The following is a 286,174-nucleotide window of genomic DNA, read 5'->3' as shown; positions in this document are numbered from 1 at the left end:
CCTCTAAGATCTTTTTCTGCCAGATGGCTGGCCTTCGTTTTTTGTTTGGGGGGGGGTTGTTTTGCTTTTTCTTTTCCAGGGTCCGTTCTTCACAAGCCTCCAGAGAAAGCAGTCTTTGCTGGTCAGGAAAATGCCCATCATTCCAAAGGCAAAGCATTTTGGAAACTACGCAGCATCTTCTGCTTGCATGCTGCCACCAGGTCTGCAGTCAACAGAGCCACTGCAGATCTTGGTTCTTCTCATTACACTCACAGAACAAGCAGCATATTCTGTACCCTGACCTGAAAGGAGGTTGTCATGAGGTGGGAGTTGCTCTCTTCTCCCAGGCAACAAGCAACGGAACAAGAAGAAATGGTCTCAAGTTGCACCAGGGGAGGTTTAGATTAGATAATAGAAAGGGTAATTAAACACTGAATTAGGCTGCCCAGGGAGGTAGTTGTGTCTCCATCCCTGAATGTATATGAGATGTATAGATATGGTGCTTATGAGCACGATTTAAGCATTGGACTTGGAAGAGTTAGGTTATAATTGGGCTTGATGATCTTAAAGGTCTTTTCCAACCAGAATGATTCCGTGATTTATTTATTAAATATAGAGGATGTCATGGAATCATAGAATTCCAGACTAGTTAGGGTTGGAAGGGACCTCAAAGATCATCCAGTCCCAACCCCCTGCATGGGCAGGGACACCTCCCACCAGCCCAGGCTGCTCCAAGCCCCATCCAACCTGCCCTTCAACACTGCCAGGGATGGGGCAGCCCTGGGTGTCCAGGAGCTGTGACACAGGACAGCAGTGCAACTAGACAAAGAGACAAAGCAAAGAAGGAGGGGGATGAGTAGAGGGACTGAGCACTGTCCACCAGGTTAACTGTCCTTCCTCAAATTCAGGAGAGGTCAGTATGGACAACCCCTGCTCTGGCTAGTTCAGGGTAGAAAAGCATCTGAAATCTCATTCCACTCCTGTGCATATTTGAGTCCAAGGGACAGAACCAAGTGAAGTTGTTCATTTCCTCACGGCTGACCACATCAACTGCACCTGCCAGCACCTCCAATACCTTAACCTGCTTTTGTGCATTACAAGCCCAAGAAGAACCTGGAAAAAGAGGCAACAATAATTCTGAGTGAATACACGAGTGTCCACAGGATGAAGCAAGTAGCAGCTTACAGTAGAGGTGGATTAACAGGTGAACTTAATGAAGGATCTACAGAAAGAAGACTGAGTGAGTAAGAAGGGACATTGTAAAAAAACCTCAGGCACATGGACTGAGTGGGAATGAAGGCCCTGGCAACCAAAAGGTAACCTTGAAGCTCAGGGGATCCTTCACTGCAGAGGAATAGCTCAGACACTGCCCTTGGAAGAAGCAGCAGAGCTGACTGCAGCGGTGTGAGGACTGCAGCACCACTGGGCTGGGCTGGCTGAGACAGCATGGAAACCAGCTTTGAAAAGTACCTTCTTCTCCTCTTGGTGCTTCCCAGAGTAGGAGCTGGAGTGGGAATAAGAGAACAGCGAAGGGAGAGAAAGTGCTGGATGTAAATCAGTCCTTGCATGCTGCCTGAGGCTCCATCTACATGCAAATGCTGAGCAGAAGCTGTGGTGTTCCCAGTGGGGATGCAGCACACCACTCCCATCAGGACAGGAACAAAATCACTCTACCTTCTCACAGCTCTTTCCTACCACTGCTCTTCCTTTTCCTGGAATGAGATTATGTTGAAAAGGAGCTCTGATTTAGTCCTGGGCTGGCCCTAGTTAGCCCAGAGCCTCGTGCCATAGATGGCTCATGAGGACACAACGCACCAGACACAAGTGTTTATCATTGTGTTCACCCAGCAGAACATTCACAGTTAATCAAATCCCTCTAACTAAAATATCTATATTTATAAAAACCCCCAAACTTTCAAGCAGGCAGTTTGATAGCTTATCTCCTTGAAAAGCAGCTCACCTGGGACAGGTATTTTGCAAATGCCATCAGCCCAGCAAGGTTCAGGAGTTTTCTGATTTTGTCAATGTACCTTTTATTTGGCAATATTGTGTAGAAGAGGAATAAATCCCCCCAGCCTGCCACTCTGTAGATACACATCTCACCAAGTTCAATTGTGCTAGCTTTCTGCCAAGTGGCAGGCTTGCCAGCTAGAGACAACAATGCTTAATTTATGAAGGACTGAGTTTTAATCAGTTTTTTTATTGTTTGTTCCAGCGATAGATCAGTTTAATGGCAGTCTGAAAAATGCACCATAAGCAAATCTCACAGATGCCATTCTTCTCCCCAGTAGATATCTCACATCAGAAGTTTGATATCAGTGAATGCTGGGAAATAAGCAACCTGTGAAACCCAGCATTGAAAATAAGTGGCCAAGCTGCAGTTCTGATGGTTGTTGTGAGTTGGTAGGTACTGCAGCAATAAGGGCAGATTCAGAGATAAATCTGTATGCAGAGCCTTTAACACTGAATCATGAGATTCCTTTTTATAACCATGAAAGCAGACACCATTACTGTGCACCTCCCTCAAGCCTGGTCACAGGGCTGCTGGTGGAACCATGTCTTCTAGCACTGAAGCTCTACTGAGAAGGATCTTTGCTGACATCCCTGGTCAGTCCTTTTTCTCACACTTGGGACTCCAGCTACAAAAACCACATCCCTCTGTCTCCCCCCAGACCAAAATCCCACCATCTCCAGTGGCTGCCTCATGTGCTGTGTCAGGAGCTGCCATCATAATGCTTGAGCAGAACCGTAGAGAAGAGTGATGAGTCCTGGCTAAGGTCATCTGTTTTACAGTCAAAGGAAGATACACAAAACACATTTACTGCTTCATTTGTCAGGCCTATTTTCATCCCATTAAAGATGTAAAAGGTTTGGGACTGAATCCAGCCTGAGAGTGGAGGGTTTGGACCAGCCTACATCTGTTTTTTGAGAGGCACTCTCTGAGAAAGAGGAATTAGTTTAATTGTATCCTGTATGACACCAAAGATAATCCAGAAAGAGTGGTTATTGCCACTGCCTTGCACAGGCAGTGGGAACTGCAAGTCCTCATGACTTTGCAGAGCTATATGAGTTGCTTTGGTTACTCCTCTTCCATAGCTATAAATGTATTCATGTCTGTCCTCAGCTCTCAGGGTGATGCTAGAATAATGGTTTCATGGTAGGAAAATGGTGATCAGCTGCCCAAGCAGGGCCAAGAGAAATGCTGCAACGAGTTTGAAGAGATTCAAAGAATTAAAGATTAAATATATTTTACATGGGAGCAAATATTTCCCACAGATTTCTTTTGTGGAGAATAATCAGCCACGTGAGACAGTTTATGATGTTCTGGCTGCACTGAAAGTCAGCACCTTTCACTGCAGCAGAGTTTGACCCTGTGTCAGGGAGCTGCTCAACAAGCTGGATTCATCCAAATCATGATGATGCTGTCTTATTTTCAGAAAGGAATTAATCTCCAGTTGTTAGAGGTACTAAGATCTCTGGAGTTGCAATGGGTGCATAAACACTTCTGAAAAAGATGCACCTACCTGCATCACAGACCCATAGAAAAATAGGATTGGAATAGATTGGACAGATGACCTCTTCCAATGCCCTGACCCATGGAAAGCTCTGTGGCACTCAGGAGAGGAGTCTGTAGAGATGATCATGTTCCTAGAAGCCTCCAGCAGTGGAAACTCTACAACAAACTCAGGAAAAATATATTGTAGTGTTTAACTCTCCTTATGTTAGAAAGATTTTTCTTAATAACTAATCTGAATTTCACTAACTGTGATTTAATTACCCCATCTCATTGGCAGAATGAACACGCAGAACAAATTATTCTCTTCCTTTTCACAGAAACCTTTTATGTAACTATTATGTTTCCCCTAAGTCTTCTCTAGACTCAATAACTCCCATTATTTCAGCCTTTCTTTGCAGGTTACCTCTAATAATTCTCATTCTTTCTGCTCAGCATTTTAATTCATCCTTCTTGAACTGTAACACTCAAGACCAGATCCCATGCCCCTGATGCTCTCCTGTGAACATACCCAGAAGAGTATTCATCTCTTTTTACATTTTCATGCCCATCTTATGTCACTCAAGTCATTTTTCCACAGTGCTACGTGTAGCCACTCTGTCTTGGTGTGGTTGCACACATGAATGCAGATTCCTTTGCTGCCCAGAGAGGTTGTGGAGTTTCCTTCTCTGGAGACATTCAAAACCTGCCTGGACCTGTTTCTGTGTGATGTGCTCTGGGTGATCCTGCTCTGGCAGGGGGGTTGGACTGCATGATCTTTCCAGGTCCTTTCCAACTCCTAAGATGCTGTGATTCTGTGAATTGCATTTTCCAGATCTCTCAAGATCCTCCAGAACTCCAGCCCTCCCCTCCAAAATGCTGTAGGTCCTTCCTTACATGAGGCAAGAGCAGTTCCTGTACACCCTAAGGCATGTTGGTGGTCTGGGAGTTTGCCAGTGCCCTGCAAGACGGGCAATGAGAAACCTTCTCACCATCAGGACAGTCATGCATGGGAGCAGGTTGCCCAGAGAGGCTGTGCTGTCTTCATCCTTGCAAGTTTTCAGGACCAGGCTGGATAAAGTCCTGAGAAACCTGGTCTGACCTCAGAGCTGACCTTGCATTGAGCAGGTATTTGGACTAGATGACTTCTAGTGATCCCTTATAACCAGAATTATCCTGTGAGCCTTTATCTTCCCTTTATTCCACTCTCTGCTCCCCAGTAAAAAAAAAATCCTTGGTTAGAAAGATGCTCATGCTACACCCACCCATACCTGGACTGAGGCCATGAGACAGAGGCTGGTCCCAGACTGTCCTGGATCACCCTGTCTTGGTTGTTCTGGTTGTTTCCAGTACTTGGAGCCAATGGGAGCAAGGTCTCTGCTTCCAGGAGCACAAATGTTAGCAGGAGGAAAATTTGCAGACCCTGGAGTAGTTCAGAAAGTAAGAAGTGAGAAGACTGGGTAGGACCAACACACCCTGCTACTGTGGAAAGACACACTAGACCAAAATAGTCTCCAGAACCAGACACGGGAAGTCCTCAGCTCCATGCAGAACAGCAGTGGGATTGTCCTGTGGTAGAGACATCCTACTGCAGGGTCTGCAGAGACTGGGCAGGCTCACTGCTCAGATGCAAAGGGCCTGAGGTTTCCATACTTTCAGGTTTTCAGCACAATGGCAAGGCAGGTTATCCCAGAATTAGGGACTCAGGAAACACTTGGACCTTGTCAATAAAACAGACTTTGATGGAATTTCATGATGCACAACTCAGGAGTCTGGGGCACATCTCGTGGAGAAGGTAACCTGAACACCTCAGTTCTGAGTTCTGAGTTCTCACCAGCATGGAGCTTTTTGTTGCCCAGCTGGAAACTGTGCTTTGAGGATCCCTGCTACTGAGGCAGCTGCAGAAACTCACAGGTAGGGTGGGCTCCTGGGATTCCTGATGATGAGACACCAAACCTGCTGGGGCTACCACAAATCTGGGGAATCATTGCTGTGCTCGACAAGGAAGGCACACACACACTGAGCAGGAAATGGCAGTGTATATTATTTTGGAAGATATATATATATATTTTAATCTTTGCAAAATGTTTTTGTTGCTTCTGACTCAGGGGAATTGCAAAACAAACAAACCATGTTGTTTAAATCCACTTGGGAAAGAGAAATATTAAGCAAACATTTCTGTCAAACTGGAAACCCCGCTTGCCCAAGATTGCAGCAGTAAGTGTGATTTTTCAGAAGTCACATGAACTGCTCAAAACATCTCAATTTTTTTTTCTGCAATAATGAATTCCAAGAACTGAATAATTGGGAAAGAAACCCAAGTATTCTTCTGTTTTTGACATTTTAGGGAAGAGATGAAGACTTTTTTTATATTCTCCACATCCTTTGTCGTGATGGAAAGAGAACCTTTAATTCCAGAATAGCAGCAGGAAAGGGCAAGGAAAGAGAAGATCTTGGGGATCTCATTTCTAAATACAGCAATGGTTTTGTGATGACAAAAAAGCATTCTGACTTGCTAATTAGTTTTGCATAATGATGACTAAACTTGATTACAGCATGAACCAGTCAACTGTCTTTGTGGCTCGTAGGCTTCCTGTGTGCTCCAGTTAAAAGGATTAGGTTTGTATATGGCTCACAAGGTGTTTCCTGGAGACTAAAGAACTTACAGAAGGGTGCTCTGAGCTTTGTTGTTTCAATTGGCTGCTGCAGCAAATTAACTTCAGAGGAGGCATTTGATAGCATCTATTTTATCATGCGTCCAAAACCACGTCACCAATTCTCTACAAGCTCTTGGTAATTTTTTTTTTTCTTTTTGCTCCTAAGCATCTAAACAAATGGAGAATAAAGCCTTCATTATCTGCTCATCGCTTGCCACCCCTGCCACTATCTGCAGAATCTCTGTACCTGCTATTTTTCTCTGCTAAGAAGAGCTGAGAGAAAATCTGGCCATAAACCATCCCTGTCTCTGTGTGTTTGTGCTTGTGAGTAGGGGAACGCTTGGAGTGGGTGACAAATTAACACCTTTGTGAAATGCCACTCACTGTGTGATGGGCACGGGGGCTGTTGCAGTGTTTGGCCATCCCTCTGGATTCCCAGGGACAGGAATTCCAGCACCCATGGTCCCATGCTCAACCTGCTCCCTCTCACAGCCCCAGACAGGGGTGCAGCCCAGCAGAGCTCCAGTGGTGAGTGCTGGGGTTGCTGTGCCTCGCTCTAACTATGCACAGAGCTACAGAAGGCACCCAGAACCCCACAGACACAGTCAAGTCTGGTTTCAGTCCCCTCCCATGATTGCTGGAGGTCCACTTGTCATCTTGTAATTCTTGGTGCTGGCAGAGCTCTGGCTGATGCTGAGAACCAGTGTGGGGCTGGGGGACTGGTGGGGTGAGATCCAGGAATTCCCCCCAGCAGGATTCCAAGTCAGATCCTTCCTAAGGGCTGTGCCAACTCCACATTTCTTCTTTCAACTTGAAAGCAACACAGAGGAAGTAAAACCTTCCTTCCCTGCATAATTCCCTTCGATGAGGGACTCACTGAATACAGATAAGTTCCCGTCCAGTGGCTGCTGAGCTCTATTACAGGGCTTGCCCCTGTCTCTGCCTGGCATCTCTGCCTGTCTGCAGCAGTGGAAGATTTTTTGGGACACTTCACCTTTAGCAGCACAGAATATTGTCTGGCTGCCAGAGCAAGAGGCTTGACAGAGTCAGCAAGGCAGGATCTGGCTTCTCAGAGCTCCCTCGCCACCGAGACGCTGCCTGGGGGTCCCCGCGGTCCAGCGGGAGGTTCAGCCGGGGGGGGCATTTGGGTTATGAAATGGCTGGGGAGGGGGGAGAGGGAGATGAACTAAAGCTGGGAAACAACAGTCTGCTTGGCACCAAGTCAGTGGAGCTATCGATCCTTCTAGCAGATGCTGTTTGCTTCACACCCCCCTCCCGTTTCCAAAATGCCGGAGGTTTCAGCATCGCTGACTCACAGCTCCCACTGCAACGAGAGCGGGAAAGGGCAGGAGACTGGGAGGATTTGCAGCTACTCTTGACAGCCACTTCCTCAGCCTCTGTGGGGCTCCCAGTCTAGCAACTGCACCAACGGTGGGTCCTGGGCCATCTCCCCAGGAGGCATTGAAGTTATCTCTGACCCTCCTGCTGTCCCTGCTCCCAAACGGGGGGTGGTGCAGGCAGCTTCTGTGCACAGAGCAGGCTGAGGCTGCCGAGCTGTGTTACAGCACCTCTGCCTTTTATACAGCACGAAACAAAAACGGACACTATTTTTCCCACTGAAGAGGAGAGTTTCCCATAACCTACAGGATTCACTGGAGGGATGTGGCAAGAGGCAGAGATGGGGGTTTACAGAGCAGCCAGCCTGACTTTGATATTCTAAAAGGTACTGGAGCAAATTATTAAACAATCACTTTATAAACATTTTATAAGGATAAAAAGCAGTAAGGAACAGCCAACATGGACTTGTCAAGAACAAATCATGTCAAACTAATCTAATCTCTTTCTTTAATGGGGTCAGTGGCCTATGGACAGAAGAAAGTGATAGATATGATGTACCTTGACTTTCATAAAGCTTTTGACACAGTTTGACATGAGAGTCTCCTACAAGGAGGGAAATAGGATTGAAAGCAAATCATACGGCATGAGGAAAATTTAAAAAACATCAGACTTTGAATTTCATATCAGGAACCTGCTCTGAGGCAAGGAAAGTGATTTATGTCTTTCAGGCATATGTTCTGGGCCCAGCTCAGGGAAAAATTTTTGAATTCATGATTCCAGCAAACCAACAAAGTCAGACCAATACCCACCCAGAGAATATACTAGAGCTTTGTGGTATTGATATTAATATTGTTTTACAAATAGGAAGTATTAAAAAAAAAAACCCAAAAGAGAGTAAAAATGAGTAAGGTATTCACAGAATCACAGAATCACAGCATGTCAGGGGTTGGAAGGGACCTCTGAAGATCATCAAGTCCAACCCCCCTGCCAGAGCAGGACCAGAACTAGGGCAGATCCTCAGAAAGGCATCCAGACAGGTCTGGAAAGTCTCCAGAGAAGGAGACTCCACAGCCTCTCTGGGCAGCCTGTCCCAGGGCTCTGTCACCCTCACAGGAGAGAAGTTCTTCCTCGTGTTGAGGTGGAACTTCCTGGGCTCCAGTTTGAATCCATTGCCCCTCGTCCTGTCCCAGGGCACAAGTGACAAGAGCTTGTCCCTGCCTTCTTGCTGCCCTCATGTATTTACAGACATTCATTAGATCCCCCCTCAGTCTTCTCCTCTCCAGACTAAACAGCCCCAGGTCTCTCACCCTTTCCTCTTAAGGCAGGTGATCCAGTCCCTTCATCATCCCTGTAGCCTCCGTTGGACTCTCTCCAGTAGATCCCTGTCCCTCTGGAACTGGGGAGCCCAGAACTGGACACAACACTCCAAGTGAGGTCTCACCAGGGTTGAGTAGAGGGGGAGGGGAACCTCCCTTGATCTGCTGGAGACACTCCTCCTGGTGCACCCCAAGACACCCTTGGACTTCTTGGCCATATATATCTATATCTATATCTATATATTTATATATCTATATATATCTATCTCATACCATTTTCATTTTAATGGGTAATAAAATTATTCATTAGTATTGCAAGAATGAGGACACAAGTTCATTGTCTGGTCAACAACTGTTGTCACTGTACATGAAGAACAGATTTCTGGATTATACTCAATCTTTTTCTTCTTTTCCAGTTATCTGAACTCACAGAGAATTATTCCAGCTGTGTAATTTCCTACATTGTGCAGTGACACATTTCCATAGAGAATGAAGAGACAGCTATTTGTTTCAATCTTTTTATTAACAGCTTAGGTGATGGAACTGTTCAGGTAAATGCCTAAAAAGGGACATCTGCTCAATTTTAGATGCCCCTGGATATCACATCTGGCCTCCAGCTGCTGGTCTGGCAGGGTGCTGCTCTCCTCTGAGCCCCACGTCATGAATGTCAGATGCACCAGGTTCTCTTGAGTACCCAACACACCTCAAGTAGCACCACAGAACTACATCGAGCCAACTGAAGAAATCAGCTTTGTGGACAAACTTGGGGCTGAGGGTTGATGATGCCATCACATGTTTTGACTCAAATGTCTTCCAAAACTGGTCGGATGAGTTGCGATACAGGGAAGTGAGAAGTCAACATAAGGAGAAATCAAATGATGTGTGGTGAAAAAAGTGGCAGCACTGTTGCAGAGACTGATCTGGGCATTGGAGTAGGTCCTACAAAGGGGTGGACAAGGTTTGCTGCTGACACCCACTTAGCAGCAGGAGCTGTGGATCCTCAGGCACCATCAAGGAGATGGTCCCCACGTGGGGTGAGAATGATAGAGACGAAATAGTGATGAAAGGATCAGAAGAGAATGAAAAAAGGCTGGAAATAGGTTCTATGAGAAAAGACTGAAGAAATTGCTCCAGCCTCTTTTCCCTAGGGAAGAGTAAAGCTGCCAAAGAAGGCTGTGAGAAAGGTGTAAAATATGTACTAGGTTGTTCGGAAGCAAGGAGTGAATAATTGCTCTCCATCTCCTCCCAGGGTAATTGGCCTGCTTTGCAGCAGAGGAGATTGAAGTTAGAAATTAGAAAAGTATCCAGCTACCAGGATAATTTTGCACAGCACTGGCTACCCAAGAAGGAGGGGGAATCCCTTTCTCCATGATCTCCAAGAGCAGATCAGTGACTCCATGGCCTTGCTCTCTGTGGGTGCCAGAACAGACAGACAGTGGAGGTATTGGTGGAGAATGAATATTCAGTGAAGCCTTTCCATGCATGCACCTGAGGTAGGCTGGATAGATAAGGTGGTCCTCATCTTCTGGAGCACATGGCAAGAAGGTAGGTGAGCCATCTTCTGTAGTAGGTGAGCATGATGGAGGACATCCAGCATACCTGAAGGCAGCACAGGAGGTGTCTAATACTGGTGATGCCTGTCTCTGGGGAGCTGAGAGCAGCTGCCTGTGGTGCACTGGGTCTGTGCAGGGTAAGCCTCACAAGGATACTCTCCTCAAGACTGTTGCATAAATCTGGTCCTGGGAAAACAACTTCCAGGTCTCAAAGTCCTCTGTTTGATCAAAGAGGGCTTGGAAGAGATTCTTCTGCAGGATGTATTGACATCAGTTAAGGAGAGTTAAATGGAGACAGAGGAGAAAATGGAGAAAGGCATGTGCCTGTGTGCTCTGTACTGGATTACTTCATAGCCAGTAGATGGTCAGTGAAATGAAAATGTGAAGGAGGCAAAAGACACATGCAGAGACCCAAACCAACCTCAGTCCCTTAGAAAGATGGCCTAAGTCTCCAAATAAAGGTCCTGGAATGCACTGGACCTGAGGACCCTCCCCTGATGGGAAGGACCCTGAAGCAACAGTCCTGCCAACACCTGCAACTGCTTGGACAGAAGAGGTTCTGGTTTGGACTGTGGGTGACAGGTACAGTGTGGCTGGGTATGGAGCCAGTGGACAGTCAGAGCATGTCCTAAGGCTGTTGTTGGCCATGCTGCATTGAAGTGGTGATAGGGACAGCTGTGGCCCACACTGTCCTTTGCTCCTCTGCATCCTCATGGGTGGCAAGTGCAGGGATTGGTCTTGCCTGCTGCTGCTCTGGTGAAGAAGCTGTTGAGCATAACAAAGAGGGAGATGACTTAGAAAGTGGTGGCAGCAACAACCTCTCTGATGTTGATCTTCTCCACACCGAAGCAGCCCCAGCAGTCAGCCCAATCCTCTGCTCCTGTCCACAAAGCAAAGGGCAAGACTGGTCCTTCACTATCACAGACCTGGTTTGGGGGAGGATAAAACAACCTCTTGCTGTAAAGTAGCTTCATATTCTCCATTGGGAAGAGGAGAAGTAGCAGTGGGTCATGAAGCCTTGAAGATGACAGGATCCATACTATGAGCAGCAGCAGGTGGAGCAAGCCAAAAATCTCCCAACAAAAAGTGAAGTTTTATTATTATGAGAAATGTGGCTTTGTTGAGATAAAAACAAATGTGGAAGAAAGTACTGATCCAGAGAAAACGTTTTAATCTGAGGAAATGACAGTTTAAATTACTCAAAAAGTTAATTTGGAAACTCTTGTCTCAGTGCAATCCCTCATGCTGGCAGTGCTGACATCACCCCTGTGCACTGAGAACCCACCCAAATCTCCTTTTATTGGCATTTTGTGCAGTGGAAGTTGCAGTTTTGAGCAGTGTCTAATGAGCATCTCATCAGGGCTTGAACTGAAGAGTAATGACTTCTTCCTCATCTCACCTGATTTGGGCAAAGCACCTCTGCAGGGACATGGAAAACTTTCTACCTTTGCCATGGGCTGTGCAGGCTGGAAGAAGGGATCTTCTGTCATATTCCTCAGCCCAGGCAGGTGGGACTCCTGTGACCCACCACCTCTTTAGCACTTTAATTGCTGCCTCTTCCCTTGATGAGACTCATCAGCTCCCACACTCTTTTGCAGCCCAGACTTCATTTCATTGCATTGACTTCTTTCCTCAGTTTTTGATTTTACGCTAATGTGGATAAATTATTGCTCCTCTTGCAGAGATCCTGATAGTCAGCTGGGTAATTACTGTCGTTTGTACTGATAAACTGGAGCTGTAGGACACCCTCCTTGTCACTGGTAGATATTTCTCTGGAGCAGCCTCACCCATTTCTTAACAGCAGGAAGGACTCTGGATCCCGGAGGTCTGATCCCAAGAGGCACAAGCTACAAGAGCTTGCATGAGACACTGGGGGTGGCAGAGGCTTGTAGTTTAGCACATACATTAATTAATTATGTCATATTAATAACAGGACTTGGATAAGGTCCTACACAGTTCCAGGCTGAGTCAGTGTGAATGCTCCTGTGTAACAGGAGTTGATGTGAACCTGGTTGTGGCCTGCGTGTTTACAACACGCTCTTGTCACACATGGTTTGCATTAGGTGGCCCTTAGGAATGAACAAAAAAGCCCCCAAGATAAAGGCAAGAACAGAGACTAAATGGCTGGGGTCCCTCTCCTGGCTGAGCTCCTGCAGAGTGAGCTGCAGAGCCCATCTCTTCTTGCCTGCTTTCCTCTTGAATTCACGTGTGTGGCTCCAGAAATGTAGGACCTGCAGTGTGCATGACGTGTGGAGAGAAGGGTTCAGATCCCTCTGGTGATAATCCCACAGTGATCAGGGATGCTGGGCATGGGTTTCTGTGCCCACAGCTGAATGCATTAAAAGTTGGCCTTCAGGTAGAGAATCACTAATTCTCCCATCTTCTGGGACCCCAGGTGAGACACCACCATTTGGTCCCTGGGCTGGTCCCCAGCACCTGGAGCTTCTCTTGTCATAGAGCAGGTTCTGATGCTCTGCAGGTACTCCAGGCTGCAGTGCCCTTCTGAAGCACTGGCTCCACTGCTGAGAGCACAGGGAGAACTTTGTTAGCTCCAGAGCTTGACTGACTGGGGTCACATCAAAAAAAAAGGCTGGGTTTAAGCAACCAGCCCTGCAGAGAAGGTCCAGAGGCACACTTAGGAACCAAGTGTCTCTCAAGCACTGCCTCTCACATTCACCATCTCAGCTTGACAGCCCCTCATGAGCAACATCTCCTGCTAAGTCACATCACTCCAGTTGACACTGGTCTTAAATCTGGATCCCTGAATGTCCTGAAAGACCTAGGATTTGGTCCTGCAGTACTCAGCAGGGACAAGTTTCTAGAACTTAGCCTGGCATGACTGTTTCTAGGAGGTAGAGATCAAGTTGAAAATACCACCCAGCCCCTGCACATTAAATGCTCCTGACTTTTTAAATTTTTATTTTTTTTACACTTCTTTAAAAAACTGGCTCTGTAAGGCATATAAGCTGCCACCCACTTCAAGCATATTGAATCCTGCCTCTGATCTTCCTAGAGCTTCCCATTCAGCTCCAAGCTAATTGATGCCTGCTGAAAAGGCTTGGTGCTTTGCATCCTCAAATGCTATTTCTTGCTTGCTAAGAAAAGTTTGCTGGTGATAGACAGTCTCCTGTCTCTCAGAGAGTTTGAGAGCTCTTCACACAGTTATGCATCCCAGCAAAACATTCAGTGTTTAATTGCTCTTGCTTGACTTTATGGATATTTTCTGAATGTATTAGCTCAGCAGAGTGATGGGAATCTCCCAGCTTGGTGCCTGCATCCCAGCTGTTTGCACAGTGATGCTCAGTGAGTGCTGCCTGCTCAGCTCCTCACAAGGCTCCTGGCAGCAGCACTGGGGTTCACATGCAGCCTCTCTCTGCTGCAGAGCACCATGGCATGTTCACAAGGGCATGGAGTGATGGGACAAGGGGGGAAGAGTTTCATGCTGAAAGTGGGGAGATTTAGATAAGATCTTGGAAGAAATTGTTTCCTGTGAGGGTGGTGAGAGCCTGGCCCAGGTTGCCCAGGGAAGCTGTGGCTGCCCCATCCCTGGCAGTGTTGAAGGGCAGGTTGGATGGGGCTTGGAGCAGCCTGGGCTGGTGGGAGGTGTCCCTGCCCATGCAGGGAGGTGGAACTGGATGATCTTCTCTACACAACCTAGACTAAGGACATCAAATTTCTGAATTTGGATGTTTAGAGGCCTTTTGCAGTTTGGACAGGACTTTACCTGCAGTGTAATCCTCTTTGCTCCAGATGCATTCTTCCCACTGTACCACAGTTAACTTCTCACATCTCCCACCTCATCTCTGAATGCCTTTCCTTTGAAGAAAAACCTTTCTGATCTTTCAGAAAAAGCAGTGATTCTCAGAAAAAAATATGCTTTACAATAAAAATTCTAACAAAACATGTAGGATTTTTTTTCCCCTCCATAGCAGAAAAAAGAGAAACACTGGGTTGTTGAGGGTTTTTTTTGCCAATTCCAGGGGTGCCTGTCATGGTGCTTGTTTTCCTTTTGCTTTTTGAACAGAAGAATGCTCTGGCAACATCCAGTCAAACTTATGATGCCTTCTTGCCACCTGCAAACACTTCCTAAGAGCTCCTTTCTGCATCACTTGAGCACCCAGTGTTGCCTGTCTCTATCCAGGTCCTGGCATCAAGCTCCATGGGTGTCCCAGGCTCTTGGATGCCTCTGAAGTACTCACAGCTCCTGAAGCAGGTTTGTTATTGCCAGGGAGCTGGAAGGACTGCTTTTTATAAAAATAAAATAAATTTGAAACCACTCTTCATATTGGAGGGTCTTAAGGAAACATAAATTTGTTTCCAGGAAGCAAACTGCTGGAGCTGGAGAGTGATGTAGGGCAATAAGCACAATAACACCTCAGTCACTACTCGACAAGGATATTCTGGTTTCAGTCATGTATTCTCTGTTTCACCCAGGAGCATGGTTATTTTTCACAGCCTGAGATATGCTGGGGCCTGGGTCTTTAGACAAACTGTTTTCCCTGGGAATTGTCTCCACCATTAGGCAGCTTTACCTGGGGCACAGCTCAGCATGTTATAACTGCACTCTCAGGTATCCTACGGAGGAGATAGATATTTATCCCTCAGGATTTCTCATAAATTTCCATCTCAGTAGTTAATAAAGATGACCTAGCAGCCTTAGTAATGAAGCCTTGGTTTATAAAGGTATCCTAGGAATACAGTCTCCTGCTGGACAGACCCTGGTGGTTAGCACCTTCTTGATCAGCTGAGAAACCCTTCACTACAGTGCCTGCATTCCTTTCCAAGAGGAACAGGCTTTCAAGGGAGATTTTAAGCACCTCTCATCTTATAAATGTTTAATCTTTCTTTAACAAGCACCTCCCAAAACACTAATTCTACAATGATGTTAATATCCGGAGGGAGTATGTCTTGCTGCTACCCATGCACCTGCAACAAGAGAAACTGGTGGACATGACATCTCACCCCAGGAGGGAGGCTCAGAGATGGCAAAACCACCAGTTATTTCCAAGGTCTGCAGGAGCTGAGGTGGAACCTCTGCCTCTAGAGGAATGCAGACAGGCACGTGTGCTCTGAGGTGTGAACACACAGAGATAAGCAGCTGCCATGTGGGCAGTGGTGCCCTGTGGCTGAGACCAGCTAGGAGCAGTGAGGGGAAGGCAGAATCAGCTGTCCTGGGACAGGGGATTTTATGAACATGAAGCCCTTGACAACCCCCCAACAGCAGGCTTGACAGAGTAGACAGAACAATAACCCTGGTACCATCATTGAGCCCAGAAGCCAAAGAGGCAACTTTAATCTAACAGGCAAGTCTAGGCTCCACCAAAGACAAGAGTGTCAGGGAGAAGGAGCCCCCATCAACCAGGCCAGGTCAAAGAGCAGGAGCTGACAAGTGTGGGCCAGGAGTAAATTCAGGACCTCAAAAGCCAAATTAGTGGTTCCACAGCAGGAGGAAGAGGTAGAAATATTTTAAATGCTTGTTGGTGGGTCAGTGCATTGGTCAGGCTCCCAGCAAGACTTCTGCAAGACTGATGGTGGGCAGGAGGCAGCTGCAAGTTGCTTGGCTGGGTGGGGATTGTTCTGGTCATCTGTGCAGAGCCTGATGTAACTGGACTGTGGCAGTAGCCAGAACATGGCAGTGATGAAGTACTGAAGGCACCTGAAGAGCAGGCAGGGCAGCTCCTCAGCTGCAAAGGAAGAAGAGGGGCAGGATCAGTAGAGCACTTTCCCAGGCTTTGCAGTCACCGTGTTGGGGGTGAGCTGCAGGAGTGTCACAGCACCCCATGGGGCAGCAGCTCCCTTCTCTGTCCTGGAAGGGACTGAGTTTTCATCCTACCTGGATCCAGGCATCTGGGAAACACAGCAGAAAGGTTAAACACTCACCTGACATCCCTGTGCTGAACCCTGTGCCTCTACTGTAAGTCTGCAGTCACTTGTGCATGTCACGTTTACCTTGGTGTGGATGAAACCAGAGTCTGACAGGTTGCAATTAACCAGGTCAACAGTTTATCTTCAGGGTCTGTACTTCTTGGCCCTTCTTCCATCCCTCAGATGCCTGGACTGAGCTTTCAGCATGCAAGCATGTTGCTTAGCTGCCCACATCTCTGCAGAAAAGGAATAAAGATCAAGCACAGCAAATGAGTACAGATAAAAAGCAAGTGAAAAAGAGAGGCTAACTTGAGAGGAGAAAGAGCAGTTAATCTGTGCTTCTCCATGAATATTCAGAACCAGTTCCTCATCTTGCATTATGGAGAATTGCTGCAGGAAAAATAGGAAATTGGGAGGGGGGGGATTTATTGATTTATTTTAAATAACCTTGCCTTGGTCTCACGAATGCTCATAACCTGAGTGATATTGTGTTTGCTACTGGAGTTCTGTGGTCCTTTAAAAGAAGGAGATCTGCCTGCTGACCACCTGCAATAACCATCGAGCATCTTCCACCCTGGTCCCCAGGGTGGGAAAAAAATCCTATTCTAGAAATGTGTGTTCAGAAAAATTTGAAGAAAGACTTGAATCTATTTAGAAAAACTTGAAAGAAGAACTGATCATAGGCTGTAAGTCCCTGCAGAGGGAAAGGATTTCTGATAGCTGAGGGCTTCCAGTAAAGCTAAGAAAGACAGCAGAAGATTCTGTCACTAGGTGTTGAAAGCAAACAAAATCAGACCAGAAATAAGGTGCTACCTGGGAACCTTCACAACCTGAGAGAAATCAGGTTATGAAGTGAGAAATCATTTCTTGGTTGCCTGGAGCCTTTGAAGGAAGATTCAGAGTATTTGTGAAATTTGTGCACTTTAACCACAGGCTGGGTGAAATGCCAGAGCCATGGGGTGGATTTGGGGATTGAGCCAAATTAATGCTCCACCATCACTTTGGTACCTTGAGACTTCTGTGTCCCGGACATCTTCTGCAGGTTGTTAATGGACTTATCTGGGAGTCACTGGGCAGGGGGAGCTCACATCTGCCCTGAAATCTTAGGAAGTTCCCTTCCTGTGCATTTCCCAGCTGTGAGGGTCTGTGCACAAGCTCTGCTGACTCATACACCAGTTTAACCTGAGCACTCCCAGTGCAAAGCTTTGGAAACTGGATCACGCAGGTGAGGATTTTGTGCCCCAAACTGCTCTAGTTTGTCCCCAGGGAACAGCCTCGCCCAGATTTATTATTTATTACTTTTCCCTGCGTTTTCTTCCTTGCAAGTCTGGTGACTGAGACTGTTTGCAGAGCTCCAGAAATGTTTCCTGCTGCTGCACAATCAGTGCTGCTCTGCTGCAGGCTGGTGGGAGAGGTCTCTACCTCAAAGAGCTCATGGACATAGCCTGAGCTTGAAGTATAGCCACCTATGAACTCCTACATTGTGGTCAGGGAGGCTCATAAAGAACAACAGAGTGTTCAGGAGGGACCTTCAGTTGACTATCTTAAGAAAAAACTGAGGTAGTCCTGTGCAGGGAACATGCAAGGACACACAGCACCTGGGGATGGTCCTGTAACTAAACATGGGTTGGTAGAACAAGGAGATGCAGCAGGAAGGGTGATGCTCTTGGCAGTTTTATATCGTGACCTTCCCAGGGCTGAGCTTCCCTCTGAGTGTTTCTTACTGATTTTTTTTTTCTCCCCATTAATGTGGAAGAAGTTAGGCTGCTTTAAAGTCCTTGTTGTCTTTGTGTCATGGAAAAAACCCCAAACTTCCATTCATTACACTTAGATATATATGACCCCTTGAACCTAAATTTTTCCTCTCTCTGCTGGTCCAGCAGCATGTCAAGTTTCTCCTTAGAGGTCTGTGCATGAGATTTAAACCTTGTTAACTAGCCCCAGCTCCTGTTCCACATGGCTTGTTTTTTCAGCAGTATAATTCACAGCTTCAGACACATTAAGTAGCAGCTGGGCAGCTCATCTTGTTAGCAGGATTATAGCTGTAATAACACTAGAGCTCATAGTTATGATGAATTTACTGTTCAAATTAATAAGAGAAAATTAGCACCTGTCATGAACCTGATTTTTCCAGGGTTAGTTTGTGAACTGAGAGGTTTGGCCCTGGATTTTGTCATCAGGATGAATTCCTCTTAAAGACAGAAGGGGACCAAGTCCAACTTGCTTACTTCCTAGTGTGAGCAGCAGTGGATGCCCAAGGTGTGAACAGAGGAGCCCTGATGTTCCCTGTCAGCTTCCTACAAGCAGAAATAAGAAAAATGAACCAGTGGCATTTCAGAGGGGGATAGGGCAGCACGAACCTTTGGGCAACCCCTGGAAAAGAGTGAGGTTGAAAGATGCATGACCCAGAGAAGAAGGATAAAAGGGGTTCCAAATCCAAATCCATATCCAGGTGAAATCTGACCTCTGAAGAAATGTTCTTGTGCAACAGGCAGCTCCTGCAGCTTGGAGCCTGTACTTGCCTTTTACTGTGGCAGAAATGGATGAGGCCCAGCCATGCTGGGCAGCTCTTCCTCCTGAGCTCAGCATTCCACGTGATGTTTCAGAGATATCCAAGCTAAAGCCTCTTGGATGGCACTCCTGAAGGTGAAGCTGAGGACACATAAGGACAGGACAACTGGTATGTACTATCTAGCCTGGATAAAATCCTCTGCCCTGGTAGTCCTAGACAAACACTCACTTCATCTTAGTAATAACCAAGCCCTTCCTGAGGGTCACACACTCAATGCAAACCCCTCTCCCATCCCTAGTCTCCATTCCAAGCTGTCCTGGTGCACTCAGGGCATGGATCATATGTCTCAGTGGGCAATTGCCAGTGGCCATGTATGGGATCACATGCCTTGCACAGAAATGATCCTGTGACACATCGTGGCCTTGATTAGGAACAAATCAATATTCACTGGGCTAGCTGGGTTGCTGATTTTCCCTAATCAGACTGGCCTGTGTGTCTCTCTTCCTGATGCACCACGGTCAGTTAAAATATTCATGTTGGAGAAGTGTCCTTCACCTCAGGTCTTGCTGGAGGACTGGAATGAATTTAGGCAGAGTGCCCTCATCTGCACAGTCCTGTCTGTGCAGGGGGGATGGTGATGATGGAATCTGCTTTTGCAAATCCCTGCATCTCTGCAAGAACAGTGAGAATAGATCCATTTCACCTAAATCCAATTTCTTATTTAATACTTGTCTAAGGTCAGCAGAAGGGAATTCTATTCTATTCTAATTTTATCCCTAAAGGGAATATAGGAATTGCTAACTCATACCCATGAAAAATATGTCTCCCTTCCCTCTTAGCCAAGGTGCCTCTTTTCTGGCATCAGTGTTGATTTACATGGGTGGAGGGCAGATGGCTTTTCATGTCCTTCAAGAAAGGGTCTGTTGCAATGACCAAGGCCACCTCACACTTTGCCTCTGAAGCTGACCTGTGTTGACCCTGGGCTGCTGCTGAGAGACAGAGACCTTCTGCAGGAGTGATAATGCAGAGGTCCCCAAAACATAGTCATTGTAGTTCTGGATGGTAGAAAGTTCTACATGATGCAAGATCAGCCAGCACATATTCGTGCCTGCTCACTTCTTACACCCAGGAGAAAGGAATGAGCAGGCTGCTGCTGAGGTTTCAGAAACAAGTTGCCTGATACCTGTGGAAGCAGGTATCAGGTATCTGCTTTCACTGTTGGAGTTAACTAATATTCTGAGCCTGAATCCATTACTGAGTTGGACCTTCAGAGGCAATCAGGATCAGCTGCAAAGGACAATGTGGCCTTTTTTTGACATGTACCTGTACAGGATTCTCACTGTGCCTGGAAAGAGATTCTTGGGAACTGTTTTTTCTTCCATGAAACAAAGATTTGCTAAGCATTTTTCCAAATCCTCTGGAACTGTCTTAAAAAAAAATAATCCCTAATACCTCCAAATTTAACATCCTGAGATTTAAAACAAAATCCTAAGAAATATGTCAATGAAATTGGAGGCTTGGGGGGGGGAGGGGGGAGAAATTTCTCTTTCCTTGAAAATCATGGTTGAATACTTGTCTTGAAGGAAAATTTCTGTCTCAGAACCTAAGCTTGTTCTCTAGGAATGGATCTGCAGGAGCTTCCATAAGGTCAGAGACCATAAAGATTCACATTTTCACATTTGAGAAGGAGCTGGTTGCTTCTGCTGCTGCTGACCCCTAAGTCACCTCTGCAAGAACCTTGTCCTTTATAAAGCCAATTGGCCTTGCAGGAGGACCTGGGGGTCCTCCTTCAGCTGGGGAGGAACAACAAAAAAGTTGGCATGAAACCCAAATTTTTGATCATTTTCTCTCATTTTTGTTGTTCTGTGCTGTTATAACAAAGATACATCGTGGTGCACAAGCACCAGCTTGGACTTCTTATTGATCTCACTGTTCAGCTCCTTTAGAATACCCTGAGTTGGATCTACATTTTGTCTCCAGGACCTGCTGCCTGCACCCTCTGCCTACACCAGGAAAGCTGCAGGGGGGATTTTCTTTCATACCCTTGTGCAATCTTTCCTGCAGCTTAACCCCCCCCAGACAATTATGTAAAAATTGTAATTGGGACAGAGCTACAGCTGCTTTCTTAAGCTCTTAGTGAAACATTTACCCAGCTTGAGCTTTTTTCACTAACTACTGCTTCTGCCCTGATTATAGAAATGGAGTGGGTGGTAAGAGACACCATCCTCAGGCAGGAGAGGTGAGAAAACTGAGGAAAAATAATGATCCAACTAACCTGACAAGATTTAAACTTGGCCTCTGCCTATCCCGTCATAGGCACATTGCCCATGCATGGCCAGGGCCAGGTTTGCCCACACATAGAATCATTAAGTTTGGAAGGGATCTTAAAATTCACCAAGTTCCAACCCCCCTGCCATGAGCAGGGAACCCACCACTAGACCAGGTTGCACAAAACCTCATCCAGCCTGGCCTTAAAAACCTCCAGGGACAGGGCATCAACAACCTCCCTGGGCAACCCATCCCAGTTCCTCACCACCCTTAGAGTGAAGAATTTCTTGCGAGTATCTGACCTAAATCTCCCCTCTCTCAGTTTAAAACCATCACCCCTTGTCCTACCACTACCTTCTCTGATGAAATAAGGGGAGAGAGCCAAGGAGCAGCCTCACTGGAATTCAAAGGGCCTTGAACACGAAATTTAGTTGGGTCAGGGTTTTAATCAGAGTCCAAAAGATGCTCAGCAGCATAATGTGCAGTGCTGCTGAATGAACAGATGGTGTGGTCACTGGGCATGTCTCCACTGCAGAGGTCAGGGCTCCTCAGGAGAAACGTGGCAGACTTCGCTGATGGGGCGATTTGAGGTAAGAGTCTTTGGTTTCACAGGTAGGGAAAAGAAGTGAGAATAATTCTTAAACACTATTTTGAGGAGGTAACTTCTGGTCTTGACCACTTTTATTTGGTATTGCTGTTTACAGTTTTGTTACAGTACTGAAGCAAAATGCCACAGGGGGAAGAGTCCTCTGGACATTTGCAAGTTAAGAATCTCGACCTGAGCAATGTTTAGTGTCTTTGTCCATGTCCAGGAAGAAAACACTGAGGCACCACAGGTGAAGCCTGCATAAGGCACAGAAGCTCCAAGGAGCAGGGAGGATGTAGAAATGCTGCATATCCCATTGGATTGCCAGGAAGGCTAGTCATAGAATCACAGAATCAGAATCATAGAATCCCAGAATCACAGAATGGTGAAGGTTGGAAAGGACCTTAAAGATCATGAGGTTCCAACCTCCCTGCATGAACAGGGACACCTCCCACCAGACCAGGCTGCACAAGCCCCATCCAACCTGGCCCTGAACACCTCCAGGGAGGAGGCATCCACAACCTCCCGGGGAAACCTGTTCCAGCACCTTCCTACCCTCATGGTGAAGAATTTCTTCTTGTTCTCTGACCTAACCTCATACCACTAAATGCAAGTTATTTGCATAGAGTGAAGTTCACTAAAATGTAGGGAGAGAAAAAATGTGGGTGTGATAAACTCAATATAATGAGGCCCTTTCATTATGTCCATGTGGAAATGTTGGATGTTAGAATGACATAAGGTAACAAAAACTAATTTTTAGACACTCTAAATGAGAACTTCTTGGAGGAAATGTTCACAGATCCCATCAGAAGAGAAAAAAATTCTTTATCTAATCCTGAGTATTGAAACATTATTGTTCCAGACGCAGCCATCAGAGTGATTCTGCAATCATGATCATTAGATACTTGTATTTGTATGGCACTGTGTGAGAAAGCCACAGGTGAAAATTCCCTTTAATAAAGTCTTACTTTAAAAGGGCATGAAGAAGTAATGACATAAAAATGAGAAATCTTGCCAAAAGAAAGTAAAAGGAGCAGCAGAAAGGGTATTTTGGAGTGACATAAACCTCTTTAGAGATCAGTATCAGAAGGATGTTGTAAGGGCATATAATCCATGGAAAAAGACATAAACAGTCCTAAAATAGGGAGCAGCAGTTTAACAAGATGGTAAAGGGAACTGGTAGAGTTAAACAGGAATTATTTTAGATGAGGAAGTGATTTCAAAGAAGACGAAAATAGGGAAGAGCTCTTTTAACTCAAATATGAAACCATACTATTGTAAGTTGACCAAGCTTCTGAGAAACTACCTGCAGAAGAACTAAAGCTTCAGATAAATTATTTTTTTCAAATACATGATAAGGAGTCCTACCAGAAAATTGCTAAATGATGGAGGCTTAAAAAGAGATTTCCAGGAAGATAAGGGACCCAGAAGAAAGGAACAGTTATTTCTTTGCTTTGGTGCTTGTTATGGAGAGCTTAGGGAAGTATTTTTTTCCCAGGGAGTGAGTCTGACCAACCATCAGAACTTGAGGAGGAAGCTTTTAAAGAAGTGATAAAATGAATGGTAGGAAATGAGCAGGAACAGATGGCATTCACCCAAGAGGTTTGAAGTAATTCAGAGATTAAATTGCTGAGCTACTCTTTGTGATGTGCAAAGTATCACTTAAATCAATCCCAATATTATAGCAATGAAAGACAACAAATGAGGAACCAGCTTTTAAAGGAAACTCAGAAGCATCTGGAGAAATACAGGCTTGATCACAGACTGGTAGAACTGGTAAAAAATAACATTTAAATAAAAGTGAAGTCTTGCTTCAAAAATGTGAGAGATCTTTGAAGGTGTTGTAGGTGCAGAGGTGATAAAAACAGCTGATGCATTTGCCTTGCCAAAAAAAACCTTTAATGAAGGCCCTTCACTAACAACCCTTTAGAAAATGAAGCTGCCCAGAAGGAGAAGAGGTGCCTCTTGTGAACTAGTGAGTGACTGAGACAGATGATGAGCTTTCATGAAGAAGGGAAATGTCCAGTAGAGTTTCCCAAGGGTCTGGGCTTGACCCTGTGCCTCTTTTTCACAAGACAGTTTTGGACATTTTCATGAAGTCTGGTTATCAAGCTGCCAATATTTGCTGCAGATCAACAACAACAACAACTAAGCCTCCAGTACAGTCAAATCTAAATCTGCTTATGAAAGGCTGAGAGAAGATCTCACAATTCTGAATGATTAGGTGATAAAATGCCAGAAGCTAGTCATGGTCAATAAAGGCTGAGTCATAAATGTAGACACAAACATCCCTGACTATGCACACATAATCACAGGGTGTGAATGAAATGCATCTGGGTAGTGTCATGAAAATGCCTGCTCAGAGCTCAGCAGTGCCAAAGCCTGCAGAGATGCTCTCAGGTTTATTAGGAAAGGGACAAGCGGTGCAGCATGGGACAGTGCAAGGCCACTGCTTAACTCCATGGCACATCCAGAGCTGAGGTGCTGTGTGGCTGAGCTCACTCTGCCTCAGAGGAGACACAGCAGAAGTGGGAGAGGGGCAGGAGGTGTGACACTGCACTGAGGGCCTGCTCACGTCATCAGCTCTGCTTTTAGCTGCTGTCTCATGAGTTGAAAAGGTTCTTGAAAAGACAAGTTTCTGCTGCAGATTTTTTGCTGGGAGTTAGAGAGGAAGGTGTGTATGTAACTTTAGCTCAGGAAGTCTCTAGTGTGTGATTGCCTGGAGCAAAGATGAGACAAGATCATCATAAGTACTTCTGGTCATCTGCCTACACATTGATGGATCAGATCGACTCATGACTTGTGAAGTTCTGTCCATCAGAGAACAGGATCATAGAATCATAAAATCCTAGAATCCTCAATTGTTTTGGTGGGAGAAGGCCTTTAAGATCATCGAGTCCAACCATTAACCCAGCACTGCCAAGGCTAAAGGACTAAACCATGTCCCTCAGCACCACAGCTACACAGCTTTTCAGTCCCTCCAGGGTTGAGGACTCGTTGCAGCCTGTGCCAGGGCTTGACAACCCTTTCCATGAAGAAATTGCTCCTAATGCCCAATCTAAACCTCCCCTGGGCAACTTGAAGTTGTGTCCTCTTGTCCTGTCACTTGTTCCTTGGGAGAAGAGACCAGCCCACCCTGGCTACAACCTCCTCTCAGGCAGTTATAGAGAGCAAGAAAGTCTCCCCTCAGCCTCCTTTGCTCCAGACTAAACCACCCCAGTTCCTAGTTGATTCTTTTTCCTTTTACATGAGATCACATTAGTGGTTTTGACCCTTTCCAGCTTTCTTGTCATGAAAGCAGGATCATCTGTTGCGATTTACCTTCATTTTCATCCCCAAATATGTGATCTGCAAACAGTCCTGTCTGCACCCCGTGGTACTGGACCCTCAGCAGATACTGCTGTGGTTGAAGTTGGTGCTGCTTCTATGCAAGTTTTTCTGCAAGGAAGTAATTTTAGGGCACAGCAAGACATGAAAGAAGCCATTCAAACACCATTCCTTTTATGAAGGACAATAACTAGAATCTGGATAAACAATTAATATTGTTCCTCATTAGTTCACACTAATCAGTAGAGTGTCTCAAACAAGTGTTTAATTAAGAATGAAGGCGGTGGCTGTTATAAAATGAAATATTAATTGGAAAAGGAAAGTTTCAGGTTTGTTTAGGTGAAAGAAATCTGCCTGCCTCATGCTTAACTTGATTACACAAGTGCTCTCCAATTCCTGAATTGTTTAATGTATACAAGTCATAAGGACCTGACATTTAACAAGGGAACACTGGCAAATTATTTCCATTCAGTGTTAAAAATGCATCTTGACATTTGGTAGTTGGTATGTTAACCAGAGCCTTCTCATCAGAATTGCATGTTTTGCTGTGTGTTAATTAACTGTCATCTTCTCCCGTTTCAAAAGAATTAAGGAACAATTGGGATTTGATGTATCACTAATAAGTGGACCGATGTCAGCTGCAAGGCATGGGCTTGTTTCCAAGCAGAGGGCAGGACCATCTCTCCTCCTCACATGGCAGAGGGAACTGCTGCTGCTTGGGGCCATGGTGCAAGGTGTCTGCCATCAGCAGGGGCACTTAGACTCCTTTGACTTCTTCTCCCCCTGGTTAGGACCCAAAGACACTTCAGCATGAGGAGCAGAATGGGGTTAGCCAAGTTGGAGCAGAGCTAGAAGGTTCAGTGGATGGACACCCCTCTGGTGCTCCAGGTGCCACAAGCTTCTAAGCTGCTGAAGCTGAGCCATGCTCTGTGGTGAGCACCAAAATCTCCAAGCTGCAAGTTTCAGGCACTGAAACTTTTATACACTGATGCTGACTGAGTTTGCCAAATGCTTTCAGCCAAGGAGGTAGGAAAGAGAATTTTCTGAACATGTCAAAACACCTAATTTGCACATTTTCTAGAAGAAAATGTTTTCATTTGGAAATGAGAAAATGCCTTGTTATGATATTCCCCATGTGACAGCATTCAGACTTCTTTCTTTTTAAATGACAGGGTTTTTGTTGTTTAAAATGGACTAAACTTTCCCTGTTAGTGAGCCCTTTTATATTAAAGGCCCTGAATTGAAAAGAAAAATATTCTCTTTTTGTTTTAATGAACAAGGTTGGGTGAGGCCAGGACAATATTTCAGTTTTTTTACTTTGCCAGTAGCCCTTAGATTCTCCTGGTTTGCATCATCAGACACAGTTTCCTTCCCCCTTGTCTCCATTAGCACTTGCCCAATGTCATCTCAGTGTCAGGAGGCAAGAATCCTCATGTCCCAGGGTCAGGAGCGAAGTTGTTTCCTTAAGAGCATTTACAGTAAGTGTTTTGGAGGATAGGGACACCAGAGCTATGAGGCTCTTCAGCCTCTGAGCTGGTGAGCTAAGGTCTCTGTGCAAGAGGCAAGCTGCAATGTCCTTGCTGTGGGCTGTGTATGTTGAGCTGAGGAGCTTCTGCAGGCAGCAACGGGGAGAGGGTGTTGAATCACTGGAGAAAAGTGGAGTTGTAAACCCTCTCACAGCCTTTCAAGTCTTTTATCCTCTAATGTAAGTCCTCAACTTGTTCATTTCCATCTCCCCTGGCTTAATTCTGACCTTCCAGATGTCACTTTCTCTGCTCTTTTCTCGTTTGTGTCTGGGTTTCTTGGTTTTATGGAATAATCCAACTTGTCCCTTTTTAGGGGTGAATTCATGGGTACACTTCATTCTGCTCCCACTCAGAATGCAAGAACCATAATGTTCCCTTAGTCTCAACTGCTTATGGCACCACCAGACCACTCCTAAGCTGGCTTGATCCAATAACTGAACAGAACAGAACTGGTGTTGGGTCCGTGAAGGACTAAGACACAACAGCAGCCTGTCACAGAAACACAGAGTTAGCCCCAGGTGAGGCAGTTGCTGCGTGTGCTCCTGGAACACCTCCCTCCATAGGCTCTCAGCCAGGATCTACAGACCTGCAGTGCCTCTACAGATAAACAGGCAAATGACTCAAGAAAAAGACCCAAACCTCAGAATGTCTGGGGAACAAAGCAGCTAACCCAGAACTGCAAGCTGTGCACTCATGCCCTGCTGAGCCAAAACTGAAGCATCCCACTCAAAGAATTCTAACTTGTGCTGATCTCTGACAGATCAGCTTGCTCAGAAAGCTCTGCTCAGTTGGAGCTGCCTTAAGCATCTCCTAGACTTCTGGTGTTTGTTTCCCAAACTGTCCCTATTACTAGTGACTGTGTCACCACAAGATGCCATGAGCTGAAGCAGGAGTTCACAGCATGTCAGCACCTACCAACTCTTCTGGCTGGATGTGTAAGCCAAGGGCTTATTATGTCTCCAAAATTCAGTAGGTTGCCACCCAAAGTAGAAGAATGGCAGGTGAGTGCTAAAATTGGTAGTTTATCACCCAAAGGGAAGAGTTGGCAGGAAGACTCTGGCTACTGCATCCTAAACACCTACACAAGCACACTTAGCTTGTCAAACATGTATTGCTTTCACTAAAAAGCATGACAGTATCCATGGGCCATTGCAGGGCTGCTTTGCACATTGGGGTTGGCACCACAGTGCTGCCAAAGCTTTGCAAGTTCATAGCCTGCCTCCCCTGCATGAATCTGCCCTTGTGCCCCTACCATGTTTTACCTTCTGCTTTTGTATCTTTTCCAGCTCTTCTGCCCAAACCTCACTTTTTCCTCAAAGTGGGAGTGCCACACGAGTCATCAGCTGTCCCTGTGCTCCTGCATGAGTCCAGCTCAACTGTGAACACCTTTTATACTTCAGCCAGAGCACCTGCTCTCCCATTCTCCCTAGTACACCAGGGCTGTTCTCACTGCTCACTGCTCCCTGGCCCTGACATGGCTGAATGACAGAGAAAAGTTTCTAATGTCCTTTCCAGCCAACTTCTCTGAAGAGTGGAAAGCAGTGGAAGTGCTGCCTGTGAAGCTGCAAACTTGATTGGAAACAAGCTCAGGAAATCATGGCACACATTCTGTTCCTCAGGAAGCACAGGGAAGTCCGTGAGCCAAAGATTAAGTGCATTTCAGTGTTCATAATTGGATTTCTTCTTGGCTTTCTCCTTCAATGAGAGAGCACCTTGCTTCTGTAGAGAATCCAGCTGCAGTCTATTGTGGCCTGGCTGGCTGAGGAGACTTTGCAGGACTGAGCAGCCAGCAATCCTGGACTGCAATCCAGGGACAACCCTGCACTCTGGTACTCTCTAGCCTAGGCTGTAATATCATGGCCACATCCACATACCTGCCTGGTAGGACCAGAGGAAAAGGCCTCAAGCTGTGCCATGGGATGTTTAGTTTGGACATTAGGAAAAAATTTATTTACTGAAAGAAATTCCATGCCCAGGGAAGTGGTGGAGTCACCATCACTGGAGGACTTAAAAAAACACATGGAGTTGGCACTTTGGAACATGGTTTAGGGGGCATGGTGGGATTGGGTTGATGGTGGGACTTGATTATCTTAGGGGTCTTTTCCAACCTTAATGATTGATTCTGATTCTATGAAAGTCCCTCTGCTTTTGCTGATGCTGGAGGTAGGGCTCAACAACTGGTTTCCAGCTGAATTTAGCCAGTGATGTCTCTGTGTCCTTTGGGAAGGGCTCTTCATCCAGCCCTTGCAGGGCCAGGCACAACAGCATCTCACCAAGGTGCTGCATGTGGGAGTAGAGCAGAAGGTCTGCACTCAGCTTGGCACAAAAAGGCTGCATCATGGCATAGGGTGATGACCTCCACGCTCCCAAGCTGCCTCCAGCAATATCAGACAAGGAAAGACGTGAGGCAGAGGGTTGGAAGGCAAGGGCTGGGGTAATGTCACTCACCCCTAACCTCCCTCAGCTCAGTGCACAGGAAGGAAGCCTGGTGAGTAACTCCAACAGAGCTAGAGAGCAGTGGTACTGCAAGAACTGGAAACGCAGCTAGAGCAAGGGCTTGACCTTGCTTCAGTGCAGGTAACCTGCTAGCTTAGGTCAGTCACTGTGACATTTTGGGTGATCTTGCTATGCCAAAAGAATGCATAGGAAAATGTCCTTGAAAGATTCCTCATGGAGAGGGCTGGTCCACAAGAAAGATAACAAATAAATGGTCCAGGTTTCCTGTTTCCTACTCAGAAGGAAGCTCCAAGCATATGGGAGCCACACCATCTCCTCCACTTGTACCCTGGCACGGCAAGGGTCCTTCAGCACCTTGGCAGAGCACAGGGAGCAGCTTCCAAGAGACCAGAGGAAAGAACAGGTGCTGAGTAAGCTCTCTTTCCTAGAGCAGAAGTAACCCAGGTGGGACCTCACCTCCAGTGGGAGTTAATTTTGAAGCAGAGCTATTCACTCGGGTGACTGGCCAAAAATCCATGTGCTTACACCCCAGAAGAAACCCCCCAAATTTTCTCTCTATCACTTGTCTCCATGACAGGAAAAAATTGCTCATCCTTCCTTTTTGCCTCAGCCTGCCAATTCCACAGCATGAGGAGAGCCAGGCAGTCCCCTTGTCACCTGCCACCTCCCCAGTCAATCTTTGGTATCACAGAAGAGCCAGGCACTAGCTCCCCTGGTCAATTTAGTGATGTTTCCTGTAAGCACAGAACCCGGCTTGATGGGGTTTTGTACCTTATGTTTATGAAAACACCTTCTCCAGAGAAGATGCAAAGATTCTTCAGGGGCAAAAGCTGTTTATGCAAACTCACAGCAGGAAGAAATGCACAAACTATTAGCTATTGCCACACAAGTCCTTGTGAGGGACATGTCAGCAGGTTCAGCTATGATAAAAATGAATAGTGGAAATCAAGAATGTGAAAGAAAATGCTCTTTCAGATAAATAAAAAGTTACAGAAGCTGCAATCACCTTTCAGTCTTTGTAACTTTTAACATGGCTGTTCCAGTCAGCATCGTGGTCACGCTGCAGCCATCTCTGTATGTCATGGGACATTACTTTACAAACACCATTAACAATTCTGACCAAAATACTCATAAAACTTTAAGCAGCAAACATTGAGAAGCAGATGATTATTACCCTCATCATCTCTTATTTCAGATATAAAAGTGGTTATATTGAGTCTTAACAAGATGAGGAGCTCTTATGCAAAGAAGCATACCACTTTTCTACAGCTTTTCCAGATTTAATAATTGGAGTTTGGCCAAACTATTTGTCAGGAATAACACGTTGGCTTCACTCAGTCCTTTCCCCTGTTTGTGAACAACTCTCAAGCAAGGAGGTCTGGGTTTCTTATAGCAATCTTCACCCACCTGAGGAGCACATCTGTACTTGTCTGGAGGTGAAAACCCCAAATATTGAATGGGGGAGATGGGAGTTCTGTAACTACATGCTGGCTGTGCCAGGCTTGGAGCTCTGGGAAACATGGGAGAGTGAGACCCAGAGGGCAGGTGAGGCTGGGACACAGCAGCACCCACTTGTGCTTTGCTTTCCCTTTTTCTATTTGTTCATGGTAGCATGTAGTGGATTCCCAGGTTGCTTGGTATCCATCTAGCTCTGGGTAACTTTCACCCAGAACAAATTGATGCTTGACATGACAGTGATTTAACAAAAGTGGTTTCTTTTCATTCACAGTGATAGACCTAAATAATTTATCAGCATTAAAGTGACTCATTTCTTCTCCCTCATGTCTTGCTCACTGAAGGGGCCTCACTCTGTCCCTGTTCATTCCCTTTCGATCTCATTGATACCCTTGTTGTTGTTTTCCTTGCAAGGCACCAACATCTTCCTCTCCACCAGGGCTGTTAGGACTTTCTCTGATGCTTCCTCTTTTGCCTATTAGATAGAATCACAGAATCACAGAATATTAGGGGTTGGAAGACCCTTTTGACCAAAAGCATTTTTATGGAAAAGTTACATCTTAAATTGCAGTGCTGGTAATCAAAGGAGCATCAAATCTCAGCCTCCCAGTGTTGTGCAGGGCAATCTGAAAATAGCCCAAGAGACTTCTCCAAGACTTGCAGGACCTGTGACTTTTTTGTGGTTTACATAATCTAACCTGGTCAGTGCCAGAGACCTCAGGAGTTAAGATTTCTACATAACAGCCTGAAATTTGTGGAAATAACTTTGTGTTGTAGTTGACTGCAGCTATTATTTACACATGGTTTTATGATAAAATGGAAGGAAATAAAGGAGCTAGACAAGTATCCTGGAAATTCCTTCACCTCCAGGGAGCTTTCCCCCAGGCATCTTACCTTGTTATTTGAGTTGTCCTACTGATATTTCTGCACTATCTTAAAACAGCTCCTACCATGTCTCTTCCTAATTGAGTATGAGGGTCAGAGAGTCCTTTCTCATAAAATGATGTCCAATTGGGAGGTTTAGCAGCAGCAGATACAGGTAATAATGGTTCTGCTCCTAACCCACAGATCTGCACACTGCTCCATGTGCAAACATCCACGTCTGTTTGCAGTAAGTCTCAGAGAAACCTCTTTGTTCCTAGAGTGGTCCAACTCACCCATTTCTGAGGCAGCACATCTGAAAATGGCATTTCATGCTTGCAATCTTGATCCATTTACACACTTAGGTTACCTTGTATTTTCTGAGCCAAGAGTTATCAGTGTTTGTTCTGGTAGCTGGTGACGAGAGCAGAATGAGAAATCTTAGGTAAAGCTCTCAAACTGAGGGCTAAAATAAGCTGTCTCATCACACATGTGTTACGGACTCAAAGTGCATGTGTCAATGGTTCCTCTGGTTCTTCTGACATGGGATAAATTCCTTGAAGCTGTGCAGCCAGTGAAGTGAATTGGACATTTTTGCTCTGAAGATCCTATTAGATCGTGACAAAATTTCCTTAGGAATTATCCCTCAGAACTACAGGCAAGACAGTTTGAGTGGGTCCTTGATCCATGTCAAGTTACATCTCCTGTCGGTGCAACAATTTGTGGTGGGAACAAAACCCTTTCCAGATTGCTTAATGTGGAAACTTGATTGTGTGTAAGGGACTGGCACAAATCCCAGGAGCCACTTTGGGGTCATTTAAGGCTCCTGTCCTTGTGCTGATCCTCTGCCTGGGGTGAGAGCCACCACTACTGGTCCCACCTGGAGTACTGTGTCCAGCTCTGGAGTCCTCAACACAAGAGGAACATGGATCTGTTGGAACCAGTCCAGAGAAGGACCACAAAAATTATCTGAGAGCTGGAGCAGCTCTCCTCCAAAGACAGGCTGAGAGAGCTGGGGTTGTTCAGCCTGGAGAGAAGAAGACTCTGGGGAGACCTCAGAGCACCTTCCAGTGCCTGAAGGGGCTCCAGGAAAGCTGGAGAGGAACTGTTTACAAAGATCTGTAGTGATAGGACAAGGGCCAATGGTCTTAAACTAGAGCAGGGCAGGTTCAGATTTGACATTAAGAAGTTCTTTACAGAGGGTGGTGAAGCACTGGAACAGGTTGCCCAGAGAGGTGGTGGAGGCCCCATCCCTGGAGATACAGCTGGAAGAAGCTCTGAGCAACCTAATCTAGTTAAAAAGTCCCTGTGCACTGCAGGAGGGGCTGGACTAGATGACCTTTAAAGGTCTCTTCTAACCCCACACATTCTCTGATTCTACAAAGTCAGTATGGCCAGTTCCCAGACTCTAAACACCGGGATCAAGTGAGCTGTGAAAGAAAGCAGCCCCTCAGCAGATGCCCTTCCTGGTGGAAAGGCTCCATCTCTGAATTCCAATGACTCAGCCTGGCTTGGGACTAGCAACCTGTCTGGACCAGAATGTTATGTCTGGAGAAATGAGCCACCACTTTCAATGGTTCCTCTCCAGGCTGTGGATCTGTTTGAAGCACTTTCTCTATCATACGTGAGGAGGCTGATACCTAGTACATCTCCCAGCTCTGCTGCCCTGGCCAGCCAAAGAGGTTCTTCCAACTATGCCCATCACTCTCTTCTCAGAGCAACCACTGTCAAGACTTCAGTCCCTGCTCCTGTGCTCTGATGTGCCACCCTTGACCCTGGCATCTAGACTTTATGGCTGTCCAGGAGAATCACCCCCTTTCTGCATCCCCTGCTGTAACAGTCTCCCAGTATTGGAGGACTGGGAAGATGAAATTACACCAGTGGAGGTCCAGGCAGAAGCTGCTTTTCACAAGCTGGAAGTTTCTTCAGGGCTGAAAGCTGTGTGGCAGAGGATGCACCTTGGCTAAACTTCTGGGACATCAGGTTCTGAAAATTTTGCAGGAAAACTGAGACTTTAAGACATTTTCTTGGAGCTTTCCATTTCCTGAGAAGGGAAGGTATTCTTTTGATCAGGTACATCAGTAATTTGAGGGCAGGGGATTAAGAGAAAGTCTCAGGTGGCCTGTGGGGGCCCAAAGTCTGTTGGATGGAAGAAGAAGATCCATACAGCTCTCCTGGATTTCCCCATCTTCTACCCCATCACCAGCAAAGAGGGGCAGAGTTTGATCCTGGGTGCATGAATTAACTGTGAGCTGGACTAGGAGGTGCCTTATTTTGTTACTTCATTACTTCATGAGCATGCAACAAGAATCTCAGTATTTTGCTTGCTACCTGGGCTGTGTCATCATCCCCCACCATCCCCAGGCTGTCCCATCCAGCTTTCACCAGTACTGCTGGAGAAGTCCATCTCCTGGAGCATCCCCAGTATGCCAAGAGTTCATTAAAATTAACATCAGCTCATTAAAATTAACATCAGCTGTGCAAAGGCCACCTTAGTCCGGTCTGACAAGCTCATGGCTCAGCTGACCCTGGCCTCCAGGATTAAATGTGTTACTTTTATCTGCTGGTGTTTAACATCATCCTCAGCTGCCATGGGACAGAGCAGCTCAGGCTCTGGGCAGCCTGGCAGCCTCTTCCATCATCTCTCCAAGCACAGCACTCATTTAACACTTGTGCTTGTTTTACTCCAGCATTGCTGCTTCCATCACTGCTGCCTGCTGAAGGCTTTGCTTGATTGCCAGACCCACTTTTGGTCCTGATACAGTTTTAAATCTGTCTTATTTTTTTTTTGTTAGCCTGGTAGATGCAGCTATCTCACCATCTTTAGCTTTCTAAAGCTATAGTAAGACTCTTCATATTTGTTCTTTGCTCTTAACCAAAGCACCCTTCCTCCTATTTAATAATGTTAATAGTAATATCACTTCTGATTATTAGTGTTACAGGATGTTTTTTATCCCCCAGCTGTAGTAAAAGGGTTTTGCAGCATTCAGGTATCATGCAGGGGTGTATCCTGTCACCCACACTGCACATTGAAACAAAGAGCAGAAGCTGAAGTGTTCAGATTTTCTGACTTTCAAATGTCAGAAAATATTTTGGAATGACATCAAACCTTAATTGTGCTTCTCTGATTGACCGAGAGCCCCGGGAGGGCTTAATTCTGCCTTAGCTGATGTTTTACTTGGGCTCATCATTTGCCTGTTTTGTTTTTTCAATATTTTTATTTTTATGGGTTTTTTTTTCCCCCTAAGAAACCTAAAAGTTTCCAAAATTAGTCTTTTCTTTGCTCCTGGTAGCTTTTAACGATGTTAAATTTCCTGCAGAAGTGCAAACAAACAAACAAAACCCTGTCTAAATAATGAAAGAAAACCTTATTAACCTACATAGAGAGCAACCAGCCAACTCAGGGATAAAACAACTGTCCTAGTTTAGGTGTAAACATCAGAAAAAAAACCCAACACAGACATGCTAGAAACCACACAAGCTTTTACACACCCATAGGGGGTGGTAAGCAGGACAGCACCCGAGCTGGAGAATAAAACAAGGGCCAGTTTCTGGGTGAACACCAGGGGCAAGGAGAGCTCCAGCCCCCAGTCTGGGGCTGTGACTGCGAGGAGAGATGGTGTCTCCTGGTCATCAAGGTGCTCAGTGCCCTTTTGAGCCCCTTTCCCTGCAGGACCACATACCCCAAGGAGGCAGTGCTGGCCTACAGGTTTGGGTAGAATTTGTCATTTTCTTAGCAGTGGATCAGCTTTACCAAGTATGACATGGAGCTGTTGGAGAGAGTCCAGACGAGTCCAAGAGGATGAACCAAGGGCTGGAGCAGCTCTGCTCTGGAGCCAGGCTGGGAGAGTTGGGGTGTTCAGCCTGGAGAGGAGAAGGCTCCAGGGAGAGCTTAGAGCAGCTTCCAGTGCCTGAAGGGGCTCCAGGAAAGCTGGGGAGGGGCTTGGGACAAGGGCAGGGAGGGAGGGGAGCAGGGGGAAGGGTTTTACATTGGAAGTGGGGAGATTTAGGTGAGATATGAGGGAGAAATTCTTTGCTGTGAGGGTGGTGAGTCCCTGGCCCAGGTTGCCCAGGGAAGCTGTGGCTGCCCCATCCTTGGCAGTGTTGAAGGGCAGGTTGGATGGGGCTTGGAGCAGCCTGGGCTGGTGGGAGGTGTCCCTGCCCATGCAGGGGGGTGGGACTGAATGATATTTAGGCACCTTTCCAACCCAAAGCAGTCTGTGATTCTATGAAATTTCTGTGTGTAATTACCAGCAGGATCCTCGGTGAAGTGCAGATTACAGGCAGTAATTCCCAACTCTCCACGGAAATGCAACTGTCTTGATGATCTTGGACATTTATACAGTCTTCTGAAAAGCCTTCAGAGGGCCCAAAGCTTGTTGAAGATGCTCTTAGCAAGAAGTCCCAGCCCTGTTACCCATATGCAGAACATTTGGCAGGATCTGGGCCAGAGCCTGAGGTTTCCATAGCACGATGACTTGAATCACAGCATTCTCAAGAGAAGCTGAAATTATTATGAAGTGTAGCTACAACGGTCTCCATGCCCCCAAATGTCTCCTGTACTGTGACTGTGCAGCATCTGACTTCCCAGATAACGCCCTTCTCTGGGAAGGATATCTCACCATCCCTCTCACATGGATATACTCAGCTGAGGAAGCTGGAGTGCATGCTCATAGTTATTTTTTCTGCTATTTTTTTTGCCTTCCCATGGCTAGTTTGCCAACCAGCCTCACAAACACAGTTTTATGATGGAGCTTTACCATGAAGACTCTTTGATACATATTCATAACAGATTCTTGGCTTATCTCTGAGCAACATTCACACATGCTGCTTACTTGAGCTGTTGTGCTTTTTGTATTTTTTTTTAAGTGCTTAACATATAAAACTTTAATCAGAAAGTTGCTTAATATTTGTTTCTTACGAAAAGCATTATTGTTGCTCAAAAAATTCACTAGAGGTTTTTCATATATATGGTGCTGCTTGATACATGTTGAATTTAGATTCAGCATGCTGAGATGCAGGACTGCAAGGGTCCTGCTCATCAGGGCTTCCCAAGGTCAACTATGAGGGGAAAAGCTATTGATCACAGCATCACAGCATGTCAGGGGTTGGAAGGGACCTCTGAAGATCATGGACTCCAACCCCCCTGCCAGAGCAGGACCATAAACCAGGGCAGATCCCTCAGAAAGGCATCCAGACAGGTCTGGAAAGTCTCCAGAGAAGGAGACTCCACAGCCTCTCTGGGCAGCCTGTCCCAGGGCTCTGTCACCCTCACAGGAAAGAAGTTCTTCCTCGTGTTGAGGTGGAACTTCCTGGGCTGGAGTTTGATGGGACAAGTCCTGCTCATCAGGGCTTCCCAAGGTCAATTAATGAGGGACAAAAACATGGCATCAGCCAGAGGAGCTGAGTGCAATATTGAGAGATACTGACTTTATAATAATTATGACCGTGATGTGGGGCTAAATAAAGCTTTTCTGTTTCCAGAGTAAGCACCAAGTCCTCTTCTGGACCAAATAATATACTAACCAAGGAACAAGCCCTCGAGTAACCGGAAGGGGGAGTCAGCAGCAGAAAGGGAGGGCTGGGAGGCAGCTCCTTCAGGGCTGTGCCGGGCTCGGGCAGCCGAGCTCTGCCCCGCGCCGCGGGCAGCGGGAACTCCTGGGAATGTTTCAGCGCTGCCCTGCCTTCTAGAAACCGAGCAGCTGTTACCTCGGCAGCCTTTTCCGTGCATTTCCAGGGAAATACAGCAGCCTGGTGGCTGCTGCCAGAACTGCGGCGGTGCCCGAGGGCAGGGCGAGCCGCGGGAGCTGTGCCCGCAGCGCCGGGAGCTGTGCCCGGCTGCGGGGCTGGGGAGCTGCGGGGCTCGGGGGCTGCGGGGCTCGGGAGCTGTGCCCGGCTGCGGGGCTGGGGAGCTGCGGGGCTCGGGGGCTGCGGGGCTCGGGAGCTGCGGGGCTCGGGAGCTGCGGGGCTCGGGAGGCTCGGTCGGGCCGGAGCCCGGGCGCGCTGAGTGCGGGGCGGGGATGGATCGGAGCAGCGGAGGGAACGCGGAGGGCGTGTGGCAGCCCTCGGAGGGGCTCCCAGTGCTGCGTCCAGCGCATCCTCTGTAGGTGCCTAAAATAGCCTTGTAGCTTCAGAGTGTGAGAAACGCCTGTCGTGCCAATGACAGCCCCACACGGATCCTGCAGCCAAGCACAGTTTATTTACATCCTTGCAAGAATGGGTGACCTAAGCAAGCAGGCACACCCATAGCAAGGTGAAGAACGGTTTATATTCCCTATTTATATTCCCGCAAAGTTCCCTCCCCTGTTCCCCCCTGGCTGGGCACTCCAGGGTTTACAGCCCATCCAACACTTCCAATTATCCTATAAGTTTCCCGCCCCTGTTGACACATTCCATTCTAGCAGTTTACTTTTTACCTTTTAAGGTAAAATTTTGACCTTTCTTGCCCCCTTGGCTGCCTTCCCAATTAACAATCTCCTGGTGTCATCCTGCCCTGAGGAGCAACATAGAAGTAGCTTTGTTCGGCCTTATCTTGGGCCATCAATCCTTCTCCATGTTCAGATCCCCCAGATGGAGCCCAATTCAGTCCCTCAGTTTCTTGGCCCGTAAACCACTCCAGGTGTCATTGGAATGTGCAGATATCTCACTTCTCTCAAACAAACTATTATACTCCTAACACTAAAGTATGTATATGTGAACCAAACTCAACACTACGTTTCTAACACTAGAATGCAAAATCAACACGACATTTCATTTCTAAGAAGAGGGAGGGGTGGTCGCTGAGGACTGGTGAGGAGGGCAGACAGGCTTTCCGCTCGTCTCAGCCGGCAGGGTGTGATGAGTGGAGGCAAAGCTCGGGCAGACCTGCCGTGACAGCCCGCAGGGGAAGCCGAGGCAGGGGAGGGTTCCCCGCGCTGCAGCAGCCTGGGGCGCGGTGTGGCCCGGGCTGGAAGCACCAGCTGTCATCAACGAAAAAGAGAGCCCAGAGAAGGGAAAAAAAACTCTCTTGCAACAGCACTAACATGCTTCCATGCCTCTGCCTGAAGCAGTGCTCAGACAGAGAGCAACCAAAGTACTTTGGGGCTCGCTAAAAGGGTTAAAGTGCCCTGGGAGGGATCTAGGTGATTTACCCATGGAGGTGCTGCCTCCATATGTAGGGACAATTACATATGAACTATGAAGAGAAACTGAGGGAGCTGAGGTGCTTTGGTTTGGAAATGAGCAGAAGGCTAGCGGTGGGGGAGGGGGTCCAACAGCAACCATTGCTTGAAAAGGAGTTATAAAGATGATGCAGCCAATTTATTTGACAACAGAGCAAGGGATAATGGCTACATGCTGCAACTTTGGAGGTTCAGGTTGGACATTAGGAAAAAAATGTTCCCTAGGATTGTGGTGAAGTCCTGGGACAGATCACCAGGGAGGTGAGGAAACTGTATTTTGACAGTTGAATTGTCCTAGGCTTAACTACACAGAGAAGCAGGGTCCAGATCTAGTGTTGGTAACAGACCTGCTACGACCTCCAGGGATCCCTTCCAGCACAGACTTCCAGGACAAAGGGAACCTGATGTGGTTCCTAAGGGTAAGAGGTTTGTTGTAGGGAAAGGTGATCTGAGGGAGAAAATATATGTGATGTGCATTTCACCTCACCTGCTGACTCCAGCATTCATTTCTGATGTCAACAGTTGTCCCTTCACTGACCTGCCAGCTTGGCTGTCCAGGTGAGGAAGGTGGGTGAGGCCATGGGGAAGTGTTACCAGCAGCACTTGTTTTGCATAACATCCTGGAAAAGGGCAAACAACCTGCAGAACAACCTCTTTCTTTGGTTGCTGCTACCAACCCAGGGTGCTGCCCCATGCCTAAACACAGTCTAGAGGGTGCCCCAAACACGTGGTCTGATGGGTCCTCACATTTTTGGTTCTTCTTGCAGTTCCTTCCCACTGTGCACACACGAGGAGTGTCACTGCCCGATTTTTTTCCCAGGGACAGGGCAGTTGATACTCTTCAGTGCCCCCATCTATCCCATGCTTGCAGCAGCCAGCCCATGGCACCCAGCCCCTTCTTGCTGGTCACGCAGCCACTGCCTTCAGAAGGAGTAAGATGTGCAGACATGAACAAAACTGAGTAAAGCGGTCATACTACAAACATGCCCTCTGATCTTAAGAAAGAGACTGGAAGACCAAGTTTTAATACTAAAGCAAGAGATGTAAATAATTAAGCATCAATCTAGCTGTTTCTTGACACCTTGTTGGGTGGTGCCATGTTGCTGACTGCTGCAGAAGTCCAGAGTGGGACTTCAGGGTGTGTTCAGCTGCCTGATCCCAGCTTCTCAGCCACAGAGCAGCTTTAATGAAAATGCCCTTTCAAGGTGAACGTGCAAATTGAACCAAGTTTCTGAGAGGAGCTGGGTCAAAGGCACTACTCCATGGCATGATCTGCCTTGCATAATTCCTGTCAAGTCGCTGCCCTCCTCCTCCCCATCTGCTTCTCCACTGCCTTCTCCTCTGTCCTCTGCACACCCTGGCCTCTCACAGCATACCCCAGCCTGCCTCCCCCGGGGCTCCTGTATGCAATGCTCATTTGATTACTATGTATATGACCTCTCATGTCCTCAAGCTACTCATGTGCTGAAGGGTAGGCTCAGGAGGAGTTTCTGCCAGGCATCTGTGACCTTTCTCATGGCTTGAGCTTCAAGACATTAAAAAACAAAGTGTACTTTGCTGATGAGCTGGTCCTGGGCTGGAAGAAAAAGTCATCTTTACTCCTCTTGCCTCCCCCACCCTCAGCTCCCAACCACAAGTGGCTGGAGCTGTGCTGAGTTGCTGGGCATGAACATGGTTCCACAAGCAAGGACTGCTGCATTTCCCAGACCAGGTTCCCCTGCAGAAACATGATACAGTGCACAGGGTTGGTTAAGGGCTAGAAACCTGAGTAGACCACCTGGAAAGTCTCTTCTTTTTTTTTTTTTTTTTTTTTCTTTCCTATGAGAGCCAATGACTCTCAGACCTTCCAAAACAAAGTGGCTGGGATGTCAAGTCACCTCCATGTTACTGTGAGGCTCAGGAGGCAGGAGAATAGTGCTGGCTGGGGAGGTTCACCTTGTGGAAAAACTCAAATGCTTTGTCTTCCCTGTGACTCTTCTTGAGGATTTTACCCTGGTGTAAAAATCCTCAGCCCTTCCAAAAGTGAAGACAAGCAGCAGGGACCTTTGAGGATGCTGAAAGTTGTTTATGAAGCAGGATGAGTCACTCTGTGTTTTGTGGCTTCCCAAACTTTTTGTGTTGCAGTGCCACGTGTCCAAGTAAATCTCCCAGGCCAGCACTGTGGGCATTTTTGCTGATGTTCTTTTCAAACCTGAAGTAAAAAATAGCCATTTAGCCACCAAATCCCAAAAGACTCCCCTAATTGAGAAATCAAGTAACTCACTCCCAAAACGTAGCGAATGTCAGGAGAAGTCCTGTGATGATGGCACCATAATGCCAAGGTTAAGGAGAGCAAGAGCCACACAGGCTGTGATGGTGGAAAGATGCAAATATACCATACGACATGGACCTTTACTGGCCACACAAAGCTCCACCACGTATCCCTGTCTGCTAGCAGATTGTTTTTCAGCCTCTTTTAAAAATGTGTGGCAGCTCCAAAGGCCACAGAGTAGTAAAGGCCAGAAGGAAAATGGTTATTTGTGTTTGCCCTCCTGATCCAAGTATGTGTGACCCACATAACCTGTCTGGTCCAAGGAGTTCGGAGGAACAGATGGGACCCACAGGTGACCTGTTGGTGCATGCAATGCTGAGCTAGTGAGAGAGGTCTCAGGAAAAGAGGACACTGTGTTATCAGTCCCCAGCAGGAGTAGCTGCATCCCAGAGAGGTGGGAGCATTGCAATGCCCTTCTGGAACCTGCACCTCAGCCCATCACCCTGAGGAACAGTGGCTGCTGCTCTGCCACTCAAGGTAGATCCCTTGCATTCTTCATGCAGATCCTAAGCAAAGCTTTGACCAGACAACTCAGAGAAGGAGAAGCTGTAGCACTTCTTGCAGAAGTAGAAAGAGGCCATATTCAGGTATCTTTTCCAGCTGCTGGAAGCCAGGTATACCTTCCTCCTCCTTGCTGTCAACACCTTGGAAATGCCCTGATTTCAGGCATTACTCAGCTGGCTTCTTTATCTTTGACTTGCTCATACAAGTTGAACCACTTAAATTATTTGGTTTTCTTGGGTTCCCCAGTATTGAAGACAAAACTCAGGGCTCCTGGGAACTAGTATACACTGTTGACCAAGCTGCCATGAGGGTTTCTCTGTGGTATGAGGGTCCCACAGTGCACTGGTAGATGAGGCATTCTTCCTGCAAAGGCAGAGATGTGCAGAAAATAACACATTCTGTTGTTCTACTGACTCCCCAGCTACGGTGCTCTGAGCTGGTGAACATGTGGTTGAGGTGCCTGATTCTCTGCTTTGTCTCTTCAGCTCTGCTCTACTTTCTCTTTAGGAGACATCTGCCCACATGATGGACAACTCTCACGGATTGTTGCAAACTTGCTCCCCAGAGATCATCTGCTAAGTAGAAGTGCTCTGGAGACTAGATGGTGGAGATCTGAGGATGTCTAAATCTAAATTCTAAATTCTAATCTAAATTCTTCAGGTCAAGCCTCTCTTAGCACTTGATAGACATCTGCAACATAAGCTTCTTGCTCCTGTGCAAAAGACCAACAATCTGGCCTTGAAATACTCACTGCTGGGTAACCTGTGGGCACAACCTGGGAGGCAGTGTAGGGCAAAGCCATCAGTTGCCTGAAAATGCCCCTTCTGCCTCCTTCCAGCTTTTTTCTTTGCACTTGGGTTTCTTTCTGCTTCTGGGTGAATCCATTTTATTACCAACTCTTCATAAAGCCTGGCAGCATTTGAAAGGCAGCAATGTTTGCCTCTGAATATCAATAAGCAGCCACCTTTCCAGCCCAGAGAAGATTTGAAGGAAGAAAGTGAAGCTCTGAGGATCAGTGATCAATGCCAGCCCCACAGGGAGCCCGAGTTTAGGAGATTTGTTATTGGAATATGAACTGAATTCCCACCCAGAGCAGGAGCTCTGAGCTGCTACCCAAAGCCAGCTGCAGCTGGGAGGGTGCAAGTGGCAGGTCTGTGGTCACAATGTCCCCTTCAGCACCAGCAGAGTCCCTGGGGCACCTGTGGTTGTTGCCAGCTGGGCCTGCAGTGCATAGAAACAGGTCCCTTCTTCCCACCCAGCCTGTTTTTTTCCAGGAGAGACATTGCTATAATTAGAGGTGAAACAGCCCTTCCTTCTGTGATAGAAGGAAGGGAGGATTGGGGCAGGAATCTAGACATGGGGGCAACTTGTTTTGAGGCTCCTGGTTCTTGGGCTTAGCTCCAGGAGCCTGGCAGGGCTCAGGAGGGCAGGGGAGGGATGGGCAGAGGTAGGGATGGGCAGGAGTTCTGTTCTCAATTGTTTGGTTTGTTTGTGGTTTTGTTTGTTTGTTTGTTTGTTTGTTTTTTTGGGTTTTTTTATGCAGTTTGCTTTGCAGGAACACATTGGTTTCGATGAAATATTCATGGGAAAACATTTTCTCTTGTCCAGGAGTGAGCTTTCAATAAGTGAGTGACAGAACCACAGCAACATGTTGCCCAGTGTTTGGAGCATTGACATAGGAATCAAGAGACCTCAATTCTAATCCTCCAGAAGTCACTAGAGCACAGAGCTCCCACTACACAGCAAATCCCCTGCACAAGATACTTCCCTTCTAGGATGGCTCCTCAGCACATTCTTTTTGACCTGAGATTCCATCCCAGACCTTGGCAGCCTTCCCAGTTCAGGTTTAATGGAGACTTTTCAGCAAGACATTTCACTTTTGACAAAAATCAACAAACCAACTAGGCTGGTAAAAAAAATTCCAGTGAATTCCCTGATCAGCCTCTTGGCTGTTTCCCATCCAGAATCAGCTTCTGTTCCTGCAAATAAACCTGCAGGCACCTTCCTCTGGCCAGCTACAGAACTGCTTACACCTCTGCTTCCAAATGGAGAGAGCTACAACAATTAGGCACCAGGTTCTTCTGAGTTACTGGTACCCCTGTGCTCCTGGAGGTAAGGACACCCTGCTGAGCCTCTCTGCAGATGAATAATTTGAGCTTAGACCTGGACCCCAGAGTCCTTTGGCCAACAGGGAGCAGCACCTTGGAGGTGATGGAAAAGGTCCCCTTGGGAGCAACCCTTTGCCTGGGGCACATCCTGGAGAGCAGCAAACACTGTCCTTGCTCACCTTGCTCTCTGAATACTCACTGACTTGCAGGTGCTGCTCTTGTGGTTTGAAGGGCTCTGGCAGCAGAGAAAGGAGGCACTGATGCCACAAGGAGCACTGATGCCACAAGGAGCACTGACGCCACAAGGAGCACTGCTGCAGAGGGTTAAGTCCTTAGGGAGTCAGGCACTAGCAGCTGCAGGTACCAGGGTGGTCCTTAGTGTCACATTTGCTCAGCTTCTGGAGGTCATATTGGCTCAAACCAGTACCTGCTCCCCCTTGTGCCAGGGAGGGAGGCTCACAGAGTGAGTGTTTGTGCCAGCTGTCCTTGTGTCACCTGGAATGACCCCACTTAGAGCAGCTCCAAGGCCACATGTCTCTACTGGAACAGGACACTGGTATGGTACCACTGGGACGTGGTGCTTCTTGCTTTGTCTGTCACTAACACCACACTGCAGAAGTGCTATGAAACCCTGATGCCTCCTCCATTCCAGCTATTTATTATCTTTCTGCATTTTCCTCATGTCAAGCAATGAAAATCAATGCAGTCAGGTTTGTTCTTGCTGGGAGCTGCTTCCTTTTTCAGTCTCTTCAAGCACCAACTTGTGTTTTACAATGCAGCTGGAAAGATTTACTCCTCTATGGGTGGCTCCCGACACTTGGAATTTTACCTGAACATTGTGGAGCCTTTTCCTGACATCCAAGGAGGAAAAATAAAGACATCCAGAGCATCAGTGAAACCTTAATGCAGTGAGTTGGAAAGGGTGAAGTGCTAAAGCACTGTAATTTATAATTGCAGAGTGCCTCAGGAAGGCAGAAGGAGAAAATAGAGATGGAAATATCAAGAGAGCTACATGGAGAACACAGAATGAAAGAGAAAGCAGAAAATGCAGAGAGAAGATCTCAAACATGGTTATCAAGGGCTGAAACATGAGCAGGACTGTGGGCACCTTTTTTCAATGCTCAGTGATGGGCATTACTCCTCTGTGCTACCTGCTGAACTCACCTAAGGTGACTGTGCAGCTGATGGAAACCTGTGGAGGGTCAATGTTTTGAGGAACTAGACCAGCCTTTCCTCAAAAAGGCTTCTGCTAACCTGTGTCCCCACAAGCACCAGCAACAAAAAGGAATGTATGAACAGAGTTTAGAGTACCTGTATTTGGATCAGGACAGGCAGTGGCAATGTCCTGCTTCCCTTTCCTTCTCCAGGTGGGTCCTGCTCCTCCTGCAGAGGATGTGAAGCTCAGAATGGTGCCTGCTCCAGCTGAGTCTGCTCCACCACCAGCACAGCAGCCAGATCAATGCCTCACACAATCAGGTGAGGTATCTCTCTGCACAACATGGTTTCTCCCATTTTTTGAATGACTGAAGCATCCTTGGCTGCTGAGTTGCTGTGCTCTCCCTGTTTCTAAGAACAACCAGCGTGAAGAAACATCAAAGGGGACTTTCCAGTTTGCACTCCCTAAAACACAGCACTAGGCAACAGCAGATGGGAGCTGGCATTATTAAATATGTATAACCTTGCAGATCACAAGGTAGCACTTAGCTATCCTCTAATTAAAAGGCAGCTGCTTCCTAATACAGTGGGACAAGCCTGCTAGAAGACACTACATTTTCCCTGCATGATGGCTGATTGATGAGGAGCCCTGTAGCTCTTTGCTACCCAGCTCAGGGACACCAAAGGGACCCTTCAGCCTTCTGCAGCCTCTTTCCAAAGCTCCAACCAGGCAGATAATGGGGATCTCACTTGATTCACCAAGCTAGTACTGAAAGAGTTAATGCTGAGAATAGGTGGAAGCACTTTTGGAAGTCCACACCAGCTACAGAGCTGCTTCCTGCATGGAGGAGCTTGGAGTGAATAAAAGAAATATTGTTGCATTGAATCAGTCCCTCTAGCAATGAGCTCTCTCTTTCCAGTGGTTATTTTAATTAATTAATTACATTTTTATTAATGGAACATTGAAGCATCCCACCCATGGTCCAAGATTCCACTATGATGGGGTTTGAACAAATAAAACCAGACAGCCCCTTCTCCAAAAAGCTTCAAGTACAGAAAAGAGATGAGATGGTTGAAGCCAACGAACCACAGGGTGCAGTGAGATTGTCCAGGCCTGGCCTGTACTCGGGGCTTGAACATATTTTGGAACACCACTGTGGTACTGCATGCCCACGTGATGCCAAAGGCATCATTCCCATGTGCCTTGGGGAACAGAAAGCCCAGCCTTCAAGTGATGTTCCCCTAGAGGATGTGTCCTGATCCATCAGCTCAGCTGGGGGAGATGACATTTCCCCCCAGGCTCAGCATTCCCTGTTTCTGTAAAGCAGAAGGCAGGTGGTGATGGAGACATTGCTCCAGCTTTCAGGTCTGTGGCACCTAAATGCTGCCCAGAGCCCAAAGGTGCTGCCCAGAGCAGCCCTCCTTGCCCCCCACCCTGGTGAGCCTTCTGGAGGACAGAGCAGGTTTGAGCTGCTAGAGGAGGCAACCGCAGGCAGGTTCTCATGCTCAGCACTATCCTCCACGGCATCGTGGGATCAAAGAGACACTGACTCACAGTCAGCAAGATACAGATTGCATGTTAAGTGGTTGTGCACAGCTCCCAGATGAAGCTTCCTCTTAATAAGAACGGAGTCATTAGGAATGAGCCAGTTATTTATCTACAGAAGAAAAGAGATGATGCTGAGATAATATTCTGAGGTGCTTCCCATTGCAGCAAGAAGGAATCTCAGCCTCTCCCCTGCCTCCTGCTTTTTTACCCCAGTTCCCAGCCCTGAGCTGGGATCCTTACCCAGTGGCTGGTGAATCTGATGTGCCCCCCTGCCCTCTTCCACCAGCCAGGAAACAACACCTACAGACCAGGCATGGGAAGAGAGGGATAGAGTTGGGGGGGGGTGGAAATCAACCTTGGATCATGCATATTTTTAATGTGGAAAATTAAAAAGCAAACAAACCCTGGATCTGTTTCAAAGCCAATGGGATGAAAAGAATTTGCAGTATAAATATACTAGGTCTTTTTTCCTGCCTTCCTATTTATACCACTGCAGCTAAATCAAGGGATGAGTTCTGCCCGGTATCTCCCAGAGCTGCAGAGCCTTGATGGGTAATCACAGGCACCCAGGAGTGTGTGTGGTGCTTAAGGTAAAGCACAGCTAAAGGCTTTGCAGGAGCAAGGCCTGAGCTTGTTAGGAAATCTTAGATTTGAACACTGCATGTGAGGCAGGGAGGGCTACAGAGGTTTTTTGCATAATCCCTCCCAAGGATGTGAGGTCCTAAATCCGCAAATATTTGTCAAAGGTAAACAAAGGGAAAAGAGTTACTTAAGATGAAATCATGCTCAGTGAGGAGCCACCCTGGAATTGAATGAAGTGGGAAGACAGGCTGAAAGTGGATTAGAGCCTACTGCAGAGATCAGCTCCAGGGACCAAGGCTGGGACCACAACTGCAGCACTTAGCCCTGATGGGGTCCCATGTGGGATACGCTGTATTTCCTGGGTAGCTCCTGTGATGATCAGAGGAGTCCTCTCCCCTTGAACAAGGGGGTGTTGCCCATGTGAGCAGAAGCTCTAGCATGGGAAGCCAGTTCTCCTGCCTCCCTAAATCCAGCTCCCCAGTTCAGAGGCACTGACCAGACAAGCAAAAACAGAAGAAAAAAAAAAAAGGAAGACAGCAAGGCACTGGGAGATGGAGCCCTTGGGACACCATGTCATCACCCAGGACTAGAGGGAACAGTGCTGAATTCCCAGATCAAAGCAACCTTTCTGACAAGTAATAGCAACCTGATCTGCATCCCCCTGCTTTGCACATGCAGGTGAGCTTGTGTGTTTCCCCCTCCACCACGTTCCCTGGCCCTTCCCACCAGGTTAGACTTCAAATACACTCACTGCTCTCCCAGCAGTAATCCAGGATGCATCAAGTGCATCTTGACCAGCTTCCCTGCACTCAGAGGCAGGAGGAAAGATGGGGAATTTGAGTAACCTTTTTGTTTTTCTCCTGTGAACTGTTTTCAACATTTAGAAATCATTTGAATATTATGCAAATTGAAGTGACTTGGCTTCTAAATATCATGAAAAATGCCCACTCCAGCAGTCTGTGCCATATGGAAATTACCTCTGCTGAGATGTTGTGAAATAAATCACCATTAAGGGAAGGATGGATTGGCCAAATGTGAAGAGCTGACAGGCGAGGAGCGCGTGTTCACCCCGCAGGTCACTGGCCCCCCCTGGATGGATCCTGCTCCATGGGGAAGGGTGGGGGGCTTCCCTGTGGAAGGGGCACTGCTCAGCTGAGGGCAGGCAGGTTGTCTCTGTGCTTTACAGGCTGCCAGCTCCATGGCAGGTCATGGGAAGTTGGTGGTTCACTTCCAATTCAGCTAAACGTGTGACTCCAGCATGTGATGCTTGAGAAATGGTTTGACTGGAACTGCTGAACCAGCTGATGTGCTGGGCACCACGTCACTGTCCTCAAGAAACCATGAGATGGTGTGGGAAACTGTTCTTTTCTTCCCCACATAAGTCTAAACAAAATGCCTTTTCAGCCAGCGAAGGCCTCTCCTGATTATCCCCAGCTAAGGGACTAAAACAGACTTGCTTCTCAAGGGCAACGGAACCCAAAACAACAGCTGTGGTCTGGGGCAGAAAGGAGGAGCGACAAGCCCTCCTGTGCCCCTGGCAGTCACCGCCCTAACTTGGGGCTCACGGACGCTCGTTGGCTCTGGACAGTGACACTGACTGGACAGGTGGGTCAGGGGGTATCAAAGGGGCAAGGGCAGCAGGTGGGCCCTTCCCTCCTCCCTGAGGCCCGTTCGGACACTTTCTGCGTGGGACACCCCCCTGCTGCGGACACTGGTGCTGGGACCCTGCCTGCCTGCCTGCCCCGGGTCCAGCCTGAGCCTCAGCGCCGAGCGTGCCGGGGTCCCGAGCCCTGGGGTCGGGGCCGGAGCCCCCTCCCCGTGTTGCTGCTGTTGAGGGGAAACCAGAGGCTGCTGCACCCGCTGCCGAGAGGCTGCCCCTCCGACACCACGGGCTGCAGACCTGCCGTCCTGCCTGGCGAGAAGGGGCCACCAACTGCCTCGGGGACAAGCCGGAGGGGAACAGCACCACACACACACACACACACACACACACACACACACACACACACTCCTCTCCTCATACTTGCACACACAGCGTGACCTCTTAAGGCGGACTGACTTTGGGCTTCCTTCCCTCCTCCCCTCCTCCCTTTGGTCCTTAACCCTCTCCCTTAAAAACACAGGACCTTTTGCATTACCTCCCTAAAGGACACTTTCTTAGTGTATAGATAGAGCCATTCACATCTGCATTTTCCCTAAACATCACCCCTGCAAAACGTTGCCGAGGCCTCTCCTGCCTGGATGGCGGCCCGCTCTGAGAGCTGCCGAGAGCACCTGACAGGAATGATGGCCACAAGGAAAAAGACTGACCCAAGCCGGTCATCTTGCGACCCTCCAAGCCCTCCAGCCCTCTTGCCTGCAGTGGCCTTGCCCTGCCCCACCAAAGCTCACCCACTGCTGAGTGACAATGTCACAGACACCAAGGAAAGAGCCAGAGAGTCAGACGCAGTGGTTTGCAAGCGAGACTTTACTCAACAGGGGGAAGTGCTGCTGCCCACAGCCTGCCTGCCCAGCCCTGCTGGAGGAGGCTCCTGCTGGACATCTCTCTGGGCAGCCTCTGTGCCCCAGGGGCTCTCCCGGCACTCACCGACGCGGGCGGGATCTGCGCCGCAGAGCTGAGGAGCTGCACACGAAGCTCTGCAGTCTTGGATGCACAGAGAGGTGCAGAGCAACACTGCGGGTCTAGCAACACAGCACACGTGGTGGGATCTGCCCCTGGAGAGAGCAGGCCCACGGTCCCTGTGCTGCAAGCCCGGCCTGCTGCTCTCCACACCCACAGGGCTGTCAGGAGGAGACCTCTTTGCCCAGGGGCTGTGCGGAGTCAGAGGAAGGAAGGGCGCTGCCGGGCAGGGCAAACACCTGCCATCTTCAGAGATCTTTACCTGAGGGAGTCCTCCTCAGCACCAGGGCAATGGGCTCTTCCCTCTGCCTTCCGGAGGAGGCAGGTGGCTGCTCTGCCCACGGAAAAAGGCAAGGACAAAGTCTGACACCTCAGCTGAGACCCTCCCGCCTCTCCCCTCTCCCAAACAGCCCCAGGCTGCCGTCCAACCCCACAGCCAGCTCTGCTTGGGGCTGCAGAGGGGCACCTGGCACCGGGGGCTGAGCCTGCCTTCCCGCCTTGGCTCCCCGGCAGGAGACGAAAGCTCTTCTCCCAGCTCCTTTGCCCTGCCTGCAGTACCTGGGCATGCCATGGCTCTCCCTGCTCTTTGCCAGCCTTCAGCGCTGCCATGGCTCTCTCCTCCTTCGCCTTGCCTTCTGCTGGTACTTCTTGCGCAAGGACTCCCAGAGCTTCTGTCTCTCCTCCTCCGTGCAGACGCGGGGCTGTGCCTGCAGGGCCACGGCAAAGCAGCAGCAGCAGCCTTAGTCTCCCCGCAGCAGGCTGGGGCCACTTGAGCTCTCCCCCTCCCGCCCTGCCTCCCTCTTGCCCCTGCTTTGCAGCCTCCCCGGCAGCCCTGCTTTGCTCGCAGGCCTCGCAGGCCCGACTGCAGAGCCTCTCTGCAACGGCCCCGCAGCCAAGTGGCCCGGGGCTGAGAGCAGCCCAGCTGCTGGCTGTGCCAGACACGCCTGGCAGGGCCGCTGCCGGGACAAACACCAGCAGGGCAACAAGTCCTGGGCGGCTTCTGGAGCTGACACAAGCAACGGCTGCCTTGGAAAGGGGCACAACAACCTGCTGCCTCTCCAGCAACGCCGGCGAGAAGGGCTGCAGCCCTCAGCTGAGCACAGGGGCAGGGCTCTCAGAAGACACCCAAGCCGTGCAGCGGTGCTTCTCCCCGGGCGGCTGCAGCCCCACCAGCCCACGCCACGTACCGCTCCTGCGCTCCTCTGCCCTGGCCCAGCCTGGGCTGCGCGTCGGGCTCCAGCTGCCTGCGGGTCTTGGCTGCTCTGCAGCTGGTCCCTCGCCCGGCTCCACTGCAGCACCGCCAGCTCGCTGCGACACAGAGCGGGAGAGAGTGGGCTGAGCGCAGGGAGGCAGAGCGCTGCCCAGCCGGGGCTGCCGGGCTGGACGCCTGCCGAGAGCCCGGGGCCACCAACAGCCCCTCTGAGCCCCGCAGAGGAAGCTGCGTGAATGGAAGCCCCGCCCGCCTCGGGAGGGATGATTTACCACTTGAGCTTCTCCTGCAGATCCCTCTGCTCATCCTTCTGGCCCTTGCGCTTGCGGGCCACCTGCCCCAGGATGCACGTCACCACCTGCAGCAGGACGCGCTGTGTCCGCGGGGAAAGGCTCCTGCAACAGCAAGGACCGAGGCTTGTGACCCTCCTGCCTCTCTCTTCCCGCACCCAGCCCCACGCTTGGTGCGCCCTTTGGCCCCACAGCCCCTTCCAGGCAGCAGGAGTTGCCAGCATCCTGCCTTGGCCCCTGCCGTCGGGCTGTACCCAGCTCATTCCCATGGCTGGAGAACTCCTCAGCTGCTCTGTGCAGCCCCGTGGCTCGGGCCTTGGCTTCCTTGGTGCCCCGCCAGCAGCTCAGCACCACCCCACTGCCCCAGGCCGTGGCTGGAGCTGACACACTCTTACCGCTTCGGGGGGACACGGTTGTCCTCCTGCACCGTGGCTGGATGTCCCTTGCCCCCTTGCTGCTGCCCCAACATCCTCTCCAGGAGGTCAGCTCTGCAATCCCTCGCCTGCCTGTGAGTGGCGGGGCGGGCTGAGGGTTCCCTGGCTGAGGGTTCCCTGGCTGATGGAGGCCTGGCTGATGGAGGCCTGGCTGATGGTTGCCCGGCTGGTGCTGGCCTGCCTGCTGCTTTCCTGGCTGGTGACTGCCGGGCTGATGGCTGCCTTCTTGCTGGTTGCCCGGCTGGTGACTGCCGGGCTGATGCCTTCCTGGCTGATGGTCGCCCGGCTGGCGATGGGGAACTGGATTCCTGCACAGGAGAGACTCTCAGACAACAGCCCCGCACTCGCTGGGTGCTGCTTCCCAGCACACCCACTCCCAGAACCTGCTGGCAGGGACCCTAGTGGGACGGGGAAATCCAGGAGGAGGACCTCAGCATGCCCTTGGGGTGACGCCTGAGTGTCAGCGGGGGTTCACTACAGCCACCTGTCACCCCTCTTGCTCCGGAAAGGCAGCAGTCAGCCAGCCTGCACTGCTGCAGCAATGCTGCTACCAAGGCTCGGGTGCTACAGGCACCTTGCAAGGCCAGTCGCCCTGCAGCAGAAAGGCGTTTTTTCCTGCTGGAATTCCAAGTACCTGGCCCCTCTTGGTCCTCGTGTCTCCCTTAGCCTTCGCTTGGGTCGCTGACTGGCTTCTCTTTCTTCTCCTGCTCTTTGCCAGCTCTCTCCTCTTCTTTGCCTGCTCTTCCTTCAGGTATTTCAAGACGTGTGGTGGCAGCTTCTTCTTCTTCTTGGCCTGTTTATTCTGGGAGACCACCAAAATGTAACAGCAGGCAGCATTAGTCTGCCCTGCTGAGGGCTGAGTGCTTTTCATTCCCACTTTCCCTCCTGTCCCTTCTATCTGCCTTTCTGCCCCTGGGTTCCTGCAGGCTCCAGCAAAGAGCCTGTTGGGAATGAGCAGGGAGCTAAGTGACCAGCAGGCTAAAAGCCACCTGGCAGCTGGCCACCCCAGACAAGCCTTGCAGTCACCTTGCGCACAGGAACACCCCCAAGGGAGGCCTCTGGCTGTGGCCCATCAGCCGGGGCAGTGAAAAGTGCGTTTGCCAAGGACAGAGTAGCGCACTTCTCTCCCAGGAAGCACCAAAGCAACTGGCCGGGGGTGCCAAGAACACACAGGGAGAGCACAGTGAGAAGGGGCGGGTGTGGAGCGACGCTGCTCTGCAGGCCAGTGCAACAGGCCCCCTGCAGCAGCCCAGCCCACCTACCTTTTGTCTCTCCTCAATAGCTCTGGCGACGAAGTCCACCATTCTGTTGATGCGCAAAGGAAGGACTTTGTCCTCCTTCTCCTTCTCCTCCTCCTTCTCCTTCTCCTTCTCCTCCTCCTTCTCCTTCTCCTTCTCCTTCTCCTTCTCCTTCTCCTTCTCCTTCTCCTTCTCCTTCTCCTTCTCCTTCTCCTTCTCCTTCTCCTTCTCCTTCTCCTTCTCCTTCTCCTTCTTCTCCTTCTGCTTCTCCTCCTCCTTCTCCTTCACCTTCTCCTTGACGGAGCTCCCCTGGATGGCCGGTAGCAGCCTGCAGAGACACCCCAGGGTGCGTTGGCAGGAGCGCAGCAGGAGCTGCTTCTGCAGCTGCATCTGGCCCCACACTGTCAGGCTGGGCTGTGCCCAGCAGCCCCACTCCAATTCAGGATGCCCGAGGTCTAGGCCCTCTCTTCCCTCAGCAACGAGAGGAACAGGGGCCTATGGCCGCAGACACACGCGCAGTTCCTCTGGCCTCTGCATCCAGGAGAAACATCTCCCGCAGAGGAGAGACAAGGGGTCACCCTCCTCCCCAGCCGCAAGCGTCTCACCTGGCACGAGGCTTCGTGCCCCCAGCTTTCTGTCCCTGCCCTGCCTTGACACGCCCTGCAGGAATCCGCTTTGGAGGAAGGCTTGCCCAACGAAGGAGCTGCATCTGAGCAATCTCCTCTGGAAACAGGAGAGGAGACAGTGGGTCAGAACAGGATCTTGGGGGTGTTCCGGGTGCCTATCTTGTCCCCGTTCCTGCGAGAGTGCCCTGCAGGTCTGCTGGAGCCTGCTGTCACACTGATGAAGGTGGTCCTTCTCGTCCCTTTGGCTGAAAGCCCCTGGGAAGGTGTCCCAGTGGCCACTGGAGGTGCAGGGCTGTCCCCAGACCTTGTTCCACAAGGGCTCCCTGCAGGCTTCACCACAACAGGTACCCAGAGTCACAGGAGGTGCCTCTCCCTCTTCCAGGCATCCTGCCTTAGCCTCAGCTCTGATCCCCTCCAGACCTGGAGGAAGGAAATCCTGCCAGCAACACGCTGGGCCCTTACCTCTGTTCCCACTGGCACCAGCTTTTTTCCAGCCCTGCTCTGGGGCAACCGTCACACGTCCTGACGGGTCTATTCTCACCATTGCCGTCCTAGGCACGGTCTCGCGCTTGTACCTGGAAAGAGGAGGAAGGCAGCAGGCTGAAGAAGGGACACCGCAGGCAGCCCATGGCGGAGGACCAGGGCAGGAAGTCCAGGTCCTGGAGGGGCAGGCGAGGCTCCGTCAGCCTGTGCTGCTGTGTTTCCAGCCTTCCAGCAAACATACTCTGGCAGGATGAGAACGTCTCCAGAAGAGGTCTGGGAAGCAGCAGTGGCTTGGCCTGAGATGACCGAGTCCCTCATCTCTGGCAGCTGCAAGGAGGATGGAGAGAGATGGTGGGAGATGGGGACACGGGCAAGGGCTGGCTGCTCAGTCCACCTTGGAGCAACACAAGCCAAGAGCTGGAGCAGCCCAAGGGCTCTGACCTCAGCAAGCATTTCTCTGCCTGTGCCTCTGCACCCAGCCCCCCAGGAGGGGGGCAAGCAGCACTGCCCATCATCAGCCTGGCCTTCTGTCCCCAAGTGAGGCCCCGCTGGGGGTGTCTCTTGCACAGCCAGACCATGGCACGCATCAAGTGCTCTACCCAGAGCCTGCTGAGCTGCAGCCCAGCAGGAGCCCAAGCGGCTGAGCAAGGCACGGCAGGCCAGGAGAGAGCAGCCCCCAGGAAGCATTTCAGAACAGCCAAGAGTGGTGTTGGGAAAAGGAGCATCCTACCCTGAGAAGAGCTTCCAAGGCCTTGTCGGTCCTGTTGAGCCTTCGCAGAAAGTCTCTGTAAAAGCTCATTTTCAGGTCCTTGCCCTGGACAATCAGCATGCCCACGTCCCGCCAAACGATGGCAACGTTCTTCCCGTTCTGCAGGCAGATGTGGAAAAGACGCAGGGTCCTTTCCATGCAGAGCTGCACCGTGCTCTGCACGACACCGTTGTCTGAGGCGATCCGAGCATAGGGCAGCTGCTTACGACGTCCAGGAACTGAAAGACAAGAGGAACGGGGGGCCGTGCAGAGTTGCCCAGCAGGCAGCGGTCCAAGGCAGCAGCTGCCAGGCCCTCAGGCAAGAGGTGGCTCCGGAGCTGCCCGGCTGCCACAGCCTCTGCCCAGAAGCTCACCCTCTGCTCAGTCCCCTCTGGGCAGCAGAGCCCACCTCCCCGCTCTGCTCAAGGGCAAGTGCTGCTCTCAGCCTGCCTGCTTACCAGGAGCGGCTGTGTCAGCGCATCGGAGGCCATAATGTGTCGCAACAGTCTGGCACAGGCGGAACACGGGTCTCACCACAACCACCAGATCCTTCCCCGTCCTGATTACTGCCTTCTTCACCACCGCAAAACTCCCCAGACCAGGAATGTGGACATCCTGAAACAGAGGAGATGGTGCATCAGAAGAAGTCTTGGAGGGACAGCTGGACAGCTCGTCAGAGAGTGGGGACGGTGCGTGGTGCCCTGCCCAGGCCTCAGCAACCCAAGAGCCAGGGGGGCTCTTTGGAAACCTTGGGAGAAGACAAACAGGGCCTGCGCTTTCCTTCTTTCCCTCTCCCTCCCCTTCGCCCATGAAGAAGCCGACAGGTCAGGGAGAACAGCTGTACTCCGTGGCAAAGGGCTGTCCGGACTTTGTCAGCCTTCATCAGGGTGGGAGGGGAGGAGCAGGAGGCAAGTCCCACCTGGTGGAGAGCCAGCTGTTGGCTGAGGTAAAACGAAATGCTGATCCAGAGCCTGTCGAACGCTGCAAAAACAAGGGGAGGACACGTCACGCTCTGAGGCAGCAACCTCAAAACCCTTCAGCCCACCCCGGCTCCAAGGACTGATAGGTTTCCAAATCACACGAGCGTTTCAGGTGGTCTCTCCAGACCCCGAGGAGAAGCACGGGACAGCCCAGCCTGCCTCCCCAAGGGCTCCTTTCCTGGCGGCTGTGCCGCGCTCCTGCGGGAAACCGGCAGCGGCTTGACGGGCCAGCAAGGGCACAGTGCTGTGCTCCACAGAGGTCTCAGCTGCTCCGAGCAGGTGCCGCCGGCTCCCCAGCAGGAAGCAGCTTCCCCGTGCCCCATCTCTGAAGCCAGCCACTCCGTGTGGCCCACCAGCACCTTCGCGCCTTCCCCAAGGCAAAGAGCAGCCCTTCAGGGCCAGGGACTTGCGCCTGGGCTGCCCCAGGAAGGCAGGGGCCGTGTCAGGAGAGAAGGAGGAGCCGTGTCTGGCAGATGCGCCCCTCAGCCCTCAGGGCTGCTCAAGCAGGTGCCCTCTTGCAGGCAGCCATCCTGAGCAGCCACCCCCACAGCCCTCAGGCTTTCCGTGCCTGTTGGCAGAGATGCCCTTGAGCCAGCAACACTCCTGCAACGGGGCCTGAGGGCCTTACCAGCCCTCTGGATCCTCTGCATTGTCGGGCACAGGCGGGCAGGCAAGAAGCACTCTGTGGCCATCTTAGCTGCAGCCTTGCTCAACAAGTCAGCAAGTGCAGCAGGTGGCGGCCAAGGGCTCTCTTGCTTCCCGCCAAAAGCTTCCTTCTCGTCCTCCTCGTCCTCTCTGCTCTCCCTCGGCTGCGCCCTTCAGCGCTCGCCGTGCTGTGCTGCTGCCTCTCTCCCTGCTCCTCCTCCCTGCAGAGCAGCTCGGCTGAAGCAGAGTGCTGGCAAGAGCAGCCCCAGCGTCTGGAGTCCCCTCGGCCCGGCCTCGGGTGTGTGGGCTGGATGCTGGTGGCCTGGGGATATGGGGGCTGTCCCATTGTGACCTCAGAGCGTGTCACAGAGGGGCAGCACACACCCGTGCCCCTGCCAGGGGGGCTCTGCAGTGGGCAGGGGCCTCAGGGAGCTGCCCCCAGCTCACGGTCTCCTCAGCAGGAGGGCTTTCCCCAGGCCGCGCCTCAGCCCTGCCACGTCCCCACGCGGGGCTGCAAGCGCTGAGGGGCTTCCTGCTGCCCCTCCCTGCTTCTTCCTGCCCCTCTTCCCCGGCAGGTCTGTGGCGGGAGGGCAGGCTGGCCTGGCTGCGCAGCTTGGGCAGGCGATGGCTGCTCAGCCCTTGGGGGGAGCTGGCTGCGCTCGGGGCCTCAGCAGCCCCTCACCCTCTCCCCACAGCTCCCGCTGCTCAGCCCTTGACACCCCTGCCCAGCACAGCCTTCCCTTGTCCCCACAGAACCCCTGTGGCAGGACCCTGGGGACGAGCACTCCTCGCTGTGGACATGAGCTGCACCCCTCTGCTGGGCCGGGGGGATGGGAGCGGCCCACTGTAGGAACGGGAAACTCATGGCGCTCAGGGCCCAGCGACCCAGTCACTTGCGTGGGTCTGAAGCCACGGGGAAGCTGACTTGGAAGTGTGTGTTGAGGACAAGAGCAGGAGTTGTGAGGGGAACTGGAGCAAGAGCAGGTAGAAACCCTTGCCAGGCCGTGTTAACATCTGAACGAGAGGAGCGCTAAGAACTGAACAGAAGCTTCTGCAGGGCTGAATACCCGGGGGATGCTGCAACCGCCTGCAAGCCGGGAGCAGATTGTAACTGCTTGCAGAAACGCTGGCATTCAGCTGGAGAAGGCTGGGCTGCAGACAGGTGTCCCGACAAACAGGAAAGATGCCGGCGTCAGCTTATCCAAGGGTATAACTAGCTCATTGTAAGAACAAGAAAGGTCTGGGATGCTGGAAAACTCCAAGGGCGTGCACTTCATGGCCACAGGGCAGGGCCCACAGCGGTGGCTCCGTGAGGAGCTGTGACAATCTCCTCTGGCCCGAAGCCGGAGCCGCCCCCGAGCCCGTCAGCCCTGGTGATAACGCTCCTGTGATGCCTACAAATACACCGTTTCCTTTGGACACTGCCGAGGTCCTGTGCCTTCTTCATGGTGTCCAGGGACCTCCCAGAGCCTTTCTGGGCCTGCCTGGGAGCTGCCAACAGCAGCGAATGGAAAGGCGGCTGAACCGCCCCAACGGCCACTGGCGTCTGGGCAAACACTGAGCTTAGTGCTGCCCTGCCTGGGACAAGGGAACAGCCTGCGGCGCTGCAGCCACAACTGGGAAGCCTGGGCTGGGAGGAAAGGCTGGGAGAGCTGGCTCTGTTCAGCCTGGAGGAGACAAGGCTCCGGGCAGAGCTCGTTGCCACGTGCCAGTCCTCACAGGGTGCCCCTCGAGAAGATGGAGCCTCCCTTTTTACAAGGAGTCCCATGGAAGAGACGGGCTGCAAGTTCCTCCTGGGGACATCAGAAGAACAATGTTTCCCTTGAGAAACACGGGCATGACCCAGGGTGCGTGCTGGGAATGGGATCAGTCTCATGAGGAGGCCCTCAAACTAGTATTATTGGAGGCACAGACATACCAAACTCTGGGGCCCCTTCACCCAGGGGATCCAGTAATAATAGAGTGGGGGTTTTCAGCCAGTGCCTCACCATATCATTTTTGGCAACAAGGACCTACTGGGAGTACTTGACCAATTGGCTTTTACTCTCAGGCATTGAAGGATTCAGAAAAACGATCTTCTGTTCTGGAAAAGGGATTGCTAACAGTGTGTACAGCACTAAAAGAAATCAGCAAGATCATTAAAAGACAAAACATAACTCTTTGAGGCCCTTTCAAGGTAGTTAGCCAAGTACTACCTGGAAAGGCCCCTCCAGAAGGAATATCCCAAAAGGGTACAATCAGAAAGTGCTATAGTCAAATGGAGTACTATTCTGGACTGTCCCAACTTGGAGAAGGCCCAGATAAACCATTAAAAATTCCGGAACAAATTGAGTCTACAAATGAAAAGGATTTGAAAATGAAAGTTCCCAGTCCTATCAAAGAAGCGCCAGAATATTGAAGTGAAATGGTTCACGCTTCCTTTACAGGTGCTTCGTCCCGAAGAGAAGGGAAAACTTGGTTGTTCAAATCTGCCGCAGTTAAACCTGCCACAGGCGAACAAATCATAAACCAAGATAAGGGCAGCGCCCAGGTGGGAGAATTGGATGCTGTTCTTCATGTTTTTGTAAAAGAAAAAGCCTCCAAGGACACTGTGGACATTTACACAGATTCCTTTGCGGTTTTTAAAGGCCGTGTGGAATGGATTCCTTTCTGGGAGAGGAATAACTGGGAAATTCACAGGCTGCCTGTCTGGCATAAATAGAAATGGCAACAAATTCTGAAAATTGGCAAAAAGAACCCTAATTTCCATGTAGGATGGATACCTTCGCACCAAACTGCTCTAGAGGATGAAGCTAGTGAGTGGAATAACTATGTTGATGAGCTACCTGGAGTTGAGGTGAAGGAAATCCAATCAGCTATCACAGAAGGAGAAAATCAGGAATTGAAACAAATTATTTCTACAAAGAGGCACAAGCCGGTGGGTGGCCTGTCACCCGCAAGCAGTGCCAAACAGTCATTTCCTCATGTGATCTTTGCAAAATTAGACTTGGGGCACATCCCCTAACAACAGACACTCTGCATATCAAGGAAGGAAAACCCTTGTGGTCCACATGGCAGGTCCCTTCCGAAGATCAGGAAACAAACAATACATCATTGTGATTGTGGAAGTGGTGTCAGGATTGACCTGTGCTGAAGCTGTTTCTAAGGCAAACGGTGAAAACACGGTTTGCTTCCTAGAAAAGGTGTTTGGGATTCTACCTAAACCCACAAATATCCAATCTGACAAGGGAACTCACTTCACCTCACATCTTGTACGACAATGGGCTGAAAGGGAAGGTATCACATGGACGTTTCATGTTCCATACTAGCCACAAGCTAATGGGATAGTAGAACGCCCTAATGGGTTAATTAAAAGTCTCGTTTGCCCACAGGACTCGAAATGGGACGAAAGATTGAGGGATGCAGTCACTACTATGAACAGTAGGTGGGGGGTGAACGGGTGCCCCCGCCTGAACACTACTCAAGGTCACGGAGAAAACAAGAGCTCTTTTAAACAATCTCAAACTCTCCTCCACCCTGGACAGACTGTTTTGGCAAACCTGCCAAATACTGGTGAGGTCAAGCTCACCTTACAAACACCAGTGGATTCAAATACATGGGTTGCACCCGATTTAAATGACACCATAAAATCAGTACCAAACGGATCATTCATGTTGAGTAAATTGGTGTTTCAATTTTGTATGTTTACATTTCTGTGTACCTGTGTCTAGTGATGTTGGTTAAGATATTGCAAATCATGACAGCTTAAAGAGCCAGAGACATCCCGGTGACAGGACCAGGCCTGATCAACCTGCTACTGGACTCCGGAGGAGTTACTTTGTGACCGCTGTGGGACTGATCACCCCATGGCCTGAACAAGGTGCTCTGTAACATTGTCTCCTCCTATACTTGCCTTTGAGTTGTTGTTTGCAATATATTGTATTGGATGGCGGTGATTAAGAACATTATTGCAGAACCCACTGAAGTGACAGGAATTTGGTTCAAATTGGGGAATTCCCTAAATGATCTCTTTTTCTTTCCTTTTTTCCACTAGAATTGAAAACTGAGTTTGTGTTATAATAACTGCAATTATTCTATTCCTAATCTTGTATCTGTGTATAGCCAGCATATGTCCTTCGTGGATGAACTGTACTCGAGTGAGACGACTTCACTCAAGATTCCCACTAGAACAAGCACCTCAGGATCGAAGGGTGAATGATAATATAAATGCTCTCACCTGGTTCAAGAATAACAATTGAGCAACCTAATGACTGTCAGAAATAATAGGAGTCTGGCATGTTAGTAAGAGTTTGGGATGTTAGTAAGAGTTTGATTTAGACTAGATGATTGACAAATTTCAATGTTTACAATGTTGTATTAATACTGTGTCTTAGTTATTTGTTAAAAATACGACGGATGTGGTCTGGGGCAGAAAGGAGGAGCGACAAGCCCTCCTGTGCCCCTGGCAGTCGCCACCCTAACTTGGGGCTCACGGACGCTCGTTGGCTCTGGACAGTGACACTGACTGGACAGGTGGGTCAGGGGGTATCAAAGGGGCGAGGGCAGCAGGTGGGCCCTTCCCTCCTCCCTGAGGCCCGTTCGGACGCTTTCTGCCTGGGACACCCCCCTGCTGCGGACACTGGTGCTGGGACCCTGCCTGCCTGCCTGCCCCGGGTCCAGCCTGAGCCTCAGCGCCGAGCGTGCCGGGGTCCCGAGCCCTGGGGTCGGGGCCGGAGCCCCCTCCCCGTGTTGCTGCTGTTGAGGGGAAACCAGAGGCTGCTGCACCCGCTGCCGAGAGGCTGCCCCTCCGACACCACGGACCTGCCGTCCTGCCTTCCAGCCACCGACCGACGCTGGACAAGCCGCTGGAGGGTAACATCACCTCACACACACACACACACTCACACACTCCTTTCCTCATACTCGCACACACAGCTCGACCTTTTAAGGAGGACCGGCATCGGGCTTCCTTCCCTCCTCCCCTCCTCCCTTTGGTCCTTAACCCTCTCCCTCAAGAGCTCAGGACCTCTTGCGTTGCCTCCCTAAAGGACACTTTCTCACTACACACATATTGATATCCCTGGTAGCCATTCACACCTGCATTGTCCTTAAACATCATCCCTCGGTTTGTGTTAACCCTTAATAAACTGATCAGTTCGTGGAGCAAACCTTGGCTTTAGAGGCAATGTCTGAGCATGGTGGGGTGGGGGTGCTTTCTAACTACCCCCCTGAAATACGGTCATAGAATCACAGAATCATAGGGGTTGGAAGGGACCTCAAAAGATCATCTAGTCCAACCCCCCCGCCAGAGCAGGGTCACCTAGAGTACATCACACAGGAAGGCGTCCAGGCGGGTTTTGAATGTCTCCAGAGAAGGAGACTCCACAACCTCTCTGGGCAGCCTGTCCCAGGGCTCTGTCACTCTCACAGTAAAAAAATTTTTTCTGATATTCCCTGTCCTTCTGGAACTGAGGGGCCCAGAACTGGACACAATACTCCAGATGCGGTCCAGCGGTGGCTGTTCCTCCTGAAGAGGCAGCGCCGCGTGTGACCCTCGGGCTCATTCACAGACCCCTCCACATCAGGAGGGGCAGTCGCAAAAATATCCTGACAGCCGGGAGCCCTCGGTACTGGCTCACGACAAGTGGTGTCAGAAGTGGGATAACGGGAGTCGTTAGAAGCCCCCCATGCTCTGAAATTGCTTAATTAGCAAAAAAAAACCAACAAAACAGACAGATGGTGATGGTGGAACTGCAATCTGGCTCATGAGCATAGATGATGATTGCTGTCAGCCCTGCACTGTCCATCCATCTGTCCGTCCATCCATCTCTCCATCCATCCATCCATCCATCCATCCATCCATCCATCCATCCATCCATCCATCCATCCATCCATCCATCCCTGCAAACAGACACATTGCCTGGGCACACAGCCTAGCAAGGTAAACAAGACCAAGGATGGAGGATGGAGATGTAAGTGGTGGTAGCCATGAGAAGACTGGGAGAGAGTGCAGAGGGACTCATGAGTCCCCGTGCCCATTAATTGAGACAGGAGCAGGGGAAATGTGGCCAGTCTTGGTGCAGCTGCTTCCATATGCAGTGGAAGAAACCCTGCCAGATTTTTCCTGCATGACTGGGAGAGCAGAGGAGGATGGGAAGGAGGAGGAGGCCTGTGGCCCTTTCCTGTGGAAAAGGATGAGGGATCCATCCCACAGGGCTGCCTGCATCCAGAGCAGGGCCTGGAGTAGGGGTGGTGCAGCACGTGGGAAGTGAAGCCACTCATGCTTATTTTTATCAGGGAGCATAAATGTATCTGTTTAGCCCCTCTGCATTTGAAGTAAACATTCTAGCAATAATCTACTACAGAAGTAATTAGCTCTCTTGATTTTATAGATTTATTTAGGAGATTTTCCACAAACTCAGAGAGGTTCCAATTTTTCTGGACATGGGTAAGAGCTGTTTATTTACATACATGGGACAGAATCACCAGCTCAGTCTGCACATGGTAAGTGAGCTATAAACAAAACAAAGACTGATCCCAGGTCACAAGTCCTGGTTTGTTTCTGGCTTTGATGAAACTGCCCAAGGATCCATGGGTAAACTGGATCTGGGGAAATGGCTAAGGAGAAAGAAAAGGAAAAGGTTTGGGGGCTCAGAAGCTGAGGACAGAAAGAAAGAAAACCTATGGCCCAGCTGCAGGTCCTTTGTGAAGCTAAATGTCCCACCGTGTACTGAGGCAATTGTGCACAATGGGAAGGTCTTTAGCCCAGTCCTCCATGCAGGAATGACAAATGAGCAATCGAGTAGATGATGCAAAGGGACTTTGGACAGGAGAAGCCAGGCAGAGCTTCAGGAAAACATGCCTACAGGGGTGAAATATTCACAGCAGATATGGAAAGAGACACTGAATCCAAGTGAGAGGGAGGAGGTTTGGAACTGATTCTTCTTTCAAGGGAAAGAGAGGTTTGGATGGGCAGCTCCTGCTCAGGACCTACCTAACCCTCAGAAGAACCCCCAATAAAAGCATCTCACGGTAGCAGAACTTTGGGAGCTCGGAAGGCAAGTGATGGCTGGACAGTTTTGCAGGCATTCAGTGCTAAAAATGGAAGCTGTGCCATGCCATAACCACTGCCTGTTGTCCCAGCAGCAACCAGCCACTTGGAAATAAAGGTGGAGCAGTGAGCAGGGCTCGTGAGGTGGGCTAGCACCAGTGGCTGAGCCAGAGTGCCCTGTAGCTGCCATCCCCGGCCTCAGAGCAGCAGAGGTACCAACAGAGTGGTGAGTGTCTGTGGCTTTGGGCAGCACTGAGAAGCTGTTCTCTGGGGCTGGCAAAGCTGTTTGAAGTGCTCAGTAAGTGCTGAGGATTATCAGGCAGGTATTTTTGTGCTCATTTGGTAATGAAAAGCTTAGCGTTCCCCTCTAACTGGAAGCTCCTTTGATGCAGAGGACAGCACCGATTCTCTGCTTCATTAAATCCCATTAGAAACACCCCCCTGCTCTGCTTAACAGCTGACTCTGATTGGAATTCAGTCTGCCCAGCCCATCCCTGGGACTGAGCTCCCCCCACTGCCCTGCCCTGCCTCTGAGTCCTCAGCTGTATTTTCTGCATTCTGGTTTTACGGGGAAAGGCAAGGCAGGGGCCTCCCTGGAGAGCACACCCAGCCAGATGCCTTGATGCCTTTTCCCCCACCCCTTCCACGAGCAGCAGGAGGCTACATTGACTGCAGGCAGTGAATCAGAAATTGTAATTCTGTTCTTTCCATCCCAGGGGAATTCTCCTTCCTCCTGACACAGGCTGGGTGAAAACAGCCCTTCCCAACTCCACCACAGCCTGGGGATTAGAGCAAAATAAAGGGCTTGAGAGATGCAAGAGGAGAGGGGCTCTACAGTCTATTTTCTCTCCTTTTTCTGCCCGCACAGTATCCACCAGGCAATATTGCCTTATAAGGCAGAATTTCTGACGCACTGGGAAGGGGAAAGGTTTATTTTGAGGTTCCCAGCAATGGTGTGAAATTCAAATCTCGTTCAATAGCAGCTGACTTGCTCAAGTATTAATTGATTTTGTTGCAAGGCTCCCTCATGCCCCCTCACTGCCTTTCCCACTCCCTTGCATCATGTGTGTTCCCACTCCATTTTGCCATCATTTCTGAGCAAACTCTGTCCCAGGACCTCAGGATCTCCCTTGCTCTCCTCCCTGCTCCTTTCACCAGCTGGTTCCTCTCTTCCCTGTTGTGTTTCACTTGTGCCTCCACTGCTGTACCTTTCCTGTTCTTTTCTGTTGTCCATCTGAGGTGGCATCTCTGCCTCTCCCCTTTTCTCTGGAGAGTCTTGGCCTTTTCTCTCCCATGTTTGTTGACTTTCCACCCTGCTCCCAGCACACCAGACAGACAGGTCCTTCAAACCATCTTTGCTACATGGCCCACCAGAACTGCCCACCAGAGCAGAGTCTGACCATGTTGGCAGGTCAAAGAGCAAGTAACATCTTCCCCTTGCTCAGTGACTTGTGCATTAAACAAGTTCCTGAAGGATGGAGCTCCAGAGCTGCTGGAGCACTGGGTGAAGCCCTACGGTTGTCCACAGGCTGCTGAGCATCTGCCAAGCACATATCTGTACACTCCCACAGCCCTTTCCCAGTGCTGGACCATGGTGCCACTTCTGTTGGGTGGCTTCAGCCCTGCCACGTGCAGCCTTTGCCTCCCTCACTCACAAAGAGAAGCTATGGGAGACCCACCACTGTGTGTGAGTCCACCAGGACTTGCCTGCCACAAAGGGTCTCTAGGACTTTTGGGTTTTTAGGCAGTACCAACTTGATAGAAAAATACAGCCTAAAGAGGCATGAGCACCTGGGGAGATCTTGCTTTCAGGGGTGGTTGAGTGATGGGTTTTCTCTGAATGGAAATGTCGATGGAAAGTGATTTTAATGTCTCCCTAAGCACTTTCTATTCTTCATTAAAAAATTAAAAAGGGGGGTTTATCTGAAAGGTTTTTGTTAAAAGTTCAGCAGTCTGAACAAGGAGAAACTTTTAAAAAAAAGAAAAGAAAAGAAAAGAAGTAGTTTAGTTAAAAAATATTCAATTCTCTGTCAAAATACAGCTTAACTGGGGAAATATTAACCAGCTGTAACAGTATTGGGTCAGGAGGGAAGTAGCTGCAGATAGAATCTTATTTCTTGGAACTGATTTTTCATCAAAGCTCTCAAGTTTTTTTCTGCCTAAAGATTTCAATTGAAAATGTGATTTTGCAGCCCCACAGGAATCAGGTACTTTCTGAAATCAATTTGGCTTAGTCAAGAATCCAACTTTCCATCCAGGAAGGGTTTGGGCATGAAATGCTTGCCTTTGTCTCCACATTTCAAGTGAAACCCTTTTCCTCTCTCCCCCAGATTCCTCCTCTGCACATCACAGAAACTGCTGTTGAATTTGTTCTGAAATACTTGGGAGTCCCTGAAGAGGTCATTAAGTAGTTCCTGGTCTTTATCCCCTCCTAGCTGTTTTCTTTTTTTTTTATTTTTCCTTTTTTTTTTCCCCTCTTTTTTTTTTCTGAGCATGATGAAGTCTCACCTGGTTGGACTGCAGTTGGGCACATGGAACCCTCACATTTACTGGGTCTTGGAGCTAGATTGAATAGAACAGTTTCCCCTCAAATATTTATCGTTATCAAATTAATTACATATTAATGGAACAGGCCTGAAGGAACTGTTTTTGCTATAAATCTTTGGGCACTGTTCTGTGTACAGAATAATTGATGACATGTTATAAATGTTTGATTGGCGTGACTTTGCAGTGGTGCATTTCAACTCATGAGCTGTGCTGGTTATTCCAAGTGAATGCCTGTTAAACACCAGAGCACTTTACACTATGGACACCATCAAGAGAGCTCCAGAAATAGATTTCAGGCTTTCCAGAGGTTTCGCTGATCCCTGCATCTGAGTCTGTCCCAGTTCTTGTAACGCCCAGGCTGAGTTCCCAGGACACCAAGGCAATGGATAAACTTGCACTCAGCAGTCCCTAGGAAGAATCCACATGGATTCCCCACATGCAACATTTCACAGTCACAGATTCACAGAATATTAGGGGTTGGAAGGGACCTCTGAAGATCATCGAGTCAAACCCGCCTGCCAGAGCAGGACCAAAAAACAACACACAACTAGGGCAGATCCCTCAGAAAGGCATCCAGACAGGTCTGGAAAGTCTCCAGAGAAGGAGACTCCACCACCTCTCTGGGCAGCCTGTCCCAGGGCTCTGTTGCCCTCACAGGAAAGAAGTTCTTCCTCGTGTTGAGGTGGAACTTCCTGGGCTCCAGTTTGAATCCATTGCCCCTCATCCTGTCCCAGGGCACAAGTGACAAGAGCTTGTCCTGCCTTCTTGATGCCCTCATGTATTGATAGACATTCATTAGATCCCCCCTCTGTCTTCTCCTCTCCAGACTGAACAGCCCCAGGTCTCTCAGCCTTTCATCCTCAGGCAGGTGTTCCAGTCCCTTCATCATCCCTGTAGCCTCCCTTGGACTCTCTCCAGTAGATCCCTGTCCCTCTGGAACTGGGGAGCCCAGAACTGGACACAACACTCCAAGTGAGGTCTCACCAGGGCTGAGTAGAGGGGGAGGAGAACCTCCCTTGATCTGCTGGAGACACTCCTCCTAATGCACCCCAAGATACCACTGGCCTTCTTGGCCACCAGGGCACATTGCTGTCCCATGGATCACTTGTTGTCTGCCAGGTTCCCTTAACATCAAAGGCATTGCTTGCTTATTTCTTAATTTGTTTTGTTTTGTTTTGTTTTGTTTTTTCTGAGAGCACAATCATCCCCATTTTGTGGTGACAAGGGAGGCAGAGGATGCTGAGGAAATTGCTGGGTGCTTCATGCTGCCACCAAGGGTGATGCCAAAGGCAGGGACTGGCCAGCTGGGAGCCCCTTGCCCTGCACGGGGCGTTTTGGCCTCAAGCTTCGTGTATGGGGCTCCAATACTAATTTATAATTGGAGAACTATGTGCTGCATGAGCGAAAAGCAAATAGCAAATGCCTATTTCAAGAGGTCTTAAAAGCACTGGTGAGGTGGATTCATATAAAAGATAATGAACCGTGGTATATTTGTTACAAGTCTAAGCAGCTAATGTGACATCCCCACGAAGCTGCTGCTGTGTCTGCTGCAGCTGAGGGGTCATGTGCTGTGCTTGCTAATGAGATTCTGTACCAGGGTGTTTACCAGGAATCCCATTCAGCACAATTTCAATCTGAATGAGTGTCAGTCCCTGCAAGACCCTCACTACAATCTCGAGTAGAACAAGTAGCAGCAGCACTGTGCTCTGCCACGTGCCCTGGCCATGCACCAGAACTATGGTGCTATGTGGCCTGCAGAGACAATGGCAGTGAGAACATCACAATTGGAACATCTCAGCACCTCAATTACTGGGGTTTGACTGTGACCTCTGGCTTTGATTGGACTGACTGCCACAGCTGCCTTGGGAAAGTCATCCTATTCAGTTGATCCTGCCTGAAGGAAGGACTGGTGTCTCAAGCTGATGTGTTTCTCTTGACTATGAAGAATGTTCTTGGATGAACCAAGTACATGTATCTTTACTGGAGCCATCTCCAGGCACTTAGCTGGCTCCCATCTTCAGTGCTTGTGTCTCCATGGAAGTTTGGATTTGCCAAACTTTCAAGCATGACAACTCCCAGCATATTTAAACCCAAGAACTGCTGGTGGCAATGAATGTTCCCTATTCAGCTTCATCCCCACTCTACACACAGCCATCAAATCCCTCCTTTGTGAAGCTGGAGTATTTTCTTCCCATGAGAGCTGATCTGTATCTCTGTTCATCCTTGCTGTCCTTCTCTAAACCAGTTTTGTTTATTTTTTACTCTACTACAGACTTCTTTAAGAGAGGCAGCCAGAAAGGCACACAGACTTCGGGCTGCAAATGCTCCCTGGGTGTTTCACTGGATGCTGCTCTGGTCCTTATTCCTTACACTCACCAAGTGCTCTTTGTCTCCTGCATTTGTCACAGCCTTCACAGCTGTGTCAAGCTTTTCTCCATCACCTGCAAGAATCACAGAATCATTCTGGTTGGAAAATACCTCTGAGATCATCTGTGACTATCTGAAAGGAGGTTGGAATGAAGGGGGTTTGGTGTCTTCTCCCTATCAAAAAGAAACATGACAAGAGGAAATGGACTCAAGTTGCACCAGGGGAGGTTTAGATTGGATATTCAAAGAAACTTCTTCACTGAAAGGGTAATTAAACACTGGCACAGGCTGCCCAGGGAGGTGGTTGACTCACCATCCCTGGAGGTGTTTAGAAGATGCAGAGATGTGGTGCTTAGGAACATGGTTTAAGCACTGGACTTGGTAGAGTTGGGTTAATGGTTGGCAGAGATGGGTTGTGGTTGGACTTGAAGAGCTCACCATTGTGCTAATATGGTAAGGGTGGACTTCCCCATCTGCTTTCTTTTGCCTTTGTCAGAACTGGTTGGGCCATGTAATTCCCAGCCCAGTTTCAGATTTGACTATTCTCAGTAACAGCACATCCATGCAAACACCATCTCCATTTGATTTGCTCCATTTTCAGGTAGTTTAGGAACATTATACAACCCAAACCTCAGCACAGACCCTTGGGGAACTCTACTGGCAACAAGTTTCATTTATTCCTGCTCTTTATTCCTCTCCTTTAATGTATGATATGTTTCCCCTTATGCCAAGGCAGCCAGTTCTTGAGGCACTCCTAATGACAAGCATGCAGGATGCACTTGGGAAATCCATGAGCTGGATCATAATTTTCTACATGCTTGTCAGTTCCTTCAAAGAGCTCAAACAAATGTCTGAAGCATTTCTTCCCACTGTACATCCATGACTTCTCATTTATTTTGCACCATAGCTCTTTCAGTTTTCCCGGTGCAGAAGTCACACTTGATGCTCTGTGCTCCCCGAGGTTCCCCAGGAGTTCATTTTAAAAATGAGCATCTCATTTGCCACCCGTTCCTTTTTCACTGAGGCCAATCTGAGCACTAGGGTACAAGCCACAGTGAGCAGCTCAGCAATTTAATATCTGAGCTCCTTTACGATGCTTGTGTGAAGACCAGCTCGTCCTGACTACCTGTCATTATTCACTTTGTTGTCTCAGTCTAGGATCCTCCTTACTGACACTTCAGCCTGAGGTTGTTCCTCTGACTTGTCTCTCCCACCACCCAAAGGCCCCAGTGAATGATGGTCTCTGTTCCAGTGGAAAGAACTAGCAGGTTTTCTGCTGTCACCTTACTGTCAACACTTCTCCACACTTTGGTCATCTGTTGGCTCCTCCAGGCCTTCAGCAGTTTTCCCTATGGTCTGTCCTCAGGACTAGTAGCTGCTGAAGGACTGATGAGAAATGAGGATTAGGGGAGGCTTTGCCTTTCCTGCTTTTTTTTTTCCATGTGAATCCAAATGCCCAGGCAAGTACTAGGATGTCCCCGTGAGGAGCTGTATGAAAATAGCTCCTTGAGGCTGGCCTTTGCAGCCAGCTGGGACTGCATCCATCAGCCATGCATGAAAGAAGCAGGCTGTATCATCTGCCTAGAATTCCTAGCAGTCCCTGGTGGCCAGGCTTGGAGGTGGAGCATATGGCAGACAGGAGCTTTTTTAAGAGTTTAAGGAGTTGTTTCTAGATGTCTTTTATTTTTACATTTTCCTCCCATAAACTCAAAAAAGCCTTTGGGATCACAGGATCACAGAATCACAATGTCAGGGGTTGGAAGGGGCTGCTGAAGATCATTGAGTCCAACACCCCCACCAGAGCAGGACCAAAACCAGGGCAGATCCCTCAGAAAGGCAACCAGACAGGTCTGGAAAGTCTCCAGAGAAGGAGACTCCACAGCCTCTCTGGGCAGCCTGTCCCAGGGCTCTGTCACCCTCACAGCAAAGAAGTTCTTCCTCATCTTGAGGTGGAACTTCCTGAGCTCCAGTTTGAATCCGTTGCCCCTGGTCCTGTCACAGGGCACAAGTGACAAGAGCTTGTCCTGCCTTCTTGATGCCCTCATGTATTTAGAGACATTCATTAGATCCCCCCTCAGTCTTCTCCTCTCTGGACTGAACAGCCCCAGGTCTCTCAGCCTTTCCTCATCAGGCAGGTGTTCCAGTCCCTTCTTCATCCCTGTAGCCTCCCTTGGACTCTCTCCAGTAGATCCCTGTCCCTCTGGAACTGGGGATAAAATACAGTTTCTCCTGTCATGCTACCTGTTCCCCTTGACATCCTTCTGGTGACCAGTCCCTTCCAGCAGAGTCTGGAGTTACCAACAAATCCAAACCAGATGTTTTCCTGGACATGAAATGGTGTGTATCCAGATCCAGCTTTGCTGAGGGACACTGAGGAGGAGAGTGAAACTGGAGTGCAGGTTTCAAGCACTGTATGTCCAATCCAATCTCATGATGCCACAGCATGTTGGCTTTCCTCTCCATCACAACACTTCTAAAAATGACCAGTCCTTTAAAAGCTGGGAAAAGCTCTCTCCTCTACCAGACAGTGTTTAAAACACAACCCTAAGCTTCTTTCCTACCCCAGGCCATGCCTTCCTGGTGCACAAGATTCTGTAGCCCACAGAAATATTGTTAGAGGAGTTTTCTGCACCTGTTTATGAGCACTAGGAAGAAACGACCCCTGATCACTGCTTGCCCTGACAGTGACTTCATGCTCTGTCCCACAGGAACCCCTCCAGCCCTGGTGCTGAGCTCACTGCACAAACACCTGGAATAAAAGGTTTGGAACGGCAGGAGCAGGGAGCTGCAAGAGCTGCACCGCGCTGGCATCATATGGGTATTAACTACTCAGGTTCTTCATTAATGTTTAATGAAGAGAAATGCTTACTGAATGGTATCTGGAAGGAAAACCACCTGGACCATTAAAGACACTGTCCTGAGCCTTCAGCTCCATTTCCAAGGAGACTGCCAGGGCGAATGGGTTGCAGCAGCAGAGGCAGACAAGGAGAGACTCTCCCCACCTGCAGTCACACATGTGCACACAGACTCTCACTCACATTCTCACACACACCCTTCTGGATATCAGCAGGGTAGATCAGCTGTGGGTTTCAGCAGTAGTAGATCAGCAAAGCAATGAAGCCAGGAGCTTGTGGACGTCCCTGTGGTACGAAGGCAGCACGGGGTAGAAACCCAGCCCCACGATGCTGTGGTGGTACCAGGACGCTGCCACAGGAACCAGGCTTGGGAGGCTTGGCCACCAAAACTGCATCCAGCCCTTCCCCAGGCAGAGCTGCACATCAAGGGCACGTTTTGCAGGGCTCACTCTGAAGGGTTACTGAATGATGCTGCTTTGGCTGGAAGCAGCTTTAGTTGTCACACAGGTCACAGATGCCATGGAATGGAGCAGAAGCAAAATGTCCCTAACACTGGGGAACTGAGCTGTGAAACAGCCCCAGCTGCAGACTTCAGGGCATTTACCACCCTGTGGGTAAATGCAGCTTTTTGTCCTTCTTGATTTCAGTCCAGAAGGGTGACAAGAGCCTTTTGGTGGGGGATCAGGGAACCTTTGCAGAATGCTGCTGAGGAACACATGCCTCAGTGATCAGAGCCTTCCACTTCCCTGGTTTCCAGAGTCATGGCTTTTGCTACCATATCCATTTATTCTGGGGGATAAATTCCCTTCCTGAATGATACATCACCACCACCTGCCCCCACAGCATTTATTCCTCTGGACAGTTTGCCATCCCTGGCTTAATAAAAGAAGCAGAGCGGTAAATGCAGCATAAGAGCCTCCACACGAATTCCAAAATGTCACTTCAAGAAGTTAGCACTTCATCTTTTTTTGAGCTGCGAAGGGTAGATGCTCCTCAATGCAAATTATCACGGCTGCAAAGATGCCAGAATTTCTTTTCCTCCCCCAGTCATGGTAAGATTCAAAGTTGCTGCATGATTAAGCCCTGGCAGCTTTCCCTCCCCTCCTTTTTTCTAAAACAAACATTAAATTATGAAAATAAATGTAAAAAATGCCTTATGCTGCTGAAATCTGGATGTTATGGATCAAATGGACCAAAGACAGAAGATAGAAAATCAAAGGTTATGGAGAAATATCAGCTCTTCATCCTTCATTTCACAGACTTTAAATCAGTATTAAATGATTGCATTAAGGAGGCAGGATATTAGAGAGGGAACTGGCTGAAATTTGGTGGGAATACTTTTAGTCAGTGGAAATGCAAATGTGTTAACAACAAGATGTTTTGCAAATCCATATTTGTTTTGCAGTTTGAGCATTTATTACAGACACTTGGGCAATGTCATAGTCCTTGGTTTCCAGTTACTGTGCTTTTTATAGTCTGAGGTTAATTTTTATTAAAAAATGGTTGTTCCAATTTTAAATTGAAATGTTTGTGGTTTGTCAAACAATTTTTCATTTTTTCAAGAAGAAACTGTTCTTTTAGTTTCTGACTTTCCAAAAAGTTCAGTTTCAGTTTTGCTTTAGCTCGGAATTATTACATTATCTGATTCTAGGAAAATTTTTGGGTCTATAAATGAGCTCGGGCAGGGTTAAAGTTTTCACCAGAACCTACTTTTATATTTTCTAGGTCTTCAATTTGCATCCTAACCTTGGGAAGCTTCTGAATTTTATTGCTAAAATCTATTTTAGTAAACATTTTGTCAGCAATTAGTCACAATCTCTTCTTCCTTTCTTCTTCCTTTCAAGTGTGAACTCCTTTTGTGATGAAATCTGCAATAGGCAGATGTGCTGGTTTGGTTTGGTGGGGGTTTTGGTAGCAGGGGAAGGGCCCCAGGGGGGGCTCTGGTGAGAAGCTGAGAAGCTGCCCCTGCTCCAAACCAGCCAAGGAGCCATTAGAGGGACAAGAGATGAACCTCTGCCATGAACATAGGAAAGGACTGAGAGAAGAGCTGAGCAGAGCAGCAGTTACAGAGAAAGAAGAGCTGAGCTGCAGAGGCAGAGGGTGCTGGTGGTTGGTGAGGAAGGAGGGGCAGAAGGTGCCCAAGCAGCAGTTTCCCTGCAGCCCATGGCGAGATGGCAGCTGTGCCCCTGCACTCCTGGAGGAGCCTGGTGGGACATTCCCCAGGGGTGCCAGGAGGGGAGAACTTGGCCAGTGGGCTTGGGTTTTGTGGCCAGTGGACTCGGATTTGCTGCCCATGGCCTGGGCTGGTGCAGCTGTGGAAGCCCCCGGGCAGGGGAGGTGCCTGTTCCCGAAGCCCCCGTGACTCTGCGGGCAGCGCTGGAGCAGCTCCGGGGCTGGTGGGAAGGGCTGATGGAGCAGAGGTTGGTGGAGGACTCTGCCATGGGAGGGACCCGTGGGGAAGCAGGGCAGGACTGTGAGGAATCCCTCTTGCTGAGGAGGAAGGAGCAGCAGGAACTAGTTGGGTTTGCCTTCCCCATCCCAGAGTGTGTGTGTGTGGGAAGTTGAGTGAGCAGCCCCGGGGCTGGTTCTTTGTTTCATGTTGGGCAAAAGCCACGACACCAGTGCTCAGAACTAAAGGACGTGTAGGGGCATCCTCCCTACTTAGTGCTGTTAAAGGCCTTTCCCACACTGGAAAACTGGCTTGTTGATATTTTATAATGCTATGATGGGTCATGTCTGCGTTGTACCTCTGCATGGCTCTCATTATGTTCCCAGGATCTTAGTGCTTTATTCATAGTCCCCTTGCTGTCCTCCCTCCCCAGCTGTACTCACCATCTCCATCTGCTTGGGGTGGTTGTGATGGACCAGTGTTTCACTGGGGTGTCCTTGATGAAGGCCTTCTTCTGAGACTTGTGGGTGTCAAGGGAAGTCCCAGTGGAAAATGGGAGAAATCAGAGGTCTTTAAGGATTAATCCAAATACTTTTAGTGCTGAAGGGGGTGGAGACACTATGAGCCAAAAATACATGGAAGGACTTGAGCACAGGAAGTTCCACCTCAAGATGAGGAAGAACTTCTTTCCTGTGAGGGTGACAGAGCCCTGGAACAGGCTGCCCAGAGAGGCTGTGGAATCTCCTTCTCTGGAGACTTTCCAGACCTGTCTGGTTGCCTTTCTGAGGGATCTGCCCTGGTTTTGGTCCTGCTCTGGCAGGGGGGTTGGACTCAATGATCTTTGGAGGTCCCTTCCAACCCCTAACTTTCTGTGATTCTGTGACTATGCCATGTGCCATGCACTGGTGGAAACCACTGCAACTAGTGCGTACTCCATGGGAGAAAGCCAATGGACAACCCCAGTGGCACTGCTCACTGCATCCCTCACTTCTCTCTCATGGCAACTGAGCATCTTGTGTAGGAAGGAGAGACCCCAGCCCATGCAACAGAGTCCCCGGGCTGATCTCTTCACCTTACAATACAAATCCCAGCTTGTCTCGTAAGACTTGTGTCACACAGGAAGGCAGGAGAGCATTCCCATTGCCTGGGGAGATATTGATGAAAAAGGGGAAAAAGTAGAATTAAGGAAGGAAATATTGGCCAGCTGGTGACCCAGTGGCCTAATGGATAAGGCATCAGCCTCCGGAGCTGGGAATTGTGGGTTCGAGTCCCATCTGGGTTGTACCATACACATTTTGGGGCTGGTACTAGATGATCTGTAAGGCCCCTTCCAACCCAAACTATCCTATGATTCTCTGGTTGGGTAAGCAAAGCTTCTGGAGCTAGTCCGACATTTATTGTGGGAAGAAACTAAAAAAAAGATTTCTCTTTCCCAGGAGCAGACACCTTATTCATGCTCCCAACCCTCCCAACAAACCAAGTGGAAAACTTAACAGTCGTGACTGGGATTCGTTGAATCAACCCCCAAGTGGCAGAGGAAGAAGAGAAGCTTCCAAACCATCCCTACAAGTGGGCTGTGTTGGGACTATGACTCCAGTCCAAAGCATTTTGGTGGGGGAGGGGACCCTCAACACATCCCACACGCACCACATTGAGGACAGAGCCAGTAACAGACACCCTGGGCCTGCAGGAGGATCTCAGGCCAACAGGAAAGCATCTGACCTGCAAAATGGGATCCCTGCCAGCACAACTGCTTCCAAGGAGGCCCATCTGAAATGCCTCTGTGCGAGTGCATGGAACATGGGGAATAAACAAGAGGAACGGCAGATGTGTGCAGCCTGCAGGGCTGTGATGTTATTGGCATCACTGAGACATGGTGGGATGACTCCTACCACTGGAGTGTGGGGATGGTTGGGTAGCTCTTTAGGAAGGACAGGCAGGGCATAAGAGGAGGGGGTGTCACCTCTACATCAATGACCAGCTGGAGTCTGTGGAGGTCCACCTGGGGGTGGAGGAGGAGTCAAACATGACCTTATGGATCAGGGTTAAAGGGAAAAAAGGGGCAGGTGACACCATACTGAGGGTCTGCTACGGGCCACCTGACCAAGACTGAGTGAATGAGGCTTCTACAGGCAGATAGGAGCAGCTTCACGTTCACAGGGCCTGGTCCTCATGGGGGACTTCAACCACTCCAATATCTGCTGGAGGGACAACACAGCAAAGCACCAGCAATCCAGGAAGCTCCTGCAGTGCATTGATGACAAGTTCCTCCTCCAAATGGTAGAGGAACCAACAAGAAAAGGTGCTATGCTGGACCTTGTCCTCACCAACAGAGATGGGCTGGTTGATGATGTAAGACTTAATGGGAGACTGGGCTGTAGTGACCACAACATGGTTGAATTCAGGATCCTTAGGGCAGTGAGGAAGGAGACAAGCAAGGTTGCTGCCCTTGATTTCAAGACAGCAGTTGGTCTCTTCAAAGGTCTGCTTGGTAGGATACCAGGACAAAGCCCTGGAGGAAAGGGGAGTCCAGAAAAGCTGCTCCACATTCAAGGATCTTCTCCATGCCCAGGAGCAATGTGTCCCAGTGAAGAGGAAGGCAGGCAGGAGAGCTAGGAGGCCTGGATGGATGAGCAAGGAGCTCCTGGACACAGTTACATGTAAAAACAAGGTTTACAGAGAGTGGAAGCAAAGCCAGGTGTCCTGGGGGGAGTATAGACAAGTGGTCAGAGAAGCAAGGGGTTGGGTAAGGAGGCTCATCCTTGAAGGCTCTGGGGGGACCTCATAGCACCTTCCAGTACCTGAAGGGGCTCCAGGAAAGCTGGGGAGGGGCTTTTTTCAAGGGCTTGTAGTGAAAGGACAAGAGGTAATGGATCAAAACTTAAAGAGGGGAGATTTAGGTGAGACATTAGGAGGAAACTCTGTAGTGTGAGGGTGGTGAGACCCTGGCCCAGGCTGCCCAGGGAAGCTGTGGCTGCCCCATCCCTGGCAGTGTTGAAGGGCAGGTTGGATGGGGCTTGGAGCAACCTGGGCTGGTGGGAGGTGTCCCTGCCCATGACAATGGGTTTGAAACTAGATGATCTTTAAGGTCCCTTCCAATTCAAACTATTCTATGATTCTATGCTTTGGTGAGAAGGACACAATTGTGAGGATTCACAATTGCAGGAAGTCAGTGACCATGATAACCATGACAGCTTTGTCTCAGGGCTGGGGAAGCACCACAAAGCCTGCTTGACATTCATGAATTGTACTAGCTGAGAAAAACACTGCAGCTTTTTCCAAATGAGGATGCTGGAGTCCTAAGGAGATGCAGGTGTGAAACAGGAGGAAGTGTTGGATGACTCTGAAGCTGGAGAAGGTGCTGCCTGTGCTGTGGAGTGCAGCACCCAGGTTTGAGGGTGCTGGTGACCCTACCCCTCACACCTCAGCTCAAGGGAGGGAAGCCACCACTGATCTTCCAGATGTTTCAGGAGTGAAGCTGGAAACTCAGGGAGGAGCACAGAAAGGAGAAATGTATCAGCTCCAATTCATAATCCTACAGCTAAGGCACATGCAGACAAGCTAGAGAAAAAAATGCGGCTTTCAGCATGCAAGTCACTGCTCTTCCCTACTTAGAGATCTTCCTTAAAGCAAGACTGATGGCTTTCTGGCAGAGATGATTTCTCACTTGTTGACCATAATGGGACACTAGATGATTACTCAGATGGAGACATCTCTGCTCTGCGTCAATGTTTGAGCAGCTGAATCCTGTCAGGGTCCCAATCACTTGAGCACATGCCTGGGCAGTAGGAGGGAGCACTCTGCCTCCCTTGATGAATGGCTCAGAATTTTGGATGAGTTCAGGAGGGTAAGGATCCTGTCTTTCTTGCCCCAGAGCCCAGCGTTTGTTGTGTCCATTCAGATTTAGCCCTTTATCAAGCCACAGGAGTGCTGGTTTCCATCCCAGTTCCAGCACAAGCCAGGTGAGGAGCTATGGAGCAAAACTCCCTCCTCCTGTAAGTAAGATTAAACCCAGCTCCTCCAAGAGAAAACAATTCCCTGCTTGTCAGAGAAAGTTTTTCATTTGGCATTCTAACCCAACACAAACTGTTTCACTTTTTACCAAAAACTCACTAAAGTTGCAGTTTTGGGTCAAGTGCAAATAATTCCTTTTTTTTCTGGTTCGTTGGCCACATCAAGAGAACAATGACTCTCAGATCTGCTCGTGACAACCAGACAAGCCAGTCCTGCCCTCCATTTGCAAAACCAGCAGAAGGAGGTGAAAGATCTGAGCCATCACTAAAATACACACAGTGTTGCCAGCTCGGGCCTCCCAGGGCCCAGAAAAACAAGTGATTTTACAGGAAGCAGTAAAGTGCATTATTTCTTGAGCTCCTTTCCCTGGAGCAGTGAGGTAGGGATCGGGTTGTGCTTCGGAGAACACACCTGGCTTCATGGAAAAGTGTGTTCTTGTGCAGAGGTGAGAGAAGAAAAACAAAATGCAAGCAGACCCACACGTCACAGCCAGCATTGATATTTCTAGGAAGGTGAACGGGCATCAGCTGAGTGAGAGTCCAGCACCTCTATCAAAAGCTGTTCCAAATTAGACTTATTGCAGAGATGATCTAATAACGACTGATTCTGGCCCGCAGATGTCGATGATTAAATATTTGCTGTTTCTTAGAGGCATTCTGCTGAATTTTTTTTTTACTGTCTACACTGGGGCACAGCTCTACTCCTGTTGCTGCCATTTCTTTTGGAATGCATGGAAATCAGGGAAATTCAGAAAATGGGAAGCAAATGCTTTGCAAATTCAGTAAAAGAGACGCGCCTGCCAAGGCTGTTAACTGCTGGTTCACAGCTGCTTCTTTCTAGCAAACCCTACAAACCTCCCTCCCAGCAGGGGATTCACACCTGCAGGGAGCACAGGGGGTGTCTGTGTCTGCCTGAGCCACCAAAGCCAGGCAGGTTGCATGGGAAGTGTGGGGGTTTGTTCTCTGGTCATTCCTGGGGGGGATTTCCTTTGTGGTTTCCACTGTCCCTTATTGTCTTTGATGCAATTTCCTTCCCCATGGAAAGGAACAATCTATTGAAGCAAATTCCCTCTTGGAAGGACGGGCCTGAGACCAGCCATCGTGGTCCTTCCTTGCCCTTGACTCTTACATCTGGGATCAAACCCTGTTTTCTCATGGTTTGTGAAATGGTGGCACATTGCAGAGCAGGCTGCACCAAGTGAGCAGGGAATCCTTGGGACCCAGAGTAAGAGAAGCAAACCCAACCAGTCCAGCCTGGTGTACCAGATGGCAAAGTATCCTGACCTTACTCTTTCTGCCTGAAATGTGAACTTATGATTTAATATTTACTCCTTCTTTGAGCAGACTAAAAGACTAGGGTCCACCAAGGCCACCACCCAAGAAAATGTGTGTGTTGGACATGCTTCTGGGTGTAACAGAAGAGCACACCTCCTAAATTTCAGTCCTAAAATACCATCTTAGGCTGCTGCCTAAAAAATCTGCTTTGGACTTTGTGCAGCCACAGACCTCTGGATTTCCCTAAAAGATCCAGCCCTTCCAACCTGGGCCCCACAGCACACAGTGTGTCTCATTCTCCACTGGTTCTAGCACAAAGACCAGCACTTCTTAAATAGCAAACATCATAAATTGCAGCCTGTGCATCATTTTCAGACCCAGTGTTCCATGCCTGCAATTTCCTACCACTGGATCTTATCTGCAAAATTAGACACTGTTTTGCTATCAGTAATTTGCACCCTACGGGTGGATTTTTATGCTGTGACTATTATTCATAAACTTCATTTTAATAAACTGAATGATGGAGCACTTTCTGTTTGTCACACTCAGGCAGGTTTCCCAAAGCTTGACTCATCCTTGCACGTCTTTGTTTATCTTTTCCAGCTTGACAACATATTTTAACAATGTGCATATCAGATATAGATCAGGTGGTTTGTCTTGCTCTCCCTAATATTTATGCAGAAAACACACCACCTCTTTATATCCAGCTAACATTTCCTTCTGAATAAATTTTTGGCTGATAGTCACCATCCCAGTTTCCTTACCTTGGAGTGAGGTCCCATTTGGTGGTTATCTCAAATGATGTCCAAGTCATTTGTGGGGTCATGGCTTTATTGTTTCTTATTTCACAAAGCACAATATGTGCTGTTTGTGCCTTAATTTAAGTCCTTGCTCCCGGATGCACATCATTCACTTGAGCCTTCCTCACTGTGGGAACAGGATTGGCCCTTCCCTGCCACCTCCTCAGTTCTCTGAGGTGACTGTACCTCATTCCAGCTCAGCTGTGAAGCAGTTGAATGGTTTGGGGCTGAAGACAAACCCCACCACAACAGCCAGGTTGGTGGGCATCTCAGTCTGCTGGGGCTGTGCAGCCTAGGTGGGGGTTTGCTACCTGGCAGGGTCAAATCCCGTGTGGAATGACACCAGAGGGGAAGCAATGACTGCCTTGCCAGCCTCCTCATCAAGATGAGAGGAAGATTTCAAGTAATTCCTGTGTGCTTTGGGAAAGAAGCTGCTAGTTGCTGCACAACATAGTTTTTTTCCTCTGCTGCCCTGATTTTTTCCATCATCAGTGGAGCGTGGCTTCTGCCAAGGTGCTCCATTCTTGCCTTGTCAGTGGGGAAGGGCAAGTCACGAGCACCTGGCCAGTTTACTTGCTGCTTCCCAGGCTTCTGGTGGAGGACTGAGCCACCTGACAGCTCCAAATGTACAGCCAGCCCCTGGTGCTGCAATCTGTGCCTGCAGTGCTCAGAGAGAGCCTCTCTCTTCCTCGAATGAAGCCATCAGAGCCTCAGTGGGGGCTCTCTCTGCTCTTCACCCAAACCAGGGTGGACAGGGCTGTTGTGTTCACCACACCCCTGTGTAGGTGTGAGGTTTAAACATTGTACAGAGAATTCATCCAGCAGCTGGAGAGAAATGCACCAGAGGAATTTCCAGCTTTGCTCCCAATGGGGTAGCAAGACAAGCTGTGCAGCAAAAACATTCTGAGGCTTGCTGAGTGCATCACCACTGGGGTGTGATTGATGAAGGTCCTGCTGCAATGGGACAGCCACACGGCTCAGGCAGACACAAAAACACTCGGGCAGTTCCAAGAATGCTCCAAAAAAGTGCATGCCATGCCAGTCAGGTCTTTTGAATTCCCACTTGCAAAAAGGTAACAATACAGCAACCACCTGGGGGAAGGTAGAAAACAACAGCCCTGGGGGAAAAAAAAGAACCCCAGGGTCGTTCCAGCTGCAGGGCACCCATCAGCAGCACCCCTGCCAAGCCATCTCTCAAGATCAGAACCAAACTGGAATTATATTTTAATCAAAATTCAGCCACATTAGGAAAGAGAGAAGCTTTTCAGACAAGTAGCTGCTGCAGGGGGAAATAAAAGTTTTGTGGTTTGCAGAAGAGCCCACAGGCAAGGCCAGGAACCCAACATGTGCCCGGATGGGTGAACCCGGGGTCAAGCAGCAGCTATAGGCACAAACACAGCAGTTTGCTCCTCACCTTATGGGCTCCTCCTGCCTGGAATTTGCCAGTGGACACCAGTGAATGAAGTGGTTGTACCTCCCTGTTATAAACTCATAACCAGAGGAGGCTGTTGTGCTGATCTCTGATCTCCTGCTGATCACAGAGCAGTAGCCATCCAGACCCTTTCATGGCTAAAGAGCAGATGCTCAAGCAAGATGTTAAATCTTCACCAAAATGCTGCATCTACACAGAATCCTCGATGTTTAAAGGCTCTGGGAGAAACCTGGTACTTTCCTAGGCCAGTGGGAGAGAAGGGAAACATCCTCTTTTTCCCTGGAAAACCTGTCCTGTTGCCTGGAACGAGGACAACCTCCCCTGCACACAAAGCATCTACACTATGGCCAGGCCCCAGTTTCTAAACCTTCTCACTAAATATGGACATAAAATGGAAGATAGAAGGAGGGGAAAAAATCAGAGGGGCAAGGGCACAAACCAAGATGCAGATATTGGGAAAGCAGGAGAGCCACCAAACACAAATTCCCTGCCTGGCCACAGCTGTGACACCAAGTGAGCTCTTGCTGTGCCCCCCTGGGGCCCCTCAGGGCTCTGTCAGTGCTGGGGGGGTTTGCACTGGGCTGGGAGGGGTGAAGATGCCCCAGCACCTTCATGGTTAATGTGGCTGGGAGTATTTGGTGGTGTGCAGGGTGTGTGCAGTGTGGTACCATCCACACTGGGATTTTCTCATGTCCCATGATTTCTAAGGGCTCTTTCTCTAGAAAAACCCCAAAGTATCATGGTGGCTTCTGCTACCCACCCTTCCAAACACAAATAAAGTGAGCATCACATGTGTGCCTCATTCAAATGAATAATTTATGCAAAGTAATAAGTTCCTGATACCAATAAACCGAATAAATACAACTCCCAGGGACCACATTACAAACAAGAATTCATTTTTACACAGAAATAAAACTGTTATGATCAAGTAAGGGGAGAAATAATTTCCATCAATAACCTTCCTTATTTCTTCATTGTTTTATTTGCACAGTGCTACATCTCTGTGCAGTTTACAATTCATCCAGCTGTCCTGGGGATGGCAACGAAGCTATTCCAGCAGGTATTATATTAATCATTTTTCATCACCAGACAGACATTGTTGGAGGCTTTTCTTGTTTTGCTTGCAACATTAGATCACTTTTAGGAACAAGCAGAGCAGGATCTAAACATATATCCCCCTGTAGATACTGAAACACAGTCTTATTTATAAAATACAGATTTTTCACTGCTAATTTTATACTGTCATTCACTGCATGACAAATAAAATGGCAGTATTGGACACCAGTAGCATGTCTGAATTCAGGATCTAAAAGGCAGTGAAAATGCTGTGTGTTGCTGGTTGCTTGTTTATATTTTTGCAGATTTTTTTTCCCCATTCAAGTCCAGATCACCTTTTCCTGTTGTTTCCCAGCTTCTACTATTTCATCATTCACTAAAGTATTTGAGAGCTCAGGTGAAACATTTTGATGCACCATTTACTTAGCAGTGCTACTTTTATGGCTGCTTTCTGTGGACAACCCTCATACCTTGAACCCTTTCCTTAAAATGGATGATAGAAAAAAAAACCCTTTCCTGTGTAACTACTGGTTTTTGCTCCTTGTTTGCCTGATTTTCTAAACTGCTTATCAGCTCTGAAGAGCACAAACTGTGCAACAATCACCTAAAATTCAAGTACTTTCATTTTTTGACAGAGATTTGAGATTGTCAGTAAACAATTCGAGATTGTCAGGTAAAAAAACTTCATTTAATACTTTGCAATTTTTTAGACTTAGTAGCCAGCTGACAGCAAGGACAACATTCAGCTGCATTTATTAAGCAGCACAAATTAGCTTCCTCAGTGGGAATCTCTCTCATGCTCAGCATGGAAAACATCAGGTCCCTTTGGAGGAGAAACACCCACCTCTGCAACTCTTAATTGCAACTGTTAATTGTCAGGCTGGAAGAGCTGACTGCAACCAGGAGCTGTGGGTGATAAAGAGAAGATGAAAAGAGAGCAAAGGCAGCAGCCAAGCACAAAGCCTGAGTGCTCTGCTGGGCAAGGCCCTGGAGATGGGCAGCCTGGGGTCACAGCAGGTCCCTGGCAGCAAGGCCAGTCCCAGCAGAATTTGGAGAGGCAGCAGGTCACATGTGGAGGACCCGAGTTTGGAGACAGAGGGTTGAGTCAGCTGGGGATGAGCCCAGAGCAACCATGGAGCTGCAATTCTTGGACTCTGTGGTGCTTTCAGTGTCCAGCCCTGGGGTCCCCAGCACAGGAAGGACATGGAACTGTTGGAGAGAGTCCAGAGGAGGCCAAGAGGATGATCCAAGGGCTGGAGCAGCTCTGCTCTGGAGACAGGCTGGGAGAGTTGGGGTGTTCAGCCTGGAGAAGAGAAGGCTCCAGGGAGACCTGAGAGCACCTTCCAGTGCCTGAAGGTCTCCAGGAAAGCTGGGGAGGGACTTGGGACAAGGGCAGGGAGGGATGGGAGCAGGGGGGATGGATGAAAACTGGAAGAGTGGAGATTGAGATGAGATCTGATGGAGAAATTCTTGCTGTGAGGGTGGTGAGACCCTGGCCCAGGTTGCCCAGGGAAGCTGTGGCTGCTCCATCCCTGGCTGTGTTGAAGGGCAGGTTGGATGGAGCTTGGAGCAGCCTGGAATGGTGGGAGGTGTCCCTGCCCACGGCAGGGATTTAGGTCTGGATGGTCTTTAAGCTCCTTTCCAACCCAAACCAATCTGTGACCCTATGATTCTCTTTCCACACCTACAAGCCATGTTTGGTGCTGCCCCCCATGAGTAAGGGCAGGGTCTGCTGGGTGAGTTGTGCTCAGGCTCTTCCAAGGGTGTCACCACACTGGGGGGATAAATGTGCTCATTTCAGGGCAGGCTTTCCCTGAAAATAAAGGATCCCAGAACAATTCTCCCTGATGCCTGTCAGGGCACCTACAGCTCTTTGCCACATTGCACAGGGGTTGGGAATAAATTTGCCTTGGTTGGCCTCCATCACTAGTCTGAGAAAAATCTTCCAAAATGGCTCAGGGAAATAATGACACTAAAACTGCTACCAAAAATGAGGTCTCTGATTGTTTTTTTTCAATTCCTGTATTTTTAGGAAGAAAAGAAATGTCTTTAAATTACTTTGAACATGGTAAATGCTCATTTACAATGAACATTTTACTTCCCCACACAGAGTTTGTAATTTTTCCCTCTCATTTGACCTTTGTCCTGTTCAAAAACACAGGCAAGTGGAGAAGACCTTCTCCTTTTTAGAAGACCTTCTCCTTTATAGAAGACATTCTTCTTTTTAATCATACATGATTTCATGAAGAAAGCTACCATTAGAAAAGGTTTGATTTTATCATGTGGCATGAGCTGGGAAGCCAATATCCACCTGGGAAAAAGTTTTCTCCATCCTCAGTGGCCAAAGAGAAGAAAAATCCACATGCCCAACTAAAGGTTCTTTCAAAGTCTTGTAAAGAAGTTTTGTTTCTCAAGCATTTTGCTTAAAAATAGAAGCATGGAATGAAAAAAAAAAATTGAAAATTAGTGACACTCCTTCAAAAGCAATTTCCTTCAGAGAAACACTCTTTCCTGAATTAAAAAAAAATACGTATTTTGGGATTATTTTTTTTTATGCTTCTCCAATTAACACCATCTAGACAAAGACTCCTGTCTCTGAATATGGGAGAAATCTAGCCAAATCCACACATACTGTTTTTATCACGTTCCTGTGACATTGGACAGGGATCTTTTTTGTCCTCTAGCACTATTTTAAAATCCTGATGGTATTTTCCTGGGTGGAATGTATTTATGATGCACTTCAACACAGCAGATATGTTCTCCTTTGACATTTGCTGATACCACTACATTTCTTGGCATGCTTAGCAGAAACATATTTAACAGCTCCTGCTGTGATTCTACCCCCTTGTTCTTTTCCTTTACACCTACAGTGAGGTCCTCCTCTGGACAGTGATTTCACCACCCAGCCCCAGAAGCACAGCTGGAGAAAACCTTGATCCTTACACCAAATGGTATTGGCAGTTTGACCTTGGCTTCCTCTACATTAACTCTTGAACCTGGGTAAACACTGTCCCAAAATGGTATTTTTTGTCTTAAAATAGGTGCTAAGATGGTTTGAATGGGTTGTCCTCTAGACAACCTGGTGCTTTGGGTTCCTCTGTGGGGAGCAGGTCAGGTTTGGGTTGCTACCCTTAATTTCTCAGCTCATCAGCAGCAATGTGGGGACATCAGTGCTCTGCTGCCTGTGTAGATCAGGGGGGCAAGTGTGGGCTGTCATGAGGGGATGGTGACTGTCCCTGGACAGTCCCACCTGCTGAACAAGGGTCCCTCCATCCGTGTGAACATCACACACAGAGTTCCTCCTGGGATTTGGTTTGTGCCAGAATTCAAAACAGCTTTTCTTGCTCCACAAAAGCATGATCAAAGCCTCACTCCCTTGAGCTGATTCCAGCAATATTTCCCATCAAAAAGCAAGAGAAAAAAAACATATTTGCCTGTGGTTGTCTCCTAAATAAAGCCCTCTATCTCAGGAGGTTCAGGGCTGCTTTCTCACCCCCAAACAACTTCAGTGCTGCTGGTAAGACTCTTCTATTCTCCCCATCACCTTTGGAAAAATTTCCCTATTGTAGGAATCTGAGATATTTACATCATCTTATCTCCCTTCTGACCTCAGAATTTGTATAACATTTCAGCCCCACCTTTAGCTGTATCATCTTCAGCTGCACATATTCCTGAGAATAATCTTCCTGCAAAGCTTTGCTTCTGAAGCCAGCCCAGCACTGGTGGGCTGTGAGAACATTTCCACCTTCCTCTCCTCTGGCCTCATGTCCCTTTATTTATCTGGGTAGCTGGCAAAAGGTTGTTTTATTAAGCAAACCCAATGACAGTGGCTGCAGCCAGACCCTGTTCCTCCTGCACCTCCCATGTCAGGGAAGGTGTCACTGCCTTTGAGGTCTGTATGGACAGTTCCTGTAAAACATGACATTTCTACTGAAGTTTCTCTTTCAGAGGCATTTGTGCTGTTCCCTTTGCAGGCAGCCACCAGCACCTGCCTCTGCTGGAGACCTGCATCCATGACAGTAAATGGTGGTTTCTTTCCATCCACGTGCAGAGTGGAGACTCAGCCCTAACAACCTCAAAGCTAAGCAAGTTGTGCCTGACAGCACATAAATTCCCTCACGGAACACTTACAACCTCCTTGGTGCAAAACCAGGTCTAACACACACTGCAGACACTGCAGGAGACCTGCGTGTCCTGGCACACAGCTCCAGCCAGAGATTTTCTTGCTGAGGTGGAAACCTGAAATTCTCTAAATGCAAGACAGCTGAGGCTGTCCTGAAGCCTCCAAGCTGAGACCAAAACTCTGGTTCCAAAGGATGCTGTGGTCCTTGACCTTAGTCTGAGCAAAGCCTTCCCTTTATTATCTCAGACAAGCTGCCATAACATGGTTATTCCCTCATGAACCTGTAAGACAACACTCCCCAGCCTGATTTTTATGTTCACTCATTTCTAGCAGTGTTTCTGGAGTCAGCTGCATCTCCATGGTGACACTGGAGCATGCCCAACTCCTGCTTCTCCTCATGGCCACCCTACTCATGTCCACTTGGGTCCTGCCCTGATACACACTCCCTTAGGAAGAAAACTCAAATGCAGCTCAAAAACTGGTGGACATTTGACTTCTACCTCCTCACCTTTTGATGTCCTGGCATACAAGATGTGGGTCCAACCATGGGGTGGTGTGTTGACACAAGAGCAAGGCTCAGTGTCCGTGGCAGCAGGAGGCTGAGTGTGGAGTCTGGGAGAACCTGACTTGGTGTGTCCAAGACAGATGGATGTCTGTGTGGGCTACCCTGGTCATTGCCTTCTGCCTTGTGCCAGAGCATGTGCTGTTGTACAGCCCATCCTCAGACACCCCAGACACCTCCTCCACAGCCATCTGGATATGGGCATTGAAGTTACCCCATGATCTCCTGCTTAAGGAGGGCTGCAACATCCCAATAGCAAGGAGAGTGGAGTGTTGTCCAGAGGAGAGGGGTGACAGTGCAGCTGCAGTGCCCCAGCTCGACCAGTGTTCAGGTCCATGTGACATTCCCTGCCCACCAGTAACACCAGTTATGATGCTCAGGAGACAGAGTGATCCCACAGCATAAACATTCCTTGGGACTCACTAAGCAGAGAATATCAAAGCATGTTTCTCCCAGTCCCATCAGCATCTTATATAAAAGTTAAAATTACCTTCTCTACCCTGTCCTCAATCCTCTTCAATCCTACCCCAATTTGCTGGCCTGGGAATGACAGCCAGCATGCTCACCTTCTGCAGATCCCTGTTGGAGCTGGTGCCTTCAACAGCTCCTCTCTGCCCTGCACCAAAACAGCTCAACACTCGTTGGGCTGTGTGAAAACACATTTTAATTGAGAAGCTCCACTTGCCCAGGAATTTAGCTAAGTCTGTAAATCTGTTTGCTTTTATCTGTATGTGCCATTCTGCCAGTCTTGATGTTACCTGCAAATTTTAGAATTATTTTTAGATAATGGATAGAAATGTTGAGAAGTACAAAGGCTTCACTGTTTCCTTGAGATCCCGACAGAAACGTCCCCGTTCGGTGACAGTTTGGTGTTGATTACTCGTGTTTTGTAGCCTGTTGTCACTTCCCAACCCATTTAACATGGATTAGGTAATGCTCAATACTAATGTTTAAAAACAGAATATGATGTCAGATCCCTTGCAAAAGCCTTTTATGAGTTATATCTGTCAGCTCCAGGCTGAGAGAGACTTCAGTGCCACGAAGCCCAGCTCTTTTGTCAGTGTGCTTTATTCACACCTTACACAATGGACCTTGACCTTGTGACCAAACAGCACAGATGTATATTTCAGACTTCAAGGTCCAGGAACCTCAGGTCCCAATAGGAACTTACTCTGCTCTGAGGACTGGTCCTGCTGAAGCAGAGCTCTGCTCTGGAGACAGCCTGAGAGAGTTGGGGTGTTCAGCCTGGAGAGGAGAAGGCTCCTGGGAGACCTTAGAGCACCTTCCAGGGCCTGAAGGGGCTCCAGGAAAGCTGGGGAGGGGCTTGGGACAAGGGCAGGGAGGGATGGGATGAGGGGGTAATGGCTTTAAACTGGAAGAGGAGAGATTTAGGTGAGATGTGAGGAAGAAACCCTTTCCCATGAGGGTGGTGAGAGCCTGGCCCAGGTTGCCCAGGGAAGCTGTGGCTGCCCCATCCCTGGCAGTGTTGAAGGGCAGGTTGGATGGGGCTTGGAGCAACCTGGGCTGGTGGGACGTGTCCTTGCCCATGCAGGGGGTTGGGACTGGATGGTCTTTAAGGTCCCTCCCAACCTAAATGGCTCCATGATTCTATTCCCAGTCGCTGCTCTTCTTAAAGGAAGTCTTCTGACATTCCAGCAGTGGCACAACCTCTCTGCAAGGTGCCCACCTGTTCCAGCTTCTTTTCTCAGCATGTCCTGATGATGCACAGTGCATGGGTCACCCACAGGGACAGGGCAAAGGATTTCTGCAGGGACCATGCTCAGCAGGTCAGCTGTTGTCCTGCTCCCCAAAGCCATCCTGACTCTGACCCTGAGAGGGCTGCAGCATCAAGTGATGCCTGATGCATCCATGCATCCCTCTGGCCCTGCAGTGCCCATCCTGGTCCCCATTGCCCAGCTCTGCTCTCCATCTGCTGCCCACCCACCAAGGTGCAGGGATGAAGGCAGCTCTGATGCTCTCCCTGTGGCAGCCTGGCCTGGGCTCCTCACAATTAATTCTCCCTCCTGTCCACTGACTCTTTCAAGGTGCAGAGAGGGGCTGCACCAGGGCCTGGCAGCAGTCCAGGGGCAGCTCCACGTGTCAGGATGCAACAGGCACTTGGAAGGGGGATTTTCAGATTTTTATCCTCAAGCTCAGCTACAAACAAACCTTTAATTAATTCCTCCACAAATTACTGCTGAGCTCATGGCCTCCGATTCTTCTGGGAGGCCAATTAACCTGATCCTCTCCCTCCATGCTCCTTTCTCAAGATTGTCAGTTTTCACTTGTTGAATCTTCACGCCTGTCACTGGTGTAACAATCTGCTCCTCTTCACCAGATGCCTCTCGCCCCCAGAGCACAAGCTATGGTTCTTTTTTGCCTACATGAGCTCAGGCTACAGCTGCTAGAAAAACAGCACAGCTCACATTTCTCTGCAGGAAAAATTGACTTTTTTTGCAGTTTTTCCCCTTAGCACTGGAAAAGGAAACTGCCCAGGATGTTCAGTTTTCCTCTAAAATGTTCAGTTTTCAAAAACTGTCTTTTTTTTTTTTTTCCTTGTGAAATCTAAAGTGCTGTGGAACATGTTCCTGTTTCAATATTTTCAGCAAAACCTTGAGGAGAAAGAAACCAAACTGCTATCTGCACAGATACAGATGCAGACATTCTGGGCAAGAGCTCATTTTTGGGGACGTGGGGGGTGGGAGGGGTGATGGACTATTTCCCTCAGCTCCATCTTGATCAAAAGCCAATTGATTTCAGGCATGAGGCTCCCAAGCTGTTTTCAACATGCATCTCCAGCCTTGAAAAAGATTCCCTGAAGCTGAGAAAAAGAAGCTCTTAAAAGTAATTGAGATATTTTGGAGACTGTGCTTTTAGTCTTCCTGTCACTCTGTTCCCTGAGGTAGATGTGGAGCCCTGAGCTTTCCAACCTGCCCCAGGGAGTGACACTGGGGCCAAAAATGCTTTTCAAAGCTCCAAGACACTGTTGTGCACCATGAGCCAGCAGCCACAGGCGTGCTGAAGGCTGAGGTTTGGGGTCCAAGTGCAAGGGCACCCCAAGAACCAGGGAAGTCAGCATGGGACATGGCATCATGGTGGGCTATGGGTGCAAGAGCCATGTTTGCACCTTGTGGGAAAGCCACAGCCACTTGGGTCTGTGTAAAAGAGAGGTTAGGACAAGGTGTTGCAGCACTCCCCAGGTGCAGGTGGGTTAGTTTGGTCAGCACCAGCACTTTCCATGGGGGAAAAAACCTCACGTGATGCTGTAGCTCTAGAAGAGATTTCAGGGATTTCACAACAAGTCCAGCATGCAGCCTGGGAAGGAGCAGGGTGAACATCCTGGGGCCTTTCTTAGACTCCATCATCCCTCTCCTGAGACACCAGTGAGACCACTGGTGAGGTCTTCTCTCCTGAAGGACAGAAACAGAGGAGGGACCAGACCTGCATTCCTTGTCCTCAGCAGAGCTCCTAGGGCTGGGCTGGGTGGAGAGGAGATGACCTCTACCTGGCTCTCCTGAGGAGCTGTGCCTAAGTTCAGGCTCCCATTTCCAAGGTTTTTATTCCACTGTAGAAACCTGAAATAAAATCAACTTCACATCTTTTTTTGTTGTTGTTGAACACAGAGTCTTCCTCTTTTTAGCTCCTGAGGTGAAAAAAACCCCAACAAACAAAACAACAACAACAAAAAAAACCCAATCGACAATTGAACGAGAAGAAGAGAAAAACAAAACACTGACATTTCTGTTGGGTCCAAACTCTTTTGGTCATTTTATGCCTCAAAGATTATCTGCATGTTGGTACCACTCACACCACGCTCATTAGAGACAGCTGGGAAATGCTGCCTAGTAGCTAAATGTTTGGGAGGGAGAAGAATAAAAATATCACAACTTGGGTTTTGTTTCTTTGTTGGTTTTTTTTTTAACCCTGTGTCATCCTCAGAGAAAAGAATAGAAATTTTGTTTTCTAAAAGGGAGCAGTTTGGCAGCACAGATGCCAGCCAGATCCCGTGTGTGTTTCGAGCAGAGGAGAGGACAGCAGCACTAAATTCTGCTCTCCAAGCACCTGAGAAGTTCTATAATGGTGTTAAAACAATATCCCTCTTTTACAAAGGCCTCAGAAACCACCCAGGATGGGCTGGGCAGCACTCAGATACCATAGCAACAAGAACCAGACCCTTTACACAGCAGTTTTCAGAGCAGTGTTGGTTGAAACAGGCCACACATTAAATGGGCTGTAGAAAGGAGAACAGAGCAGTCATCCCACCACCCTGAGTGCTCTCTAGCTTGAGTGAGGTGAGACCATCTGGGGAAATGATGAGATCACTTAGTTCACCATCCAAAGACACATTTGCAGGAGCCTGTAGCAGGACTGCATGGGGAGGTAGCCCTGGGCTTCCTGCTTCTGGAGCTGTTGGTTGAGCTCTTGAAGCCAGACTTTCCAGCTACAGCTGTTCATCTTGTGTGAGGGAAATGAGAGTCTCCAAAATTGACTCTGACCATCCAGATTTCACCATGAATAAAACATGAGACTGAATGCAAAGAAGCAGCACTATGTGCGTTAGTATCAGTTTTCAGCCTTGTTTGGGGAAGATGCTGGTTGTTGCCAGTTAAGTATTTAAATTTTCTGCATAATATCTGATGATCCCTGGGTGAAAATCATAGAATCACAGAATGCTTTGGGTAGGAAGGGACCTGAAAGATCATCTAGTCCCAACCCCCTTGCATGGGCAGGGACACCTCCCACCAGCCCAGGCTGCTCCAAGCCCCATCCAACCTGCCCTTCAACACTGCCAGGGATGGGGCAGCCACAGCTTCCCTGGGCAGACAGGGTCTCAACACCATCACAGAATTCCTTCCTAATATCCAGTCTGCATCTCCCCTCTTCCAGTTTTAATCCATTCCCCCTCATCCCATCCCTCCCTGCCCTTGTCCCAAGCCCCTCCCCAGCTTTCCTGGAGCCCCTTCAGGCACTGGAAGCTGCTCTAAGGTCTCCCTGGAGCCTTCTCTTCTCCAGGCTGAATACCCCCAAATCAGCCTGTCTCCAGAGTAGAGCTGCTCCAGCCCTTGGATCATCTTCATAGCCTCCTCTGGACTTGCTCCAACAGCTCCATGTCCTTCTGATGCTGGGGGCATCACAACTGGATAAGTTTGTGTTGAAATCCCACCCCCTGATACATTTTACCCACTCAGAGCCTTCATTTCTCCTACAAATAATTACAACATATTGCTGAGCCCTTCCTAGAGAGATGGAGCTCTTGCAGAGAAGTGCTGTGTTTAGGTTATGCAGCTGCATGTTGAGACAAATGGTCGTGGGTCTCAGGGTACAAACACCCTTCCAGGCACTGGTCCTCCTTCTATGACCTGCACAGCACCTGGACTTTGTCCTCCCAGGAAACCTCCAGCCCCCTCCGGAACAGGAGACAGCACCTCTGAGTGCAGGTGTCCAGATCTCAAGTGGCCTGACACAAGGCAAAACAAACCTGGAGGAGGGAAGAGGGGGAGGACAGAATTAAAATAAGATTGTTGGGGAAAGTAAAAAAAAGAAAAGAAACCCACCACACACCCTGTCAAACTCGCATGCTTTGCAAATGTGTGATATTCTCTGAGGCTGCAGAGATGACAAAGAAGGAGCTGCATGGATTGGATCTAGGGAAGGCCCCTCTGTGGCAGTAAGAAAGCCCCATAAACCAGCACTGCTTTGCAGAGGCCCTGCAGGGGTAGAGGTGGATGCCAGTTATCCCATCACAGCGTATTAGTGCACTTTTTTTCTATATTATTATCCTCCTGTTGCTAGTGGTATTAAAAACTGTCTCTAAATAGCTCATTCTGGTGATTAACTAATTGAGTTAACTTGGCTGCCGTGGCTGTGGTGCTGAAGGATGTGGTTTGTGATTAGACAAGACCATTGCCCCTGTCAAACACAACACATTGAGAAGTTTTTATAGGTGGTGCTCAGCACAGCTCTCTGCCAAGCACTGCCCAACCCAGGGCCCAGCCCTGGAGAGACAGTAGAGCTGAGAAAGGTCTGTGCTCCCCTTCCCCTTCCCCATCCCCTTCCCCATCCCCTTCCCCTCCCTGAGGGTCCCCGTGCTCCCAGGGAGGCACATGCTCACATGTCCCCACAAGATGAAACCTTGCTTGCAGACCTCAGAGCCCAACCACGCTGTGGCACAATGATCTTCCAGTTCAAAAAGCCACTGGTCCTTCCCCTGCACGTTTCATGCCCAGTGTCCCCCAGATCTGCCAGCACCCTGGCCAGACTGCTTGTTCCAGGAGCAGCAAATGCTGTGTCACACCCTTCCTCGCTAGGACACATCTCAGATGTATCTCCCCGGTTGTTGAGAGCTGGAACAGACCCACATCATGGAGGACCTGGCAGCTCCAGTCCATCTCAGTCGGTGCACAGAGGTCCTGGGCTGCCTGCAGGAGAGTTGATGGAGTTGGTGGATCTCATTCCTCTTCCAAGTCTATAGAGTAGGTGTGCTAGGTCTTGAGTTCACATGGGTGCCAGCCTCCTTGGTTGTCCACACTAGCCAGCAGTGCAGAGCATTTAGTTCAGCTGTGTTGGGTCTTCCTGTGGCAGGAAGACACCAGGTTGCATGGGGCTCAATCACTGCAACTGGTAGCAAAACCTAGAAGAAAGTTGTGTGATGATGAGGTCCCACCAAACCTCAAGTCTCACTCCATAGAGTCAGCCCCAGGGAACAGTAAGATGGCAGACTACCAGAATGTTCATTTAGATCTTCTCCAGCATTTCTCAGACCCTTTTGTCCTCCAGCTCAGGCTGCCAAGGGATTTGAGGCAAACCCTACATCTCTAACATGGCAGAATGCAATGCAAAGGGCTGCTTCTTCCCTGGGTAGTGCTGAAACTTAAACCTCTGGCTGCACCACTATCCCAAGGGAACTGCAGGAGTCAGGGACGGGAGAAAGCAGAGCTCAAAAAGGGCTGGGGACAAACCATGAGAAAAGACATCTGCAGCCAGGGTCCTCAAGCCACCTTTCCACCCACGTGCTATTAGCTGTGGAGATGCATCCAAAAGACCTCCCACCACTGAGCAGCTCCTGTCACACCTGCCTGCTGCTCCACTGTGGCAGTGGTGGCTGAGTGTGCCCAGCTCAGAGCTCAGAGGGGAGCTGCACCCACCAGAGGAGACACAGCTGCCCTCCTCCCAGCTTGGCACTGGCCAAGCGAGTCAACCAGAATATGAAATAAAACCCCATTTAGCAAGAAGCCTGAAACTTTTCAAAAAGTGAAATCCTCTTGGATGGAGCCTGGTTCCCTCCTGTCAGCTGAGAGCTTCAGCTGGCAGCCAATGAGCACCTGTCAGGGCTGGGCTGGAGTCATTAGCGAGATCAGAGTCCTGGCAGAACAGCAGGAGCCTGCACTGGGTGACCTAATTTGCGTCCCTTCTAGGTTAAAAAAGTCTATGATGTATTTTTAATGAAGCACACACAATAAACTGCTAACATAATATTAGAGGCTCACTTCAAAGCTCAAATAGGCAGGGAAATCAAGGAGAAAGTTTCTGAATTCATCATTATTATGTGTCACTCATCTTCACTATGACAACCCCTGGGCACACCAGGTGCTTCCTTTCCAGGCTTTGGTACCTGGTTTGGAGCCCACCCTCCTGCTCATTTTTTTCAAGCAAACCAGAAAGGACCTGAAAAGTAGAAAGCTTTACTAGCCACCCCTTGTACTATGGGCATTGTTAAAGCCCCACAAAAGGTTTTGCAAGCAGGAAAATGTAATGACACTGGAGAAGGCTGGGGTCTTAGGCAAGCTTCTGGCTACCTGGGTTGCCTTTATTTCTGCTGTTTCCTTCTCAGCATCTGTCTGGTGTCTGTAAGGTTTATGATTTTGTGTAGATGTGACCGAGGGCAGCCAGAGCAGGGCTTCTCCCTCAGGAAAGGAAGCCAGGAGCTGAGCATGATCCTATGGCTGGAAGCAGGCCCACCAGCCATAGTCTGTTCCACAGGACCTGAGTGAGGAAAGAAGACCAGGTCCAGGCATGAGTCCACATCTTAAGGCAATATCACAGCAATGAGGCATGGCCAAGGCAAAGCCAGGAAGTCAATCCACAGGTCAGGACCAGGTCCATTGGTCACTAACCATGTCTGTAGTGAGGAGATCGGTCCAAGGTCAAGCCATGAATCAGCCTTGAGCTGGGGTTTCAGAGCAGCAGGGCTCCATAGCTGGGCAGGGACATGACTGTGGCCAAGCTGTAGACTGGCACTCCTCCAGCTTGGCTCTGACAGGGGCTGAAGGCATCAAGCTGAACATAAATAGAGCTCCTGGGCCCTCCATTTGGGTGGAGACGCCAAAAAAAAAAAGGCTGGTCAGGAGCAATAGGACCCATTAGTTGACTCAGGGCCCTGGCAAGATGTATGAACTGCACCAGTGATATAGAAACACACAATGGAAAATGGGATTTCTGTGTGTCATGGTTTTCTCCTTCCCAAAACTTTTAGGCCACTCTGGCAGGAGAAAACAAATTTTTTCCCCACCAACACTCATTCCTTCTGAGATGGCCCCTGTTTCACCCAGTGGTTGGAAATATTCTCCTGGGTTGATTAAAGACTACAGCTCCAGTGCAAATAAGTAGCATGTTCCAAAGGTGGAAACAAATCAGAAGCTGAATGTTCCTTTGACTGCACCTAAATATCCCTGATGTCTCCAAGTTACAAAGGTTGGCCCAGAACAAGGTCAAAGACCGAAGCCCCTCTCAGGTCCAACAAAACCAACAACACTGGAAGAACTTACCCCCATGGAGTCTGGAAGACCTTGATATTGAACCCCTCTGGGGAGATGCCATTGCTGGAAACTCCTAGAAGTGACACACAACCTCAAAAGGTATGGAGTAAAGTTAAACATCCCAGAGTACTCTCTGCCCCCGCCCCTAGCCCATAGAAATCAGATGTGCATGATTGCATTCCCAGGCCTCCTTGTTTGGGAGACTTCAGGGTGCTTTCCTCTCCACACCAGCCTCATTCCCACCACCCCAGCAAAGTCAGTCTGACAGCAAGGAAGGGGCAGTGAGCAGCAGAAAAAAGAAAGTGTTTAGCAAAATACAGAATTTAATAATCTTGCTTGGAAACCTTGTTAAAATTTCAACTTTTACTGCCCAAAGCAAATGGGAACATTTAGTTCTAGTGTCTTGAAATCAGCTTGAAATTCCCCTGCCTGCCTGACACCAGTGGGTGAGGAGCCACCCAGCCTGGCTGCATCTCCTTGGAGCTCCTCCTCTAATTGGCATGCAGAAAGGGACTGAGCCTTCCAGGTGAAGTGTTAATCTCACTGCAGGGCAGGGGGGGAGGGGGAGGCAGCTAATGAAGGAGCAGGAGTGATTGATTCCTGTCTGAGTGCCGGGACACTGAGCGGCTGCTTGTCAAGAAACCAGGAAATGTCACTGGGATTTGTAAGTGCTTGTAACTATTACAGAAAGCACTTTGACTAAGAATCACATAAGATAACTTTCTGAGACTGCTGCTTTGAGAGTGTGTTAATATAACCACTGGCTCTTCTTGACATTTTTGCAAACAACTTATAAATATTCCATGGGAGCGGCTGCTCCTGCTGCTGCTGTTGTGGTTTGAATGGAAATACCGGGGGAGAAAAGAGCAGCTCTGCCCTTATTTAGCAAGTGTGGCTAAATAAGAGTCCTCAGTGAGCCTGCTCCAGGGCTTTGCTCTAGTGGAAACAAAAAGTCAGTCAAGGATCCTGCCCTTCTCCTGCTGAAGGAGAAGCTTGGATGTCTGTGAAGACTCCGTGCAGTCTCCAACCACTAGCCCCTCCACACCCCGATGGGTATCATAGAATCACAGGATCACAGGCTGATTTGGGTTGGAATTTTGGGTTGGGACCTTAATGATCATATAGTCCCAACCCCCTGCATGGGCAGAGGCACCTCCCACTAGACCAGGTTGCTCCAAGCCCCATCCAACCTGCCCTTGGACACTTCCAGGGAGGGAAGAGGTTGAACGACTCACCCAAGGTTTCTTGCTGTGCTTGTGACACTGCTGGCCATGGCAGCTCAGCCAGGGCTGCCTCTGGTGCTTTATCCCCCAGGCTCAGAGGCTGAACACAGAGTTCCTCAAGCAGGGCAAGGCAGTGATGTTGAAGCTGATGTCTGGTGGCCTGGGGGAGGCAGGTCCATGTGTATTTGGGGACTGTGCTGGGTGCTGACAGAGAGAGATGCCATGTCCCTCCTCCCAGACATGGACATGCTGGTGCATCGTGCAGCATAGTGCTCAGGGGCTGCAGGGTGGGTACCCAGCCTGGTGGGTGGATGGGAAGGATGGTGCAGCAGACCTGGTGAGGGACACTGTCATGCTCCTGGCAGCCTGCCCCAGGGACAGGCAGGTCCATGTCAGTTGTCCACACCATGAAGCTCCTGGTCCTGCTCTGGAGGTGTTGGGTCTAACTGTCCTAGAGCTGTTTGTGCAGAGAGCAGGGCAGGGTCTTGCAGCACAGGCAGCACAGGCAGCACACACACACACACAGAGCAAGCTGCAGAAGGGCTGGTTTAAACCCCACTGACCACAACTGGCCAACAGCTGCAGCTTCCATGTTTTAAAACATCAGTTACCCATGCACATGGAGAAGTCCAGCACTCCCTCCTCACACCAGACTGTGCAGTCTTTCCCTTTCTGCTTTCGATCCAAGAGATAAGACTCAAACCCAGCCACAGAACAGCAAATGCAAGTGGGAACCAGACACAACCACGCCAGCACAAGTGAGCTGAGCCATGAGCAAGCCGCTGCCAATAGACCTGACCCACAAATAAACCACTGCAGATGGACCCTGACACAAGCAAACCATGGCAGATGGAGCCACCCACAACTGAAATGCCATGAAGGAGCCCTGCCTGTGACTCATCCCAGCTAGTGTGCCTGTGTTGGTGCCACAAGGAGTTCAGCAGCCTATGAAAAGCTATGATTTCATCCCAAAAGACGTTACTGTTTTTATGCTTGATGACAGCTGAGCCATTTTGGTACCTGCTGACCTAGAACAAGTCTCTCAAGCTGTACTGAAGGTGGGTCATTTCAAGATTTGAAGTGCCTCATTGTTCAGTGAGTGGGCAGTGCATACCTTTATTTTCAACGTGCCTCTCCTTTGCCAGGTCTCCTCTTCCCCTAATTATAGATGCCCTGGGAAGCAATTCCATTAAGTTTCACCTGCCTCAGCATTTCCCCGTGCAGTGCCCTAGTTATGGCAGAAATCGGGGGGTCTCTAATTAGTGTTTCTGTCCCTAGCCAGATTCAAATGTTTGGGCATGGCATTATAGGGAAGGTCTCTGCACAGTTTCACAGATTCCTTGCCCTCACCATGGCTGTACCCAGAGTTTGTGCTATCTCCAGAGCTTCCCATCACAGTCACGACACCATGGTCCAGTATCACTGCTAAGAAACCTCTGTCCCTCTTGCCCATTGTGTGTTCTCTCATCTACTCCATCTTTCAATGACTTAGGGATTTTTTCTTACCCTTTTCTGATTTTGAGAGAGAGGCAGAACAGCAATAACTTTTCTCCCTCATTCTCTACTGATAGGAAACTAATGCAGAAACATGGCTTGGACTTAGAAAACCTTCCAGCCTTTATTATATCTATGCATCATGTTTGTTTATAGCAAAATTTAGCAACTCAGATGATCTCTGTATCAGAGCAGAGCAATGAGGAAACATCACTTAATCACAAGGTTCAGAAGATCCTATTTAGAAGCAGAGATCTCAGTCACAGGCAGCTGGGTATTTGTCCCAGGATTTTCTGTGGGCTATGGGGGAAGGATGGGGCAGAGATGCCCAATATTTCCTTCCACCTGCCTGCAGCCCAGGGCCAAGGGTACCAGCAGGCACTTGTGCTCACAGGCAGGTAACTGCAGGCACTACTTCCAGGAGCAGCTTCCAGTCCTTGAAGCTGTGGCATTGCCAGCCCCTCAGAGCACTGTCCTGAGTCTTGTGAGGTTTGGTGGTTCTCTGAAGGTTCCCTTACTCATTGGAGTGGGGAGACTTCAGCCTCAGATTATAAAAGCTTGGAAACACGGTCTACAAAACCATGTGCAGCTTAACAGAATCCATATGAGCTTAATTAAGAGGTCCTATGCATTTAATCTCATTTTAGTTTGGGGACTTGAGTAATATTTTTAGCAGCTGAAGAGTCACAGCACTGCTGTCTGCACAAGACCAGCTTGGAAATGGTTCAGGGGAAGGGCAGGAGAGTGAAAGAGGGATGAGAAGGTAGGAAAGCAGCTGCCCTAAATGCATTTGAGGCAACTGCAGACTCCTGAAGTGCAAAGCCACAAGAGAACACTAGCTCTGCTTGAGACTGTCTCCCTCAGGGCACTGCACCTCTGGATCCCTGCATGCAGCAAAAGCTCCTGACACACTGTTTGGAACACAACTTGCTGTGTGTGGTGGGCAGAAAACAAAGCTACCAAAGTCCAGTGCCTGGCCATGGTCAGCTTTGGCTGGTCTTTTCCTGCTCCCAGCCTCTCCTCGTCATCTGCTGGTGTGCTTCCAGCAGGGCTGATTCAGCAGCTATAGTGATGAGCTTTAGGCCCAGCCCTCTGAGGGGCTTTAAATGTGCAGACCCAGCCAAGTTCATCTTTGGAGGGCTTGGAGGGACTCTGGTCCAGGAAAATGAGGAATCCCCAGGAGACTGCAGCTTACACTAGAACTGCTTGAGCTACATGTGTCAGAGTATCTAAGTCCTTTCCAGTCAACACCTAGGCTTTCTTATCAACCAGGCCATTAGTGGGGTTTCTTTCACATTCCCTCTCTTCCTCCCTGGCTTTGATGGAAAAGGTCTTGCTGGTAGAAATGACATCAAAGCCACAGTATCCCTCTGTAAAGATTTGATCTCAATGAATCACAGTTATCCATTAAAAAAGAGACAGCAAGCTTTCAAATCTAGCTTGATTAAATCACTTTTAGATAAAATGTCCCTATGTCAGACGTTGCAACTGAGCAGCATGGTAGAGAGAGATGAGGACCTCTGGAGGCAGGGTCACCATCCCTGTGTTAGGCACTTAATTTGGGATAGGACAGATCACCACCTGGGGACATGCTCTTTTGGACTCCACTTCCCCATCCATAGCAGAGGTCCCATCTCCCTGCCTTCTTCATGAGGTAGGAAGATGGAGGGAGCTGGCAGAGGATAACTACATTTCACATGTTACTGTGACAAAAGGAGGGAGAATTGTCTCCTTGGCTAGCTTGGAACTCAGCAGTACTTGCAGGTGGACCTGAAAACCTGGAAAAATGTTGGTTTTATACTGTTCTGCTTCTTGCAAAGACAAGTGGGGAGCTGGCAGCAAAGGATAAATGTGGATCTGCAGAAGCAAAACCTGTCAGAGAACCAGCATGAGTGCAATGTCTTTCCACCACTGCTTGAAGGCTGGTGGTTTTACTGCATCTTCCATCATGTCCTCTGTGTTATCAAGGGTCTGCATGGTGACAGCAGGTAAGGGACACTGCATGTTGAGTTGTGCAGCTCTGCACGCTGTGGTGAGGAGGCCATTCTTCCCTGGACAGCCCAGACTGCTTCCCTCATTCATGCAGAGCCATTCTGGTTCCTTGCTGTTGCCTTTGCTTGTTTGATTTCATTCCTTGTGAAACACCAGCATCAAGGACATGAGCAGAAAATTGATGTGACTTGTGAGAAATAAAGAGAGAGAAAGTATCTTGAGATGAGGAAGTCAACAAGGTCCTGAGGCTTGCTGGGTAAATCCCATTTAATTCAGAGACAACTGAGTTCAGACGCCTAAAATATGTCTACGAATATTTGGAAGACTTGTGCCAACTCCAGCAAAGCATAAAGCAGAAGGGGAACTGCCTTCCTTTGAAGTCCTCCAACCCTGCCTACACTCACCCATACCAGAGCTCACCCTTTGTCTCTTCCAAAGTCCTGCAGGTGTTCCTGCTGTCCACTGCATCCCCTTTCTTCAGTGATTTGTCAGTCAAGGGGCCTTTTAATGCCTGTAAACACAGAAATTGGCACTTGGACAGCAGGAAATCTAGGAAATTAGCACAAGGGATACTTCTGGGCTTGTGGCCAATGTGCAGTCCTAGGAGCCACTGAAAGCACAGCAGAATCAAGCTCTAGAAAGCAGGAAGAGTGTCACTGGGTTGCCATAAAGTGACTCCTAGTCCATTCAGGGAAAGTGACAGTAATGTGCTAGTCTAGTTTGTGTTAAGCACATGGATCAACAACACCAAACTCCCTGTGATACTAATTGAGGCACAGACAAGCCCAGATCTGAACTCTGTTCAGGGCCCATTTAGTTGCTGTGGGGAAGTATCAGTTATTAGTTTGTGGGGTTTTTGTGCAGGGTCATCTTACTTTTTGCCACCTTGTCTGTTCTCCTCATGCTGCTGGCATTGGACCAAGCATTTTGACCAGAAGACTCACTAACTACCATGCAAGGGACACACACAGTGTGCCTGGAGACTATGACCAGAATAGGAGTTTCCACAGCCACCTGTCACAGAATTTGTTCTTCTGGCTTTTCTATGGGCTTTGGAGTGGTGCTGAGCCCCTGGCCAAGCCAGGCTGAGCTGCTCTCTGCTACTGTGCTTCAGCTTCAGGTGTAGGTTTGAATCCCTCAAGAATTTGGCTGATGCTTTTGGATGAGTAGGAGAGGATGGGGCCTGCCTTGGGCATGCTGGACCTCAGAAAATCCTTCAGCAGTGACATGAAGGGGACAAATGGTAGCAAGTATGGCAGAAAGCAGCTGCCAATGTGGTGCTCACTCATCTGTGTGTGGATGTGTGGAGAAGTATGCACACAAACTGGACACGCACGCAGGCATCTGGGTTGTCATGGCTACAACTGGATTACCAGGGCACTTAGGGCTCCCAGGACATGGCACTGACTTCTTGCTTCATCCTTTGGCAGGACAAGATATTTGCTCAGAAACACACCTGGGAGAAGCTGATGCTGGTCATGGAGCAGAGATGGCAGCAGTCTGATCTGGTGGGATCCCAGGGCCACGCTGCACAGCACCTCCTGCCCGGCCTCCAGCTGGTACTGGGAGAACAGTCCCCATATTCAGTGGGCTGCTCACCAGCACACGTCTGCACCACATGTTTTTGGGAGCACCAGTGATGGATTTGGAGGAGACAGATCACAAACACAACAGTTTGAGCACTGCCCTACCTGTCATTCACACGGGTGGAAACTGGCTGGGGCAGAGGTAGAAGGTACCCAGCAACATCTCGTGAAGTTGTTGCAGGTGGGTCTCAGATACTGACACACTGGCTACCCAACCTGCAGCATCGTGGCTGTTCTGGGACATGAGCCATTCAAGCATCCCCCCCTGCTCCTTCCCATGGGCACTCTTCCTTCCTCAAGAACCATCAAGACTAGAGCAGGGCTGGCACTAAGTCATGGCCCTCCTGAAACCCTTCACTCCTGGCTTGCCATGGTCCCTCCCTCTTCTACATGAGGTTGTTCTGTGAAACTGAACACCACTCCTGGGCCTGTGAACCTCAACAGTGGCTGGTGCAGCCCAGAGCCTGACTTGCAGGTTCCCAGGACCTTGGTACACCCCTGACACTGCTCTTGCTCTTCTCTGGCCAACACCTGAGCGTGGAGCCCTCCCACACAGCTTAACTTGTCACCTGCACGTGACAGGCTGGTCTTGCATGCACAGACCCTAATACCTCAACAGTCTTCCTGAAGAGAGGAGAACAGAAGAAAATCTATACTGTAAAAGGAAAAGCAAGCTCCTGCCAAACTCTCTGCCCAACCCTGCCATGACCTGAAGCACCACTGAGTGGCTTCCTGCAGCACACAGCTAGATCTAGGCAGGTGCTTTATGGCCCAGTGTGTGATATGGGGGCAACTGGACAGCAATGGCTTTATTTTCAGAGCACAGTGAGGTCAAAAATGCTGATCATACAGAAGATGAAGTCTCTTGCACAGTGACAACATGAAACACTGGTGGCACAGCCAGGAATGGACACCAGCTCTTCAGCACAGCCAGCCTGAGCTATGTTTGAGGAGATCCACCCTATTTCATCAACCCAAACCTGAGGGCTCCTTTATCACAGAGCTGAGACGAGTTATCTCTGCCTATCAGAAATATAAATGGTCCTGCCTATCTTCTTGGAACTGCTGACACATTCCTCTACCCACAACCTGGACCCTCAGCTCCAAGGGGCTGGGCTAATATTTCCTGCTATTCTGAGCACCCTGAAATATGAATGATGTTGGGTGAGCGCGTGTGACAGCTTGGAGGGAAACAGGAGCATTAACAGAGCATGTTTCGTGTGAAGAAAACCTTTGCTGGCACCAGCTGAGGATTGCATAACCACGCCAAGTATGTCTTATTTATTACTGTCGTGTTCAACCCTCAACCTGCCTTCAGATCAGGGATTGCTCAACACCCCTTGAATTTTTCAGCTCTTCCGCTGGTTCGCATGCTTCACCCCTTGCAGATGACAACCAGTTAGGAAAAAGAAATCTTTATTTTATAATTTTTTTTTTTCGTATACTTATACACAAGTAAAATAAACCGCATATCTCTAGATACTGCCATCTGGGGAAGGAAAGGCAGCATTCTTTAACAAATGCTGCCCGTAAACATGGTGTGATGGAATGAATACGGAAAAACTGCAATATTCATAAACATAGGATTAAAACAGCATCAAATTCATTACCTCTGCAAATGGGAACCTGCAATATTGTTCAGTGGGATGTCAAGTTACAAAGAGATTTTAGACATTCTTTTCAGAGCATTTCTTACACTTTTTTTCTCCCTCCCCTGTAAATAAACCGTATTTCTTTACCATCTGCTGTAGCAAAAGCTGCTTTGTGGGCAAGTGCAGTTCCGAAGACCAAAGGTATAACTCACAGGTTTCAGGACAAATAAATTATATACATCTTGGCATTTGTCTTTTTAATTTGTTTTGTGTTTGTTTGTTTGATTGATTGATTTGTTTTTGTTTGTTTGTTTTTAATAAAGGCATCCAGTTAACTTTTGTGTAACAAAGCTTTCTCAGGGTGGATGGTAGTTTTTTTTTGTTTTTGTTTGCAACATTTATGGAGGTCAGCAAAAGTCTAGTATTAAAGTGTCATCAGCCCAGGAAAAGAGTTAATTTTAGCAGAATAACAGTAAGCTCCACACCAAGGGGGGGATCAAAAGGCTTAGGCTGAGCTGTAACGTGGAGCTGTTTCCTTGCTGGGTGAGGCGACACTGGGCCTTTGATTTGTTCTTTTTAGAGCAGCCCTGTCTCTTTTTGGTTGGGACTGTGGAAGGTTCAATAGGCTCTAGAAATTCTGGTCTCAACTTCGTCAGTGGAGGGTCTACAATGCTGGGGAAGGTCCCAAAGGGGGAATCATTTATCTGCTTGTTGCTGCCATTTTTGGAACGGTCTGTCTCAATGTACTTGGTTTTGGACATGTTCTCCTTATCCTTGAGAGGGTTGTTGGAGGATGGCCGGCTGCTGTGGGAAGGACCTGCCTTGCCTTTAGCTTCATAAATAAAAGACTTATCCATTTCTGGCTGGCAACACTTGGAGGAGACTTCGTGGGAGCCCAGAGGGGGGACCCCAGTTGGCAGTTTACCAGACCTGGTCTTAGTGCTAAAAACACTTGTTCGTATCTGGTTTAAGGAGTCAACACACCCTTCCAAGTCAGCACTCTGCAGCCTTTTGAGGTCCCTCCCCGCCAAGCGGGGGGGCAGGTGGCACTCCAGCTCCGAGGATGATCCTTTAAACTGCTTAAACCAATTCCAGAGCGACCGAGCCTGGCAGTCACAGATCCACTGGTTGCCATTCAAGCGCAGGTACTGGAGGGACACCAGGGGAGCCATGGTTTCCCCCGTGAGCACCGTCAGGTTGTTGTTAAATAGATACAAGGTCATCACTTTCCCAAGGTCGTGGAAAGCCCGGCGGTGAATGAGGCTGACTCTGTTCTGGTGCAGAAGCAGCCGATCGAGGTTGATTAGCCCACGAAAGACATTCTCTGACAAGCTCCTGATTTTGTTACCATGCAAAAACAGGTAGGTGAGGTTCGCAAGATCTATGAAGGTGTCATCCAGCAGATTCTGAAGATTATTATCCTGAAGGTAGAGATATTGCAAGGAGAACAACCCTCGAAAAAGCCCTGTGGAGAGCTCCAGGAGCCCACAGCGATCCAGGTGTAAGGTGTGGAGGTGAACAAGACCGCGGAAGGTGACGGGGTTGATAGATTTCAAGTTTGTGTTGTCACTGAGATCTAACTCCTCCAGTTTGTTGAGCCCATAGAAGGCTCCAGGCTCAATGAGGCTGATGTTGTTGGAGTGGATCCAAAGAATCGTCATGTTGCGGCAGTAGGTGAAGCTGGTGGACCTCACGAGGGTTATCTTGTTGTTGTGCAGGAAGATGCGCTGGCTCTGGATGGGTATCGTGGTGGGGATTGCTGTCAGTCCTTGCTGCTGACAACTTATTGTTATCTTCGGCTCACTGTAGCATACACACGCCCCGGGGCAAGACTCCACTTCTGACTGGATGTTCAAGCAAAGCACCAAAATCAGCAGTTTGCTTCCTAAAGGATAACAAAAATAGTATTCACATTAGCTGGGGTCATGGGAGAGAGCTTTTCTTTGCAGCTAATTGATGAGCCTGAAAATCACCCTTCCAAGTGTGTTGTCACTAACCACAAACAACATATGGCAGAGGAGCCAAAGAATTAAAATGCAGAATTAACAATGCTCTACCACTCAACACAACGGCTAAAATCAATATACACCCTTGGTGACAAAGCCTGAGCACCTCCTCAGCCTCTCACTCTTGGGAGGCCTCTGACTTTGGTGGTGAAAGAGAATGATCACCATGATGTGTTTCTGTCATGGGTTCTGAACACACATCTACCACAAGCCCTGTTCCAAAAAGCTGACCTCTGAGCACAGGGCTGTCTCCAGGGGGGTACTTGTCTCTGCCATGGGCACATTTAGCACAGCTCGGCCTATGGGAAAACATCTGCCCAGCTGTGGCTGGTGTCTGCAGCCACATCTCTGTGTCCCACTCCAGCCTTGTCACCAGCTCCTGGCTTTTGGGGGTCATTGAGCATTTCCTTGAAACAAGCAGGCATCCCAGGATTGCATAAAAAATTTGAAGTGTGGCTTTTGTGACTTCCCATGAACAATTTCTGACTGATCTGGTCTTCCTGTGAAAAAGAGCTGTGAGGGGTTCCAGAATAACTTACAGGGCAGACCTGCCTGTAGAGATCTGGGGGCCAAGAACATCCTTTCCTTCTCTCTGTGAAACTTTTACACCCAGTATTCTTGCTTCTCTTCATCTCTCCCTTTTTTTGCCTTTGACTGTGCAGCCACCAAGGAAGAGGAGAAAATAGCATGGTTTTCCCCAGAGGGCAGTGCTGTTGTTGGAAGAAATTATGTAAAATGCTTAATTCAGGGATTTCTCCAAGTTTGCAAGGCAGAAGTATATGTTGTGTGTCTCAGAAACACTTGCTGAAGAGCCCCTGAGAGGAACATGTTTTCATGGTGATGACCACCCACTTCCCCAGGAGCTGGGCTGCACAGGAATCACAAGCATTTTTGTATTTTGATTTCCAAATTCCCCAGCCCTGGCTGGGCTTCTGGGAAAGGGCCAGGAGGATGGGCAGGGATGGGCAGAGCCTGTGCAGCTACCATCACCTTCTGAAAGGGACCTGGGAGGGAAGGTCAGGGTGACCCTCCCGCTGAGACCCCTGCAGAGAGACCTGCAGGGGGAAGGTGGCAGTTTCAGCAGTGGTTTACTAGCAATTAGCAGCAAGTAATTAGATTGCTTCCTCGAAACCACATGCAGGAGCCAAAATGAATGGGCAGCAACTGTCGCAGCAGGAGGCTCCGTTTGTGAAACACCATGTGCCAGCAGGGACACGTGTCTCCTTCCCGGCTCCTCACAGCACCTCTGGCTAAAAGACAAGTTCCAGCTCCTGGCTGGGGATCCCCAGCCCCGGGACTAACAGCAGCTTTCCCTCTTCACTGCTGTGGGAGGATTCTTTCTTCCTTGAAAGACTGGAAATGTTGTACAGACACATTGATGCCTCATTACACCTTGAGGGAAAGCAGCAGAATTCAAAAAGCCAGGCAGGAAAGGACAATGATGCAGAAACAGAGCAAACTTGGGGAGACTGGAGAGAGCCCCATGGCTTCCAGCCATGCGTGCATGGTGCAGCACACTGGGTCCCCTGGGCCAAGTCCTGGGAACAATGGTTGCATCTCATTGGAAAGCCTGGAAGGCAATCATGGAGCTAATGACATCACATCATCACTGCATGAAAGGAGAGACTGCAGACCCCAACGATAAGGGAGCAAATCACACAGAAATCTCACCAGACTGTTCACTGAAGCAGTCACAATGGCATCAGAGAGGCCAAGGCAGGAAAGTCACTTTTCTTCAACAACAGGCTGGGATCCCAGGCCTGAGTTTTCCTCTAGTCAAATCAATTCGCCTTGTGCAGCTAATAAATCTGTGGTGATCCAACAGTCTAATATAGGCACGAGACTCCTATATATCATAGTCCACATGGGAGAAAAAAACAACAGCTCAGCATGCAGAGATAATTTGAGCCTGATATTATTAGCTACTGAGCATCCCTGGAAGGCAGTGTGTTGAGTGCAGTACTATGACACATTCTGGCTGGCTTGTCATGTTTTGACATATCACGTCCCATTGTATGGAGCAGAGCAACATGAGACAACTGAAATCCCCTGCTGGAGATGTGTCACACCAAGAGGAGTCTCCTGGGAAATTAAAACAATGCTGGCAACTCTCTGACCAGCATGATTCCTCTCCAGCTGATAATGAAACACTGTAGCCAGAGAAAAAGGACTTTCTGGAGGCTCTTTCTTCACTTCCATTATTCAGATGGTGGGTGGCACTGGAGCAAGGGACAAGATCACCCACTCCAGCAGAACAGCACCAGGGCTGCAGCCAGCACTGCAGGCTCCAGGGCTCTTCCCAGCTGCTCCTCCCAGGCTGGACAGCACTGCAGGGTCTGGAGCCTGGAGGGGAAAATCCCACCACAACCCAGCACATCCCACACGCCTTAGAAATACGTGACACACTCAGAGTGGAGGGAATGCAAAGAACCTATGAGAGGGGAATCACAATGACAAGACTTCTGTTCCAGTCCCAGCCAGGGAAGGCAAGTGCATCATAAATATGTGTATGAACGGGGAGAGAAAGAGAAGATGAAGCAGCCATCAGAGAACAAGCTGTGCACATGAACAGCCCCTGCCCTGTGCCACCCCCTCCTGAGACCCCCGCCCCTGCACCCTCGGGATCCCTCGGTGCCTTGTGCCCTGGGTGAGCACCACAAACCCCTTCCTGGGGACAGCAAGGTCCTGTCCCACCCTTGGTGTGTGCAGGGCTGGGGACATCCCACAGCCTTTCCCCAGCGTTGAGAGAGGAGGGGAAGGACAGGTCCTGCTCTGCTCTGCACCGCAGCGTTTTCCTCCCGCTGCCGCTGCCCCGGCGGCTGCCGGGAGCTGTGAGCCAGGGGTGCTGAGAGCCAGGGAAATTAATTACAGGCAGACCTGGCCTGTGTGCTTTAATTAGGGACCTGGTGTTCTTGAGCTGCTCGGATTAGCTCCTTCCACCGGAGACCGTGACTGTCAATCATCCCCCAGAGCGGTTTTTTTCAGTTAGTTTCCTGCCATGCAGCTCAACCGCGTCCTGACCCAGGACAGCCCAGCACCCAGCAGTCAGCAGAGGGTCCCCGACCAGGGCAGGGCCTGAAGCAGGTGTAGGAGTGGGTGCAGTCCCCAGTCAGCCTTGGGGGGTCAAGGGGATGCTGCAGACCCTTTCTACTGCAGCCAGGCTGGAGTGTGCTGTGGCAGAGACTGGTGGGACCATGCCCTGGCCTTCCCTTGCTCCTCCATGGAGCTTCTCCATCACTGGTGTTCAGCCAGGAGCTGTGCCTTCTGCACAGCGTGTCCCAGGCCACAGTGGCCACCAAGAGCCATGAGCCATCCAGATCTTACACCAGGGTATTTTCACACATCCAATACTACTTTGCATTTCCTGACCAGGTACCAAGTGACCACTTTAGGACAGGGATGAGCACAAGGCAAGGTCCAGGCAGGAAGGTTGCTAAGACTTGGCATCAAGCCACATTAATGTAGCCACACAGATTGAGGATGGTTTGAAGCACAGCAGACCTTGTTCCTATCTGCCTCAAATATGCCCACATATTTCCAGGTAATCTCTTACTCTAGATCTAAACCCTGCAAGACTGAGACAGACCAATGGGGTGTCCACCTTGTGCCACCGAGGCTGGGGCCCATCAGCTGGAAACAGTCAGCTGTTTTAGGGCCTGATGTCATGCCATGAATCACAGGCCCAAGCCTGTGGAGCATCACCTCACTGAGCTTCCTGCTTTAGCAGAGAGCTGGGGCCACAACACAGAGCTGGGGACTATAGTTTAGAAATGTGCACAGGAACCAGGCATCCCAGCACCCATCATGCAGGCACCCTGGCACAAAACCAGGGGCTTCACCTTCTTCTGTCCTCCTCTCCACCTCTTCTTGTTCCTCCTCCTTTGTGATGACCTCCTCCTTTGCATTCTCATTCACAATCATCAAGTCCCAGGGCTTGTCCAGCTGAGGTGAAGACAGCACCCAGGAAAATCAGTCCATCTCCAGAGAGGCTGGGACACATACTGGCCATGCCAGAGCTTGTACACTGCCCTGGGCACTATGCTGCTTGTGTCCCTGGACACAAATCAAGGACCAAGAACTTCAGAGGGTGGTCAGGCAAAAATCACACAGATACACCTTAAAACTTGCTAGGAATACTCTGAGTGTCATGGGCTCCTGCTCCTCATGGGAGGCACCAAGTATCCATGATGCTGAGGGGTCCCAGTGGGTACACTGGGAGCAGAAAGGTCAGTGCCCTCATTGAGGACAGATGACAAGAATTCAGAGGACCTGGGAAAAAATTGTCCAGGTACTGGCCCAGGCAAACACCACTGTTTCTCTCCCTAATGTGCTGGATTCAGCTCCAGCTGTGGGCTCCTTTTCCAGGAGAAACACATCCTGCCCTTTGGCCAGAAGTAAAGGAGGTATTCACTGGCATTACAGAGAGGAGGGAGATCAGAAGTTCCACTGTGTGATGAGACATGGGAACAAGTTGCCCAGGGAAGTTGTGGCCACCCCATCTCTGGAAGTGTTGGATGGGGCTTGGAGCAACCTGGGCTGGTGGGAGGTGTCCCTGCCCATGCAGGGGGTTGGAACTAGATGACCTTTACGGTCCCTTCCAACCCAAACCATTCAATGAGTCTATAATTCAATGATTCCCAGAAATACTTGCCAAGTCCAGTTCACAATGGGGAACTACTGCATCCTTCCCTTGACCTGCCAGATAAATCCATCCCAAACTCTGGATACACAACATACTGCCACCAGCCCAGCCAGCCAACTGATGCTGGATCCTCCACCACCTGGTGGACTCTTGCAGGACTCAACCTTTCTCATCCCTGAGAAAACAGGTCTTGGTGTGACATCCATTCTCTTAGCTCTTAAACAAGAAGCTGTTCCTACCCCTTCCAGAATATGATTAAAACTTAACTGGATAGTTCCAGTCAAAAGCAAAAGATGAAAGAAACCCCAGTACCTGGAACCTTCAATCCCTCCAAGACTTCGGCTTTGAGTTTAGCATTTGCTCCTCCAGAGCTTTCTTAAAAGGCAGAAACCTCCTTCAGTCAAACTGCTGCACTTCCCCTTTGCCATCTCAGAAGTGTTATGACTCATGGAACTGGGAAGCAATTAAAGCGGGTCCATTATCTGTCTTTCCGCTAGTCCCCTGTGCAATTGCATTGTCAAACATGGCAATTAGAAAGAAAAGGCTCCGGGGGCCTCTAATAGATGCTTTGCAAACTTTTTAAGAGGCCAAAGCAAAATGCAATTTTCTGCAGTTTGCAGAGCCGTGGCCTTTCTTTGCCTCTCTGCACTTGTCTCTATTGATTTGGAGATATTATAATGCAGCTTTCCTACAGTGAAGGGTCAATAATAATTTGAATTCTCTCCTGGTTGAACATAAAGGGAGTGCTTTACAATACAAAGCCCTTTGCTGATGCACACAGCATTTTGCCTTTGTTTATAGTATGGAGACACTATAGCTGCTTAATTCCCTGTTCTGAACTGATACTGTTTGAAATTCTGCACATGGCTTTGAAAGAGACTGCGAAGTGGCTTCAGTGTTTCCTGCTCTGTCCTGTGGGCAAAGATGGGTCTGTGTGTGTGAGTGTGTGTGTGTCAAAAGGAAGAGGGCAGCACTTTGATGTGCTTCAAATCGAAGGTGAATTGAGAGGTGAATGAGGAAGGAGAATAGTTTTGGAAGAGTCTCGCCCCAGGCTGCAGTTTCCCTCCCTTCTGCTGCCTCCTCCCTCTGCTGTGGAGGGGAAGGCTGGTTCCTGATGGTGCAGCTGGAGCAGCTTTAGGGTGAGGAGAGGAGTAATGATCTTCCACCACCTGGGAGAAACAATCAGTGATAGGGCACTGAGGACCTGGAGCAGGTAAGATCAGAGCAGGTCTCAGCACACAGGTACCCATTGTCGTGAAAGGACCTCAGGCAGCCACCTGGCAGTCAGCTGCAGCAGGACATTTAGGAGTCCTGTGGTGTATCTGCACCTCTTAAGAGACCTGTGCTCCTCCAGCAGCTGGAGCCAAGTGTGATGTAAAACATGGAATCATATAATCACAGAATGGTTTGGGTTGGAAGGGCCTTTAAAGGTTGTCTAGTCCAAACCCCTGCAGTGAGCAGGGACACCTCCCACTAGACCAGATTTCTCCAAGCCCCAGCCAACCTGGCCTTGAATGTTTCCAGGGAGCATCCACAGCTTCTTTGGGAAACCTGGGCGAGTGTTTCACCACCCTCATTATAAGAAATGTCTTCCCAATATCTAAAGTCTAAATCTCCCCTCTTTCAGTTTACAACCATCTCCCCTTGTCCTGTCACTGCCCAGAGCCTTCTCTTCTCCAGGCTGAACACCCCCACCTCTCTCAGCCTGTCTCCATAGGAGCAGCAGGCAGCAACGTTTAGGCACCTAAACCCAAACTTCTATAGGTAGAGACTCTGAGCCCACATGCTTTGGGAATGCATCCAGACTTCCTCTGGCAGTGCAGCCTAAGTCCTGCTCTCTGATATATTCAGCCTCTACCCTGAATGAGACAGGATTTTGGCAGAAAAATACCAGTCGTGGTCAGAAATGAAAGGTAATTTCTGTAATGCATCCAGGCAGGGATGGAGGCAATAGATGTGCCATTTCCTAACTTCTAGGTGTTCCTCGTTTCCACCTAAATCACACTTCCTTCATGTGATTTTTCGACTTCATATTGTAGGGATATTTTTAAGGGAAGAAAGTGAAAGCCAGTTATATCACGTGCAATTCTTAGAATCCATCCTCACAAATCTCCAGAGGGGTTTGAATGCTGATTCTTCAGCACCACTTAAGGCTGAGCTACACGACTCCTGCCGTGAGCTGAGTGCAGCACAAACTTTCCCCAGGGCAGCTCCATCAGCTCACAGGCACATGCCAAAGCAGCTCCCGGCCCCTAGTGCTCCCCATTCCTGCCAGGGGCTCTCCAGTGCTCCCAGCACGTTGGCAGCAGTGTCATTTTAGCCTAGCAACGTTTGGGCAGGGTTATACTTTTGGTGGTTTGCCAGCATTTCCCTCAGCAACATCAGGGAGAGAAAGGAAAAGGTGACAGTGAACAGTTTATATTTCTGCCAGTTTGAAAACGAATTTGATGAAGAGCAAAATAAGCTCTAAAAGTTGCCTCTCTAGCCACAGGGTTTTCCTCCTGCTGAATTTCAAAGGCTTGCTGCAAGCCAGGGAGGAATGAAAGAGTCTCAAAGAAAAGGTCATGAGAAAACTTCACAGGGGAAGATATCAAGGGATTTAAATATAGGAGTCATTAGGTCCCTGTATAACGCTAACACTAATATCAATTATTATAGTCTAGTAATGCCCTGGGAGGCCAGGAAATGCGATAGAGAAAAGTCCTCATCGTAATTAAAGAAAGTGAGAAGAGCTGCAGAGAGTCAGACAAGGGCCCCTTTGGGCTGGTCCAACACTGGTGAGGAGCAGATGCGAATGGAAAGGCAACATTAACTGGTGTGAGCATTGCCCTGGCACCTCCCCAGGCCCCGGGCAAACAGTGGCCCAGGGCCTGCCTGGGGCAGCACTTCCCTGTCTCCTCAGCAGGCAATGAAACCTTTCTACTCTTTCAGGTTTTTTCCAAGCCCTAGGTCGTTGAATGAATGATGCTCCACATATTTTTGCTGTACTTCTCTGCATCTTTCCCAGCTCCTCTTCACTGCAGGAGTGGGAGGATGACACTTGGGATGCAACTGCAGCACGGACTTATGCAGAGGTTTAGATGCCCTGCTCTGGCCCTTACAGCTCCTGCACTCTGCCTACCACGGTTCAGCATCCAGCTGAACTTTTCAGAGAGTGCTCTGAAGTCCCCAGGATCACTTTGTTGAGTGGCAATCACTCATTTAGAGCCCATCATTCTGTTTGTTCAGGTAAGGGTCTGGGCTGTTTGCCAGCATATGTTACTTTCTGCTTATAATTGCTGAATTGCATCTGCCATCCGGTCTGTGGTTATGAATTTCACCTATTAAACCAGTTTTACTCAACTGATAACAGCAAGCCCCCTCCCCCTAGCTACCCTCTACCCCCATGATGTGTCTGCAATGTGGCAAATGCCTCAGGCAACTGCAAACCAGGGAGTTTGGTGTGGGATGTGCTGAGATTGTAGACCAAGAGGCACACACCTGGTGCTACAGCCAGCCCTGAGCAAGGACATCCAGTGACAACCAGGCCTTCAGTTAATTAAGAGGCCCAGAGAGTGTCTTCATGTAAATCACCAGCTTGGCAGAAAAGATAGGGATAACTGGACCAAAGGAATGCAGGTGAGAAACAATTTTTGCTACAAATGTGGAACAGTGATTGGGAACCAGCATGGCATATCCCAGGAATTAACTGCATAAAGGAGGAAAGCACCAGTCTCAAGATGCCTCTTAGGACCAGATCAACCCCCCCCTCCTCTACTAGAAGACCAATGGGGACTCCTCTGGAGCTCTGTGTGGTGACTTTAACTATTTAATTTCCTGATCTTTCTCTTTTGTAGTTTAGGGTTAGTTATCACATCTGTCATAAGCTATGACAAATATCTAGTTGTAACTCTTACCAGCTGATCTGCACCTAAATAGAAGCTTATTTGTGCACCCAAGTATTGTGTTATCTTCATTTTGCCCTGGTGAGATCACAAAGAATCTTCAAGTATCCAATTATTGGATTGTGACAGCTTGCTGCAGGAGAGCCAGCAGAACAAGGGTAGCCAGACTCCCAGGAAAGCCTGCAGGTACACTTGAACTCTCCAAATACACTTGTCATGAGTTCATGCTGGACAACCATGCTGGATAACTGTTGTGATCCTAGTGAGCTACACAGAGCTGCAGTGCTGCACTCACTGCAGAGCTCAGCTGGGCCAGGCTGGGCACAGTGAGCCAAAGATGGACTGGGCTTCTTCCTCACAACTTAGGGAAATGTCACATCTGCATTTTTTCCATGTCACAGCCACCAAAGCCCATGGAATTATCACAGCTGTCCCTGCCACGCTGCCTGCTGCAAAGCATCATATGACTAAAATCCATACCCAGCCCAGTAAATCCTAGCAGACCCCGGGTTGCTTAAGAGAGCAGATCAAAAGAAGCTGTGACCAGTCCCCAGCACAGCAAGTGAAGGTACCATAAGTGGTCACAATCCTCATTTCCATCTTATCCAGATGGGATGCATCAGCACATTGCATGAACAGGATCAGCTATGGGATTGCTACCATTCACTCCTTGTACTGTGAAGAACAAAGTGAGAAAATATGCATTGTGAATCACAGCTAGCTCCTACAGAACTTATCTCTGCCATATTTGTAAAAGATCAGGGAGAAACAGGTGTCCAAAGGAAGTAAACTTTGGCTCCTGAGATGACTTAGATCTCTCATGGAGCCCAAAGTATCTCAGGAATGCTTCAGAACATGATTACTAAGAAGAGGAGCATCCTGTGATTCCAGACCTGTCACTGGTGAAAGCAACAGTGAGTGACTCACAGAACAAAGAGGTAAAGCTCCAGATGGCTTTTACACCTGCTCTCCCCAGCCATCTGGGACTGAACCACACCTGGCAGCTGCAAATCCCACCCTAACATCTTCAGCACTACAAGTGCTTCATTGCACTAGGCAACATTTTTCTCAGTTTTTCTCAAAAATGACACTTATCTCAGCTTTTGGATACAGATCCTGCATCTGCAGATAGTGTGGAGTAGAGCAATGAAGTCTAGGAAAGAGCCTGGAAGGAAAAGTTGCTCCAAAAATTGCCCCTGAGCCCAGTGTGGTTGTCTGCATGGACATGGACAACCCTGCAGCTGACAAAACAGCTTGGGAGCTGGTGATCCAAGCAACACAAGGAGGACAGGCAGAGGGACAGCATTTTCATTTCAGCTTTAGCCACAACCACTTCTTCATGGGGTGGCTAGAAATGAGAACACGAGAGCAGACATGGTGGATGAAGATCATATTGCTCTGCCCTGCTCACAGCTTGATGCTCTCCTTTCTCAGCCCAGGTGACCAGAACACTCTACCCAACCCCATGAGTTGTCACCTTGAGCAGTGGCAAGGCAGAGCCCTGCAAGGACACTGAGGGCTCTGCCATGGAGCTGCCTTGCTCTGAGCTCAGTGGTGCAGACACGGGGCGCTGCTCAGCGCTCCCCTGGACACCCGGCCCCTCTATCCACGCTGTGGGACCAAGCCCAACCTAGCCCTGCTCCCCCCTCTGCCTCTTTCCCCCTCTCTCTGGCATCCCTCCCAGCTCCCTGGCACGCATCCCTGCTCCATTCACATGGCTCATTCTTTTATTCCTAGATAAAAGCTGGGACTGATTTTTAATAAGTGTGCAAATTCAACCGCCACTGTCTTTATCAGGTGCTGGCTTTGTCTCCTTTGCAGCTTCAGCATTAGACATGCTTGCCTGCCCTTCTGCAGCTCCCTCATCCACTCTCTCCAGATAAGAAACACGACACCCACCACTCCATAAACATATTTCTTTGAGATGTGCAGACTCTGTGAAGCAAAGCAGAACAAGAACACAATAGGATGCTAACGATACTCCTTCCTTTTTGGGTGGAAATTGGGAAGTGAGCACGTTGGGAAAGGATCACGTTCCTCAGTGCCTGGCTGAGCCACCCATGTCTCTTACAACAGATATCCATCCTCAGTTCAGACAGCCCATAATGTGCCACCAGGAATTTGCACCAGATTTCCATGCCAAAAGCCCAGGGATCAACTTCCAGCCTTTGGGTCTCATTATAGCTCCAGTAAATTACAGCATCTCCCTGTTTTTTCATCAAGGTGGATAAAAAACTCCCTCTTTAACCAGAGATGATGTTCATCCTTTTCACCACTACAGGGCATCAAATGTTCATAATCACCTGTGTGGCCCTTAAATCAATTCTAGAGCCCCTGCCCTGGAGCAGGCAGTGTCCCAGCCTGACAGAGTGGCCCAGATTCTGTGCTCAGAGCTGGATGACTGAGCATTTAGTTGTATTAAAATTCATGTTGGTTCACTGTTGCCAGTCTACCAAGCAATTGCAATTGCTCTGCATTAGAGACTTGCCTTCATCGTTATTTATCATGGCAAAATTTGAGTTAGCTGCAGACTTTACAGGCAACCAATTTATATATATTTTCCAGATCATTCATGAAAATAAGGAAATCCACCAGGGTGAAAGCTGAAGCCTGCAAAGCTACCATGCAAGCAGAGTGTTCAGCAATGATCCTCCAACAACAATCACATTTGGAGAGCTTTTTAGCTGCCTGTTTCTCAACTCATTTAATAACAGTGCATTGATTAAATAGAGGGTACATTTTTGACCAAGAATCAAGTGCCTGACATAAGTCAAAATATATTATGAAAATGCAGATACGTGAGCAGAGACTTATTTCTTTTTTGTCCACATCACAGCATCACAGGATCATTCTGGTTGGAAAAGACCTTCAAGGTCCTTGAGTCCAATCACTACCCCAACTCTGCCATGTCCAGCACTAAACCCTGTCCCCTGGCACCACATCTGTCTGCTTAGATGTCTCCAGGGATGGTGGCTCAACCACCTCCTGGGACAGCCTGGATCACCCAGTCCAACTCCTGCCCCAGAACAGGACAACCCCAAAGTTCACACCATGTCCCTGAGAGTGTTGTCCAAGTGTTTCTTGACTATTGCCAGGCTCTGTGCCATTCCTGCTTCCCTGGGGAGCCCATTCCAGTGCTCCACCAGCCTCTGGGTGAAGAATCTCTTCCTAATGTCCAACCTAAACCTTCCTCTGCACATCTTCCTACCATTCCCATGGGTCCTATTGTTGGTCACCAGAGAGAAGAGGTCAGCTCCTCCTCCTCCTCCTTCATCGAATACACCAGGACATTAGTCCATGCCTGAGACTCATTGTGCCAATGTGATTAATAAATAGTAATGACAGAAATGTCTTTAAAACCACTATAAGACAAAAGAAGATAACTCAGCTGCATTTAGGAATACTTTCTGGAAAATTTACCAGTTGAAATTAATGGTATTTCTTTGATCTTCAGCTGTGTTAACATTTTCTCTCTCTCCCACAGCACTGAGGTCGAATGACCAACCTCTGCTTTCCTCCTGGACTTTCCCACTTGCTGACTCCAGTCAGTGGTGGGCACTGGCCTTCCTGGTTTTCTGATATTTACAAGGAATTAGAACCTGGTCAGCTAGCTTGGACAGCACTCCCATGCACACTCTGAGGCAGAGGTTTGCACACCCATCCACAGCTGGATGACCATCACTCTCCACAAACCACTCCTGACAGACAGTGTCTCACCTCAGCTGGGCATCCCTCTCTGGAGATACAGCTTCACAGCCTCCACAGGCAAGTTGCTTCAGCACTCAGGATCATTTCAGAGAAACAAAAGATTTCCTTAGAACTGACTCCATGAGACTTGGTATTCATGTCACTCTACCACCACCCTGGTAAACTGTTCCTTACTCTTCCTCAGCAGGCAGGTTAGACACTGCTGTCCCATTTCTGGCCTTGTCTGGGGAAAGGATGTTGTGGCAACACATTTTGCTTCAGCTCCTGAAGCATATTATTTAATTAAAAGAAGCAAACCATGAAGCTCATTGAAGGCAATCTTCATGCTACAGCCAGGACACAGACTCCATACCCCGCAGTTCAGTCACACCATGCAGAGCAGGTTTAGTGCAGCAAGACTAATTTCCACTGCTACTTAGTGGCTATTAATATTTCATGATACTAAGTGAACTTTTTTTTCCATTTCATTTGCCATCTTTATTTGTTTAATTCACCTCCTTCCACACCAGTGCAGAGACCAAGGCCCAACTGCATCAAAGGAGTGAACTGAATTTTGTACTTCTGCAGGGTCCTGCTGCTGGGGAGGGCTGTGTCCTGCCCTGGCCCATCCACACTCCCTGTGTCTCCAGCTCTGTGTGCTGGTGGCTTCACACAGGTCTTGCATTGATAAAATACCTTCCTTATCTTTATCCTTCCCAGGTGATAGTGCCTTTTACTGAAGCCACCATGTGTCCCTCATCCTTAAGATAAAGCTTTCTGAAACCCTAAATCCCCTTTACTATGAAAATATTCCAGCTCTCTTCCCAGCAGTCTAGAAGTCACCTTACATTTTTTCCATTCCCAAATGTATGGTTTGACATTTGCTAATGTTAAAATCCAGCAGCTATTTCTTTCTCCTCTCTTACGTGTTTAAATCCTGCTGAAGGTGACGCAGCCTCTCAGCCTTTGTGTCAGTTGCTGGTGGCCAGAGGCTATTAGCAGGGAACCAGCTAATCCCAGATTTGGAAGGTCCCTCAGGGGTTTGCTGTGACGGAGCAGGGAGTGGGGGTGTCTGATGGCTGGGTTTGCTCCAAATCACTGCCTGAAGGGAAACCAAGCCAGCTCAATGTCATCCTGGTCAGCTTCCCTGGGACTCCAGCCAGTTCCCACAGCACAGCATCCCCTCCTCTCTGGATGGCTGCAGAGCAGCAAGGTAGGTGACACTGGTGGTCACTGGGATGAGGGTAAATCATAGAATCATAGAACCACTCAGGTTGGAAAAGACCTCTGGGATCATGGATTCCAACCATCATCTCTACTCTACAAAGTTCTCCCCTAAACCATCTCCACCAACACCACATCCAAACGTCCCATAAACACATCCAGGGATGGTGACTCAACCACCTCCCTGGGCAGCCTGTTCCAGGGTCCGACCACTCTTTCTGGGAAACTCTTTTCCCTGATGTCCAGTCTGACCCTGCCCTGGTGCAGCTTGAAGCCCTTCACTCTTGTTCTGTCGCTAATGACCTATGAGAAGAGACCAGCACCAGCCTCTCTACAATGACCTTTCAGGTAGTTGTAGAGACTGATGAGGTCTCCCCTCAGCCTCCTCTGTCTCAAACTAAACATTCCCAGCTCCTTCAAGTGTTCCCAGCTCCTTCAAGTGTTCTTCATAAGATTTATTCTCCAGGCCCTTCACCATCTTTGTTGCCCTCCTCTGTCCTTGCTCCAGCACCTCGAGATCCCTCTTGACTTGAGATGTTGCAGTGGCAAACCTCCCCAGGAGCTGGCAGCACCTCAGATGCAGCTGCCACAGCACTTCTCAAACTCAGCTGCCTGCAAAGCTGATGGTGCAGAAATTTTCTTACCACCTCCAAGTGTGAGGCTGCATGTGTCCACGTCTATGTGTTGATGGACCTCAAAATGCAGGGGTTTGCTTGGCCACCTGAAGGTTCTCCAGGCTGCCCAGTTCACAGAATCACAGGATGTCAGCGGTTGGAAGGGACCTCTGAAGATCATCAAGTCCAACCCCCCTGCCAGAGCAGGACCAGAACTAGGGCAGGTCACTCAGAAAGGCATCCAGACAGGTCTTGAAAGTCTCCAGAGAAGGAGACTCCACAGCCTCTCTGGGCAGCCTGTCCCAGGGCTCTGTCACCCTCACAGCAAAGAAGTTCTTCCTCATCTTGAGGTGGAACTTCCTGGGCTCCAGTTTGAATCCATTGCCCCTCGTCCTGTCCCAGGGCACAAGTGACAAGAGCTTGTCCTGCCTTCTTGATGCCCTCATGTATTTACAGACAATTAGATCCCCCCTCAGTCTTCTCCTCTCCAGACTGAACAGCCCCAGGTCTCTCAGCCTTTCCTCATCAGGCAGGTGTTCCAGTCCCTTTATCATCCTTGTAGCCTCCCGTGGACTCTCTCCAGTAGATCCCTGTCCCTCTGGAACTGGTTGTGTAAAACCATTTCAACCCATAAGTCCAATGGGGTGAGAGACCTGGTTGATGTATCCCCCCAGTCCCTGACTTGAGGCAGAGATCTGCACCTTCGTCTCCAGCTGGCTGGGCAGAGCAGGCAGCTGGACAACACACACTGGAGCATTAACCAGCTCCCTTCTGACAAGTTACACGAAGCAGCAATTTGTCCTGGATTGGAGGAATGGCTGCACATGGCCTGAAAGATCCCGAGTGGAGCTGAAGGCTAACTGGCTGATAAATCAAGAGGACATGTGCAGTGTTAGGCCACTGGGACCACCATTAGACCCAGACTCATTTGGCAATCTCATTAATGATCGAGATGGGAATGGGAGAAAATAGCAGATTAATTAAATTTGCCCCTACTGAGCTGGAGAAGCTTTCAGCATTAGTGGGGATAAATAAATGACAAGGAGGGCTGGGGGAAAATCGCAGATTGATACAGGCTAGAAAAATGAAGCTACTTCTGGGGAAAATGATCAGCCTTGCAACTAATCAGTGTGAAGGGGAAAGGCTATAGATAAAAGAGCCATATCTAAGGAGCTGCCAGAGAGCTGCAAGATGATGGCTGATAATGAGTGAAGAGAAGGTGGTTTACTTGGGAGTGATTTTTTGCTCTGTGCTTGTGTTTCTAAATGTTAGTTCTTGCCTGGGGCTCCCAGAGACTATCAGAAAGAATACAACTGGTATTATCGATCGCTGTTACAACACCCCTTAGGTTCTGATATTCTTGCTTTACCAAAACACCACAAAACTTCTGCAAGTGGTTAGAGAAAGAGCAGTATCCACAGGTGAACTTGGAGTATCAGCTCAGTCCATAGGGCAAAATGTCTTAATTGTGTGTCCTAAGAGTTGCAGAATCCTGGAAAAATACAGGAGGAAGCAAGTAGCACAGGAAATTAACTGAGCTGAAGGAGGAGCAACTGCCCTACAAGGCACTATAGCCAGGCTCATCAACAAGGAGGTATGGGAAGACTGCAGGGCAAAACATTTGTCCACCCTCCTCTCTTACAACTTTGAACCTCAGAAATTACCTGTGCAATTACAGGCAGCCCCATGTAGTCGGGTTGGTACCCACATGAAGAGATAACTGCAGAGCCAGTGAACCAAACACACATCAGGTCAACTCTAGGCAAGTTGTTTGCAAAGAGCTGGAAAAAAAAAAAAGAAACCTAAAAACTTTTGGACAAAACAGTTCCAGCTCAACTTCTGCATTCAATTGAAACAAAGCATCTGGATGTAAAGCCATCACTCCAACCAGCACAGCACCACCAGTCAGTGTTATTTGGCCTCCTGTTTTTCACCCTTATGCAAGTGAAAGGAAGGACATTTTGTGCTCCACAAAAAGGAATTTTTCAGGAGAAAATGTTTGAAGAAAAAGGAACATTAAAATAGCCACACATGAATCAGAACGTCATCGAAATCTGCCAGCTTAAACCAGCTGCAGTCTGAGTGGTCTGTGAAATATCAGCAATGAAAGGCAGGTCCTGTGCCACGGAAGAAATGTCTCTCCAGAGAGGAAGGAAATGTGAGAGAAAACTCTTTGAGGAAGAGGGAGACTTAGAGTACTTAAAATCCTTTCTAAAGGGAGTAAAATTCAACAAAGAGGGAGAAGGTATTCAAGGTAAATGTGGAAGTCTGACTGCTTAAAACAGCTGCTGAAGAACAGAGACCAGGCAACATGGCAACCTCTGACACAAACGTTAAAGCTTGATGGTAAAAACAATGCACAAAATCAAATGGCTGGCAAAATAATTTCTGCATGTCAGGAGGAACAGACCCACAGCTTCCAGAACCACAGGAGCCCTCACACCTGGAGGGAAGTTCAGCTATTTATGACAGTCACAACTAGGGAAACCCATGTCTAAAAGACATTTACAAGGGACTGAGAAGAAAATCTAAATGAGAGAGAATTGAAAAGCACTTGTAACAAGGGACACACAAGGTTTCTGCTAAGATGCTTGTAAGCTCTGGTGCATCTGAGACTTGCACAGCCTTGCAGAAATTAATAAATGGGTGATGTAGGGCACTGACTCAAAAAAAATAATCAACAAACAACCCCATATATATATATATATATATATACACACATAAAAAGATAAATGGTTGTCAGCTACAGAGCATGCATTTGAATACAGAGTCTGTAAGCACTGATCAGTGCAGACACAAACAGTTCAGCAGAGGAGACAAATAAAATACAAGAAGCATGAAATCAGCATTTTTAGCTTCAGAGCTAGTTAGAAACTACATAATCAAGAGAAGAAGCCCTCAGGATACTAGGGATAGACCAAAAGGCTTCCATTTCATTCTGTGTTGGTGGGTATGGAAGGTATTGAGAATGTCTGGTACTTGGAAGAACATACTGACTTGAGTTTGGTGCAGTATGAGATCCCACTTGGCCTTCCACACCAGTGACATGTGCCAGGGGCACATCACCACCTCTGGCTCTCCTGCATCTGCTTCACCCATCCTTCTCATAATATGTCAGCTGGACCCCAGTGTAAATTTGCCATCAATCACCCTGCATTTCTGGACGATCTGAAATGATATGCAAGGATGAGGAAAGGTCTCAGAGCTTGGTCTGAAGGCATTATGAGCATTTCAAATCCTATTTGCATGAAATTTGAACTAATGAATGCACTGACGTGACACTGAGAAGGACCAACCTTTAAGAGAAATGGTCCGACCTGAAGATCAGATGAAGCCACTGACCTGTTATCTCCAGGAGAAAGTACAAATAGCCTGACAATTTAGAGCATGGCCTCTCCAGTGACTCAGGCATTAGAAAGAGAAAACAACTGTAGACTACAGGAAGAGTTTACACCAACTCCAGAAATCCAGGCTGGCTGGAAACAACCACTTCACTTCTACTGGTGCCATCCCAGTCACCTTCACAGCACTGGTTTGTCAAACTGGACTCTGGAAGAGCTGAGTTAGACACGGTGCAAAGCACAACGCCTTCCAAGCAGTGCCAGATGCTGATGGACTGCCTACCTGAGCAAAAATGAAGCTGTGAATTGAGATATTCCTGAATATAAGGAGTTCCATATATTTCTAGACACCTTTAACAGCAGTGAGTTAGTGGATAGACATGAGAGAGATCCTAGGGAAACAGAAAGGTTATCTAAAAGGGTGGAAAGCAAAGCCCCTGTGTATAAATTGTGATATTTTAACAACCAAGAACATCCCTCTTGAGATTATCAGCTGAAGCTCTCATTACAGTGTCAGAAGATGATTCTTTTTACACAGACTGGCCAGGCTTTTGAAACTGGTTATATCTCAGAGCAAAGTGGTGACCCCACACATCTGCCCAGAGAGAGGAGCCATTCCTCAGGAACTACCCAGAGCTGGTTAAGGGCATATATACCCGGGGAGCAGAGCTGTCAGACCCCATGTGCAAGTTAAGAATCATCAGTTTCTAGCAAAAGACCCCAGCTGCATCAATTCACAATGATGATGATGATGATGATGCAGGAGCATCACAGACCAAGGAGAGCACCCTTCATAGCTCTGGTGCCCTGTGTAACTGGAAGGTGTCTATGTGCACCTCCCTGGCAAATTCACAAGCTTAAAGCTGTACTTGTGCATTTCCAAGCAGCATCTCAGTGGTTGGTGGGACAGTCCAGAGAAAGGGGGGCTACTTCAGGCACCTGAACTCTCAAGACCATAACCACATCCACCAAAGGGCTGGATCAGTAACCTTAGCAGGAAGGACTGGAAAATTAAATGTGTTGAGCATGGAACTGCCATGACAAATACAATGAAAGCTTGCAAAGAAGGAGGCAGGAGATGAACCTGAGATTGGGACAGGGAGCAGAAGGAAGATCTATTTCAGCCCCTGCTTGGAGGATTGTTTCTGTACTGGACATGACACATCTGGGAATTAAGAACCAGAAATGCTCCACTGAGGAGGGATGAGGAAACAGGGCTCCCTCCCCTGCTGTGTGCCCAGGCAATAAGCTCATGCTGTCCTCTGCTTGCCCCTCAGGGCCCTTGCACTGCTGGCTGTGTCCGGGATCAGAAACAGAAACTGCAGAGCACCTCCCCCCATTCTCCACCCTCAGAAATAGCACTTGGGGGTGTCCATTGAGAGCCAGGAAGCCAGGCACATGGAGCAAGGGGCATTCTGACTCAATCTTGGCTCCTGATGGCAGGAACATAGGCAGCCACTAGGAATTATTTGGAGTTCATCCTTGCTGGACTGATTTTCAGAGGCATCCTGACCCTTCAGCTTCAAGTGGGTGCCAGTGGGACTGACAGAGGTGATGAAGCTTGTTTACGTCTGCACTTGCAGTCAGAGCTGTAGGGAGGAGCACCCTGCAGAGGAATGCCTCCAACACCCAACAGGCAAAGCTACAGGTTGGGTGGAGAATGGAGACTCCACAATCCCTTTGGGCAGCCTGTCCCAGGGCTCTGTCATCCTCACAGTGAAACACCCCTTTTCCAACCAACAGGGTACTATTTTCCAGGATTTTCTGAGTTAGCTGGCCTCCATGTGGCTCCAAGCAAGGCAGTGTGGAAAGACCTCGAGGAAGTCTTCAAACCAGCTGAAGCCTGAGTGCTCACTGTTCTCACACTGAAAAATCAGCTAGGAAAAGTAGGTTTGAAAAGAGAGAGAATACACAGGGCTTGTATTGAAGAGGATGGGTTGAAAGGACAGTGAGGAAGAGGAAGATGCAGACAACCCACTGGGACACCCTCAGCTCATGAAGCAAAGGCCACGTGCAGACTGACCTGCAGGTTTTGATTGAAAGGGCTGTGCCTTCTGCAGCCCAGACAACCAAGAAGTGCTTGTCACTTTTGAGCAAGCCCTTGTGCCTTGCAATAACTCACCACTGATTGCCTACATCTCCTTAAGAGAGCTCATTTAGAGATGATTTAAGTACTCCTGGGTCAGGAGGGAGGGGCTGTGTTGATTTACAGACCTGGTATCAGCTGCAGAAGCAGCAGACACTCTCCCACCTTCAGCAGTGATTCTGGAGAGGGTCACTGGGGAGAACATGAGGGTCAGGGATCCCCAAAAAAGGGTCCAGAAGATGAGCCATGGCAGCCATAAATCTGACAAAATCTTGTTTTCCCTGCTCTTTAAGGGCCAGCTCTTATCCAAGCAAGGCTTTGCTGTGTACCACAGGTCCCAGAGATGAGATGATGTTTGCAGTGGTCGTCCACTATTGTGATTTGGTGGGGATGGATCCAGTCAGTTGGCTACAGACTCCGGGACACGGTTCAGCTGAGGCACTGCAGGTGTTTAGGAAGAGAACTACCATGCTCTGAACCCCATTCACTGTCAGGACTGCAAAGATGACTTGCTTAGATGCAGACGTTCAGGTTTGGTGAAAGAAATGTCACTGGACAACCAGATCAGTTGTACCTATCAATATTGGTCTTTTGAAGCAACACCTCCTGCAAGGGCCTTCAGTGAGAACTTGTGTGGACTTGGAGTGTAGTGGCTCTGCCACACTAGGTACATTCCTGCTTTAAAAACCCTCTCTCTGATACCTCCGGACTCTGCAGGTGGCTGCTCAGCTAAGGACAGCCTGGGAAGCGGAGGCAGGGGCTGAGTAAGGTGTGTAGGCAACTCCTCAATGGCTTCCTCTGCTCCCAGTCGTTGCACAGCATCTCTGCTGAGCATCACGCCTGGGACAGAGATGTCTGAGAATGAGAGACCATTGCCCTCCAGCATGGTCCTGCTCTTCATCCTCACCCACAGCCCTCTGCAGAGCAGTCAACCCCAGGAGGCAGCTGGCAGCTTGCTCTGTCTCCTCGCAAGAGGTAGAAAAGCAGGAATAATCCAACAGAGTTCAAACTTTTAACCACACACATCCTTGTTCTGTAAGTGTGCTGCTGCCTCACTCAAGCCCTGGGGTTTGTATTTCTATGTGTTCCTATCAGGAAGGACTGCAAAAAAGAAGAGAGGATAGAAACAGCAAGGAGGAAAAGGACCAGCTTAGAATGAGGAACTTTCTGCCTGGCTTCCCTCCCTGAGCTGAGTTCTTCCCAAATTGAGAGCAAGGCCACCAAGCAGGGAATTACTCCCCACTTTCAGTGCCTCTCTCGTGTTCATTGTTCCCAACCCAGGACCTTATCTCTGGTTCCTCCCTGGATGAGGACTGGAGAGTCCTTGTTAGACCAAGGACTGGTTTCCATAGCAAACCCAGTGTTTGCAGATGGAGAAGCTCAGCCTTGCACTTGTTAGTGCTGAAAAGAAAAGCATTTATTCCCTCATAAGCATGAAGAACAGGGAGAAGTCTAATGCCACATGTCGTTTATATTTCATGAGCTCCTTCAAAGCTGGAATAAGCTGCTGGTAGCTTTACTCAATACATGAGTTGGGGATTCAGATCTGAGCCTTGTTCCCCATTTATGGGCTTGCTGGTTTCATGCAGCTGGAGGGTCAGTGGTGGCCACACTGTGCACAGAGGGAGGAAATGCTGCTTTTGGCCCATCTGCACTGCTGAGGAGAGCTAGAAATCAGCACAAGGGTGAAACTGAATTGAAGTCGCTGCAACCTCAACAGCAGGCACAGGCAGTGGAGATGGGATGGAGATGCCCAAGGGTGCTGCACCCAATGGCAGGCAGGAAAACAAAACACTGGCCAGGGACATATGGGATTAAGAGCCAGATTCTGGAAAGCACCTGGGGAGGGGGTGGTTTGGGCACTGCCAAGGCCAAAAAAACATGATTAAGAAGGCTGGGGAAACATCACCATCAGAGCTACTCTCAGCCCTGCTCTGCAGCACCCTGCCTGGTGGCAGCTCTAACTTCATGCTCCCAGGGACACTGAGACTGAGCTGGCAATGCTCTGCCATCCCACAGCAACCATGGGGCAGCTCAGGGGCCACACTCACCCTCCAGCACCTCTGCTTCTCATGCAAAGCTGCCAGCACAGGGACATGCTTGTGTTTTGGGCTCTGGCTGCACAGCTGCATGGAAAACAGTGGAAAGGACACATCCCACACCCAGCTGCCCACACTCAAGTCCATACACTACACAAGCACTAAACCAGCACACAACATTTCTCTCAGCTAACCAACGTTGTAGATCCCTTCATTTGTGGTTCTGCTGTGTGAATCCCAGTGGGTGAGTTATTTCATTCTTTTCCACAGCCATCATGACCACTCAAAAAATTAAACCCATGCTCCCAGAATCCAGGGTTTTCAACAAAGGGATGGTGGTATAGAAGGCCAAGATGGAAAACTTGTTTAGCTGACAAAGGTGAGTGAGAGAGAGACACTGCCAAGGCAATAAAGGGTTACAGAAAGCAGAAGAAATTAATTTTCTCCTCCCCTGTGACTAGGGATCCACAGCTCATTTCACACAGGCTGTGTGCAAGTCAGTGACTGGGGGTGTCATCTGCAAAGCTTTGGGGACTGGGAAGAGTTGAAGGGTGGTGGGGGCACCTTTGCCTGCACCAGGACTGGTCTGTGCCATGCAGTCCTGAGAGCACCCCAGGAGATGAGGGAATCACCCATCCAGTCTCTGAGCAGCGAGGGTGTCTGTCCCCAGTGCCAGTCCTGTCCCCAGAGCCTGTCAGCAGGAGCTGTGCAAGTGCTGCACAGAGGGAAGTGCCCCTGTCCTGCAGAATGAGTGATCAGTCTATGCAGAGCAGACAGTGCAGGCATTTATTCCTCCTCCAGATGGAGAGATCTGCATTTGCAGTGGACATTAAATTCACAGCAAAGAAGAAACCGGGACTGCAGCCATAAACATCCTTCCCTCAGCCAGAGTGCTCGTGGGGTGGCAGAAGGGATGTGCCCAGCCCACAAGGGACAGGAGGGGACAAAAAGGTTGTCCTGAGAGGTCTCACCTTTCTCCAAGCAACACCAAACGAGTGTCCAGCTCTTCCTGCACCTGAAATCCCTGTGCAGAAAATGCACCAAAGCAGCTGTAAATGTGCTGGCAAGTTTCCACTCAATCCCCCGTTGCTTTTTCCTGGCTACAAAATTAACATCTTTGGCCACAGATCGGGGCTGAGCATTTTGCAGGTAGAAGGGAACACTTGGATTCCCAGCTTGGTGCCGGCAGCTTGACTCAGCCCTGTGCCCAGCTGCATTCTGGGGACCTTCTGCTTCTTCCTTTCCTCTGTCCCATCACATTCCCTGTCCTGAGGCAGGTGAGACCAGCCTGTCCCGCAGCCCTGTGTCCCAGCCCTCTTCCATGGCCAGGAGCAGACCCCCATGCCCTGGTGCAAGAGGAGACTTAAAAACCATTTACAAATGCCCAGTGCTTAAGGAAAGGACAAAAGGAGGGAAAATGCTCTTTTATGTACTAATTACAAGTCAACGCATTTGCTATAGACCTACATGGAGAGCACAGGAAGAATTACTGCCTTGATGAGAGAGTAAATGACTCCTAACTCTTAAGAGTGGCCTCCCAGCTTTGGCAGCCATTTGTTCATCAAAGAATTACAGACTGGTTTTGGCTGGAAGGGGCCTGAAAGATCATCTGCTTCCAACCCCCTGTATGAACAGGGACACGAATGGAAATGAAAAGCACCAGATTTCATTGCAGAACACATTGCAGAACATTCAGGGACTCAGTATTCCCCTACCAGAGCTCAGGGAAGTCATTTGTCCCACTGAAATCAGCAAGAACTGCTGTATATAATGCTCCCAGCATCTCACACTTTTGATTTTGAGACCAAGAACTTTTTCCTGCAGCTGAAGTGTCTGAAGCATGCCATCAATGCAGCACATCAGAGCAATGACCAGGGGCAGCTTTAACTCCTCTGTGGCTCTCCCCAAGCCAGAGACCCAGCAGCCTCTGCATGCTTAATTGACAGATTTAAGAAGCTTATTTGAAGAATGCTTGAGTCCTCAGAGCCTAATTTCCTGCTGTATAAATAATACATCAGCAATAGCAGTCTTCAGGAAAAAAAAAAAAGAAATTAATAAAAAAAAACAACAACTAAGAAGCCCAGATGAATATTCTAGCTTCCATCACGATGTGAAAATCCTTCACACAGGTTTTTCACAGTAGCCCCCAACTGCATTGTACCATTTCTCGCCTCGTCTGATTTAACGAAGGGGAGAGGAGCTGAAAATTACACACTTGGGTCTCGCCTCTGCAGGCATGATCACACCTTTTGATGAGCACAGTGAGAGCTGGGACTCTCCGGAATAAATGCTGCAGCCTCCCAGAACTAATCCTTCAGCCATAGGTGCAGGGAAGCCCACCAGGAGGGAAGCACCCAGGGAAGCATCACCAGGAGGCTTCATAGCCCTGCTCGGCGGGTGGCAAAAGGCCCCACAACAGCAAAGCAGGGTGAGTGTCCTGCCTGGAGCTAACCTGGTGATCCCAGGTTGTCCCCCACTGTCACCTTCCCCCCCACCCTGTGGCAGCTACAGCAGACTGAATACCAAGTGTTTATGTTATTAAAAGCCAGGCTGCTGTACATACATATTCATGGGTGGGGAGAGGATGAGAACTGCACAGGCGTCTGTAGTTTTGGCAGATCACAACATTTCAGGGGAGAATTTTCCTACAGGAAAGCTGGGGAGGGACTTCTTACAAAGAGCAGGTAGTGATAGGATTAGAGGGAATGGTTTAAAACTGGAAGAGGAGAGATTCAGATTAGAGATTAGGAAGAAATTCTTTGCTGTGAGGGGGGTGAGACCCTGGCCCAGGTTGCCCAGGGAAGCTGTGGCTGCCCCATCCCTGGCAGTGTTGAAGGGCAGGTTGGATGGGGCTTGGAGCAACCTGGTCTAATGGGAAGTGTCCTGCCCATGAAGGCAGCTTGGATTAGATGGTCTTTAAGGTCCCTTCCCACCCAAACCAGTCTGGGATGCTGTGATTCTATGAAACTGCAACTGCAAACTCCCTCACCCAGGTGAAACATCTCTCCAGTGGATCAGACTGGAAGACACACTGTTTATCAGAGCTGCACCCAGCAGCTGACACCTGGATTTACTCAGCAGTGGGATCCCTATGTTTGTATTTCATTCTTGCTTTGGCACCACTCAGCTCTGCAGGCTCTGCTGGGTTGTGCAGGGAAAGCATCAGGGCTTTTGCTGGGCAGTGTGGAGATCCAGGTGCTACAGATGCTGCCAGCAGGGACCCCTCACAGCCATGGCACTAGGAAGGAGCTGATGCATTTGGGTGCTCAGGGCTTTGCCTGCCAGAGCCACACTGTCTGCAGGGCTCCCACAGACTGAGAAGTACACAGGCCTCAGAAAGGCCAACAGGAATTGAGAAGGTGAGCTCCAGGACTTCATTGAAAAGTGTTTCCACAGCACAAATATTTGTATTCCTTTGATGTGGGATTTACAACCACACACTCGACTCTGGCAGGGAGAGTCTGCAAATATGAGCTGGGTCTTTATGCACTTAGCACTTGCTCCTGCCTTCCTCTGTCCCTCTCATGTTATCTGCTATTTTTTCTGGGCCTGAACCAGGGAAATGGGGTTTCTGGGAAGCAAGCCAGTTGGTGGGTGCTCTCCCTAGAGGCAAAGCAGCCCAGGAGAAGGGGAATGCACCAGAAAGCTCAGGGTGCTCGGCCACAGTAGCTGCTCACAGACCTTTTGCCTTCCCCAGGGCACTCAGGACAGCAGAGCCGTCACAGCCTGTCACACCCAAAGCCCTAACATCCCATGCAGAGACAAGTTTTTAAGGCCAGGTTGGATGGGGCTTGGCGCAACCTGGTCTAGTGGGAGGTGTCCCTGCCCATGCAGGGGATTGGACTGGATGGTCTTTAAGGTCCCTTCCAACCCAAACCAGTCTGGGATTCTAAGTGGGCAAAAGCAGAGGGGCAGAGGTGCCAGGCACCCCAAGCCCTGCTGATGATGCACCCAGAGGCTTGAAGCTGGGGAAGAGTCTGGAGCACAAGTCTTACAAGGAGCAGCTGAGGGAACTCGGGAGACTTTCTCATTCTCTGCAACTTGCCCTGAAAGGAGGTTGCCCTGAGAAAGGGGGGGGTCGGTCTCTTCTCCCTAGTAACAAGGGATAGAAAAGACGAAATGGCCTAAGTTTGTGCCAGGGGAGGTTTAGATTGGAGATTTGGAACAATTTTTTTTACTGAAAGAGTGGTCAAGCATCGGAACAGGCTGCTCAGGGCAGTGGTGAAGTCACTGTCCCTAGTGGGATTGAAAAGCCATGTAGGTGCTGAGGGACATGGTTTAGTGGTGACCTTGGCAGAGCTGGGTTAATGGTTGGACCTGATGATCTGAAAGGTCTTCTCCAACCCAAACAATTCTATGACCACAGGCCTGTCCAGAGGCTGTGGCTGCCCTGCTCCTGCAGCTCCACAGGAATTTCTGCTGCCTGCACAGTCATCTTCTTCAGCCTGCTCTCCAAAGGCAGCCTCACAGTTTCAAGGGAGTTTTTTTGTTCTCACCTGATGGGCAGAGTAAAAGCAAGGGCTGTGGCAAATGGAGTTGCTCCTTTCCCCCCACTCTGCCTCAGAGCACCACAGCATCATCTCCACCCTGGAAAGATGAAATCTGGAGCACATGCAGCAGACAAAGGGGCTCGTTTGAAATAGCACTGCCAATAAATAATTCATGGGAGAGAAGTGGTGAATCTCAGGGGAGCCAGCACAGGGATCTGTGAATCTGGATGAGTTTGCAGTGCTTTAATTATGCAAATTGACAAATGTCTCTACACCGAGAAATTCTGCTAGTCCTGCAAAAGAGCAAGAGCTGGAAAATGGCAAGAATCTCCCAAGGCCACGTGCCCAGCCAGCTGCCAGCCACAGCTGGCAGAGTGAATCTCAGCAAGGCCTCCCTGGAGCCAACTCTGCTCCTTTGAAGGGCAGCCAGAAGGATCTCCCCTGCAGTAGATGGAGGACAGTGCTCTGAAAGCTTCCAGTGCTCCATGTGTCATGGCCTCAGCCCCAGCCACTCCATCCCAACCTCTCTTGCACCAGCACCCTTTCTTCCAAGGATGAGCCAGCTCAGGGGGTGGGAAAGAAGAGCCAGCTGAGGGCTGTTGTGGGATCACAGGTTAGGGGATAACACTAGATAACCTCAGCCAGGACAGCAGGGGATCCCCCAAAGACCCCCTCCCACTAATTAGCAAAACAGTGATAAATGCAAGGAGCTGTGTGTGGGGTGGGACACCTTGCTCTGCAGGTCTCAGCAGCTGCTGCTGGGTGGCTCCTGATGGGCACAGCCCAGGCACTGGGCTGCCCTGTGCTGGCCCTGAGCCCTGCCCCAGCAGAGCCAACTACCCAGGAGATGGAGGACCTGCCATCACCTGCTCACTTGGCCCAGGCAGGCAGAGGGGCTGCCCCTCAGGGCTTGAGGAAGCGAAGCCTTTGCCTTCAGAAGAGATTTTTTGTCACACGGAGCTTTTGGAAAGCCCAGTCTTCCTCAGTCTGTCAACAGGCCAGGCAGGAACAGGGCAGAAGGAGCTGAATCCAGGGCACTGGGGGCTGGCAGTCTCCCCAGCAGCAGCTTGTCCACGTGGGGTGTGGAAATCGGCTCCATTACAGAGCGGGTGTCCCCTGGGACCCCTGACACTGCTGCCTTGCTCCTGTGCCCAACGTGCTGCTTGCCACTGCAACAGATTCATTTGGTGCCTGATCTAGCCTCATTGGGATGGAAAGGACTGGGCACAGCCTGCTGCAAGCAGGAGGACAGTCACAGAAAATTTCATCAGGGACAAGGGCATCTTGGGCTTATGGCCAGGGGCAAGAGGAGGGACCTGAAGCCACTGATACTGTCCCCACTTCTCCTCTGGCTCTGCATAGACAGACCCAAGGGGCTGGGTAAGACACAACATCCCAGAATCCCAGAATGGTGGGGGTTGGAAAGGATATTATGTACTCCGATCCCCCTGCTTGAGCAGGTGCACCTACAGCAGATGGCACAGGGTCATGTCCAGGTGGGATTTGAACACCTGGAGAGAAGGAGACGCCACAGCCTCTCTGGGCAGCCTGTCCCAGGGCTCTGTCACCCCCACAGGAAAGTTTTTCCATATGTTTAACTTGAACCTCCTGTGCTCCTCTTTGTGCTTGTTGCTCCTTGTCCTATTCCTGGGCATCACCAAAAAGAGACTGGCCCCATCTTGGCCCCACGTGCCTTGTAGATATTGATAAAGATTGATAAGAGATGCTCCAGTCCCCTCACCATTCTCTGCTGGAACCTTTCCAGTAGCTCTTCAACTATCTTGAACTGGGAAGCCCAGAACTGGCCACAGGTCATCAGATGTGACCTTACCAGGGCAGAGGGGCAGGAGAACCTCCCTGACCTGCTGCTGGTCACACTCTTCTCCATGCATCCTAGGATGCCATTGGTCTTCTTGGCCACCAGGGCTCCTGGTTAACTTGTTGTCCACCAGGACTGCCAGGCACTTCTCCATAGAGCTGTGTTTCATCTGCTCAAGCCCTGACCAGTCCTGGTGCACAGGACCCTACACTTGCAGGTATTGAACTTCACCTCTCCACTCAGCTCTCTGGCTTGCCCAGGTCCTGCTGAAGGCAGCATGGCCTTCTGGTGGATCAGCCACTCCCCATAGGTTTTTATCATTGGCAAACTTGCTGAGGGTTCATTCCATCCCCTTATCCAGGTCCCTGATGAATATGTTCCTCCTGTGATGCAGACTGGCCAGTTCCAGACCTCAGTTCCTCTCTGTAAACTACACACCAGATAGTTATAATTTCCCCACTACTTTAACAGCTTTTGGTTTCACTTCTGAAAACTGACTTTTCCTCAGTTTTGATGAGAAAGATTTTGTTTTCCCTAAAAATATGCAGTCCTCTGTTACCCAAACCCAGACACTTTGACAGAAAAATTAACACTGCTTCTTAATTCTTCTTGTGCTTGTCTGTTTGGAAGAGGGTGGGAGAAGAAAGGCAGGGAACTGTAGCATTAAAGAAAATTAAAGTAAGGGAAAATGTCAATGCAAAAAATATTTTATGCAGAAATGCCTGGTTTGATTGAAAACCCATTTTCTCACAAAAGAAATTCTTCCTGAAAAGTGTGTCAGAGCCAAATCCAAACAGGGACAACCTGGAGCAGAGAAAAGCCACCTCATTTCACTGATGCAGATTTATGCCAGGCTGCCTGGAAGCAGGAGCTGGTGGCAGCTGTCTTGATCTGTCAGGTGCAGGAAAGAAGGGGCTGATTCTCCCAAACCCAAAGCAAAGCAGGGAACAATGGGGCTCTGGTCTTTTCTCTGGCTCTTCTCAGCACCTTGGCAGCTGGAGCTTCATGGTTCTGGCTGTCCTGCTGCCTCCCAAAGCAAACCATCCTCTCCCATTGCATTTTTGGCAACCTGATGGTGGGGCAGGATCAGGGCAATGTTGAGGTGAAATACAAGGTCCATTCAGGAGTGATCTGCTCTGCTATCACCCAAGCTGACACATCTCAAAGCAGGATCAGTGGGGCACAACCCAGCACCACATGGTCTCTAGGAACCTGCTGTTTCTCAGGTTCTCCAACCTCAGGAGAGGTGGGAAAGGTGGCACCCCAGGAGTATCATATTCCTCTCCAGGGCTGCAGAGCAACTGGTAAGTTTGTCCCTTTCCCAACGGATCATCCATCACTCAGTGAATGGAAAAAGTTGCTCGTGACTGCCAGGGCTACATCAGCAGCTGTGACACATCCATGCCTGCAAAGCCCTGCAGAGCAACTGGCCCTTCAGGGGACATGGGACATTCTGACACCAGCTCTGTGCTGGAGGCAGGACTCTGGCAGCTGGATGGGGTACCCAGACCCCCTCCATTTCTCACTCCTTCCGCTGGTGTGTTACAGACTCAGCACTCACTGCAGGCTTGGTGCTGGCACCAGTCACCAGTCAGAAGCTGGTGTGGGGTCCCAGAGCTGGTGATCTGCCCTCCACACATCTCCCAGCATCCCAGGCATGGTCACCACTGGGGCTGCTGGTCACACAGAAAACAAGGCCAAGAACTACAGATGACAGGCATATTCTGACCACAACCCCCTTCCTGGGGAATAGCTCCCATATACTCGGGGTTGTCCCCTGCACCTCCAAGCAAAGGCCTGGACATTGTGCTGGCAGCCCCAGGGTAGCTTGGAGCACACAGGAGCCTTGCCTGGATCTGGGTACATCTCAGGTAGGTTTATGGGTATGTCTTCGGGTCCCTGCACTCTCGGTCACCTGCTACAGGTGGGAACATGTCAACTCTTCCAGATGTCTTTCCCATGGAAGTTGTGCTCCACGATCAAGACCTGTCCTGTGTCAGCAGGAGCCAGGGCCCCACATGCTGAGAACCAAGAGCTTCTCACCAGGGCACGTCCAGCCCCAGTTCTCCCATGCAGAGGAGCAGGGCAGGGTCCAACAGCAGAGCCAGCATCTGTCAGACACATCAGCTCCTTTGCCCTGAAACCAGGAAGAGATGGATAGATTGTGGCTGGCTTGAGCCATGCTTTTGATGAAGGTAGCTCTGGGTCCGAGTTGGTAGCCACATTTATTTGGGACCACTGAGCCCCTTGCAGGGTTGCACTGGGTCTTCTGCAGCACAGCTGGTGACTCCTACCCTCTGAGGGGGAGACTGCACCCATCCCTGCCAGGTCCTTGGGTGAGAACAGACTTGTTTTAAGTTCTCTTTTTGGGCAGCTTGACCAAGTGGAGAGCAAACCTGCCTCTGACCTTCAGTGGGGACCAGAGATTGGTAAAACCCCCCTTCATTCAGCACAGCCCAAAGAGGTGAAGGCCCCATTATCTTCTGCCTCAGCACTGGAGACAGACAGCAGCATCTTAAAACAGGATTCTCCCATCAATCACTGATTGGATTTATGCAGCTTCACTTAGGAACCTGATTTATATTTCCTCTCAATTTACTGCATTTGAATTGTTTGCAAATAGGCACGTGAATCATCAGTCGGAGCAGAAAAAAAGCTATTTTCAAGCTTCATTTAGGCCGTTCGAAGCATTAATTTTTAGTTGCAAAGGCTATTTTTTGCTAAATTGGTTTTTAGATTTTGTCTTCCTTGTGCTGGGTTATAAATTTAGTGCTGCTGGAGCAAAAATTATCAGAATTGGATTTCTCAGCCTTCTGAGGCAGGTGCAAGGGCCCCATTCTGTGCTGGGCTGCACTGCAGCACCAGAGGAGATAATTTGGCTCTTGCTGTTGAGACAGAAATACCCATCCTCCCCTCCAGCACCATTTAGCACAAGCTCTTGAGGACAAACTGAACCCTTGTGCCCACTCTGCTGCCTTTTTGGCATCAGGATTGGTTTTTTTCCTTCAAGCATATTCTGAATCCTTAAGCAACCCTCCAAGGCCATCTTTGGTCTTGGAAAATCACCTTTGAATCTAGCATGGGAAAAGTCTTCAAGTCAGCTGTTTTAAAGGTGAACTTGTTTCAGGGCCACAGCATCCCAGCAGCGTGTGTGGGTGGTTTGCTGGATGATGTTTTATTTAAACACAAAGGCATGAGATTCCAGCTCGTTTCAAACAAATCCTTCGGTGGCAAAATATGCACATATTTTTGACACAAATCTGTCTGTGGCTCCATTAATTCTCTGCCAAAGTGCTTTACCTGCTGGAGCAGATGATAATTCAGCAATGTAAACAGAGCCTTTTAATTTCATTTTGGGATCAGGAATGGAAACAAACTGATTAACAAAAGCAGGGTAAACAATGTTTCTGTCTCCTCCTGTTAGGATTAATATTCCCCCAGTATCCATGCTGTTCCCCCAGGAGCCTGTGTCAACACAGAGAGCTGGGTGCTGCCATTCCTGCACGTGGTGCTGAGCTGTTCACACCCAAGGACAAGGTCCAGTGCCAGGATGGCTTTTGCATGCACGTGGAGACAGTGCCTTCTCCATGGTGACAGAGTCACACATGGAGTCACAGAGTGGTTGGGGTTGGACGGGACCTCTGGAGATCATCTAGTCCAGCCCCCCTGCTATAGCAGGATCCCCTAGAGCAGATCCCACCAGAACACTTTCAGGTGGGTTTGGAATGTCTCCAGAGAAGGAGACTCCACAGCCTCCCTGGGCAGCCTGTCCCAGGGCTCTGTTACCCTCACAGGAAAGAAGTTTTTCCTCATGTTTAACTTCAATCTCCCATGCTCCAGCTTGTGCCTGTTGCCCCATGTCCTGTCCAGACAGAGACCCAGCAGAGAGGGGAATACATCCCTGTGGCTTCTGCTGCCTTCCATGGAGCTCATCTCCCTCTGGCCAGGGGCTGACCCATCCCCCAGGGCTCCACATCCTTGCACACCCTGAGCTAACAATGCAAGGCAGGGACTCGGAGGTGGGATGTGAAGCTACATTGCAGGTGAGCCTTCAGGCACCCCACGGGAGTTTTGCTGAATGGCAAGGAGAAGGGATAAACCTGTGACACCAGAGTCCCTGAGAGCAGCTCAGGGTGACACCACCAGCCTCTGTGCTGACCTGCAGGCTCCAGCACCCTGAGGAGGTGACATGGCACGTCTGGATGTGTTGGTAGCTGCTGTAAATGATGGAAGTGCAAGCCTGGGGGAGTGCAAAAATGTTATCCCAGCTTAAGCAGGGGCAGAGGGAGGTGTTCAGAACTCTTGTTCATGACACCTCCACCCACTCTGCAAACCCAGGAGAGATGATGAACCCACTACCCGCAGAAGCACAGGGAAGGGCTGGCTCTCCTCCAGGGTCAGAAGGGCACCCAGGGAGGCTGGGGAACATGACAGCAGCCCCTTCTCCCCACCATCTGATAAAACAAATGAATGTTCAAGCAATAAAACATAGCTGAGATGTGGCTCCTGCCTGGGCAGGAACTCAGCCCCATCCAGCTAAGCTGGAATTTGGCTCATGGTGAGATGTGCAGAGCAGGGGTAGGCAGCCACCAGCTCCTGGGCAAGGGGAAGGGCTGCAGGGCAAGCTACAGAGATCATGCCCAGACCACAGGTTGAATTAAACCTTGAACAGGTTTGTGTGCCATTTCAGTTGCCAGAGAGCAGAAACCTAGAGGGTGACAGCAGAAAAGTTATGGTGCTACAAACACAGCATTTACTTGGGTTACTTTTGTGCTAAACACAACAGCTGCTCTTTTATTCTTTGCTCTGGAGAATGATAGGCTGGACCTCTCCAAGGGACTGGCACATGTAGGTTACTGCAGGAACAGAGGAGATGAGCATCCTTTTAACACCCCACTCAACCCAGTAAGAGCCATGAGCACCATGACACGAGAGCTGGTTTGGGGAATGCAAACACGGGCATCAGAGGATGTCATCTGCAGTGGTCAGTGACACCTCAGACAGTCCTGAAGGAAGTGCTCAGGCCCAGCCTGGTGGGGTACAAGGAGGAGAACAGAAAGAGAACTCTCAGAGAAAGGTGGTAGCTGCTTACAAGAGATCAAGGAGGTGAGAGGAAGGCTCAACATCCACATCAGGCTTTGCTGGGCCTGGGGGTTAAGAAGGTGATGCCTCGAACTCCATGAGATTACTTATACAGCTATCTCTACACACATCCTAAAGCCCATGACACTTTGGATCCAAAGAACAGACTTCACTGGCTGCTGTAGACCAGTTACATAATCCTGAGGCATTCCAAGGTCTTGGAGATGTCAACCTGTTTGCCAACCTGGGTGAGAAACCTGGGAGAGATCAGGATGCCACCTTCATGCTCAAACTGTGCAACATCAGAGCTTTGCAATAAGGGTTCCAGGAAGGTGATTTAGAAACTGTGTAATAGCACAGTAACCACCTGGGTGCTAGTTTGTTGCAACTTAATTTGAATTCCAGGGTTGTCATAAATATTGAACAAACAATCATGTCTGAAATACTCTTATTGCAAGTTCTTTGTGAAGAAGTGAAAAGGTTCCTGCTGCAAGGCATGCTGGTAAGGAGAGGGAAAACATCCCAGACTGCTAGAGGACAACAAGGACCTCCTGAAGTGTGTAGTTTGCAAACTGTTACAATATGTTTTTACGACTTCAGTGCAATTACCTCTTGAAGAGGTAACGAGTAGAAAATCTGCACTTAAGGGCCCCTTTTTTTTCATCCGAGATTTCTTCTCAAATCAGCTTAAGAGCATTTTGTTAGTGGGCCTATAGATGCTAAAGGTTGGTGGCAAGACCCCAATATAAGGAAGCTCCAGCAGCAGTAGAATAAAAAGATCCTTGAGATGCTGTCTGTGATGTGGGTGGAGATGAAGCCAGAGTCCCCAGGACATCTTTGGATCCTGCATTTGAGCTCTATTGTTCTGCCTGCCCAGGGCATGTCCAAGCATGCAGGCAGCCCAGCAGGCACCTGGTGTCTCCAGGCTCATGTGGTGCAGGAGGACATCTCAGGAAGGGTAGTTGTGGAGGAGCAGAGGCCAGAGGCAGATATCCAGATTGAGAGCTGGGGCTGGAGCTGGGTTGGCTGGCTGCACCTGCCTGTTCCACTCAGTTAACATTTTGTAGTGGGTTTATAAAGGCTGTCACTAGGAGGATCCCTTTGACTGTGGTGACACCAGCCAAACTTGCTTTTATTCTTTTAATGCCATCAAAGGTAGGTGTGTTCTCCAGGCCAAGCTGGCACAGCAGGAGAGTGGTCCCATGGTGAAAACACCTTGCTGAAGGCACCTGGTGGTCCAGCCAGAGAGACTCCCACCCCAACACACACCACGAGAGTCTGGAAAGCTGGGGCAGACACTTGTCACCATCCTGCATTTGTGGACTGGAAACATCAGATGTCCTGACTACAGAGAAACGTCCTTGGGAGGAGACAGTCAGGCCCTCCAGCTCAGAGCCAGCTGGGGAAGGTGAGTTACCATTCCCATCACACTCACAGCAAAGCTTCCACCTGATAGATCAGAGCATAATAAACAAGGAAAGCAAATACAACTGTTATTTGGGAGCTTTTGTTTAAAAATAATTCCTACTGCTTCCGAACGCCCGCGATGTTTTACGCTACTTATGCTCATTGTGTGATTTATATACATTTTACCAAGCAGCTGCATGGTCTGTCTGTCTTTGGAAACTAAGCAGTTAGCACCAATGCACTGTGGATTTTCACACACTCACACAAAACAAACCATCCAGAAAAAAAAAAAAAACCCCATCTGTGGGATGTTTTATTGTAATTTTAGAAAACCGTATAAAAAAAAAACAAAACAGCTAAGAGATAGAAAGAAATCTCAGGCTTCTAAAAGTTAAATCCCTGTTTCTGAAACACTTAAGAAGCTCTGAATCTGGGTCTTAGCTGCTCCTGTGAACCATTTTTTTAACTTCTTTTTTTTATATATATAGAAGAACTGGGGTATTGAACCAGAACAAAGAACAGGAGCTTTCATCCTGTGTCTGGCACAGCCAGCAGCCTCCATGTGGGCAAGAGCAGAGAAGCAGGGCAGGATGATGACAGCCCTTCCATGACACAATGTCAGTGGCTTGAAGACTTCCAAAATGGGGATTGCACACAAAATGACCACTTTCTGACCATCAAGGGGTCCTGGAAAGCCAGTTTGCCTTTCATCTCTTCAAACTCACTCTCTGACTCCTTCAGCAGCCTGGGGCAAAGATTTCCGGAACTGATGGATGTGCTCTGAGGCTCCAGCCTCACCATTTTACTGAGTGCTACCAGTGTTAAAAATACCCACTAATTAGTCACCCCACTCATTGTTTTGGAGACCTTTGTGGAAAAGATCTCCAAAAGTGTAAAAACCTCTATGTGGGTCCTTCCCCATCCATGACGTATTTTGTACCTCTGACCATGCTGGCTGCCCTTCCCAAAAGCTGTTCCTTGACTGAAGCACCTTTTCGAAGGCAGGACAACAAGAAAGAGAAGGATTATTCAGAATATGGACAATACCATGGGCCTATTGCATGTATATTAAAAAATCTTCTCTCTTTGTGGCATAAAATCTTTGCACATTCAAAACAAATTGATTCCTTGTTAACATTAAAAAGTGATCTCAGCTTTCGACGCATGAACAAGGTTGCTGTAAAATTCTTGTACATACAAGCTGACATTTCCAAATGAAGCGGGATAAAATTAGCCTCATACTGCCAGCCTCAGGGAATTAGGGAGGTTTTTCTGAAGCATTTAACTGCTCGAGGAGCCAAAGTCCCAATAAATTCAACCTGCAAACTGATGATGGGGTACAGTCAACTCCAAGCCCCTTGGCTCTCTCTCTGGGAGAAGCCTCAGTGCATCAGAAATGGAGTTTGTTGCTCAGCAAGTGTATCTGTATCATTCCTATAACCAAGTCTTTCCTCAGGCTTCACCACTGATTTTCAGTATGGATGAGCATTTTATGGACTAACCTTAAGAAATAAGCTTCTTCAGAAGAAAAAGTCTCTGTGGAAAAGCTGGGGAATCTGCTAAGAAACTAATTAAAGAAACAAGCACAAAACAACCACTTTAGCAGCACAAGCCTGTAAAGACTAAAAGAAAATGCAGACTCGCAACATGAAAAGAAAGAAAACTAATTTAAATTTTAAAAACATCTTTTTTCCTCCCCCAGTCCCCCCAGTTGCTTTATGCTTACTCTCATTTCTCTGCACATAACAGCCCCTGGCCACAGCTCAGCCATTGCCATTTCACACACACATCATCAGTCCCCTGCAACACTGGATTTGAAGCAGATCTGTCCTCATTTGGACCACCAGATCCTCCAGCAGGACCCGGAACAGTGTCCAGGACAATGTCTGTGCCTTCACTGCAGAGCCACTGCAGCCCCAGGGCAAGGGATGGAGTCCAAACACCTGGGCACTGATCTCCAGCAACTGATGTGCCATAGGGAGAAGCCAGGGGGTCTGGCCAAACAGGACAGAGGGCAGGGAGCTGAAGGAGAACCAACCTGCCCCTACAGCAGCATCCCTGCCCACCAACAGCCACTGGCCACAGTCCTCGGGGACAACTGTGTTCTCTGATGTTCTGCATTGCAGAGACAATCAGACTACCTGGACTTAGTTCTGCTTCAAGCTCACAGCTGATCAAGAGGGAAATGCAAAATCTGTTCACTCAACCTGCCAGTGACACCAGACCCTCCACCCCCCTTGGCAGAGCAGCTAGCTCCAGTTCCTGCTAAACAACATGTGGTTCAGCTCCAGCTCCTGACCCCAGCCCCTGTCTAACCTTTGACCACTGGTCTGAAGAGCCCATTTCACTCAGGTGTTGTGTCCTGCTGGGCCAGCAGCTGTAAGCCACCCCAACATGCAGCCAACTCAAATACAGGTGTCTGAGCTGGAGTTGCTGTTGCCATGGTCGGCACAGACCCACCAGCCTGTGCAAGACCCTCTGCAGGCAGAGGACCTTGCTGACTGCCCCTCTCCCCTCTTGCCCCACACAGGTCTTATCTCCCTTACCTCCTGCATTGAGCTGGTGTGACCCTCTCCTGCCACTTGAGGACCCTCAGGTCTGCTCCTGCACAGCCCCAGGGTGCCTTCTGCCTCCTCCAGCTCCCACTGTCTGCGCTTCTGGTGCCACAGGGCTCAGCTGATCTCAGCCAGGGGAACTTACTCATCCAAAACTCCAGTTGGCAGCATGTCCCAGCCAGCACCATCACACTGTGTCTTCCCAGAGCAAGAACAGCACAAGCACGACACAAGTGAAAGAACCACGTGTCCAGGCTGTGGTGTGACAGCCCTCTCAGGGAGCACAGAACTTTTCACCACCACCAAAGTTTTCACCACCAAAGTTTTCATCACCAAAGGCTGGCCCAGGTCTCTGTGAACCCCATCTCCAGCACCAGGTGCAGGTCCCTCAGGAGAAAGCTGCAGCTCTGGCCTCTGCCAAGGAGAAGAGGCTGCGTGGGGTCAGCAGCACTTCCAGCCACTTCACAGCCTGAGCCTCATGCTCAGAAATTGCCAGAAGATGGGAAAGGTCAATCACTAAGAGCCCTTGATGTGATTCTTTCCAAAACCACTCTAACCTAAAAACACTCAGCCTGCTATTTAAAGATGGGGCTTTCCCAGGAGACAAGCTTGGCACAGAGATCAGGAGAAGAAGGAGTTATTAGCTCTCCTATACATTGTCTAGGAGAGCTTTGCTGCTAGGTTAGACCTGGCCTCACTTTGTCTAAAAACCATGGGAATGCCTGAAATGGGTGTTGCAGGACCTGTGTAGGAGGGAACTCCTGCATGGCCAAGCATGGGAAGTCATGGAATCACAGAATGGTTTGGGTTGGAAGGGAACGTAAAGATCCACTATGGGCAGGGACATCTCCCATTAGACCAGTTTGCTCCAAGCCCCATCCAACCAGGCCTTGAATGCTTCCAGGCGTGGGGCACCACAGCTTCTCTGGGCAACCTGTTCCAGTGTCTCACCAGCCTCATAGTGAAGAATTTCTTCCTAATACCTCACCTAAACATCCCCTCTTTGAGTTTGAAACCATTTCCCCTTGGCTGAGAGAGGTGGGATTGTTTAGCCTGGTGAAGGCTCTAGGGAGACCTTAGAGCACCTTCCAGTGCCTGAAGGGGCTCCAGAAAAGCTGGGGAGGGACTTTCTACAAGGGCTTGTAGTGAAAGGACAAGAGGTAATGCATTAAAACTGGAAGAGGGGAGATTTAAGTTGGACATTTGGAGGACATTCTTTAGTGTGATGGTGCCGAGACAATGGAACTCTTGTCTTCTCCAGAAAAAGAGCAGCCACGCTCTGAGAGCAAAACTGAGCAGTGATGTCTGGCTTAGGAGGGAGCAGCATGTGGCTGAATGTGCACCAAGACAACCCCTGGCCCCTGCAAGTTGGAGAAAAGTCCCAGGTCAATCCTGGTCCAAGTCTCGGTGCTGCTCTCCCTTGCCATTGGTACATTATCCTTGTTTTTCAAGCCTCAACTGCCTCTGCTCTGCCAGCAGGAGAAGAGGGGACCAGTTGTAAAGAAGAGCCTAAAACTATACCAACAGCCAGGACAAATGGCCTGAGGTTGAAGACACAATATCTGCCTCTCCTCTAAAGAGAAGCTGAAAGACGTGACCTGATAGCAACACTCAAGCGCTTTCAGGGAAGAAAACTACAGGGTACTCAAAGGCTCTTTAATCCAGCAGAGGATGGCAAAGCAGATCCAGTGGCTTAAGGTTACAGCCACAGAATTCAAATCAGAAATGAGATGAGTCCCAGTGATTAACCACAGCCATGAACATGGAGGGAAACAGCAGCTTCTCCATCTACTGCTGCCTTCAAAGCCACACTGCCCAAGACACAAGCTGCAATCTCACAAGTAGAGCAGAGCCAAGGAGCTGTACCAGCCTGCAGAGCAACTTTTACATCCCTGCTCCTGAGTCTTACCATGGCAGACATGAGATCTTGCTCTCTTCAAGAGTGTTTGCTGATGCACACAGTCATGGCACAGACAAAGGCAAGGCTCTGGACCTGCCTTGGCAAGTACTCCTTGTTCTCCCTCAGCATGCCTGGGCACTCCACTGCTGGCCCCATGCACCATCTGTCTTTCAACAAAGCCTCACAAGAAAAAAGCCTTGACTCAGCAATGCAAGGGACAGGGCAGCCAGTCCCTCCCACTGAGCAGGACCAGGCTGCACTTAACCCTTGCTGCTCTTTCATTACACGTCCCAGCTCTAGGTCCTTAAGATCATCCTACAGCCCTGTATGTATTACAGCCAGTGCCTGACACCACTAAAATTGGCCCTTTCAAGGTGGGACTTCGACATTGATGGTCCCTTTCCCTTCTAAAAGCAGGTTATACCATGCAGGAGCAAACAGCAAGCCCCAGCAGTGCACACAGCTACCTCTGCCCTGGGCCTGCTCACTGCTGCTGCCCTCTCTGTTCCCAGGTTTTCAGGATTTTGATGAAATTCCCAAAACTACATGGGACCAGGGAGACAAAGTGACACAGTGGACATAGTGTCCACCCTGCTTGAGGAGGGAAGGATGGGTTTGCAGCATGTGCAGCACGTGGCAAACGGAACCTGGCACCCAACCTCCTGAGCATACGTTTTCCTTGGTCTTTGTTGCTGTTTCTTTGCCTTCTTTGCCCTTGGCCATTTGTCCTGGACCAGTTGCTCCTGAGCCAAGTGCCACCTACATCAAAAGCAGCGCGGCCAGCAGGTCAAGGGATTCTCCCCCTCTTCTATGATCTTGTGAGAACCCATCTGGATTACTCTGTGCAGTTGTGGACCCCCCAACATAAGAATGATGTGGAGCTCTTGGAGAGAAAGTCCAGGGGAGGCCAAGGAGATGATCCAAGGGCTGGAGCAGCTCTGCTCTGGAGACAGGCTGAGAGAGTTGGGGCGTTCAGCCTGGAGAAGAGAAGGCTCCAGGGAGACCTTAGAGCACCTTCCAGTGCCTGAAGGGGCTCCAGGAAAGCTGGGGAGGGGCTTGGGACAAGGGCAGGGCGGGGGGGGGTGATGGGATGAGGGGGAATGGTTTCAAGCTGGAAGAGGGGAGATTGAGATGAAACATTAGGAGGAAATTATTTTCTGTGAAGGTGGTGAGACACTGGCCCAGGTTGCCCAGAGAAGCTGTGGCTGCCCCATCCCTGGAAGTGTTAGATGGGGCTTGGAGCATCCTGGTCTAGTGGGAGATGTCCCTGCCCATGGCAGGGATGTTGGAGCTAGATGATCTTTTTGGGTTTCCAACACAAACCACTCTGTGATTCTGTGACCACGGGCATACAAACGAGGTTTGAGTATTTGTAGGTAGAGATGAGTATGTGAGATACATCTGTACCTGTGTGGGCATCTGTCTGTCCTGCTGTGTATGTGCCCAGTGTGTGAGTACTGTCCCAGGTTTCCCAGCCTGTGGAACACACTGGGCTGTGTGTGCAGTACCTCCAGCTGCAGCACCACCTGTGCCCTCACTGTGTGTGCTGCCCCCAGCTCGCTAATGAAGCTGGTTAATGAGGAACACCAACTGCCAAGCGTGTCCCCTGAGCCCCAGGTAAAGTCTCAGCTCCCCACTCTGCCATCACGCATCACTCATCCTCATCCTCTGCTTACAACCCCCCAGGCAACCTTGGCTCTTTGTGACAGCCCTTATAACCCAGGCTGGTAAAACTCAGCCTGAGACAGAGATCTCCTGTGAAGCTGCACCAGATGGTTCCGTGAATCTCAGCCTTGCACAGCCTCTCCCTCTGCAATGCCAGCCCACAGGGTAGAGCCAGCTGAGATGCTTTTAGCAGCACATTTAGAAAATGCAGCACCTCCTGAAAGGGACCACAATCAGGAATCACATCTACTTTGACAGAGCTTCCCAAACAAACACCTCAGCAAAATGTCCTTTCATTTCCTTGTTTCCTGAGCACTCAAACATCTCTTTCAAAATGGATTCCATAGCTCCATTCCTGCTGGTGAAAATTCTCCACTTGGGAATTACTGAAAACAAGACACTCCTATTTTTGCAAAGCAGATGGGATTGTATTTCTATGGGAAAACTTATGAGCTATTTTTGTCCTTCTGGGGTGGGGAGAAGCAGGGGCCAGCAATGACATCTCCCACTGAATACAAACGGTGCTTTTTTAAGCATCTCTCCTGAACACTAATCCCGTTTTCCTTAGCAGGATTAAGTCCTCGTGGTCCTCGGGTACACTTTGTCCTTGTGCCAGCTCTTGCCTCGGCCCTTTTTCCTGGGTTTAGCAGTGTCAGAGCCATCACCATGTGAAGTCCCAGCAGCAGGATGGGGTCCCCAGTTGCCAAGAGTGTCTTCTCAGCAAATTTGCTGACGACACGAAGCTGGGAGGATTGGCTGATTCACCTGAAGGCTGTGGGGCCATTCAGCAGGATTTGGACAGGCTGGAGAGCTGGGCAGAGAGGAACCTCATGAGGTTCAACAAGAGCAAGTGCAGAGTCCTGCAGCTGGGAAGGAACAACAAAATGCACCAGGACAGGCTAGGAGGTGATCTGCTAGAGAGCAGCTCCATGGAGAAGGACCTTGGAATCCTGGTAGACAAGTGATCCATGGGACAGCAATGTGCCCTGGTGGCCAAGAAGGCCAAGGGTATCTTGGAGCACATCAGGAGGAGTGTCTCCAGCAGATCAAGGGAGGTCCTCCTCCCCCTCTACTCGGCCCTGGTGAGACCTCACTTGGAGCGTTGTGTCCAGTTCTGGGCTCCCCAGTTCCAGAGGGACAGGGATCTACTGGAGAGAGTCCAAGGGAGGCTACAGGGATGATGAAGGGACTAGAACACCTGCCCCACAAGGAAAGGCTGAGAGACCTGGGGCTGTTCAGTCCAGAGAGGAGAAGACTGAGGGGGGATCTAATGAATGTCTGTAAATACATGAGGCATCAAGAAGGCAGGACAAGCTCTTGTCACTTGTGCCCTGGGACAGGACCAGGGGCAATGGATTCAGACTCAAGCACAGGAGGTTCCACCTCAAGATGAAGAACTTCTTTCCTGTGAGGGTGACAGAGCCCTGGGACAGGCTGCCCAGGGAGGTTGTGGAGTCTCCTTCTCTGGAGACTTTCCAGACTTGTCTGGATGCCTTTCTGAGGGATCTGCCCTAGTTGTGTGTTGTTTTTCGGTCCTGCTCTGGCAGGGGGGTTGGACTCGATGGCCTTCAGAGGTCCCTTCCAACCCCTGACATTGTGTGATTCTGTGATTCTCCAGGTGCCCCTTTTCTAGCTGAGTTGTTTGCAGGGGAAGGGCCCCATACCTGTCTGGAGGTGCACTCAGCACCCGCACAGGTTTGCTGAGGTCCAGCTGGTGTGTGCCCAGTCCCACTAAGCTGCAAACACCACACCTCCCTCTTGCACAAAATTCTTGTGCAGGGGCACAACCTTCAGTTCAAGGGCTGGACCCACCCATGGGGTGTGTCTCCAGTGGGAGTGAGGGACTAGGCAGCCTTGTTGTATCACCAGGCCAGGTCCCTGTTTCAAGGACACTCGTCTCCCCTCCCACACCAGGGAATAATTTTGGGAGTCTGGGTCTCAGCCTCAGCAGTGGCTTCCCCAGAGGAGGGCACTGGAGCTCAAGGCTGCACTGGAGGAAACTGTTCTCTGAGACCTCATGCCACCACCTGATGTTTGCCATAGCATCATTTTGGTTTGAAAAGACCTTTAAGATCATCAAGTCCAACCGTTCACCCAGCCCTGCCAAGGCCACCACTGCCCCATGTCCCTCAGCACCACATCTACATGGCTTAGAAACCCCTCCAGGGATGGGGACTCCAGCACTGCCCTGGGAAGCCTGGGCCAGGGCCTGACAACCCTTTCCATGAAGAAATTGTTCCTAATCTCCAAACTAAGCCTTCCTCTTGTTCTAGCACTTGTTCCTTGGCAGAAGAGACTAAGCCCCCCATGTTCCAACCTCCCCTCAGGTAGTTGTAGAGAGCAAGGTGGTCTCTCCTCAGCCTTCTTTTCTCCAGGGTGAACATCCCTGGTCCCCTCAGCTGCTCCTTGTAACACTTGTGCTCTAAACAGCTCATCATGGAGCCATTCAGCAGCTCAGCAGCAGCTCTGCACTCAGAGCCAGCTGGGACACAGATGACTTTCTTCCCGTTTCCTGCTTCAGCAGAGGTGAAAGTTGGCACCCAGGCACTCACTGCTGTTGTGGGCCATCCTGCCTGCCTGGCCAGAGCAGCACCAACTTCTTCCTGCCCCAGCTAAGGGGAGACCTCTCATCAGAAAAACTGAGTTATCTTCACCTGAAGACAGCAAAGTTACAAGGCAGGGAGAAAACACAGCTGGGGCTGCAGAAACCAGGAAGGGGTGATCCTGTGGTCTCCTCCCTGGCCAGGGCTCTGCAGCTTTACAGAAAAGAAGGTGGTCCAGGGTTGGCCATGGCCAGCTTGGGTTCCCAGTGTGGGAGAGCTCCAAGACATGACCAGAGAGCATCCCTTGATCTGGAGAGGGAAAGTGAATTCACAGCTCAGCAGAACACAACAGGCACCCAATTGGCTACAGCACAACTTCTGTTAGACAAAATAAAATGTAGGTGTTTAATTATTAATCAGCTCATATGCAAAATAGGTATCATAGCAGAATGGGGGAGGGGGGAATGCATTGTTCCTTAAGAATAAATATTTAACATGATACAGAACAGCATGAATTTTTAAAAAGAAGTTTTTGTAACTGCTGAAGCTCTTGAACTGCTACAGAAGCAGAACATCTTCAGCAGCAACACCAGCTCCTAGAGTGGGCAGCAGCCATTTCCACACAGGGACTGCAGAGGAGGAGAAGGGACACGAGAGTCTGGGCCCCAGGAATAGCAGCTTTGCAACCATCATCCTCCCACGCCCACAGCAAAGCAGCTCTCCAAGCGCAGCTGCAGCTGGTGGGGTCAGCTGAACTGCCAGGGGCTCAGCCTGCCCTGCTGCACCCGTGAGGAAAACCCAAGTGATGGCTGCTGAGGGCAGGAGTCTGCCCAGTGAGAGCCAAGGCTCAGCGAGCTGAGATGCTCTGGCCACTTACGCTTTTTGGGATGGGTGAGGAAAGCTCATGTGCTCTCCCTGCTGCGTGGGGCTGGTGGTGCTGATGGATGCAGCACTGTCAGGCTCTGAGCCCACAGGAACCTTTATTGCCCCTGGGATGCTCGGGGCTCACCCAGCAGCAGGGTTGGGTGCTGCTGCTGCAGTCAGCAACTGCTGTGATCCCCAGCTCCCAGAAGAACTCCCAGCTGTGAGTATGTGGTGCATGTGAGATGGGGCTGACACCCAGGACCTTGTGTTCCTGCTGGGTAAAGCTAACAAGGCTGGTACAATTCTGCCCACCAGCAGCTCAGCTGCCTCCTGACTCGGGGACATCCACGGCCAGGACATCACCTGGGGCAGCTCTGGGTGCTGGCAATGGGGCATGACAGAGAGGAGGAAAGGGGCTTGTGCAGCAGAGATGAGACCCCACAGCTCTATCCCTACCCTCCTAAGGGCTTGCTGGTGGCTTAGAAGAGCTATGGGGAGCAAAACAGGAGCTAATCTGCCCTTTCAGCTTTCTGCTTGTCAGACAAACTAGGACATTTTCATAGGCAGGAGCTCCAAGAAATGATGCTAGCTGAAGGGACTCCTTGGGACAGGACCCCAGTGCTGGGCTAAATGGCAGAGAGTGCCCAGCAGTGCCAGCTCTGGATGTGGATGTGGGAAGGGACAGGAAGGCCAAGCATGCCCACGGTGGGAGGCATGAGAAAGGGTGTGCATGGGACAGGGCATCTGCAAGAAGGTCTCCTAGGCAGGGCAGGGAATCTGGTGGGAATCAGTGACATCTCTGGTCCCACATGCTGTGTTGGATGCGTTTTGGGAAATCTTTGCTTCTTAAGTCCCCCACATGCTGCCAGAAGACAAGGGGGTTTGGATACCACCTCCAGCTTCCTCCCAGCACAGACTCAACATCTGCTGGCAAGCAGCACCTGGAGCCAGCTGGAACACCTCTGTGAGGCAGTGACTGGATCGTCCCTTCCCTGCTGCTGAAGTGAAAGAGTTAAAGAGTTCACACTGGTGAACTGATCCTGCTGTCCCTGCTCCCATTGACTTCAGGATGGTCCCCCCTCTGCTGATGGGCCACAGGAAAGCTATTACACTCTCCCTTGATATATATGTCCCATAAATCCAGAGACAATAAATGAGGGTAACCTTCTGCTTTACGGGCTGTCTGAGCCCTGCAAAGACATCCCAAAGTCAGGCAGATCCTCCCCAAAGGCACAGGTACCCTGTCCTCACTCCCCCTGAGGAGCCATGGCCCCTGGACACAGAGCAAACAGCCCAACTCAGGAGCACAGAGCACCTGTGCCCACTGCTGGACTTGCTCATGGCTTGGGGAAAGCCCCAATTTCTGTTCTCAGAGGGGAGAGCAAAGCTGGTGCCTGTGCCATTCCTGCTGCCCCTAGAACCTGACACCTCTCCTTGCGATGCAGCTCCCCGTGGCCACTGTGCCCTGCCCCAGGTTTGGAAGAGCAACTGTCCTGCCATCAAAAAACAAACTGCCATGGAGCTGAATGCACCAAGTCCTCACCAACACCTCTCAGAGGTCAGAGAAGAGGGCCATAAAAAAGATGCAGCACTTCCCTGCTCATCTTTGAAAGCACATTACCCTGCAGTGACTCTGCACTGTGTCTTGGCAGGCTCTGGGCTAGCACAGAGCCTGTTCCTCCCTCCTCCACCAGGCATACATGGGTCACCATGGCACCATGCCATGTGTTCCTGGTCAGGACCAGCCCCAGAGCTGACCCTCTCTCCACTAGGACTGCCCAAGCTCACTCTGCCCTGTCTCATCCTCCCCTCCGCCCCCACATCCCAACCAGCTTTCCCACTGCCCACACAGATGCTCCACGACCCCCAGGGTAGCACGAGACAGAGAGACCCAGCTGGGACTCACTCTCCTGGATCCAGCCCCAGGCTGCTGGCCGGAGGAACGCTGCTGACCACAGCCCCACAGGTACAGGACCTGCTGGTCACCTACTGCCCTGTGGCAGCAGAAACCCCTCAGAGGTACACCCTTGCTACAGGAGACCTGCACCTGCTTCCTTCTCACTTTGTTCTTCTCTTGAGGCCTCTCTTCTCCCTCTCTTCTCCCTCCTGGCACCTAGTCCAGCTGTGGACAGCAGCACCAGAGCTGGACCTGCTCTGCAGAGCCCACCTCAGCCTCCATTAGCCCCAGCCTGTGGGAACTCAGCAAACTGAACCCTCCAAGCACATGGCACCTGAGGTTGACTTGCCCACCCTGGTTGGACTTGCCAGGCTGGGGAGAGCATAGAGGGGTGTGGACACACCATCTGGAGGGCTGTGCTGCAATGGGTCTGGGGTTTCCACCCCAGCAGAGATGCAATTTTCAGCTGCAGCAAAGCCAACTCAGGCAACACCAACAACCCACACATCTGCAGACAGCTCAAGTCCCAGACCTTCTGCACATGCACAGGTGTCAAATATCTGCAGGACTAGGGGTGGCCATGGCACAGGGCTGTCCTGTGTCTGGGTGGCCTCTGGGGCCTGCCATGACCTGTGAGCCATGGAAGATGCAGGAGCTGGAAGAAGACAGTCAAGAGCATGAAGATATTGCCATGGGCCTGTGCCACATGGGGCAACACTTGCCAGCCATGATCCAGCTTTCTGCCTTGAGAAGGTCTTGTTTTCAAAGCACCAGAAATGTACATGCATGACTGTAAAACATGCAAGACCATGTGCAGGGTTATGACAGAGTAGATTGCCACTGCCACGTTGCCATGGGCTGCCATAAACTCAGAGAGTTCAAGGTAAGCCCACCCAGATCCAGGTGGGATTGACACCTTCTCTTTCCCAACCTATGGGCAAGTGGCAGCAGGGGTGGAGAGGACTGTACCCAGCTCTAGAACTGGAGCAGCCTGGTATCAAGCCACTGATGAGCAGCCTCACCCCTCGCTTTGGTGCCACCATTCAGCATGTCTCACAGCCTAATTCAGGCACCAAAATTTATAGTTGAAACCAGGCTGCTCATCTCTTCTGGATGAGAAATCTAATAAAGCCATCAAGGTGAGTTAGGGCTGGGCACCATTATTCTCCCCCAATTTGCACTGTCAGTCCCTTGTAAAACATGACATATGACTCTGAAAATTCATCTTGGGCACCAAACACAATTTATTCTCCAGTTAGAAAGAAGTGGGCAGAAAGAGATGGTGAAGAGTGGCCCAGGGACCTTCATGCCACTGGAAACACGTGTGCACTGATCTCAACAAACAATTGATTTTATTCCCCACTGCCGCCATCTGTCTCTGCTCCATCCATTGCCTGATCTGACTGGCAGGAGAATATGAGTTTTAAAGGTCACCACTTAATGATGTTAAGGAGCCATCCTCCTTCCCTGATAAAATACTCATCAGTCTGCAATATTTGTCACTGGACTCAGCTCAGGGAGAAGATACAAGGGGATTTTGTTCCCCTTTATGTTTCAAATATACTTAAAGACTTTCCTGAAACCAAGTTGGTAACTCAGGCTGGGGACAGACAGAGGCTAGAACTGACAGATGATGTGTCCAGTCTGCAGGCAGGAAGCCAGCAGAAGGGGTGATGAAGCACAGTTTGGATAGCTCTACAACATAAAGTGCTATTATACCCTTACATAACTTAATGTATAAACGTTCAGCTATTGCCTCTCCTGTCACCTGTGGAGAATTAGAGCAGTTAGAGCAGCCCTGGACCCACTTTTCTCCCTGCATTTCATACTTCTGGGCTCTCAGAAGGCCTCACATGCAGCTCAGAGGTGCTGCTGCTGCACATCTGTCAGTGACAGCACCACTGCTCAATGCTCAGTGAACTCACAGAGCTGGAGCATCATCTCCATCAGCTTTGGGAGGCCTGGGACCGTGAGCAGGCACAGGGACAGCATCACTTCTGAGTGTTGCATTGCAGGGACTTTTTGCTACTGAGACAGTGCTGGGCTGTAAAACATCCCTCCAGTGAGGTTCCTTGTGGCTCACTCTAGCAAGGTCTGCCCCATTCTCTGCTGAGCCATTTCCAGGCTGCTCTCAAAGCACAGAAGCCAACAAGTCTGACTCGCTACAGCAAAATCCCTGCTCCAGGGAGATGCAGCAGCACCTCTGTGCCCATCCCTGCATTGCCAAGGAAGCACAGGGAGCCCTCCCACAGCCCAAGCACAGGCCCTGGGCTCTCCCTGCTTTAAAAACCAGCATGCTTTAAACATTTGCCTCCTGAGCCCTCTCTGAACGTGCGCAGCCCGAGGCAGGAGCAAGATGCAACCCGTGCAGAGCAGCAGCAGCACCCACTGTCCCACCCCTGCACCCTTCTCCAGCCCACTCCTCATCCTGGCTCCCCCCACAGACAGCACCCTCCTGAGCAGCCTGAGAAAAAGATAAATAGCTTGAATATGCAATCTTCAAACTGAAGCAAACAGCACCATTTGAAATTACACTGAAGAGTATTTAATTTGCTTTTAGACACGCAGCCTGAAACGAGCACTCTACCAGAGGAAGTGTGTTTATCATTTATTCAGCAGCCAGCACATTTCAGAGTCTTTCAGAAGTCCTCAAAAAGAATGTCACAGATGGAGAGGCAGGGGTATTTTATTTAATTTTTATTTCTTTAAACAAAGCAAGCGGGGTCAACTCTGAATTTCTAAAGCAGCTCAGAGGTGCTCAGATTTTTAAAGCTCTCCAGAGATAGCACTCACATCTTTCCTTCCAGCCCTACTCAATTTGCTCTGCAAAGCAGATCCCTCCAACTTTGTTTTGAAAAGAAAACAACACAAACCTACTCATCTTGTTCACAGAGCAACCAGGTTCTAAAACTCCTTGATTCTTTCAGCACCAACAAAGAGCAAATTAACATCCCAGACCTGTCTTTACTCCCAAACAATTCAACGTGAAAATAATCTGCCTTTTACAAATCTAGACAGGGAGCCAAGAAGCCTGGATTGTGTGCACAGGCAAACAAAAACAGGTCAATTTTTTTTCCCCCTTTTCCCTCCATTTGGATTTCAGATGAGCTCCCAGAGGTGGATGCAATTTCAGCTGAGGCTGAACGAAGCTGCACCACAGAGGAAAGATCCACAGAGGTCTCTGAGCCCACAGAGGCCTCTGGATGCACAATGGAGGGTGGGATGTGGGCATGGCCTCCTGGACCCGCTGCCCTCATATGTCCCCATTTTCCCAGAGCCAACAGAAGGGGGACAGGACTGTAATTTTTCTCCTTCCCCAGCAGAGAAGCAAAAACAGAGACAAAGCGTTTTGAAGATGCCCTAAGTCAAAGCCATCTCACAAGGCTTCTCCCAGAAAGGCCTGGCAGGGACATTGCAGGATCTTTTTGACTTGTGACATATTTTAGACAAAGTTGAGCAGAGTTTCAACTCCCTTTGTCATTGACACTATGTCTGGGCATCTGCAGCCCCAAGTAAAATCACAAGGGTCCATCTGGAGAGCAGGGGAAAAATGTTCTTGTGATGGGTAAAGGAAAAAAATCTCCCCTTTATCTCCCTGACCTGAAAAGTCAACCAGTGGGGAGAACACCTCCAACAGCACAAACAAAAGCAAGCTGTCCCAAGAGCACCAGCCTGCCAGAGCAGCCTCCTGACAGGACAGACAGGCTGTTGAGCCCTCAGAGCAGCAGGATTTGCACAGCTGGGCCGTTTACATCTGCTTGCCACCAAGGAACTTGGAACTCAGGGTAGGAAGGGCCCTCATGATAACGAGACAGCCACAGCCACACTGGGGAGAGTAGAAAACATCCAGGTATTCTCCCCCAGTTCTCCCCACACTCAGGGGCCAGATCCCACTGGCAGCATCTCAGGCTTTAAATAATGAAGAGCAACCACCAGTTCTGGTTCCTGAAATCATGTCGTGCTCAGAGAGGCACGGAGCACCCACCCACCTGCAAGACCAAGCAGAAACACCACTGCTGTCCAGCTGACCTGGGAGAGCAACGTAGGGGTAAGGAGAAAGATGAGAGCAGTAGGGAAGGGGCCAGAACACCAGAATGAGCTGCTGAAGGGAGAGGGGTTTACATGCTCCAGCATGTCCTGGGGACAAGCCAGCAGCCAGGGCTGGCAGGGAAGAGCTGGCTGGGGACAGGGAGAATAATGAAATCTGGTCTGGCTGAGCAGGAGGCTGGGGATAATAGGGCTCTGCAGCACAGTATCACTGACTGGTTTGGGTTGGAAGGAACCTTAAAGATCATCTAGATCCAACCCCTGCATGGGCAGGGACACCTCCCACCAGCCCAGGCTGCTCTAAGCCCCATCCAACCTGCCCTTCAACACTGCCAGGGATGGGGCAGCCACAGCTTCCCTGGGCAGCCTGGGCCAGGGTCTCACCACTCATACAGCAAACAATTCCTTCCTAATCTCTAATCTCAGCCTCCCCTCTTTAAACTTAAAACCCTTCCCCCTTGCCCTGTCACTCCATGTCCTTGTCAACAGCCCCTCCCCAGCTTTCCTGTAGCCTCTTCAGGTACTGAAAGGCCACTACGAGGTCCCCCCAGAGCCTTCTCTTCTCCAGGCTGAACACCCCCAACTCTTTCAGCCTGTCTCTGGAGCAGAGCTGCTCCAGCCCTCAGAGCACATTTGTGGCCTCCTCTGGATTTACTCCAACAGCTCCATGTCCTTTGTTTTTTTGGAACAGATCAGTATCCCAGCTCAGTTCCTGCTGGCAGGCATCAGCTGCTGCACGGGGCTCAGCGTGAAGGGGGGATGCAGGCCCTGCAAGGAACATGACCCCACTGGCCTTTCCAGCCTCCAGGGGAAGTGGCCACCACTGCTTCGGACACACAGAGGTCAGCAGGGTGTTCAGGGAGCTCTGAAGGGGCCAGGGGTGTGTGTCCAACTTGGAGACAGGGTTGCATGCACAGCAATGCCCTTCAGCCACCGAGCAGCAGGGAAGCAGGGATGGCAGGGTGTGGGTAGACAGGTTTTGCCAGAGATTTCTGTGATGTGGGTTCTTCAGGGACGTACCCATCCCGCTGACCCCTCCTATTGCCCACCCAGCTCGTGCCCCCCCCACCATCTCCATGCATGATGGTGTCATGGGGCTGCACCTCCTCTTCCCAGGAAGATCTGTACTGTCTCTGCTGATGGTGCTCCCAACCCCAAGTACTGTCCCAGTTCTGCTGCAGAACTGCTTCCCAGCAGGGTGGAGGCAAAGTGACAAGCTATGCTGAGAAGCTGTGCTCCATTCTCGTCAAAAAAAACCCAAAACAACCAAACACATGGTACTGAACACAGGATCTGAAGAGGAGAAGGTGCAGGGAAGAAGCACATGGCAGGACATAAGCTAGAGGTGAACATGGAAGAATTGCAGTTACCAACATTATCCCAACTCTGAAGCAGTGTGAATAGAAAAGAAACAGAGACAAGAAATGTGACAGATTAATGGTCTAGGGCTGAAATATGAGATTAGAAATTTCAGAATATGTCTGCATATTCCAGGCACTCTTTAAATTTGTACAATCTAGTTACCCTATTATGTAAAATTTAATTGCCTAAGAAATCCATATCACTTCATGGTCTCAGCAGCCAGAGAGGAGGTTTCTTATTTTTGCAATCTTTATTCAGATTGGTTTTAAAGATTGAAACATGAACTCTTCTGGGAAAAGGCAGTTTACTAAATCAAGTGCCTCTGTAGGGCTGGGAGCACAGAAGGACATGGTGGAACAGGCAGGGTCTGCATGGCCAGGCTGCCTCCCTTTGTTTTGCAGGATGCTCCAAAGGGCCCCTTCAGTTGGGATAATCCACCCAAAACCAGCTGCTGGGATTCAGCACATCAAGACACACAGGTCTGAGGAAGAGATTAGCCTTTGCTCAGGCAGATGTGACAAGCTTTGCCAAACCCCAGGAGGGCTCAGAAAAAGGCACCACGAGGGCTTCTGCTGCTCTGCTTCACCCTGCACTGAGCAGGAGCTTAGGGAGCAGAGTCAGAACTCACAGACCCCCGAGGCTGGCCAGCACCACCCCACTCCCCCAGAGCAGCTGGCACCTAGGGAAGGGAGAGGCTCAGAGCAGTGTGATTACAGGACATTCATAGACACTTGCTTTGAGACTTGGCAGCATTTTCTGAGAAAAGCCCATCTCTTCTGACTGATCTGCAAGCATGAGAAGATCAGGGCTGATCCTGTACTGGGCAAAGAGCCCGTTTGGCTTCCTTCTGCCAGGGCTCACCTTGTCCAGATGCTGATGCCTCCAGAACAAGGTGGGAATCCAGACCCAGACCTGCCGACCTGGAGCTGCCAGACCTGAGGGCAAAGAAGCAGCTTCTGCAACATACCAGACAGCAAGGAAAGAGAAAAGAGGCACCAGCCCATGGTTTGTGAGCCCAGCCCTGACAGGCTCCCATCACAGCCTTTCCAGGTGGAGCAAAGCGGCTCTACCCTCTCACCCCACTCTCAGTCCCTGCAAACATCCCATCAGCTGGGGAATAATCAGCCCCTGCAAGGCAAGCAGGGAGCTGTGCTGCCCAGGAAACCTCCCTTGCAAAGCCACTCCCAACCCTTGAAAGCCACCAGGCAGAGCTGGACATGCCATGGGGCAGGAGCACTGAGGAATCCCCTCAAAAGAGTCTTGCAGAAGCAAAGCAACCAACACAAGGATATTTAAGGTTGCTACTGAGCACTTAATATAGTTTATATTTACAGCTTAATGGCTTTTCAGCATCACTAACTTCCACTCCAACAAAAAGACTTTGACTGTATTGCCTCAGCTTAAGTGCTAACTACATCTTCACATTAATAAATATTTTAAAACAGTGGAACTCTAAACTCCTCTGGCACAGAGCCAGCATCTGCTCAGCTGGAGTTTGCATCTGCACATGAGAGAAAGCAGACAGGAAAAACACCTTCTGGACCTCCATGACCACATTAGCAAGGAACCTCTCCAGTCCTAAGCTAGAGCACCTCTGCCTGGGGGAGAGCTGCCCTTCCTCCTCCACCTGCCAGAGCAGGGGCCACAGGGGCCCTCAAACCCTTGCAGGCCAAGGCTGGGTCTGGGTCCCAGGCTGGCATGGGGGGCAAACACCAGGTTCTGGGTCCATGGGGCCAAGGTGCTCCTCAGAACTTTCCTTCCCCCTGTTGCACCCATACATCCCATGCCCAAGCCCTGGGCGCTAGTGCCTGGGTGGGGGGAGCCTTCTGTGCAGCACCCCTCACACCCCCACCCCTCACACCCCCCAAAGCCTCCCCTCCTTGCTACTGAGTCCAGAAGATTCAGGCCACAGAGCAGCTGCCTGGGCACAGCCAGGAAAGCCCAGGCTGTGAGCTGGAGATGGGCAGAATCAGCTCCAGAAAAAAGATTCTCTTCTGCTTTTTGAGCAAGCCTGGAGAGGGTCACAGAATGAGCAGCAGACAGACACTTGAACTGGGTAGAACAGACCTTCATGGAGTTAAGGACCACCTCGGATGTTCCACCGTCTGACAACAGTGCATAGCTCATGCCTTAAAACCACCTTCAGCAGCATGAATTTGAAGCATGCAAGAAGCCATCCACATCACAGAGAGCCATACCCACATGAGCTCCTCTCCAAGCAGATCCCAGGGGGATGAGCAGGCTCGAAGAATCAAGAGGAGAAGGGGCTGAACGAAGAATATCCTTCTTACAGGTCTCTGACCAGGTATCTCCCATCGGCACTGCTCCACAAGGTCCAGGTTTTCCCACAGAAAGGTCCCAAGCACGGATTTAGCAGGTGTGCTGCACTGGCCCAGTCTGGCCCACCACGGGCTGTGCTGCAGGGTGTGGGCAGGAACATGGTCCCACCTGCCAAATCACAACCCTCAGAGAGCCTCAGCATGCACTGCCCCACCTGCAAGGCTGACAGATGGGTCGTCTGAGGGTGCTGTTCCTCATAAAGCTGCTGCCTGAGAGCACCGAGGCAGCTCAGCTCAGGGCAGGTGCAGGTCCTGGTCCTTTCTGCAGCTCTTAATCCATGGATCATTTTGCTGTAATATGGAGTCTGTGGCCTCGAGGCACCCCCCACCAGTGTCCCTCCAGACCAGGCTGGGTCTTGGTTTGGTCCTCAGGCGAGCCTGGTTCTCCCATGCAGACAAGTGCTATGACTTCAAAACCCTGAGAGATGCAAGGAGAAGCCTGAAAAGCCAGTCATGGTCTAAAGACCATCCAGGCCAAGGAGAGAACATTTAGCAAGGCAGGGGAACATTAGCAAGCCACTGTTTATCAAGATTGACAAGCAAGGCCTGCTCAGACATCCCAGCTGCATCACCAGAGGACCTGAGCATCTTGGCCCTGTCACCAGACGTGTCCACTGAGCTTCCTGCTGCCAGACAGAGCACGAAGCTGCTGGCCTCTAGCCTGGGCTACCTGCAGCTGGGTGGCCTACAACTATCTCCAAGCTAGCTAAGGCACTGAGGGAGCCACAGAGAAAGGCATGATGTCCAGCCTGGCTTAAGTGAGACCACAGTTAGGAGCTCAGCAATTCCCAGCAGATCCCTAGAACCGCACTGGAGGATGGTTCTCCCATGGGGACGAAGCTGCCGAGGACCAGCAGCAGTGGGACAGGGACTAGGAAGGGCTCCTGGCACAGGCTCTGCTGCTCCACAGACACCCCCCCATCGGCAGGTGGAGATGCTCTGCTCCTCCAGAGACCCTGCATCACCCTTTCTCAGGTCAAGGTCCCACAGATCACAGAGCAGGGCTGTGCTGAGGAGTCCACCTTCTCCTTGCTATGAAACACCAACTCCTGCACAGCGGGAATGTGGTCATCCCGTGAGAACTGCATCAGCCTTTTCAAATTCAAAGCCCTTGCCACAAAATCATCTTTTGGCTCACAGCAGGGAATCCCTGCTGGCCAGGGAAGCAGCTAAGAAAGCAGATGGAGGAACCACCTTCATGTGCAGCACTAAGATGGGGCTTTGTGTCCCTTCAGGGGACCTGATTGCACAAGAGTCACTCACACACACACACAAACCTCTGCAAATCCAGCAAGCAAAGCCAGGGCTGAGAATAGCAAACACCAAGCACAAGCTGGGTCAGCTCTGCTTTTAATGGTCTGGATGGTGCTACAGGAGGGATGGGAAAAAAAAAAAAATCCAACCTGCTTTGCTCTCAAGGATCCAGCTCTAAATGGCATGATGCCTCGGCTTGTATAGGAAATTTTACAAAGCTCAGTTGAAGGAAAACCTTGACTCGTACAGTGAGAGATAAAAATCCTTTCGTGTTCACAAATGAATGTACCCATCTGCTGTGCAACGTGTTATCTCTCTCTAAAAAGAATAAAAAAAAAAAAAAAGGGGGAAAAAAAAGCAAAAGAGTGAATTGAACTTTGGATGCTTTTCATTTCCCTACAATGTGCAGCAAACTGTGATTCCTATTCATTAAGAGGGAAGATTGACATTCATTATAGTGTGCATTAAATTCCTCATTCTTCTTCTACCCTCAGAATTAGTCTACAGAGGGTAGTAACTAGTAATTTCTATATTGAATTTCTAGTAACTACAGTGGGGTTTTTTCTTCCAAATAAGCAAGGCAATTACAAGAAGACACACTTCTTCCCAAAATGGTAAAACAGGCAGTGCCATTTGAAATCTCTGTTGCTTTCCTTTACAGCTGCAGTTAGACACGTGCTCAAGCAGCTCACATGTTTGCTCCTGAATGGATTTTGGAAGCAATACCTACACCCCAGAGCATGGGCAGCTCTGCTGGAGTTGCAGCTCTCACCCAAAACCTCTTCCAGCTCTGGATGTGTGCAACCACAATATATTGCCAATCATGGGAAACCCATCAGTCCTGCTGAGCAAGCAGGGGCTGTGGCAGGGAAGTCACAGATGTGCCCATACCCCCCTGCAGGCTGCAGCACATGCAAGAACTTCATGGCTGAGCTCCCTGCCAAGGTGCCTCTGCACAGAAGAGCCAGGAATTGCTTCCCCCATTGCCTCTTCTTCCTCAGGGAATGTCAGAAGAGCTGGTCCATCCATGATGCCTTTGCTGCTCCTCAGCAGCACACCAGCAGACCCAGCACACTGCTCCCAGCCCAGGGGCAGGACTCAGCACCCAAACCCAGCTCCATCCACCACCTCCTGGGTTACCCCACTGTGCCCCCAGGACGGAACTGTCTCCCATGTCACTCAGCCACTAGAGGTGCCTTGTCTCTCGAGATGCAGTTTTGTGGTGATTCAGAAGAATGAAATCTTAGCAGTGCCATGAGAACAAGTAATTAGTGTTTGTGGTTTTAACTAAGCAGCCCCATCTCTCCTCGGACAGCAGGAGACATCACACACAGATCAGATACCACACAGCAGACCTGGAGAAGCAGGCTATCTCTGGAGGAAGATGGGAGCAGGGACAGACACCTCTTCATCCCCATATCCAGGAAACCATCTTGGTTTGTACAGCCTGCCCTGGTGGCATGGCCAACCTCCCAGGGTGCATGGAGGGCCATCCACCTTCTAGGCAGTATTTTTGGCTAGCCTGGGCAGCAAAGCACATGGGATGGAAAGCACTGGTCCTGCACAGGGCCTGGTTCCCCTTGCCTTGCTCTGAAGGACACCCAGCCCTTCCTGCCAGCCTGAGGCACATCCAGGCACACCGCAGGCAGAGCCCCATGCTCTGCACTCCAGCCCATGCATCCTCATCTGTCCCAGGTTTCATGGTGCAGCTCTGCTGCCCCAGTCCTCCTCTAACAGCCCATGAGCTGCAGCAGAAGCAAGAGCTGTTCCCACAAGCCTGGCTGGCCATAACCTCCACAAAGAATTTCTTAGACAGCAGGATGGACAACACACAAGCATTATGGAGTGCTGAGTCAGTAACCTGTGGCAGATCCATCAGCACATGCAGCTCCTGTGCAAGGCCCTCTGCCACCCCCACCCAGCCCTTTCATCCTGCTGCAGAGGCACTGAGGCCACAGCACCTCTCCCAGTCTTGGGTCACAGAAATGGGACATGTCACCTGCCCTGGAAAGGGAGCTACAATAGACAGTGGTGCTTGGAAGCCTTCAGTGTAGGAATCTGAGAAAGTGGGCTGGGGTGACCTCCCTTGCTGGGGAGTGGGGACACGGTCACTCAGCATGTCACGCAGCTGCCTCAGGAACAGCTGGAGACAGCACAGCTGGAGAGCTACACGTGAGTGCCACCACTGAGCAACTCCCTGCTCCTTTCCAGCCCTCCCGCTCTCCGTCTAGACAGTGAAGCTTGAAACCAGAGAAGACTTTTTACAGACACACAGCAACCCGATGTATTTTGCTATTTTCAGGCCAGACTCCAAGTCCCAGCCTCTGTCCCTGAGGGACAGCTCAGAGCCATCAGAGCTGCCCTGCCAGGCGCCGCCGGGCCAGGAGACCTGGCAGCACAACATGTGTTCCCCTGGACAGGGCATGGTCAGAAGAGGATGCAGGTGCAGGAACAGACATCAAAGGACAGGATGGGTTGATGAGGGGCTGAACAGTCTGCCAGCACAGCCAGGAGAAGGCAGATCAGTATTTCTGCCCTGGGGCAGGTAGAGAATAGAGTCTGTTATAGAAACCACCTGTCTGGAGCCTGTCAGGGCTTGAAGATGCTATCTGAGGATTATTTAGATTTTGCATCTTTGCCTGGCAAGCTCTCCTTTAGCCCTGCCGAGCTGTGAGCTCAGCACTCAGGTGCTTGTCACACACATCTTTCTCATCAAACCTCAACTGACACAAACTGGGGGTCCCGCAGGGAGCAAAAGGCAGTTTGGACACGGCGTGCTGCTCAGCGCCCAAACAGCACGTCATCGTGATCAGTCCAGCAATGAACTTTGTCAAGGACATTCAGACCTCTGAACCCACCAAGCAAGGGCCACAACTGCTCTTTTGCTCCTGAAGAAGCTGCACCATCAGCGCCAACACACAAAGTGAGATAGCTGTAGCAAAAGCAGGCTACCTGCATTTACTGACTTTGCTCCCACCCAGTAGTAATTCTGTGTCCCTCTTTGCTATTGCCCTTGATGTCCTAAAGACAGTGGACACCAGGAAAGCCCAGCCCATCTGGTAGAAGAGCAACATGGAGAAGAGAGGCAGAGGACCAGGTCTGTCTAGGTCTGACACCTCTCCCCAAGGAACCTGCCCAGTGATGTGACTTTAAATGCTGTGTTCCATACCACTGAGGTGGGTGACACCAGCGCAGCATCCAGATCTGGGAGAGGAAACACTTCCTGAAGTGGAAATATTCCTCAGTGAGCTATTGCAAACAGATGTACGGTCAAACAAATAGAAACAGGTCCATGTCACTCAGAAAGCCTGTGGACCTTCCTTACCAGCTCCCATAGTACAAGAGGATGACAAAGCCCCTGTTCTCAAGAACTAGGGTCCCTGAAAGGACAACCCATGGGATCACCTTGAACTGTCCCATTTGCAAGTAGGGAAATTATCTGCACAGCTTTCCAGAGAGACATACCCACCACAACTTGGGCCTTGAGTTCCCTATCCAAGAATCCACCTCCTCCTTGCATCTGTGTAGCAACCACACCTGCAGCCCAAATGCCAGTGTCCTTTCTTTTTAGGCAAGTGAGACTCCCTTGGTTTTTCATCAGAAAATGTAAATATGGTGTAATTTCCACATATTAATGATAGTTGCAAAAAAAACTTGATCATGATGGGCTGCCTCTGGGCCAGGAAGGTACTTCTAGACAAGGAGCATGTGAAGTAAAAAGTTGCCCTAGTGGTTAAGACACTCACCCAGGCTTCCGGCCAGTTCAGATCCCAGTTTGCCAGTGAGCTCAGCAGCACAGTCCATGCAAGCTGTTGCTGCAAGGTGGTAACACTCTAATCCCCATCTCCACATGGAGCTACTCTTATTTGTGTAAATGATCCAGCACCTTTCAGTCCAGAACACCAGTGTGGCCTTGGGCTGACTGTCTCCTCTGGCTACATCTGGAACAGGGCCCTCTTCTTGCCACAGGAGCTTGAACCAGTGTCACTTGGTGACACTCACCACTGACCAGCAGCTCTCCAGTGGCATGGTGGCACCCTGCTTTCATCTTTCCACCCACATTGCTGACACAAAGACCGTGACGCTTTTTTGGTCCTGAAGCAGCCACAAGGAAACATCTGGTAAAACCAAGAGCTCTGGCAGTAGCCTGAGCCCTCAACTACCAGCTGGGACACCAGCACCTCTCCTGCCAGGACCCCCTTTGCTGTTCTGCCTTGTTCCTGCAGAATGATGACTGAGAGGGCAGCATCCTCCCCACCTCATCTCATCTCTTTATGACTTGGTGTCCATCCCTGTCCCGCACTCTTCTCCAGTGCCCACAGCTGCTCTTCCAGAGACTGCTGTGCTCCTTGTTTATTAATTAAGGAGATTTTAATACACCTTGTGATGGATTTGTAATGGCTCTTATCTGAATTTACAGAGAATTGCAGAATATATAGCAGCCTCGATATTCTCTTAATTAGCATCCAAGCAAATAAGAGCACACTGATCTGGAGATCTTCAGGGCCTCACGCTCTCCTTCTCAGAGCCACTGGAGATGTGAGTGTAATTTCAAGCAGTGAAGGCTGCTTGGAAGGGCACCTCCAAGATATTTGTCATCATTTTTAAAACCCTTATTTACTCTTTGCTGCTTCCAAAAACCCCTCTGGGAGCTGGGAAATGAATCTATTTTCCTACTAAAACCCATCACATGGACATCCTGCCTTGCTATTTTTAGGGATGCCTGAGAAGCCAGGCTGCTCTCTGCTCTGTTGTGGCAGGGTCTTGCTAGCCTGGAGCTGCCCAGGCTGGCTGTTAGCAGAGGGTCCTGCAGGAGAGCACAGCTGCACACCTTGGCTTGTTCCTTGAGAGTTCCTGCTCTGCTGACCCTGAAGCATTCATCCTAAACAAAGACAAATCAGTACTGGCAACTGTAATAACTCTGCAAAAAGCTGCAGGGAATGCTCTGCACCAGGGCCACACAACCAGAGCCATTCCCAGTGCTCTTCAGGTGTATCCCACCTGCTCAAAGCCACCCTTGAAGCTGGTGCAGCCCACAGAGGTACGGTGGGAACGCTGCAGGGACTGGCACAGCCACGCTGGCAGGAGCTCATGAAAGCAACAGAGATGTGGCAGGAAAGACTTAGGCAGGGATGGTCCAGCAAGCAGGGCAAGAGCCCTCCAGGGATGTTGATGCAGTTTTTAGTTATTCATCTCTGCTGAAATCAGTCTTCTTAGCACAGTGACTCCTGCCCACACTGTAATCACACCCTTTCCTTTGCTTCACAGGTACCTCCCGGGGCAGCTAGTAAACTCAGCTCTTCAGCTCTGGCCTGAGCTAGGACGGTCCTATCAGTCACTGCTAGCTTTGAGAGCTGGGCTTCCCTCCAGATCTTCATCTGCTGCATATTCAACCAAACGGGGAGCTCCCTCCTTCCACAGCAACATCTGGATCTGACCCTGCAAGTGCTCCCCCACATCGAGGCAGAGGAGCCCTCTCCATCCCTGGTGCTGGCTCCCAGGAGCTGCTCTCACTGCTGTGAGATGTGTCACTGCTGACAGCTCCCCTGCCCAACACCTACCCACAGGACATAACCCTCCTTACATCACTCAGGAGCCAGCTCCTGTCACCAAAAGATGTTCCACCCAGCACAGCACATTGGTTCAGGGCAGCTTCTGCTGACAGCAAAGCAGAGCACAGGAGCTCCCAGCACTGACAGAGCACAGAAGCTCCTGCTTCACCCAAAGGCTCCCTGGAGGACCCAGCTCCTCATGCTGTGGCCTGGTCAGATGCATGCCCAGAGACCGAGCATATGCCACTGGTGCCCACAACCCTCCCAAGACCAGACAACCCCAGCTTGATGCCCTGAGTGACATTTCTCAGGAAAAGAACAGCATGGTAAATTCAAAGGTTAAATCTGCATATTTCCCAGTGCTGCTCTGAGGAGCCAGACAGTTGTTCAGGATGAAGGGGTCTACAAGAAAGATGGGAAGGGACTTTTTACAAAGGGCTTGTAGTGAGAGGACAAGGGGGAATGGATTAAAACTGGAAGAGGGGAGATTTAGGTTGGACATTAGGAAGAAATTCTTCACTATGAGGGTGGTGAGACCCTGGCCCAGGTTGCCCAGGGAAGCTGTGGCTGCCCCATCCCTGGCAGTGTTGAAGGGCAGGTTGGATGGGGCTTGGAGCAACCTGGGCTGGTGGAGGTGTCCCTGCCCATGACAGCAGGGTTGGAACTAGATGATCTTTAAGGTTCCTTCCAACCCAAAGCATTCTATGATGATTCTATGAATTGCTGTCAACCTGCTGCACAGGGAGCACCAACACCCTGTGCCCACCAGGGCTGAGGGACCCTTTCAGATGGTACCATGCAACTTCTCCACAGCAGCCTCTAGTTCCAAGAGAAAGCAAATTGAGGAACCACAAACAGTAAGGGATGAAGCTTTGGCCATGCATGTGTAGAGCAGCCCAGGCCACTGAGTTACCTCCATTACCCCAGCCCAGGAGCTGCCAGGACTGGATGCATCCTGGGAAGAAGCAATGGAGGCACTTTTGTTTTAACCAACATGACATCTGCTTACAGCAGTGTGCCTGGGACTATGTTGCTCCAATAATGTGCCCAGGGAGGCCACAAAGAGTCTCCATAGAAAGCTCCAAAGGCTACAGGCTCAGCAAAACACTGCACATTAAATACTCTGTACAGTGTGTGCAGAAGAACTGTCACCAAACCAGATGGAAAAGCCACAAGTGAAACACCCGGCAGGGAAGGGTTGGCTCCAGCTAAGCAGAAGCAAAGCAGCACCCAGAGAGGGCTCCCAGTGGGACAGGGCTCAGGCTCAGCCACAAGCTACTAAAACACAGGGACAAACTCCTTGGTAGCACATGTGGGGGGAGAAACAGAGCCCCCCACTGCAGCGCAGACACGGGACCTCCCCTCACCCACTTCCCTGCTCAGCAATGCCACGTAGCTCAGTATGAGTCCTTCAGTAACACTTTTTATTTCCCAAACCTTGTTTCTGCTCCTCCAGACATTTGCGTTATGCTTGGAGGAATAACCCACTCTCTCATCTGCTTAGCAAGCTCCTCCAAAGCACCAAACCAAGGTGCTAACATTTGAGGGGATGCAAGACGCAAGGATACACCTGTACCCAGAACTGCTGAGTGAGAAGAAAACAGGGTCCAAAGATGGGCAGTCCCATGGCTGGCAGCACCAGCTGCTGGTTTTCCAGAAGGAGCTGCTCTGGCTGGCACTGGTGATGATCCCTCTTTGCATTCCTGCAGCAGCCTCAGCTCTCCTCCATCCCTGCCAGAAGAGAGAGAGCCTGCAGGCTGGCACTGCTGGATGGTTTCCTGAAAATATAAGTATGTGGCCCTTGCTGCACCTTCTGTGGACTTTGAGCAGGACCCTGTGGGAGGCAGCTCGGGAGGACTCTCCTCCTGCGCTTTTCAGTGTGTTGCCATCTGACTGTTGTATCAGAAGCAACAGCCAAGCTATCCCCCTGTGCCATTTGTCACCATGTTTTCTCCTCTACTGTGGTCCATCTTTTGCATCTTCCTTTGACATCAAGAAGATCCAGCTTCTTTGAGCTCTTTGTGTCAAACTCTGTGTCCTCAGTAATTAAGTCTTTTTGGAGAGAAGGGGGTGGAAGGAACCTCAATTCTCCAACTAAGGAGGCATCATGATTTACATACACACCTTCCATTTCCTTCCTCATTCATTTTTTATCCCCTTTCACACAGACTCAAGTTCTGGCTGCCACACCCCCACCCTGAGATGTGCACCAAGCACCCCTGGAGCCCAGCAAGCAAGGGAGGACAGGGAGCATCACTCTGCTGCTCCCAGTGCTGAGCCTGTTGCCTCCTCAGCTCCAAACCCACCAGGTCACACAGGGCTCACCCCCTACAATGTCAACCACTGCCCAGATCCCTGCTGGAGCCTGTCATTAGCCTGTATCAGCACAGTCATTTGATTAATTATTTTTGATCCCTGTCTCTGATTTTCCTGTTTCTTTTGGGTGCAAAGCAAGCTGCAGCCCCTTTCCCTTCACAAGCTGTGTGGTCATGCCAGGACAATTTTTGCCCCTGTCCCATGGCAGGAACAAAGGCAGCACTTGCCATGCCCTGTGTGCTTGTCCACACACAGGTATGGCCTCTGCTCACAGAGCCCCACAGGCAGGCACGTGCTGGGCATGTCCACACTCTGCCACGGGCATTTTGATCCTACAACCACACATACAGCCTCACAATCCAGAGAGGCTGAAGGGGCTCTACAAGGCTGCACAAGGATGCATTTGGACTGAATGACTGATCTTGCCTGTCATCTCACCTTTACCAAGCATGAGAGGTTTGGGGAAGCAGGAGGGGGGAGCTGGGGATCACACAAGCTGCTCTGGCAGGCTGACTCCAGAGGTGGGTCAAGGCTCTTTTCCAGGAGCTGTTGGGGTGCACTTGCAAACACTTGTTCACCTCCTTCTCCTCTCTGTCGACCTTTACACTCACAATGAGGTGCAATTTTCCTTATTGCATCATTTAGCTCCCATCACACTGAGAGATTCCTGTGCCATTATAGCCCTGTCTCACATTATCACTTCCCATGTCTCCTGGTGCCAAGTCTTGGGCTCATTCCTTTAATTCACAGGATCTCTCAGCTTTAGAGAGAGCAGCAAAGGCTGCTCTGCCCCAGCCCTGCACACAGGGAGAGCTCCAGTGTCTGTTCAGCAACCCAGACCTGCATTCCCCAGGCTCAGAGCAGCAGAGCCCGGTACCTGCAGCACTGCTGGCCATCAGTGCCTCATCTCCTGCCCTGGGGGTCCTCCATCTGCACTTGGTCTCTTCTGAACACGGGGGATGTGGGGACAGGCAGGGGGAAGGCAGACATGACGACAGTCACACTCCTCTCCAGACAGAAAGACAAGGACATGCTGATGAGGATTTATCAGGAGGGGCTCGTGTCTCAGTCACACACAGTGGCAATGGGAGCCACTGGCCCGTGGCCTCTGTATGTCACACACTAAATAATTTGCCTGACAGCAGGTCACCAGCAGAGCTGGACCTTGTGCCCAGCCAGGCGGCCCCCACGCTCTTCTTGCTGGCCCATATGTTGCCTGCAGAGCAGCAGATGCCTCAGCTCAACGACACTTTCCCCAGGCGTGCAGGGAGTGGAGCAAACCCCACACTTGCCACTGGGCTTGTTAGGAGTTTTAGCAGTCTCCCCCCATTGAGCCTTACAGGGAGGCTTTACGAGAAGAGAAAAGTGCACAAAAGCACAGGAAGGCATGAGCCTTCATTTTAGGAAGAGAGGAGCAAGACAGAAAGGTTTAGAAACCCAGTCAAAACTGAGACAGCTCTAACACTTCCAAAGGGTCCTTCTCAGCTGCAGCAGGAGAAGCAAAGAGGGTGCAGGGAGGCAAACGAGTCCACAGCACACAGAGATCTGCCTTGGCTGGCACCCACTGGATGTTTGCCAATAAATCAGGCTCGAAAGGCAGGCAGTGAGGATGTCAGCAGGCTGGGATCCCCCTGCAGCACCAGAGGCAGAGACTGTGCAGTGCAGGGAGTTCCAGGAGCCCAGCACAGCTCCTCTCCACACCTGCCAGTCCTGCAGCACATCTATCACCATGTAATCCCAAGACATTTCACATAACACTATCCAGGGAGCAGGGCTGGACCAGGCAGAGGCTGTTCAGGGGGATCCTCAAAGACAATAAGAGCCTGCCAGGTGCCCCTGGTCAGGAGGCAAGCTGAGCTCCCACACCCCTGCCACACACCCTGCCAACTTGCCACCAACTCCTGCACACATCAACACACAGCTGGTCCCTTCCCCCCATGCCAGATCCCAGCAGCAACACACAGACTGTCACCTCTCCTAAGGAAGAGCAACTTCTGGGTCGATCTGATGGGAGAGTGCCAAGTGGTTTCTCTGCCCCCTTCCCCATGCAGGCGGCAGCCACAGATACCTCTTCTCCATCACGAGCAGTGTGTATACGTGCCCCAGGTGGACCCAGGTCAAGCTCTTCCAAGTGACTAGTAAATCCAGGGTCCTCAGGAAATGACCAAGTAAACTGCTTTGAAGAAGGCTTTGTCCCCGCAGCACAGCTGGCTGCCCAGAAGCTGAGGATTAATTGTGAGCCTTGCAAAACACTAGGAAAGCCAAAAGTAAATACAGCGAAAGAGCATTTCCCACTGGAAAGCCATGGCCAAGGAAAGTCAGTCTCTTCTGGGCTGGTTCCCAGGAGGAAGCTCAGATTCATTTATTCTGCCACTCATGTAAATGTCTCTCTTTGGCTGTGCTGCTCCCACAGTGTTTCCTTCCAACCTGGGAGTAAAAGGGCCCATTATTCAGAGGCAACGCCGGCACCAGCCCCAGTCCCACACGGAGCCTCTTCCCAGGGCTCGGGACCACCCGCTGCTGCACACAGGGGAGGACTCAGCCTTGGGAAAATGGCAACAGTGCTCACTAACTTGGGAGGCCATTTAAATAACCACTGCCTGATTTCTAGACACCACCTCAGAGCACAGCCAGTGTCCCAGCAGCAAAATCTGTGTTGTGATAGAACCAGCTCTTGCTAAAAAAAACAGGAGAGATGGCTCGTCTGATGACACATCAAACCCAAAAATGTTTCCTCTTCCAGGCTTAGGCTGATGCCCCAGGCCCTTGGCCAGGCTTTGCCTCCAAGCCCCAGCTGAAGTCTCACCTCGCTGCATGATGTCGGAAATTGAGGTTTAAAGATGACCTGTCAAAGCCTGCAGGAGCTGACACCCCCATAATGGCCAGACAGGCTCGGCTGGCAGAATCCCTTTGCTCTCTGCTAATGCTTAGACCCAGAGGGCCTAAAATTCATTTTATGGATTGAAATTGAACCAGCCAGGCGAGGGATTCAGCAGCTGTTGGTCTCGACAGAGGAGTACAAATGTGAGGGGAGCAGGGGCTGGGGTGGAGCAGCCCCAGGGACTTCCCAAACCACACCAGCCTGGCTGGGCACATGGGCAGGGAACATCCCATGCCACGGGCCGGGAAAGGCAGCACCAGCACACTGCCATCTCACACCAAGAACCCAAGCTGGTTCTGCATTGCTGTTGGTCTCTGGGACAAGCTGGGCTGCTCTGCAGGCCTTCCCATGCTCCATGGACACCCCAGGGCAAGGTCTGCAGAGGGGTGTTAGACAGAGGAGCAGGGCTAGAGCAAAAAGGCAAGGCAGCTGGGTGACTGGAGTCAATGCCCTCCTGCCTGCATGCAGCTCCCAGCTCCTGCAGCAGGTGACCTGGCCAAGCCAGTGACAGCAAGGCCATGCAGCAGGTGACATCCCTGCCCTGAGTTCAGATTATGGCAGATCTCAGCCTGATCCTGCTGCTGAAACCCCTTCCTGCCTCTGGCTCCTGCCATCTGGCAGCAGCTGCTGTCCCATCCCATGGGGGTGGTGGATGGAGAGCAGGTCCAACAGGCCATCTCCATGACCAGCTTCCCCAGGGCAGAGCAGCCTCCCACCATCCATCACAGTCCATGTGGTTAATGCTACTGCTCATGACTGTGAGCTGCTGTAATTACTATTATTAATTCCCCCCTCCCTCCAGGAGGCATTAGCTGCAAATGGAGAAAAGAGGGAGGCAGAGAAGTCCCTGGGCTTGATAAATCAGCTGCTGACAAAGAACTTGCATTTGAACTTCAGTGTGTGCAGGAGGCAGCCCCAGAGCAAGCGCTTCACCCTCCCACCTGTGCCTCCCACCCCTGGCTCCCAATCACTCCACCATGTCCTCCCCACCTCCAGCCTGGCTCAGACCTGTGTTAGCCCAGGGATGTGGCTGCTCTCAATTAACACCACTTCTGTCCAAACCAAGCCAGACGTTGACTGCACAGGCATCCAGGAATGGAAATAAATGCCCCCAACACAGCTGGCACAATGCACTTGAAGACACCGAGTGCCTTGTGTTTGCAGTTATATCTCTTCAGGCAGCCATGCCACTTTAAGGGAAGGTCTGAAGTCAAACTGACCTGAAGTGTGCTAAGAGGAAGCAAAGCTAATCTGGTTTCATCTTCATCCAAGTTAAAGCCAATCTAGACAAAAGTGAGTGCAGACAGAATTAAGCAAACCCGGGATATGAGTGCCTGCATGGACCTGAAGCAAGAGGCATTCATGGTGGCCAAGGTCCCCCACAGAGGTCCCAGCCCTGCTGCTAGTGCAGAGCCAGAGAAAGCCATCCTACCTGAGCTTATGGAACAAAAGCTGCCAAATCTCTTTCATCCCTAGAACACTGAGGACCCTCCTCTTGTGCCCGGGGTAGCCATTTCCAAAGCATCTCCCATCTGGGTGCACTCCACAGACTGCAGAACTGGATCTGCCAACATCCAGGGCTTCTGCTCCTCACAAGCTCAGGACAGCAGCAGGAGATGCCACACTTCTGGAAAGCCAGGGTGAGCCCCTGGTGCTATCACTCCTGACAGCAGAAGTGAACAAAGCGGAGGGGAACACGACGCTGGTTTGAAGCTTTGCAAAAAGGCTGCTGACCTGTGCGGGAGGACAGAGAGCCTGGTGAGACAGCCAGAGAGGCTTCCTGTCACCCAAACAGCTTCAAAGCTGTCCAGACCAGGACGTGGATGTTCTTGTGCAGCACGAAGAGAGGCAGTGAGCAGTGAGGACCATCCTGCACCGCATCAGCCGCTGCCAACCCGCGGGTACCGGGAACCACCAGGGCCGTCACGGCACAGACTCGAGCCTTTTCTCTGAAGGGACAGACAGCCCTCTAGTGTAAAGCCAACGCCAACCATGTTTGCACGGGCATGGAAAGCATTAACCACGACCAGACCCACCCTGGGCGCCCGCACGGGAAGGGACCTGTGCCAGGGAGCGGGGTTTGCTCCCCTGCTGCAGCTCCCCACGGCCCATCAGAACCGGCTGGAGCCGCGGGGATGTGCAAGGGCTCAAGGTCCCGGTGGCTTTCAGGGGAGCATTCTTCCCTGCAGACACAATGTGAACAAAGTCAGTATTTGCTCTTGGGATTTCAAAAGAGGCCTTTTGTCCGGGGAGGGCATGCAGCCTGCCCAGCCTGACACCAGCAATCTCAAAAGGCTTCTGAAATCCCCACTCACCCAGCAGCTGGTGGCATGGCTCTGACAAAGCCCCCGGTGCTGCCTGGAATTAGAGAAAACTGAATTTGGGGCCTCAAAAATGTTTCCCCCCTTCTCCCTCCTCCCTTCTGCTAAATAGTTAGCCCAAACTCCCACCTCCTCCCCTGCCCGTTGCTGTGCTGTGCACATGGTGTGTTGTTCAGGGCTCTGATCATCACTCACAGCCTTAAGAAAGATGCACAATTAAAATAAATATTTAAAGTCATCAAACAAGCACACACAAATTTTAACAGCCACACAATTCACTCTGACATAACGACGCAGGGTGCAGAGTCGAGAGCTGTGCTGGAGCGCCGAGGGCACAGTTCTGCCCACAGCCTTCAAAATTTAATGAAAACACACCCGTTTTAAACACTTTCCCAAATCCAGCTCACAAAATCTGTCACTTTGATGTGAATGGTCCCAGTCTTAGACTAATCAGTCACTTTTACTTTCTCTTCAGTAGCTAAAGACGCAAATGAACTCCCAGCAAACTGCACAGCTTCAGGAGAAGAATTTAGCAGCCAGATGGTTCTTGCAAAAGATTTACTCTTAACAAAAAAAAAAACAACAAAACAAAACAAAAAAAACCAACAAAACAAAACAAAAAAACCCCAACAAACCAAGAAACAAAAAGTTAACCCATTTCCCCAGTGAGCAGCACACAGGCAATGATCTGACCCATCAGCAAGCAATCCTGAACTGTCATCTTAGAGCATCCCTTCTCCCCAGAAGTGCCCCTTCTTCCTAAACTATCATGTAAACTATAATTATCACTAATAACTGATCAATTAGTACAAGTCCATGCAAGGCACTATAATTATCCCATGCACTCCAGAAAGAAAAGAAAGTATCACATTTGAATGCAAACATCCCCTTGTTTCCAGCAGACACAGGGAGACAGAAGAAAGCACAACAAGATTCAAAGAACCACATGAGGGAACTCCCACAAGATGGAAAAAAGCTGTGATGGGCTAGAAACTCCCATCAGGCAGAGAACCTCACTCTTCTAATGTGGTGCATTTGCTTTCCCTGTGCCTTTTTCATCTCCGTGTGGAATTGCAGCTGTGGATGGGGATCAAAACATAGCAGACAATAGAGAGTCTCAGACCTTCATGGACATCTCATTGGAAAAAGAATAGAAAGGCAAGACACAAAAGTTTTTCTGAGTCAACTTCAGGAAGTAGCAGCAAAGTATCATTTGGCAAGTGGACATTGATCACAAAGGGTACTGACAGTGGAAAGAAGGTGGCCACCTGTGTCAAGGGGTAGCTTCTCTGTAGCTGTCTTAATTGGAACTTGGGCCACAGCATGAACCAACCATTCAGCAGGGTCATCTGGAGAAGCCAAGTGCAGGATGGGAACCCTGGGCTTCCTGAAATGTTTCTGACCCACTGCTAAATAACAGTAAAGAAACATTCATATGCATATGTCCAGTTGTGGTCCTCTCAGTCCAAAATTCATGTGGCTAAACCAAAGAGGTTCAGTGGAGGGTGAGCTATCTAGGTCAGAAGCCTACAGCATATGCCTTACAAGTTCAGGTAGAAGGAGTTAGGATGGCTTGATCTGGCAAACAGGAGGTGAAGGGACAATCTAATGACTGCCTATAGGTACTCAAAGGCAGTTATACAGATGGTGGAGCCAAATACACCTTTGTGAGGCCAGATGACACAGCAAGAAGCCATGGCCAAGAACTGCAGTGTGGGAGGTTCAGTCTGGACACTGGGAAAATCTTCTTAATCTGCTCCAGTGCTGGGAAAGGCCAGCAAGTCTCCATCACCAGAGGTTTCCAAGGCTTGGCTAGGGAAAGCCACAGCAGACCTGATCTGACATTAGCAATAGCCCTGCTCAGGGTGGGAGCCTGGACCCCCAGAGGGCATTTCTCACCAGAACCTTCAGGATTCCAGGATGTGGCCATGCTAAACCATGTCCTCAGAGAGGTCTCTGCCACTACACAGTATCCAGGAAAGGCTTCCAGCACAGGGTGTGCTTGAGGATTCATGAGTTTCTGGGAATCTCTGCTTTAACTAACATTGGTGTAGGACACCATGCTGGGAGAGCTGCAACCAGTATGCAGAAAATAAATCCAAGGGCTTCACCCCCAACTGCAGTCAGAAAAGCAAACGTGCAGACACAGGACAGAAATGCCTGCAAGTGTCTGCTGCCTTCCCCAGTGTCCTGGCCAAGCACCCAGCTTGGACCCCCACTCTCAGGTCCTCCTTGGTATCTCCCTCAAACTTGCTCCTGAACTCACATGGACAACCACTCACTCCCATCAAGCATGGACCCAGGCACTGCGTGCACCATCACTCCTGCTCCACCAGTGTCATCCTGCTGACTGACAAGAGCTACCCTGACCATGCCAAAGGGAGATAAGCCACTCATGGTCCTGATCCAGGTGAGGTGACAAAGGGCTTGGCCAGAAAGGCCGAAAAGTCTGAGGTACGGAGGAGAGGATATCTCCATCCTTGGAGATACTCACAAGTTGGCAGAAGTCCCTGAGCAACCAGATCTAGCTTTGAAACTAGCTGTGCTTTGAGCAGGATACCCCCAGATGTCTCTTCCAAACACGAAAGCAAATCTGCTGTAAGCCCTGCCCTGCCTGACCCATGCAGGGAGGACCCCAACACTGCTGCCTGCCTGGGGCAGAAGGGCTGCAGCCTGTTACTGGCCTGTCATCGGGCTGATGCCTCATTCTACAGATATACCAAGAAACTACTAAAAATCACAGCACTGGAGTACTTTCTTGCTTCCAGCTTCCTCAATGTTTTGCACGTGCTTCTGGAATGCTTCTGCTTCTCTTGACAGCCAGGAAGGCTATGAAATAAAACTCAAGTACTTTTCTAATCCCCTGATTCCAGGAGCAGAGACTTGAGAGGGACAATAAATACTGTAAAATCTTCTGGGGCTGTTGATCATCTCCAAGCTACAAGGCAAGGGTTGTGAGGAAGGCAGGCCAGACCAGAGAGACAAACCTGCTGTTGATGCAGCAACACCCCTAAGGAGAATATCATCAGTCTTGTTGCTTGACACTGTGTCACTGCTAAAGAAGTGATGGGCAATTGCACAGACTTGCACGTTTTAGCTCTGGTCTGACCTTTAAGCATATTCTGGGTCCCTCAGGAGATAACTCAGCATCACTCTCCCAGCATCAGAACCAGAAAAGCTGAAACTAAATCACAGAAAGACTCATTGACCTGGCCAAGGATAGAAAGAAGTCAGAAACAGGGCCAATACCAGACTCTAGAGCCCCTGAATTCCAGGAGCTCCCAAATGCAAAGTAAATATGGCCAGTGCCTGTGCAATATGCAGATGTGTTCTGCTTTCCATCCAGGCAGGGCCTTTCCATGCATGCTGGGCACCTACCATAGGAAATACGTGTCATTCTGATGCCACTCTGCTCTGAGCCTCCACAGCAGCACAACAACTAATCAGCCACACAAAACTCAGGCTGCTGCACGTCCCAATAGCCATAACAAGACACCAGCACAGCCTGAGGCAAGTTTGCACATTTTAGCAAAGTCTGTATGAATTGCTTTGGCATGTCTGTGCAAACAGGGAAGGATTCACCCTTAGCTTCTTTTCACCAATTATAACTTTTCAGTACAATTCTCTCCCTTTCCCCTCAGTCTCTGGAAACCTCCAGAAATTGCAACCACAAGCATGAAAGGGGAGCTGGGCTTTGTAGCTCACAAGCCTCCCTCCTCCCTCCCAGACCTCTGTGTGTGATGGAGAAGCCCTGAAACTCTGTTCCTCACAAATCCCAGACAGATGCATCTGGCTCTAGGACACAGACCAAATCTTTCTGCAGGAGAGAGAAGCCCAAGTGCAATTCCCAGCCATTGCAGACACCATACTGTGATGCTGCCTCTGATGGCAGAAGTACAGGATGCTCCTGCTCTGTCTGCATCCCACTTGCATTAAAAAAAACCACACCAAAAAAACACTGTTTAGGAACATCAAAAGAAGAGCTTGGCACTCCGAGATATGTCTTAATGAAGGTGACAGCAGCAGAAAGCATTGCAAATCCAAGGGGAAAAGAACACACACCTAATTAGACCGACTCCTTTCTTCTTCTCCCAGCCTCCGGCTGGATGCGCAGGGAGAATCCTGGACGGGCACTGCAGCTCCAGCCTCTCCACCAGGATGCACCATCCACCAGGATGCACCCAGCAGCACACTGGGGCTGAGCTGCTTGAGCAACTGGCAGAGAAGCCATGAGCAGGCTCAGAGCAGAGATTAGAGCTCAGCTCTTTGCAGTCTTCCTTGTCCTGCTTTGTGCTGAGGCTGTGGCTCAAATGATTCCCCCTCTCCCTCCTCCTCTCCCTCAGGGTTCAGGAGGATGGGAAGGGAAGGAAGAGACTTCATTTCCCAGGGTGGGCAGCAGCTCCCCACAGCCAGCATCACTGTGCATGCAGGGCCTGAGAACCAGGCTCTGGAGCATCCTTCCCCTCCCTGCCCCATCTCACTGTCTCTCTCGCTGCTTCCATGCAGAGGAAGGTGAAAAATTCAGAGATGCTGCTGGATTTTTACATTTTGCTAATTCCTTTGGAAGGCTTAATGGCCAAAGGCATCATTGGTGCCCAGAGAGGATGACACAGGCACAAGGCCTTCATTACTAGCACAGATTGTCACAGAGTTATCAAGACGTGGGGATGTGAGTCATGGACCCTCATCTCCCCTGCCAGCTTCCAACTCCACAGCGAGCCCTGCCCTCTCCTTCCAACCAGAGAAGGGCAGGCAGAGGAAGGCATAGCAAACTGCTCCCCTTCCTCTCCTTCCTTCTTCTCACCACCGATGCCTTCACACTTACGAGCAGCATCAGCTCCCAGGAGGTTTTCCCTCCAGAGAAGCCCAGAGCATCTGAACACAGGATGGAGGTAATTAATGAAGGACCTGGCTTGTTAAGGCAGGACGGCCGTGCTCGCTGGCAGTGAGCAGCACAGGCACATGCTGCCCACAAGCCACAGCAGCAGAGAGAGCAGCGGCCGTTTTCTCGCTGTTTCTAATTAACTTATTTTCTGGACCAGCTTTTCTCTAGCGCTCTTAGTGGGGAAAACATCGCAGAACCAGCAGGGACACAACGACATCCGCACTGACACCGCGCCCGGGCGGGGAGCAGCGGCACCTCCGCCTCGTTCTGCCCTGACACACCCCTGTAGGAAACCTCTCCAAACTCACTGTTGATGGTCCCACAGAACATAGGTCTGAGGTATGTGCTACCTGGTGGGCAAGTGAGGACAAAGCCCAAGAAATGCTGTGGCCCCTTGGTACAAATGAATGCTGTACAGAAAGGAAATATAAAATAATACACGGATAAATTGTATCTTCTTGCAAGAAAAGGAAAGAGCTGCTCTCACATCAGCGAGCAAGTAGTCTCTGAGCTTGGTGTAGGTTCTCATATTGCAGGGTTTTGTGATTTTTGGTTTTTAAAAATAAATTTTATAAAATAATAAGCCTGAAGAAGCCTCTTTTGATACAAATAAATTGTGTTAATAAGGCAGCATGTGCTGAGAACACCAGGTGAAAGCTCTGCCTGTCAAACTGCCCCTGGTGGCTATTTCTGGCTTACAAGGCACTTTGAAGTGTCCTGGCAGCCCACGGTGGGAAATGTAGTCCAGATACAGCAGGATGGTCACTCAACTAAATGTAATCACCCAAGGTTCATAAGGACTTCCAGTCACACCTACCAGCAATCCAGGCAACCCAGCCTCTCACAGGAGCAATTCATAAACTGCAGGAAAAAAATAATAATAATAGCCAAACCCCTCAAAGCCTTGTTCTATAAATAAAGCCATTGTAATGGAGTTTTTATATTTCATTATCCTCTGTGTTGCTTTACATTACACTGGTAGCAGCCAGGAATATCACAGTGTGGAGAAAAGTGCTGTGCTGCAGCGGGATCACAAACGGTGTGGGAGAGGCTGTCCCAGGAGCCTGTAGCAACACCCAGCCCCGGGAATGCTGCTCCTCAGGGCTGACAGCCATCCTACAGCAGTCCCACAGGCAAGCAGCCTGCACCACCCACTTGGCAGCCTGGCTCTGAGCACCAGCGCACACCACTGCGTGCAAATCAATGGCTGACCCATGCACCAGGTTACAGCGCAGCACGTAGCAAACGGATCCTGGAATATCTGTAGCCCTTTAGGGCCTGCAGGAGAAGCTGCCATTGCAACCTGCTCCCAGGGTGCTCCCCAAACAGGAGTGAATTGGCCATTTCAGAATTAAAACCGAGATAAATTCTTTAAAGGAGGCAGTGTGCCCCTTGGAACAGAGCTTTGGATATGTCCTTTGATAATCACAAATAAATCGGCCAGAATGTCCTCAAAAAACGAAAAGAAATAATAATAATAATAATAATAATAATAATAATAATAATAATAATATAATGTATTTATGTCACTGATGGAAACAGGAAGCAAGCTGGAGATGACAGACAGGGGAAGAGACTTTGTGCAGCAAGAGGCTCTTGCCTTGAGCAGCAGCAGGACCGAGATGGTGCTGCTACACTGGGTTGATCACTCGAGTTAAAAATCGCAGCCCGTGGGTTGGGTTTCCAGCAAGCACACCTGGGTGGCACATGCTTCTCCAAGTGGTCTGAACCCGCAGCGGGAGAGCCCGTGTGTGCCTCCAGATGCAGGTTTTTATTCCGGGAGTGGCGAGGACCGGCCACGCCAGGGCCGTGCAGCGGGGCAGCTTCCCCAGCAGCCGCAGCTCGGCTGCTGCTGCCAACACCGACCCGTCCGCATCCCCCCACCGGGAGCCGGGAGGGACAGACCATCGCCGGGGCTGCCCAAGCAGATGAAAAAGGGCTATTTTCAGCCCGAGAAGGCTCTGCCAAGCCAGCTGTGCCTCCCCCCCGATGGGGCAAGCCGACGCGGAGGGGGGTCCTGCCCGCACCTCCATCTCTTCTCAGCCTCTGGCTAAAGAACAACCGGGCTGAGACGAAACAGGCGAGACCCAGAGCTTGGGGCGCACCCGCCGCACCGCGGTGCTCGCCATTCCTCCGGGACGCCCGGAGCCCTCGCAAACTTCCCCGGCCGGAGGGAACCGCAGGCGGCCGAGCCCGGGGAGCGGAGCCGGGGGCTCCCCCGCCGGCCGAGCAGAGGGCGGGGGGAGGGCCGGGCTGCCCCATCCCCTCTCGCCCACCGTGGGCGCTGCGGTTCCGGCCCCCTCCGCCGGGGAAGCGGTTCCGGGCCCCCGCGGGATGCGGGCTTGAGAGCACGGGGTGCCGCGTCCCCCAGCAGCACTTTGCCCGCTCCGACTTCGTGGGGAGCCCGGGCACCCCAAGGCCGAGCCGAGGCTGGGGCTGGAGGGGGCTCATCCCGTTGCTCTCCTCCCATCCCGTGCCGGGGCGCACCCGGTGCTCCCCTCCCCGCCACCCGCGGGGCCGCGAAGCTCCCGCTCCCCCCGCGCCCTCCCCGCCTCCCCTCCGGGCTCCCGCCGGCCCGGCCCAGCCCCCGGGGTCCGGCCCCTCTCCCCTGCTGCCGGACCCGGCCGCTCCCAATCACTCAGCTTAAAAAAAAAACACAAACAAAACCAAAGAAAGTTGCAGCGAGGGAAGTTCCCGGCGCGGTGCGAAGTTGGGGCCGTGGTCGCCTCACCCGGCTCTGCCGTCCCCCGGGGGGCCGCGGCGGGGGCCCGGGGGGGTGGGGAACGGGGACGCATATACCTTCAGCTATCGCCCTCTTCATCTTAGGGGTCGGGGAAGGCACGTCTGGAGGCGCAAAGTCGAGCGGCAGCGGTACAATCCTTGCGGGAGCGGGGCAGATCCTCGCGGAAAAAAAACTTCAGCCCGAGCGTGGAGCGGCGGGGCGCGGGGGGGGGGCTCTGCCGGTGCCGCGCATCGGGGGAATGAGCAGCCCCCGAGCTGGAGTCAGCATCCAGGCGAGGCTCCCCCTCCCTGCCTGCCTGCCTGCCTCCTCCCTCCGTCCTTCCGTCCTCCCTCCCGCCCGCCGCCACGCACGGGGCCGGGGCTGCGGCGGATCCCGCGGCGGCAGAGCCGGTGGCGGCGGCGGGGAGCGCGGAGCCGGCTGCGCTGGATACCGGGAGCGAGCGAGCCGGGGCGCGGGGATGGAGAGGCGATGAATGTTTTATGGGATCATGTGGTTTGACGTGAGAGGAATCAGCCTAGATCGGATTTACTGGCTGGAGGAGTGAGAGGGAGGACGGGGGAGACGGGCACGGGATGGAGGGAGGCAGGGAGGGAGGGGCCGCTCGGGGCAGGCCGAGCGCGCAGGGGCAGCTCCGACGGCGGCGGATCCGCGGTGGAGCCCCCGCCGTGCGCGGCCGCGGCCCCGGCAGGGCTGCGAGGGGCCGGGCGGCTGCGAGAGGCTCATTCCTGGAGGAGCGGTGCCACCTAAAGGAAGCCGCGGAGAGGGACGCCCGGGCTGCTGCGGACACCCGGACCGGCCCGCTCCTCTCTGCCTCCCGCGGCCGCCGGCCCGGCTCAGGGCCCCGGCAGCTCAAGGCTCGGGCTCGGCTCAGGACCCCTGGAGGCTTTGGAGGGTGGTCGTTCCCCTGCCGGGGTCACCTCCCCCGCGGGGCGGCCGGGACACCCGCCAGGGCAGAGCCTGTCCCCGCCGAGCTGGCTCTGCCCCATCGCCGGGTTGTGCTGCTGCTGGAGCGGAGCCGCGGCGGCCCTGCAGGGAGCCAGGTGGGGACAGAGCCTTGGGGGAGCCCGAACGAGAGAGCTCTTGCATGTCTGAGCCCTCTCACCATCTCCCACCCTTCTTCTTTTGGGATCACTCTCCTGTGTACAGGAGGGACAACACCTTGCCTCAGTTTACCCAAAAGTGCGAGGTTTAAAATGGTGGTAGATGAGATTCTCCTCAGCCCCCCCCCCCCCCCCAGCAGGCTTCCCTCCTTCCCTGTCCTGAGGCTGACAGTGCTTAGAGCACAGATTGCTCCCATCTGCAGCTGTCCAGGCAAGCAGACAGTTGTCCTGGGATTTTTATGAACTGAACTCAATTGCACGTTGGGGAAAGGAGAAGGGAAGGGTTGTGCCAGAGAAAGCCAAACACTTTGAGCACGAGGGCATGGTGGCCCTGCCCTTGCTAGTGAGAGGTTTCGAACTGCTACCAAGGAGTTATATGTATGTACACAAAGGTATATTTACAGTTTGTCACCCTAATATTGACCACGTCTAGAGCATAACCCTTGAAGGCCTCCCCAGGTTGCATCTTTCTGTGGAGGCATTGTTCCAAGATGAGCCCTCACCTGGAGATCTGTGGGGTACTTCATGCTGACACCACAATCACCCATGGAAAAAAGTAATGCAACCAAAGGCCTCACTGGACATTTGAGCCAGATAGAGGAAGTTTACCAAGTACGTGCTTTAGTTATGCAAACAGCCTCTGCTGTCCAAAGGTACCAGGGAGGGATGGCTTCCAGATGTCTTCTAGATATGTTTTGCTGCCATTTTTGTTGGCCATCCACAACCACAGTGTCAGAGCACAGAAGGGGAAAGGCTGCCATTAGGATATATGGGCAGGTCAACAGAAGCAGCATGCTGGAGCAGGGCTGAGATAGAGAGCTTGCAGGACCCCAACAGAAGGTCTGCAGCTGGCAGAGCTCTGGAATGGGCCTCAAGTTGGGACTGGGGCGTTAGAACTGGATCTGCCTCACTTGCAGGTCTTCCAAGGACCTTCAGTGCCAGCAGCGGCATAGAGATTAATCTGGCTTTTCTCAGCACACCTTTTTGTTGATTTCTGGACATATTCTGGGGAGGGAGGATGCTCCTACGCTGCCCTGCTGTGTCTGCAGTGACAGTCCAGCTACCACAGGTTAGGAATATGCTGCTCCTCACTTTTAAACACACCTTCAAGCACTTGTGTTTCAATAGTGCCCTCTGACTTTGCTTTCCCAAGTGGTGCATCAGGAGGGAGAGGTCACTTACGTGCAGAGCGTCAAAATCAGTGCAGATAAAGAACCCTGGAGCTGCAATTGCCTGGGAGAGGGCTGAAAGGTGAACATGAGCACTGAAAGAGTTAACTGAAGCTGTAGTCGCGAGGCTGAAAATTACAGGTTCTACCAGGAAGGCAGCAGGCTGCTGTGGCTGTTTGCCTGACATTTCTGAAAGGTTAATCTTGAAATGGAGAGAGCACATCTGTAGACTGCTGGGACTTCCTTTTCTTCCAGATTCCTGCACTATTTGGGGCTGGTTTGAGACGCCACAGTTTGTTATACACAGGTCACAATGAAGTAACATGGTGGCCATGACCTTGGTGTGCAAAGTGGTGCTGCACAGTGTGATGGGTGTCCTAGTGCCAGCTTGCTTTCCAAGCTCATGTTACAAGGTAGATGAGACTGGCTCTCCCTCGCTGCCTTCATGTTGGACATTTGAGCTTTCCATTTCCCAACATGCCTAAGCCTTGTCTAGCAAGGAGAAAGAGTCTCCCAAGTAGGAGATCCCCTGGGAGAATGGAAGAGAAATACAGCTACAGCATAGAGTAATTCTGTGCAGCTTGTTTGCAGCTTGGAAAGAAGCCAACATTCACTGAGATCAAGAGACACTTTGCTTTGACTGGCGAAGACACGTTCATCTTTACCTGATGCTTAATCACAGATCAATTCTCTTCCTTTGGATTTTGAGTCTTGTTTGCAAAGTGTCAACCATTCACTTGCTGTGTTTAGCCTGTGTTTGGGAGCAGAGTGGCTCTAATGTGTGTTTGGGGGCCATCCCTGGGACTAAGGGTGCTGAGGTGAAGGTGGAAGAGAGAGGTGGATGGGAAGAAATAGAGCACATAAAATGGGAAGCTGTTGCTCTTTGCCATGCTCACACCCCCCTTTATTTTGGGATAGGACCTAATGGAGTTGATTCCTGAATCCTAGTATTAAAAAAAACCTGTAGCTTTTACCTTGTGCTGATCCAGTAAAGCTTTTTTACCCTTCTACCCCACTGGCTCGAGGGTGCATCTGTTCTGCATCTGATGTGGATGTGAGCATATGAATATATCTCTTGGAGGAACAAGGGGTCAGAAAAGGGGCACTTAAAGACCAGGTTATTTGCTGTTGTGCCTAGGCCAAGCTGTGGAACTGCCTCTGCTTGCAGGAGACAGGAGCAGACAAGAGCACATGGTGCATAATGCAGCATGGGCAATCGGAAGGTCAGGGTGTATCACCTTCTTCATGAGATAAAGACCCCTCTGAATCCCTGGACAAGTCATCCTTCTGAAGGTCCAAGAAGACCTATTTTGCAGGAGTTTTTGCCTCTTCTCAGTACAGGTGTAGGCAGGCAATGGGTCAGACTTTCCAATACAAGTTTGAAAGGGCTTCCCAGACCCACCAACACTGGGGCTATTGACATAGTTTATGTACTATCCCATCTACCTCATATCTTAGACAAAGGGAACACAGATCATTGCTCTCTCCTGGATACTTTGTGACACACATACCGTGCAGACTGGCCAAACAGGGAAGCACAGGGAGGCTCTACATCAGCAAGGCTCCTTGGCCAGATTTGCACACATGAGGATGAACTGTGCTGACGGAATTTATCCAGACTCCCAGTGTAGTTACTGCTCCATTTCCAAGGCTTGAGCTGATGCACACCAGTGGGCACACAGGTTGTGTGCTGACAGAATGACTCTTCCAGAAGACCAGAATAACAAATGCAATAGTGGCTCAATCTACCTGCACACACAAAATACATATGTATATATAATATATATATATATATGCATGTGTGTGTGCATAATATGTATATGTGTATATATGTGTGTGTGTTTATATATATGTATATATATAAATAGAAACAGTCCCAGGTTACATGTCAGCTCTGAATCCTCCTCTGCAGCAGGATACGCATTGAGCTCTGTGTCCTAGGTGCCAGAGTGCCTCAGAGGGCTGCACAAGCAGACAACATGCTGCAGGGAGACCACAGCAGCCCTGATGCAGGCTGACCACTCCTAGACTCCTTTGCAGTGAGAGGTGTGATGCTAGAGTCGAGTCCTGGGCCCTGATGTGAGCTTTTCCTGTCTTGAACCATCCACCCCTCTATGGCAGATGTGACACTTCCATCTTTGCCAACTGTCTCAACTTGTTACAAGGTTGCATTAGTTCAGGACAAGGCACTGAATGTCTGTGTTGTTCTTATCTGCTGGTTTGCTCCTATTGCCATGAAAAACTGCACCAGAGCCTTGCAGAGTTTGGATGGGCAAAGCAGAGTGAGAAAAGCTTCTCTATCAGTGCGTCCACCCTTTGCACAGCCAGCAATTCCCCAGGGATGCCACCTCTACCAGGAAAGTGAATTATGAGGCTCATCGCTTCTGCTTCGTGATTTCTCTCAGATTTCAGGCCTCTTCTGCCTGAGCAATAGATGGCTTGGATGAGTTGTTCCAGTAAATCATCTCAGCTCTCACTTCCGCCTGACACATCAATCCCCTCTCGACAGGCAGTAAAAGGTTCCCACCTGGTCCTGGCGGTGCTGCTGAGATTGGAATGAGCCAAGAAACCTTCAGAGCATCATAGGGCCATGCAGGAAGGGCCACAGATCTGTTCAGGCATCTCTTGCAGGAAGCTGCTTGGTTTCAAGTCTTAGGAGGACTTAGCTGATTAGAAGCTTGGGACTGCCCCGAGCTTGCTCTGCTCTGACTGTGAAGCAACTAGGAACAGTCAGAGATGCTAAATGGACTTTGAAGAAGAAGCACAAAGCCCTAAGAGGTTTCCTCAACTACTTCCTGGCCAGATTCTTGATCCAAAGGAGGGTCCTCTGGGGTGGATCTGATTATTTGTAGGCTTTGCATCCCAAGTGTCTTGCCTTATTAGTGGATCAAGGGGTAGATTGGTCCCCTGGATTCCTGAGCAGGATGTTGTGGGTTTTTTTCCTTCCAAAGGATGGACTGGATAGGATTCATGACTGCATGGACCATATGAGGGTAGGAGATTCTCATCAGCATGTGCAGAAGGAGCGAAGGGGAGTGGGGAGAAGGGTAGCAAAAGTCCAAACAAAGGTAAGCCTGCTCCTCCACAGAGGTGAACCAGGGAACCCCTGTGTGTTGACCACGGAATGAACGAGAGCTGGGTTGAACTGGCATGGCTGTGCATCTCCCAGGCCTACCCAGTGACTTGGTCCAGGGGAGCCCAACAGAGTCATGGTCTCTCCATTTCTGCTCTGCTGCTCTCTGGCAACTCTCATCCACAGTTCTGTGAATGCCAAAGCTCCAGAAGAATAAAGCGTCCGAAACTAGGAGGTATTTGAGGTGGAAAGTCCTCCCAGTACCCGTTCAGTAAGATCTAGTGACCAGAACCTGCACATAGTCCATGGCTATCTCTGGACCACCAGCATGTGTGTTGGACACAGTGCCCAAAGAGTGAGAAGAGTCTCAAGAGCAGCAGTTGAAGAGTGGCCTCTCCATCACAACAACACCAGTATCATTCAGTTGGGATCACCTTCCCTGCCCTGTAACTGTTCCCAGTTCTGCATTTGAGGAGCTCTGCTCTTCCCAGGTGCAGCACACTGGTGATGTGGCCTGGAGCTCAGATGTTCTTTAAAGGAATGAACTTTTTGTTTTTCACCAAGCCCACAGTGTCCCCACTGTGATGGTGCCAAGCCTGGATGGATGCTGCTGCATATTGTTTGTCAGTGTTGAGTTACTGACACATGGTTTCTCCTACTTAGTTTGGTTTTTGTTTGTTTGTTTTCCAGTTTAAGATGAGAAAAGGCTACTAGGGTTTTGGTTTGTTTTTTTTTTAAGGCTGACTCCTGCTCTCCTAATGTTGACGGATGTCCTGGCAGGGGCAGTTGGAGGGACATGCAGAAGGGCTACTGGAGAGCACTGGCAGATAGTGAACATCTAATTTGTGACTCGGAGCATCTGCCCTTGCAGCCTGATTCGGAACATCACGTATATTTCATGGGGGAATGAGAGCATGACAGCACCACATGACCAATCCAAACAGCTCTGCTTTCAGATCTGCAGCACTCTCAGCAGAGTTAGCAAATGAGTTGCAGACCAAGAACTATCTGCAAATAGTTTCCAATAATGAATTGAGGTGCAAAAGCTACAATCTGCTCCTAGACAATCTGTAAACAGAGGGAAGGAAAATTCACCAAAATAAATTATTCATTTCAGATTACTCTTCTAGCTCATGTCTTAACTTGAAACCCTCTGGGGCCTGCAGAGATTTCCAGGGATGCTCCTGTACCTTAAGCAGGGCTCTGTTGGGAGCAGGTACAGTGATGGTGAGGCAGATAAGGGTGTCCTGTCACCCCTTGCCCAGAACTCATCCTTCCCATCTGATGTCGATTTGCTACCAAACATGAACCAGGTCCATGAATTGTCCACAGGCAGTGAAGCTAAGGCTATTCCAGGCCAAAAATTGGAGTCTTCCCCTCTCCTTGCTGTCATCATCAGAGACCGATGGAGGCAAGGAAACCACCCTGGAGCAGGAACCAAAACAGAGGTGGGATGGGGAACAGGGGGGAAAGGAGAGCACATAGCTAAGGGATAGAGAAGGGCAGGCTGGAGGCAAATTATAACTGCAAGCTGGACCAAACCATATGGGCCATATAGACGTGTCCCATCATGGCATGTCATTCTTGAATAAGGGCATGTGTACTGGAGCCCACCCATGTAATGAACCAGAAACTGCACCCACCCATCCTTTGGAAATCTTCCAAAGAGCCTTGGGAAAAGAAATCTGCCCTTAAGAGGAATTAGCACCCTAAAAATAGCTTGAGGTTTCCTGAGAGCACATCTGGACTGGACAAACACCACTGATCTCAGACTGTCCAGGTGATGGGGTCTACGAGCAGGCTGTGCTTGAATGATGTGGGAGGTTCAGTTTCCCATGCCCATGGTTGCCCCCAGCTTGCCCTGACTCCTGGGTGCTGATATTTGCTTCATCCTATTACGAAGGAACATAAAATGGGCAGCTCAGGGGGTGCTGATTTGGTATTTTTTGTTCCAGAGACCACAAAGCATGAGAGGGCAGAGGCTCAGAAGCTCTGGGGAGCTGGTGCACTTGTTACAGGTGTGCCTTAACATGAGCTTGGGGCTTCTTGCTTTGCCTTGGATGCAACTCACCCTGCTCTGGCATTGCAGGTGCTCTCCTTTCCCTGTGAATAATGTCCCTTTGGTGCTGCCTTGCTAAGGACATGTCCCATTGGATGAATATCCTTTAAGCACATGGCAGAGTTCTTTCCCAAGGGCTGGGCTTGAACTAGGGTGCCATATGGTGCAGAGAGAGTGCTGTCCATTACTTTGCAATGAACTAATATTTTGTTTTACAATTGTTTGCAATTAGCCTTCTGCAGCAGATGAATAATCTGTTCATGTTGATTCGACAGAGACGTTTGGAAAGGGGACAAGCAGCAAGTTCCGCCTCACCCGGTAATCACAGGAATTAAACGAGAGAAATACGGATGCACCAGAAATTCCCATGGACAACTCCAGTAAATTTAGCAATGCAAAAAGCAAGCATAAAGCAAGCAATAAATGCAACACACAGTGGCTGGAGGAGCCACAGAAAAAGGCCAGAAAGCCAACAGTATCCTGGGCTGCATCTCCAGCAGCGTGACCAGCAGGGCAAGGGAGAGGATTCTCCCTCTCTGCTCTGCTCTGGTGAGATCCCCCTGCAGGGCTGGGTTCTGTTCTGGGGTCCTGTGGGCTCATGAGAGGTCCCCAGCACAAGAAGGACATGGATCTGTTGGAGAGAGTCCAGAGGAGGCCATGGAGATGATGAGAGGGCTGGAGCAGCTCTGCTCTGGAGACAGGCTGGAAGAGTTGGGGTGTTCAGTCTGGAGAAGAGAAGGCTCCAGAGAGACCTTAGAGCAGCTTCCAGTGCCTGAAGGGGCTCCAGGAAAGCTGGGGAGGGAGCTGGGACAAGGGAAGGGAGTGATGGGATGAAGGGGAATGGTTTCAAACTGAAAGAGGGGAGATTTAGATGAGAGATTAAATATGAAGTGTTCACTGAGCCAGTGTTGAGACCCTGGCCCAGGTTGCCCAGGGAAGCTGTGGCTGCCCCATCCCTGGCAGTGTTGAAGGGCAGGTTGGATGGGGCTTGGAGCAACCTGGGCTGGTGGGAGGTGTCCCTGCCCATGCAGGGGGGTTGGGACTGGATGATCTTTAAGATCCCTTCCCACCCAAATCGTTCCATGATTCTATAAAACCTGTGCCACAAGGCAGGTCAGCCACTTGCCACTTGAGCATGGCTGGAGAGAGGGTTCAGGGGGGGGAAGGGGACAGACCCCTGCCCCAACTGCTCAGCTCTGAAGTGTGGCAGCCAGTGGCACTGCAACCCCCGTGGGAGAGATGCTTTCTCACAGTCAGAAAATACAAACCATTTTCAGAAGGCGAACAGATTTTGGTTGGGAGGTGAGGGAAGTGGAGGGCCAAGAATAGAAGGGAACAGTGGGCGTAATTCTGACTCCCTGCTGCATTCAAAGTAAAGTACAGGACAAGTTTCAAGGAAACAGCAGGCCAGACCCGGGGGGAGCTGGCAGAGAACATCAAGACTGGCAGGGTGGTGGAGATCCAATCGTGCTGCCTTGGAGCAAGCAGGAGAGCATCAATGCAGGCACATTGTCTGAGCAGCACAAACGGGAGATGCATCAGAACGCCCACCTCGAGGAGGGTGCAGAGCTACAAACGACGGTCCCCTTGTCAGGGACTGTAAAGGAGAGACTTGAAGCAAGAGAAGATGATCCTGGGTGACAGTGGCGGAACGGATCTTACACACAACACAGCTGCGGGTGGAACAGAGAGAAACAATTCGAGTCACTGCTAGCTGATCACTATCAGAACGTCACATTTGCAAGTGTGTGTGTATCTGTACGTGTAAATACCGGGCTGCACCAGCCCTCGCGCTCCCGGGCGTGCTGCTGCGGCGCTGGGGAAACGCCATCTGTGCGGGGAGAGCAGGAACTGCAGCGGCCCTCCCGAGCAGGGGGTGGCAGGATGAGGGCGGGACACCAACTGCTGTGTGTCTGTTGACCCATGCAATGATGGGGACATGAGATTAAGCCAGCAGGTGCTGGCTGAGAGACAGCAAGGCAGCCATGAGCATTTCTGTGCTGCAGGAGCTGTGACTTTGGCTCCTTTTCTCCGTGAGTGGTTCCTGCAGGGCAGGGGTCTTTCCCCACAGTCTCCTGGAAATGACCACTTTTGCTGTATTTCCTCAGCACGGGAGCTTTGGCGTGGACACAACCTGAGGCAGTGCTAGAGGAACTGGAGGCAGAAGACTGTTCAAAATGTGTGGCTGTCCTGGGCATCTTGGGGATGATGGGCACAGCTGAAGGGGCCTTCTCTGGGAATTGGTGTGGAGCAGAGGAACCAGGATTCCTCCCTGAGACTGTCCATGGCTGGAGCTGCATCTCTACAACGAGCAGGAGCAATGCTCAGGAGGCAGTGCAGGAACAGTGTAGGTATAGAGGAGACCAGCCCCTGGCAGCCCCTGGCCACCCCTGAGGGTGCTGGCATGCCAAGGAGATCAGTAAGGCCTGGGTGGATGCTGTGAAAAGCCCCAGCATTTTAGCAGAGAGGGAAGCTCCTCCCTGAGCAGTGGGGAGAGGATGCACCTCTTTTCCTGCACATCACATCTGGTGAGAACCTGAAGGGGCACCCCTGAGTTGCCCATTTTATGATCCTTAGTCATGGGGTGGAGCAAACAGCAGCACCCAGGAGTCAGAGCAAGGAGGAATGTCATAGAGTCATCTGTGGAGACCCTTCACTTGAGAAACGTGGGGGCAGGGTCTTGCTGGGAATGAGCTTTGTGTGTCTCATCCCCACAGCATTTTCCAACATTCATGGTGGGACCTCTTGCCATGCACTGTGACACTTGGGGAGCAGCTGCCATGGCATGAGTGACCCTGCGTGGCTTCACCTGGTCAAGAACTAGTCAGCTCAGCCTCGAGGAGTCCTGGACTTATAGGAGATGGGAACAAGAGACATGGGGACTCACAATTCTTCCTGTCATAGCTGGGTCTCTAAATCAAGCTGCTGATTTTCAGAGAGTCAGATTTTCAATGACAGAACTGAATTCCATGGGCCGCTGAGTTTTCCCACAGAGAAGCATTCTGTTTACCTCCAGCCTTCTGTCTTCTCATGAAAACCACTTTCTTTAGGAAAATACGCAGGCACTTCATTTTTCCTGGGGACTCACTCCCCAGGAACAGGCTTTTAGTCATCTCTTCAGCCTCTTAACTATCAAAGGACAGATGACCGAGTGGCCACCAAACCAGTGAGCTTCATGAAGTGGCTTAACTGTAGGAGGTCTCCTAGGCTCAGGCTGCTACCAAGACCACCATTTCCCTCCAACTGCACATGGCAGCATATTTTGCCAAAACACTCCCTTCCATGAGCTCCCCTCACCACTGCCCAGTTTAACCCTGGGAATCAGGTGTCCACATCTTTTCTTTTCCAATTCTGTCCTATGAGGACAGGCTGGGAGAGTTGGGGTGTTCAGCCTGGAGAAGAGAAGGCTCCAGGGAGACCTTAGAGCAGCTTCCAGTGCCTGAAGGGGCTCCAGGAAAGCTGGGGAGGGGCTTGGGACAAGGGCAGGGAGGGATGGGATGAGGGGGAAGAGTTTCAAGCTGGAAGAGGGAATATTTAGGTGAGATATTAGGAATAAATTCTTTGCTGTGAGGGTGGTGAGACCCTGGCCCAGGTTGTCCAGTGAAGCTGTGGCTGCCCCATCCCTGGAAGTGTCCAAGGGCAGGATGGATGGGGCATGGAACAACCTGGTCCAGTGGGAGGTGTCTCTGCCCATTGTAGGGAGTTGGAACCACATGATCTTTAAAGTCCCTTGGTTGGTAAAGGCAGGTGGTTCAATTTTTACCTCTGCTGCAGTCCCACAGCTGCAAGCAGCCAAGGCAGCAGTTGTGTTCATGAAGGAGACTGGAGGAGCATGCATCCCATCCACCTTTAGCTGCTCTTGTGCAATTAATCACATCAAAGCTGGAAGAGAGCAGGTCTGCAGGACTAAGCTAGTCCCCCAGCAGTTGATCTGTGTGTCTTGCTGGTCATCCCACCTACACTAGCCCTGGCTGTTTCCCAAAGCAGCAGGGGAAGACCTCATGTAAACACTCTTCTGTCTTCCACAGCTGGTTTCATGGCAAACATCTCTGATCTGGACTAACAGATGCGTGGTGGAGAAGGGCTGTCAGCCATGTGTGTTGGAAGACTGCAGGCTGGAAAGCTCTTGCACGACTGCTTGGGTGTGGAAGGACCTCTGATGTCTGGACAAACCGTGGGGCTCCTCTCTAGCTCAGGCTCCAGAAAATCTGTGAAACACAATCAATTTGATGTCACCCTAAAGAAAGAGAGAAGCCGTCTCTGGGGGGGCACCTTCCTGTGTATGTGTGGTTATGTGCTCTGACATATATAAAATAGCTTCAGAGTGAGAAAGCTCACTGATAGATTTACCAAAATTACAAGCGTAGCTTGTAAATATCTGGATGTGTTTGCTGTTCTCTGAGAGGAGTGGGTGGCAGGTGCCTTTCTGCAGTGCTCCCAAGGAGCTGCTGTGAATATCAGATCTTTGCAAACCATGCTTCTAAGGTATCCCTGAAGTGACAACCTTGCCACCAGCATGTCACTGGGGAGGGAAGGTGAGGCCCTAATTCCTGAGGACAGGAAAGTCTTTTAAAGGTAGATTGAATATTGCCCCACCAGCCCTTCGATGCATGACTACAAGAGCATTTTGTTCCCTTTCAAATTGCATAGAGTATCTGATGAGCTGCTGCAGAGCTCATAGATGGGTTGTCCCTGAGCCCTGGGATGGTGATGCCTTGGGAAAATAGAAAACCAAGAGAGGGGAGCTCCCTCAGCACCCACTGTCAGGACCTTGTGGCAACCTTCTGGGCCAGGTCCAATTTATAGGGAGGTAAGAAGGACCAAGTGGGTTTCCCTACTTCTGGCTTGTCCCTTTTGAAACAGGGCTCAGAGAGAGCTGAGAGCAGATGTGAAAGAGGAGTAGGGTTGGGGGAAATTCCTGAAAGTGCTGACAGCTCATGGTGGCTGCCACCCAGATGTGAAGTACCACCTAGCAGGGTGTCCCAGGCAGGCTCATTGGGATGTCCAGACTGCAAGCAGGTAATGCAAGTGGGCTCTGATCACCTGGGCATTTGGAGAGTCCAGAGGGATATCTGCAGCCGCCTCCCAGCCAGGCTTTGTCTGTTCCCTGCACCACCTGGGTGATAAACAGCCTGTCTGGCTCATGGCTCCTGAAAAAACACAGCTCCCCATTCACTTTTAATAACAACGAGCAGAAAAGCGCTGATGAAAATGGATTCCCCCCTCCACCTTTTTCAGGAAGCCTGGCAAGATGTCAAAATGTTCTGCTGCCACTCTGTGCATGGAGAATGTTGCCCACGTCTCCTGTGTGCTCCTTCACCAGGCCTGGAGCAATTGCAGATCTTATTTTCAGCAGCTGAACTGGCAGAGTAAAGCAGGAGAAGCAAGCTTGGCCATCAGTCACTGGGAGATACTAATCACTTCCATGGAGGTGTTTACTGGAGGGGCGTATGTGTGTGCGTGTGTATGAGAGATGGGAGATGAGCTTCCATTAGAATTGCAGATCATGCACTTGTTAGCAAAGTGCCTAGACCCTGCTTTTCAATTTGCTAATAATAAAGCATTTGTTCCCAGGAAACAAACGCCCAGATTTATGTCTTACTCACAAAGGACTCCAATAGATATATTGATACCTTGTGAGTCTGCAGCAGAGAGAGATATTGAAAAGTGGCTGTTTACTTGACTCCATCAAGCTCCTCTATTGATAACTGGGAGGCATTTATTTCACTATGGATAGACCACTTAGAATTACTAACTCTCTGTTGCCAATGCGTCCCGTATTTAGTGTTATTATATCACCATAAAATAGTTTTATGGAGCTATGAATATAGGCACACATCAATATGCACCCCTGCAGCCACTGCTGTTTCCCTTGCCCAGCAGTGCTCCAAGAGCCCCAGCAGTCCTGCAGCCCAGAGAGCAGGGAGCAGAGGTCTCAGGGGATAAATACACAAAGGAAGAGCTCTTGGTCCCTTTCCCCAGCCTGGGTGTAGAGGCCAGTGATGCCTCCTCTTGGAGAGCCTGGCTGCAGGCAGCCTTGCCTTGGCCCTGAGGGTCAGCTCACCAGCACATCTAAACGCTGCAGTAACTTGGAGGCTCTGGGACTGGCTGGGAAGCTGCCAGGCACCAAAAACGACTGCGAGGGCTCTGCTCTTCCTCTACAGTTACACAGTCAGGGTTACAGTGCTAACTAGGGTGTGTAGGGATGGAGGCTGTTTGTGGTGAGCATGGATAGGGTGTGTCGGAGCACTGATGTTTGTTCTCCTGTTTGGCAGGTGGGACTTTGCTCTGGGATCATTTTCCAGAAGACTTCATCTCCCAGTGGAGGTGCAGCACGGAGAGAAGGACCTTAGGTGTCAGCAGGAAGAGTCTCTTCTACTGGGGGAATTTGAGATGCAGGAAGAACAATGTCTGGGATTCTAGTGGGGGTTTCATTCCATCCACAGCTAAGACCTTACACAGCCAAAATGTAGGACTGGGCTCTCCCTTCCCACCCTGTTCACATGTTCAAAATCTCTACCTGCCTGCTCAAGCGTGCCCTTGTTTCACGGTGATGCATTACATCTGGAGCAAGCTCTCCACATTGCTGGTCTGACCGTAACTGCTGCCAGAACAGGCCTCTCTGAGGCTGGCTCAGGCATTGCAGCTGACATCCTGTTATCCTTTAGCTGCTAAATAATGCACAATGGAAAAGGAAACCTTCTCCAGGGCATCTGGATTAAGATGCAGAGCAACTACTGCTTTTTGCTTTAATTTTCTGGCTCCAAGTGATGTATTTCTGAGCTTTATTTCTGCATGTGTATGTATTTTTTTTTTTTTTTTTACACGGGCTTTCCAAGAAGAGAGGGAACAGATTTTGACTGTAACACTTGAACTCGTGTCGTTAGCATTGCAATAGATTTTTGCTTCACAATGAAGCTGCTTAATCTAAGAAACCAAATGCAGACAGTACCCAAAGCACAGAAAGGGCTGAGAGGTGCCTTCAGCATTTTCAGAAAACTGTGTTAAGATGATACAAATATTTGATGATATATTAGCTCTATCAATCTATCTTTTTACTCACTGCTCTATTCACCTTTGAGGGGGAGTGGCCTTTCTCTTTATGACCTGGGAGATTTTTATTCCATGAAATTAATAATTAATCATTTACTCAGGATCTCCAGTGTCCAGACAGTATTGATTTATCAAAGATGGTACAGAGGAAAGATGGAGCCTCCTTCACTGAAGTTTTGGAGAGAGAGTCAACGAGGCTTCTTAGCTATTAAAAGGCACAATTTCCATGCAGCAGTCCAGGAAACAAGCAGGATGGGAGAGAGGAGCCAAGGATGTTATGTTGCTGCAGGCTGCTCAGCCCTGTGGTTGCCTGCCCAAAGCCCTCTTGGTGAACTGCTTCTGGGCAGGGCACTAGAGCTGGGGGCAGCCCAGGGCTCCTGGGGGCATCCTGCTCTCAGCCTGGCACCATCACCCACATGCCTGCTGCTCTTCTGATGTCCACAGACAGCCCAGGCTGAGCACCCTTGGGGCAGAAAACACCTTTCCTGCAAGGAGGTGTCACTTCTTTGTTGTACCAAGAGCTCGTCATTCCTCTGGAGAGTTTTCAGCTGCTTCAGGAAAAGGAACAAGTATAGGAATGTGACTAGGGAAGGTACTCTTGCTTACCTTTTGTAGGCCATAAATATAATTCTTTTACCTTATTTTAAAAACATATCTCACCACCACCACTACCCAAAAGCTGGTTGGTCTAGTGCCAAGCATTCAGCAGTTCTTTTATTTGAGGCAGCCATTTCTGAACTAAGAAAACATCATTAAGAAATGGTGGCAAACTTAATTGAAAAGACTGGCAGTCACCAAAGCAGGAGACATGAGGTTATCCAACTCACCACAAGCATCATAGACAGTAAATTATTGTGCTGGTTTGGTTTGGTGGGGGTTTTGGTAGCAGGGGAAGGGCCCCAGGGGGGGCTCTGGTGAGAAGCTGAGAAGCTGCCCCTGCTCCAAACCAGCCAAGGAGCCATCAGAGGGACAAGAGATGAACCTCTGCCATGAACATAGGAAAGGACTGAGAGAAGAGCTGAGCAGAGCAGCAGTTACAGAGAAAGAAGAGCTGAGCTGGAGAGGCAGAGGGTGCTGGTGGTTGGTGAGGAAGGAGGGGCAGAAGGTGCCCAAGCAGCAGTTTCCCTGCAGCCCATGGCGAGATGGCAGCTGTGCCCCTGCACTCCTGGAGGAACCTGGTGGGACATTCCCCGGGGGTGCCAGGAGGGGAGAACTTGGCCAGTGGGCTTGGATTTTGTGGCCAGTGGCCTCAGATTTGCTGTCCATGGCCTGGGCTGGTGCAGCTGTGGAAGCCCCCGGGCAGGGGAGGTGCCTGTTCCCGAAGCCCCCGTGACTCTGCGGGCAGCGCTGGAGCAGCTCCGGGGCTGGTGGGAAGGGCTGATGGAGCAGAGGTTGGTGGAGGACTCTGCCATGGGAGGGACCCGTGGGGAGCAGGGCAGGACTGTGAGGAATCCTTCTTGCTGAGGAGGAAGGAGCAGCAGGACCCACCAGCCTGTGAACTGACTCCAAACCCCATCCCCCTGTGCCTGGGGGGAAGGAGGGAGAGAAATGGGGAACAAAGGGATTTGGGCCTGGGAAGAAGGGAGGGGTGGGGTAACACATGCAAGCCCTGCTCTGGGTGTGTCTGTGTCCTGTGTGTGTTTGATTAGTGTGAAATTAAATTATAATTTTTACCCAAGTTGAGTCTGTTTTGCCCGGGACCTTTATCAGTGAAGATCCCTCCTTGTCCTTGGTCTCAACCCCTGAGCTTTGTCCTCCTCATCCCAGGCTGTGTATGTGTGGAGGGGGGCATTGAGTGAGCAACCATGGGGCTGTTTCTTTATTGTCTTGTTGTCCCAAACCACAATTACCCATGAACCAGCATTGTGCTTTTGCTGCCAAGAAGGTCAACAGAATCCTAGGTTGTATAAAGAAGAGTATGGCCAGTAGGTTGAGGGAGGTCATTCTCCCCCTCTGCTCTGCCCTGGTGAGGCCACAGCTGGAATACTGCATCCAGTTCTGGGCTCCACAGCTCAACAGATAGGGAGAGAGTCCAGAAGAGGGTGACAAAGATGACTGGGGGACTGGAGAATCTCCCTTTTGAGGAAAGGCTGAGAGAGCTGGGACTGTTCAGCCTGGAGAAGGGTGAGTGGAGACCTTATCAATGTGTACAAGTATCTAAGGGGTGAGTGCAAGAGGGAGACAGGCTCTTCTCAGTAGTTCCCAGTGTCAGAACAAGGGGCAATGGGCACAAGCTGGAACATAGGAAGTTCCATTTAAATATGAGGAAAAACTTCTTTACAATGATAGAGTGACAAGGCACTGGAACAGGCTGCCCAGGGGGGCTGTGGAGTCTCCACCGCTGGAGATATTCAAACCCTGCCTGGATGCAGTCCTGGGTAAAGTGTTCTAGGTTATCCTACTTTGGTGGGACAATTGGACTAGATGGTCTCTAGAGGTCCCTTCCAACTTCAGAGATTCAGTGATTCTGTGATCTGCCGCCCAGCACAGGGTTTCTCCTGTCAGTTCCTCTCAGAGTCAGGTTGCAGAACGCACCCAGGACCCAATGCAGCTGGAGTACACCTGGAGTTCAAGCCCATGGGAGTGTGCTTAGGACATGAAAACAGTGAGGGCTCAGTAGGAGGTTCTGCTCACTTCAGTGGGGGCTGAAATGGGGGAAGATGCTCTGAGCAGCCGTGCCCAGAGCACAAAGGCTTGAGCAAAGAGAACAAACTGCCATAGATACCCCAAGTGACAGAAGCAGCACTTTGGCACCAGCAGCTGTGCAGAGGATAAGCAGGTTTAGGGAGATTTTCCCACAGCTGTCCTTCACATGGAAAACATGTAAAAAAAAGTCTTTACAAATAATGTTAACCCAGTCTGTAGTTATGAACTCTCTACACTTAGTCACAATCACACATCACAACAATGTGTTACAGTCCCATGTGCTGCCCACATGTTGGCTTGTAGGTTTTCCAGTCCCACATGGCATGTCCCCTCTGGTTAACAGCAGCTGGGCCATTTTCACACTGGGCATCTGCATCTCACCTGCAGCATCACTCCTGCTACTTTCAAAGAGAAGTTCAGTGAGGATCCAAATTGCACACGTTTACCACATGCCATCTTGAGATAAAGACTGGAGACATATAAGGGATTAACAGAGTTAATTTATCTACAACAGCTGATCATCTTTCCATGCAAGAGCAGCTCCCAGTGCAGCATAGCTGCTCTAGTGGAGTGGACTGGAGAGAGGTCAGAAACTGTCTTTTTTAACCTTCTCCCACCAGAAGGTTGTCTAAAGGCTTCATTTGTGCTATCATTTCTATCAGCAGTGTATCAGAGGTCTGCATTTTTTTCCTTCTGCATCCTAGGGATATCCTGTGAGACTGGATTCCCAGCTGGAAAAGCATCCTCCTTTTCCTTGTTCAACTGCCCCTTTTTGCCAGGCACCACATCTGCACCTGCCATCAGTTCTGCACCACAAGTCTGACCAGCTGTGACATCCTGAGCAGGAGAAAATGGGAGACAAAATGGGGCTCTGAGAATAAATAACTCAGCCGAACCAGGTGAGGTCACCAGCAGCATCCGAGAGCACATAGCAGGAGCAGTGGTGATGTTGGGACAGTTCTGGAGGCTGTATCTCACCTGTCTTCTAAAACTGGTAGGGGTTTGATCTGTAGAGCAAGGCTTAAAGCCCTGAAAGTCTGACCATCAAATGTCCTAATGGCAGGAGGTAAAATAAGAGCCTCAAATGAGCAAAAGCAAGCATTGCCTCCAGCTGAGCATGTGATTTTGAGCCCTTTGGACAGCTGGGATCTGGCCGCTTGGTGCTAGGAGCAGAGAGCTGCAGAAGAGTCAAAGCCAAGGAAAGGTGGTGCTACCATTGTTTGTCAGACATGGACAGCATGTGTCTATCCAGCCCAGCAGAGCAGAGCAGGTGCCCAAGGGAGGGGAGCCCCTGGCTGGGTGGAGGCAGCATCTGAGAGCAGAGCAGTCAGTCATGAGGAGAGCATGAGGAGTCGTGGGGACACGTCTTCTCTGCTGGGGTGTCCTGCTCTCCTGGGTGACCCTCGGGCTCCTCTGAAATAGCCCTGCACAGCAGTGGGCACCCTTGCTGCCAGCAGGCATCATCTGCCAGCTGCCACCTGGGCAAGTGCCCAGACCTGGCACTGCAAGTGTTGGAAAGGTTTTCCCCCGACACTGGTTTGAGCTGTGGCTGCAAAGGGATCCTTACTGTGCAACCTGGGAGAAGGAGGCTCTCACCACATTGCCCCAGATGCCTCCCAGTAGTTAACAGAGTTGCTAGCAAGTTATTCCAGTGGAAGCATCATTGAAAATCCATAAAGCGATGGAAAAATCCCCCCAAACCTTTGTGTTTGAAGCTAGCTGAACCAATATTAATTGAAACAAATTTGCAAATCCAAGCCTAGGCACCAGCTCCTGCACTTGAGGGACTTCTTAGAATTAAGAAGAAGCAACCAGTTGTCTGGCAAAAGGGGGGCTGAGCAGCATCCAGAATGGTCTCCAAACAGGAAGCTTTTATGTTCCGGCCTTATCGTCCCAGATGGACTCAGTCCCCACAGGCTTAAGCAGGAGCCAGTGCCCAGCTGGTGCGTGGTGCAGACACACTGCTCACTTGCTGCTCCAGGGGTCTGGTTGCTGCCGTCAGGAGGGTCAACACAAGTCCTACAAATGGTCCAAACAGCTTGTGTTAAATATACAAATGTTCGGAGCTCCTGGGGAGTTGCTTTATCTTTTATCAAGGCAGCAGGGCTCAGTCATGGGAAAGGAAGGAAGAACAGAGGACAGAAGAAAAAAACTACAACTGTAAAATTGAAGGACGTTTGAAACAGCCTCTAAAAAAAAAAAAAGTTATTTTTAAGTTAATTTTCTTATTTTTGAGAACTTTTTTTTTTTCCTGATATTTTTTGGACCCTTGGCTTGCCTGGTCTTCCACATGGGAAACTGAAAAATCTTTGGTATTCTGGTTAAGTAGCAAAGAAAAATGGGATTTAACCATCAAAATCTATGCATCTTCTGTCTCTGTACAAGCCTCTAGAAGTAGTTTCCACAGCACAGTGATCCTACTAATCCTATTATCCTAAAAACTAAGGAAATATTCATGATAATGTTAAACTTGACAAAAAGCAGTTCTGGAACTACTAGAGGCCTGTTTCATTTTTACAAACATACAGTAAGTTTGGAAATTCTTTGGTTCTATGAATCCTATGATTCCATGATACAAACTGGATCCACTTGGTTGGCCCTGCTCCCCTACAAGAGGGATCCAACCCCTCTGCCAGAGCAGGATCTGAACTAGGGCAGGTCACTCAGAAAGGCATCCAGATGGGTCTTGAAAGTCTCCAGAGAAGGAGACTCCACAGCCTCTCTGGGCAGCCTGTCCCAGGGCTCTGTCACCCTCACAGGAAAGAAGTTCTTCCTCATCTTGAGGTGGAACTTCCTGGGCTCCAGTTTGAATCCATTGCCCCTCGTCCTGTCCCAGGGCACAAGTGACAAGAGCTTGTCCTGCCTTCTTGATGCCCTCATGTATTGATAGACATAAATTAGACCCCCCCTCAGTCTTCTCCTCTCCAGACTGAAAAGGCCCAGGTCTCTCAGCCTTTCCTCGTGGGGCAGGTGTTCCAGTACCTTCATCATCCTTGTAGTCCTTTGCTGGAGTCTCTCAAGCAGATCCCTGTCCCATCCTATTATTTCCTAAAATAAAATCCTATTATTTCCTAAATTTCCATCATTGTCAATTGATCCTTTTTCCAAGTGTTTCACAGATGACTTTATTTCCCTTTTGCCTTTCTTCTTGGTTTTCCCTTCTATTAATACATATTTCCCTATGTCTAGTTCCCCTGCTGCATTGTCACAGATTCAGCTTTCAGGCTGACAAGTCTCTTCCCTCCTCTCTTCCTTTTCTTTCTGTTTCTTATCATCTTTACTTTCCTCCTTCCAGCTTTTTTGCCCCTAAGGTCAGGTCTGTGCTGAGATTGCTGTGGCTCTTCTCACTCAGAGGGACAAAAAGAAACTTGATGGGGTGGGGATAGCTTTAAAAAAATACAAAGGAAAAAGCACTTTGTGACATGAACATCCACGGGGGTTCACTGGGTTGTTTAAAGACAGAATCTAGCAAGAAATAGATTAGGATTATCTAGCAGATGTAGTTTGGGGTGTAACTGAGCACGAGCACTCAGGGACAGCAGCAGAGGACATGGTTTGAAGTCAGCAGAGGGCGGGCAGCAGTAGACTGACCACAGAGGGTTTAGATCTGAGCTCTGCTGTGGGAGCAGGATGGGAAAGTTCTGGGGCTGTTTGGGGAGCATTATTGCTCAGGGGGACCCATCATGGTGGAGTGACTTGCAATGAGCTTGAAGCAGGGAGGAGAGGGGCCTGAGCTTTCAGAGGAACAGCTGTTGATGAGTCAGCCCAATGTCTTGGGGGGAGTTCTTGGGTTTTAACTAGATGATCTTTAAGGTCCCTTCCAACCCAAACCATTCTAATGTACCCACCTGGCAAACAGCCTTGGCAGTCCTGCAGGCTGGAAACCACTTCAGAGTTGTTTGGTTTGTGCCTTCTGGGTCATGGGTTCCTACCATGTGGGTGTATTTTAGGGTGACTCCTCTGTGTAAAACAGCAGTAAAGGCTCATTGACCTCAGCGGGGATCTGAGCTGATTCCACCACTAGAAAAAGTCTTCTTAAAATGAATAGGCTACCAGGGACCCAAACCATTCACTGTCACTGCCTAGGGGACAATTGTCAGTGAATTTGGAGACATGACCTGATATGTAATTCAACAAGAAAGTAGTCCAGGGCAAGTGATTGTGGGAGGAAGATTGAATGAAGCCCTGCTGAGCTGGGCAGAAGGGTGGCTGAAGAGGGCAGACCCAGCTGAGAGCTTCAGGGTCAGCTGAACAGGCTGCATGACATCTGACACCACTTAAAGACAGGAGGAATGTCCTAGGGACACCATGGGAATAGCAACATGACATTGCCAGTGGTTGAGGTCTTGTGCCAATGACTGCCACAACACAAGAGCAAAGATGGGCTTTGGAGGTCACACAGTTGCCAGGTGGTGTTGGGTGTTGGTAAAGGGTGTAGGAAGAGAATGATGGAGCTGGAGGTTCTCTGGCTTGGCCTTCTACAATACCGTGTTCTGCAGAACCATACCTACATGTTGCTGAAAACCCAGGTTTTAAAGCCAAGTCCCTTTTCACGATAAGGTCCCTCAGATGTCTCTGAGCTTGAGGAGATCCAGGCACCTCCCAGAGTCTGGAGCTGAGCTTTTCTTAGCTGAACTCTGGCTGGGTTACCTGTGTTCTGTACCTGTAGTTCTGCAGGGCAGCTCTCAGCCACTGCAGGTTGTTGATGGTTTGCACACAAAACAGAAATCTTTGGCCCATTCAGATTAATTCTTGCAGGGTTTCTCTGGAATGTCTGATCCTGGGAAGAAAAGCTTTGGAAATACACCTGCCTGGAGCAAGTGAGCACTACTGTCAGCACTCTGGGAAATGAGGCAGTTAAGGATGTTCAGGAAAAATGTCAAGAAATTGCAAGGAGAGTCATCTGCTCATTATTTTTATACGTTCCTGCTGAAAGAATGTTGCTTTAGGTAGCAAATGATAGTGCCAGGAGAAGCATAAATGTCATGTCTTTTTATTTCTTAATTCACACCAGGCAGAGGCATCTGCCTGCTACAAGCTTCTGATAACAAAGGGCATGTAATAGTGACCCTGTGGAGCATAAGTGAGCCCAGTTTAACATGCTCCTGCCTCCCTGGGTGTTCATTACAACACTGACTGGGCCTGATTCAAACCCATCCATCCCATTATTGCTCTGCTGTTTATTTGGGGATCACTTGAGCAAGTTGAGAGCTTTGGTCTTTGAGGGAATATATTTACACTTGAAGCACTTGTGCATTTATCATAAGTGGTGTTTGGGATGGGAGGGTCACAGCTTCAATCAATATGATGCAGCTGGACTTAAGTGACAGGAGGAAAGTCCATCACTCCTACTCAGGTCTCTCCATCCTGAAGAAGAGGCATTTGTAAAGTCGTGGTACTTGTTTGCTCCAAGTGTTATTGCAGAGGAACAGGGCATGGCCATCAGTGGGATAACGAGGCCTCTCCCAGCTTGGAGTACGTGGTAAACATGCAGGAAGGCAGCTGGGTGTGCAGAGAAAGGGAGATTAGGACCTGAATGTCAAGTAGGACCTGAGTATCAGGGCTTGCCTGTGCTCCAGGGCTGGCTGAGGGCCTGGAAGCTGTAAAGCAAAGCCAAAGCAATGCTGTCCCGTCTCACATACCTGCTCCTCAGCAGGGGATCATGCTCTGCTGCTAATGGTCGTGCAGCTGCCAGAGCTGAGGCAGCAGCTCCTCTTCTGTCTGTCACCTTGTACTAGGGCTTTGGTAAACTCCTAGTATCCTTTGCTGTTCCCCAGACTGATCTCCGTGCTTCAAGTCATCAAGTCCATCTTTGCCCCTGAATTGCTTATGGAAACCTTGACTTCTAGAGGAGTCAGAGCAGAGAATTTCCCTTGCCTCAGGGTGGGTTGCAGTACTGGCAGGGCAGGCCCCAGGTCTATATGGTGTCTATATGGTGCCTGGGTCTGCATGGGGGCAATGGAGGAGGCAAAGCAGAACTGGGAAGGAAGGCAGGGGAAACCAAAGGAGGCTGCAGTGATGTTCAGGATCAGGACTGAGGGGGTGGAAGGGCTGAGAGAGGAGTTATATTTTCTCTCTGCTGCATCTGTTACCAAATTGCCTGGAGTTCAGATCCGTGAACTAGGAGGCAGTGGTGGAGATCACCATACAGATGTGCACCTCAGAAGGTTGATCCTCACCTGCTCCCAAGCACAAGGAGTTGGCTTTGATCATGCTCATCTGCTGCCTCAGAGCCAGAGGCAAGAGTCCAAGGAGGGAGCAGAAATATGAATGCATTATCTGCCCATCCAGAGAGGAACAAACATGTGGCCACAAGCTCCGTGCAGCTGGGTCACAGGCCTAGGAACTCACAACTCTGAACGCACAACTACTCAAGGTGGCTGCAGGGATTTCCTCCTGTACCAGCACCAGGAGATTCTTGTCCTTAATATTACATTTTCAGGACATCAGACTGGGAAAGGGCTCGTGGCTGCTTCCAGGCAGCCTGTTGAACTCGTGTTGGGAGTCTGCCTTCCCATGCTGGCTGTGGACATGCCCTAGGGCCACTGATGCAGAAGGTGGTATTTTTAGCAGACAAAACACAGGCAACTTCTGGAGGTGGCCTGCCCATGTCATGACAGGCACACCCATCCTTTTTCCTCTGCCTTACATTGCACTGCTAGATGGTTAATTAAGAAGCAGAATTTGGGGTTTTTTTTCTGTGCTCCTCAAAGTCTGCCCCATTCCCAGTCCCCTTTTGTGAGTGTTAGGACAAGCAGAACTGTGTCTTGGCCCCTGCCAAGAAAGAGTTTGGTTTTCCATGCTGCTGGCAGTGGATTCCCAGTCCCATCAGTTTTAATTGGGTTCTGGATCACAGGCTGCCCTTGTCCACCTGAAGGCTGGTAGATTCAGGTGCTCCAGTGGGGCAGTTCAGGGGCACTCTGGGCCCCAAGGAGGTGGGGAAGGGGAAGGGCAGGCAGCTTCTTCCCATGGCAGGCAGCTCCAGGGGAAAGACCCAGTGCTTCGCTGCCACTTCCAAGCAGAAATTCTCTCTGTTGAGAATGAGACCAGGGTAAAAGCCAACAGGATGTTTCTTGCTAATCCAACTCTGTATGGAGCTCCTTCTCTTGGAACAGCAGAGGCCCAAGGGAGCAATGTGCCATTGCCTGCATGCCTGCAATGTAGCCTGTTGGTGGGAAAACATGTTGTATAGGCAGGAAAACGAACACAGGGTCTTTCATTCAGCAGAAAACATCAACAGCTGCAGCTCTGCTGCCTCCTGATGCAGTCAGGTGGGTGCTTGCTTCCTTTTGGACTTCTTTCCCATTTCATAGCTGTGGAGATTCACTGGCAAGTTGCCACCTGTGCCCACAAAGATGTCTTCTAGGCTACAATGCTGAGCAAGGGCCATCACACCTGAAAAAACACAGGGCACCCAGTCCGGGTGAACATGCCCTGACAGATCAACTCCAAAGGCATTCAGTCTTGCTTTCCCACAAGCCAGGGCTGATGCCACCAGGACACTGTGATGCCCACAGTTGTTTTGGGAAGAGCAATCAGCTGCCAGTTCTGGATCTTGCTCATGAGAGGTGAGACTGGGCCAGCAGCCAGCCTGAATGCATTGCAGGGGCATGGCAGGCAGGTCAGCAGTCAGCCCCTTCCCTGCCCTATGGAGGGTGGGGGGATTTGTACCCCTTTCCCTTTGCCAGGCATGTGGGGTGCATTTAATCTGGTGTGAGTCAGCAACAGGGACAACCCCACTATGTTCTGTGCTCCCTTATGGTACCAGCCCCCTGGGGCATCCCTGTGCTGCTCTGTGCAGGGGAGGGGTGGCCCCTCACTGTCCCCAGGAAGGACCCTGCTCCCCAGGCAGCCCGTGGTGAACTGGGGAGGCTCACCCAGCCCAGCCCATCCCAGCTCCAGCTCAGGCAGGGAGGCTCTGCACAGCCAGGCTGCATGTCCTTTCATCAGCACTGATTTCATTACAGGTGAAGCCCAGCTGTGGCTTTTGCCCACCCCTCAACAAAACCATCTCAGACTTCCCCCTCTGAACACACATTTCCCTTCCAAGCTCCCTAATTCCCACTCTGTGGCTGTTTTGGAGGAGGCTGCTCCCACATTGTCTGAGTCCCAGCACTTTCTGGGACACCCCAGGACCCACCCTGAGCTCAGCATCATTCCCAGACTCAGTCCCTGCTGGCACATCCAAGCAGACACGGCTGAAAATTTAATCAAATCATTGGCACCTCACGCCAGGCCAGAGCCTTCCTGATAGCACTTGAGGAGATGGAAATGTAACATTTGAATGAATGGCCCTTTAATTATGCTTTATCTGCCCTGCTCTTTTGCTTCCCACTGCAGAAAGCCAAGTGAATGTTAATGGGAAGTAGCTCAGCAGGGCAGCTCGCAACCTCCCACCTGCTTGCTTTCATGCTGCTGGATGCCTCCACTGACTATTAATTAAGCAATTAAGGCAAAAGAGGAAAAGAGGTGTCCACTGCTCTACAGCCCTAGTGAAATGCTCCCTTCAAGGACTTTAGGCTCTTCCAGCACCTGCCCTTAGTGGCAATCCACTGTAAGCTCCTGGGACCCGTGTAAAAGGCCAGCAGGAGCCATTGTATCTCAGTCAGGGAAATGCAGCATTTGAGCTGCACAATGAAACGGGCACTTTCAGGGATTCCATCCACACGGAGGCTTGGCCTGACCTTTCCTTTCCCTTTTTTTTTTTTTTTTTTTTTTTTTTTTTTGGGTGGGGGAGAGTTTATTCTGCTCTGAGAAGAGCACCATTTGAGTGGAATACAAAAGCTTTAGAAAAACTCCCCAAACAAAACCTTCCCAAGACTCCTCTCTGTCTGCAGTTGGGAAATGAAGGCCACTGCACCCTGAGAGCTCTTGTGCAGGGCTTCTCACACAAGCTCCCCTTGGGCCAGGCTGGTGATGGGGTGGTGCTGCATCCCTGGTGCTCCTGGAGGATAGGGGAGATGCTGGATGCTGAGTGTGTCTGGGGTTTATCTCACCACTATTAAGTGGGGGAAAGAAATGGAGCCATCAGCCAGGAATTGAAGAGGCCTTGGAGAATTGAATGTGTATTGTATAGAATCATAGAATGGTTGGGGTTGGAAAGGATCTTAGAGATCATGTAGTTCCAACCCCCCTGCCATGGGCAGGGACACCTCCCACCATTCCAGGCTGCTCCAAGCCCCATCCAACCTGCCCTTCAACACTGCCAGGGATAGGGCAGCCACAGCTTCCCTGGGCAACCTGGGCCAGGGTCTCAACACTGGCTCAGTGAACACTTTATATTTAATTTCTCATCTAAATCTCCCCTCTTTCAGTTTGAAACCATTCCCCTTCATCCCATCACTCCCTTCCCTTGTCCCAGCTCCCTCCCCAGCTTTCCTGGAGCCCCTTCAGGCACTGGCAGGTGCTCTAAGGTCTCCCTGGAGCCTTCTCTTCTCCAGGCTCAACACCCCAACTCTCCCAGCCTGGCTCCAGAGCAGAGCTGCTCCAGCCCTCCCATCATCTCTGTGGCCTCCTCTGGCCTCTCTCCAACAGCTCCGTGTCCTTCTTGTGTTGGGGACCCCAGAATGGGACCCAGCCCTGCAGGGGGTCTCACCAGAGCACAGCAGAGGGGGAGAATCCTCTCCTTGGCCCTACTGATCATGCTGCTAGGGTTGCAACCCAGGACACATTTGGCTTTCTGGGCTGGAAATGTGGGGGTTTTGCTGGCTTGTGTTGAGCTTCTCATCATCCAACACCGCCAAGACCTTCTCCTCAGGGCTGTTCTCTCTCCATTATCTGCCCTGCCTGTTTGTGTTTGGGATTGCCCCAACCCATCTGTAGAACCTTCCACCTGGCCTTATTGAACTCCACCTTGTCCTTTTAGCAAATGCCAGAGAGAAGATGAAAAAGAGCAAAGACTTTCAATAGGGATTTGTTAATTCCTGGGCAGGAGGTCTGCAATGGCCAGCCTGAAACCCCCTGTGCAGGAGTGCTGGTTGAGAGGGAGGGATGGATTCCTGGAGGGATCAAGGCTATTGGCCTGTGGAGAACATGTCAGGGAATCTGCACCTTTGTGTCAGTGCTCCTGGTGTTCAGTGAGGTCACAGGCAGCCTGACTGACATCAGCTCAGTGACATCACAGACCCTGTAGACTTGGGTATTGATGTTCAACCCTGCTACTACAAGGTGGGATGTCCTGCAGTGCCATGTAACCCTGTGGCCTAGGGAGCCCTTTGAGAGCTGACCAGGAATTCCTTCCCTTGGAAAGAGCAGCTCTGACTGCCCACCCAGTTTGCCATATCTAATGTGCTGAGCACAGAACTCATCCCACCACGTCCTGCTTCCCCCTCGGTCCACTTATTCCATCTCCAGAGCCTCTCATGCTCCATAGGCCAAAGGCAGGTGGAGCTGGTTGAACCTGTTTCTCTAACCTACCTGCTGGAGTCACCCTGCAGAGGGGCCACCTCAAAAACATACCACATCACAGGATCTTGTGTCCATAGGAGCTCTCCAGGAAGCCTTTTCAACTCCATCTGCAGCCTGTGATCATGCCCAAAGAGGAACCCTCTCTTCTCTTATGTTGTCCCTGCAGACAATACTGGGTACTGGGAAGGAAAATAAAGATATCTGAAAGATATCTGTCCATTATTGGTGATTTTTCTGCTTAATCCCAGGGAGAAGCAGAACTGGGGAGAGAATTTTTGCTATCCAGTCACATCCTGAGAGAAGCTGGACATCTCAAAAAAACATAATTATATTTGTCATGCAAATAGGCCAAAGAGCTTAAAAGGTGTGAAAGCCAGGAAGAGTGGCCTACACAATATCTTCTAAGAGGTTAACAAATTCACCTGTTGCTTTCCAAACGAGGGGTACCATTTAGTCATGTTGTATAAGGCTGATGAAAGAGCAGTGATCACGATCAGAGACATTGGGAGGGAAAATTACAACCTGCAGCCAGTCTGCTTGGACTGAAGGTTTGTCTCTTTTCAGGTCGACTATTGTTTCCTCTCTTATCTTCTCTGAAGCTTTTTTGGCTTTTGCACATCCTATCTCATCTTTCTCCCTTGAGCTTCCCAGAACTTCAGTCATTACTTTGGCTCAGAAGGGCTGATACTGGCAAACTACCAGTGAAACCATTGTCAGAGACTAATAAGAAAATTCAGGTTGTGAGGCATCTCTGGAGGTCTCTGCTTAACTCTTCTGCTCCAAGCAGGGCTAACTCAAAACCTGGACCTGGTTTCTCAGTGCTTCATCCAGATGTGTTGTGACAGTCTCCAGGAATGGAGATCCTCAATGCCTTTCTGGTCCTGAAAAATATTTTCCTTATGTTCAATGGGAATTTTCCCAACTGCAACTCGTGCCCATTGCATCTTCATTCTCATTATGCTCCTCTGCAAAGGGTTTGGCACCATCATCTCCACAGGCTCCCTTTAGGGGTTGTTTTCAGACCATTTCTGCATTTTTATCAGGGCCATTCCAGTTTTGATTCTGCCATTCATTCCAGCTGGGATGAATTAATTATACAGAGAGGTGGAATCATCCTCTCAATTCTGTCCTGTAAATAAATAATTGAAACTCAAAAGAGAATCAGTCTCTGGACAGGCCTTTCTGAACCATCCTTCTGGCTTGACAGAGCTTGTCAGGAAATCCCTGGGAACAGCCTTTCACCTACTTGCACCCCCAGTCTCTTAGGAAATCTAGAGTATATATCCCTAATTTGCTCAGAGAACCTCCCATTGCACTGTGTTAAAAGCCTTAAAGACAATATATTTCACATCTATTGCTTCTCTTTATCCACTGGGCCAGTTCCTGCCAAAAAATTAAAAAAAAAAAAAAAGGTCTGATTTAAAATTATTTGTTTCTGATAAATCCAAGATGGTCCTTTTTCATCACCTAAAGATATCATGGGCACTTCTAAACTGAAGGCTTTATACTTTCTTCTTTCTGATATCAAAGCCAGGCTGAGGCAGTGATCCTGCTTACCCCTCATGTTGCTGTCTCCATGCTGCCTTCCTGCAGTCCTCTCACATCTCCCTGAAGTGAGTTCCAGAAGGTATGGCTGGTTCAGAGAGGAAAGCAGCTGGTGCAAGCTTCACCAGGCCCTGCCAGACTCCATAGGTCCTGCTTTGCCTGTCCCAGGTACCGAAGCAAGTCTCACTAGCCTGCACTTCCCAGGTTCTCCTTCATCCCCCCTCTGATTTCTTCCATATTTTAAAAAAGGTAAAGGCTGGTCTGACATGGTCATAGCTCACTCACAAAGCACTGCCTATGACAACAACCAAGGGTTAACTCATGGAGTGAGTCCTTTCCTACCCAAGTACTTGCAATTTCTTTTGCAGGAATTAAGATAACAATACCTGGGCTTCTAAATCCTCTGTATCACCCTTCCAGTCTTACAGTCATTCTTGTTTTCTTACAGGGGTCAGACCTTTGTGTCTGCACCCATTTTCAACAAGGCATAACAGTCTGAAGGCCAAAAAAAGCCACAGAGACATCTCAAGAATATTCAAACTCCAGGTCACTGGCAACCTACAAACCTCCTGTGATGGGGCTCAGGTGTGTGCCTCCATCCTGCACAGGAGGGAACCTGTGGTGAGCAGCACCAACTGCTGCCTTCTGCTCCTCCTGCTTTGTTCAAGCCTGGCTGAAACCTCCCTTCATGGGCTGGGTCCCCTTCCTTGGCTGTGAAGGGTCTGCACCCCCTTCCTAATGCATTGCAGAGATCAGGCTTTTTTGTTTCTTCAAGATCTCTGTAAAGACCCTGTCACTCTCATGTTCATCCTCCCTGCAAGTGCAGTCTGCTCCTTGCCCTCACAGCTCCTTCATCTGCCAAATCAGCATCTCAACCAGCACTTGCCGCCCACCCGGGAACCCACCAACATCCTGAGCCCCAGGAGGGGCACCAGACTCTTCCTGCAGTTACAGACCACTGGTGCAAGTGCTTTTAATTAAGAAGCCACCAACTGGGAGACAGCCAACAGGAGCAGTTAGCTGAAGAAGCCTCCAGATGATACCAGAAAAAAACAGAAGCAACAAACCGGATTTAAGAAATACAGAAATTAAAACAACAGATAGAAAAAAACAGAGATTAAAAAAAGAAGTAGATGGGCAGATAGATAAATCTATGAACCGACACACCCTTAGAAAAACTGCATGTGAGGTGTGGGAGAAGAAACCAAAAAACACTAAAACCTCCTTGTCTAATTGAATGCAAAACAATGAAAAATACCCTGCAAAAAACTGCTGGAGGCAAGGAAAAAAACCCAACAAAACCAAAACAAAAACAGACTAAGAAAAGGTGCTGCCCCCCAACAGTCTCACAATGAAGATAATAGAGCAATAGTTGTTTCACCTTGCCCTGTGTCAGCATGTTGCTCTCATGTACCCTCAGTTTCTTCACCTACAGAACAGCTGGTGTTGTAGGGAAGGTTGGGTGTTAGCAACAGGAGCAGGAAAGGCTTGCATAGGGCTGTGGTTTGCAGAGGGACACGCTAGGGCAGAGACACACATCAGTGCTGGCAGGTCAGCAACCAGCACACTGAATCCTGCTTCTGAATACCTGGGGCCACCAACTGAGACCTCCCCAGATACCAGCCTGGTCCTGCCCCCCTGCTGTGCTCATTAAGGAGGGAAGGTGTTTGTGCTGGGCTGGGTCCCTCCTCCTGTTCTTGATCAGCTGCAAAATAAGGTGAAGGAAAAGGTTTTGCTGCCCTCATTGAAATAATCTGAAACAGTTATAATGCAGCCTCACCTGGAGCCCCGCCTGCAGGTTTGGGCACCACGGTATCAAAAGGACATCAAGTTATTGGAGAACATCCAAAGGAGAGCCACGAGGATGGGGAAGGGTCTGGATGGGATGACTTATGAGGAGCTGCTGAGGACACTGGGATTGTTCAGCTTGGAGAAGAGGAGGCTGAGGGGTGAGCTCATTGCAGTCTGTGGTTCCTCACCAGAGGAAGAGTTGGGGCAGGTCCTGATCTCTTCACTGCTGTGACCAATGACAGGACTGGGGGAAATGGCAGGAAGCTGAGTCAGGGGAGGTTTAGGCTGGATATCAGGAAAAGGTTTTTCACCCAGTGGGTGGTTGAGCACTGGAACAGGCTCCCCAGGGCAGTGGTCACAGCACCAAGCCTGCCTGAGTTCCAGAAGCATTGGATGATGCTCTCAGGCGCATGGTGGGATTCTTGGGGTGCCCTACACAGGGACAGGAGTTGGACTTGATGATCCTGATGGGTCCTTTCCAACTCAGCATAGACTATGATTCTATGATTCTACATACTTATATATAATCTGTGAAAAGTATACGTGTGTGTGTGTATGCATTGCATACATATATACCTATATGACCTGTCAGACTGTAACTTGAGCTGTGATATATATTACAATGTTTTTTGGGTGCAGTATTGATCTGAAAAACACCTCCCTGTTCCTGCACTGCACGCTGCAGTGTACAGTAGAGCAGCTGCCTGCACAAACCCTGCCCTGCAACCTGCTGATGCCCAGAGGTTCACCCACTGAAGATTAAACTGCTTTTTAATGAGCATTTCTATGCAAACGCATCCTTCTGCAAGGTGTCTGTGGGCTGGGGAGAGGCTGCCCATTGCTCATCCACCACAGCTGGCCTGAGAGTGAAGGAGCAAGATTTGGAGAGTTGATATAAACCCTGAGTGTTCAGCACTGCTTGCTGGAAGACCCCAGACAGAGCACTTCAGCTAGGAGAGCTGCTTGCCCAACGATGGGCTGGCAAAGGCAGCCAGTCTAGCTGATGTCAGGGTTTTCTTCTCCCACAGGAACAAGCTGCCTGGTGGGATTCTGCATTACCTGGGAATGATTCTGGCAGCGAGGCAAAGTATAAGATGAATAAAAACTACTTTAATCCATCAAGCGTCTGTTGTGCAGTTTGTCAGAGATACCAAACAGGAAACAAACGTGCACAAATGTTGGCATTTACTGAAGATCCTTTTCTTTACGGTCTCTCCTCTAGCGACTGCGGAGAGATCGTGGAGTTGATCCAGACCAGGATGAGTCAGACCCAGCTCCTGGGGAATGTGCCTGTCTGCAGAGGACCTCTTGCTGGACAGGAGCCCTGGCTCCTTGCTGAACACCCTGTATTCAGAGCTGGGCCTTGCCAGTGACCATAGCAGCCTCTTTTCTTTCCCCAGGCCTGTTTGTTTCTTGAGCACAAACAAAGAGAACTGGACACCAGGAACTCTCAGCATGAACAAACATATTGCTGGACAACATCGAGCCTTTGATCTCATTTTCCTAAGCTTTCAGAAAAAAATATCTAAAAAATCAATTCTGTTGTTGGGTTTTTAAGCAAACCTGTCTTATGTGGGGCTGAAGGAGAAGCACATGACTAAATTACATCATTTGGGTTGGTGCACACCCTGGAAGGCATTGGACCTGGACACAATACCTGACATAAGGGCAACCAGAAGGACAGCTATGGAGCCAGTCTTGCCCTGCTTCTGTTTTCACAGCAGCATTACTGGCAGAAAATGAACTGTAGGTAGAAAAAGAGCAAAGAGCAAATGAGTGTGAATTTCATGTTATTCCCTGGGCAAATGTTTGAACTTGCTGAAGTTCCTCAACCTGTGGGTATCTGTGATTGTTTGGGTTGTTCCCAAGCACCAGCCCAAGCCCTACATCACAGCAAAGAAGCCAGCACAGCCTGCCATGCTGTGCCATCACAGGCAGAGAAGCCAGTTCCCTCTGCAAGGGCAGCCATGGCACCAGCAGGTAGGTAGGACCACTCAGGTCCTCCTGTCATCCCTATGAGAGATTCATACACTGCTCAGCAGGTCAGTACAGTGCTCATGCTCTGATCCATTCCCATCATGGGGAGGATGCCCTGGGATTTTGCTGAGAAGCAGAAAAAGGCCCCTGTGTCACAGGAAGGAAAATTATTCCCAGAGGTATTTACATGTAAAGTAATTCAGTAGTTTCCAAGGCAAAGTCCATAGTGTTGAAAGAGCATCCCCATCTCTACTTCACCTACTTTACCAGCCTGAAAAGGTTGACCAGGGCTGGCAGCTTTGATGGTTCAGTCCTCAGAGAGCCATTATTTTTCTTACAGCCCCAGCTGCAAGAGTCAGGGGATTACATGAGACTCTCTGTCTTGCATGAAAATCACATCAGAGCCAAACTTGTGACTGCAGAGAAAAGCTGGAGACACAATTCCTAACAGCTCCAAAAAATAGAAGGCAAATAAACAGAGCTGGATTTTATTAATTTTTAAAATCTCATTATTTTTGGACAGCATGATGTTTTCGGAGACCTGAGTTAAGTGTTTTGAACACCAGGAGTTGGTGAGGGAGCTGTGGAGTGTCTCAGTGCCCTGCTGCCCACATCCATTGCAATCAGATAATGAGCAGCAGGCAGGCTTATCTTAAAGCCACCGTCCACCGTGCCTGCTCCCTGGCAATGTTTCTGGCATGTTTCTGGTGCATGTTGTCTTTATTTACTGTGATCATGTGCTTCATCTCCAGGAAGAAGTTGTAGACTGTTGAATCAAGGAGACTGGCACATCCACACACTCACCTCAACATCCCAGCAGCTGAAATCCAGTCTTGGAGAAGTGACATTGTTGGTTGTTAGCCTGGCTCTCTCAGTGGCCAACTGTGCTGTCCCCATCTTCCCTTCCAGAGCCTGGTGGGGAGTGGGTCAGGTGAGGACCTGGCAGAGCTGGGGTAGATAGACCACCCAGCCTGGCACAGCTGCAGGACCATGAGCAGGGCAGGGGAGCTGTGAGCTGGTGCACTCCTCATCTGTCTGTAGACAATGACACATGATGGCTTCTTCCTTCTGCCCCCTCCAGCAGGGCTAGCCAGGGCACTTGGTGTATTGAGCATCAAGCTGCAGCACAGGAAGTTCCACCTCAACATGAGGAGAAACTTCTTTCCTGTGAGGGTGACAGAGCCCTGGGACAGGCTGCCCAGAGAGGTTGTGGAGTCTCCTTCTCTGGAGACTTTCCAGACCTGTCTGGACACGCTCCTGTGTGACCTGCCCTGGGTGTTCCTGCTGCAGCAGGGGGGTTGGACTTGGTGATCTTCAGAGGTCCCTTCCACCTCTATGATTGTATGATTCTATGGTTCTATAACACCAGCAGCACCTGAAGCAGAGGAGGAGCAGCTCCAAGGAGCAGCTGGGCAGACAAGGCACTGCAGCCTGTTCAAACGCAGTGCTGAGAAAAGGAAGCACATCCATTCACCCCCTCACCCAGAGCACCCCTGGGACATCTCCAGCCAGCAGAGCTCTTGCATAAATGTCTTCAGGGGGCAGCAATGAGTGAGATGACTCAGAGCTTGCCATGCTGACATGAATTAAGTTTATTCTGCAACCTCCATCTCATCTCTGAAACTCATACCCTGGTGTGAGGAAGCAGGATGATGAGTGGTGTCTTTGGTGGGAGTTGCCCACCAGGCCAGAGCTCTCTTGTGTCGTGCTGGAGCCCATGTCTGACAGGTGAGTCAGGGTGTCTTGCTGCAGAAGATTATTCAGGCTACAAAGTACATGCTTTTATCACACAGCCTTTCCAATGTGTCAAAGGGAGGCGTGAATGGTCTTCAGTGAAGGGTGCAGATGAAATGGAGAACATAAGAGACATGGAGCATTGTACAACTCAAAGAAAGGGTTTGTAGTGATCATTAATCCTTTGAGCAGGGATCCAAAATAAATTTACAGGGAATTTCTGAAAGTAAGGTGTGGGGAAGGGAAGACAGAGAAAGGGGCATATTTCACACCTGCATCTTTGTGCCCAGAGATCTGCTAGTGCCTGGTGCAAGCAGGAGAGCACAGATCCCTGCCCACCACCCTGTGTTGGGCAGGAGAATGGGCTCAGCAGCATCCTGTCCTAATATGATGCTGATTACCCTAGTCCTGGGCTTGCTCTGAGATACCCACCCTCCAGAAAGACCTGGACAAGCTGGAAAAGTGGGTTAACAAGAACCTCATGAAGTACAAGGTGGATAAGATCTTACGCCTGGGAAAACACAACCCAGGAGTGCAGCTCAGAGTGGGATCCACCTGGCTGAATGGTAGCCCTGTGAAAAGGGACCTGGAGGTCCTGGTGGACAAAAAACTCAATATGAGTGATGTTTGCTGTGGAGGCAAAAAAAGCCAAGAGGATGCTGGGTTGCATCAGCAGGGGCATCACCAGCAGAGACAAAGAAGTCATCATCCCACTCTACTGAGTGCTTTTCAGGCCACACCTGGAATACCATGTTATGTTCTGGTCCCCACCGTACAAAAAAAGATGCAGCCAGGATTGAGAGGGTCCAGAGAGGGGCCACAAAGATGCTCCAAGGATGGAGAAGCCTGCGGTGGGAGGAAAGGCTGAGAGAACTGGGTTTATTCAGCCTCAGAAAAGCAGGCTTAGGGGACACCTTAATGACATGTTCCAGTACTTAAAGGGTGGCTACCAAGAAGGTGGACACTGCCTTTTTACAAGGAGTCACATGGAAAAGATGAGGGGTAATGGGTGCAAGTTACTCCTGGGCAGATCTCCATGAGACATCAGAAGAAATTTTTTTCACTAGGAGAGTAGTAGGACATTGGAATGACCTCCCAGGGCAGTGGTGGATTCCCAAACACTGGATACTTTCAAGACTCAGCTTGACAAGATGCTGGGCTGTCACATTTAAACTCTGTTCTACTTTGAAAGGTTGGACCAGATGATCCTTGAGGTCCCTTCCAACCTGTCATTCTGTGATTCTATGATTGTGTGAGGTCCTGCACCTGCAGGGAAGAGCAGGGTGCCCAAGCTGGTGAAATAGGCCCTCTGGATAACCCTGGGCTGAAAAGCCTTATTCCACTCCTGGCATGAAGTTAAGCAGCCAGGTCCTGGTAACATGCATGTGTGTGTCTCTGACCATGACACCAGTATAGCCCAATAAAATATTATTTTTGTCAGTCATAGTAGAAAGCCAAAGGTGCTTTATTGCCTTGACAGTGTGTAGTCTCGGGACTGGTCTGGTCTTGTCTTGGCCTGAGCTATTTTTGGCTTGTTTCAACAACTGTCTAGCACTTAAGGAACTATTACGGTTTTAGCTAAACTCTGTGCCCACCACATGTGTGTGCACACAAACTCTGTGCACACCACACATGACAAATCCATGAAATAGAGCCCTTTCTGTGGAGCTGTGGGAGGCTACTGCTCAGATTTCAAACTTTAGCTGGGAGTCAATGAGGAGGGAACATAAAAAGAGTAACACTGGGGATCTCCCACACCATGAACATTAGACTTTTCCCAGCAAAAGACTGAGGGTGCTGGTGCCTCTTTGTGATCCCCCACCACATATCTTCCTAGGGAACCTGGCACCCAGGGGGACATTGAAAGAGTAAGAACAGGATGGACATTGGGAAGTTTTTTGTATAACAATTTTGAGTACTTTATTAAGTAGGGTTTTCTGTGTTAGTTCAGTGACTTGAACTGTCACACGGACAAAAAATTAACCAGCCTGAGCTCCACACATACCTTCCTTTTTGCCCATAATGAGACTTCAGGTGTAAGAATACTCTGGAGGAAGTGCTATGGGGAGTTATGGGGTTTGTCCTGTGAGGTCTGCTCTCCAAATGCCAGAACTCGGTCCTAGCATCTCCCAAGCTGTCCTGGTGCAGGTGGGTGTCTGCATGTCCTGCGTGCTGTCTCTCCAGCTACACACTTTGAATAATTCAGCCCTGTGATTTCTGCCATACTCATTAATGCTGTATTGACAATTCACAGCCCACAGCATCTTGTCAGCTATTGGCTAAGGCAACACTGCGGAACTGCCAGGAGCAACCCCAACCTGACCAGCTCTCCTGTTCCTTCTTAGGCACTGCCTGTGATCTCCATCTGCTGAACAAGCCTGGCAGTTTGCAGATGGTTTCATAGTCTTCAGGATTCGCCTCAACCAGTTTTAGGATTTAGCTTCTCTGGGTCATTCCAGACTCCAACACCTGGAAGTGATCTGGTCCAGACTGGACAGGAGAGCCCTTTGTGTTGAGTCCACAAGCATCCAGCTGTGCTTGATGCATCAGCCAAGATGAGCTTGTCTGGTTGGCCCAGTAAATGTACAGGCTGTACCCAGGGCTCTCATCTCTCCCGGGAAACCTCATGTCTCACACTGGACGTTGTAGCAGGTTGCATCTGTGGCTGCAAGGACTAAGCTTCCACCACCTCTGTTCAGCACAGTTTGCCACCGTGTTTGGGAAAGCTCCCTCAGCACAGCCCTTGCTCCTTCTGCACCCAACCCACAGCATGGGCTGGAAGCAGGGGCAGCTCAAGTGCTTTTCAGCTCTCTGTGCTCCAGAGTAACTCCTGCATGTGCCTGCCTGCCAGTTCTGGAGTAACGTGGCTCGGGGTGGTTGCTCTGGGTCCTGTGTCCCGGGCTGGCAGCAGAGCCCAAGCCACAGCTGGTGGTGAGGGAAGGACATTGGCTCAAGCTGACAAGGTCACGAATGGAGCACTGTGTCCTTTGAGGGTCACAGAGTCTCCTCTTTGAGTATCACTGTCCTGCAGTCCACTTTCCAGCATGGTCCTTCAGGGAAGGATGCACATGATGCATCCATTGGGGTGGCTGGGCAATGCACGGAGACTGTGCAGGACTGGGGTTTGGTGGAGACATTGGGGTAGTCAAGTCACCCAGATGCTGGGAAGGGTACTTGGTGGAGAAGGAGACTCTCTGCTGCAGCTCCTAGGAAATCCCTCCACCAAAGGGTGTCCCATCCCATGGGGCCAAGCTGGATTTAGTGGGAAAGTGGGGCAGAGTGGCGATCCCCTGCTCAGGTAGTTAAGTCATCCTGTGATTCTGCTGGGAGTCTGATCTTGTCCTCCCACCAGTGATACACAGAAAGCAACCCCACTGGGAAAAACCATCATTCTTGAGCCCCACTGCAGTGAGTAATGATCTTCCCATTCCATGCCCTTCATTAAGTACCAAACCACCTTCACCCTGGTACCCAGGGCACCAAGCCTTGATGGCTCACACCTCTGCTTGCATGTATCCACACGTCCACAGCACACACCCTCAGTTAAATGGAGCCATGCTCTTGCTGGTGCTGAGCTTGGACCTCGTCTCACCATTCTCCAGCACTACTCCCCTGCCACATGTTGTGTGCCCTGCCAGCACCCACCTGCCCTGTCCTGGTCTCTCCTCACTAGCAGTGGTCCAGCAGTGACTCCTCAGACTTGGTTGTCAGAGCTGGCAGCAATCTGACAACCACATGGCACCAGCTCACAGGCTCCTGGAGGGTAAGGCAGTGGTTGGACCTGTCAGGAATTACCTGCTCCACATGTCCCTGGCAGGAGCCCAGCAAACCATGTTGTAGTCCCCATCATGCAAGGGTTGGGGATAATTTATACGACACAAAGAGTGCAAGAGCCAGGCTGCTGTCATGTCTCATGGCTCGCGGTGGTTTGACTGCAGGAAGGAGCCAAGCAGTTTCAGGAGGAAAGGACATGTGGTTTTACAGGTCCTGAGTGGTTAGAGATTGGCAGGATGACAGAATGGAGGAAGGAAAATTTGCCTTCAGCACAGAGGAGATAAAACTGATAAGAGAATTTATGATGGGTCAGTTGGTTGTACGGGACCATGTGCAGGGGATGGGGAGGAGGAATTTGCAGAAGTGCTGGATGAGGGTCCTGGTTTTACAAGCCTGTAGCCTGAAACTACATGGGTACACCAGCTGGAAAGTGTCCCTGGTACAAATGGTGCTGCCAGTCTGGCAGACTTAGAAATGTAGATGGTGTCCAAATATGTCATTACAGCCGATGAAGCACAGCAAGCAGGAATGAGAAGTGTTTATGAAACCATAACTCCTGGAGGGCTCAGGGCAGGTGTGTGTCCTGCTGTCCACTGAAGGGCACGTGGTTGTCAGAACAGGCCACAGGAGAGGAGTATTTCAGTGTCAGTCTGCCCAGGGGCATAAGCAGAGAAGATGTCTCCTCCTGAGCATCCTCCATCGCTTGACCATGAACTCGTGAGCTGTTCTGGCACGACACCTCCACCATCTCCCTGCCACCACCCTCCCAGTGTGCAGGGAGCTGATCTGAACTCCTGGCTGCAGGGAACTTAACCACAGTAAAACACACTTTGGCTTTTTAAGGCACAAACAGAAAAGGTTCCCATCACCCTGTACTGATCCTAATGTGGCCTGTTGCTTGGAGGGTCTTTGTCATCCACCTCCCTGGAAGAAATTTTTATCTGCCCCCAGGTCTTGAGGAAAAGTGTCGAATAAGCACTGATCCATATCCTGATCTGCAGAAAATCTGTTTTTCCAGGAACTCTTTTTGTGAGATCTGTTGTCCAGTTCTAAATCCATTTATCAAGTGCTTGCCTGATGCATTTTAGTGCTAATTTCAGCAGGATTTCCTAAGGAAGCAGGGAATATGTCATATTACTGCCTGTCAATCCCGCTGTTGCCACCGTCCGTCAAGCGCAGCTGTGAGATGGAGCTCTCAGAGATACTGTGTCCTTACAAATACCAGCAATGTATGTAACCAGGCCAGAGGTAACAGACCCAAATTAGTGCTCTGCTGAGAAAGGCTTCCTTCTGAGATCAAAAAAATTGCTAAATACATGAGGAAGGACACAGGAGGCAGCCACAGGAAACCAAGCATGATCTTTTTTGCTGCCTGTGGAGCTATTTTTTAAACAGAATTCTTTGTGACAGCAAATCAAACTCCAGAAAATGTTAAAGTCTCTCAAAGAGAGTAAGAGACGCAGAGTAAGCTCATATAAGTAAGTGCTGCTCCTGGAAAATGATAAGAATTAAAAAACAAACAAACAAACAAAACCCACAAAACACCAAAAAACCAACCAACCAGCCAAAAAAACCCACCAAACAGTTTTTCAGGCTGGGAAATTGAACTGGATTTATAAACAAAACAAAAGAAAACAAACAAACCCCAAAAAACTGGCTTAAAGGCTCCTGGGTCAGCTTCACACGGGATGAGCTCGCTGGCTCAGTTTGCCTCAAATTTTGGTGTCAACATTGAGAGGATGGCACCAGGCTGGAAGCTGCAGGCTGGTGTGGGGTAGGCAAGCTGGACTCTTTATCAGCAATGTTGGCTGATGCCACCACTAAGTGAAGCCCTACTTATCAAATGAGCTTGTGTCTTCACCAAGAACTAGTTATGGATGTTGTTTCACCTCCTTTCCTTGGGCACTCAGGTTTCGTGTAGCTGTCTGAATTACTTCTATCGGAAGTGAAGCTGCTGACCTGGAGTCAGCTTTTTGTGGCTCTCCTTCTCTTCTCAGCTGTCCAGCACTCACCACATCTTCAGGATGCTCTCATTTGCCAGGGCCAGTGAGGAGTTACCACCACAGCTGTGTGGAGCCCCTTGGAAGGGGGATCCTGTTGACTGAGCTCTTACTTTGCCACTTTACCAGCTATGGCTTGAATGTCTCCTTTCAGGAAAGACCCTCTTTGTGCTTGTGGTGTCCCATGTCTCCAAACCACTTCAGAAGCTCCTTATTGTTCACTGACTTGCTGAACATGGGTTTTTTCGTTTTGTTTTTGTTGTCTTCAGTTTTCCTTATCAATTTCCTGCCTTGCTGCCATTTCTACTAGTAACAGTAGCTGTTTTCCCCTTTTCCATTCTTTCCGTGTTGCATTTTCATTTCTAACAGCCCCCTTTGTTTTTGCCACTAAATCAACGTGTACTCTTTAGGCAAAAATGCCTTATTTCTTTGACATGAAATTATGACCTAATAAGCTCTTATTAAAGAACTTCCCATCTTCATTCACTTTTTTTTTTTTTAAATTAAGATTTTCCTCTAAATTAATTCTACTCATAATTTTCCCCAGCTTTGGGAAATGAGTCTTTTTAAAACACTGTGTGAGTGTGTGTGTCTATAGATACATAGAATTGGTTGGGACTGTTCTCTCTTTGCCTATATTAAATATAATCAGGTCATGATCATGGGTCCCTAGGCAACCACTAACTTCCAGCTTTGTGATTAATTCATCTATATCTGTCATAACGAGTTCCCAAAAACATTACCTCGTATGGGGTGAAATACCTTTTCTGTTAGAAAATTACCATCTCTAATGTGCAATAACGGTGACAAGGTTGGACTCCTGGCTGCACCAGGGCTCACTCATGGGTGGTGATTTCTCTTTTGGTGTTATGGAGCTGCTCCTCCCGCTGCCCTGAGCTGCCTGGAAGACCTCCAGGAAATCCCAACCAGTCCCCACTATGGGGGACGTTAAGGAGCAGAGGGAAAGACCTTTCCCAGGCATTGCCCTCTGGGGACTTCAGAGGGGTTCCTGTGTGCCTTTAGCATGCAAGGTATTGCCCAAGTGGGACCCCAGACCTGCCTGCCTCTTTCCAGAGCCTTGCCTCAATTTTCTAAGGCTCTGGTCTGTATTTACTGCCACCAATGGCCAGGATGGAGGTGACATCCAGTCTGGAGCATGCCTGCTGGTGGAATAGCTGGGAAGGAGGCAGTAGAGCTGCTGGCTGAGATTGACTAGTTGAGCAACACCAGAGATTGATAAATCAGTGTGAGCACCAACGTCTGGGAAAAAATTAGCAGGTCTTCAGAGAGGAAAGCAGGTCTGGTCCCTGTAGTGGTGTTGCCTGCATTGCTTTTCTTTCCTCACATCCTCCAGGGAGGAAAGTAAAGCAGTGCTGACATTGAAGAACACGGAGTGTCTGTGCATGAGGACACTGCAATAACAATCTGCTTTCATGGGTCCAGTGATCACTGTGTTTGTCCCAGGTCAAGAGCCATGAGCCATTTACATCAGAGTGACATATTAGTGAGGGGTAACCCAAGGTATCCGTCTGAAGGCTCTTCCCTCTTTGGGCTTCTTTCTTCCTGTGAAGTAAGTGTGGGAGAGACCACAAAAAATGGTTTGCAGTTTTCACACAGGGCAGGGTTGGGAGCCCAGGTTGCCCCTTTGCCCCAGGTAACCTAAAATCCTGGACCAAGAGTCCCACTGCCTTGTTTCCTCCCTGGTGTAGCTACTCATTTTATTCAAAGTGCATAAAGGGAGGACACAGCAATCAGAGGCATCATGTGATAGGTGGATAAGCAATGGAGGACCAGTCCCTGAGGAAGTGCAGGTCTAAAACTAAACACACCCATAGTCCCCACCACACATGGGGACATGGCAGGAGGAGCTGTGTCCAAGGGATGGGCAGGGAGACCTGGGGCACAGGATGTGTGAGGCAGGGAGCTGTGGCAGGATGAGGAGATGCGGCAGAGGCACCACAGCCTGCTCCCTGGGGCAGCCTGGCCGGTTCTATCCCTTTCACTCCTGCCTGTGACAGATCAATCTGAAGCCCTTATCTGTTGCTCATGTAACAAATCCCCCTCCTCTGTTTTTTCATCTTCCAATGAGATTTGCAGACGAAAGACACCAGCCCTGCACTCAGCATGGGATATTGCCAGTGGGAACACAGTGACTGCTCTCTGACTGGGATGCTCAGACATGATGATTGCCAGAGGACATGTTTGCAGGGCTCTCACCAGCTGTGAGAGCAGTCACATCTGCCAGTACTTCCTATGGTTCCTGGTCTTTCCTCAGCTGTTCTGTCTCTCCTTCTCATTTCAGTCCTGCCTCCCTGCCACAGTCCTGCCACACTTGCTGGATTCCCTTGACTACTGAATTTTTTCCCATGCCTTCTCCAGAGTTTTTGCTTCCCACGTACTTCTTCTGATAGACTAATGGGGATCTGAACACTACTGAGTACAAAGAAGACTTGTGACAGTCCAGAGTGTGACTTTTTGTGAGGGTCTCAGCACAAGAAGTCTTGGTACACTTCTTCTCAGGGCAATGAGCACCATCAGGAACCTTTGCAGACTTTACTGAGGAGTTCAGGGAAGGTAAAAGAAGAAAAGAGTAGCTAAAGCATTTGAAATGTCTTGTCTTCCATTGTAGCAGCATCTCTTGTGCAGTTTTCTTTAGCAACAGAAACCCTTAATAGGGAAAAGTCCTTGTCTGAGAGCCTCTGACATTAGCAAGGAAAGTAATAACTGTGCTTTGAGGGGTGGGGGAATAAATCAATTGAATTATAGTAGACTAAGGTGCTGTCATTGCTGGAATTTGATTCTGCTTTCTATAAGGGAAAACAAGGCTTGTAATACATTAACATGGCCAAAAAGAACAGGAAAACAGAAAATAGGTCTCTGGTGAGAGATCAAATTGCAAGTCACTGTTGGAGGAACGTGGCTTCATTACATTCAATGATTCATTCTTCTAAGACCTGGCAAACTAATGTCACCCATGAAGTTGCTTAACCCTTGCAGTTGCCCCATCAGCTGAGTGCTTCCAGCAATACCCCAAAGGGTGCAGCTGCACCCAGGTAAGCCAGCACCCTGCTACACAGAGGGAAATAAGGAAAATGTTAGGAGAGGAATTAGAGCAGGGGAAGAAAAGCACAAAGATGGGAGATGAGCCATACAAGGCTGTGTTTTTCATTGATTTCATTGTTTTCCTGGATTCAGACTTGAGCACATGAAGTTCCACCTCAACACAAGGAAGAACTTCTTTCCTGTGAGGGTGACAGAGCCCTGGGACAGGCTGCCCAGAGAGGTTGTGGAGTCTCCTTCTCTGGAGACTTTCCAGACCTGTCTGGATGCCTTTCTGAGGGATCTGCCCTAGTTCTGGTCCTGCTCTGGCAGGGGGGTTGGACTCAATGATCTTTGGAGGTCCCTTCCAACCCCTGACATGCTGTGACTTCTGTGTTCAAGCATTTTCAAGGCTTGGTTCAGGCACTCAGGGTGAGCACTGAACTTAAATTTCAGGCAAAGTTTCTCAGGAGCTGGATGATGGAAGGATGGATTCCTTCATCCCAGCAGTGGGAGTTCAAAGTGGCAGAGTTCCTTTCTTACAGTCCATCATTATCTTGATAGATCATTTCTTTAAATCTCTTTTAAAAGGACCCTAAAATCAACTAATTTTTATTTTCTCCAACAGTTTGGATCTGCCCATTGTCTGTTCTTTTGTTTCCAGGTTGGCTTTCTTGATTTACCCTCTGTGATCTCAGAGGAGAGCTCTGTTAGAGTTTTTACATCTCAGCTTCTTTCCCAGCCTCCCCTTCCCAGTAAAATCCTGGTCTCATTCTGCATGGTCACTGTCTGTCTGCAGAGAGGTATTCAAACAGGCCAAACCATTATGGAGCCAAGGGATGCTGCAGGTAGGATGCTTTTCTGAAGGTGTCATTCACACTGAGAGTGAAGCCCTTGAATATTAAGGACTTTCTCATCCAAGGTAGATGGTGTAATGTCCAGCACACCTAAAGCTATAGGGGACTGGACAAAGCTTTCTCTCACCAAATCTCTCCCTGTGCTGATCATACTGTGAAGGACACTCTCTGTAGCCAAATTCTCAAATTCAAGCCTGTTTGCTTGACAGAACATGAGCACAGCAGACACTTTTATGGTTAGTGGTGAAATGAAACTGGCTGAGAGAGCCCTGCACAGCAAAGGCATCGCTCCCTCCAGACCAGCCATCAGTACATTTCTGTCTGTGCAGCAGCTTGAGCCAGGTTTATAAATTAAAAAAAAGAAAAAAAAAAAAAAAGCAGGGAGAAGGAGACAGGGTCTGCTCTGAGTGGGGAGGGGGAAGGTAGAGGGGCTGAAGTCCATCCTGGCTCCCAGCAGGCCCAGCTCTGGATGAGGAGTGATGGCCACAGGGGTTGCTGTCCAGCTCTCAGCGTTGATGTGTCTCAGGGACCGAGGGTGAGGAATCACAGAGGAGACAGAGGAGTTTTGCTGTCACGTCTGCTCTAGGATTGTTTTACACTTTCCTGTGTTTTCATAACTTCATTTCATACTTTGGAGTAATAAAATTGACTCAGTGTCCAGGGTAAACACCAGACTACCTCTTTTCTGCCTCCTCCCAGCAACTTGTCTGGAAAACCATTGTAAATTGGGAGTTCTGGTGCTTCTGGGAGCAGCTCAGCTGCTTTTTGTCAGACTTCTCTCATAACATGAGCTTCTCTGGGCCCTAGAAGTGCCAGTTTCTCTCTGTCAATGATAAAGACAACCAAGACGACAAGCTCTGGTTGGCAGGACAAGATGAGATGCATCTACTTTGCACACAGCTGTGTTTGGACAGATGAAATCCAACCAAGTATTTCCACTTTTAAATAAGCCAGGCACTGGAGACAAAGCAGGTAGAGCTAAATGATGGAAGTTGTTGGATCTCCTTGAAGATGATAGCTTCAAACCTAACAGTTCTTGCAGGCACACCTCAGGGTTATGCACAAAGTGGACAAGGAGAAGGAGAATAATGTATCCTGCTCCAGAAGGAGTGGAGAGGTGTCTCACAGCACAGGTCAGCCCTGATCATCAGTAGCAGTCAGCTGGGCACTGCACACAGTCTTTGATGTGGCTTTTGGTCTGGCAAGTTCACAGGATTGCTGGATATTTCCAATTCTAACTTTGCAGGTGGGTTTGGAAGAGGCTGCAGAAAGAAACAGAGGCTGTGTATGTTGCAAGTTGAGGGCAGGCATCTGGGGCCAGGTGTTGGCCCTGGAGCATCTCTGAGTTTCAGGCCTTCCTTCGGGGAAGTGATCTGCTGAAACGGGCAGGAGTGGAGAGCAACACTTCCCCAAGGGTTAAGCTGAGCTGTTCAGAAGATGAGTTACTTCACATCATCTAAGCCTCTCTAATGAAACCTCCACTTCCCATTTGGAGGTAATCTTCCTTTGATCAAACCCTCTTCTCTTCTGATGAGAACACAGTGCAGTAATCAAGGAGATAATCTGAGCTGTAGCAGCTTCCAGACCCCTCAGAGCCCAGAGCATCATGGCCCGGGGCTGCTGTCTCTCCCTCCCCTCCACACCTGCTCTGCTTGCACCCCTGCTCCAGCCCTCCTGGCAACCAAGCCCTGCAGGTGTTGTGATGGGTTGAGCAGGAGCTCAAGGGCTCTTGAAACTGGGCTCCTGAGCCAGCTGGAGGGGAGTGGTAGGTACTTTTTCCTAGCAGTGAACTCTCCCCAAAGATCAAAAGGATTTTTAAACTCCAAATCCAAGTTTGATTAGAATATAAACTTCAATAACTCCATTTCTGAAAGAGGAGGAACTCAGAGAGAACAGGTCAGATGGAATAAAAATCAAAAAAGCTTGTAAACCACTCTTTCCCTTCCTCCTGTGTCCCCATGGATGGATCCTTTCTTACCTTGGCTTAGTTTTTGGCTTTCTGAGTTACAACAAACTCTTACTGGGTCCCTTCTGGTCCTTGCACATCTTTTTCCTTTCTGTGAACTCACCAAAACACTTCTTCCAGCTTGAAAAACACCATCCCACTGCATGGAAGGTCTCACTGGGCAGGATCAGGAAAGTGACTCAGAAAGGGCCAGACCCACCATGGCTGCTCTAATGCTGACAGAAATGCCAGCTGGGGAATGGGAGCCTTCCTTGCCTTTCCTCCCTCCCTCAAAGGAAGGACAAAAGTGATTTTGTGGGAATACACCTGGGAACACACCAGGAGGCCCTGCCCCTGGCTTGTTACTTTCGTTACTGCTGGATATGACCTGATGTCCATAGTTCATGCATAGGCTATGGGGGTTTATTCACATCCTCTTCAAGCAGAAGGTACTGACTCTTGGCATGTCGGAGCATCTTACAAACACTAAGCAGCACTTAAGATGACGAACAAGCTTCTTTTCTCCCAGCATGGCATGAGTACACTTGTTATCTCACATGCTTTCATCCTTGGGTGTGCACTTACTCCTTCAGAGGCAAAGGTGTGGGACTCAGGTACTTGAAAATGCAAATTCAGGTCTGAACCTCCAAAAAGAAACACAGAAGCAAATACTCAAAGCGTTGAGGTCCTGCAAGGCTCCTTGCACTGAGAAAGACAGAAGCACATGAGCCTCTCCCAGCACCATAGCACTGTGCAGCCAGAAGATGCAGCTCTGCAGAGCAGGGTAGCAGGTGCTGATTAGTGATAGGCAGGAACATCATTTCCAAAGGCAGGGAAGCTTGAGGCACCTCAGTGAGTGTGTCCCAGGACTGTTTGTTGTCAGGCTACTCATCTTAATGTCACAGGGACAGGTGGCTGGAGGATTGCCTGTCCTAACACCAGCAGATATGCTGGTGCCAGGCACTGCTGTGTCACTCATCTCCTGGTCTAAAGATTTTTAGACATTGGAATGGACTGGCCAGGAAAGAGGTGGAGGCACCATCCCTGGAGGTGCTCAAGGAAAGGCTGGAGGTGGCACTTAGTGCCATGGTCGTGGTGATGTTTGTCATAGGCTGGACTTGATGGTCTTAAAGGTCTTTTCCAGCCTTGGTGATTCTGTGATCCTGTGATTTTGGGTGCTTCAGTATTGAACTCTTTGAGATGAGGGGAAATTTACACCTGAGTCCCTGTCCTGATTTTCTGCATGTTTGAGTGGGGAGTTGGGGTTTGGTGAATCCAAGTGTAACTGCCTCATCTGCAAACATCTTTCTCTGCCAGCAGCAAGCAGTGAGAAAGTTAGATGAGTTCCATCCTGTATTTAGGCACTGTTTTCCAGCTGGATTTCTCCTGTTGTTTCCCCCAGGGACCTCAGCCTGGTTTGTTCCTTCTCACATGTTAGATGAGATGGAACATCCCTGAGTGCCTGGTGGTGTATCCCACAGGGAGTTTCTTCATGGCCTTTGGGAAGAGGCAGCCTGCACTCCATGTCTTATGTGAGCAGTGTCTCCTCTGTCTTTACTCCTGTTGGACCTAATGTGGGCATGACCACAGAGCCAGCATCACAGTCTGGTGCCATCTACATTGTGACTGTGTCAGAGGGACCCAGACCTGCAAGGCAAATGGGCTGAGAATCCTGAGTTTGACAGTCCTGACAACTACATCAGGGAATTAGGCCTTTCAGCAACATCTAGGTCCCTGCAGGAGCTCTGCAGAGCTTTCCACCCAAAGGACAAAATGTGAATGTTGGGCAAGGAAAGCTCTGAGATCTCCAGGACAACTAACTACTAAACTCAGGTACCTTTGCTGTATTTATTGCACTCTCTTCACTCCAGGGAGAATTTCTCATGGGGGTTTCTTCCCCTCCTCAGTCCAACATTGCCCATTACCTCTTACTGCTCTGCAAGAGAATTGTAATAATAATGAAGGTAATTGCAGATAAAACCAGCAGAGCAGGAAGGGAACTGCAGCACACTGCCAGCAGCCCACAGGAGCGGAGTCTGAGGGATATCCAGTCCTGTGCCCTGGGATCTGGGTTGTCTCCAGGGCTGGGCCTGGGGCTGAGTAGCAGAACACAGAGCTGTGCTGGGAACCCAGTAAGCAGGGCAACTGGTTCACCACCCCTGCCATAGGCAGGGACACCTCCCACCAGCCCAGGTTGCTCTAAGCCCCATCCAACCTGCCCTTCAACACTGCCAGGGATGGGGCAGCCACAGCTTCCCTGGGCAACCTGGGCCAGGGTCTCACCCCCCTCACAGCAAAGAATTTCTTCCTAATCTCTAATCTAACTCTCCCCTCTTCCAGTTTCAATCCGTTCCCCCTTGTCCTCTCGCTACAAGCCCTTGTCAAAAGTCCCTCTCCATCTTTCCTGTAGCCCCTACAGGTGCTCCCTGGAGCCTTCTCTTCTCCAGGCTGAACAGCCCCAGCTCTCTCAGCCTTTCTCCAGAGCAGAGTTGCTCCAGCCCTCTCTTTGGCCCTCCTCTTAATGGCACTTAACTAAACATAATGCCTTTTGGACTTCAAGGGAAAAACATCATCTGGTGACCCTCATGGAGGGACCACCATGACCATGCTGCTGCTCAGCAGTTCAGGGATGACCAGACCTCTGCAAAGGGCAGTTGGTTCTTCCTGGGTCTGGATCCACCTGCACTCTAAGCTGATGCAAGCACATACTGCTGCTGGTGGGAGGATGTCTGCCCATGTGGGGTGTTCCTGCCTTCACCCTCCCTCCAGCACACGTTCACTTGGCCAGGACAGCAACAAGGGCAAGAGTACTGCACCTGGGGAAACACCCTGTGTACCAGTATAGGCTGGGGACTGACCTGCTGGAGAGCACGTCTGTGAAAAAAGACCCTGGAGTTCTGGTGGACAACAGGCTGACCCTGAGCCAACCATGTGCCCTTTGTGGCCAAGATGGACATTGCCATCCTGGGGTGCATTAAGAAGAGTATGACCAGCAGGTCAAGGGAGGTTCTTCTCCCCCTCTACTCTGCCCTGGTGAGGCCACATCTGGAGTATTGTGTCCAATCCTGGAGTTTTGTGTCCAGTTCTGGGCTCCCTGGTTCAACACAGCAAGCATGATCTCTGCTCCCTCCTTCAGGGCTGTGACAATAAACCCAGGGAGATTGGATCACCCTGCACAGACACTGTTTTTGCAGAGGGTTGGGAGCAGGAGCACAGGGAGGTGCTGACAGCTCAAGAAAGGTCTGGCTTTGCTGCATCTTGTGAGCAGGGGAGGCACAAAAAGCTGCACAGGCACCTGTAGGTTTCTACAGTCCTTGTGTTAATGATGATTAAAAAAGGAGGAAAACCTCCTCCCAAACCCATCTCCCACCTGGTCCATTCTCTGAGGACTCGTGCACTGCCCACATTTCTGTGCTAGGGATTTACTGTTGGCTTCTACAAGCCAGGCTCATGAATCAGGGCTCAGGCTGGCTTTGCAGTGCCTGCAATGTCAGTGGTGCTGCCTGAGCAAGCTGCCTCCTCTGCTTTTGCAGGCACAGCCTCTCCAACTGATTTCAGGTGTCAGTTTGGAAATTTATTTTAGTGAGAGCAGGAAAAGTGGAGCTGCCTTGGAAGACACCTGCTCTGGACCCTCTGCTGCAAGTCCTGGGAAAGGCAAGGGGGCTGCTGCTGGTGAAGTGGTAACTGTGGAGCTATAAAAGCAAAGAAAATGGTGATGTCCCTGCTAAGGATTTGGATTAAGCTTTTGAAATAACTCCACATGTTTGCTTTGGAGGGATCACCCCAAAATGTCAGGGAAAAGGAGCTTAAAACAACAGGGATGAACTCTCCTGAAAATGTGCTCCAAAAGGAGCTCCATCCAGCTAAGGAGGAGCATTAAAATTCATGAGGAGATGTTTCTGCTGGCATTTATTGTCCAAAGAGTATAATTTAAAGATTCCTGCTAGAATAAGAAATAATATCTAGACAGATAACATAATGAAAAGTCAGACAATCACACAGCCTTACCCTGGGAGTCAGGCAGCAAAGGATCAATCAAATTTCAGCCCTTCACATAGAAGTGTGTTCTTCCTTTTCTTAAGCTGATGCAGAAACAGTAAGACCTCAAGCAGAACACTGCTCCCCGTGGGACCAGGGGAAGTCCAGAAGGCTGCAGGGAATCAGAAAAGCAGCAACAGAAGCAAATTCCCAGGAGCAGGTGTTATGATTTGGGAGACCCCAGCACAGTGTTGGACACCTAGAGAGAGGGGGGGTCTCCCAAACCGTAACAGAAGGCTACAAGGGATGGGACCATGCACATGCTCTGCAAAGAGTGGGCAGTGTCCATGCAGGCAGAGCTGGCTGCAAGCACTGCTCCTGTAACAGCAACTGGAGGGCAAACACTGCCTGGAGGTAGCAAGACCCATGGTTGCAGCCCAGCTGCATTTGGACCAGAATAAAACCAGGAATGAGTTTGTTGATGCCTCTGGGTCAAAATCAGGCCTTTGTTTGCCCTTTAAGGGGACCTCAATTACACAAGTGACTGTCCAGTGGAGGGGGACACCCTCCTTCTGCAGTCCTTCAGTTGCAAACCCTGGGGACAGACAAGACTGAGTCCGTGGTGCCTTGAGCGCTGCTGTCCAAAGCACTCTAGGAAAAGCTCCTTCCTGATTCACCAAGAGCCTTGGAGGTCCCAAAGACTAGGGAGTCTTGTGGGCTCGATTGCTGAGTCTCCAGTGGATGATCAAGTACAAAACACCTTCCCTGAGCTCCCAGGGAAATTTGCTCCTCTGCAGCAGGAACTAAATTTGCTTTTTGCCTCATTTTGCTGCTGTTCCCATGAGATCAACAGATCCCACCAATGGCACCAGAATCCACAGAGAGATGAAAATTCTCCCTTCCCCGCCCAAAGGCAGGTTGGGTGGGTGCAAGGATAAAGCATCAACACCACCAGCCCTTCAGAGAGCTGTTAAAGGCAGCCATCATTCCACAGGGCTTAATTTGGTGTCTGAATTGAACACTCCACAACCGCAATGAGTGAGATGCAGAGCTTAGCACAGGGCACACTCTGCATCTCAGGTTTGATATTTAATCAGCAGCTGGTGGTTACTAGCCTGCTGAGAGAAGCTCTGGATCACTAGGAATGGTCACACACAGACTTTCTTCTCATGCCCTTCAGGGCACAGGGCATAGTCCAAGGAAACTGGCAGCTCTTCCCATCGGTGACACAGGACTTTGCAAAGACTGTTTGAGTCTCAAGAAATTGCATTAAACCTTCCCAGGTTCAAAAAGCTGATCCCACAAGTGGGATTCACACAGGACAGGGAGTCACAAGCTTGCAAGGACAGGAGGAGATGGGATGTATCAGAGCAGTATAACCTTCAGGGGGGAGCCAGAGAGAGGCCAGGAAAGCTCTGAAACCCCCAATGCAATGGGTGACCCAACTCAAGTGGTTCCTTCCCCAAAGCAGAAGAGAGGCATCCACAGGGGAAAATCCACTCACAGCATTCACTTGTTTTCTCTTCACTGATTTTTCATGACACTGGAAATGCTAAGGGGGAATATTTTGCTTTTCTCAGTGCAAAATTATCATCAGCTAGTTCAGAAAGATATTGTTGAACTGCACAGAAACAGTAGAGTTCAGGCTCTCTGTTGCTACTATTTATTTTATTTTATTCTGTTCTATTTTATTTTCTTTTATATTATTCTATTTTATTCTATTTTTAATCCTTTATTTTTCTGTTTTTGTGCTCTTGGTTGATCCACTAGAAAGGGTTTTCTCTCTCTGAGCACACTGGAGTCCCTCACTCAGATAGCTTAGAGTTGCATGAGCATGATGAGGTAACAGATACCCAGATGGACACAGACATGTTCCCAGGGCTTCTTTTCCATGAAAAGTTGGGGCACTTCCATCAAAATAACAAAAATGAAGTTTCCATTTAAAGTATTTACATCCAGAAACACTTGATGGTGGCACCTGTGGCACACAATGGAAGGGGCCTGCTCCACCAGGACCTTCTGTAGTGTGGGGTCTGCCGATGCCCTCCTGCAGAAGGGGGGGGTTTCAGCCACTCCAGTGTCCTCAGCTTATCCTAGGAAAAAAACTTCAGTGTTATTTCTGTAGTCCCTCAAAACACTGGAGCATGCCCAGTGACATTCTGGGAAGCTGCTCCTTTTCTTAAATGGTCTTAAACTCTCCTTCTCTTCAGAAGAGAACAGCCCCAAGCTGCAGATGCTCCCAGGCAGGGGGCCCTGGCTTTGGAAGCCGCGTGGACTGACAGGGTAATGGAGAGCAGACCACACCAGCATGGCACAACTCTCTGCACCATGGTTTCTGAAGGTGCCAGCAGCTGAGGTTGTCTACAGGTGACTTCTCCACAAGGACTCCTGGGGGACTCTGCATGTCTGACATAGGCAGAGAGGAGCGTGGTGATGGGGTAGAGGGGAGAGATGCAGAAGATTGCAGAGAGATGGCTATGAGCTGGTCAGGGTGATGCTCTCGGGGACCTGACCCACCTCTGGTGTGTGTCCTTCCAGGAGGAACTTCTAAACAACTGACAGTTGTGCAAGACAATCCCCAAAACAGCTTCCTGTAATCACTTGCTCTTTGACTTTAATCTCTGGATCTGACTAACAAATATGGAGAACATGAAGTTGTGACAAAACTGGAATGCCATCTTTGCTCCACTGGTCCACGAAGATAACTGATGACATTTGTAACAAATGGTTACTGTAACATTTCAGACTATTTTCAGAATGCACTGCTCACTCAGGAACCACTCTGATCTGCGTTTCCATAAGAACAGCCACAAAAACAACAGCGTTCAATTTAAAGCAGGAATAGCTTTTGATGGGCCACTGCTGAACATCCATTTCCCAGCTGAAAACAGCAGCATTTTAAAAGTTTGTTCAGTGTTATAAAACCTGAACCCATAAATCATTTACAATTTGGTAAAGCTCTTCATCTGAGTTCCCATAGGCACAGGAGGGTGGTAGATGCATTGGGCAGTTTCTAAAGCTTCAGTGAAGTTACTGAGATAAGCAGAACCTGAGAACACTGGCCAGAGTGGGGTCTTTGGCAACCAGCCCTGAATGTACCCTCACAGACGGGTAGGAAACTCATGCACAGCTGGGTTTTGAATGGCTGGGGCCAGATCAGTCCCCTTATTGGAGAAGTGGGCTTGTTCCAGAGATGTGGGACCCTGCAGACACTTCCCAGCAGTAACAGCTCCATTCAGACCTGGCACATCCCATTTCACAGCTCTGTGAACGCTCCACCTCATCATGAGCAAATGGTGGCCAAATGTGCCACTGAGCTGGGAGAAACATGCCTGGAAAAGGAGCTGCCAGTCTCAAAACACTTTCACATGAGCAGGGTCAACAGGAGGGAGCTCAGAGGAAACCCAGTGTCCGGGTTATGAGAGTGAGCAGACAACATGGATGTAGGACACTGTGGTAACGTCAGAACTTCACACTCCCTTCTAGAAATATAATTGGCCAAGCTTTATAATTGCAATGTTCAGCCCTAGGACCAATGTGAACTGGGGAGCAAGACAGGAGGGCTTGGACAAGAGTAACCCCCACAGGAGTGGGCTTATCCCACTGGGAAATCCAAAAATCTCCACCCAGGGAATAAGAGAAAGGTGCCATTTCTTGGCTCCACATTTCCTTATTCCTTTACCTTCTGCAGTATCTCTACCAGGTTTAGTTTTTCAGATTAAGCAGCTCCCCCAGATTCTCCCGGTGTGATGTTCATGTTGCTGTACTTGGGATCTGGGTTCTTTAAAGGACAGTCAGGACCCTTGGAAAGCAGCCTAGAAGGAGCAGCTCCTCCTGCTGCCAGGGGAAATACCTGCATCTTCCCATTGATGCTGCATCCCCTAAAATGTCCATTTCCCTGGCTTGTTCTCCACCGGGCTCTTCTGCAACCCACTGAACCCTGCTTAGCTCAGAGGTTTCCATCTGCAGTTCATCCATTTTTTTCCTTCCTTCTTCTCCTCCTCTGGTCTCCTCCTTCATGTTTCTTCCAGACCAACCTTGTCCTGTGCCTGCATCACATGGTGAGATAAAAGACCAGTTGGGCCTCTCCAGTTGTGCAGATTTGGTTCTGAAGACACATGTGCCAAGAACATGGTCCCCATTCCTGCTACAAAGGTCACCCAGAGATGTTACAGAGGGGTCATGGGTGCCCGTGCACCACTGGAAGGGCCTTTGTTTGGTATGTCCTTCAACCCCAAATATCAAAGGACAAAATAAATGTCAGCACGTGGTTCACATGGTATCCTTGCCAGCACTTCATGTCCTCAGTTGCAAGATTGTCTAATTTGTTAGAATTCAGTTTTGAAAAGGGAGAAAAAGGCCTGAGGGAGACAAAAAGGGGGACAATTCACTTTCTCCATGAGCAGTGCCTGGAAAATGAAGACAAGAAATTTGGTATGAAACGGAAAGTCCTGAACCACAAGTTGCAAACCTCAACATAGGCTTTGAAATAGCCTCCCTGACTCCTTTCATGACTAGCTCAGATGGGAATTTGCACAAGGAGTAAAATCTAAGGCTTGTTTCCAGGCAGGAGACCACCAGCCTGGGAGGCATCCTGCCTGCAGCCCAGCACTTCCAGCACACTAAGCGTGCAAACAAAAATACAACACATACCTCCTCTCTCAGGCTTGCTCTTTTGTTTACTGATACAATGAGAGGATTTTACCTCTCTAAGAAATCTTTTGGGGCTCTGGAGTAGGCACCTGCTGAAGAACAGCAACCAAACATGACCTATGAGTGCTGGCACACAAACATGTCAAATGGTGAAGATTGGGACAGGTGCTCCAAGGGTGCTGCAGAGTTTTAGGTCCCCAGGAGCCTTGCTGGGAACTGACCACCCCAGAATACTTGGCAAAACTGGAGGCAAAACAAAGGGGAAGGAGCCCCTGGAAACAATGCACGGAGAGAAATTCAACAAGGCTGAGTGAGGCTGTTGAGATACAACAAGGCCAAGTGCCCAGACCTGGGGCAGAGTGGCTGGAAAGTGTCCTGCAGATAAGGACTTGGGGGTGTTAGTCAACAGCAGCTGAATATGAGCCAATGTGTGCCCAGGTGGCCAAGAAGGCCACCAGCACCCTAGCTTGTGTCAGCAGGACCAGGGTAGGGATTGTCCCCCTGTACTTGGCACTGGTGAGGGGGCACTTTGAATCCTGGGGTCAGCTCTGGGCCCCTCAGGACAAAAAGGACATGGAGGGGCTGGAGAGTGTCCAGAGAAGGGCAAGGGAGCTGGGGAAGGGGCTGGAGCACAAGTGTGAGCAGGAGCAGCTGAGGGAGCTGGGGGTGTCCAGCCTGGAGCAAAGGAGGTGAGGGGAGACCTGCTGGCTCTGCAGCTGCCTGAGAGAAGGTTGGAGCCAGGGGGGTTCAGACTCTGCTCCCAAGGAACAAGTGACAGGACAATAGGAAATGGTCTCAATTTGTGCCAGGGGAGGTTTGGATATTGAGAACAATTTCTTCACGGAAAGGGTTGTCAGGCCCTGGCACAGGCTGCCCAGGGCAGGGATGGAGTCACCATCCCTGGAGGGACTGGAAAAGCTGTGTAATATTGTCCTGAGAGACATAGGTTAGTGGTGGCCTTGCAGTGCTGGGGTAATGGTTGGATTTGATTATTTGAATGGTCTTTTCCAACCAAAGTGATTCAATGATTCTACTCTATGAAATGTGCACAAGGAGATAAAGTCTGCAGCAATGGATGGAGGAGGAGGGTGGTGGATGAAACAGGGCAAGCACAAGGGCTGGGTGAGATGATAGCTGAACTGAACCTGTCTGCATCCCATTTTGTTGAGCAGGACAAAACCAACAGTGTCTGACAGAGTGAGAACAAATTTCAAACTGTTTCTTTGTCACACCAGTACCTGCAAAACTGTTGGGGTGCTCTGGGCAGAACATGCCCCTCTGAAGGGCTAGGGGTGCTTCATGATCCGAGCTAGCAAGCTGGTGAGAGGTCTGGAGAGCAAGCCCTGTGAGGAGAGGCTGAGAGAACTGGGATTGTTTAGTTTGAAGAAGAGGAGGCTGAGGGGGGACCTCATTGCTCTCTACAACTGCCTGAAAGGAGGTTGTAGGGAGGTGGGAGATGGGCTCTTCTCTCAAGTGAATAATGACAGGACCAGAGGAAATGGCCTGAAGCTGCACCAGGGGAGGGTTGGACTGGATATTAGAAAGAATTTCTTTACCCAAAGAGTGGTTGGACAGTGGAACAGGCTGCCCAGGGAGGTGGTGGAGTCACCAGCCCTGAAAGTGTTTAAAAGAAATGTAGATATAGTGCTTAGGGACATGATTTAAGTACTGAACAGGTAAATCAGGTTATGGTAGGGGGTTTAGGTTATGGCTGGACTTGATGAACTTCAAGATCCCTTCCAACCAGGGTGATTCTATGATTCTATGACCTGCTCTCCCATTCAGAGCCTCAAATGCTGCCCCAACACTTAACACTTCTTTCAGCTGCAGTAACACCTCCAGGGCTCCACCAGAGCAGGAGGCTGTTGGAGAAGGGCTGGATGAGGGTTACTCGCCATGACTCTGCCATCCCCAGCTGTCCCCACTTCCTCTGCTCTTGGAGAACTTGTTTCTCTTCACACTGTCAACAGCTCAGCATGAACTGTGGGTGCCTGGGATGTATCTGGGTGACAGAGTTTTCAGGACAAATCAAACAGATGTGTCAGAGAGCCCTGGAAACGGAGTCACTCAAATAATGTGTTTTCTCTGTTTTCTTTAGTCTGAAAAAAAACCCCAAGAATTATTTCAAATTGTGGAAAATTATGATAGATGTGAAGAGAGCAGCACAGTCCTGGGGCAGAGCCCACAGAGACTCTGGCCCAGTTTATCTCTAGGAACTCCTGGATTGTCACACATTTTCCTTCATGTTTAGCCTTTGACACAGATCTGAAACATATCTAGGCATCATCATTTACTTGGGTTCCTCAGATCAGCTGCTCCCTACCTGTCTCAATCTCTTAGTCCACCCATGGTCACAGTTTGGGATCCATGCTCCTAGGGAAGGATTTCTCTGTCACCACCCACCGATGCACTGGGAATGACCCTCAACTGCAGACAACACCAATTACACTAGGAAGATTTAGTTATATTGGTTAAAATTCATGTCCCCTTTGGGCGCAGAGGTAATTAAATCTTACTATCATTATTGTGTAATAAAGAGCATCTGAAATTTATTTAATATGTGCTGGGTGAGAGGTGCTTCATTATAAAACTCAGTTATATATCCTTGGGGAACACTACTCAGAGAGCAGAGGAATGGCAAGCAGAAAAGCAAGGATATCTGGGAGGAAGGAGTTCATTTCTGATGGTAATGTTGTTTTGGAGCCTTGTGGTTAGGACCTGGAGAGTTTGGATGTGGTATTTTGGAGGGGCAGGGTGAGGAGGGGCTGTCCTCACTGCAGATGCCCAATGCAGGTCTCCTACCTGCAGTGGAGACCCCCAGGCTGGGGACTAGGTCCCTAGGTCAGGAAGCCAGTGCTGTCGTGACAGGCAGTTTCTTGGAGCCTTGGAGAAAAACTTCATCCCCTGGGTGTGTTTAGTCACATGAATTATGGCCTGGATGTCAATTCATACAAAAGCTCTGCAGGAGGCAAGGGGAGCATCAGATGCAACATGACTTGGCGATGCTAAAAGACATCTGGGCAAGAGTTTTTCAGGGTTTCCCAGTGAAACCAACATTTGCAAACAGTCCTTTCAGTTTAAGGTTTAATTTCACCTTCTCACAAAGCCCCTCGGTGCTCACCAGCACTTCTAACCCATCACTGGGAAGCAAAGCACAGTAAGTTATTGGGATGTCCACAGGCAAATATTTTTTAAACTTCTTACAGACTGTGTTTCTTTCTCAAGTACTTGTTTACTGCCAGGAAAACACATGGGAGCAAAGACTTCTGACCATTTCTGGTTGTATACGTGGTGCACCAGCAGCTCTGCTGGGACAGCTTCAGTCTAATTATGATGACAATCTGGAGGAACAACTGTGGGGACTAGTGGGGATCCTGCAGCTGATGTAAAGACTCTAGCAGGTAGCAGCAGATGTTAACACTTTCTAAAGCCTGTGAGTCATGGTCAGCCACCAGATGAAGCTCTGAGCCACTGTGTGATTCAGGGACTGATGATCAGCAAGGTGAAGGAGCCACATAAGGTGCTCTGGAGAAGCTGCCTTTCTCTCATGAGCTGCACCACTGTGCCTGCTGCAAATGGGTGAGGATGGTGAACCATCCACATTGACACAGTTTCCAGGGCTTGAATCATCTTTCAGCTCAAAATTTCCTTGCTTTTGATAACACAAAGCATGTTTCCAAAGTTGCTTTGAGCTATTCAGGTGCCATGGAACTAGTGTCACACATCCTTTGCAAAAATACTTTGCATCTTTTATTGATTCATTGATGGCAAAGGCAGAAGGAACCATTCAATCATCTGCTCTGTGGCCCAAGGTAGACAGTCCCATCAGGACACCCTGCCTCAAGCCCAAAAGCTCTTCTCTGACTAAAATGCATCCCTGACAAGGATGTCAAGTCACCTCCTCTGAGGCCTCTTCTGCAGATGAGTCACCCAAAGTGCCACCTGCTTCCAGCAGCCCATCATTGCTTGCAGAAAGGGTTATGGCAGCAGCAGCTATAGCCAAGGTTTCCAGCCTGGCATCACACCACACTGTGGCTGACAGGGGACTTATGGAAAGTTCACAGCATCTTCACATTTCTCTAGCCATTACATAGCAGATCAGCCACCAAGGGGCATGTTGTACACAGGCAACCAGGACAAGTCCTTGCTGGGCAATTGGGAGGGGAATCAGAGACCTGTTGGTCTCCCAGTACAGCTGTTTGGGAGTGTGCACTCCTTTCTACAGGCCATGACCCCATGGGCACTCTCACCCCATGCAGACCAGCACTGCATCTTCTGTGTAGAATAATAAATACAGACTTGAGGAAAGAGACCCCTTCCCAGAGAGCACACAGCCAGCAGTGGTGGGCTGATGAAGAGAACTGGAGGGTTTTGTGGGGACCTAAGTCACAGAACTGTAGAATCATTAAGGTTGGAAAAGACCTCTAAGATCATCAAGTCCAACGGTCAACCCAACATCACCACCCCAATGAAACCATCTCCTGAAGTGCTTTGTCCACACTGTGTTTTAACACCTCCAGGGATGGTGACTCCACAGCTTCCCTGGGCAGCCTAGGAAGTCACCCAGGAGCAAAACCAGACCTCCTGCTTCAGGCCAGTGCCCTCACCATGGGCAGCTCCGTCAGCTACTAAATTCCTTCAAAGCAGATAATACAGCCTAGAAAACCACCACCTGCTCAAAGGCAACTCCTCCCTGCAGGAAAGGTCCCCTCCAGCAGCAGAGCTTCACCTCTAATTAATGACGGTATTCTCGTTTAGCCTCAATTAATATCCTGGATGCAGAAGGAGTTTTGGGCTTGTGTTTGGGGAGGGGTGTAAATCCAAGCACAAGTTAAGGGCCCTGCATATTTCATAGTTGTCAGCAAAGTCAAAACCAATACACAGAATGGGGCCTGAGGTGCTTCAGAGCCCCATGGAGCTTTCCCCAGCAGAAGAAGGATTGGCAGCAGGGCTGGAGCCTGCTGGAAGCAAATAGGGATTCACCTGGCTTGGCCGGGAGGATTATTTGCTCACCAGGGACAGTTTTTTACTCTGCAGCCTGTTTCAAAGACCACTGTCCTTCCTTTAAAAACAAGATAATACTGTACAGACCATAATACAGATACTCATGTAGAAATCGTATCATAGAATCACAGAATCATAGAAAGGTTTGAGCTGGAAGGGACCTTAAAGATCATCTAGATCCAACCCCCCTGCATGGGCAGGGACACCTCCCACCAGACCAGGCTGCACAAGTCCCATCCAACCTGCCCTTGGACACTTCCAGAGATGGAGCTTCCACAGCCTCCCTGGGTAACCTGTTCCAGTGTCTCACCACTCTCATAGTAAAGAAAGTCCTCCTTATATCGAATCTATATCTTCCCTCTTCAAGTTTTAAACACTTGCCCCTTGTCCTCTTGTCACATGCCTGTGCAAAAAGTCCTTCCTCAGCTTTCTTGTAGGTCCCCTTCAGTTATTGGAAAGCTGCTATAAGGTCACCTCATAGCCTCCAATGAGAAGAAATGAAGAGAAAAAGCAGTGTGGATTTATGCTCCTGAAATATCAGGGACAGATTTGTTTATTTTCTCTGTTTTTTTTTTCTTTTTCTTTTATTTTTTTGTCACACAGTGATTGGGTCCAACCTGAGAACACAGCTGATCTGTGGATGGGAAGCCACAGACTATGAATTCTGTCTTGTTCCATACAGTTTTCTTCCCCTGCAGCTTCCCTTCCACTGCCTTGCACTGTGTGTTTGTGAGTTGACTTCAGAACACACACACTGAGCACACACCCAACACCCTCTGCCACTCGCACACGTTCTCACCATGGCTGGGAGCTACATGGTGGAGTGGTGCAAATCTCTCAGCTTGACTATTGGCTGTTCCTGATCAGTCCAGCCAATTAGTCTCTCTGGTGTCAGTGTCCTCATTGCTCAGTTCCACAGGCAAGCCTGCTCAGTCAGCTGCCCAGCTGCCCCTCTCCCTGTCAGGTTTCACACCAATCAACACGTTCACTGCTTCTTTAGACTGGTGACACGTCAGTGACACGGGTGACCTCCCTGCCATGCAGTGGCCTGAATCCAGGAACACCACGTGCATCCCTCCACACGTGTCCATGGCCCCACCTAAAATCCTCAAGGAAAGTGACCTTCCTCATTTCTGTCGAGATGAGACTTTTGGGGCAGAGCCCAGGTGCTGCTGACACCCCACGCAGGGGAGGTGGCTGCATTGGGAGTGTCTGCCCAGGAGATGCTCTGAGCATGGGGCTGGTGCCAGGCTGCAGCCCTTTGAAAGCTGTTGCTTAACCAAGAGTCCATCCCAGGAAAGGCAGCAGATCCCAGCTCTGGCTTCCTCATCCCCTCATGTCACCTCTTTTGAAGCCTCTCAATTACAAAAGCCCATCACTTGTCTCTGGATGTAGCATTTGCATGCACAATGCACCCAGCACCGGTGCTGTGAGCTCTGCATGCAGCACTGGGGTTCTGGTGGGCTGCTCTGAATGGACAGAGCTGGTCATACAAGGTTCAGGCTTTGTGGAAACAGCCCATCTGCAATAGCCTGGAAACTCTGTGAGCTCAGGCTTTCAGCCAGCAAAAAATCTATTTTTCCAGCCTCCCAGCTACCAACAGAAACCTCACAAGTCACTCCTGCAGATGCTTTTCCAGCTGCCACAACCCTCAGGGACATTTCCTTGTTAGACTAGCAATAAAAAGGAATGCCAGAGAGTCAAAGTCTGAGACCAGAGCAGATGTGATTGGTGTGTGGAAGAGGAGAGGGATGGGAGCATGTGTCTGGCTTTGAAAGCAGGTGAGAAAAAGACCTCTGTGGCACAGAATCACGGAATGATTGGGGTTGGAAGGGGCCTTCTCATCTAGTCCAACCCCCCTGCAGTGAGCAGGGACATCTTCAACTAGACCAGGTTGCTCAGAGCCCTGTGCAACGTAGCCTTCAATGTTTCCAGGGATAGGGCATCTACCACCTCTCTGGGCAACCTGGGCCAGTGTTTCACCACCCTCATTGTAACAAGTTTCTTCCTAATACCTAGTCTGAATCTCCCCTCTTTCATTTTTAAACCATTAATACCATTGAACTCTCCAGTTTGGGGTTCAGCCAAGTCTTACTTTGATCACGTAGGCAACCTGCATGTTTGCTTTGCAGCAACTCTCCAGATCTCACCAGTGTCAGGTTAATGTCAAGAAAAGTGTTACATCAGTCATCCTAAATGAGTGTCAGAAGAAACAAGGTGTGTGGTAGCAGGAGCTGCACCACACATGGTGCATCTGCTGTTTCCCAGGTCAATTCTAACATTGGTGAACAGCAAGCAGCAGATTTAATGACTTGGACATGGCATTAGCAGGGTGGAAGGCAGTCACGGGAAGCATACAGGGACTGCAAAAGGCAGGCTGAGTGCCTGCAGAAATGAAAATGAACAGCTTGTGTGGCACCTGCATTGGCCTTCACCAGGTTTTGCCCACCCATTGCATCCCGGAGCAGGTCCAGGGAGTCAGGGTTCAGCTCTGCAGAAATGGGCTGAGGACAGCAACAGCCACCAGGCCTGTGTGTTTGCTGAAGGGGAGCACAGGTCTGCCAAGCCTCCCCTGGCACTGTCTGCAAACAGAGCAGACTCCTCCTCAGCATCATGTCTGAACCACGGATTTAACTTCCCAAAAGCTGCAGCTGAAACACTCTGTAACTTGCAGTGCACCTGCTGTGGCCATCTCCTCTAGTGAGGTCTCCAAAAAGACTAGAAGTCTTTCCAGCTAAAAATATAAATATTGCCTGTTTTCATCAGAATAAAAAAAAGAATAGTTAACATATTTAAAATGATAAACTCAAATCAATTAGGAAAGGCAGAGGGGAGCTGAAAAAGACTTATCATAAACTGTCTCTTGGTGCTGGTAGACCTTTAGGCAGGTTTTAGCTCCCTGTGTGAGCTGCAGTAACATTTTCTCACTCACTGGCTGCAACTTGGGGAACATCCCCCAGTGGGAGCAGCCTCCCTTGGTAGCTCCTCAGGGAAGGACATCCCCACCCCTTCTCCTGACAGAGATACAACAGCAGAGCTACAAAGCATGTCTCCCTGCCTGGCTGGCAGCTGGCTCCTGGAAGCCCATGAGAGCACTGCAGGAGTCTGCAGGAGGTTCATACCTCCCTTTGCCCAGGCACCCATCTTGGTCCTTGCTGTTTCCCTGGCAGGAGATGCTACCAGTTCTGCAGTGCCCAGCAGGGTGGGCAGCATGGGAGGCTGCTGGAAGGCAGGATCCCCAAAAGCCCCTGGGAATGATGCTTGATGCAGCAGGGAAGCAGGCAGCACAGTCCTGGGAATGCTCCTCCTTGCCCCCAGGCAGCCCCCTCCTTGCTGGCGTGCAGAGGGCAGGCTGCTGCCTGCCACAGTTGACTCCTTCTGTCCTTCATCCCAAACAAGCTGCTCCAATTTCCACAGCATGGCAGATAATTTACTTGTGACAACAGAGTTCAAAACAAATTAGCCTGGTTTAGAAAGACAGCTCCATTTGCACTTGCAGCCAGAGGAAGCCAGAGTTCATCCAAGGAAAGGAGAAAAAATCATTAACTCCCACTTGCTAAAAGACTATTGAGTCTTCTGACTCTGCCCACAGCAAACCTGGCCAGTTTAAACCCACATCTCCCTCTAGCACTTAGATCATACAATCTTCTGCCTTGTCAGGGCAGTGAGATGGCCGTGGATGGGGCTGAGACCTGGGGTGGCCACCACCAGTGCCCCGGGACCAGCATCTGCCCCTGTACCATGTCATGTCTGCAGGTCTCAGGCTTTGCTTCCCCAGGGTGGCTTCCCACAGTTTAATACCTCATGTATTAGACCTGTGCTCATTCATCTGGCATCCCCTGCTTGCAGCTCAGTTGGAACAGAGTGGAGTTTTCTTAACATTTGATATCTAGAATAATAGAATCCTTAACGTTGGAAAAGACCTCTAAGATCATCAAGTCTAACTGTTAACCCAGCACTGCCAAGGTCACCACTAAACCATGTCCTGAAGACCAACCCCCCCTGGCTCCAACCTCCTCTCAGGCAGCTGCAGAGCCAGCAGGTCTCCCCTCAGCCTCCTTTGCTCCAGGCTGAACACACCCAGCTCCCTTCAGACTTGTGCTCCAGCCCCTTCCCCAGCTCCCCTGCCCTTCTCTGGACATGCTCCAGCCCCTCAATGTCCTTCTTGTCATGAGGGGCCCAGAACTGACCCCAGGATTCAAGATGCTTCTTGTATTCCTAGCAAGTATTTCTACTTGCTTCCCTAACTGAAGACAAAACCTCAGTCAAGGTGGAACAGCAAAGTGATCACGAATGTTCATGAGGATGCAGCTCCAGTAAGGTCAGTGCCTTCCTGGTGCTGGTGGTCACCAGGGCACACTGCTCCTAGGCAGCCTCATGTACCCACTGATACCACCACTCTCATGCATGGTGGGTCAGTACACCAGTGGGACTCATCACCTCCCCATTCACAGTAGCTCCATTTGAGCCGACCTGGCTGCTTTCTGTAGGAGAAGACGCCCCTAACCTGCTTGTCAGAAATATAAATCAGACATCTAGAGGCAGGTGATGTGACTTTTGCCCCTTCTGCCAAGACTTGTTCTCACTGCAGAATTGTTTCCTTGTTGTCACAGTGAGCATCTCTTAGGAAGCATGAATATTGACTGGAAGCATGTACTGGAGGAGGGAGAAAAATGTTGATAAAACCCTAACTACATTTTTTACTTTTCATTTGTTCAGTAAAAAGTCATTATTCACCACTGCACATCCTTAATCTGTCTTCAGAGCATGCCAAAATGCTTCTGTCATACCTGAGGGGAAGCCCATATGCAGCCTTCTAGAGACACATCCAGTGGTGTGGCCTGTCTGTGCAATTGTCACAATAATGGTCTGATATTGTAAATGAAAAGGAGACATTTGAGTATTTCATGTGTTATGTTACCTGCCTGGCTCAAAATTTTATACCAGTGTCATTAAGACTAAAGGTCTGAGTCACTTACAGAGCTCACCTAGTCTGGTCACTTAAGCCACCACCACTTGTATCTCCATCCTGCCAGGTTCCTTGATGGTCCACAATCACAGAATCATTGTCATGTCATATAATGGGTTGGAAAGGACCTCTAAAGGTCATCTAGTCCAACCCTCCTACAATAAGCAGGGACATCTCACACTAGATCAGGTTGCTCAGAGCCCCATCAAGCCTGACTTTGAATGCCTCCAGGGATGGGGCCTCCACCACCTCTCTAGGCAACCTGTTCCAGTTCCTGCTCCACCACCCTCATATATAAGAACCTTGTCCTAATGTCCAACCTAAATCTACCCTTTTCTAGCTTAAAACTTTTACCCCTTGTCCTGTCATTGCATGGCCTTGTGAACAGCTCTTCCCCTGTCTTCTTATAGGCCCCTTTCAGGAACTTGAAGGTTGCTATAAGGTCCAACTGGAGTCTTCTCTACTTCAGGCTGAACAACCCCAACTGTCTCAGTCTGTCTCCATAAAGAGAAGTGCTCCAGCCCTTGGACTATTTTTGTTCCCCTCCAGACACACTCCAACAGGTCCACATCCTTCTTGTGTTTGGGGCTCCAGAGCTGGACTCAGCACTCCAGGTGATGTCTCACCAGGACAGAGTAGAGGGGCAGTTTTGACTTCCTGTTAAGGAAATCTGAGTCCTCACTCCAGAGCTACAATTACAAACTTCCCCCACAAATTCACAGACCCATGCTGCGCACCAAGGGCAATTTTGACTTGCTTAAGCCTTCTTTGGGCTGTAGACATCAGTACCTCCCATCAGGTGAGTGGTCCACCCAACAGGTAGCACTGCACAGGCAAGGCCATCCCTTTCATTGCCACTTGGTTGTCACTTTACCCCTGAAGGGGATTGCCAGAAGCATCACAGGGAGAGAGGTCCTGCTGGGCCAGAAGGGCCAGATGAAGCTCTAGGGATTCATGCAATGAACATGGGCAATAAGTGTCCCCCACCTATAGAAACCATGACCTGGCTCTTAGGATCTAAGGGTCTGCTGAAGCCCTCTTTTTCCAATGCTGGAGGTTTTACTCCTAGTTCTTAGACACAGAGATGTCCCACAGTGCCATGGAGAGGGGCCATGACTGGCACATGCAGGAAGGTGTCCAGGATGTAGGAGTGAGACCTCGTGGCCCCACGGTGAGGAGAAGAGCTTGCATTGGAAATGAGCATGCCAAGTCCTTTCCACATCTGATACACTGACATCCTCCAAGCTGGACACCAGGAGCAGTCCAGCCCCTCACACCCGTGCTGGAGAATTTGCCTGTGACCACATTCACTCTGGGAAATTTCTGCAGGGCATGCCAGCCTGAAGACCTCTGGTTCTCTTCCCTTGCTCTATAAATTGAAATTCTGCCCAGAAAATCCTAAAGAAAACATTCCATACAAATTTGATGCCATTGACATCCTGGCTGTTTACTGTGACTTGTGCCCCAGCTTCACAGCTGCCAGGTAGATCTCTGGTCTGGTACTGGCTTTATTTTAACTGTTTTCTCCCAAGTAGCAGCAAAAAGCCTCATATCCTGTCACTTTCCTGGGCAAGAAAGTGATAAAAGGACATCTCACTTTCTTGTCAGTTGAGTTTGCAACTAGGTGTTTGGAATCTAATACATGCCAAAAATGAAAATAGCCCTGGCATTATAAGGGCTCAAAGAGCTTTGCATTAATGCTGTATGCAGATGATGTGTTAATATATTTATCTGATCCAGCTCAATCTCTCCCTAATCTATTAGCATTAATATCTGAGTCGGGGATAGAGCCAGATAGAAAACAAGCTGTGCAAAGCCTGACTGGATGAAGTGTTTTGCAGGGGCAAACTCCTCTGAGTTCCCAGCAGCTTGAATCTGTGACAAAGCAAATACCAAAAGGAGCAAAGGACTCCAAAGCCAGACCTTCCACTGTGGAAAACCCTCTGGGCTTTGGGTATGGTCATTTTAAAATACCTTTTAGTTGCAAAATCCCACTGGCAACTGAGGGTGTCCCTGTGTGGGTCAGACTCTATATCTGTTCAGGCAGAAGTTTCCCCTTTTGCAAGGCCCTGAAATAAAAGCAGCAGAGAGCTGAAGCCTTGGCATTTCTGAATTGCAAAATAGACAGAATAAAGCCCTTCCCCACCCCCTGCTCTGTGACTCCTGAGCCTCTCTGGCAGGTTGTCTTGCCTTCACAGGTCAGAGCCAGGGATTTCAGGAACAGGCAGCAGCTCTCCTTGCAGTAAATAGACCTGGGGTTTTTTGGAGGTCACTTTGCAGCCCATGGAACACACTGTCCTATTTTGTGATTTAAAGGCCTGAAGCCCCGTCACAGGAAAGGGGGTTTCCTCTGCCAGTGCTACAGGTCCTGGGGTCAGCCAGCAGTGGCAAGGATGACTTTCAGCACTTGCCAGAGCAGAAACCTCCTGCTGAGGTGTGGACTCAGGGGCTTGATGATGTGTGTGCCCAGCTGCAGAAAGCAGCAGCCTCATGCCTCAGCCTGGGGGCAAATAGCTTCCAGCTTCTCCTGCTACCACACACTGCAGACCACGGTGGGTTGTGATGTCTTATACCTACAAATTCCCTTCCACTTCTGATCTGGGTAGGGTCATTTTCCTGGAAAAGGTTCTGCATTTAACAGACAAGATCAAGGCTGAAGGACAGGAGACAATGTTTCTGCAGTAAAAAAACTTAGGGTGTGCTTGCTCTGTTATTTGAACCAATTTCTGTGATTCTCCTCAGACATCCCAAGAAGTTTAACCTGAATTATGAGAGATATATTTATGTGGTTCATGAATCAAAGATATAGAGGATAGACTGATCTGGTCCCGCCGTGTGTCCTTCACCTGAAATCAAAAGTCAAATATTTCTCTGCCTTGTGAATGAGATAAGCCCTGGGTGAGTAATGCCTCTGCCTCTGTTGCAAGCCCTTGCAGTTCCAAAATACATAATACAAATGTGTAACTGTGGCTGTTACATTTACAGGAATTATAAAGGTTTGTTTAAAATGGTTTTAGTTTGTTTTCCAAATTTTATTTGCACTCTTCAAATGTCATAAATTGCATGGCATAAATGAGAAAAAAAACATTGAAAGATGCAGGCATCCAATCATGACCTGACTTTAGATACTGCTGAAAATTAATGGCCAGGACAAGTAAAGAGCAATGCAATCAGTGGGAGGGATAAGTTATCAAAACCATCTGACTGCAAAGCAAAAGAGATATTTTGTTGGATGTTGCCTCTAAATGTTGGGTAGCCCAGGAGAGCTTCGAGCACCACTAATCTTGCCAGCCAATGTGCAACACAGATACAGGGTCAAACACCTCCAAAACAGTCTCCAGGAACTCATGGCAATATGGGACCCTGCCAGATGTGAACAATCTTTTGGTTTCTGGAGAGGTTCAAGGCTGAGAACACGTTGTCTTTCCAAAAAGAGGAAGGCTCAAAAAGTTAATGCCAGCTGCCTGGTAGAATGTTCCCCTGATCCCAAGTAGACAGCACAAACCCAACTGGATGTTGTGCTTGCTGTATCTTTGAAAGGCCTTTTTGTACCTGGGCTTTTCCTGGATTTCAGTTAATAATGCTCTTTTTCTATGTATTTCTTCTGTATCAGCCCAATAAAACTTCCCCCCAAATCACCTTGATTATTTGCTCTTGGTATATTTAATAAATCCTTTTCAATTCAACAGTTCCAACAGCAGGGTCCACACTCCCAAATGTGTCACCATAAATGCAGGCTTACTCCTTGGAGACCAAAGGGGAAATACATCTCAGATCCTGAAGAGTTGAGACATGGCAAGTAGATGTGCAGGCAAGCAGAAAGCTCACAGGTTTGCAGTTTTCTGGTTTGCCCTCAGAACTGGATCTGTGTTCAGACTTACAGAATTTGCTGTATCAACATATAATCAATGTGCTGTTGGTTATGTACTTTGCCTCTTAGAGAAGTACCGAATTTGAAGATTTTATAAGATTTTCAAGTGACTTTATATCTAGTGCCCCATGGAAAAACTAACCTTAATTATCTTATGTTAAATTACTCATTAAACGCACCCACAGCACAGTAAAAGAGGGGTTTCTTAGCAAATTTAGCTTTAATGTTGGCTCTGTTATTTATCCAGCTGACCAATCTACATTCCTGCATTTCAGCTGAGCAATTAAACTGCCCCAAGGCCAGTCCATAAAGTCATCTTCCACTCTCTCTTCTGGATAGGTGACTGAGATGGTCTGGAGAAGAGACTGGGCAGCACTTTGCACTCCTGCTCCTGTCTGGAAAGGGTCTAGGTGCAGCACATGGGAATGGGGTGGGCAGAGACTAAACAGATTTGAGGATGTCCCAGTGGATCTCAGCCCAGATTTCAAGCACACCCATGGCACTGTTGCCAAGTTGGACTGGACAGAGTGTTGGAGACCATTGCCTTGCTCTGCAGTCAGGAATACCATGAGAACATACTTCTCCCTGGCATTTAGCTCCAAGTAAGCCCCAAACCATGCAGAGTAGAAAGAGTAATTTTCCATCATCAAACATCTTATGCACCATTCATAGACCTTGAGGACTGGAATCAGCACACAGCCTCCTTGTTTTTAAAACACTTGATACATCCTTCACAATAAGCACTTGCTGGGGCCTGGTGCCCAGGACAGCATCAATGAGGCTGCCTTGCCCTACCCAAGGATCTTCTGTCTTTTTTCTCTTCCCAGACATACATGGCATGCTCTTTGAGTGCAGCTGACTCCTTTGCACAGGCAGGTGTCTCCTGCAGTGTGGAAAGGCCATGGTTTGCTCCAGCTCACACTAGCATCAGTGGCAGGAGCAGGGGAGCAGTCGGAGCTCTCATGGCAGGTAACATGGAGAAGCTGCAGGAGGCTGCAAGCCCCAGCATTTCCTTGGCAGAGGGGGGAAGAAGAGAGGGTGCCTCACAGTGAATTAGCTGCTCTACTAAAGACTTGCATAACCACAGAAGGAATAGAGCATGAGATGAGGTCCTGAGGCACCTGAAGGCAGCCCTTGATGTGTGGAGCTATCACAAGAGAACCTGGGTTTTCATGGTCTCTGCTGCAGTACCTGGCTGGCTAGCTGTGGGGACATACTCTGCCAACATCTGTCTCCCTGCCTGGGCTGCCAGTTAATTGCATTTTGAATTCCCATCCACTGCAACAGAAGGGAAATGTTTCTCCAGTCGCAGCTGAACAAGCACCACTCCAGAGACCAGCAAAGGATCCCAGAGTTACTCTCCAGGGAGAACCTGGCATGTACAGGAAGGGATTGCTCTGGTTTCTGCTGCTGGCAACAGGAGAGTGATCAGGATTTCTACAACAGACCTTGGCTCAGGCTCTAATTAGCAACTCAAACATGTGTTTTCAGTTCTTTCAGCTGTGCAAGAGAGACTCAAAAGCCTTGGCCATTGCTCACAGCTGAGCTGAGTCTTAATGGGACATCAAGAGACAGAGAAAATAAGAGTCTACAAATCTGCTTCATCCTTTAGAGAGATATATAGGTAGGTTTCCCTTTTATTCTCTCTGTTCTCTTTCACGGAGACTTCACCTCCTGGAGAAACACCCTTGGTTTGTCCTGTGGTTGTGGAAAGCAAGCAGAGCCATGGCCAGACCATGGGTGCCGTCCCAGTTTTGCAAGATGGGACTGGAGCCACCACAGTCCTGACATCCCAGGGACTCTCCTCTCCTCCTGCCCTCAAGGAGCCATCCTCCACCCTCCCCACTACTGGCCAGCAGAGAGGGTGAGAGCAGATCAAGGTAACGCTCAAACCCTGCCCACCCACTGCTGCATCCTGCCCATGCTGAGGGATGGCTGGGGTCTTCATGTTGAAGTGAAACTTCCTGTGTTGTCACCTGGTGCCGCTTCCCCTCATGCCCTATCACAGGGCACCACTGGAAAGAGACTGGCCCACTCTTGAACCCACCCTGCAGATATTTATAGACATTAATAAGTCTTCCTCTAGTCTTTAAAAACTCTGGAAACTTCCACACAGATACATGGAGATGGACACATCAGCGCACAGACACGCGTGGATGCACTTGCTCATCCAGGCACACACACACAGGCACACGTACAGCCCCACATTCCATGCCAGATTGTAAACTAATCAGTAGCTGAAAATGAGATTGCCTGCATAACCACCAGCAGGGTGTCTTCTGAATGCTTCTTATGAGGATGAGTTTAATAATATGATTATTCATTGCTTCTTGCACAAAATACTTTTCTTATTCAGTAAGGAGGCTGGAATTGTTTGGGAATCAGTCTGGGCTGTGTCATAAAGGAATCTGCAGATTCTTGTGACTGGGATGTTGAACACAAGCTTGGAAAAAAAACAGCCTGTCCTTGCTCCTCCGGGAGGATCACACTGGCTTCTTTGCAAGTGACTTAAAGGAAGATGCTATCAAGTGGTCTGAAACCATGTATCCTTCATTTTCTGGATGACCATCTTCATACCCTGATTTGCAGAATGGCCAAGTGCTCACCTCTGCACAGGTGTCAGAGAGACCTGGACACTGAACAAGTTAAAGGTTTTGAAAAGTCTGCTGATGAAGGACTAGATCCTTCCTGTCTCCTATCAAAAAAACAAGGGGATCTTGTGACCTGGGTACCTGGAGAATGTCACTGTGCCACATGGGACAGGGATGCTGCCCTGCTGGCAGAACAGGGTAAAACCTTCTGCAAATCAAAGTGCATTGCAGAAAACCCCACAGGGACAGTTTGAACGAGGTTGTGTTAGAAATACAGCCATGAAGGGCCTGAGGCACCCAAATGAGGTGAAGCATTACAGAGCTGCTTCTTTAGCACCATCTAAGCAACAGGTAGAAGTCTGTGGGACAACAGGTATTTGGCTGTGACGTTTAAGAGCGGGGACCAATATGTAGAGATAATGGAGCTGGGATTATTAGCACACAGGGCACCCTGAGCCTGGTGTTCCACAACTCTTCTAACTCCTTCAGTCAAGGTTGGTGAGGCACTCTCCCTTTGTAGAAGACCAGTGACCTACAGACCTTCTGAAGCTGACACCCAGGGTTTTTTTAGGATTTTGCATCATTCCTTTCTGCACTGCCGAGTCACATGTTGGGACATACCAGCTCAAATGCTCCCTAAACCAAAGGCCACTCCTGAAACGTCAACTTATCCTTCCTCTTTGCTTTTCTGCTGCAGTGGTTGGCTCTGTTCATCCTGCTCCAAAAGGCAGAACTCTGATGAATCCCCTAGTTGATCCCCCCTGCTGAGCATAGCCCACTGGTGGCCTTTCAAGTCCTTGTCTCTCTTCAAGACCTTTCTAATTGTGGCATCTATTTTAGGACATCAGCCCTAACTCACCCAGATGAATGGAATTTGTAGGAAATCAGACTGATCTTCTGCTGGAATGGCCAATAGCTGTTGTTGTGACTCTAGAGTAATGGGAGGGTTGTGTTCTGTGTTGTCTCAGCAGCACTGGGAGATACCTCAGCCCTGAATACCCACTGGTGCCTGCTACTGCTGCAGCACAACTCCCTGTGCTCTGTAGGTGTCTGTGACCAGCCCACACAGTCACCAGAGCTCAGCAGAGAAGATCTAAAAAAATGCAGAAGCCCCAGGCCTGCCCCAAGGTTGAGCTCCTTCAGCCTCAGGAAGAGCTGAGGGAATTGCCAGCAAGTCCTAAGGGAGCAACACACAATGGGAGGGGATGGATGGCAGAAAAAATGGGCATTTATAACACTGGGGGATGCCCTGCCAGGATCCAGAGATTCTCTGGCTACCAAAGCAGCCCAAGGATGGAGGGGACAGGCAGCCTTGGGACAGTGGCACTCACCAGATTAAGCAGATTGTGCTGAACTAAGAGATTGGCAACAAAATAAAAGGGGAAGCTAGCGAGGTCACCCTGGGCTCCTCCCTGTCATCTGCTCCTTGGAGAGTGCCTTGCATTACCACCAGTTGTAATCCTCCTCAGCCCTGGGAATGGGACTTACTATACACACAGAGCACTGCCAGAGAGCAAACATCCCACTCCCGGAGTGATCCATCCATTCCACAATAAAATTTCTGCAGGGCTGCAGTGGCAGAGAATGATGAAATAGAGTCTGCTGCCTCTGAGCAAATGTAGCTGTGTGTTTGCAGCAACCTTTCCACATATCCTAGCCAGGCAATGTGCTCTCACAGCAAAGCCTACCTGCTGCATTTTGATGGGCTCTTCAGTCTAATGCAGACCCTTCAGCAAGAGCTGCCCAGGAGAAGTTGTTTCTGAACAGCAGGGAGAGGGTTATGGCTGAGCCTGAGTCTCAGGCAGATATATCCAGGGCTCTCACTTGGTGGAGAAAGAACTGTGCTCTTGCAGTTCTCACTAAGAGTTTCTCAGCCAACCCATCCCTCTTCCATAGGGCTGCCTGGTCTGGGTGCAGGAGCACACTTCCAGCTCTGCTAGTGCTGTCATGATATGTTGCTCTGATTGCATTTTACCAAAATAAATGGTTGAAATAGCACTTGGGTGTGTACAGACCATGGCAGGCAATCAGATCATTGAAGAGATTGGTGGGAACTATTCCTGGGATGAAATGTCTGTCCAGCACATGTGGAAGACAAATTATTAATATGGTCTCTGCCAGAACACCACATGCAGCACTTGTAACCCAATCCCTAAAAAAATGACATATATTACAGAGGGCCTGGGAACAGGGATTATTAGAACAGCAATTTCAGACCAAGAAACACGAAAGCCTTTCTAAATGAGAAACTAAGTAAATATAGAGCAAACAAAATTAAGAAACAACCTCATTTAACTCTAGGAATATTCCCTGAAACTGAGCAAGGCAGGACAGTGTCTCTTTTTCACGACCAACAACCCACAACTCTTCTTCTACACTTTGCTGGCCACCCAACACAATTAAATTCTTTGCAGCACTCCAATACAGAAACACAAAGGAGAGAAATGAGAAAGCCAGAAATGGAGATGCAGAGAGTAGGTTTGGCAGCCAAAGGGGCACAAACAAGACCCCAGGTTATCTGAGACCCATCCTTGCAGGGTCTCCCTTTGTGCCACAGACTGCTCCTTGCTTTGCCCTCACCACCAGGTTCCTGAGAAAGAGGACATGTCCTGTGTTTGTGCCCTCCTGAAGGTGCCTCGAGGCAAAAGGACAGTTAGAGGATGTATGTAGAGGATCCTGCTGTCTTGCAGGATCAAGGCACAATTTCCAGGCTCACAATTGCAAAGAAAGGCTGGAAAAGGCTGGAAAAGGTGAGTTTGGAGTGGGGAACATGAGGGTGAGAGAAGAATTGAAGAAAACCCACTTGTATTTCTTCTGTAAAATATCCAGACCTAGAGCAGGTATGATGATTATTAGAGGCTGGAATGGGCCTCAAGGATCAGGAGCCTGGTGAAATGCTGGAAGTGAGGGCCTGCAAGTTACAAGTGCTGAGCTTGAATACCCTCTCTGTCCCCGTAACAGCAATCCCTTTCCCAGACAGCACTGCCTGTGTGAATCCTCCTGTGTGTATTCACAGCACAAAGACTCTGAACGTGCCTGACAGCAGAAGACCAGGTAGGAAGCTGCCACACCAGGAGACCAGAGACTATGAACTCTTTCTGGTGTCAGGGAAAAAGCTACAGCCTTTGCTAGGGACCCCTCTTCCAAGTCTGATCCTCGTTAAATGAATTTTCCCTGTTTACAAATCTGCCAGGAGAGGGTCTTTATCACCCATTAGGCTCTGGATCTTGTGTCTGCAGCAACACTTTGCATTCAGTCGAACATCAAAGACTCTTGCAGTTACACCAGAGTACTCATCTGGGAATACATAAGTCTATTAACAATGGATAAATAATCAATAGGACATTACGCTGTTACTAGTAGTAGAGCTGTTAACACAACAAGGGAAATTTGCTGAGATAGGTTTCCAAACCAGACCCCAGGGTACTTGTAGGGTAAATTGTCCATGACATGTTGTTGCTTTGAACATTTCTAGTCCAAAATAGGCTGTCTTGATAGAAAAAGAAAATGCAGGTTGTTGTGCCTCTTGCATGGGGAGCCTGCAGGTCTCACTTTGCTCTTCTCTTTGGCTCTGCACTTAACACCCAAAGTTCCAGTACAGAGCCAGCCAACATCTGAATTCATGTCCTGAACGAACCACCCCACGAGTCAACAACATCACTGAGAGTTATACCTGTTGTCTTATGGAACTGCCCTTGTTCAGGAAAATATGCTACTTGGTCTGAAGCTCCCACTTACACTCCATAACTTTCACTTTAAAGAGTCACTAAAGTACTTGAGCTCTGGTGGTGTCAGAGCCCACACACAACTCGGGCTCTGGGGTGGAATCAGGTGCCATTTGACTTCAAGCACCTTATAAAATGTGGAGAAGGCTGGGGAGGGCTCCTCCAGCTGAGGTTCCTGGAGGCCATAATCAGGCAGAATGTTTTATGACAGATGGTCAGTTTTACACCCTGCCTGTAGCATGCCAGGCCCCTTCAGCAGTGCTGCAGCTTCTGGAGTAACTCGCTTGGGTAGTTTGAAACCACCTCTGGCCAACACGTGGCATGAGAAACTTCTTGTCAAAACCCAAAGATACAGAACATGATTTTTTAATATCTTTTTTCTAAATGTTGTGTTGAAGTCAGCACTCCATCTGGATTGATGGTGCAAGTAAAACCTTCCAATGACCATGCAATAGGGTAAATACTCTTGCATGTCAAACCAACCTCTCCAGATGCAGCAGCACGTGACAGTACTTCAGATGGCCAAGACATTAATGAAATATGAGGGAAAGCTGGGAAAGAGAGAACTCAGAAAAATCTTATTAGTACTCTGAAGCCAAAAGCTGGGCTAATTTGAAAAGCACTAATCCTACTAGAGTAGGAGGAATATTTCATCAACATTTCTTTCATCTCTTGTTTTCTCTTTCCAGATGTACCATCACTTGAACTTATTAACTGCAGTGTTTAGAAAAACATAAATTTCCACCTGTCCTATAAGTCAAACAAACAACATTTTAGCCATCTACCCAAGTTTTTGACATTCAGCCACAAGCTGTTTTTCACAAGAGGCCGTGACATGGGACATCCTTTGCTTCATTACAAACACAGCCCCAGCTTCCCTTTAAACATCAAGCAGCTGCTCATGATCTCTATAACTTCTCTGCCTGGTCTGTCCCTGCCCCTTCCATCTTCTGAACCATAGAAACATGCTCTTGGCCAAGGTATGGCTCAGAGCAGGTTGCTGAAGAAAATAAAGCATCCTAGGGAAGGGGACTGTGTATCTCAAGAAGACATTGCCTCCTGCCTGCTTCCTTGTTCTTCAGCCCTGCTGAGCCTAAGGAGGAGCAACTGCTCAGTCCTGCTGACTGAAGACCAGCAAATACTGCTCAAGGAAATCCTGGCTTTTGGTCCTGCTGGGGTAACTGCTTATGATCTGCCTCTTATTTTGCTGGTGTAAATCAGGAGCAACCTGGCACTTACCACTGGTGTGGCAGAGAATGAATCCTACACACCCTATTGCTACGTGCTCTAACATCTCCTCAGTTCTTGCCCCATCCTTCATCATCTTATTGTGAATTCTGCCTATTTTTGGAGCACACAGACTAGCTGCTCAGGGCAAATTCTGCTCCTTTCTTTACATTTCTCAGCTGCCAGATGCTGCTGACACAGCCAGTGGTCCTAGCTGCTGTAATGTGGCCTTTAAACTCTAAACCCGGCTTTGCACAGCAATTAATTACCTTCTAACACAAAATCAATCGGCGCTTTTATTTTGCTCTGAACACCAGGGGTGGATAAGGCAAAGTTTCATCTTCTCTGTATTAAATAAACTTTTTCCTGGTATGTTCCTGGCAAGGGACAAATCTGCACATGCTCCTTCTAGTCACTCTGGAGCTTGGGAAAGATTATGGTTTCGGGCAGCTGATGAAGGAACCCTGTTGGAGTTCCCCAAATGACAAGGGCCTCAAATTACCGCAGCTCTGTTGTTGGTAAATCGACCACACACAGGGTTCAAACACTCCTTTGTCCCATGGAAAGGAGTTTCACACATTGCCTGTCTTTTTATAGGTTTATGTACCAGATGTTTATACCCTTAACCATACAGAAAATTATATGACAGGTATGTCACTGCACTTGCCGAGCTACAGGCCAGGGCTGAGTTTTGTGGTTGACTCTAGGATTCAAAGCATTTATTACACAGGAAGGCTTAAAATAAACAGTTTTCAAGGTATACACAACTCTAATGGTGAATTCATTGCTGTATTAATTTTAAGTTTAGTATTTAAAGAAGTGTAGCATTATGTTTCAGGCCACTTTGTTCTCTTGAATACGTAACTTAGCACAGATTCTCCAGGTTTCCCTGTGTTAAAACCATGTGAAATCTGTTTCTCTGACAACCTTTGCAGCTAATGCTGGAACAGGCATCCCAGGCAGGTGCTGGAGCACAGGGTCCACCTTGGGGAGGACCAGCAGCCACGGATCTTCACAACCAGGAACCCAACCTTCCTGGCTGCACCCCCACGGTGCTGCTGGGGTGTCACCAGAGAAAGCAGGGTAAATCCCCTCTCCATGAGCCCCTGCAGACTGCAGTCCAGGGTCAAGGACTCTCCTGGGACCCATCAGCCCAGTAAGCTCCAATTTAGCACAACCACATGGTTTTCCTGGGAAGTTCCCCAGTGAGCCTGAGGAGGGTTAAAAACCACATACTGGGCAGGTCAGCCAAGCCTACCAGCTGGTTCATCCCACTTGGGAATAGCCCAGGCATTGGAACAGGGGACAGGGAGATGTATCTGGAAGGGACAACTGCAACCAGGGCCAGGAAAGAGGTGAGAGGTTCAGCACCAGATCACCACCAGCATGAGTTTGGCTCTGCCATTGCACACAGCTGAGATCACAGAACCTTACGGGTTGGAAGGGACCTCAAAAGATCATCCAACCCCCCTGCCAGAGCAGGGTCACCTCGAGCACATCACAAGGAACATGTCCAGGTGGGGTTGGGATGTCTCCAGAAAGGAGACTCCACAACCTGTCTGGGCAGCGTGTCCCAGGGCTCTGTCACTCTCACAGTAAAGAAACTTTTCCTCACATGTATGTGGCATCCAGGGCCAGGCCAGGCAGCAGAGTTGCTGCCTCAGGGAAATGCCTGGAGAAGGCCCATCAGCCTCCATCCATCATGCAGAGCCCTGCAGGAGCCGTCAAGGTTGGTGCTGACAAGGGACAAGTGGAGGACACATGCTGGCCCCACAGCATCATGTGAAGAAAGCATGAAGGACCAAACCATGCTTTGTGCACATAGAATTCTCAGGGAGTTTTGTTTATGAACACTCACAAACTCCTGCTCAGTTTATTAGAGGTTTTTGAAGAATTTCCAACTAGACTAAAACAAACTGAGTTTCCACAGGGTTGGCAGATGTTAAGTTATCCCTAACACCCAGAGACCACAGGACTTTCTTAAAAAAAGTAGCATGCAAAGGAATACTATGTGTTTCTATAGTCCCATTTTCAATGATAGTTGAACTGGGTTTTTTTAATGAAAATTTCAAAATACAGGTACAAACACTCCTCTGGAGGATGATGGTTGGCACAGGAAACACCAGTCCAATCTATCAAAGTGTGACAAAAGCATGTGCCACTGAAAGCAGGAGAACTGTACAGCATTAGTGGTACCAGATCCATCTGTAGCATAGCTAGTTATTCTGGGTGAAGACAATTTTTCCCCAAAGAAAATACATGTAAACAGTCTGAAAAGCTGTCAAATTCCTCCAGTCAAAATATGAAGTTTTTTAATGCCCCCAAAATATAAAATGTTAGGGATTTTTCGTGCAGCTCCATCCTCTCTTTTTTAAGTTGTCTTTTAAAACATTGTTTAAAAAATACCTAAACACCACAGAAATTAAACATTCCCTGGCATGCTCTGGTTCAATACTCTGTTCAACCCAAAATCATTACTTTATTGGCCCAAGAAATGCAAAATCATAATTGTTTGCCCAGCTCTGGACAGAGATGGACTATGAAGGGATCCTTGCCCTGAAGAGTAATTTTCTTGGACTTCAGCAGCTGGTGTGTGTTTGGGCTTTGGAGACCTTCAGTACAAGGTGTCCAGTGTGACCTGAGGTTAGCTGCACTACTCTACTAACCTGGAAAAAAAACAAACCATGTCTTTTCCAAAGGAGACCAGATAGCCTCAGGTGCTGACACTGTTTCTAGCAATGCTGAGGGCTGCAGTTCATGTAAATGCTTGATGAGCCACTTCTCCTTCCACTCCCAGCCCCATGAAGAGAGAGTCCATTGACAGGGCTCTGTATTGCAGCGGCATTTTCAGCTCCATCCCACACTGAGCTTTGAGTCTGTTTTTCTCCACATTTGCCAGAGGCTCTCTGTAGCACTCCAAAATACTCCCCAAAAGCACTCTGAGCTAATTTCTGAATTTTATTTTCTAAAAGCACAGCATTTTGATTGACTAAATAGCAATTAGCATCAGTGTTGTTTTTATTTTCTATCCTGCCAGTAGAAACATTGAAGTCAATATCCATCAGATTTGTGAAAAATGAATAAAACCTGGCCCTTTCCAAGCATAGTTAGTCTTGGGGAATGGCATTGCTGTTATCTGTAGGTCAGTACAAATATTAGCAACTTGGCCCAGTCTCCTATTTTCGCTTCTGAAAATAAATGATTTTATGTCTAGACAGCTCCATACTCCAGAATCAATCCTCTAGCTACATTAGCACAACCCCATGAAGTCCAGGGTGCAAGGACTTTAGGAATTAGAAGTAGCACTGATGGAGCCTAAATAAATTTGCACAAAGCTGGATGCAGCTTGGTTGGGTTGTCCCGAGGTAATCAGGTTATGTTTGGGGGATTTAGGTTGTGGTTGGACTTGATGACCTTCAAGGTCCCTTCCAACCAGGATGATTCTATGATTCCATGATTCTCAGGTTACACCTTTACCCTGGAGTTCTGCAGTGTTTTCCTGTGAGCAACTGTAACCTGGATCCTCAGCTAAACAAAGATACTCTCAAGTGCCCATCACATCTTTGCAGAATAAGACTTGCTCTGGCAGAAGACACTGGTGGCTCAGGCACAGATGTGAACCACCTCCAAAGGCCAGGACTCCAGGAAAGGATGGTTGGAGAGATGATGCTGATCAGTCATCTCTTCCTCCTCTCCCAGCAGCCTTGAACAAACAGAACCTTTGCCTGCCTGCCACCATAACTTCTTGATAGCATGAGAACTCAGGGAGAGGAGCTGGTTTGATCCAGATCTCTTCAGTACAGCTGGAGATACTTCCGTGCTTCATTTCTATGATCCAGTTTGAATTCTGAATGTGCTGTAAGTGGTGGTAGAAGGGTACATGATACAGGTGCCTCCAGCCAACCATCAGAGCAGGGAAAACAATCACTCCCTCTCCAGAATGTCTCTCCACCCAGCTTTTAACAAGGTATCTTCTGCCACTGTGGGGTCATTTCCTCCCATGGGCACTCACAGACAGACACTCATCCCCTCCTTCACCAGGGTAGGCCCAGCTCATGCAAAGAAGTCATGCTGGAATTGCCCCTGATGGCTAGAGGAAACCACTACTTCTCTGTAAGGACAGTGGTCCTGCCTACAGGTCATGATGAGCTTGAGAATCTGTGGAGCAGTGTTCCAAAGGAGGATTATTTATGCAGGAAGGGATGACACCTGGGGACAAGCAACCAGGCTGGGGCTGAGCCATAAAATAACCCAGGTCTGGGCTGTGTGGCCAAAGTCCTCCTCCCAAACTCTCTCTGTCTCTGGGCTGAGCATCACTTATCCTACTGCCATTGAAGATGGGTGCTGTTGCACTAAGTATCCACCATGTACAGGTCTGCACTGGAGCCAAAATATCTTCTCATCCTAGGGAAGGTGGTTGACAGAAGATGTTCTTGGGTCGCTACACATCAGTGGAGCCCAGGTGAACAGCTCACCTAGCCACACCTGCACCAAAGAGCCCAGGGAGAAAAACCCCATGCAGACACAACTGCAGAAGGAGTTTCAAAGTGCTCATGTGATACCCACAGTTCAAGAGACCTAATTTCTAAACCATGAAGCCCCCGGAAAACAGAGCTGCTGCTCCCACGGAGGACTCTGTGTGTGCTCCCTGGCCGTTGGGAGACAAAGCCAGCAAGACATCACTGCCTGCCTTCTCCACCCACACAGCTCTTGGTACAGGACCTGGGGAACAGGAATAGCAAAGAAATAGTTTTAGAAGTGCCCATATATTGAACTGAAGGGCTTTATTCCACCGCAGCTCCTGTTTTCCATGATTAGGAGCCATGACTCTAGTGATGATCAGTTATGTCAGTAACTCCTGCCCACATAAGACTTTTAATTCTCAGGCAAGCTGAGCCTTCTCAGCTTTGCCCTGGTGTCAGAAATAAAGATTTCCCATATTTGATAGAGAAACCTCAGCTCAGCTTCTCATATCCCAAAGAGAAAATTCCAGCCACAACATGCCCGCCTGTGGTTTTTAGTGGTGGGTTTCTCATTTCTCAAGCTGTGCTGCACGTGTGTCACACATCAATAATATTTTATAGGTTTCTCATGGAACCACATGGGTTTATCAAAAGGCATGACCACATCCAAGAGGCAGCTTGATTACACAATTAAGGGCACATCACTTGGTTAAATGTTACTCTTTGTGTGCAAAAATAGGCAAAAGATGGGAACAGAAGGACTGGTTTTGTATGAACCCCTCTGCAGAGAGAGGAAAGACATTAAATTCAACAACACTGTTGAATCAACATAAGCAGAGAAATTGAACACAAGCAGAGAAGAGCCTTGAATTGCCACAGAAGAGATAGGATGGGATTGCTACAGGCAGAGCACATGGGAGGCAGGCTGGGGACATTTAATCCAGTCATCACCCATCTATCTACACAGGGAGGTTTATAGGGTAATAATGCCTGGTATCACCGTGCTGGTGAGCCAAAATGTAGTAGGCAAGCTGCTATGAAGTGATTGTGTTATTGCTGTTGATGAATTGGAGTGAAAGCCAGGCCCAGAAACCTCGCTGGTATCCTGCAGGAGCAGAGATCATCCCAAACGGCAGAGTCAGGCAGATGGAGGCAAAAAATCTGTTGTGAATAATCTGCAAACAGATCCTCCTCAACGGGCTGCCTGCTCTTTGCAGTCAGGTCACTAATGCCATGCAGCCAGTGCCTTCCAAGAAGGAAAATGAGGGTAAAATTCAGGGAAAGATGCCACAGCCCCAGACAGATACGTGCTGGGGCAGGACATGTCTGGAGACAGCCCTGTGGCTGTTTGAGTGAAGTTCCAGTGCTGTTACCACCAAAGGGGTGTTCCCACTCTCCAGACAAAGCACTCAGGTGGGGAACAGGGACAAAGCGTTGCAATTTGAACTGTCACAAAGAAATCATACAGCAAAAAAAATCACAGTCTATGGTTTTCTGTTGGCCACAGCTGGAGACCAGAGTGCTGCCCTCCCGCTGCTCTTCCACTTGGGAACGTGCAGCCCATGGTCCCTCATTAGTACCATCCTGCTGACATAGTTCCAATTACTTGCTCATTAGCAGTCTGGCAGCAGTTGGAACAAGGGGCAGTGCTGACAAAGCCAAGGGACAGCAGAGAGAACTTGCTCAAACTGCAAAAGGAGATCACAAAGCTGCTACACAGACCAGCATCTCCCAATACCAGGGGCCAAGCCTCAGACACAGCAGCAGGTCAGGAGCCAGCTGGGGGACAGCTTGTGCCAGGGGTCATCACACACATCCTTGCCTCTCCTTTACTTGTTTAGATGTGATGCTGCTCACTGGTGGCTCAGCCAATTATCTCAGGTCTCTATTTCAGGGAGCATCACTAGGGACTGGTATATTTAGTAGTTGCTTTCATGCCCTGAGGTACCACGTGCTTGCCTGGTTCTCCATCCAACTGTGGATGAGCAGCATCCTGAAACTTCTCAGAGGTGACAGACAAATATACACTGTACTGTGCCAAAATGTGGGGATAAGATGTACAAAGAGATGGTTCCCAAGGGAGTTTGTAATTCCTTGGAAGAGAGGTCCATGTTTAGGCAGAGCTGCTCCAGCACCCCATAGATGTGCACTTCCTGGGGCTTCTTCTTGTATCCCTTGCACTTCTTGTCACCCTTCTCTATGGCAAATGCAGCCAGATCCTTCCATCCCTTCTCAAGAACCTGGTTGCCAACCAAAACTGCACAGTGTGTGTGCTGCAGTGTCCTTCAGTGGCCCAACAGCCTTCCCAGCATCACCTGGGGAGAACACTCATGTCAATAAATGACCTTTCTCCAGCTGTGCTAGAGGAAGGGTCTCAGATGTCACTGTGCAAACAGCTCTTTGTAGGGTAGAAAAACCAAAACCAACAACAGCTTATTTCCAAAGGGGAAAAGAAAGGGCTGTGCTCTAAATTTTCCACCAGGGAAGTGCCCTTTTCCCTTGGGAAGCTGCAGACTTTTCATCTTCTTCTGCGCTCCATGGGTTGCATCAAGAAGGCAGGCAGGGTAGTCACCCTGCCAGGATGTCACTGCAGTCCACCTTGTGCCAAGGGAAAAATTGCAGTCCTTCATGACCAAATTCTCCTTTGCCCATCTCCTGATAGTCTCCTCAGGAGACAGGGACATGGCCACAGGTCTTCTTTACTCAGCAGGATTCCAAGCCTAAAGCTCATGAGCAGGATGGGAACCTGAGGGAAGGGTAGGAAGATGTACAGGGAGAGGTTTAGGTTGGACATTAGGGAGAGATTCTTCACCCAGAGGGTGGTAAAGCACTGGAATGGGCTCCCCAGGGAAGCAAGACTGGCACAGAACCTGACAATAGTCATGAAACACTTGGACAACACCCTCAGGGACATGGTGTAAACTTTGGGGTTGTCCTGTTCTGGGGCAGGAGTTGGACTGGGTGATCCAGGCTGTCCAAGGAGGTGGTTGAGCCACCATCCCTGGAGACATCTAAGCAGACAGATGTGGTGCCAGGGGACAGGGTTTAGTGGTGGATGCTGCAGAGTTAGGGTAGTGGTTGGACTTGATGATCTTGAAGGTCTTTTCCAACCAGAATGATTCTGTGATGCTGTGATACTAACACTCCTCATAGGCTGGTGCCTCTGTGAAACTCTGCCCCAGGACAGCACCTAATTGTTCCCCAAATCCTGCCTTGCCTCTGATATTGACACCTCCACAGTATTACATGCTGTAAGCCATCCCAAGTTTTCCTATGTGGAAAAGAATGAGCTCCCTGACATCTGTTCTGGAGAGCTGCAGGAAGCCAATTATCTTTGAAGGCAAACTGTCCACTGATAATTGGAAATATAGACTTTTAACTGACGGAGTGTTGACTAAACTCCAGCTATTGCTTCGCATGTGTCACATTGAATCTCTGAAGCTTCTTATAATGTTTAGCAGGTGCATTATCATGTCACAGCCAGACAGGTACACCTAATTGGAAACCTGGTTCTCAGCATCCCTCCCACAACTGCTTCTGCATGAGTGTGACTGGAGGAATTTTACTCCCTTCCCGTCCCAGGCTGAGAAGACACAGCCCCAGCGTGTGGGGTCAGCTTCAGTGCAGCATGGGAGCTGGGCTGGTTTCCCACTGGGCTGCAGAGCAGGAGGCAGAGCTCAGAGCGCAACGCGGGATTGCAAAGGGGGTGGAGTTGCTGAACCACCTACCAGGGGAGCGGGGAATCCAGGATCCAACAGCCTGGCAGTGCAAAAAGGAAAACATGCAGCTCCCTGACTTCGCTCCCCAGGCGCTCCTACCAGCCAGCCCAGGCTGCACAGGAAGACTGAGGTTCAGCCTCAGCATCTTCTGCAGTTTCAGCTCTGGTTCTTGTGTGGAGGTAGACCTGGCATGCTTTCCAGGAGACAGGAATTGAGAGTAATAAATCCCATCTGGCCAAACCAGCCAGTCACCAAATGTCCCACCAACAGCCACACGACACTTTGTTTCATCATAATGCAACAGATAATTGGGCAGGAACCTTCAGCTGAAGGGAAGACCTGTTTTTTCCTAGTATAATGCCCCAGTCCTGTGCTGTGTCCAAAATCCCACAGGTCCCCCAAGCAAAGATACTGGCTTCATGTGGTTTTACCCAGCAGACAACCAGCTCTGCAAAAATATTACTAACAGATCTTCAATATCCAGTGATGGATGTATGGTCTTGCTGCAGTGCAGCCCATTGAAACAAACCAGCCCCAGGATGTCCCCCAGGATGTCCCTCAGGACAGGGGGGTGTCCTCCAGGGTATATCTGGAGCCCTTGAATGTTCTCCAATTCTTGCTGCAATTGGGTGATTTCCTCATTTAGATAGATAGATAGATAGATAGATAGATAGATAGATAGACAGACAGACAGACAGACAGATAGATAGATTGTGTTTTCTAAGACATATCCTTGCATCCTAGCTCCCTCCTGCAGCTGCTCATCTGCACAGGGCTGCATGGGTGGCTGCTTTTCCCACAGCACTGGTGAGAAGGGCTGCAGTGAGGTCAGTGCATCAACACCCAGAGCTTTGCTCTTCTCCTGGCAGCACAGCCCATCTGTGTTGCTAACTAATGGCTTTGCTGGGGGAAGAGACATGATCCAGCTGGATTGTAAAGCAGAAGTAAATTTTTAATAAGGTCCAACCAGTGAGAGTTTCCAGTGGGGGGCAGCTCCTCACCTTCCCAGCACCCTCCCAAGGAGGAGGTAAGAACAGCTGAATTAGCCCCTTCATTAAGGCCCCAGGACAAGCATGTCCCTGCAGGGTGTCCCTGGTGAGGTGACAGTCTCTGCAGCTGTATCTGCAGCTTCTCAGCCTCCCACCTGCCCTGCAGGGAAGGTGTTACATATATGATCACTCATGGACAGGAGAAGAGCATGTCCCAGTGGCAAACATACAGGGATGTACCACTGGAATCCTGTCAAGTGTTGTCTGCCCAGAAAACCCTGAACCAGCATCCAAAGGAACAACCTTGGTGTAGTCAACTTTACAGCAGCTGGGCTCTGCTGTGAGCTTCCAGCACACAGAAACCAAACACAGGATGTTGGTTAGATAGAAATCCTCTATGGATGATGGGTGTGGGAATTTTCCTGTATCTGCAGACAGCCTGGCAGAGGTGTGCCAAAAATCTCCAGCTTTGAGAGTGAATAATGGTAATTTCATTCTGGACAAAGTCATATTTCAAGTCAACTACTAATCCAGCAGCCAAGAGAAGAAAAGGACAATGAGGACATCTGCACCATTTTCAAAAGGCCATCTCAGAACCTCACAAGAAGGCAAGGCTTTTCCAGAGTATTTGCAATGCTTGGCTAGTGCTGGAAAGGTTACTTTGGCAAGGGAGGGAAGAGAAACTGCAGATCCAGTGACCTCCACAGCCTGTACTTTCTTCAGCTCTATCAGAACACAACAGCAAAAGCAGACCAGGGCCAGAACCTTGCACAGGACATCACCCCCAGGGTCGAGGTGTCAGGGCAGAGCTGCAGGTATCTCTGATACAGGCCAACACCAGCTGCTTCAGAGGAGGGGCATAGAGAAGTCCCACATCTAGACTCATATTTAAAGTGTTATTAGATACCTGCAGCTAAAAGCCTGATTGCACAATTAACATGAGCTGCATCACATATTGACTCAGTTGGGAAGGGACATGAGTAGTCCCTTCAGGCTCAGATCCTGGATGAGACCAGGCTGCTCAGGTCTTGGTCGGCTGGGTCTTGAAAAGCTCCAAAGGAGGAGATCCCATTATCTGCTTGGATCCCTATTCCAATTGTCCTTACATAGATTTATTTTCTTATATCCAGGTAGAATCTCCCTTATTCCTGACTTTAACCACTGTCCCTTATATTCCCACCAAACACCTTGGTAAAGTTCCTGTTTCTGCCTTCTCAATACCTAGTTATGAGAACTTGAAGGTTGGTATTTAGGTTCACTCTTCCTTTCCCCAAGCTAAACAAGTGAGTTTCCCCAGCCTTCACCCTTGGATGTCACACACGCACCAACCCCATGACCAACACCTTTCTTGCCTTGGAAGATACCACCTTAGATGCATCCTCTTTTGTCCCATGGACTCATAGAGTTGAGATTTCCCAAGAGATCCCTGACTACCGGCTCCTCCCCCACTACAGGTAGCTGTTCTCCTCCTTGAAAGTTTTCTCTAAGCCCAAAGGTCTAGGAGACATTGTCAGTGGAAAAGAAAGAAAAAACCCCATTGAGTTCCTCTGCCTTCTCTGGACCCATTACAATTGAATCACACCCTTCTCATTCAGCAGCAAACCCACACTTTCCTAATTTATTATTTTTGCTGATAATGCACTGGTAGAAGCTCTGTTTATTGCCCTCAATAGCATCTTCCAATTGAGCTTTGGCCTTCCTAACACTGCCAATGGGGGGCCACAGGAAAGCTGGGGAGGGACTTTTTACCAGGGTGTGTAGTGATAGGACAAGGTGTACTGGTTTTAAACTGGAAGGGGGGAGATTTAGGTTGGACACCAGGAAGAATTTATTTACTGTGAGGGTGGTGTGACGCTGGAACAGGTTACCCAGGGAGCCTGTGAATGCTTCATCCCTGGAAGTGCTCAAGGGCAGGTTGGATGGGGCAACCTGGTCTAGTGAGAGGTGTCTCTGCCCTTGCAGAGGGGTTGTAACTAAATGATCTCCAAGATCCCTTCCAACCCAAACCAGTCTATGATTCTATGACCTTCCCTGCTGGTATTAACATCTCTCCACTTGATCCCAAACTGCCACCTGCCCCCTTAACATGCCACAAAACTTGGTGAAATATCAAAGGCCAGCTGACATTCCAGGACTGCCCACCTAGTCCCTTCCATGCACTGCTTCTTCCTTCCTGCACCTGCCAACAGAGCCACTCCTCCCCTGCACAGGCTCTCCAGCCACCAGCCGTGGCTTCCCCAGGCATTGCTGCATTAGAGAGCAGAGGTACCTGGACAGAGCAGCTTTCAACCTTTTTGGCTTTCAGCCTCCTACAAACATGCCTTCCAGTGTAATTATGTGGCCAGTTTCAGATTTGCTGTGCTTAGTCAGCTCTCGCAGTTCCCAGGGGTCTGATGCACATGGGATGTCATCTGCTGAAGAGGAGCCTGGTTTGCTCCACAGAAGAGGAGCCAGAAGTCCAAGGAAGCGTGATCACCAGCAGTAACTGTTCTCTCGTCAGGTTTCATTTGCTAATTATCTCAGCATTCCTAAGGATGTTTAATGTCTTCTCTGTCTTACACAACAAAAACACAATATGGGTTTGCAAACTATGTTCGGTGTAAATATCACAACTTTTCAAGCAGCACACTTCAAGTCAGGCTCAGTTATAAACACAAGCACACACATACCTCTCTAGTAGGGCTTAGAGAGCTTCAAGGTAGAGCTGCTTCAGGCAACAGAATCAATCCACCAAGCATTGCACCTCCAGCTGCTGTTATCCTCATGTATTAGAGGAGCTTAGGAAAAACACCCTCCCTCAAAATGAGGAAAATGTGGTTTCTAAAGGGAAATTCTTCCTGGCTGCTGTAGGAGGTCAGCTGAAGCACAGAAAGCTGGGACTGTTAAAGAGACATTTTCTCAAAGCAGAGCTGCTCCTTCTGAGCAATGCCTTGCGAACAATGTGGCCTCACACCCGGGAGCCATACACCTTTCTCCTTCTCAATGGATGAGCTGCCCAGTCCCGCATCTTAAGGTGGCACTTTCTGCTTCCCTCTCTTCCCTCACCAGCTGTTGTTCTACCTGCTTTGGCACAGCCAGGGGTGTCTCAGAAGCCAGAGGGGCATAACAGTGCCCTGATGCCTGTGTCTAATCCCTAAACTGAGCAGTACAGGATCAGCTGTCTTTACACAATGAATCTGGGAAGAACTTTGCAGCTTTGGAGTACCCACACACCTTGCAAGGTGTTCAAGGGATGCAATTCAATTTTTTATTCTTTTTTTTTTTTTTTTTCTTAATAATACTGGAACCATCTGTATTATAACCACATAAATTATTTTTAGTTCCACTAACCATACACTTATTGAAGTCCTTTCACACTTGCCAAGACTTTGGCTTCAGCAACTTTCTGTGGCAGAGCTTGTCTGCTGAACAGAAATTGTTCTCAACAATTTCTAATTTGAAACTTTGCAATTCTTTGACTATCCTGTTGTTTTGTTTAATAAAATGATTTCTTAAAATGATTAAAGGAAACTCCTTTCTTCTCATCCTACTAATCAGGAATTGTAAACAAGTTATCTTTTACTGCAACATGATTTCTTCCCCCATAGCACAAGGCTGATTAATGCCACTTGATGGGAGGTGTGAGTTGTGTGAGATATCCTATTATTAAGTTAAATTCAGGGAAAGCAGCAACATAACACAGGCACTGAGGCTCTTGCCAAGGCAACTCCTTTTTATTTGACTTCATCAGGTGTGGTACAGACACTCTTAGTGATGGCATTGTCTGGGCCAGTTGAGCTTGGGACTGTTTGCACTGGGACCTTCATTACTGTGCCTGGAGACACCATCTGAGAGAGAAAGGAAAGATCAGAGAGAAATCCAGAGGTGAGGATACTCAGCAAGTCAGGAGCACAAGCAGGCTTAGAAAACCTCATCTCTCACTTTCTGTTTTGATGCCTGGACATCAAGGGTCTGTACCTGCCTCTTCTTTGGGAGGACAAGTGGAGAGAGAGAGTGGCCAGAGACAAAGAACTCTGTTGTCGCCCAGAATATGCCAGAACTTCAGTGTTCTCCTGTAGCTTCAGTGAACTTTATTTTAAAACAATTTAAAGTGCACAGAGGAAAAACGTGTGTCCAGCCAGTACCTCCCTCTTTCCCCTCAGCAGTGTATCTGCAGTGTTAATGGGTGTTTATACCAGCACAGAGCCCCAAACACCACTTGTAGTCAAGAAATTAATTGCTTGGCTGTTGGCTGTCTATATGTTGTTATAAGAATGTTTTTACACTTGAAGCTCCCTGAAGGCCTCTATAAGTATTCTCCTCATAAATACAATTATAGCTGAGCTCTTGCTAGAAACAGCCATATATTATGGGATATTGCAGTCTCATCACCATACCAAAGTCACTGCGAAAGCCAATAGATCAAAAGCAGAGAGTTATCACCTGAATACTGAAGATGCAGGCAGCTCTTGAAGGCTTCCCCACAGGATTTTGCAGGTGGAATCTCCTCTCCTGGGCCTCTCCCTACAAATATGGGAAAGCTGAGTACCTTCTTTCTTGCAGCCTGGCTGGGTATATCCTCATCATGAACAGAAAAATTGCGTCCTGGATGCTATGAGGCTGACGAGGTGGAGCTCTTACTGCTAATAAAGCAGGTAAATGCTGGCAAAGGGAGGGTCAGCTCATCCCTTCTAGAGGCTTCCCAGCACATTAAAGGCATAAATCCTGTAGTAACCTTCAGCCCAACATGACAAAATACATTCAGGGGCTCACTCTCATGGCTACTACTCTCTCCTACTAGATGGGCCTTTCAGGCTGCTCTGAAGCCAAAAAATGCATGCTGGGTTTTGCACACCAAAGTTCTACCTGGAAACTAGTGGCTACACATGAAAGGAGGTCCTCAGACTGCACAGTGAAACCATCACCAGCTGCCATACAGGTGCAAAATGAGGCACAGGAGCTACTTTGGACAAGTCCTTGCTGGGATCTGGCCAGAGACCTGACTGCCTATATCAAGGAGATAAGCATTTTCCTGGGAAGGTCTTTGTCCTAGGTCTGTCCTAGAGAGGTGGGCTGGAAAGCATGAACAGCTCTAAGCTTGGACAAGACCTGAGAGCTCTTTGGTGCCTTGGGTGTCTGAGTGTGATGGTCTGCATGAGGGTCATGACAGCTCCAAGCATCCAGCCTAGATCAGTGCCTCTAATACAGATCTCTCTGTCCCTGCTCCTCAGTTCATGTCTGTCCTTGAAACTGTTCTGCTTTCAGCAAAGTTCAAGAGCAGCCAAATCTTGGCCAGGACATGGTCTCCTATGCAAGCAGGGTGCAGGGCTTTGCAAACTGTTTCCTGCAGAACCAGAGCTCAGACACACACATGGTTTAATGCATGTGCTGGCATCTCCCAGGCCTGCAACACAGACATGGCCAATGCCACAAAGAACAAAGCCCACTATCTGAGGTGTCTGTTCAGCCTCAAGTCCACTTCACCCTTGAGAAGCTTTGCCTCTGGGATAGGCTGTGGTTACAGAGATCAAAGCAAACACAGGCTTCTTTGCCACAGCTCATTAAATAACTATTAGAAAACAGCTCATTATAGTTTGGAAAATGCTGCATTGCTAGTTTTCTAAAGATTTGCTCATACAGAACAAAACAATGAGTTAGAAGACAGTGAGAAGCACGGAAGCCATGCAGCTCCCAATAAACAGGAGTTTCTTGTCACAGTTCACTCTTCCCACACAGGGAAATTTTCCAGCACTGTCCTGAAGAACATTGGGTTGAAAAAAATCACAGAAAGAACAGTATGGGTTGCACACTTCATGTTCTGCATGTCTGCTTGGGAGCTTTGGACTCTCCAGATGTTGCAGGGAAAATCTTTCCCATGATGGACACAAGCTGCATGTGCCAGCCCTGTTGGAGGACATGGATTGATCAACCTGCCCTGCAGCCTCCAGGCTCTGGCAGTGATGATCCTGTTGCTGCTGCACACCCAGAGCCTGCAAGAGGCACGTGTCATTGTTCCTTCTGTTCCCCACAGGCATCAAAGCCAGGTACAAGGCTGAGCCCCCTCACCCTGACCACACTCACCCAGAGCTGCCTTTGTGCTCATTTTCCTCTGTTCCTACCAGCTCCTCAGACTATGCTGTGCATAGAAGGCAGTTCTAGAAAACAGGAACAAAACTTTCAGACATGAGATTGCTTTTCTCCTGTAAAAGATAGTATTGAGTTTGAACACAGTTCCAGAGAATAGCAAAACTCACAGAAATTTGGGGTTGTTCAGGCGTTTTGAGGGAGGGTGTCTGAGGATTCTCCTGGGCTTGGTCATGCTGAGACCACTCTATGGTGGGGTAGCAATGAACCTCATCTCATGCCTTCAACAGAAATGCTCCCAGCTAGATCCTGACTGTCCTTCAGGCAAAGTCTGTCCTTCTGACAGAGGGGCTCAGAGGGGACTTGGTCACAAGTGCCCAAACAGTTCCCAACCTCTGAGCTGGTACAAGCACAGCATCACAGAGTCACAGAATCACAGAATCTCTGAAGTTGGAAGGGACCTCTAGAGATCATCTAGTCCAATTGTCCCACTAATGTAGGATAACCTAGAACACTTCACCCAGGACTGCATCCACGTGGGGTTTGAATATCTCCAGAGATGGATAATCCACAGCCCCCCTGGGCAGCCTGTTCCAGTGCCTTGTCAATCTCATTGTAAAGAAGTTTTTCCTCATATTTAAATGGAACATCCTATGTTCCAACTTGTGCCCGTTGCCCCTTGTTCTGACACTGGGAACATCCCTAGACCTTGCTGCACAGAGCAGAGTGCCAAGGGGTGTCCATTGACCCTGTTCATATTCTCCCAAAGGAGAGCAGTCTTCCAAACAGGGAAAAGTCCTGATGTTGCACAGTCAACAGGCACTTGTCAATCTTCTGGAAATATGAACTGTGGTGGATGCATCCCTTTCTGGACACATCTGGCAGATGTGTGTCTGGAGTGGCAGCCCCTGTGAACAGTCACCACAGCCACTCCAAAACAAATCCAGACCACCTGAGGAAGATAGGACACATTTCCACTTTAAGATTGCACAGGCAGGGCGGGATTTATTTCCTGGAAGAGGCAGCTAGGGACTGCTAGGAACTGCTAGGAACCCCCTGATAACCACAGAGCCCACTGGGTTCCCTCCTCAGCAACCATCACCAGAGGGATGCATCATGGTTGTGGTGTTCTTTTTCCCTCGAGGGAGAACATAATGGCACCTGATGGCTCCAGCTTTTTCCCAGGCATCAGATGTTGTTCACTTCCTTCATGGTTTCTTCTTGTGGTTTCCAGCTTCCTCAGAACCACTTAATTGATTTATAACCCAATAATCTATCCCCTTCATTAGCTGCAGTGTACAGTCATTTATCACTCCCTGCACAAGAACTGATTTCAAGCCCATTAGTACATGACCTGAAATAGTTATGGGCCTGAAGAATTAAACAGTTCAACCTGGCTGAAGGGCAACATCTGCAAGGATAAGACAGGGCTCTTAACAGTACTTGTATCAGCCACCAGCAGAGAACACAAGGCATGACCACAGTTTACAGGCAGCACTTTTGCAAGGTCTGTGTACCAAGCACCTGAAGCTTGGCTGCAACAAGGAGTCAGGCCATGGGGAAGTGCTTTTCAGAGCTTTCTGTTTAAAAGCAAGTGCTTCCAGTTTTTTTAAAAAAAGGCAGAATGCTAAGGCTGCAAGCACATCAAGAGGATATAATTGCCCTGATCGGCTTAATTGGGACATCCATCCTTTATTTTCATTGAGCAATTAATATTTGAAACACAGCTCTTCCAGGTAAGCAGCAAAGATTGTCCACATCTGACAAATCAACTGCCACAGCCTTTCCCAAACCCCAGTGAAGTGTTCAGGGGTCATTAATGCTTGCGGGAGATGTCACAGAGTCGTGCAGGGCTGTGACCTGCCCCAGGCTCTTGCAGGATTCAGAGGTCAGCCTTGGGCCATGGGGAGCTGCCGGGGCAAGAGCCATGCACAGGTTCAAGGCCAGGGAGCTCATCTCAGGGCTGCAGAAATCATGAGCTGTCAGGAAGCAGCTCAAGTGGGGCTGCTTTTCCAAGGCAGGAAAGTTGAGAGCCAAGAATGACAATGGGGCAGGATTGTCACCAGCACAAGAGTGATGAGGACTCCAGAGCTGGACACAAAACTCCAGGTGGGGTCTTGCAAGAGCAGAGCAGAGGGATAGAATCTTTCCTCTGACCTGCTGGCCACACTTCTTTTGATGCAGCCCAGGATAGGAATGGACCTCTGTGCTGGAAGTGCACATTGTTTGCTCACGTCCAGCCTCTCATCCACCAGCTCCCCCAGGTCCCTTCCTGCAGGGCTGCTCTATCACATCATCCCCCAGCCTGTATTGATAATGAGGATTGCTCCTACCCAGGTGCAGGACCTTACACTTAGCCTTGTTGAACCTCATGAGGTTCACATGGTCCCACTTGTCTAGCTTGTCCAGGTCCTTCTGGATAACATCCCATCCCTCTGGTGTGTTGACAGCACCAGTCAGCAATCTGCCAACTTGCTGAGGGTGCCCTTGATGAGGCAGGTCTGAGGTCAGCTCAGGTAAGTGTAAAGCCATGCACACCTGCATCCCTACAGCCCAGCTCAAGCAAAGGCCACAGACCCACATTTGAGTTTAAATGCATCTCATGGTCCAAGCCCCAGAGGAGATGGGTCAGAGAAGTTACAGGCTGCAGTTGTGCCCAGCTGGAAGGAGCAGACAGGTCTCCTGGACACGCTGGTGTCCCAGGATGCAGGCTCAGTCAAGCTTGCCCTCCAGCAGCACATCTGCAGCCTGCTTGGCCTGCTCGCATGGATGGCTGAGCAGTAGGTATTAGTCCAACTCTGTATTCATTCATTATTCAGTCCTTCCTTGCAAGAGGAGACAGAGAGGCTTTCATGATGAATGCTGTGGTTTCTAAAAATAATTTACTACAGCTAAAAATGCAGGAGCTAACTCTTCCATCCCTGATGGGGTGTAAATTTGAGTCACTTCAGTGCAACCTGCAGCAATATACAGAGAGAATAGGAGGCTAGGGCCCAAATAATTTCTTCTGAAATCTGATTACCTACATCCCAAAGCCCAGTCCAAGCTACCCAGCAGTCCAGGCTAGCAGCAGTATCACCTGGGCAGTGCTGAGACAGGGACACACACCACTGGGACATTGGTGTTAACACTGGCACTTCCAGGGCTGAAGAGCAGGTTCTTCCCTCAGCTTTAACAGCACTTGGCTTTGCCAGCAGACAGACCCACCCAGCAGCAGCCATGGACAGCTTCCAGCACAACGTGGTGTTTATCCCCAGCTATCCTGACCCCTCTCCTTGTCTTGCTGACTGTCACTGCTTTTCCCCCACCTCCAGATCCTTGCAGGGAGGGGAAGGGAGCCTTGCATTGCTGGTGCTACTGGCCATTGTATGTGGCCACATCCACAGCACAGCCTGGAGGAACACACTGCAAGCATCTGCCTGTACTCAGGCTCCAAGTCATACGGAGTGCAAGGTAAAACAACTGGAACAGAGAGAGCTGCTATATCAGCTGCTGAGTCCTGAAAAGCTGCTCTGCCTTCTACAGTGACAAGAGTTATTACCTTAATGACCCGAGCACATTAGCAAGTCATTAATGCCAAGCCTAGCTGGCTATAACAGCACAAAATAAGTAACTAACTCCTATGTCTTGGTGCCAGTGTGTCTGGAACACAGCCCTGCCACCACTGCAGCTGGGACATGCCCTGGAGAGGACAACCTCTCTCTTGCCTCTGAGGAGAATCCTGTCCCTCACCACATGGTCCCCCTGGGCAGCAGGGCAGACACAGGCCATTCCTGTCCCTTTCCCACATGAGTAGCCACCATACCACTGCCTCCTCTAAGAGCTCTTTCAGGAAAGAAAGAATCAAGTGACAGGGATGAGTCTGACTTCTCCTTCTAGAGACAGAAATTAACTGCAGTCTTGCACAGGAGTGTTGCAAGAGCTGACCATCTCTATCCACCATGTACAAAGCACAGGATTGATGCAGGGTCCAGGTGATCTGCCTAAGAACTGGACAGAGCTTCAGAAGGGGTATGCAAGAGGGAGGGAGGACAGAGCAGAAAAAATGGGAGTGAGGTCTCTGCATGCAGCTGGAGTGGTGAATTAGCTCTGCTAGCATAACAGCCCCAGCTCAGAATAGTCTAGAGATCAAGGTCCAATTCAAACTATCCTGATATTTCTAGACTGCTTTAGGGAATCAGGATCCCTGAAGATGCTACCCAAACTAGTACACACCCACATCCCAGGAAAGAGACTTCCCTGCTCACACTTCTCTGGTCCACAGAGAAGACAATCAGGCTGGGGTCTGTCAGAGGAAGCTTCTTTCTGCAGCTCAGCCTTTGCCAAAAGCACCTCCCTGAGGGTTTCTCAGCTGGGCAGGGAATTGTTCCCCCAGACCTCCAGAACTTGTCCTGTGGTGCAGGTTCCCTGTTTGGATTCACTGCCTCCCCAGAATCCCTCAAATCTGGGCAGGTAAAAAAAAAACAACAAAGAACATATAAATGGAGCAAAACTTACTGACTTCAGTTATGAGGTTACTCCAAAAGTCTGGAAAGGGAATTAATTCCACTGAGCACCCTGTGTGCTCCCCTGGGTTCAATCCAGACTCAGCCTCTCTTGCTAGGAGTCATGCCCTTCCCATTTCCCAGGGCCACTTCTCCTGGGACTTTCTTTTGCAGTGGCCTGGCATGTAGCAAGTGTAACACAAATGTATTTCAAGTACCTCTGTGCTTCCAGCCATTCCCAGCTGCTTAAGGATGTTTGCAGATCCCCTCTGCTGCCACCCATGCCCACCCTCCCAACACCAGGACCCCCCCCCCTTCTCAATGCATTCTCACTTCAGAAGTTATAAAATTACTTGGAGAAAAAAAAAAAAAATCCACCGAAAACATCCCAATCAAGTCCCTCCCCAGCTGTTCTAGAGCTTTAGTTATTGATTGTGAGCAGGTCGGTGAAAATTAGCCCACCTGGAGTCACACTAAAGACAAGGCAAATTAGCAGTTAATCAGTTACTAAAAGTAATTCCTAGGGCTCCTAGCAGAGCAACATCCTGTGATGCTGTGTGATCCCAGAGATTCTTGTGCCTTGGGTTTTGGTCCTCCCTGGCTGGGTCAGCTCTGCCCAGCTGAGCTCAGCCAGGCACCTGTTCTGGAAATGAGTCGGTGGGGCACAGGGGTCCAGATGATCACTTGGACCCCCCCATCCAGTGTCACTGAGCAATGACCTTTATTTTCACACACATGCTGTCCTTAAACAGGACAGTGGTCTTTCCCAAGGTGGCACTGTCCCACCACAGGGCTCCTCTTGCTGGCCACTGCTCCTTATCAAGTAAAGACAGTGTTCCATTTATCAGTGGCTGCCAAAGGAGGGGCTCCCCTTTCAAGGACAGAGTCCAGTTTATCTCCTTGCAAGAAGAGGGTCCAGGTGGCTATCGAATGAGTCCCCCACCCAAGCATAATGTCCAGTTTTTCAGGGCTGCTGTTTTGAGACAATTATTCTTTTCAGGACTCTACACAAAGCCACCCAGGGCAGAAGACAGGGCTTAATATAACCATAAATGTGAAAAATGTATCTCTTCATACTGTAGAGGTGATGTATGGCTCTTCCATTCAGGGAGATGGACGATACTAAACCCCTTTTGAAAAATGTTGCTGTAAAACTAGAATTGAGTCCCAAAGCCTGAGAAGTAGCAGGCACCTACTCTGTGTGGAGGAGCTCTCTCTAGTAAATGGAGAGCTCCACAGCTGATCCAGGTGCCAGCTGTCATGCCATGATCATGTCCTGCACACAGCCTGATTTAGAACCATAGCAGATGTGGCCACTGACACACAGCCCTTGGCTAGGGCACAAGTTAGGACTTCATCTTTCCTGTCCCCCTGAGTTGGCTGCAGCTGCTGTTCAGGCAGACTGTGGTCTAAGGAAGTTGGTTTTCTGCATGGCTACCTTCTTCCTGGTTCTGCTCAGAAGTGTGGAAACAAAACCCCAGGTAGAGGCTGGGGATGAGGGATGGCTGAGCAGCCCACCAGGAGCAAGAGCTATCATGCTGTGACCTCAGAAAGTCTCAAGTCAGATGGCAAATCTGCACCAGGACAAATCTTGCAGCATGCACAGGAGCACTGGACTCAACAGGCAGACATCACCCTCTTCTCAGTGCAGGGGGACACCAACATCCCACAGATCCTGTCCCCACTGGTCACTTCCTGCACTGCTCCTGTGCAGCTGAGACCTCGCCAGGGCAGAGTGGGCAGCAGCACCAGCCAGGCTTTGATGGCATCTGAGAGCTTAAGTATTACATCTTAGCACCTCAAAATTGGCAAGATGATGTCCATCTCTGCCAAACACTTCTGTAGGCACCAGGTCTTTTAATTAGCATTTTCTCCCAGTTAATTACTTTCAGGAAATGCTCCAGGCTCTGAATGAAAGCAGTATTTTCCTAGGAGAATGAGTCACTTCTCCTAGTTCCTAGCAATCATAGTAACAGCAAAGCTTAGGGCTTGTAAGGGCACATTGCTTCTGTGGGACCCAAACCACTCACCTTCGTCCTTTGGAAGGGAAAACTGAGGCCCATGGACCTGCAGTGTCTGCCTTGCCTGGCAAGAGCCAGCACTCTACCACAGCTCTAGTTATGCCACTTGTTGACCAGGGCATCCTTGTCACTTGTCACATTGCCAAAGATGTGACAGGGCTGCTGAGGTGGTATATGAAACAGAGGACTGCCCAGGAACCCTGCAGCACCCATGTGGAGACACACATCCAAGATCTGATAGAAGATCCAAATCAGCACAAAGGGCAAAGATGCAAAATGGGACAAGTAATAAATTAAGTAGACACAAGCCCTACCACTCAGCAGAGAACTGTAATGTCAAAGATAAGAAATCTGGAGTCATGTGCTGATGGCCCTTTGAGGGAACCACTCAAACATCACCCTGCCTATGTTCAACCAGAACTTTGTAACCAGTAAGAAAGGGGAAATAACGTTACTGTGGATCTCATTGGAAAGGGAATATTCCTACTAAATAGTTGTAGGGATGTGCAAAACTTCTGGAATGTTTAGGGCAAAGGCCAAACTCAGAGAAAAGGAGGGAACAAAGTATATCTGGGAGGAACAAGTGTGGAAAAACAGAGTGGAGTGGGACAAAAGGTGATGGCTAATTTCAAACTAACGACTGCTCAGAATTTTTTCCTGGCCAAGCCCTGTACTTGTGTGAGTGTGATCTCTGCTCCATGTGTGCATGTGTGTCAGGTGCAAAGCCTCAGGCAAACTAGCAGACTTCAGGCTGGACGAGCTGGTGAGTAGGATGGGAGGTCTGAATGCCAACAACAGGAGAGAGAGGCTGCAGGTCTACAGGACTAGCTGCCCATCTATGTTCAGAGTGTGATACCTGCTCAGCCCTGCTGCTGGCTGGGCTAGGGACACCAGAGCAGAGTAGTCTCACTCCAGCAGAGGGGTCAGGAGGGATTTCCTGGGTCCCCAGACCCTAGAGATTCAGGGTCCCTGAGCAGCTCTATGGCAGTTTGCATCAAGGTCTTCCTGGTCACACCCTCCACTCCTCCTGTACTGCCCTGACCTCTGCACAGTGACAATGTCCTCCCTTTCCTAGCAGCTGCCCCCATGCTGGGCTACTTTAACACAGGTAGGGCCAGCTGGATTGTGTGAGAGCTGTGAGATCACAGGATCACAGAATCACCAAGGCTGCAAAAGACCTCTGAGATCACTCAGTCCGGCCTGTGACCAACACCACCACATCAGCCAGACCATGGCACCAAGTGCCACATCCAGCCTGTCCTTGAACACCTCTAGGGATGGTGCCTCCACCACTGCCCTGGGCAGCCCATCCCAATGTCTGATCACACATGTACGTACACTCTGTATTCAGTCTCACAGAGATCAGTTGTTTCATCTCCTCCTTTGTTTGTAGATGAGCAGTAACACATCATGGCTTGGCCTGCCAGCAGCTTTTACACTGGCTGGGAGCACCAGACATATCTTCCCCCATTTCCATGAGCTACTCCATGCTCAACATGCATGGGTGCCCAGCATGTCTGGTTCAGGAGGACAAGTGAATCTGCAGGTACCCATTGCAAGCATGGGGTCACCCCAATGTTTGGCTCTTCTGCACAGCAAGAGCTCAGTGCCACTGGGGGAGTCAAAGGGGGGGAGCATTTTTGCCTCCCAGAGTGCCTGCGTGCCTGCTGCTAACATTTAATGTTTGTCATGCTTCTGCCAAGCACCTGCATGAAGCAACACAGCAATACTGAATTCTTCATAGAATTTACCCTCAATCTGCCTTAATCAACTGCTGTGTTAATTGCTCTGTGCATTGAATGGCCCCTCTCTCAGATCTTGTTCATTAATGAGTCTGAGTTTGTGGATATCGTTTATATTAATATAAGCGGAAAGCCACCAGGAGATTTCCAGCTGAACAATTATAAGGCTCTGGAACAGCAAGGGCCCAATTCCAGGCTTCCCTATGCCCAATGCAGCCAATTATTCCTGCCTGTGGCCTCAGATATCTCCAGTTCTCATGGCCCCTCATCACACCTGGAGTAGGATGACCTCGGTTGTGGCTACAAGTGGGTATTCTGGTACCTATTCTCCCCTGAGCTGTGTATCATGTTACCCACATTTCATCCCCAAAGCTGTTGCTGTTGTGGAGGAGTGCCATGGATGAGCTGTCTGTAGCACTCTGCCCATGTAAACAAAGACCTCACCACCTCTACAAGGACAAAATCAAAGTCAGCATCGTGTGTCCTCCTGTGGGATAATTAGGCTTCTTTAATTCATGTAAAAGTCCTGAGAACTGAACTACAGATATGGGAAGAGCTGGGAGGAAGCAGGCAGTGCACAGGCTTGGACTGGGAGATGTGTATTTTGGAAGAGTGAGGAAGGGAAAAAAAGCACATTAGAACAGGGGGTGCAAGCTGTTTACCCTTCTGAAACAGCCCCCACTTAGCACTCCTGTGTTACAGCAATCTGTTTTTCCATCACCCTATTAGTGCCAGACCTTCTGGTTTGCCTCATGTGTATCCACACCAACTGTCTGCATCTTTTTGCTCTCCTGCTACTCATGGACAAGACTTTTCCAGGACTGCACTCAGTGCTGCCAGGTGTGCTTCAGGGCCTTGAAATTTAATGCAAATTGAAAGGCAAACATGTGCATAAATGGATATGCACATATCCATAGAATCACAGACTGGTTTGTGCTGGAAAGGATCTTGAAGACTATTTAGTTCCAGTGCCCTGTCATGGGCAGGGACACCTCCCACCAGCCCAGGTTGCTCCAAGCCCCATCCAACCTGCTCTTCAACACTGCCAGGGATGGGGCAGCCACAGCTTCCCTGGGCAACCTGGGCCAGGGTCTCACCACCCTCACAGCAAAGAATTTCTTCCCCATGTCCAGCCTCAATCTCCCCTCTCCCAGTTTTCATCCATCCCCCTCATCCACTCACTCCCTGCCCTTGTCCCAAGCCCCTCCCCAGCTTTCCTGGAGCCCCTTCAGGCACTGGCAGGTGCTCTAAGGTCTCCCTGGAGCCTTCTCTTCTCCACCCCCAACTCTCCCAGCCTGTCTCCCAAGCAGAGCTGCTCCAGCCCTTGGATCATCTCTGTGGCCTCCTCTGGACTCACTCCAATAGCTCCGTGTCCTTCTGGTGTTGGGAACCCCAGATCTGCACACCACATTGCAGGGGGGTCTTATCAGAGTGGAGTAGAGGGGGAGAATCCCCTCCCTTGATGCTGCTTTGGGTGCAGGTTCCTTTTCCCTGCCAGATGCCGCCCCAGGAACGCGGCAGTGGGAGCCTGCGATTTGGGCAGGGACACTTTCTGCATCATAAATGCACATTAACAAAAAGTGCAAATAGCCCTCTAATAAATGGAAGGAGATCAGCTTGCAGATGCAATCAGGTATGGCATAAGGAACACAAATCATCACCCTGGAGCAGAATGAGCAATCACTCACCAGATGCCACATCTGCAAGTGGGGCCAGGCAGGGACCCTGCCCAGGCCTCACTGCTTCATGGTCAGACAGAGAAAGAAAGTGACAGGTCATTTAAAATATATTTTCTGGTAGACCTCTGATTGAACAGGTCCATGAAGGGCTGTAGAAAGCTCTCAGGAGTCCTCTGTGTCCAGTGCTACCCTCAATTCACAGAGCTCCCTCTAGCAATGAGGCACAGGGCTGGAGATGTTGCTTCCCTCATGGCTCCAGAAGATGACTGGGAGAAGGAGTTCATCAAAGCATTTTAGAGATGCCATCAGACACCCAAATGTGGAATGCAAAATCACCCACCTCAAACAAGAAGCAGGACCTCCAGAAATCCTGACACTGTCCCCAAACGGTGAGGTTTGTTTTCCAAAGGATTCAAAATATTTGGCTTTATGCCTTTTTGAATTATCTGCTCCTGTGGGTAGCACAATCTCACTGCCAACTCTTCCACGTTGAAGGACAATAAATTGAGCTGGTTCCATCTGGAAAGCCTCTCAGCACAGCAATGCCCAAACACGCAGCATCTCTTCTTCAAGGAATTTGCAGTTTTGGGCAAAGCACAGAAAAGGGTTGTACCACCAGAGCAGGTGGTAGGATCCACAGTTCTCATTTCTGCACTGTCCAATATTGTGGGTATGAAACAAGAGAGGACCGGCTGTGACTCCACCCACCCACCCCGGCCCATTCCCATTAAGGCAGGTACCTGTGAGAAGCCAAAGGAAGAGCTGGGACCAGCATGCACGGGCTGTGGGCCCTTTCCCAAAGTCAAAGACTCTCTTACAAGCATATCTGACCTCACTTCAAGCACATCTAGTAGCTGGGAGGTGTCACAGCTCCTACTGCAGCTGAGGGCAAATGCAGGTAATCTATGCTAAGTCTGTGTTAATTGACAACCCTGATTTTGGCTGCAAAATAAAACCCAAACAAATCAAGTAATATTACCCACAGTGTCTTCTATCCCAGTGCCTTCTGGCTGGGAAACAGGCCCCTTCTAGTACGCCAGAAGTTGCATGGATCAAGATGATCCTGGAGCAGCTTCAAGGATGTCAGGTTTACCTGAAAACATTTTCTCTACCACACCCTATAAGACACTGATTTCTTCCTTCACACAGGCAGAAGGGATCAGGATCCAGGGAAGTGTCACACGGGGCTGCAGCACATCTGTCATGAGCTGGTGACCACCTCTACATTGTGCTAACTAGAAGCTTACACTTAAGAAGGTTCTGTCTGACTGCCCATATGGTCAGCTGGAGAATCTCACCCTGTAGCTTCTGCCTCAGACTCCAAAGTCATGACTGAGTTCCAGTGGTGCTTGTAGGAAAAGTCCCCTGATTGCTACTGGAGTCCCCAAGTGGAAAAAATCTTCCCTAGTTTCCAGAAGTTCTCTCCTGTCTGCTAGAAGTGTCTTCCTTATTTCCAGTCCAAAAGTTTTCTCTCTGGCTCTCACACTAAAGAGCTCCTAAAATCAGAAATATTCTTCCTGTGATCTTGTCACCTTCCCTGTGATGAGTTAAATAGTGAGATCTCCATTCATCTCAGCAAAGTCACTGATCTTGCACCCCAGGAACCCTGGTTTAGTGCAGCGCCGTCTTCCAGGTCTTGCACAGGAACTGTAGCTCATCCAAGAAGGACATAATTTAATCAGGGCACTCCTCTGAGCAAAGACTTGTGCTCACTGGCTGGCACTTCTCAGCCACAGGAGATTAGTGAGGCAGCATTTTGAAGCTATGGAAAAATCTGCATCTTAAAGACATTATTTAAATTCAGTTCAGTCCAACCAGCCCTAATGATGTTACCCACAATATATCTTAATTTGATGTTGGTAATAAAGTTCACTGTAGCTGGAGCACTATCATACCAATGTACCAACATACAAATGAATGTTACCCATGTCATTTAGTACCCCTGGCTGTTAAGGTGTCACTTTAGCCATATATTTAATAAATAGGTCCTTTTATTACTATAATACTGATAAGTATTCAACTAATTTCCATGTATGTTGCATTCTATATGTTGCTAGGGATTTTACCAAGGCCATCACCAATAGCAACAGGGACAAGGAAAGAATAAATTCAGGAGGCATTCAGAAAAATCTACAACGTAGAATCACTTCACAAGAAAACAAGAGCCCTTATGCACATTGGTGGCTAATGGGAGAACCTGATAACAATCAGTTTAAATCCCTTCTGATAGGAAGAGAAACCACTTACTGCTCAGCCCAGATCTCCTCTCAAACTAGAGTAAAACTCTCCTGGAAACTTTTGCCAGGTTCACAATCCCAGCCTATTTCTGTCTCTTTAGCCTGAGATGCCTCTGCTCTGATCATAGAGCACTGCAGCAACAGGAGGGAGGGCTTCAGAGACCTCGGGAGTCAGAAAAGGTGCCAGAGAGCTACATCTTCTGGTCTGTTCCAGCAACTGAGCAGAACTGCAGCAAGAGTGTTCATTTTCCCCAGACAAAATCAGAAGCTGGAGCCAGCACCTTGCTAAGTAGAAGCTACCTGTGCTGCTGGCATCAGCTGTGTCTTACTTCCAATCCCTCTCTCGTGCTTGGCAAGGTGATGTATTTTTACTCTCACAGGGGCTGGAGTGGCAGCCCCTGCAGCAGCATCTCTGTGAGCAGCAGGCAGGGGTAGGCGATGCCTGAGGAGGGGAGGTGGCAGGGCCAGACCCCAGCTGTGATGAGAGCTCCTCAACTTTGCAGTACAAACCGCCCCAGTTTCCCCCCAGTGCTCCCACTGGAGGTGTGGGTTGCCCTGTCACGTCTCTGTGTGGTCAGTGCACGCAGTGTGTTCTCTGGTGCTCACAGGATGGGCAGGGCAGGTCTGAGCACTGGTCTGTCACCAGGCACAGTTCAGGCTGGGGTGGCCTTGCAGCAGCTCATTATTTTGCCTCATTACAGCCAATTGCTCCATGGCAGGGTAACCTGCTGATGTAAATTGGTAGTGGCTTTTCACACCAATCAATTACGCAAATTCTCTGCCCTGTAGAAGAGAACACAAACTTACTCAGCACAATTTCTGGGTGAGGAGACAGATCAACTGATAAGAAACAGGAATACGTGGAGGTTAATGAGAGGGCAAGAGCCCACAACACCTCTGCACAGCTGCTTCCACAAGAGGCAACAGCCCCTGTGAGGACCTTCCTCAGCTTCATGAGCAGAGCCTGGGGCAAGTGAAGCAGACGTGGGCTAGAGCAGCTGCTCTCAGTGGGAAAACTGGCTCATTTCTACTGCAGGACCTTAGACAACTCAGCTTTGCATCGTTCTACAAGGAAGCACCAACCAACCACCCCCACCCTGCACCTCTGCACTGCAGGAGACACCCCTTGGACCACAGCTCCACAGCCCACCTTCTCATGGTGAGCACCACCCAGCCAGAACTTGTGCTCCTGGGACTCACAGGACCTGTGGCTCAAGATTCCAGCAGTGCTTCCCAATTCCTCTGAGAACTTCAGTATGCAGGACATGACATATGGCTGAGCAGGGTCAAGCCTGCTTAGACTGCAATTGGGAAGGCAAGAAGGAAAAGGATAACTCTCTGGTTTCCTAATAAAAACAACTGGAGCAGGACAAGCCACATGTGGAAGGTCACATGCACCCTGTATGCCTGGCATTGCTGAGGCCCAGCACATACCTTGCCCTCTCATTGCAGCCCAACTTCTCCAAAAGCCCACGGCTTTAAGCTTTGGCAGCACATGTTGGTCACCTTGTGGTGTTCAACACCCTTTGGAAGAGAGCATGAAAAATTGTGTTGGGCCCCCCTGCCAGGAGCAGAGCTGGGTACCTAGGTGATGACTCAGCACCCCCCTATGTAAGGAATGATCACTCTCCTGCTCCCATGTCCAAAGGCCGGGTTGAACTCTTTCCACTCCTAAGACTGGGGGTTGCACTGACTGCATGTCACAGAGTCACAGATTCAGTGGTGGGCGTTGGAAGGGACCTCTGAATGTTGTCTAGTCCAAACCCCCTGCTAGAGCAGGATCACCTACAGCATGTCACATAGGAACACATCCAGATGGGCACTGAATGTCTCCGGAGAAAGAGACTCCACAAACCCTCTGGGCAGCCTGTCTCAGTGCTCTGCCACCCTCACAAGAAAGAAGTTTTTCCTTATGTCGTTATGCACGAAGGACAGGCAAGGCCATCTCTGACAGCAGTTCCCTGTCAGGAGTGGTGTGTGAAGGATTGCCCAGCTCATTGCAACACAACACCCAGCCAGAGAGACTGTCCTTGTGTGTGGTTTGCACTCACACTGCAGGTCATGGCTTTCCAAAGTGCTACAGCCAACATCTGACATGATACTGGTGCCCCAGGTGTGGTGCAAAGGGCAGCTGTGTCTGGCAGAGAGAACTCAGGAGCTCAGTCTCTGCAGTTCAGGGGCTCTGTTGAGCAAAGACTCCCCAAATTCAGGAAGGCT

General features: G+C 49.5%; 3 protein-coding genes and 1 non-coding gene across 8 annotated transcripts; 1 reads left to right on the top strand and 3 right to left on the bottom strand.

The window, feature by feature from the left end:
• Positions 1-49,027: 49,027 nt before the first annotated feature.
• On the bottom strand, positions 49,028-51,382 carry LOC127391350 (uncharacterized protein C11orf96-like). 5 transcript variants are annotated; one of them, XR_007891030.1, is made up of 6 exons: positions 51,078-51,382; positions 50,665-50,787; positions 50,370-50,490; positions 49,741-49,889; positions 49,445-49,516; positions 49,028-49,277 (listed from the first exon to the last, which is right to left on the bottom strand). XR_007891030.1 is itself a non-coding variant. In XM_051634020.1 (6 exons), the coding sequence occupies exons 2-6, from the start codon at positions 50,696-50,698 to the stop codon at positions 49,030-49,032; spliced, it is 591 nt and encodes a 196-aa protein (XP_051489980.1). In that variant the 5' UTR covers positions 50,699-50,787; positions 51,078-51,382; the 3' UTR covers positions 49,028-49,029. The 5 variants fall into 5 exon arrangements, 4 of the variants coding, with proteins under 4 accessions (XP_051489980.1, XP_051489981.1, XP_051489979.1 ...); XM_051634020.1 differs by having other exon boundaries at positions 49,028-49,244; XM_051634021.1 differs by having other exon boundaries at positions 49,028-49,185.
• Positions 51,165-180,456, bottom strand: LOC127391473 (splicing regulatory glutamine/lysine-rich protein 1-like). The gene is made up of 10 exons (XM_051634273.1): positions 180,430-180,456; positions 54,670-54,826; positions 54,194-54,450; positions 53,705-53,790; positions 53,443-53,555; positions 52,960-53,077; positions 52,379-52,682; positions 51,751-51,918; positions 51,347-51,424; positions 51,165-51,188 (listed from the first exon to the last, which is right to left on the bottom strand). The coding sequence occupies exons 3-10, from the start codon at positions 54,368-54,370 to the stop codon at positions 51,165-51,167; spliced, it is 1,068 nt and encodes a 355-aa protein (XP_051490233.1). The 5' UTR covers positions 54,371-54,450; positions 54,670-54,826; positions 180,430-180,456.
• Positions 74,234-74,306, top strand: TRNAR-CCG (transfer RNA arginine (anticodon CCG)). Its single transcript has one exon. It is a non-coding gene; the product is annotated as a tRNA-Arg (tRNA).
• RTN4R (reticulon 4 receptor) lies at positions 102,757-108,855 on the bottom strand. Its single transcript, XM_051634272.1, has 3 exons — positions 108,774-108,855; positions 106,606-106,632; positions 102,757-104,813 (listed from the first exon to the last, which is right to left on the bottom strand). Exons 1-3 carry the CDS (start codon positions 108,853-108,855, stop codon positions 103,387-103,389), a joined length of 1,536 nt encoding a protein of 511 aa, XP_051490232.1. The 3' UTR covers positions 102,757-103,386.
• Positions 180,457-286,174: the final 105,718 nt, after the last annotated feature.

Source organism: Apus apus, chromosome 16 (assembly GCF_020740795.1).
Source record: "Apus apus isolate bApuApu2 chromosome 16, bApuApu2.pri.cur, whole genome shotgun sequence".
In the NCBI taxonomy this organism is placed as follows: domain Eukaryota; kingdom Metazoa; phylum Chordata; class Aves; order Apodiformes; family Apodidae; genus Apus; species Apus apus.
Note: the sequence above shows the minus strand (reverse complement) of the source record. Positions and strands in the feature narration are given on the sequence as shown.

Coding starts and splice junctions, on each gene's coding strand:
- LOC127391350 (XM_051634019.1), bottom strand. CDS start 50,698: ATGAGCAGAGGGATCTGCAGGAGAAGCTCAAGTG. Junction 50,491..50,664: donor CTGCAGGAGAAGCTCAAGTG/GTAAATCATCCC, acceptor TCTGTGTCGCAG/CGAGCTGGCGGTGCTGCAGT. Junction 49,890..50,369: donor GGCAGAGGAGCGCAGGAGCG/GTACGTGGCGTG, acceptor GTGGCCCTGCAG/GCACAGCCCCGCGTCTGCAC.
- RTN4R (XM_051634272.1), bottom strand. CDS start 108,855: ATGATTGTGAATGAGAATGCAAAGGAGGAGGTCATCACAAAGGAGGAG. Junction 106,633..108,773: donor GGAGAGGAGGACAGAAGAAG/GTGAAGCCCCTG, acceptor CTCTCTGATGCC/ATTGTGACTGCTTCAGTGAA. Junction 104,814..106,605: donor CTGCTTCAGTGAACAGTCTG/GTGAGATTTCTG, acceptor GTTATCCTTTAG/GAAGCAAACTGCTGATTTTG.
- LOC127391473 (XM_051634273.1), bottom strand. CDS start 54,370: ATGGAAAGGACCCTGCGTCTTTTCCACATCTGCCTGCAGAACGGGAAG. Junction 53,791..54,193: donor CCTTGGAAGCTCTTCTCAGG/GTAGGATGCTCC, acceptor TCCTCCTTGCAG/CTGCCAGAGATGAGGGACTC. Junction 53,556..53,704: donor GACGTTCTCATCCTGCCAGA/GTATGTTTGCTG, acceptor TCCTCTTTCCAG/GTACAAGCGCGAGACCGTGC.